Raw genomic sequence first — 269,079 nt, forward strand, 5'->3', positions numbered from 1 at the left:
CTCAGGTGGGCGGAGATGTGGCTGTTGCGGGGTATGTTGAGGATGAGGCGGGCGGAGGCGTTTTGAATTCGTTGCAGACGTTTCTGGAGTTTTGCGGTGGTTCCTGTGTATAGTGTGTTGCCGTAGTCCAGGCGGCTCGTGACGAGGGCGTGGGTCATGGTCTTTCTGGTGTCGGCAGGGATCCAACGGAAGATCTTTCGGAGGATGAGGAAGCAGGAGGATGATACGGCGTTGACTTGTTTGGTCATGGTGAGAAGTGGGTCCAAGATGAAACCGAGGTTGCATGCGTGGTCTGAGGGGGTGGGTGCGGTGCCAAGGGCCGTGGGCCACCAGGAGTCGTCCCAGGCGGTCGGGGTGTTTCCGAGGATGAGGACTTCTGTTTTGTCTGAGTTCAGTTTCAGACGGCTGAGTTTCATCCAATCTGCGACATCTTTCATTCCATCTTGCAGGTTGGTCTTGGCGCTGGTGGGGTCCTTGGTGAGGGAAAGTATCAGTTGAGTGTCGTCGGCGTAGGAGGTGATGATGATGCTGTGTTTGCGTACGATGTCGGCGAGGGGGCTCATGTAGACATTGAGTGTCAGGCTGAGCGAGGAGCCTTGTGGGACGCCGCAGATGATCTCGGTGGGGTCTGAGCGAAAAGGTGGGAGGTAGACTCTTTGGGAGCGGTTGGAGAGGAAGGAGGTGATCCAGTCCAGGGCCTGTCCTTGGATCCCGGTGGAGCGGAGGCGGGATATTAGGGTTCGGTGACAGACGGTGTCGAAGGCAGCCGAGAGGTCGAGGAGGATGAGGGCGACTGTTTCTCCGTTGTCCATCAGGGTTCTGATGTCGTCTGTGACTGAGATGAGGGCGGTTTCTGTGCTGTGATTGGCTCGGAATCCGGACTGAGAGGGGTCGAGTAGGCTGTTGTCTTCAAGGAAGTTGGTAAGTTGCTTGTTGACGTCTTCTCTATGACTGGCGGGGAATGGGAGGAGCGAGATGGGGTGGAAGTACTTCAGGTCGCTTGGGTCCGCCGTAGGGCGTTGACTTCAGCGTGTTTCCAGCTCTCGGGGAAGGTAGCAGATGAAAACGAGTTGTTGATGATGGTCTGGAGGTGCGGGGCGATGATGTCGTCGGCTTTGTTGAAGATGAAGTGTGGGCAGGGGTCCGAGGGGGCACCAGAGTGGATGGAGTTCATGGTGGCTTTGGTCTCTTCCGTGTTGATGTGAGTCCAGGCGTTGAGGGTGATGGCTGGGGTTGTAGGTTCTGTGGTGGTTGGCTGGGTCTGGTGTCCGAAGCTGTCGTGTAGGTCAGTGATCTTACGATGGAAGAAGGTGGCGAGGGAGTTGCAGAGGTCTTGTGAGGGCGTGATGGCGTTGGCGTTAGGGTTGGAGAGCTCTTTGACAATGTTGAAGAGTTCTCTGCTGTTGTGGCTGTTTTTGTCCAGTCTTTCTGTGAAGAAATTTCTTTTGGCGGCGCGGATCAGTTGGTGGTGTTCGCGGGTAGCGTTCTTGAGGGCAGTCATGTTGTCTGCGGTGTGGTCCTTGCGCCAGGCTCTCTCGAGGGTGCGGCAGGTTTTCTTTGATTCCTTAAGGGTGTCGGTGAACCAGAGAGTTTTTTTGGTGTTGGTCTGTCTTGGGAGGGTCTGAGGGGAGCGAGGTTGTCTGCGCAGTTGGTGATCCAATTCGTGAGGCTGAGGGCTGCGTCGTTGGGGTCGGAGGAGAAGATGGGTTGGTTGTCGTTGAGAGAAGCTGTTCCTCGGGGATTTTGTTCCACTGTCGACGTGGGATGGGTTGTGTGCGGAGGTGGCGAGTCTCGCGTCGGAAGGTGAAGTGGACACATCTGTAGTCGGTCCAGTGTATAGCTGAGGAGTGACTGAAGGATATGTGGTTGCTGGCGGAGAAGATGGGGTCTAGTGTGTGTCTGGCGATGTGGGTGTTCACCAGTTGCTTGAGGCAGAGGTTGTCGAGCAGGGCGGTGGTGTTGGGGTCGTTGTTCTGTTCCAGGTGGAAGTTGAGGTCACCGAGGAGGATGTAGTCCGGCGAGGCAAGGGCGTGCGGGGAGATGAAGTCAGTGATGGAGTCGCTGAAGAGGGCGCGTGGCCCAGGTGGTCGGTAGATGAGAGTTCCTCTCAGTGTGGTCCTGGGGTCGGTGTGGATCTGGAAGTGCAGGTGTTCGGCGGCGAGGGGGGTGTCTTCGGTGGAGGTGGTGATGTTGATGGAGTCCTTGAAGACGATGGCGATTCCTCCACCTACTTGGTTGGTGCGGTCTCACCTTGAAATCTTGTAGCCGTCGGGGATGGCTATGGCGATGTCGGGGGCCGAGGAGGCGTTCATCCAGGTCTGTGATGAAGGAGACGTCCAGTGCGGTGGAGTCCAGGAGGTCCCATAGTTCAACGGCGTGCTTGTGGACGGAGCGTGCGTTGATCAGGATGCATTTGAGGTGGTTGTTGGCGCGTGGGCTGGCGGGTGTGGTGTTTTCGCGGTGGAAGGTGAGTTTGCAGGTGTGACATACGAAGGGTCCATGGGTGCGTTTCAGGTTGGCTTGGAAGCAGGTGCTGGAGCGCCCCGGGTTGAGGGCGTGGAGGGTGACGGGGTCGTAGCAATGCTGCGGGGTTTGGGAGTGCTGGTGGCCAGGGGTCGTGGCGCTGGTCGCAGACGGGCTTGCCTTTGGCGCGCCTTCGGCACGGCTGCCATAAGAGGGAGGAGGGGTCAGCTGGGAGTGGGGTGACGAATGGGAGCAGGGGGGGCCGGGGCGAGCAGGTGGTGGCGGCAGGAAAGCGGAGGGTGGGGGTGGGGTCAGGTAGAGGGGAGAAAAGATAGGGGAGGGGGGGGTTTAAAGGTGGCGGGGAGTTAGGAAAAAAAGAGGAAGATAGGTGAGAGGGGGTTACAGAGGTGGAGGGGAGTGAGGAAGGTCAGAGAGAGGAGTCAGGAGCAGAAGAGAGAGGAGAGAAGAGCCAGGAAGAAGGTAAAGAAGAAGAGGAGCGAGGAGCAGAAGAGAGAAGAGCCAAGAAGAAGGTAAAGAAGAAGAGGAGCAGAAGAACAGAAGAGAGAAGAGCCCAGAAGAAGGTAAAGAAGAAGAGGAGCGAGGAGCAGAAGAGAGAAGAGCCAAGGAGAAGGTAAAGAAGAACACAGAAGAAGAATACAAATGAAGAACACAGAAGAAGGACAAAGAAGAAGAAAGCACACGCAGGTCGCGGTGCAGAAGAGAGGGAAGAAACAGATGAAATACACAGAAGGAGAGCACATAAGAAGAACAGATGAAGAATACAGATGAAGATCACAGAAGAAGGACAAAGAAGAAGAGAGAACACGCAGGACGGGGTGCAGGGAAGAAAGAAGAGCACAGAAGAAGAACACAGATGAAGACAGAAGAAAGAACACGCAGGACGGGGTGCAGGGAAGAAAGAAGAACACAGATGAAGAATACAGATGGAGAGCAAAGAGGAAGATCAAAGATGAAGAGGGAAGCAGGAGAAGAGGTGAGTAGCGCGGGGCAGGGCGAGGGGCTGGGCGGGGGGAGTACTTACTGTGGTTTCGCAGGACTTGCTTGGAGGGTTCAGGAGCCTGGGCTGGTGGAGCTGCAGCGGCAGGGGGAGCGACCTACCCTTGGGTCAAGGGTTGCTAACTCTGTCGCGCAGCGGCCGCCATAAGAGGGGGGGGGGGGTGGGGAGGAGGGGTCAAGCGGGGTTAGGCCCTATAAAGAGCACTAAAGTAATTTAAGTGATCTGGCGGGACAGTAGTGAATCCAGGCAGAGTTGGGGTAAAAGTACACTCTTCGTCCTTCCATCTGTGCCACTGACACTGTGCATCATAGAGGACACCAAAGCTACAATCACAGTTTCAGGCTCATCCCAGCTGCCTCGACCATGCTCAAAGGTGCCTAACCCCAATTTCCAAGGCCGCTCATCAGGTTTAGGAAATTAAGCTATCATTGAGAATCAGGCCTCCTCCCACTGGAGTTGTAGCCAGTGTTTCCTCCAATGAGACAATTATGTGAATATATTCTTTCTTAGCCACCTGCTACGCTGTGACAAGTATTGGCTTACTATGTAACCTAACTTCCACTTAATTGTATACCCAAAGTTATCACTTTTCTCACTGTATATCCACTTTTGTGCTATGAAAGAAGGGAAAACTAAAATAAACTTCCTCTTGTGGCCTGCTAGGAGAGCTACTGAAACAATGGTGACATCTGTAGGAGAGTGCCATCTTTCTGGCATAGTTACCCCCCTCACTTTTTTCCTGATGTTCGTATGTTTGGACTGTAGTTCACTGGGATCCTGCTAACCAGGACCTCAGTGTCTGTGCTCTTGCCCCTAAATTTAGCTGTTGGTAACTTTTCACACCCACAATTGGCATACTAGTCCATGTAAGTCCCTAGTATATGGTACCTAGGTACCAAGGGCATTGGTACACCAGAGGTCCCCCATGCAGACTGACTGCAGGTATCAAACATGTTGGAATCATGCAACTACCCAGATTCCACTGTTAGTTGCATGATACCATGTACTCTGGGGGGTCCTTAGAGGATCCCCCAGTTCTGCCTGTGCAGCCTATGGGGTCCAGCTGCCAGCCCACGCTGCTGCTGACCCCAAACACTGTTCTGCCCTCCTGCTGGGAAGCGAGGCTCAGGCCGGAGGAGCAGAACAAAGGGTTTCCTGAAAGGGAGAGGTGTGACCACCTCTCCCTGTGTAATAGGTGTCTAAGGTCTAGGGTGGGGTGGCCTCTGAGCGCCACTAGACTGCTTTGAAGGGCCCCCTCCTTGCATAATCTGGTTTGCACCAGTTCAGGAACCCCGGATTCCCGCTCTGGTGCAAACCTACTGAAAGGACAGGGGAGTGACCACACCCCTGTCCAGCTCCTCCCCTAGGGAGGTGCACAGAGCTCTGCCAGGTGCCCACTTGATTCTGTCATCTTGCAAATAAGATTTGCAGAGGCCCCTGGGAGCATCTGACTGGTGAGGTCAGGTGGATGACGTCCCTGACCTCCTCTGAGCGGTGGATCACTGCAGAGAGTGACCAACCCCCTTTTAGGCTTACTTAAGGGATCCATCACGGGTGGATCCTCAAATTCATTGAGCAAGACTCTACAAGGAACTCTTTGCAAGACCTCTTCTACTCCTGGCCTCTGGAGCCGCCGCTGGTCTTCGTTGGAGCCGAACAAGTCTGCTTCTGGTGGGAAGGCTCCCTCTGCAACACTTTCTACAGATCCTAAAAGAATTCTCCTATATCCAAGGCTGTGCATCCTCTAGGGTCACAAGGACTCTGTTTGCACCAGGAAGCACGAAGGAACTCCCCTTGGAGAGGAGTCACTCACATTCAAACACAGATACCTCAAGACAACAAACTGGCTGGTGGGGTCTGCTGTCCGTGGACATCTGAAGATCCTGCAACACAGGTGGTGAGTATGTGGCCTCCTCTGGGTCCTGCTCATGTTCCAACCAACCTGGGAGACTGTGGGCTCCTGCACTGGACTGGAACCCCTGTGCACCCCAACCGTTGCATTTGCCAAGGCTTGATGACTCTTCCTTTGGGTGATCTTCAGGCTCCAAGGAACTCAGCCTCCAGCACTAAGCAATCCTAAGATTAGCCCAGTCTTGCAACTCTGACATGGGACTTCTGTTTGGTTGAGCTGTTAAGGCCTCTGTGTCCATCGTCTGTGGGTCACTCATGGGGGCTCCATCTACTTCTGCTGGCCTTCCTGTGTGCGGAGGGCCAGCCCTAACTCCCCCTCCTGCATAGAGTCTCCTGGACCTTGCTGAGCCCCAAAGCTTAGCAAACTCTTCTGGAACTCCTGTTTGCATTTGCCAGTGCTTATTGGGGAATTGACTGGTCACTGACCCTCCTGCAATCCAGTGACCATTGAGTGACAGCTCGTAGGTGACTCATGGGATCTTCTGCAGCTCCTGGACTACTTCTTTCCCCGACTTGCACAAACTTCACCTTCAGGATGAAACCTGACCCAAATGGGCAACTGCAAGGGTGCTGGACTCTGTCCCCTTCCTTTGCAGGTCCTCCACGTCCAGAATCCTTCCCTGGGTTCCACCAGCCTGGTTCATGGGTTGCGACAGCAGCTGGACAATCCAAGGCATCTACAGTCTTCAGAAAGAATCCCTTTTCCCCTCAGCTTCCGGGTCCCTTCTGTAGATTCTCCTGTCTTATGGGTATCCAGGGTGGGGGCACTCTCCATCAACCCTCTTGCCTGCTGGTTTCCTCTAGGTCAGCTGGAAAGGGTCCTGAATTCCAGAAACTCCAACCAACACTCTCTGCTAGCCTATGGGGCACTTGGGTTGGTAACTACCTTACTCCTAGTTGATGTGGGTCACTTACAGTACTTACCTCTAGTGTTCCTAACTGCCCCCACCCCATAGCTAACTACCACACTTACCTTGGCTGGAGTCACTATTTCATATTCCACTTTTTTAATATATGGTTTGGCCCTCCCTTAGGGCCCTGTATATTTCTATTTCTGATTGTTATTTTGTGTGTATATTGTGTGCAATATCACCAAAAGGAAATATACCAATGTCAGTTTAGTAGTAGTGCTGTAATAAAGTGTCCTTTATTTTTGCATCGCTTGTGTGGTTCTTTCTTGTGAGTGAGTTACTGTCTGGCTACTGTGGTATTGCAAGTGCTTTACATTCCTCCTGGATACGCTTTGGCTGCATGCCTCAGCTACCCCTAGAGAGCTTCTACTAACTGGACACCTATTCACTATCACTAAAGGGTTGCCTGGACTCAGAAAAGGGTGCCACACCATAGGTGAACACCAAAAACTGAGCCAGCCTCCTAAAACATTGTAGTCCATAATGATGAACACAAGTTGGTGGCTTTTCATGGCATGCCACTCCAGCCTTGCCTTCAACTCATATCCTCTAGAACAGTCTGACACAGTACACATCAGACAGACCTTCACTGCATTATTGAGGACATTAAGCATGATTGAGCAAGGCAGAGAAGGAAACAGTTGTTTTCCAGCCTCTGACTTGTCCAGCCTGGTTCTTGGCAAAGGATTACTTAAAGGACTTGGTCAGTCACACTGAGGCCTGTATCCCTAGAAGAAAACTGTATTCCGAGGATAAAGGTGTAACAGTATTTGGGGCAGGTTTCTGAAGGGGAATGAGCACTTGAGGGAAAGAACACGAAAACAGGTGGGCTCTTACAGTGTTTAAAGAAAAAGAACAAGCACTGGCAAAGCCAAAAGGCCTTAGCACTGTCACCTACTGGCTTTGCCAATGATTCTTTGCCACAGAGTGCATGCTGTGCAGCATGACTAAAGGAAAAAAAAAAAGTAAAGAAAAAGACAAGTAAGACACCTGCGTGATTTTTTTTAAGTGGGGCGCTTTTTTCCCCAGTTAACAGAGTTGGATTGGTAGCTAAAAATAAAATACCAAAGCCTTTTTTTCTGCAAAAAAAAAAAATTAAAGTGGCCGGGTGGGGAATTAAAGAGAAATGAAGCAAGGGAGTGAGGAGCTAAATGGAAACAATGACGTGTCCAAAGCAACATAGGAATGAGGGGGCGAATGCAAAACTACCATAGAGGAAGGTAGCAGGGACTGGAGTGAAAACAGCATTGGTGGAGAAAGGGACAGACACGAAAGCAACACGGAGAGGGTGGGACTGGGAATCAACATGGTGGGTGCAAGTGACGGGAAGTAATGGGGACAGGCACATGGTGAAGGGACGGGTAACAGACAGCAATGGATGGGGAGAGAAGCACATGAGGGAGAGGTAGAGAAGTACATGGGGGAGACTACTCGAAAACACATGCACCCTCATGGACTCTTAAAATAAAAAATAAAAAAGCATTACTTGAAAAGCAAGCAATGGAAGCAGGATATCAGCCAATCAAAGTGATAGTAAAGAGGCAATACTCCGTGGGAGGGACAAACACAAGGTTCACAAGCTGGAGCACAGATGAGAAGTAGGCAAATGAGAAACAAGGAAAGCCAACCAATGGTAACAATGGGCAGACTTGAGGTCCCCTTTATGTTCGGGATAAGTCAGATATACCTCACAACTGACGGCGCATGCACTGTGTTGCAGGCTCGACCTAAAAATCAAGTTCCCTGAATGGGAGCAGTGGGCGGATATAATTCATCCAGTCAAAAGGATCATAACGAAGCTATGCTTTAGTGAAGAGATAAACACAAGAAGAGGATGGAAAGTCATTGAAGAAGCAAACGAATGAGTGGCAAAAAGCCAACCCATGTCAAGCATTGGCCGGGCCCTAAGCCACTGTGAGGTTCTGGTCTTGTCCAAAAGAGCTATTTAGACAAGAGACAGGTTAAAAGCTTCTGGAGTAAAGACCTAAAAAGTGAAGCAACAAAACACGAAGAAAAAAAGAAAAGTCTTTATTAGCACTGTTAAGGCAATGCATACATCTGAACTCAGTATTAAAGTGCCCGCAACCCGCGCACTCACCCAAAACCATCAAGGCAAAAGCAAGATACTTTAACCTCTATTGTACAGAGTTTGAGAAATATAATCATTGAAGTTCGAACACAAGTTGTAGTATGTAAATATATGTGCACATATTGAATATATATACATACATTTACACACATTACATATGTACATAAAAGACATCCACAGTTAAAGAACACCTTGTTTAAAGCTGGCGATGTGAAAAAAACACCCCAAACATATCAGCATTAAACAAATGAAGCAATCACTCAAAAAAATCAATTATGGACTTTCAAACTTAAGTAAAAGTTCCTATAGGATTGCAGTATTGCATTAGTTACTTACACGTGCCAGACATTCTCTGGTGCTATTAGCAGAGTTTCAAAAACAACCCACATACCGAACAGAGATAATCTGTTGTTCGGAGTTTAATGCAGTAATATCAAAGGTTACTGTAATTTAACATTAAAAAGCCCACACAATTAGTGCAATGATCTTCAAAATGTAGTCAGACCACAGACTGCTAAATTAAAGTCCCATCTTCCCAGTTATGCAAATAAATATTAAGTTCTGCAGAGGAATGACTATACTGAAAGAATAACTACACCAGCTATTAAAAGGGATTCATCCAACACCAAATTCAGCAAACTGTTTTTTTAAGTGCTATTTAACATTACCAAGTTTTCTGACTTTTCGCGATGCTCATTCAGTAAAAGAACTTATTCTAAATTGGGAATTGTGGACCTGTGCATAGCCAATTATGTTTTGAGGTGCTTTCACAAGAAGCAAAAAAAAAGACCTGAAAAACACTGCTTCTTTAAAACACCCAATTTGAACTCAACGGGAAAACGTTATTAGATTCTTGCTTTGAAGATGTTCAATCGTGATTGAGGATCAGAGGCACGGGAATAATTAAATTGTTTGATATCCGGCATGGCTTCTCTTTCTGCCAATCAAATATGCAATTAGCACAATCAACACGAGTCCTGCTAGGGCAGCGCCAACAATGATGGGTACCAACATGCTGTTTTCATCCAACTGGCATTCTTCCACTGTGAGTAAACAAAAAAAAAATGAAAACAGTTACAACACTGGACACTGCATGCTAGCTGCGTTGTGGATTAGTACATTGTTATGGCAGAAGCCTCCCCCCCCCCCCCCCCTGGAATACGCCCATATCTAAGCACAGTTAAATGCTTTTTAAAAGCCTGTTCCCACAACAAATGCCATTTTTTTCCGATTAGCCCCAACCGATCATTTCTAAAGTTCACTTTAACTCATTCCTCCCCAAATGCACACTGCCTCCTTCCCAATAATATAGGACATATGACTACAGTATGCATCCGGATAAGTGAACCAGATCTGCATACTAGCAAATCTCTTTGAGCAATGGTGAGACTTCCTTTCTCTCCACGTCCCCTGACCTGCCACTCGCTTTCATTTGGTGGGCATTGCAGCATCCTGAAGTCGCACTGAGTTGGGAGGTACAGGTTTGAATACTGAATGCAACCAGCAATAGTAATCTGCAACAGGGAGTACCAAGGTCAGACACTGCCCCCTTTACTCAGTTCAGTAGACAGAGGAGACACTAAAGTTAAATGATAACAGGTAATGGCAGACCACTGCTACCAGAACAGCTGAGCCTGCACATTTCCATACCAACTGTTCCACCAACGACTACGTACTCTCCAGCTTTACCACAGTCGTCCCAACTCTTACTGTCATTCACGATCCGATCATGAGGACTATCATTGCTTCAGATGTGCGTAGACAAAAGCATTTCTTTATCTAAACGGGATGGCCCCTTTAACATTAGAGTGGAACATCCAAAGTTAATGGGGATCTCAATTGAGTTGGCTGTGGAAAGAAGACTGGTTCAACAATAGCACAACTAAGTGAAGCAATAATTAAGTAAGGTGAAACAATTCGTACATTTTATAGATATACAATCGAATGAGGCGAATACCAAAGGGTAACTTCACAAATCACACTGAATGCTGATTTTCTTGAAGCGTTTGAGAGTTTAATATGTGGATTTGGTTCTCATGAGAGGCAGCAACAAACACGACACAATGGGGCAGCTAACTGAAGTCCTACATACTCCTGCAAACCTCAATCTGCCCAATATCTGCACATAACTTTCAAGAGCACGCTATATTTTATAGCTAAACATGCACGAGTGGCAATAAGAAATAAGAACCACCACTTTTACATACAATAAGGCAAATTGAAGTTTTAGTTTCTTTCAGCTATATTCATTCGGTCAGAAATTGTTAAAAGACAAACACGAAACAGGCCAAAAACGTATCGTACCACAGGTTCTAACTTGTGACTCAAATTGGGCAATAACATAGTATGAATAATTAGTAATGTCCGAGGTATTTGCCAGACGTCATGCTGTAGACACAGCATCATATCACTGGACATAACAACTGACAACTAATCAGAATGGGAAGAAATCGGTCGTCAGAACGATCCTGAATGTGAAGTTCTCTTTTGTGAGTACGTGGCAATGGTAGCTTATTCCAGAGCACGACTGCCTGCAAAAAAACATCTCTCTCACTTCATGTATGAAGAATCGGTATCTCTTTTATAGCAGCGGAGGAAAATTCAAACAGATGCATAGGTCCGTATGGGATGATCAACTCTGAAATGAGATGGCTAATCCAGCCTCTTAACATTACACTAAGAGAGAGTATATGGGAGAAAGGGGAATAGAGGAGGAACACAACCGTACTCGACTCCCAAAAACAATACTAAATCACAAAATAAGAGTACGGGTTCTTATCACGAAGGTAGGTCTGTAGTGTATCAATTGTGACACTAGACCACTCGTGACCCTCAACTAGAGGCGAAATGTGGGTGAGCTGTGGTGTGGTGTGGTGTGTGGTCTGGAAGGGGGATTTCCTTTACGGACTAGGTGGTCTCACACACTATATAGTGTCATGCTTCATCATATGACCACCTAGCCCCACCCAGGTAGGACAGTGCCACCTAATCCAGCCTCTTGACAGTACCTAAAAAGTTCCTTGTCATCCCACAGGCACCCAGTACAGAGACGCTAGAGTAATGTTTTTTCACAACTTAGACATGATAAAAGTCAAGCTGCTGTATTTAACTGATAAAGGCATTGCAGCAGATAATCCTGCAGGCAGATGTAAGAGCACAATGCACAGACGACGCTGCAGATCAGCAAGCAGTTAAATCATCAACTGTACGAAACCTCATTAAATGAAAAGTGAGGAGCAGACTAGGTCAGCTAGACTAACGGCATATGATGGAATCCAATGATCGTCTGGAACCCATGAGGTTTCTGGGGCTATTCTCGAGGACAGGGCAATTCAATCACACACGCAACGGCTAAAAACACGTGTACCAAGCCACAAGGTGGCAAAAGGATGCAGTCACGGTTTGAAAAGTCACCAGTCAAGGTCCATAACCGCCACATTATGGGTCATAACAAACGTATAAAGAACATTGAGGGCCTGCTTAATAACTGCTGTCAGTAGGGGGTCACTAGTGCAGTCATTCTCTATAGTCAGTTAAACTAGTGGGGCTCCTACAGAACTAATCTAATGGGTGTCTTGCTCTTTACTGAAATCGTTGTACTCCGGGGGCTCCTCTGGCATTTTTAAAGAAACCATGGCTAGTAGGCAGGGAGAATTGCACAAAAGACATACAGACCCGATTTGTAAGATGAGGGCTTGATTTAGACTGTTTGAGATATGACTATCGAGTAGCCATGTGAAATTTGATAGCAACCCATTTTAAAAAATGGCACTGTCCTGAAAAACTGGCTCCTGTAATGGTGCTTTCAAATAACTTGGTAAGGGTGCAAAGCTAACTCGGTGTATATAAAGGCAACAAAAAATAACATCCTAACAGGTTTTGTAATATACAGAATGTATTTGCAAGCAACCCCAATAACCTAGTTATCTAGACTATATAAAAGCACACATGTATAAGACTTGACACAGAGGCTTCTTAAGAGGCACCTGGGTCATCATGAAAACCCACTCCAGACTGAAGCTTATGGGTCTCCAGGAGACCATACAAGCAGAACCTGAAACCCGCACACAGGCATCAGCAACAATGACTCAAATAGACATATTGTACTGAACACGTGTCAGCCATCAGGTGTGTAGACACGGCGTATCCTTAAAATTGGCAGGGTTCTTATATTGGCAGAACCAGGTGAGCAGCTACACTTTTCCTCAATAAGGTACGTTTGCCATCTTTAGGCGATCTGCTCTGTTATTCTCATGGTCCACTCTCAAAGTTTTTAAACTTTAAAAACAAGTTGCAATCCCGACCCCAAACACTAAATGACACAAGTATTAACAGTCTATCACATGATTTATGCAATATGTGGCGCAAAGCTCGTAGTTGCGCAGTTCATAACATTCTCTTTTGTCTCAATCACTATCTCCATCCTAAAATGCAACACAAAATGTATGCTGCACAAAGTAACTTCTGTACAAACCATTAGGTCATAATAAAGTTTAAGGCATTACAGCAGTCTAATGTTCACAATTTTCTCGCTTACTTTAATACATACGATACACAGTAGAGGAGAATAGAGGGTCAAGTAAAGAGTTCATATTTTCATGGTCATGATGCAGCCCAACATGGTTATCCCTCCTGATTACTTCCTAAACATGTCCCTCGTCTTGACAGTCAAGAAATTGTTGAGTGCCAGAACCCATCTGAGCTACCTCATTGTAAAGAATGTGAGAGAGAGAGAGAGAGAGAGAGAGAGAGAGAGAGAGACACAGAGAGAGAGAGAGAGAGAGAGAAGCGTAAAAGTTATATTCAACAAACTGAATCCCCTCCTTATCTGTTTTTTTATATTCACAAATATTCTGTGTAGTCTCTCCATTTGGTGAAGGGCATGACACTTCTCTTTTAACACATATATTTGTTCCCTCATTGTATTTCCTCTGACATGACAAAGAGTATGTTGTGCTGATCTGGCTTATGGCCCGCGTGATCCCATGAAGCCCCTACTCAATCTGGGAGGGTAAGCATAATTTTTGTTTACTTAGCATGGCTGTGCTATCACCTACACTGTCACCGTGTGCCACACAGTTTGTTGTTCATTCTGCTTCGATTAACTCAAGAAATTTTTTGAGATACAACTTATGTTTTGATATTTTCCAGGGTGACGAATAGGAACTAAAAACTTGGTCACAATAGACTTGTGTAAGTGACCGACGATTACCTTTTTTTGACTATCAGCAAAATTACATAACAGCTAACTTAGCTTCAAAATTGGAGAAGTTCTTTTATACTAGGTCCTGAAGAAGCGTCATTGGATCCATTCTGGACCACCGAGACGCGAAACATGTCGACCCGATTTTGAGGTGGGTCTCGCAGTTCCCTGACCCTCCCACCATTAGACATATAGTTTGAAAGTGGTTGAGCATCATCTCTATCTCACTTTCTCTATTGATATTTTAATCTTGGCCATCACCCTACACAAACAGAATAAAGTTAGCATTTAGCAAGGGTCCTGAGCCAATTTTATTTTTATTTCATCCTTTGAACTCTCCCCGTTTCTTCCTCCCTACTCATTTGCGGGACAGTGAGGCATCATCGAGAAAAAGATCTCCGGCAAAGAGCCCCCCACTGGGTGGTGCCCGTCAGACATTGCAGCGCCGGTCTGACGAGGAGCTTGTCCGATGATGAAGCATGACACCCATCTGGGTGTGTGAGGACTCTTGCTCCTATTAATTAGGATCCCAGAGTACTTTCCATTGCTCACCTTGGTCTCTTAGGAACAGTGTATTGCTTTAATAGTCATGAAGACTAATTCAGCCCTAGATGTGATTAACAGATTAAATCCATTTTTGTTTTTTCAAGCTTTCATAGTTCAGTATGTGACGACTTAGAATTATTTCATGAAGAATCTAATGGTCAGTTCCAAATGTATTCGCTTTGAAGCAGTCACCTTCTCTACTGCTGTGAGTCCCTCTTATTACCTCTCAGACAGGTATTACCTGCTGCCCAAAAGACCGGACTTAATGATCGGGTGTCTACATTCATGGCCAGATCTCTCCCAAGTGCTGCGGCATTAAGTTTTCCTCTGCATGTATGCACTTGGAGGTTCTTGTTCAAGCTACCTAGTGGTCCTACATCAAGTCATAAGAACAAAGTTAAGTGAACGAAGAAGCTTCCTTCCATCATGGACCAGCTCAATAGAAGAGGGAGTGTGAATTTAAATCAGGAAGAAGCAGATTCTCATAATAGTTCCATGAATCGAAGAAAGTAAGGTATTATCACACTTATGAATTGGTTTGTTGTGAAGAGTATCGAAATAACCTGCGTTTGAACCCAAAGCTTGATGATTTCCCAGGAGCATTAAAAAATGGTTCAATGGTTAGATGCCAATCGATACCAATCCATCCTAATGACAATTTCAAAGTTGCTGTCCACCAGGAGACAGTTCAATGAAGCAAGGATGTTAGCTTGGCAGCAATTAGGGAAAATATGCATACTCTGTACCTGCTACAAAGGTAGAGTGCTGTGACTAATTTAGAACCACCCCGCTCCACTTTCTGAGTGTCACTAATTTTAATAATAGGATAGGGAAAAAAACTTTGCGAAAGGGGATGGCAACACTACTCTTTTGGAGACTGTAGCATAAAGGGGTGCATCGTACTGTAAGGGTGATGGGATGAAGAGAGCATGAAGATTAGACAACCTTTCCCACCCATATTTACACAGGGCTTTTAAAATTTTTGGCAGGGAGGTGGGTTTAAAGTAACCAGAATACGTTAGGAGATTTGGTATCCAGATAATTTCAGTGTTCTTTTGCTTAGCCTCTTGCGGACCACGGACATAATGGTTACGTACGTGGCTGCGCCTCTCAGGCGCCACAGATGTAACCATTACGTCCGATTACCGGCCCTCGGGGGAAGCGCTAGCGTCCCTGAGGGCCGAAAGCCAGGGCTGGAAGGGCAATCTCTTCCCCTTCCACCCGACCCCCCCAGTGACGTCGCGTGCTGACCTCAGAGGTCACCTCCCATCGCTCTTCCACTCTGGAGGAGCAGGCCAGCAGAGGCATGAAAGCAAAGGAAAGGCCTTTCCTTTCTTGTCCCTGCAAGCATTTCCGCTGCCTGATCACAATGCGATCGGGCAGCAGAAATGCCCACTGGACACCAGGGATTCATTTTTTGTTTGAAATGGACATGAGGGGATCAGCCCCTTGGGCAAGGACCACTCCCCAGGGGGCCAAATAATTTTTAGGCCATTTCTGCCCCCGGGAGCAGATCGGCCCAATATAATTAGGCTGATCTGCCTGGGGGGAGGGGTGTAATGGGGCAGGAACCACTAGACACAAGGGTTTTTTTTTAAATGTATTTATAAGTGGGGAGCGACCCCTTGGGCAAGGGTCGCTCCTCAGGGGGCCAAAATATTTTTAGGTCATTTCTGCCACCCAAATTTCTTTTCCATTACTGCGAGGCCTGCCCCTCTCAGACTAGCATTAGAAATGCCCTCATATTTCGGAGTGGTAGATTCTGATCTGTAAGGAGTGGTCCTGTCATGTTTATTATTGCCAGAAAGATGATAGAAAATCCTACTTACTGGTGATGTTGGATTTAATATTACCATTTTAGAAATGCCACTTTTAAAAAGTAGGCATTTCTCTGCACTTACTGCCATCTGTGCCTTACAGCCGGTCTCCAATCCACATCTGGTCTGGGCTGGTTGACTGCTCCCCTTGTGCCTTTCACCCAGACAGCCATAAACACAAGACACTCTGTCACATCCGCATTCATCAGCATACTGAATGGGTCTCCAAGGAAGGAAGGTCGGAGGGGCTACCTCTTACATTTCAAATGCCAGCGGCCTGCCCTTACACAAAGGACTGATAACCCCTCCAACAGGGATCCTGGCAGACAGGACTGGACTGAAAGGGAAGCTAGTGCACTTCAGAACCACTCTTTGAAGATTCCCCCCACTTCAAAGGCATTTTGGGTATATAAACCAGGTCTCTGACCCCACCAAATCAGACACTTCTGGACTTACACTTGTACCCTGTCAGAGACTGCCTGGCCGTCCAAAGGACTCATCTGGACTGCTTTGTTGAAGGACTGCTTTCCTGCTTGTTGCCCTGCTGCCTGGTACTCTTGACTGACTTCCTCCCAAAGTGCTCTCCAAGGGCTTGGATTGAGCTAGCTTTCTGTTTCTGAAGTGTCAGGGCCAACAAAGACTTTACCTTTTCAATAAATCCTTGTTTTATCGATGCAATGACTGCAGATATCACCACAGCATCTGCATTGCGGCTGGAATATCTCAGCACTGTCGATCGGAATGACGCAGTGGCAGCTTCACAGCCCGAAATCCGACGCAGAGCCTGCCTCATGGCTGAAATATCACTGCATTGACGCAGTGCCTACTTCTTCTCCCACCACGTCAAGGATTTTTAATGCATTGTCCTTGGGCGTCAAAATATCCCCACATAGCAGTATAAAGAACAAAGGCTGCGCTCCTGGAAATCGATGCATCACCTTGCAGCGTAGAAAGAAACGGTGCATCGTCTGTGCCGCACCGGAAAATGGGACGCAACCCCTTATTTTTCCACTCATCTGCTCTACGGACCCGTGCGTTGTTTTTTTTTAATGCATCCAAGGTACTGTGTTTTACAAAGATACAACCACTGTTTCTTAAGAACTGAAACTCTTTTAAACATTTAAAAAGTGATATTTCAACTTGTATTTTTGTTGTTTTGACCTTACTTTATTCAGATAAATATCTATTTTTTTAAACCTGTGCAGTGTATTTGTGTTGTGTTTTCATCCTAGTTACAAATACTTTACACATTGCCTTCTGATTTAAGCATGACCGCTCTGTGCCAAGCTACCAGAGGGTGAGCACAGGATAATCTGGGTAGTGTTGTGACTTACCCGGACTAGGACTTGGTCCCAACTTGGACAAGGGTGAATACCTCTGCCAAGTAGAGGGCAAATTTCTAACACTTGTGATCTCTGCTTCTGCCTCTGCCCTTCAGAGCAAGTACTTTCCTCTGAAGACTCCCAATACCGTGCCAGAGCCAGGGAGGACGACAACTGTTCCTCCACAGTGTTTAGTCTTAACAGGAGCATTCTTTCTCAAAGTTAGAGTGGCAAGATCTGTTTATGGCGACTCCACTTTTTTCAGGATCTCCACATAAGAGGATTAAACCATGCCTATGGGTACTTTAACACTTTTCAGTTTCAGACACAAGAGTTTCCAGTGTGACCATTGCCATACCACTTGAGTGGAAAGGCAGACGTTATGCTTCCCAATTAAAGTCTCTATAAAGAACAGTTGTCTGGAGGCTTAGTGGTTAAACATGTAAAGGCCAGCTAAGTCTATACTAACATCTGATGCAAAGCAAATGTTCACACTACATGCTGTTACTACAGTCAGTGATTTTAGAGAGCTAACCATGGCACTTATTGACCTGATAAAAGGGGTTTCTATGACTGTAGCTGGCAAACTGAGGTACTGAAGATTGGGTCATGAAGCAGAGGAGTCCTATTAGGCTCATCCTTCTAACAGGTTATTGCAACAAGAAGGGAGATATAAGTTCAGTCGTGGCGTTTGCTTGCCTCACTTATATATAATAATTAAAAAAGAAAAGTCCGTTTTTTATGTTTCACTCAGCCAAGCACAGGTCCATGTATCTTAGAAGGTGCAAAAAGACCACTGCCATTCATCCAGCCACTCCAGACATGTTTTGGTGTAACACAGCGGTTGCATACATGTTCAGTCATTAGAAGAAGAAGACCTGTCCATCAGGGTAAAAGAGGAACAAAAGCGACACTGGAAAAAGTCCAAGCTGCGCCCAATTTACCAGAGTATCATGACATATGCACAAGTTGAGACAGCATTTCTTCTGGTCACATGGGTGCAAGAGGAGGAGTGGTGCTTCTCCGCCCTTGTCAGTTTCAATTTAACAACAGTTGGCTTTTGTAGAGACTAAGATATTACCTCGGAGATACCACCACTGCTTTGGCAGCAACAGCAAGAGGTCACCAATTTCTTGTCGCGACCAATCACATGTAGTTACGACACCTTGCTGCATTAATGGATGACCACAGAGTAGAGTAGCAAGAAGGAAACATGGTTGACGTTGCACAGGTCAGCTCCCTGCATGATGGTTTCACTTTCACTAGAATTCTGTGCTGTCAATATGTCTTAGTACAGCATTCCCTCTTGCCCCTTCAATTCAGCCAGAGTAGCTGTGCTTCCCTTGGCTTTTAAGTGATTATTTTCCTGTAATTTTTTGGTTGCTCTATGCAAACCCTAGGTCTGAGCTCCCCTGCACCCCTGAGAAATTCCAACTTTTCCCTAATGGAGGCCATTTCAGACATTGGCAATAAGCTTGGGGGGGGGGGGGGGGGAGAGGTGCAGTGGGGAAAGTTATATAATTGATCTTAGGTTCAACTTGTAATGATACTTGTACTGAACTCAACAGCTCCACCAATTCCACTGTGTTTCAACCATCACAGCATGCTACTGGCTGGGTCAACACCAAAGCAACAGCATGTGGGTGCAGGGCCACACTCGATTGTGGGCATCTTGATCATGGCTGAGCATCACCAACAGAAAGGGCGTAAAAGGCAGCTCTCAGCTTCACTGCCTAATTATATTTATTTTTTAATATTAGCAGTTTTTTTTATCTTTAATATGTTGCAGTGAGATCAGACATTATCACTCACACTCAAGGTTAGATTGTAGACAACTACTACATATGGTACCAGGTGTTAAACTGAATATCACTATTCTGTCATTTCCTATCCGTAGACCAAGGAATTTCACAGGAACAACGTAAAAGTGCATTTATACTGGAGCAAACAGTGGTTTCATATTTGACCCAGTGTTGTTAATTCTAGGAACTAATGTGATGCTAGGGACAGACCCAGGTGTGTACACAACACTAATAATGAATATGACTCAACTGAATTAAACTTAGCTACTTCTAAGATATATTCTCTGACAGTATGTCTCCTTTTACAATAAAGGCTATCAAAGGATGCTGAAAGAGTTGCCAGACATCATTAGTGGGTAGGTGAATGAATAAGGTGATGCGCCCACCCATTTCGGCTCTGATTAATTTGTAGGGCCACTTGCAGACAAGAATAAGGGCAGAAAGATATTGGCGGAAGCATGAGAGCCAAGTTACAATTACACTCCATCTAGACTTAATCAGTGGTTTTGGTGTTTGGAGAGATGAATGACAGGTTAGAGTGGCACCTTAGAATGAAGTAGTTTAGTCAGTTCTTGTACAGTGGTGAAGAAACGTGCCATCATTGGTGCAGGAATAAAAAAAAAAAAGATCAAAACAAGTACAGTAAAAAAAAAAAAGCTGTTGACTTATGCCGCCAGGCAATAATTTAAATAAAGCTGAGATCTCTAAGGCGAACGGAGCATCTATGAAGACTTCACTTTCCAATGTTTCTGTTAGAAGCATGACATGTCACCCCCTTTCCCACCTCCCAACCCCAACAAGGAACCTATGATTCACAAAGCCAGTTGGCAGATTATCGGAGTACAAATTGAAAGGGTATTAAGTTTGGCAAAGATATTACTGTGTACCGAATCTTCTGCTTTGAGGTCTTCAGTGCATGCGGCCAGTGTGGGTGTGTGTTTGTTTATGCTATAACAAGTCATGTTAACAAATGTCCGAACATACCCCTATCTGTGCACACCTTAGCAAACTAGTCAAGGTCATTCAAATACTATATTCTCCAAAAAGGGTATCCTACTTAGCTCTAGTTTCTGAGAGTTCCTCTGACAGTGCACCAGTCTTGGGCTAATCTTATTTTCCAATTTCACCGTTCTTTAAGAATTTAGCTCCTCAGTCAGTACTGTCCTGTCCCATAAAACACTGCAAAGCACTCCATAGCTAAAAGTCTTAGAGGCCTCCATCTTAGTGTTTGCATCCCCCACCAAGCCAAAATTTACTGGGTAGGTCAACAAAAACGAATGAATGAATAGATGAATGGAATAGTACTTCTAAAGCAAAAACAGCTGCTTCAGAGAAGTATCCAGGTGCTGGACAGTACACTACTAACCGTTATTTATCAATTAGTTTAAAAATAAGTCTTCCGGTTCTTTTTAAACCGAGATTTGGAATCCAATTTCCTTAACTCCAAGCTGTTCTATAGCTTGGCAGCCAAATATGAAAAAGTGTGTTCCCCACTTCTGACTTGATTAACTCTTGTAATAACTAGGAGCAACTTCTTATTTGAGCACAATTCTCTCCTTGGCCTGTACCAGCGGAATCTCTACTGAAGAAAGTGGGACCTTTCTAGTGTACAGCTCTTAAAGTAATTAGCAAAGATTTGAAAATGATCCGTACTCTGTCTAATAGAAAGTCTTTTGAAAATACTTACAATGAGCAGGGTAGCAGTATTTTGAGTGATTTAGTCAGGGAGTCACCAAAGCTTGCACAGTTTCCTGGTGTGCACCAATACATATTTTAGAGAGTAATATAGTGATTTTAAAAGTCAAAAGCATACTGCAGTGATATCCTGAAAGTGGGATTCAAAGGAAAGATTTAAACAAATTGGAACCCAAGTTTCGTAAATGAACACACAGGCAGAGGGTTAGCACCCATAGCTTGTTGCCAAAGACAGCCCATGTCAAAACGAGAGGGGTTGCCAAAAACCCATCTCTCTGACTTACCAGTGTTAAGCTTCAGGCAGTTTAGCCACATCCAATCTGCAACCGCATGTAGGCAGCCTGAAAATGCTCTTCCAATGGTCTATCATCTTGATGACAGTGGAGTAATAATTGTGTGTCATCAGCCTACAATTTAATCTTTAAGTCCCAAGGTTCAACCACCTCAGCCAGGGGCCATAGAGAAGTTGAATAGAGTAGGGCTTAAAACCAAGCCCTGCGGAATTTCGAATCTTAGATCAAATTGCGCCAAACGAAAAAGGAGAGATGAACACCTTGTCCTGAGAGGAAAGATTTTAACTATCTGAAAGTTTTGTCCCAACCCCATGCGTTTTCTGACATTCTACTAAAATATTGTGAGATACTGTGTCCAAGGCAGCAAACCAATCTAGACAATCAATCAGGAATTTCTAAAGTGCACTACTCACCCGTGAGGGTCTCAAGGCGCTGAGGAGGTGGAAAAAGGGGTTGGGGGGAGGGAAGTTGCTGCTATTGCTCGAACAGCCAGGTCTTGAGAAGTTTCCTGAACGTAAGGATGTCTTTGGTCTGGCGCAGGTGGGTGGGAAGAGTGAGCCAGGTTTTGGCAGCTAGAGGAATAATTTCTCTATATACAGAGCCCTGTTGACTGCCTTCTACAGGATGTGCGTTAATGGTCTACCCCAGGCCTTGGACAGCAGCAGAGGTGAATGGTAAGACAGTGTCTTGCCCATGCATTGACTGGTCTGGGTCCTGACAATTAGTTGGCAGGAGATCAGAGGCATGACAACTCTATTGTGTAGCTGTGGCACTGGTGAAAAAAGCAGTATTAACTAAGCAGGGTGGAAGTCACTAAGAACACAGCTACTCCCCCTTTCCTTAATGGTGTCTGTTGCTTTTGAAGCCAGGGGTATCAGCAACACAATTAAAGATGCCCCCACCCCCTATAGCAAGAGTATGTGCAGATACAGAACGTTAGCCAAGTCACATTTTACAAAGCAAGAGGTTCCATGTCTAGTTTACCTAAAAGTGCAACATACTATCCTACAAATTTAGAGACTTTCTCAGACCCAAGAAAAAGACAACTGTAACCCAGATAAGCCCCCTCCAGGCATAGAAGGACTATTTTGCACCACATACCCAGCCCCTCCATTTTGTCTGAAGCCTCAGCTCTTACCAGTCTCCTCCAAAAAAACACAAAGTGGCCTCCTCTTCATCGTATATAGATTGTGGTGTACATGCTTAAGCATTTTTTGTGGGGGTTTGCTGGGCCCTCACACCTGGGACCAGTTTGTCAGGAAAAAAGGTAGTAAACGGAGGGTTAACCAAGAGTGCGTGTATTTCATTAACCATCCAGGCCCCTGGTACGGCCGCCGAGACGACTGTTAGCTGGTTAGAAGTCTAGGCGAACTGCTGTGTATGGGCTCAAAAAGTGAACACATACGAAGAGGAAGACGAGACTTAGGTCCCACTGGAGCATAATAAATAGATTTTGGGGAATCAAATGTTGATGGTCTTTGAAGAACCGTATCACAGACTTGAACAGGCAGGGCTGATCCACAAATGCTAAAAGGTATTCTTTAACTGTGCCTAAAACAACATCTTATCGGGTGAGGGGCAATGCAAACAAAAATAACTATGTGAAATGCAAGCAAAAAAGGACGTTAGATAAGGGTGCAGACAGAGGATTAATCAATATGACAATATACCAAGCCACAAATGTGTCCCATTTGCAGGCACATACAGCCTTTGCTGAGTACGACTATCTGTCAAAATGATGTGACATACTACAAGAGTTAGATTCAATACTCTCAGCTGTCGATGCTCAACCTTCAAACATGCAAGTGGTGAATGTGCATGTTCGGGTTGAAGACCCATGCCCTGTTGCTGCTAGAGATCTCCCTGAAGAGGCAGACTAGTGGGAGAACCAAAAGTCATTCTCTGGAGTTGAGGATACCATGCTCTCCGTGCCTAATCTGGAGCCAAAAAGATGACTTGGGCCTAGTTGGTCAAGATGTTTAGAACTTGAGGCAGGCGTGGTATCAGTGGGAAAGCATACAAGAGTCCTGAGCTTCACTTGAGACAAAACGAATATCTGAGCAAGAAACGTTTTGGAAATGCCAATGCACAGAAGTGCAGACATTGTGTGTTCTTGGTAGTGCAAAGAACTGTAACAAAGCTTCCATCCAATCGTGGAAGAGGCCTTTAATCACCTCCGGATGAAGACGCCATTTGTGATCTGCAAGGCATCATCCGCTGAGCTCACCCACCCTGGCACTTAGGGATCCAGCCAGGTGTTGCACAGCCAGGAAAATGTCTTGATGTTCCACCCCTATTCAGAGTAGAGCCTTCTGGCAAAGGATCAAGGACCCCACACTCTGCCCTGTTTGGTGCAGTACCTCATGGCAGTGGTGTTTTGTGTGAATACCTGAACCAGCCTCCCCCTTGATGGATGGAAGGAAGGCTTTCAATGCCAACTGTATCGCTCTCCACTCCAACATGGTGATGTGGGGCAGAGACTACGGCATGAACCAGAGTCCCCCGAGATCCACCTCTCCCAGACAGCCACCCCCACCCAGAAGTGACACATCTGTGACTACTAGGAGTTCCAGGTGGGGAAGGGAGAGGAGTCCACCATGAACCCACACGCATTTGGAGTCCTCTTGGACCCCTGCGCCCGAAGGTGCTTAACAAGGATCCGTCACCCAAAAATGAGGTCCATGGACTCAAAACTCTTCCCACACAACTTCGCTCCATACCAGCAGGCCAGTTTTCTACACAAACCAATAGCTGGATAAGTGCTTTACACTATGGAGTCCAATATGAGTTGATTCATCCTTGCATTAAAAATTTTGAATAAAGTCTAAACCAAATTATATGTAAAGTACCTCTGTATCACCTGCAGAACCTTGAAGGATAAAATGGTCCTTCCAGTTGTGCTGAAACCCACTGTTTAATACGGTCTAGCCCAGCGAAGACATTATACAGTAGCCTTTCAAATGAGGCAGGGACCTGCAGCTAAATCTCCATATTCTGTAACTGGTTAGGTTCCATCAAAGTGGCAAAAGCTATTTTTGCTTGTACTAAGCACAATGGGGTTTTTTACAACTTTGGAGGAGGTGTTAATCCGTCCCAAATATGACGGATATACCACAAGCTGTATTACGAGTTCCATAGGATATAATGGGCTCGCAATACGGCTGGTGGTATATCCGTCACTTTACCATCACTTTTGGGACGGATTAACACCTCCTCCAAAGTTGTAATAACCCCCAATGTGCCAGTAACTCCTGGTCAAAACGAAAGTATTTTAACACTTCATAACACCTAGCTTATTCTGCAGCTGGTGTGCCTGGGTTATCATTAGGTGTTGGGCAGCACCAACAATGGGCTTTCCTATGAACTTCAAGATGTAATACTTTGAAATTCAGCATCTTAGAGCCTTCTGCCTTCATGCAGTCTGGACTTGTCTGGCATTTTATAGGTGTGACTTTTCACAGTAACACTAACACCCTTATCAATGTCAATTTGTGCAGATTGCCGTCAGTCCAGAGGTCAGTGAAAAAAGGCTGTGTTGCAGTCTATTTGCTGTGTAAGTGTCAGATCCGGGTAGAGAATAATTCTCTCCACGGAACCATTCTTTGGGTCACCATAAAAAAAAGTCTCTGCGGTGCTTGCTGTCATCCATCTACTTTCTATATTTACTACAATAATCTCCATGCAGAAGGAGTATGTCTTAAGCACCTCATATGGTAAACCTGGTGGAGTTCACAGCCAGCACCAAGACAAATTATTAACTTCATTAACCTTTATATAAGGGGTCCCTTTGTCCTGTAGAACTAGAAGGCGAACAAGCTCATGATCAGGCCCGTTTGTTCTTTTAGATCAGTAGTGATTTCTGGTCATACCATTTCTTCCAAGGTCTTGATGGCCATTCTCTTCGTCTTGTGTGTCAGATTTGCCAACGTGCGCAAAAGTTCCAGAAACCTAGTCTCCCTTCCAACCGTTCTCAACGTAAGTGAGTTGCAGATGGGGTGGCCGAATATAATCATGAATGGGCTCATGCCATTGTTCACCTGTGGCACTTCCTTATGCCATGCCTATTTTTTGCATTTGGGATGTCCCACTCTCTCCTTAATGGTTGCTCTAGAACACTCCTATTTAAAAGTGGTATTAAACTTTTCTAGCATTCCGTTCATTTGTGGTTGGTGGAACCTAGCAAAACACACAAACTTGCCCTACATAGCCTTTAGATCGGTCAACATGACTAGTTCCATGGTCCACAACCACTTGTGTTCATTAAAGTTATGGCTACCAAAGAGGCAGCCATGCTCCAACAGTATAATTTTCGAGTACTTTGTGACATGGTCCCGTACCCAAACGGGTACTTATTCCCAGAGGTTGTTGAGGGAATGAAGGTACCAACTATATCCACATCGTTCTCTCTCAAAAAAGCCCTCCAACAACTCACTGGTGTCAAACCTTAAACTTGTTCAGATTCCACAGAATAATGTGAGAGATGACCTAAAAATCCCAAAGCCTAAATTCAAAAACCTGCTACCCAGGCAGAAAGTTGGCTAGCCACAAGATTAAAGTTTTGGGTGTTGCTGGAGGTGTCCTAGGCAGCACAGTAGCTGACCATTAGGGGCCAATTGAGAGAGCGCAGTCCATGTACCTAGAATCCAGAGTCCAGTTACAAACCCAGCTGGCCTATGGGGGGCAGATGTTTAACTGTGATATTGTACTTGCTGTGTAACAGTTTAAATACATTAAGAGGTAGGGGGCATATATATATGTGTACTTTCCAGTTTTAGAGATTTTAGGACTTTAGGGGCCTTACAAAGGACAAGGCACCAACAGGAGGTACAAGAGTTAAAGGCTGGGATTACCATTACTTTGATCCACAATATCAAAATATGGCAGCAGCCAGAAAAATGCTACCAATTCTGGAATCCAGGGGCAGGTGGGTGTGTCCTACTACAGCTAGTAAGAGACATGCCAAGGATGAAAGGAGAGGTGTCAAATGGTCAGAATGGTTCTCAAGGGAGGCAAGTATAGGTACTCATGTGGCATGAGATGCTCATGGGTACAAAATGCACAGGCACCTAAGCCCAGCCTGGGCTGCTCGGGAGTGGTGGAGGGTATACATTTCATGTTCAAAACATTCAGCTGCTGGGTGAGATGGCTACTGCAAGGACATTGAGGAAGAAGGCTTCTTACTGTTGCAGATAAACCTGTGTTATGACAAAAGGACGTAGTCGGGATGCTTCTGCCACCCACCAAGAAATCTAGTTTCCAGGAGAGGGGCAGGAGACTATGTGCAAGTTGAAATGTTCAAGATGGGCACTGGAAGCACAGCACAAAGGAGATTACCAGGTTGTGGTGCATAAACATGTGGAATACAGTAGTTGCTAGCAGCCCACAATATATATAAAATAGATACAACAGGTTACAGACACCCTTCAAGTATGTGCCACCAGAAAGTCAAGGACCAGTTACATGAAACTGGCTGACTATTTATAATGGTAACCAGTACACCTAGTGGGGTACAGAAAACAAAGGGCTTTGCACCTGGTTCATAACATACAAGCATGTACGTCAGTGACCGCTCTCATAAAAGAGTTGGGTGTCTCCCAATATCAGAAACAAGCCCTGATGGACAAAAAGATACAATAAGGTGAACACCACCGGTGGGCCTGTAGGATAGTCATGTTTACAGGAAGGAAGGGGGAGGTGAAGATGTCAAGCAACATGCAAGGAAAGGGTGGCACAAGTGCACAAAGCTATGCAGAGGACATTTGTCCTAAAATATTGCAACAGGATTGAGTATACAGGCCTATACTTCACAACATAACCATACAAACACTTTTCTGAAAGTTCGAAGACTGCTCTAGAGAGAACGATCACCCTGAGCGGTTTGGGTAACCTCCAAGCCAGATGTTTAATTCCCGTCATGACCTTCAACCTCTTTCTGCAAAGGGTGACAGACCGGGTATGATGGAAGTTTAATAATAGTAACTACGCAATTCAAGACTTGTGGTAGCAAAAGCTATAAATAATATGTCTGCTACATTACAAAACTCTGTCCACTTTTTGCTAGAAGCCCATATCTTGAAGGCATCTTTCTCATCCCCCTATGTTGTCAGTTTTTTTTTAAGACAGGCACAAAGTTGCTGAACATCTTTGAGGTTTTGAATCAATAAAAAGTAAGCAAAGCACTAATCAGCCACATAAAATTAGTGTGGACCACCTGGTTAACTACCAATAACGGCACACTGCAGTCAATTTGCATAAAAAAACCATCAACTGTGTTTGGAGCTTGGTCCTGCATGGAGCTTGGTCCTGCAACCAGAATCAAGAAGTAGAAATGGCAAGTAGTTCGCCGATGCTAACGCTGCAGTCAGCAGACAAACTTTTAAAGTCTCTACAGTAAAGGGCAAATGACCACAAGTCTCAAGCTAGACTTGAAAACAATTCATGCAAATTGTTAAAAAGCAGTGTTAATGATAAAGATTAGAAAAAGGGCTCAAACTAGCATGCTAGCAGGCGATAAAGGAAGAGTCCATGGGATGTGCATGACAATGTACTGGACTGTTGCTCTGCATATCGTTAGCAAGAGATAAGTCACTGGTTATAGCACTGTTGTTTTAAAAACAACTTTAGTCAGCATTTTAGTATAAAGAACAAGACACTTTACAGCATCATCAAACATATCATTCGGGACAAGAGGGCAGGGTAAGAGAAACCACCTGCAACACCTCCAATGGTAAAATAGCGTAACTTCAAAATAAATTTCAGGAGAGGTCCAAAAACACCCCTTAGGCCCTTCCTTTCCACCCTCCTTCCACATGAAAATGTGGGCCCTAGTAGTGACAACGATCATACCCACCATGGATGTCTCCTTAGGCAAACTGAGGATTTAGATGCTTGTTGACAGATTGCCCCCATGTGCCTCAGCAATTTCTGTTCCTATTTCTCTTTCCCATTGTACCATGTATGATTTTTTTTTTGGGGGGGTGGGGGTTGGAGGACAGAGATTGAGTGAGGTTGAGTACACAACAGTAAAAGCCATGAAATGCCTTTGTGTCTAATGTTTGAGTGGTATAGTGATTCAATGTGCGTTTCCTCCCTTTCCGTGGCCTAGCAGGCCTTCGAGTGCCCAGTCCAATGTAAAACCTGCCTTATACGGTACACAGTATGTCGGGCAGGGCAAATCTCTCCCTCAGACTCATTAGAGCGCAACTTGCACTCATCATAGAAGGCTCTTAATCTGGGGGCTCTACCCTGGTCCCAGCCGAAAGATTCTTGGTGAGGTGTTCCTGGTGGGAAATCGCTATTGGGTGCCAAAGGAGTGAGGGAGAAACGACAGGAGGGGAATAGTCTTCTGGCTCGTACCTCACACCAATAAGCTACCAACATGGATGTCAGTGGGAAGAGTGGGGGACCCCGGGGGTCCCTCGAGGGAGAGGAGGCCACAGGAGGCCATCCGGGGTGGCCAGGAAGAAAGCATGCTCTACCTGAATTCATAGCTGTTGTCCGGGGTATAGTTCCAATCAGGTGAGGGCTGGAGTTGTGCCGCTGAGATATACGTGAATACATCAGGACACCCAAGGCCGCCTTCTGCCATAGTATGTTACAAAGTTGCCCTGGCAACTCGTGGGAACTTGCCCCCCCCACCCCCAAACAAAATTGAGCATTGTGTCTGCATCGATTTAAGTATCAATAGTGGAGAATCTGAAGGGCATTAAGCAGGCATGGCATGAAATTAATCTTAAGGCAGTTAAGCCACCCAGCTAGGAGATTTCTAGCTTGCCCCCAGCGGTAGAAGTCTTTGAATAGAGCAGTGGGGGAATGTTGCTTTGATATTAGTCTTTGGTGCGTGCCAAGAGGTGAATAACCAACAGTACTGTTTCTAATGACAACATTTTGAGAATAAAGCAAGTTCTCAAATGAACAAACAAAAGTGAAACAAGAAAAAGGAAACGGGCACTGTAAAGATAAGCAGATTTAAAAGTAAAAGAATTGCGGATAAATGCCTTGTTTCTTCCATTAAACAACAGCAGAATCCAAAGTAGATGAAGGTGGAAAGTAAAGACAACTGTAGTGAATGGGGACAATGGCAGCAACATAGGGTGAGGACAATTTGGTGAGTTTACTAGGAGGAAAAATGCATTCCACTGTGTCCCTACCAATAGCAGGGAGAATTCTAAAGGTTGAATATGCAAAAAAAAAAAAGAAATGAGAAGCAGTTTCCTATAGTCAACATAATACAGATTTATAACCAAACTAAGTCAGGAGAGATTGATATATTTAAAAAAAATAAAAAAATATTTCAGGTTTCAGACACTGGACTCACCTGCTCCAAATTTCCCACCATCAATGTGGTATGCCTGGACTTGAAGATTGACAGTATTAATTGAACAATCGTTTGAGATCTTAAGGGTCTCTTCAGCTTTACACATATAGGAGTGTCCAAGCCCAGCTTTTAGGTAGAAAGTTGATAGATTTGTTGCAGAAAAAGTTGAAGCTGTACAACAACAGTTAAAATGTAAACGTGAGTTGTATAAAAGAATGTTTATGTAATTAGTCATCTACACACTGGCACAAAATGTGGTGTGGTCTGCAACATAAACAACGCTGTTCTGAAAATGTACAAAGGGGTGAAATAATCATCCTTCTAGAGAAATATCCTATCTTTTGCTTTTTCAACACTACTGTTTTTCCACGATTAAGTTTATTTAGACAAATAAAGTTGTTAAACAACACATCACATTAACATAAACACAAATCATAACACAAAACAATGCTTTTTTGAATTTTTTTTATAAACAGATTAAAAAACAGACCAAGACCAGCAGTCTGGTCTAGAAAGTGCACATCACTTGGTCATTACTGCTGCTCGGGACAAGACATATTTTGTAAATAATTGTTTAAACCTTTAAGATTTGCCTACGCAAGTTTAGTAAGTGGACACAATGCATCAATGTGAACACCTACATTTACAATTAGAAAAGCATAAACATTTTCCTTCATTACCCAGGACTCTTAACATACATTTGTCAGAACAAGAGATTAAAACCTATTCTAAAATGAAACATCTCTGCATTCAATTTCACCTTTATTCGATTATACAATATAATCATGAAAACAAAAAAAACATTAAAAAAAGCAAAAAGAATGCATTGATCTACGACATTTCAAAACAGCTTTATAAAAAAAAGAAAAAAGAAAGAAAAAAAAAGGTAAACAAAGCAAATTTACTCCCGTTCAACATCTTTAAAAAAAAAAAAAAAAAAAAAAAAAACACACAGGGCAGGATTACATTTAGTAAAATGGAATCTCTTTAGCCTGGGAATTAAAATAATTTTGAATTAATACAAGAAAATAAGTTACTTACCTGTAAAAGTATATCTCCAGCATTGGAATCTTTAATTAGATTCACATGCTTGAATTCTTTCCAGTCGTCAAGATGGGAGTCCCTGGTGTTCTAGAAAAGCAACGCGTTATCAACTTATACATTGCAGGCCCTTAGTTTAGTATCATGTCACAGTCATTTGTTAATACTTTAGAGTCAACTAATCAGGTGACACGACCCTCTAGAACCCTCCTGAGAGAAGCTGCTTTCCCTCAGATTTTCCAAGCACTAGTGCGGTCATGTGGTATACCACTGAAATAAATAAAGGGGAGCTTCTCTGGAAAGGTGGGTGGGTCGCATGTGAATCTATGAAAGATTCCAATACTCGAGAACTACAGTTACAGGTAGGTAACTTATTTTCTTAATCCACTATTGCAGTGGTTCCCAACCTTTTGACCTCTGGGGACCCCCACTTTATTAGTACTGGAATCCGGGGACCCCCACTGAATCATTTTTGGAATCTGGGGACCCCCCAGTGTGTCATTACTGAATGCTGGGGACCTAATCTGTTAAAATTAGGAAATTTTCTAAGCAGCCGCGGACCCCCTAAGGAGGCTTCGCGGACCCCCAGGGGTCCCCGGACCACAGGTTGGGAAACACTGCACTATTGAAACTGTCTTAGATGGGCCTGCTTGAATAAGAACAGCAAGCAGTACTAAGTACATTTTCTTTTTCTTTTTTTTTTTTTAAACCAGGTATACAGAGGTTGGGAAGGCAAACCATTACACTAGCAGAAGAATAAGATGTAGAGAAAATGTGCACAAACATAGGCGGATGGAGGGAGGATAAAACTGGCTCATCTTTATTGAAAGATGTCTCAATACAGTCTGTCCTACTGCTGCATCTTTGAGGGCTTCTGTATCCAGGCAGTAGTGCTGGGTGAAGGTTTGTGCATTTTTCCGTGTTGCTGCACGGTAGAAATCAGGCAACAATACTCCCACAAACAATGCTATAGACGCAGAGATGACTAGTAGAATGTGCATGCACTGCAGAGTTCAAAGGCCGGCCCACCTTTTGACGACAATGAACAATTGCACTTGAAATCCATCTAGATATGGTGTTTCATCACAGAACAACCTCTCCTAGGTGCACTGTAAGCTACAAAGAACTAGTTTGTTTTCCTGAAGGGTTTAGTCCTGTCCAAGCAGAACTTCAAGCACCTTCTGAGATCTAGCGAGCAGAGGGCTCTCTCAGCTGGAGTTTAAGGATTTGGGAAGAAGGATGTGAGGGTTACAGGCTCATTAATTTGAAAGTCCGAGGGGAGTTTAGGAGTGAATTTTGGGTTGGTAGGCAAAATGATCCTGTCTTCTCTGAATTGGAGAAATGGCTGCTGGGAGGTAAAAGCCTGAATCTCGCCGACCCTAGGTGCGGACATAAGTGTGAGGAGGAGAGCTACCTTCCATGTAAGGTATTTTACGTCTCATTTATGTATAGGCTCAAACGGATCTTTCATCAGCTGGCCTAATACTGTGTTGAGCTGCCATGTCGGAGGAGGGGCTCTGACTGGTGGAAATGTTCTAAACAACCCGTTTAGAAAGTGTATAATTATTCTTTCGGACCACAAAGATGGTTTTTGTTGGATGACCTATGGAACCAGGAAATGGCTCCAAGATGTACTTTAATGGAAGCATGTGCCAATCCAGTATTAACTGCAACAGATAGGGCATCATCTCTTCTGGAGATGAGTGGATAGGATGTACCTTAGCAGTTCTACATCATAGACAGATTCTTCTCCACTTTAGGCAGTAGGTCTTATTTGCACTGTATGTGCCCTGGCAAGAATATCCCTGCACACTTCAGGGATGTTTAACTGACCAAATCCTTGGAATTCAGAAGCCAGGCTGATAAGTTGAGAGATCTGGGATCCAGAAGGCACACTTGTCCCTGCTTCATAGTCCGTAACAATGAGATCGGCCTGAGTTTGATGTGGGGACATACTGATAGTAGGAGAAACTCCATGTACCAGTGCTAACATGGTCACTCCTGGGCTATCAGTATGATCTGACAGGGCTTGTTTTTCGAAGGAAAGGCGTAAGCAAATATGTCGGACCACGCAATCGAAAATACATCCCGCTCCTCCCCCACCAAGTTGGTGATGCGAAGAACTGGCATTTGATGTTCCGGGAGGTCACGAAGAGATCCAGGTTTGGTTGGGCCCACTGGAGAAATATACGGTCCAGTGTCTTCTGGTCCAATTCTCACTCATGAGAAGAAGTTGTTATCCTGCTGAAGGTGTATTCAATGACATTCTGATGTCCTCGCACATGTTCTGCCCTTGTGTGTACTGAGTGTTGAATACACTAGGCCCAAATTGACTGGACTTCCTGAGACAGTAGGCAACTTAGAGTCCCTTCCTGGTGGTGTATGTAGTGCATTGTTGTTGTGTTGTCTGTTCTGACAAGCACCGACGATCTCTGAATTCTTGGAAGGAAAGCTTGTAGTGCCAGGTATACTGTCCTTAATTCAGAAGTTTGATGGGAAGGCCTTGTACGTAAGCTCCCCATCTGTCCAGTGATGCATCTGTTGTAATGACCAGTAGGGAGGTTTGGGGTAAAAACAGGAGGCCCACTCGGAGGTTTGCAGGGTTTGTCCACCAGTTGAGAGACTTGACCATGAGTGAAGTTACTTGAATAATAATAATAATATCCACCAAGGACCCTGTCGCTTGTTTCCACTGTATATCCAGTGCTTCCTTCAGCGGGTGCATTTGCAGACAACAATATGGTATGAGATGGATACAAGAGGACATCATCCAGAGAAGAGATTTGGAACAGTGAACTGAAAGACTTTCTTTTTTGTATTTGCGTGGCTAGGGTTGTTAATTTTTCTTCTCTCTAATGAGGCAGGCCTTAGTGAGGGAGGTATCCAGTACTATTCCCAGGAAGGTTATTCATCTTGACGGAGTATTGACTTTTCCTGGTTGAGAGCGAGGCCTAACTACTTGAAGAGGCTGAGAGTAGCTGTAATGGACGCCTTTACTGACTGGTTGTTGGGAGCTTTTACTAACCAGTCGTCTAGATAGGGGAAGTCTTGGTGCCTTTGCCGTCTGAGGTAGGCGGTACCTGACGCTAGGCATTTGGCAAAGATCCGGTGAACAGATTAGAGGCCAAAGAGTAAATCCTGATTTGAAAGTGTTTGCATGCTACCGTGAATCTGAGGAATTTTCTGTTCCTCAGATGGATGGATATGTGAAGGGCGTCGTGGAGATCGATGGAGGCCATGTAATCTCCCTTGTTGAGGAGCTGTAATGTCTTGTAAAGTGATCATGCAAAATGATTGCTTCTTGAGATACGTGTTAAGAATTGGTCTCCACGGTCGTGACTTTTCGGATTAAGAAGAAACCTTTCCCTTTCTAGGTGAAGGGAACTCTTTCTATTGCTCGTTTTTGCAACATGGTCTCTACTTCCAATTTGAACAAATGCAAATATTTTTGCTCTTTCAGTATAGGTGGTGTTACGAGTGATATTTGTACAAATTCCAAGAAGGTGCCCAAATTGTATTATGCGGAGGACCAATTGGTCTGTGGTTATCTGTCTCCAACGATGGAGGTGATCAATTAATCTCCCTGGTACCTTTGATAGGGGGGAAAGAAGAAGACTGGTAGCTGGCTTGTGGATGCAGTCATTGTCTGCAGGAGTTATTTCCTCTGGGATGAGCTCTGTTGTAGACAGCCGAAGGCTGTAGTCTGTTGGTTTTGAGACCTAGTCTGCTGAGCACTAGAGGTGTATACTGGGTATGGATACTGCTGATATTCTCTGCAAAAGTAGAGTTGACCTCTTCCTCTGGAGCCACGAAAAGGCACCTTTCTGTACTGTAGTGTGCCTAGCAGTCTATCAGATTTGATTGCTTGGAGGGCATCATCAACATGTTTTCCAAGAAAAGCCTTCCCATCATATGTTAAGTCCAGTACTTTTGTCTCCATTTTGGATCTGAAATTAGTAGCCTTAAGCCACCCTTGGCAGCGCAGAACCGCCGCTCTAGCCAGTTGGCTGAAACCGGTAGAAACCATATTGAACGTGCAGTCTCTAATCTCTGCGGAAGAACGGCCCTCCAACAGTACTTTCTTGGCTTCCCTTCTGGCATTTTCAGGAAGCTCTTGCATATATCCTGAGCTATGTCAGACCATGGGTATCTTCCAAGGAATTTGCAACCCTTACAGTGAGAGCGGACACTGACGAAACACATCTACAGATGTTATTGAGGCATCTGCAGTCTTTATCAGGTGGTGCGGTTAGAGGTGTGGAGGAGTTTCTAGATTGGCGTTGCGCTGCCTGTGAGATGATTGAATCAGGCCTAGGGTGACCTATTGAGCAGACAGGAGCATCTTCAGGAGCTTTGTATTTTTTGTCTAGTTTGGGCAATACCGCATGAACTGTAGCAGGATTGCCCATAATCTTCAAGCACTGACTCCATACATGATCAATAATGGGAACAACCCGGATTGGTTTTTAATATGGCTCTTTGAAATCGTAAAGAAAACAATCCTGTTGTATTGCAGGCAGCTCAAAATGTGTGGTCGCACTTTCTAGGAGGTTGTGGAAACCTCCTATATCCTCTGGAGGTGAAATTTCCTTGAGGAGATACCGGAGATGCTGGTGTGGGCAAAACGTAATTGTCCCATTCATCTTGAGGGGTCTGATTCTCACCCTCTTCTCTCTTTCTCAGAGGATGTTGGGTCCTGTATTGGTCCTACCAAAGGGGAAGTGTATGGTAGCGGAGTTGCAGGCAAGTGCTGTGGCTGAGGAGGAAGCGTTTGGAAGGGCATGGAATCTGTAGAGGATGGGATTTGCTGTGCAGTGGTAGATACGGATGGAAAACGTGTCTTGTAATCTGCTAACATGGAATGCAGATCTGAAGACAGGGATGAAGGGAGACATACCATGTCCTTGAATTGTTGAGTTTGTTGATAATACGGCTAATCATAATATTCCTCATCTTGTGAGTATTCTTGACAATTTACGTGTAGTTCTGAGGTGCTTCTTGCCGGTCCATAAAGACCATCTTTATCCAACTTATCATCATGCAGAAGGTGGGATGGTAAAAGTATTGTACCCTTGCTTGGTGACTTGACCAATGGAGTTAAATGTGTTGTTTTTAAAGTTTTTGAGTCTTATTTGGGGTGTCAGCAACGAGAAAAGATGCCAAGTGGTGGGTCTTTGCCTCTTCGGCGGAGTGGTAATTGTCGTCAACTTGCAGGAGTCCATCAACGTCAGGTTAAATGTAGGATGGAGGGTAGGAGTCGACGGTTGCGCCATTGACAAGATTTCTGTTGATGGTAGCACGGTCAACAGGGGTCTCATTGACGGTTGAACCAGACAGAAGGACCTCCGACAGGAGGGTGATCAATGGGAAAACTGCTGACGGTAGAGCTGTTGACAAGATGTGCATTGTCAGCGACATTATAGGTATCAACAATGGCAGAGACAAAAGGGCTGTAGCCTAAAACTTAGTTGACACAGAGGCTGCTGCAGTCAGCATGGTGATAGTGGGACGGTAGAAGTCATTGAGGATAGTATGGAACATACCATTGTCGATTCCCTCATCGACGGGGATACCGTCGATGGTGCAGAAGCCGGTTTCTTAAAAACATGTTTAACTTGTGGCGGTGGCGTTGGGGGCTCTGAGGTGGGTTCCTGCCAGGATTTTGAAGGTAAATAAGACTTTTTTGGTTTCTGCGACTGCAAGACAGCACATTTGAGAGGCAATTTGGAAGGGCTTTGATGTTTTGAAGAGACATCAGAAAACTTTTTGGTAGCCTTTTTAGGAGGTTCTTGAGAAGCAGGAGAGACAGACACCTCCCTCGCTCACTTTACCAGCGTCTTGAAGGAGGAAGTAGAGGATGATTCACTCCCTTCATCAGAGACTGGGTTGTCACTAGATTTCGGTTTCTGCAACCAAAGGAGAAAGCGTCCCTCATAGTCCTTCATTGTCTTGATAGAAAACATGCGACATACCTTGCAATCTCTTGTTTTGTGCTCCAGATAAAGACGGTATCTGCAGTCTGGGTGTGGATCATCAACATGCAGCCTCTTTTTCATGCAGATACCACAAGGTCTAAAAGGCCCCTTTTTCGGTGTCTGACATAATGTACGTCAGGCTGAAGCACAAAAAAAGTTTGAGATGAAATCTTTGGAAACAGCTGTGACCGAAAGAAAAGTGAGCAGAGCACAACGTATGGTGGAAAATCGGAGGGAAAGCAGTTTCTCTAAGAAGGGTTCTAGAGAGCGGCGTACCCTGACTGGTTGACTCAAAAGTTTAGTCTTATTTAAAAAAAAAATGACATGATACTAAACTAAGGGCCTACAATGTATAAGCTGATTAAGACATTGCTTTTCATTAACACTGGGGGCTCCCATATCGCGATGGGGAAGGTTTCAAGCATTTGAATCTATGAAGGTTCCAATACTGGAGTAATAAAACGTACAAAAAAAGAAAATGTGGAAGTGTCTGATCTGAATGGCCATTGCAGGGGCATGTACAAATCGTAGCGCTGCTATATTGTTCCGGGGAAAACTAATCTGAGTGTGCATAACCCCTAATCTGAATCAAGTAGGTGGAACCTCTGCCAGTTTCATTTGAGAAGCACCATAGCCCGACTGTTTTACCATTTCCTCCTTTTCCATATGTCTTTTATCCAAAAACAATAGCTTCACTTTCAGCATGTTGGTGTTGTTGTTGTGGATATTTTGTTAAAATGTAAAAAATGTGAGACATCTCCAAACTTTACAGAGTTACCTTAACGTATGATAGACATGGAACTTTAAGTCCTTATCACACAGTCAGCAGTCACTTATGATAAGCCAATTAAAGTTGGCTTAAGGATCTCAGTAGTCAGTCTAGGATATGATAATTTATTAATATACTGAAAGAACTCCTCTTTTCAGAGGGCGTTTATCATGAAGAAAATATAGGAACTTCTACCATGGAACTGCCGGTCTATACTTATAGAAATTTGTTTGGACACGTTCAATGTCTGTTTTGAAGGAAAATGATCCTATTCCATGATCTTGCCTATATTAATATGGAGTTCTCTACTGAAGTTTGCCAGCTCTACCAATAATTCAACCCAATGTATTTCACTTACTTGGTCTTGTTCCCAAAATAAATGTTGGTCTGGTTTCAAGAGGATGACAAATACAATATTTTTAGGAGGTATATTTTTGCCATATTCACCCAAGATGACAAATCTAACACATACCCAACACCCTGAAGCATTAAACTATTTTGAGGTTCTACTGTAAGTTTCAGACTGCATCTCTTGATGTTTTCCAAGGAGACAAGCTAACAGATCAGCAAAAGAAATGACATTGATATGCCAAAATATCTGAAATTAAACTTCACTGTAGCCCCTGAAGAGATGTCTCACAATTCTGTGCACTGGTAAATGTTAGACCTGTATATCTAAACTAGTCTACTCCTTTCACGGAGTTGCTGGAGAGATACTAGAACTTCCCAGGATTTTGCCAAATATCACAATTTTAAATTGAATTACATTTATAGGAGGGTAACAGGCAATGCAATAGGTATATATTGTTTCTAATTCCATTTACAGACCAAACTTGATGTAATCCATTACCACTAGATTGGCCAGATATAATACCATGACACATGAAATCCCTATTATTTTAGAAGAGAATTAATTTGCCACATTACACTTCTAGGTGAAATCTCAAGATATAGGTCAAATAAAGGATGAGACCAAAGCACAACCTTGCCATAGGCCATTACTTGAACTATACACTATCAATCAGAGAAGTAGCCTGAAAGGTCAACCCTATCTAGACCTGATTGCATATGCTTCTACACATGCCACAGCTTGCTTGATCATTGACAGATAGGAAGTGTGCTTATCCTCGATTTGGGAAAAAGTGTCCACCTATGCAAACAAGTCACAAAAATGAGCCCAACTGAGAAAGTGAATTTCATCTAATCATCTGGACAGGCTTCACGGTACTCTAGCGATACAGGGAAAACCCAACTGTCAGAAGGAGTCACCCACACAATTAAAAGTCTGAAGTGGCCATTAATCACTACCTTCGTATGCCAATATTTTAATTTTTAGTATATTGTCAAACTGTAGAACAGTAAAACATATAACTAACTGGACAGGTAAAAACATATGAGACAAATTGTACCACGATTTGCCCTTAGAATCGGCATTGCATCTAACCATTTAGACTTATATCATGTAGAATATCTTGCAAACTGAAGGTTATGCTTTTGTAACAGTTTACTCGAAGAATACTCAGCTGATGTGGGGACTAACTTCAGAGTAAAGTAACTTGCAATAATGATTAAAGCATTAAGTACTAGAGTCACATTGCTATCTACCCCCTGCAGAGACAGTATCCAAAACATTGCCATAGGCATTCATCAGAATCAAACATGGGTGAGACCAACCTATAAGGGAGTAGACACATTAAACATGCCAAAATCCAAAGATATTCTGCCGCCAAAAAGGATGAACCATTTGTAAGACGAACATGTTTGCAAAAGATGCACATCCTTGAATATCTAGGCACTCTAAGCCAAGTATCTTCTAGAGTTAGAATATAATTTCCTGTAAATATATCTTCCAATAACCCTCTCTAAAATGTTTATACCATGAATATGGAGACCTGGGTCACAGAGCTCCTGCCATATCATAAAACATATCAGTTGGATTTATGTAGTGATAAGATGAGGCAGCACAGAAATTCACATACCTATCATTTACAGGAATAGAGAAGCATTTCAAGTCTCTAATGGAACTGTTACCCCTAGATTTAGTTTTTCTACTGAATGAAGAAGGGGTCAGAGGATGTACTTTCATTGACTGAGCTATTTAGGGTTGTATAAACAAAATGTACTTGTTAAGATAATAATCCTGAGAATGAGGTCATTGGGCGATTGTTGGTGCACAGTACCCTCACTCTGTGGAATTAGTAGTCCAAGTTCCAACAAGGAGATCAATTTTTTCCAAATCTGTGATTTAATCAAAGGAAAAGAAGACTTTAGTTACTTACCTACCACTCAAATGATTTACAAAAAGGATTAGCTTCTGGTCCGCAGAACCCATTTCTTCTAGCAGAGGCTCATGCTTCTATAACGACTAAAGCTTTTGAGCTTCTGAGAGGACCGAGCCCACTGCTCTTTTCTGCTAATGTCAATGAAGATGTTGAGTTCTTTCTCTTGTGAAAACTCAGTTAAATCTTGAGAAGCTATACCAACAGTGGCATTTGATGACAGAACTTCTTAACAGTCTTAGGTTGCCTTGAAACACTTTCTTTTTTGTTTGTCCTGGCCTTTAAAATTTCCACAGGCCTGCAATTTTTTTTTATTTTTATCTCTATTAGTTTCTTATACTGAGCATTAGAGTGTGCTGTATTTTTAATAGCACTTCGACTGATGCACTAATTTTGGTTACTCTTCCCCCTTGGCCAGAAGCCCACCAACTCTGGCATTCACAGTATTCAGACTTCTCAAATGCAGGGTACACAGACTTACAGAGTGCTTTTATGAAAGTGCTTCACCCATTAATATGCTCATCTCACAATGAATCACATCACAGAAGCAAAAATAATCAATATGACTCACCAGCTACTACAAAAGGAACAGAGGATTTAAAAAGAATTTTTTAGTTACTGAGTGAATTAAAAAGAAGAATATTATTACTTGATGATGCATGACAACAATAAAAATCATTGCGATTCTTCAATGGGCAATGAATGTACTTCAAACAAGAAAAAAAAAAAAGATAGTGGCACAATCAACCTTAGGGTGATCCAGTGGATTTTCACACTGTTCGACAAAGTTATTACACTGTGGAATGTACATTTCCAAGGGGCAATAAAGGACATTTTTTGCTCCTTGAAGAGAAGAAGGTATGTCGGACACAATAAAAGACAGACTAACATTTCCCAAACAATTTCTGGTGTGAAAAACATATCAGCTAGACAGGAATTAAGACATGCAAAGCTGGTACCAATCAGATCCCAGTAAAGAGAATATGAGAGTTCACATCGGGATCCAGGAATAACTTAACAGATATTCTTTTCACATTCAAGGCATGTATACCAAGGTAGATGTTCTACAACTGCACAGCCCATTACACATCCACTAGAGGGTGGGAGACATTTTATGCCAATCATTTTTCATTTTAACTTGATAGGTCGTAGATACAGTTATCACTAACCTATTGTCAGTTTAAATACAAGCACACACACGACAGAGGAAAAAACCTAACTCTTGGTTATAGAAGCTTAAACCCTCCTAAAGGAACCTTCCTTAACGTAAACAAACTGATCATGCTTTACACATAAACAAAAATCTTTTAAACCAATCTAAAATAAGAGTTCAGGGTGGTTAGTTAACTAGGTCACTTATCAAAGCAATCTGCAGAAGGATGCACTATAGTGACTGGCATTAAACCACTAGAAAGGTCCAACAGAAAGTAAAGAGAAGCAAACCAAGCTTTTACTCTGACACATGTGAGGTAGGCAGTCTTGAGATTTTAGTGTCTAATACGATTAGAAATAGAAGATAAGTTGTAGAAAAGTATCCAATAGATTGCTATTTGGACTTAGGCATCAGACAATTAAAGGCTGTCATTTGTGCTTGATGTGCGTTAAAAAAGTAACTGCTGATCAATAAAATATAACTGGGACTGCATCAGAGTTATGAGTGAGCCACTGATATTGTCAGAGGTTAAGGATTACATGCAGAGATTACTTTTGCCAAGCCAGTACATTCCCACCAACAGCCTGTGTAGAAATAGACCAGGAAAACAATCGGTTGACAGTGGGATGGTATAAAACGGTGCTGCTTAGCCTGTTTCAGGGACTCCTGGGGTTCCGCAACGCCTACTCGAGTTTGTAACTGCTCAGAAAATGAAATCATATTAACATAATAACGTGTAAATAATTAAATAAGCAAAACTAAACACTGAAAATATTAAGAGGTTTTGTAAACGTGAAGGAATTTGAAATCGGAGGCTAAACTCAAGTTGGTACCCTCAGATTGATCTGTGTTCAGTTTATGTGCATCAAACAGAATATAGTATGGACGATGGGTGGACTCAATTGAATTAAAAAAAGGTCCACCTTTCCCATTAAAACATTTCTTTTTTTTTTTTTAGATTGGTTTGTGAGTTAAATAAAGTACTTATTTATTGTGTATTTGATTATTGAATGTTTATTTTTTTTTCTAATGTGTATTTTTTGTGGTCAAATCATTGAGATTGCTTGGGTTGCGGTCGCTGATTTCCAGTTATGGCACAGTGGAGGCCCTCCAGATTCCAAAAATCATTCAATGGGAGTTGCCAGATTTTAGTAATGATTAAGTGGCGGTCCACAGAAGTCAAAAGGGTAAAAAGAAAATTAGTAACTTCCTGTAACTGTAGTTCTCCAGTATTGGAATATTTCATAGATTCACATGCTTGAATCATTCCCAGTCGTCGAGATGGGTGTCCCTGGTGTATTATAATAGCAATGTAATGATGACTGAAGTGTACAAAGGCCTAAGGCCTGCCACCTTAGTAGCCTATCCTTGTTAATTTGAGAAAAAAGACCCAAACCAGGTTTCAGGCAATCAGGCTGCCCTTCCCTCTAGAATACTCCTGTGAGAAGCTCCAGTCCCTCAGATTTTCCCACAGCACACATGCTGAAGTGCATGATGTATATAACCTGTAACAATGAGCTTCTCAGGGGGTGGAGGGAGGGTTGCATGTGAATCTATGAAAGATTCCAGTACTGGAGACCAACAGTTACAGGTAAGTATCTAATTTTCTTACTCCAGTATTGGAACTTTCATAGATTCACATGCTTGAATCTGAATAGCGAGCAGTAGTGAAGCACACTGTATGATGAACACATATTAATTGATAGAAGCAATACCATGATTAGAAAAGAAAGCTTTAAATGATTAATTGCTATGCAAACAAAATTATTACACAGTGCTAAACAACAAACAGTATTGTGAAGGAAAGAAATATTATACAATGTGATGAGCATTATACCGGGTGAGTGGGGGAGGGGGGCGAGTCAGGGGAAGCACAGCTCACCGTTACTGAAACAAATGATTCAGCACCGCTTGCCCCACTGCTACATCGCCTTATGACTATTCCTCCAAGCAATAGTGCTTCACAAAAGTGTGCATGCACTTCCAGGTGGCTGCTCTGCAAATGTCCTATAAGGGCACACCAGTGAAGAGCGCAGTGGATGCTGCAACAGCCCTGGTGGAATGTGCAAGCGTTGGCCTGCGTAGGGGCTTCCCTGCAGCCTTGTGACAAACAAATTGCACTAGATATCCATCTAGCAATTCCTTGTTTAGAAATCCGCTGCCCTTTCTTAGGGGCACTGTATGCCACAAATAATTGATTTGTTTTTCTAAAACTTCTCATCTTGTCGAGATAAAATTTGAGACATCCTCTGACGTCCAAGGAATGAAGAGCCTTTTCCGCTGGTGTTGAAGGATTTGGAAAATACGACTTTAGCACAACTGGCTGATTAATGTGGTAGTCAGAAGAAACTTTGGGTATGCATTTTGGATTAGTGTGAAGAATTACTACATTGTCTTTAAACTGGAGAAAGGGTTTTGAATAGTGAAGGCTTATATTTCGCGAACCCTTCAAGCTGAGGTCAGGGCAAGAAGAAGTGCGACCTTCCATGACACAAATTTTAAGTCCGCCCTGTGAATAGGCTCAAATGGATGTTTCATTAATTGGGATAAAGCTACATTAATCTGCCTGGACGGCAGTGATGGCCTGACTGACGGGAAAGAACAAAAAATTCCTTTTAGAAACTGCTTGATCAATCTTGTCGATAACAAAGATGGCGAGTTCTCTGATCGCCTATAATTGAAAATTGCAGCTAAGTGGACTATAATTGAAGCATTCGCCAAAGCCTCTCTGGCTAAATGGAGGAGATAAGGTGGCACCTGCTCTGGCAATGATAACGGGTGCACCCAAGCTTGTCTGCACCATATGCAAAATCTCTTCCATTTAAGACGGTAAGATCTATTGGTACTATCAGTTGCAGCTCTGGCAAGAATGACTGCAGTCGGAAGGAATGTTCAAATGTTTGAATTCATGATATTCAGACGCCAGGCTGTCAAATGAAGGGATGCTAGGTCCGGGTGGAGAACTTGACCGTCGCTCATTGTTAGCAGGCACAGTATTACTGGTAGAAGGATGCTGTGGCTCTCTGAAAGGAGAAGTAGCTCCGTATACCAATGTTCTCAAGACCATGCCGGAGCAATTAGAAGAATTTTGTAGTATTTGTTCTTGATCTTGGCTAGGACTCTCGGAATGAAGGAAATGGGAGGAAACGTTTAAGCATAAACTCCTGACCAAGCCACTGAAAACGCATCCCCCCGGGATGGTGATCCAGACTTGCATAAAATTGGCATTTTGCATTATGCGGAGTGGCAAAAAAATCGAGTTTTGGCTTGCTCCATTGAGAGAAAATGCAATGCAGCACTCTTTCATTTAACTCCCATTCATGGTTGGATATTGCCAGCCCGCCGAGAGAGTCTGCAATGACATTCAGAGTGCCCGGTACATGCTCTAACCAGAGATGCACTCCCTGTAGGATGGACCAGTTCCAGATACGGTGAGATTCCACATAAAAGCAGAGATCTGGTTCCCCCCTGCTTACTGATATAGTGCACCGTTGTGGTGTTGTCCGTGCATTTGTATAAACAAATTTCTCATCTTTGTTAGAAAAGCTCAAAGCGCTAGGGGAACTGCTTTCAGTTCAAGATAACTGATATGGAAAACTTTTTGATGTGATTCCCACCTGCCCCTGACTCGTAAATCCTGAAGGAAGGCTCCCCAACCTTCTAGAGATGCATCAGTTGTGATCACCTACAGGGTTGGCTGAGGAAGGAAAGAGAGGCCCACTGACAGGTGAGATTCCTGGGTCCACCAAGATAGGTGTGTTTTCATGGATTTTTTAAGTTTGATTACATCGCCAATAGATCCCTGGACTGCGTCTAGTGATGGTCTAGTTGCTCTTGAAGTGGCACATTCTGAGATGACAGAATGGCACAGTGGGATGCAGGACAACATCATTCTTAGTAGGGGACTTGAAGAGGCAAACTGAAACAGACTCTTTTTAACCATTCCGGCTAAGGAAATTCGTTTTTTCTGTCTCTCTCTTGTAGGAGCTGCCTTGCTGTTGGATGTGTCTAGAACTGAACCCAGAAAGGTCTTACTTTTCAGGGGTTGGAAAGCTGATTTGCTGTGATTGATATTTAGGCTGAGTATTCCAAACAACTCTACACAGGCCTCTATCGCTCTGAGCCTTCGATCTGGATTTGGCTTGGATGAGCCAGTCGTCTAGCTATAGAAAGACTTTGATGTTTGTGTGTCTTCTGAGCAAAGCTGCAAATGAAGCTAGGTATTTGGTGAAAATTCTGGGGCAGATTTCAGGGCAAAAGGAAGAACTTTGAACTGGAAATGCTCTACGGCTACTACGAATCAGAGGAATCTACTGTGGGATTGATGTATAGGAATATGGAAATATGCGTCCTAAAAATAGAGGGTGGATATATAATCCCCTGGATTGAGACGGGAAAGGATATCATGTAAAGTTATCATACGGAATTACTGTTTTTTGAGGTAAGGATTCAGGTCCCTCAGGTCCAAGATTGGACACCAATCTTACCATTTCTTCTAGACAAGGAAGAAATGAGAATAAAACCCCTTCTTTCTGCCCGGAACAGGAACTCTTTCTATACCTCCCTTCCTGAGCATTATCCAGACTTACTTTCTGAGAAGATTTCTATGTCTGAAAATGCGAGGAGGCGGCGGTCTTGCTGGTGGAAATTTGCAGGAACTCCAGTGTATGGCCAAATTTAATAAGGTTTAACACTCAGTCCGAGGTGATTTTTTGCCAATTGTGAAAATATATGCGGCCTGTGGCCTCTGTAGATATTGAGGACGAAAGGACTGGTAAGTGGAGAAGGAGAAGAAAGAGGGATATTTAGATTGTTGAAATCACCCTCTGTAGGATGGATATCCTCTTCCTCTGGCAACCCGAAGAGGCTGTTTTATGAATTGCAATTTTAATAGCCTGCAAAGCATCATCAATGTGTTTCCCAAATAGGGCTTCTCCATCAAAAGAAGAATCGAGAATTTCATTCTGCAGTTCAGGCCTAAAGAAGTCGCACAAAGTCAGCCCTACCTTCTTAAAACAGCTGCCCCTGCCAGCTGATGAAAGTACAAGTTACTTACCTTTGGTAATGATATATCTGGTAGAGACATATTCTAGTTGCAGATTTCTTACCTTTGAATTACCCCAGACGACAGACTGGATCTGGAGATTTTTCTTCTAGCAGTACCTCTGCGCGCCTTCAGGTGGCATCGGTCGACTCCTCAGGCATCGTGTTCGCCATGATGACGTTGCGGTCGTATATAGGCGCCACCCCGGCACTCTGACATCAGTTTCTTTTCACGATTTTCCACACCAGTAGCGCGGAGCCATGAAGAACTCAGAGTGGTGCGCCAAAACTAGGGCCCTTAAGGGGAAGTTCCTGTCCCTGGAAATAAGTTCGCAGAGCAGGGAGGACGGGCGGGTTGGTAAGGAATGCGCAACTAGAATGTTTCTACCAGATTGAAAATGTCACTTACCCAGTGTACATCTGTTCGTGGCATCAGTCGCTGTAGATTCGCATGTTTTGCATAGCTCGCCATCTGGTGTTGGGCCGGAGTGTTACAAGTTGTTTTTCTTCGAAGAAGTCTTTCGAGTCACGGGACCGAGTGACTCCTCCTTTTGTCTCCATTGCGCATGGGCGTTGACTCCATCTTCGATTGTTTTTCCCCGCAGAGGGTGAGGTAGGAGTTGAATTATAGTAATAGTGCCCATGCAATGGAGTGACTAAGTATGTACCTATTTAAGGTTGAGATGATACATATACAAATAGTTGAAGGTAACTTCCAAACTGCTACAGGCTCCCGGGGAGGCGGGTGGGCACATGCGAATCTACAGCGACTGATGCCACGAACAGATGTACACTGGGTAAGTGACATTTTCAGTTCGATGGCATCTGTCGCTGTAGATACGCATGTTTTGCATAGACTAGTAAGCAGTTATCTCCCCAAAAGCGGTGGCTCAGCCTGTAGGAGTGGAAGTAGTTTGAAATAATGTTCTTAATACGGCTTGACCTACTGTGGCTTGTTGTGCGGATAACACGTCTACACAGTAGTGCTTGGTGAATGTGTGAGGCGTAGACCATGTGGCTGCCTTACATATTTCTTGCATTGGGATGTTTCCTAGAAAGGCCATGGTAACACCTTTCTTTCTGGTTGAGTGTGCCCTTGGTGTAATGGGCAGCTGTCGTTTAGCTTTAAGGTAGCAGATTTGGATGCATTTAACTATCCATCTGGCTATACCTTGTTTTGATATTGGGTTTCCTGCATGAGGTTTTTGAAATGCAATAAATAGTTGTTTAGTCTTTCTGATGTTCTTTGTTCTGTCAATGTAATACATTAATGCTCTTTTGACATCTAATGTATGTAGTGCCCTTTCAGCTACGGTATCTGGCTGTGGAAAGAACACTGGAAGTTCCACTGTTTGATTTAGATGGAACGGTGAAATAACCTTTGGCAAAAATTTAGGATTAGTCCTTAGGACGACCTTATTCTTGTGTAGTTGTATAAAAGGTTCTTGTATTGTAAACGCCTGAATCTCGCTTACTCTTCTTAGGGAAGTAATGGCGATGAGAAATGCAACCTTCCAGGTTAGGAACTGTATTTCGCAGGAGTGCATGGGTTCAAAAGGTGGACCCATAAGTCTAGTTAGGACAACATTTAGGTTCCATGAAGGAACAGGTGGTGTTCTTGATGGTATAATTCTCCTAAGGCCCTCCATGAATGCTTTAATGACTGGTATCTTATATAGGGAAGTTGAATAGGTAGTCTGCAGGTATGCAGATATTGCTGCAAGGTGTATTTTAATGGAAGAGAAAGCCAGGTTAGATTTTTGTACATGTTCTGGAGTTGTGTGTAATGGTTGTATTTGATTAATATGGCAGTAGCAAACAAACCTCTTCCATTTACTTGCATAGCAGTGCCTGGTGGATGGCCTTCTGGCTTGCTTTATGACTTCCATACATTCTTGGGTAAGTTGTAAGTGCCCGAATTCTAGGATTTCAGGAGCCAGATTGCTAGATTCAGCGATGCTGGATCTGGGTGTCTGATCTTTTGGTTGTGTTGTGTCAACAGATCTGGCCTGTTGGGCAATTTGATGTAGGGTACTACTGATAGGTCTAGCAGCATTGTGTACCAGGGTTGCCTTGCCCAAGTTGGTGCTATTAATATGAGTTTGAGTTTGTTTCGACTGAGTTTGTTTACCAGGTAAGGAAGGAGAGGGAGAGGAGGAAAAGCGTAAGCAAATATCCCTGACCAGTTCATCCATAGGGCATTGCCTTGGGACTGTTTGTGTGGGTATCTGGATGCGAAGTTTTGGCATTTTGCGTTCTCCTTCGTCGCAAACAAGTCTATTTGAGGTGTTCCCCAGAGTTTGAAATAGGTGTTCAGAATTTGGGGGTGAATTTCCCATTCGTGGACCTGTTGGTGATCTCGAGAGAGGTTGTCTGCGAGTTGATTTTGGATCCCTGGTATAAATTGTGCTATTAGGCGAATTTGGTTGTGAATTGCCCAACGCCAAATTTTTTGTGCTAGCAGGCTTAACTGCGTGGAGTGCGTCCCCCCTTGCTTGTTTAGATAATACATTGTTGTCATGTTGTCTGTCTTGACGAGAATGTATTTGTGAACTATTATTGGTTGGAAAGCTTTTAGTGCTTGAAAAACTGCTAGAAGTTCTAGGTGATTTATATGCAGTTTTGTTTGATGTACGTTCCATTGTCCTTGTATGCTGTGTTGATCGAGGTGTGCTCCCCACCCTGTCATGGAAGCATCTGTTGTTATTACGTATTGTGGCACTGGGTCTTGGAAAGGCCGCCCTTTGTTTAAATTTATGTTGTTCCACCACAGAAGCGAGAGGTAAGTTTGGCGGTCTATTAACACCAGATCTAGAAGATGACCCTGTGCTTGAGACCACTGTGATGCTAGGCACTGTTGTAAGGGCCTCATGTGCAGTCTTGCGTTTGGGACAATGGCTATGCATGAAGACATCATGCCTAGGAGTTGTAATATCATCTTTGCTTGTATCTTTTGTGTTGGATACATGCGTTGTATGATGGTGTTGAAATTTTGAATTCTTTGGGGACTTGGAGTGGCTACTCCTTTTGTTGTGTCTATTATGGCTCCTAGGTATTGTTGTACCTTGCACGGCAGAATGTTGGATTTCGTGAAGTTGACGGTGAACCCTAGTTTGAAGAGGGTTTGTATGATCTGATTTGTGTGATTTGAGCACTCTATTAACGAATGGGCCTTGATTAGCCAGTCGTCTAGATATGGGAACACATGTATTTGCTGCCTTCTGATGTGTGCAGCGACTACCGCTAGACATTTGGTAAAGACTCTTGGTGCGGTTGTTAATCCGAAAGGCAGTACCTTGAATTGGTAATGTATTCCTTTGAATACAAACCTTAGGTATTTCCTGTGTGATGGGTGTATTGGTATATGGAAATACGCGTCCTTGAGGTCTAAAGTTGACATGTAGTCGTGTAGTTTTAGCAATGGTAATACTTCTTGTAGTGTGACCATGTGAAAGTGGTCTGATTTGATGAATGTGTTCACTATTCTGAGGTCTAGGATTGGTCTCAGCGTTTTGTCCTTCTTTGGTATCAGAAAGTACAGTGAGTAAACTCCTGTGTTTATTTGTGTGTTTGGCACTAATTCGATTGCATTCTTTTGCAATAGTGCCTGCACTTCTATCTCCAGGAGATTGGAATGATGTTTTGTCAAATTTTGTGCTTTTGGTGGTATGTTTGGAGGGAATTGTAGAAATTCTATGCAATAACCATGTTGGATAATTGCTAGAACCCAAGTGTCTGTAGTGATTTCCTCCCATGCTTTGTAATAATGACTTATTCTTCCCCCCACTGGTGTTGTGTGGAGGGGATGAGTGACATGTGAGTCACTGCTTAGTAGTAGGGGTTTTGGGGCTTTGAAATTTTCCTCTATTCCTAGGGAATTGCCCTCCTCTATATTGTCCCCGAAAACCTCCTCTGTACTGTCCCTGGTAACTGGACGGTGTTGCCTGTGAGGTGCTGGCTTGTGTGCTCTGACCCCGAAACCCCCCTCTAAAGGGTGTTTTATGGAATGTGCTGTAATTCCCTCTGCTCTGCGGGGAGTAGAGTGCGCCCATGGCTTTAGCAGTGTCCGTGTCTTTTTTGAGTTTCTCAATCGCTGTGTCCACTTCTGGACCGAACAGTTCTTTTTCGTTAAAAGGCATATTGAGAACTGCTTGCTGAATCTCTGGTTTAAATCCAGACGTTCGGAGCCATGCATGCCTTCTGATAGTTACAGATGTATTAATAGTCCGTGCAGCTGTATCTGCAGCGTCCATGGAGGAGCGGATTTGGTTGTTGGAAATGGTCTGTCCCTCCTCAACCACTTGTTTTGCCCTATTTTGTAGGTCCTTGGGCAGATGGTCGATGAGATGTTGCATCTCATCCCAATGGGCTCTGTCATAGCGCGCAAGTAGTGCCTGGGAGTTAGCGATGCGCCCCTGGTTTGCAGCTTGTGCTGCGACTCTTACCAGCTGCATCGAACTTGCGGCTTTCTTTATCTGGGGGTCCTACAACGACAGAGTCTGGTGGCAGCTGTGTAGTGATGAAAGCCGGGTCTGTAGGAGGCGCCTTATACTTTTTTTCCACTCTTGGTGTGATTGCCCTACTTTTGACCGGCTCCTTAAAGATTTCTTTTGCGTGCCGGAGCATACCAGGGAGCATAGGCAGGCTTTGGTAGGAGCTGTGGGTGGAGGAGAGTGTGTTGAATAAAAAGTCATCCTCGACCTGTTCTGAGTGGAGGCTTACATTGTGAAATTGTGCTGCTCTAGCCACCACTTGAGAATATGCAGTGCTGTCCTCTGGTGGAGATGGCTTCGTAGGGTATGCCTCCGGACTGTTATCTGACACTGGGGCGTCGTATAAGTCCCATGCGTCTTGATCTTGGTCACCCTGGCTCATGGTGGTGTGAGCTGGGGAAAGTGATGGAGTTTGTGCTGGTGAGACGTTAATCACAGGTGGAGGAGAGGGTGGTGGGGTAACTTTTTTCACCACTTTTGTTTGTGGTGTTTGTTCAGTTTGGAACTCCAATCTTCTCTTTCTTCTAATAGGGGGAAGGGTGCTTATTTTTCCTGTCCCCTGCTGTATGAAAATACGCTTTTGCGTATGGTCTACATCAGTTGAGTGTAGCTCTTCCTCAAACCTATGCTTTTGCATTTGGGAGGTTAGCGAGTGCTCTTCTGTATAAGAGCCTGAAACTGGGTCGGTTGCAGTTTGTTTTGGCACCGAAACCCTGTCTGCATCTTTTTTCGGCTCCGAGGTGACTTTTTTCTTTTTCGGGGCCGAAACCTCTCGGCGTCGATCTTCTTCGGTGCCGCTGTCTCGGCGTCGAGCCGTGTCTACACCGGTATCTCGGTGTCGATGCTTCTCTCCAGCACTTTCTCGGTCCCGAGAAGGCTGCGTGCCGGTGTCTCGACCGGAGTCGGACGATCTCGGCACTGTTTGGGCCTTTTTCGGTGCCGACGGTCGGTCACCGAATTTATGGGTCGAGCCATGGCCTGGTGGCAGTGGCGTCCCCTGGGCCTTGTAAATCTTCTTCTGAGTGGTTTTCGACGTCTTACTCACGGTTTGTGTATCGTCGAATCCTTCGGAGTCCGATTCTTGGATCGAAAAGGTTCCCTCCTCTTCTTGTTCCTCGAACTCCCGGTGGGCTGTCGGCGCGGACACCATCTGAAGTCTTCTGGCTCGACGGTCTCGGAGAGTTTTTCGGGACCGGAACGCACGACGGGCCTCGCAGGTGTCTTCACTGTGCTCAGGTGACAGGCACAGGTTGCAGACCAAGTGTTGGTCTGTATAGGGGTATTTATTGTGGCATTTGGGACAGAAACGGAACGGGGTCCGTTCCATCGGCGTTCTTCTGCACGCGGTCGGGCCGACCAGGCCCCGACGGGGGATCGAAAAAATTACCCCGAAGGGCACCGGAGCTCTTCGATCTAAGACGCAGCATTGAATCTAACTACGCCGATCCCGAACGCAACAATACCGACGAAAATCTTCCGAAATTAGCTATCTTTCCGTTCCGAAACTCGGAGCGACAGGAACACGTCCGAACCCGATGGCGGAAAAAAAACAATCGAAGATGGAGTCGACGCCCATGCGCAATGGAGACAAAAGGAGGAGTCACTCGGTCCCGTGACTCGAAAGACTTCTTCGAAGAAAAACAACTTGTAACACTCCGGCCCAACACCAGATGGCGAGCTATGCAAAACATGCGTATCTACAGCGACAGATGCCATCGAACATATTGTTACCAAAGGTAAGTAACTTTTACACCTGATAGAGTCACTTAGTTTTAGACTCCTTACCTTTGAATAGATACCCGCACAATACCACCCCCAGTGGTGCGCTGAAAACCAAGATCACAACAAGAAGTCCATCAGGACCGAATGGCCAAAGTAGCGGTCCCTTCAGGCCAGATTGTCCAGGCAGTAGTGTTTGATAAAAGTGTGCAGAGATGCCCACGTCGCTGCCTGACAGATGTCCAGGACTGGAACGCCCCGAGCTAGCACTGTGGTAGCAGCAGTAGCTCTGGTGGAGTGAGCGCGCAAACCTTCAGGAGGTTGCTTATTAGCCAGAGCGTAGCACATTTCGATGCATAAGAGTACCCATCGTGACATGGCCCTCTTCTGCACCGCCTTCCCCTTCTTTGCACCCACATATCCCACATAGAGTTGATTGTCCACTTGGAACTCTTTGGTACGATCAAAATAGAACACCAACGCTCCAGATGATGGAGTTTCTCCTCTTCATGAGAAGGGTGTGGGGATGCATAAAAGGTAGACAAGGTGATGGACTGTCCGACATGGAGGGGTGTCACTAATTTAGGTAGAAAAGAAGCCCTCGTGTGCAGAACAACCTTGTCAGGATGTTTCGTCAGAAAAGATGCCTTAGATGACAGAGCCTGGAGCTCACTTATTCTGCGGGCAGAAGTAATGGCAACTAAAAAAAAGAGTCTTGAAAGTTAAGAACCGTAAAAGGCAGTTGTGAAGCGGCTCAAACGGGGTACACATATGGTATGTTAATACCAGGTTTAGATCCCATTGGGGCATGATAAATAGGATCGGAGGAAAGAGATGTGTGAGGCCTTTAAGAAAACTCCTAACTATAGGAGATTTAAATAAGGATGGCTGATCTGCTAACCTCAAGAAAGCTGAGATAGCAATAAGATATCCCTTTAGAGTGCCCAGGATGGAACCCTGCTGAGCAAGGGGGAAGGTTAAAAAGAAGGACTGGAGAATAGAGCAGATAGAGGATCAACAGATTTGTCAATGCACCATGCCACAAATTTCTTCCAATGACAGGTGTACACAGTTGTGGTTGAGGGACGCCTGGCTGCCAAGATAACATTAAAAACTTCAGGTGGCAAGTAAAAAGACGTCAACTGTCGCCACTCAATCTCCACACAATGAGGCAGAGGGTGGACAGGTTCGGATGGAGGACCGTCCCCTGCTACTGCGACAGAAGATCCTCCCGAAGGGGCAGTCTGATTGGATGAACTATGGCCATGCTCAACAGCTCGGGATACCAGACTCTTCTTGCCCAGTCCGGAGCCACCAGCATTACTTGGGCCCGGTCTTGCCTGATCTTCAGAACTCTGGACAGAAATGGTATGGGGGGGAAAGGCATACAGGAGGCCTGAATTCCACTCGCAACGAAAAGCGTCACCAAGCATGTGCCGCCTCGGAAACTCCAATGCGCAAAACAGCTGACATTGCACGTTCTCTACGGAGGCAAACAAGTCTAACCAAGGTTCTCCCCACTGCAGTAAGAGACCTTGCGCCACCTCTGGATGCAGACGCCATTCGTGATCGACCACGCATCATCAGCTGAGTTCGTCAGCTCTGGCATTCAAGGAACCTGCCAGGTGTTGAACCACCAGGGAAATGCCCTGATGTTCCAGCCAAGTCCTGAAGTGAAGAGCCTCTTGACAAAGGGTACACGACTCCATTCCACCTTGTTTGTTGCAATACACATGGCGGTGGTGTTGTTTGAACATCTGCACTGCTTTCCCCTTGAGAGAGGGAAGGAATGCTTTCAAAGCTAGTCGGATTGGTTGGAGCTCCAGATGATTGATATGGAGCCCGGTTTCCGCCAAAGACCAGAGGCCTCCGATCTCCGCCTCTCCCATGTGGCCCCCCCATCCTAGGAGTGACGCATCTGTCATGACTCTAAGATCTGGTTGAGGAAAGGAGAGGGATCTGCCCTTGGCCAAATCCTGATTCGTTAACCACCACTGCAGGTCTCTTGCAGTTCCTTCCGAGATCTGGACCTTGTCGGAGAGAATCCCCTGATGCTGCGTCGACTGGAACTTCAGGTCCCGCTGCAGAGCCCGTCTGGCATTTTGAACCAGCAGGATGCAGGAGGCCGTGAGGCCCAGCAGCCTCAGAGTCATTCTCACCGAAATCCAGGACAGAGGCTGAAACATCGGTAGCATAGCCCAAATATCCTGGATTCGCTTTTTGGGAGGATATGCCCGAAACGGCACTGTATCCAGAACAGCTCAGAAGAAAGGGAGCGTCTGAGAAGGAGTCAGGTGTGACTTTGGCACGTTGATAATGAACCCCAGCGAATGCAAACAGTTCGCCGTAGTCTGGAGGTGGGAGACGACTGTCTGGGGCGAGTTCATATTCAATAGACAATCGTCAAGGTAGGGGAAGACTGGGACCCCTAACCTACGCAGATGAGCTGCCACCACTACCATCACTTTCGTGAACACCCGAGGGGCACTGGTAAGGCCAAAGGGGAGCACAGTAAACTGAAAGTGCTTGTGACCTACCACGAATCGTAGGTAACGTCTGTGGGCTGGCAAGTGGAAGTATGTGTCTTGCACGTCTAACGCTACCATCCAGCCTCCGGGATGCAGGGCAGATAGGACCTGAGCCAATGTCAAAATTTTGAAGTTCTCCTTTTTGAGGAAGATGTTGAGGGACCAAAGATCTAATATAGGCCGAAGACCTTTGTCCTTTTTCTGCACCAGAAAGTAGCTGGAATAGCAACCACGACCTACTTCTTGCAATGGAACCCTCTCTATAGCTCCTTTGGTCAAAAGGGCTTGGACTTCCTTGCAGAGAAGCGCCATATGATCCTCTGATATCAGACTGTATGAAGGTGGCATGGCTGGAGGAGGTGTCTCGAAGCGAAGGGAGTAGCCCCTTAGGACAATTTGGAGGACCCACCTGTCCGACGTAATGGATTGCCTTTGGGGTAGGTGATGGCAAATCCTGCTGCCAACTGGTTCCTAGTGTTCCCACGGACTAGGAAGGTTTAGAGGATGATGAGAGGGCAGGGGTGGACTGGGCAACCCGCTGGTTCCCTGATCCCCCGGGGCGTGAGATCCAGCATCCGTGGCCACGCAGGGGCTGTACATCATGCGCTGGTCGATGGCCAGAGGAGAAAGGACACGGTTTGGTGCCCCTTCGGAGCCACGAAAGGGGGACTGCTGGGGTCAAGGAGTGGGCGCGAGGCCAAGGGACCGGGCTGTGGCTCAGGAATCCCTAAAGCACTTGAGCGTAGAGTCCGCCTCGTCTCCAAAGAGACATGTGCCATCCAAGGGCATGTCCATCAAGGATTGCTGGAAATCCCCTGAAAAGCCAGAGGTTCTCAGCCAGATGTGGCGTCTCAATGCCACAGTCGATCCAACCGATATGCCCAGAATGTCAGTTGTATCCATTCCACAACGAATCATGAACTTCGCTGCATCCCTGCAATCTGTTACGGCTTGGGAAAGGACTGTCCGGGCCTCCTCCGGAACTGTAGGCAGCACTTGTGCGACCGTATCCCAGGGAGTATGGGAATAGCAGCCCAAAAGGCATGCAGTGTTCACAGACCGCAGGGCTAGACTGTTAGAAGAAAACAACTATGATTCCCTATCCGGGGGTGCGACAGGGAATGCCCCAGATGAAGAAGCCTGGACGACAAGGCTCTCCGGCATGGGGTGTTGTCGGAGTAATTTCAGGTCTGACGGTGCAGGCCAATGACGGCCAGCAATGGTCCTATTCATAGGAGCCCCTGTGCTCGGTCTGGACCAAGTACCCAAAAGGACGTCTGTCAGTGCTTCATTAAAGGGAAGATGGGGCTCGGAAGAGGAAGACCCCGGCTGAAGCACATCGGTTAGGTTATTAGGCTTAACCTCCACAGGAGGTAGCTCGAGGTCCAGGACCTCAGCTGCCCTTCTCACCACCAAGGAATAAGAAGCACCCTCCTCCATAGCCACAGTAGGAGGAGAGCATACCAGTGTCAGGGAGGTGTCTAGACCACTGGCATCACCCAAATCCTGCACCCAGTCCATTTGGGGTCCATGCTGGTATTCTAAAGGGTCCAGCGACCCCTCCATACTCTCCCCACAAGAATAAGGGTCTGTATCAACCCTGGGCCCAGGAGATCCCATAGAGATTGGAATCAGTGTTGAGCAACGTCCTTCTGGCTCGTCGGGTATGAGGATGGTATTGATGTCGATTGTGTGCCCAACTGACGCCACGAGCGTTGACGTCTGACCCGACGCCAGCATCGGGACGGATCCGCAATTTCATCTGGAGGGGCCCTCCGGAGCCGTGGTCAAAGCAGACTACTTTGAACCTGAGGGGGCTCCCCACCAACTCACCTGTGCCCGAGGGTGCCGAAGGTGGGTCGGTCTGCCCAAAAATGAGGCGCATTGCCTCATGAAATTCTTTAAGCTGGGCAGGCGTGGCTCCGGCTCCCGGGAAGTCTGGGAAACGCAGAGCCGACCTGGATGAAGGCTCCGATGACTGAGGCTTACAGCATTAATGCTCTTCCCGCGTCACATCATCTGAGCGAAGTCGAAGAACGATTATCCTTCTTCGACCTCTTCTCTTTGTGACCCGAATGGCCCAATAACTTGAAGGACGAGGGAGTGGTGGTGACTCCGCGGTCGGTCTCGAGACCTTCCTCTCAAACGATTCTGTGAGCGCCATGGAGTACAGTGTCGGGCCATGAGCTTTAGGGACCGCTCACTCAAAGCTTTCGGGTTTATGGCCAGACACTCTGAGCACAACTTCCAGTCGGGATCGCGCTCCAGGCACAAAAAACACATGAGGTGCGGATCAGTCACCAACATAGTTCAGTGACAGGAGTTGCAGGGCTTTAATCCGGTCTTGCAGGACATCCCTCAACGCATCTAAGAACTTGTCAAAAAACTTCAACAAAAGTGTTGGCGTAGTCAAAAAATGACTAAGGTAGCTCTCTCCGGATCTGCGCTTAGGTTGGCACCGAAAGAAAAGAACGGACGTCAACGCGCCGGGGTGGCTCCTATATACGACTGCGACATCATCACGGCGAACACAACGCCAACAATGCCCGCGGAGTCGACCGAAGCCACCTGACAGCACGCAGAGGTACTGCTCGAAGAAAAATCTCTGGATCCAGTCTGACGCCTGGGGAAATTCAAAAGGTAAAGAATCTAAAACTAGAAGTCTATCAGAATGCCGTGGTAGCAATATCCATTGCACAGTCGAGGACTTCAGCAAAAGTCCTTTCCCCTTCCTGTACTATCTGTACTGCTTCAGCTTTTGAATCCTCTGGAAGTTGGTCTAGGTAAGGAGCAATGTCTGTCCATAGCCGTCTGTCATTTATGCCTATTACTGCCAATGAGTTTGACACCCTTACCGTAAGAAAGGACATTAAGGAGAAGTGCTTTCCTATACTATCAAGCATTCTTCCTTCCTTATCAGGTGGAGCAGAAATTGGAGCTGAAGGTTTTCTAGATCTGCGCTACCTGAGTGATAATGGAGCCCGGCTTGGCGTGCCCAGTTAGGCTAGCTGGGGCGTCATCTGGCACCTTATATTTTTTTTAGCCAAGCTGGGCAAGACTGTAGTAACAGTAGCAGGATTTTAAATTACCTTCAGCCCCTCATCCCATATGTAGTCAACTAAGGGGGAAAGATCTCACGCTTTTTTTTTTTTTTTTTAAAAAGGTTCCTTAAAGTCCTAAAGAAAGCAGTCCATCTGTTTTGTTGGCATAGGTAGTGCAAATCTCTTTGCTGCTCGCTCCAATAAACTGAGGCATCCCCCAATGTCGCCTGGTGGAGAGTCTACTGGGACTTGGGAAGGCGATCTTGGAGAAGGTATTTGATAGTCATCCCACTCTGCAACAGCATCTGGCAACTCCCCTTCTCTGTCATCATCGGATGTTAACGGGTCTTGTGGTGGAACACAGAGGTGTATGCGAGGGTACATCCAATGGCAATGCCCGCGATCTAACAGGTGTGGAAGGAGGTGGCACTGATGAAGTTACAGATGCCTGCTGGTCAACTGGAGGAAATCTTTTCCCGCAGTCCGCCAGCATTAATTGCAAATCTGAAATAAGGGAACCTAGCATAGGAAACATTTGCTCCTGGTACGAGTAGTGATATGCGGAGAATAAAAGAATTGGGTGTCATCATCTAAGTCATGACACTTTATGTGTAGTTCAGAAGAACTGTGGGCAATACCAAATCCCCCCTCCGAGTCATCCTCTTCCAAAAGATGCGCAGGAATTAAAGGTGACACTTTACTAGGGGATGTGTGCGACTTTGTCAGGGATTTCAATTTTCTGTGTTTCGCTACATTCTTTGCAGTCAACGGTATCCTCAATGCGGACTTTGTCAACAGTGCTGGCAGTAATGACCGTGACTCTCGCTGACGAAGCGGAAGTCGGCAGTAGGGATGTCGGCGAAAATGGTTTCTACGTCGGATTCGTTGACAGAGGTGCACGTTGGCGACGGTGTCATTGTGGTGTGCACATTGGAAGTACTGCATGCTGTATCGACAGTCGTCTGTGTATTGGTCGTTGACGATGCCGGGCACACCTTCGATGCTGTAGTCGTCGACTTCATCAACGATATAGTCATCATTTTGGCAGATGGCTTCTTGAAAGAATGTTTAGTCGTTGGAGGTGGTGCAGGAGGTTCAGAAGAAGCTTTTCTCTATGGGAGGATGCAGACCTCCTGCGAAGAGAACTGGAAGGGCTGTGAGCTTTCAATGACCCATGTTTAGTCTTTTTGAAAGCTTTTTTAGGCTGGTCCTCCATATGAGGAGATTGAGGTGATCTGCATTCTTTGAGTTTTTCTGGAGTAGACAAATCCTCAAATGTCAGAACCAGAAACAGGATCTTTCCTAGTTTTTAATTTCCTGAGCCAAATGAGCAGCCTGCCCTCCCTGTCCTTTGGGGTCTTGTTAGAAAATCTGACACATACCTTACAATACGTAGCAGAATGGTTTAGATACAGGCAATATATATAATCTTTGTGGGGACCCTCAATGAGATGCCTTTTCTTTCCACAGGTCTTGCAGGCTCTGAAGAGACTTTTCTTCTCTTTGTCAGACATGGCGATTGATACAGTAATTATGTCTACAGCAGACCAGAAAAAGAGGCTTGGAAGCCTTTGACTGGTATCAGCAATATTTTGAGGAGAAAAAAGAACCAGAATTGATTTCTGAAAGGTGTGACTGAGTGGAGCTCAGTGGAGATTCCCTAGCACGACATGCAGTAGAAATAGAGAGGGACTGGAACTTCTCACCGGAGTGTTCTAGAGGGAAGGGCAGCCAGATTAGCTGAAACCTGGTTTGAGTAGATAGGCTACTGGCAGGCCTTTATACACTTTAGTTATCATTACATTGCTATTATAATATACCGGGGACTCCCATCGCAACAACGGGGAATGATTCAAGCATGTGAATCTATGAAAGTTTCAATACTGGATAACCACTGGAATAAAACAAACTACAATGGGCCTACAGCGCTCATGAGCTCCCAACAAATAAACAGCAGCGCTTACTGAAAGCATATGGATAATCCAAAGTAAGCTGTATACTTTTTTGAAAGAATAATTTAAGACCTGCAACAATAGGTAACAGTGTGAGGAATTTACAGTGTTAGTTATCCTTATCTCAAGAAGGTTGCAGATATTGCATCGTCTTTTGTAGGCAGCCATCTGTGAAGGATGTTCACTGTATGCAGGACCGTCTTGGCTGGGAAAGTCGATACACAGTCGCTCTTCGATGGTCAATCCCCTCTTCAAATTTGGTGTAGTGCACTTCAAAACATTTGTTCCTACTGTGTTGTTTCTGGGGCTTTCCTTCAGCTACACATTGATGATATCTCCAACTCAGGCTGCTACCAACTATTTTTGCTTAAAAAAATATCAAATGCTTCTTAGCCCCTTAGAATATCATAATCATTATCAAGATTCTTGTTCTTTTATGGCTGGATAATGGAAAAACTGTTTATTAGTTTAACTAATTGTGAACTCTCCCACTTGAATGTAATTTGAACACTACTTCTCATTTGAATTCTGGCACTAGAAAATGTGATCACATGACCCTGGTATTTTCAGTCTATTCTAATGTGCAAAGGTAAAAAGTGTGATTTCACACTTTGCTATACAGTCTTGATAGGCCTCAAGTCTGGGTTGGCACTCCTAAGATGAATTCTCATGGGCCTCTAATAAGAGGAGTAAAGTGGTCATCGATTTCGACGTTCCTAGGATGCGGTGTATTGGTTTCCCAAAACAGTCATCCTTTTGAGCTATGTCACATTTGGGCTTTTCTCTTGCACTAAATATTAGCCCCACCCTTAGCCTTCTGGCCATGTAGTGAGCTTTCAAGATGTACCTTCTTAAAACCATCATAATCTGCTGATTTATCTACCAATTAATTGCTGTAATTTGTTTCCTTTAAATTTCTCTTTTATAATTATGTTCTCATGTTACTTTCTTTTTGTACAGTGCCAGCCGTCTTAAGGCTGGGATGCATTTAATTAGGGTCAACTTGATCTAAATCTCTCAGATAGTGAGATTCTCTCAGTGGATTAACTTGCTTAGACAATCAGTATCAGACCCAAATAGCTGACTGCAGGAACACACACTATATTGTGTTTTTGTCCTCCTACAGATTAGCTTTTTTTTTTCTATTAAGTCTGGCTGCAATGGTCATTTCTCATTTCTAATGCAATAAGGTGTAGTCTTGAGTCACTTTATGTGGCAGGGGAAGGTGCTGGTTGTATAACTAAGCATCTGTTCATAGCATGTAGTGATGTAGATTCAGATGCTTTGCCTACTCCTGACCTCTAGTATTGGGCTCTGTGGCATTAGAATGTTTTTCTTTGAATACAGTTGGAGGCATCAGATGTGCTGGGACTCTTTCTTTATTCCAAAATGTGCATGGGTACCAACTCAACCCTGGATGGATTTCAATTCCTGCATGTGAGGGAAGAAAATGGAGTGCAGAGTAAGACTACTGTGATGTGCCATGCATATTGTAAACTAGTAGAAAAGTAGAGAGTGCGACAAGTAAGCATGTGTCGTCATTGTGACCTTCTGGGGAGCTATAGGAATAAATAGAACTACACTTTACTAAAATATACTTAAATGGTAACTTTTTTTATTTATTTTTTATTTAATTCATAGCATGTAGAGCTGTAGATACACATGCTCTGCATCAACTGTAAAGACTTTAGCACTTTAGATGCTACAGATGTTTGGAATAATGATCTTAACACTGTTTGGACATATAATGTCCACAAAGTAGTGCTTTCTAAAGGTGTATGGCGTTGACCAGGAAGCTCCCTTGAAGCTGTCTGCTAACTGGATATTATCTATAAAAATCCATGATCACCCCTTTTGTGTGTGTCGAGTGTGCTCTGAGAGGAACAGGGAGAACACATCTGGCTTTGGTGTCTGGATACATTTGACCTGGCAATTCCTTTCTTGAAAATTAGGGTGACCTTTGTGGGTTTAGCAAAAGATAACTAGAGTTGGTTAGTTTTACAGAAGGACTTAGGGGTTGAGCTATAATTTGGTGGATGGGATACTCATCTTTGTGATGGATATCCTGTATGCTCTATTACAAGTGCATTATATCATGTGGCACTTCTAATAGGGAGGACCAGATATCCATTACGTGACAGATTTTCAAATCTGCTAAATGCTAAAACAATCCCTTAGTTCAGTCAATATAGAACATGAGCACACACTTGACTTTTAATGTGCAAAATCCATACTGCTACAGAATCTGGTTGTGTTCAATAGTCTAGTTAATGTGAGAAAGGTGATACTACCTTGGGCAGGAGTGTTGTATTATTTTGAATAACCGTCCATTGCTTGAGCACTTGAATTAATGTTTCTTGAATGGTGAGAGTCTGTAACTCATGGATGTGCCTGAGCAAGGTAATAGCTAATGGAAAAGCCACTTTCCATGACAAACTGTAGGCTTCAAGAGTGGAGGGGTTCAAAAGATTGGCCTATAAGCCCCATGAGAACTATGTCAAGGTTCTACACAGGGAAAAAAAGGTATTACCCTTTTAAGTCCCTACACGAACACCTTAATCACAGATATTTTGAAGATGGATGAGTGTTGCCTGTTTTGCATGTATGCGACAACAGCATCTAGGTGACGACTTATTGTGCCATAATAAAGACCTCCCTTCTAAAGGCATAAAAGGTTGCAGATTGTGCGTTAGACCTTGGCTTAGAAGTGGTCTAGCTGCTTTAAGACGCATCAGTTGCCAAATCTTCTAGTAAGCTTACATGTCTCAAGCAGTATGGCCATGCACTTATCAGGGATGTTTAAGTACCAACTCTAAGATTAGATAGTAGATCAAAGTTGATCTGTGTGATCGGGGTATGGTATTTGGACATGTTTTGGCATGAGAAGGTGGGAACTGGTGGACATCTATAAGAGCACTATGTACCAGGGCATTCTGACCCAAGTCTGGGCCTCTATGATGAGGATCATGGACACTTGCCTCATCATCTTCACCAAATGCAGGATGAGTGGGAGTGGAGGAAAAGGGTAGACAAATATCCCTGACCACTTCAACTACAGTGCATTACCCATGCGTACCTGGAGTCAAAGCTGAAACTTGGAGTTTTCTGGGATGATGAAGTTGTCAATGGCTGGGGTTCCCCACCTTTTGAAGAACGTGTTTAGTAGTGCGGGTGGAGTTCCCTCCTGTGGACTTGCTAATGAGTCTGCCTGACAGGTCTGCAACGTTGTTGACCACTCCTGGTTGGTGCTCTGCTAACAAGTGGATCATGTTGCACAATTCCAACTGCCAGCCCTCCTGTGCTAATGCAGAGAGATGAGGGGACTGAGTACCCCTTGCTTTTTTACCTAATACATGGTCATCATGCTGTCCATCTTTATGAGGACCAACTTACCTAGGACAAGCTTGAAAACTGCTTTGAGGGCTAGGCGGATGGTAGCTGTACTAGGGAGCTGATGTGTTGACCTTGCTGCTGAGGGGTCCAAGTATTTTGCATAGCCATGTTGCCAAGATGTCTTCCCCACTCAGTAAGTAATGTGTCAGACGTGATGATCACCTGTGGAAGTGAGACTAACAAAGGCCTACCAAGCAACCGACTCTTGCTATTCCATTACTGCAGAAATCATTAAATGCTGGTCTTTAGCAACACTTGATCTTCCTAATGCCCCTCCAATTGTAAACACTGCCTCACGAGAATATTAGAGCAATGATGAACCACTGCTAAAAACCATTGGGGTGGAAATATTTTAGTTCCTCAGCTGTTCAACTACTCCTGCCCCACCTCATGAAAGGCCTGCCACTGGAGCTGGCCTGGGGCGGCAAGGGAGGAAGGGGTGTGGGGGAGAGGGTTATCCTTCTCCTGAGTTGTAGCCTGTGAAAGGTTCCCCATGTACTGGCAGATTGATGTGCACCAATGGATATAGTGGTGTTCTTCATTAATTTTTGCAACACCCTAGCCACTTAAGGACAAAAGAGATGTTCACCTTCGAAAGATGTTGGAGTTGGCTTTTGAACATTCAGCTTGCCTCAAGATACGTACTATGCATGCGGATGCATCAAGATGCTAGTGTTGGCACTATGTCTCCACAGCACTCCAGTGCACAGCGGAAATTTGCACTGGAGATTATTTTCCACTCTGCTGCCACCTCTTCTCCGCTCTTCATGTAGCTCTCAGGGAGATGCTGCACCAGTGCCTCCGTAGAAACCTGCCATATCTCAATAGCAAGCCAACCAAATTGGCATTGCACCTACAGGTGGCTGCTCCAACTGCCATATGCTTGTAGTCAGCTTCAAAGCACTTCATTTCCTTGTCTGTTAGGAGGCGCCACCAGGTGTGCATTTGTGCTGTAGGAACTACCAAGGAGTCTAGTGGGACACAATCATATGTACAGTGGGTTTATGGATCAAGATTATACCTTCTTCTCTAAATATGGTTTAACCACCTGTGCCTTAGTAGCTTCCTTGAAATTATCTTGGTCTGACTTTGCATACCATTGGCTATGGGGAGGAACTACATATTCTCTGCAACAATGCATGACTTCACAGCAAACTAAAATTGATTCTAATCTTCATATAAGGAGTGTCTGCTGCAAATAGGTCATAAAACATTGCATTCAGATGGTCTTGCTGTTGACAGTCTCCTGGGCTCTTTTGATGTGGCTTTGGAAGAGGTTGGAGCAGTTTGTTCATCTCTTCGACCAGATCAACATCATATCAATTACAATCTACCAAATGTTTTGCTGCCCATTGCGCCACCACAGAGCCTCTTGCTTTCACCTCCTTACTTTCTTTGCCTGAGTAGGTCAATCAGTTGCATCCTGACTATGAGGATGTTTGCATGGTCTGGGGACACCTAGGGAATCTGGTTGATCATATAATTTAACATAAGTGGGATACTGTGAACGAGCTTCATATTTCCACTAACACTGTGGTAATAGTTTTGAGTTTTAACAGGGGAAAATTTGCCCTTTTAATTTTAGAACCATTCAACAAAGTAGATAGGTTACTGTTTTGAGAAGGAAGACCTATTCCATGACCTGCATTGTGAGGCCATGATGAAAAAATGTTTGCTGTAAAAAGAACTTGTCTCAATTAGTGGTGAAGCACAAATGGGGTAGGCACCTTTTGGGACAGAAAAGTCCTCTGCATGCTAAGAGACGTGTGCCACTGCCCTGAGTGCCTAACTGTATTGTCTGGATCCCTAATGCTGTTTTTTTGTCATAGGCAAACATGGATCATGCGCCTAAAGTACTGACTTGATAATGGAAGAAGGCTACCCCTTCACCAGGAGTTGAGCAGCACAGGCACAGTGGTGGCAGCATAACGTGTAGTAATCAGCAGTAGAGAACAGGTCCATTTCACCCTGTGTCACTGGAGTGAGGCTTACAAACTCACTCACATTCTTAAAAGTTCTGCTGCTGTGTGCTTAACTCACAATGGTTTACATCAAGTTGACGTGGAAGTGAATGCAAGATGGAAACAGGATGAATGCATATGCTTTCGCAAGAAATACACTAAACAAAGGGTGAATTGTGGTACAGTGCACACAAGGTAACTGTGTGCTTGCAGTTTATTAAAAAAAAAAAAAAAAAAAAACACTGATAAAGTAAAGGGAGACTGCAGTACTAAACAATGCGTCGTGCAAACTGAATGCGTGCTGCATGTGGGTATGCTGATGGTAACATTACTGGGCAGTAAGTGTGCTGTGGATGTACACAGAGTGCAAAACTACCTGCACTGGTACATTAAATGTAGGACCTTGGCTTCCATTTTAGGAAGCCTACGCCTGCCTGGTGACACCCCCCCCCCCCTTTACAACCTACCACCCCCACCTCCTCCCCCAGCCAGATTTGTGTATTGCTACATTCCTGTAAGATGGATGGGACATGCACTGGAGGATGGGAGAGCCAGGCTATCTGTCCATTTCAAAGTGCTCTTTGATTCAGTGATAGATCAAAGGGAAGGGTCCGGATACATGTGAGGAAGAGATGGGGCTGACAAGGAAATCATAACCAAATAGGGCAGAGGGCCCAAGATTAAAATGTTGATGCAATTATCACTGTGATGGACATCCAGGTGTGAACTCTGGTCCCTGCCATGAATCGTGTTGTGTGTTAACCAGCTTCACAGTACTGCCTGATGTGACAGATGACCTTCAGGAAGAAGGTGAAAAGGGAAGGACGTCCATTTCAAAGAAGCAGAATCCAAACATAAAATGTTATAAAGACCAAGACACTAAATTACATTTGGTGTTTCAAATGGACTACAAGTAGGGGAGTCTGAGGCCCAAAACGTGGTCATCTGCCAAGTAGCCAGAGGGACTGGGGGGCGGGAGGACCTCTGCAAGACCTCTACCTGGGACCAGGACTGGGGGCCCAAGCCTGCTAGTCTCCCTCATGGGTGAGGGGATATCATCTAGCTAATCGAAGACCACCTGCCTGCTTGCCAAGACCAGTGTGCTTTGCGAAGGAGAGAGGAGCGTTGGAGGGAGCAATGTTCAGAGGGGGGCCCTGATGTGAGGACTCCCTGAGCCAGGTGTGAGGATACGGCTCCTACACCGATCGGGCCGCATCCCATGTGCTGGACTAATTTGGTGACCCCCATATGCCTGGTGGGGTCGCCACTGACTGAGCCAAGGAGCGAGGTGGGAAGACCCTCTCCTGCACCGACTGGGCTGTCGCCCGTGTACTACACTATTATGGTGACCCCATGTGCCAGGATGGGCCGCCTTGGGTACTAACATCAGGTCATCATGACTGGACTTGAGTGCCATGGCAGCTACCATGTATGGCAGAAGGGGTGTCTGGAAACGTTGAAAAGGGTCTGTGTCATTGCCTGAGAGCGAGAAACTGCTGCTGTGACCAAGGTGGGACTAGTCCGCATTTTGTGGCAAAGGAAGCCCCGGGATCAACAGGACACTGCTGAAGCCCTGTCAGAGCACAGGGATCAACCCAGATACCTGTGGATGAAAAAAAGTGACTTACCAGGCGATCGCCGAAGCTGGAGTAACCCTGATCGTCAGAGGGTAAAAAAAGAGCCTGAGCCCGACAGGTGCCGCAGAGTGTGACCGCACACTGCCAGACTTTGCCGATCTGGAGTTAGACTGCATGGTACCACTAAAGGGTTCCATACCACTGGAGAGGGTAACCTAAGAATTGGGCCTTTGGAGCCATTTGGGGGGGGGAGAGGGGGCAAGGGTGGGGGAGACATACTGTATTGGTGCTGCTAAACCATAGACTCTAGTGACTGAACTTACAGAGTCAATGAAAGACCTCTTGGGTATGGGCTAATAGTTTATATTCCCTGGAAGCGGTCATAAGTGAATGGGGAATAACACTGAACCTGTTGACCTAGAAGTGGGAAGACAGGGAGAAGCTTGACAACTACTAGAGTACTGACTTCAAGGGGGACTGTTCCTGGTTTTTGAATGTCGTTTACCTCTGCATGTGTGAAGTTAGAATTAAAATAATTATTTTTATATAAAAACAAGTATTTGACTGGACACTGATTTATTGTTCGCACTGCTTATACTTTGAGTTATGAGTCTTGTTCACTAATCTGTAGTTGCACTTCCACCTGAAGGAGCCTTGACTGCTCGCTATCCACTAGCCAACAGAGTCAGGGGCAGAAGGGTGTGCTTGGCTTGGTTCAGTGGGATCCATAGTAGGGTGGGGCCCAGAACATCTGGAGTAAAGGGCCTCTACCACCATGGTTGAGCCCAGTAACTCCTGCTTGCCCGTGAACCTCTGAACAGGGTTCTGACAGGATTTATACTTCCTTTCTAAAGGAAAGCCATCTGATAATAAAAAATAAATTGCCATTTTCTTTCTGGCCAACTCTCCTCTTCGTCCACTTCATTCTCTGCCTCACACTGTGTGACATGAGGCCACGGGTGAATGAAGAATTTGTCTCTGGGTCAGAAAATTATTCTGAAGGAGTGGTTTCAAGTTGGAGCACAGAAAGGGTTCAATCTGTTTCAAATGCTTCTTCAAATGTAAGGTTTTATCTTGTGCCTGACCTTGCTCTAAAGAAGCAGAATAGCCAGTGCTAGTGTATTCACCACAAGTGATTAGTATCAGGTTAAATATGAACTGGCCTGTGTGGGATAGTGTGTGACCTGTGGAGTTCACACTAACATTGCTAGGCCTGAATGAACGAATTTCAATTTGTACAGCGCAAATAGCTGCTCCAAGAGGAGCTCCTGAGCACTATCAGCACGTGAAATCACAGCAACAAAACTAGACTGTCCAATTAGGTTTAGTACCTAAAAATAAGGTTTTTAAGGCCTCTGCTGTAAAGGGTTTTAGAGCTGGATTTCTTAAGCCAGCTGGCAGGGCAGTCTTCATTTTTTCTGCCAGCTAGGTAAAGACCACCCCTCCTAGCTTTTCTGATTCTGGGGATTGCTAACAAACCTAGATTTCATGGACAAAGTGATCTTTCGGGGACGTAGTCTCCAAATCTATACCTAAGCTAGGCAGGACATTTTTGTTTACAGTCCCAAAAATAGTCGTTAGGGATTTGTGGTGGATTCTTTTTTGCAAACAAAGTTGAGATTTTTGATTCCAGCTGATCTAGTGTCATGTCTTTTCAGAAGGTTTAAAATCAGCCTGGCTTTCACATAAATATGAGTCCCCTGGACACAATACAATGGACCCATGAACTGACCACGACTGGAGTGCACAAGAGGGACTTGCTTATTTCGTCACTATATATGTATATGTGTCACTAAAATGGGGAGCATATTTTGTTTCTATAACGTTGATCGTTTCCATGTGTATTGCCTGACACTTCAACGTAGCACCCTTGTGACGAAGTTCAATTTGGTATTTGTTGTTGTGCAAAAACGATAAAATGGGTTATAAAAAAATAAAATAAAATAAAAAACACAACCTTGCAGACGCCTTCTGAACTCTGAAGCCTACAACTAAGGCTAGCCAGCATTCCCAGTTAATAAGAGTTTGCATAGTCGAGTCTGGAAGTTACTAGGGGATGAACAATTGCCTTCAGTGTGGATGGGAAGGTATTTTAGGGGCTTTTCAAATGTTTTAATAGCACAAAGCAGGCAGCCAAGATGGTTTGAAATTGTGGCTTGAAAGACATAGCTCTTGTTCCAGTTTCAAGGCCAGATTTCTGACTGGGAAGGCAGGAGTAGTGGTTTACCTACATCTCTCTGCCAACATTTCTGTATTTCCAGCGGAGTTGAATTCCTAAAGAACAGAGTGTACATATTTTTCCAGCATTCAGTTTCAAGCAGCTGTTCTACATCCACTTAGTAACTGCCCTCAAACAGCGATGGAATTTATCAGTGTTTTTTTTTCTGCTTAGTGAATGCTAGCATCAGCAGTGTGCCAACTGGGAATGATGCTGTATTGGATCCCAAAGGTTCTACCACTTGTGCCAGCGATGTCAAATAGATATTGAATAGGGGAGGGCTCAAGACTGAAACCTGAGGGACAGTGTCTCAACTCCATGCAGGAAAATGAAAAAGTTGGGAGGAGGGCAGATTGTGTCTGCCACACAAAGGATTACAGCCCTTGTCTAGCTATACCTCCCACTACGTCCAATTGTTCAAGAAGGATGAACCGAGGCACTGTCAAAGGCCACTTTACGGTCCAAAAGGTCATCTGAATTTGAGCTAAATCTTTTTAAGGTTGATCCTCACATGGAGCTTAAGCCTTTTCAACGTCACTCAAGCAGAGCTCAAGCCTGTTTTACAGTTCAGTGCTGTTACAGAGTTTGAATTTCGAACTTAGGTTGAAGAGCTTGTTTAGAGATGTGAAGCACCCAAAGCAACATGTTCTACAGCTCCAGCATCCTTTAACATATGTCCTTTTCAGCTGCAAGGTTTTTCGAAAGGTGCACAGTTGATTTGGTAACACCTGTGAAAACCTCCAAGAAGAACAAAAATATGACCTCAGGAGAAGCATCTCGAACTGCGCATTGCGGCTTTTGAGGAAAACGATCAAGAGTAATCTAATGCACACCTAAAACCAAAAGCAAAAAGCTTTCAAAAGAAAATAAGCAATATTCTGAGGGAAACACTAGATAGTGGAGTACACAGCATGTACACTTGCAAAACACATTCTGCCAACCTTTAAACCCTGCCAACCTAAACATTAAAAGGACGACAAACAGGTGGAGTACCATAGATGCAGATTTAGACATGAACCATTTTCATTAAAAATAAAATAAAAATAGCAGTAGCATAAGACAAAAAATGTGCAAAGATTTAAAAAATCTGACTACAGTATCTTCTTTTACAATGTAAAGTTTACCTTGTGCATCATCAGGTAAAGATGTGTTCACTACAACCGACCCAAGGTAAAACACATTGGAAGATGAATTCTGGGAAGAGGAAAAAGAACACAAACAAGTTAGATATCTACCATGTTTGTTTTCTGAAAAGGTAAAGCAAAGACAAAGTGTAGCAAGAGGGTGGCTCAGCAAGCCATGGTGCAGGTTGTACTACCTAATTATGCAAATTTTTGCAATGCTTTTCATCTCATCCTCACACTTAAGGGTGCACGTGAAACTCACAAATGCACCCTCTTGCGCAAGAACCAACCACTGTTATCGTCCTGAGCCACAGAAATTTTGGACGCTAAGAGTCAACCTGCCTCTACACGTGCTGCATATCAAAGGCTTTATAAAATGGAACTACAGAAGACATTCAAAAGGACCCAAGTAATTTGTGTATGACAGCAAGCTACAGATTCAGTGTATGGAAATAACAATGTATTTCAACAGTTCTTATAAACTAATGGTGACTGGCTGCTAGGGTGTGCCGAGAAGAGCCTACCAGTCTTCCACTTTCAGTAAGGCATCCCTTGACCTGCCTTATCGGCATTACATGGACATTGTGCATGTGCAGAAAGGTTTGCTGAGCTGTCAACCATCCTCCCACTTCAATGAAAGGGACGGGACTGAACTTCCTATTGTAGTGAGGGACATTAAAAGGTCCTCATTTTAAAATAGAAAGTTATTCAAGTACTCTACCAACTCCACTTCACGCTAAGCCAGGCCAACAGTCAGATGGATACAGCCAAGTAAGAATGGACATGTGGACCTAGGAAGGACACGTGGACCTAGGAAGGACACGTGGACCTAGGAAGGACACGTGGTAAGCCAAGTGCTGCCTGTCCCTGATGCGGTTATCTATTCTCTTTATTCCAATCTCTGGCCACAGCCTTGTTGTCTTCAGTGATGCTTGGCCTTCAAAATACAAATCATAATAGCTTTCTCATTGAGCATCCTGGAAGATCCATAGCTGGGCCTGTATGAAGGCTCAGCCCCCCCCCATACTCCAGACAGTAATATCCTTGTATATGTCAGACCCCCTGTGTCTTCTCATAGAGACTGGAATACTGCAATATGGAGCAGATGCTGCCATTCGGGTAAATGCAGAGTTACAAAACTAGAGCCAATCCTAGCATTGAATGGAATAAGAGGAAAATGTGTGCATAACAGTATTAATAGCCATATTGTGGCACCAACTGTATCAGATGTTGTATCTCTGATAAATTATGCCTGCTATGTGCTGGGGTAACAGGGAAGAGATTGAAAATGTCACTTACCCAGTGTACATCTGTTCGTGGCATCAGTCGCTGGAGATTCACATGTTCTGCATAGCTCGCCATCTGGTGTTGGGTCGGAGTGTTACAAGTTGTTTTTCTTCGAAGAAGTCTTTCGAGTCACGGGACCGAGTGACTCCTCCTTCTGTCTCCATTGCGCATGGGCGTCGACTTCATCTTCGATTGTTTTCCCCGCAGAGGGTGAGGTAGGAGTTGTGTTGTAGTAATAGTGCCCATGCAATGGAGTGACTAAGTATGTACCTATTTAAGGTTAAAATAATATATATACAAATGTACAAAGTTGAAGCTAACTTCCAAACTGCTACAGGCTCCCGGGGAGGTGGGTGGGCACATGTGAATCTCCAGCGACTGATGCCACGAACAGATGTACACTGGGTAAGTGACATTTTCAGTTCGATGGCATCTGTCGCTGTAGATACACATGTTCTGCATAGACTAGTAAGCAGTTATCTCCCCAAAAGCGGTGGCTCAGCCTGTAGGAATGGAAGTGGTTTGAAATAATGTTCTTAACACGGCTTGACCTACTGTGGCTTGCTGTGCGGATAACACGTCTACACAGTAGTGCTTGGTGAACGTGTGTGGCGTAGACCATGTGGCTGCCTTACATATTTCTTGCATTGGGATGTTTCCTAGAAAGGCCATGGTAGCACCTTTTTTTCTGGTTGAGTGTGCCCTTGGTGTAATGGGCAGTTGTCGTTTTGCTTTAAGGTAGCAGATTTGGATGCATTTAACTATCCATCTGGCTATACCTTGTTTTGATATTGGGTTTCCTGCATGAGGTTTTTGGAATGCAATAAATAGTTGTTTAGTCTTTCTGATGTTTTTCGTTCTGTCAATGTAGTACATTAATGCTCTTTTGACATCTAATGTATGTAGTGCCCTCTCAGCTACGGAATCTGGCTGTGGGAAGAACACTGGTAGTTCCACTGTTTGATTTAGGTGGAACGGTGAAACAACCTTTGGTAAAAATTTAGGATTAGTCCTTAGGACGACTTTATTTTTGTGTAGTTGTATAAAAGGTTCTTGTATTGTAAACGCCTGAATTTCGCTTACTCTTCTTAGAGATGTAATGGCGATGAGAAATGCAACCTTCCAGGTTAGGAACTGTATTTCGCAAGAGTACATGGGTTCAAAAGGTGGACCCATGAGTCTTGTTAAGACAACATTTAAGTTCCATGAAGGAACAGGTGGTGTTCTTGGTGGTATAATTCTTTTAAGGCCTTCCATGAATGCTTTAATGACTGGTATCCTATATAGGGAAGTTGAATAGGTAGTCTGCAGGTATGCAGATATTGCCGCAAGGTGTATTTTAATGGAAGAGAAGGCTAGGTTAGATTTTTGTAAGTGAAGCAAGTAACCCACTACGTCCTTTGGAGTTGCGTGTAAAGGTTGGATCTGATTATGATGGCAGTAGCAGACAAACCTCTTCCATTTACTTGCATAGCAGTGCCTAGTGGACGGCCTTCTGGCTTGCTTTATGACGTCCATACATTCTTGGGTAAGTTGTAAGTGTCCGAATTCTAGGATTTCAGGAGCCAGATTGCTAGATTCAGCGATGCTGGATCTGGATGTCTGATCTGTTGGTTGTGTTGTGTTAACAGATCCGGCCTGTTGGGCAATTTGATGTGGGGTACTACTGATAGGTCTAGCAGTGTTGTGTACCAGGGTTGCCTTGCCCAAGTTGGTGCTATTAAAATGAGTTTGAGTTTGTTTTGACTCAATTTGTTTACCAGATAAGGAAGGAGAGGGAGAGGAGGAAAAGCGTAGGCAAATATCCCTGACCAGTTCATCCATAGGGCATTGCCTTGGGACTGCCTGTGTGGGTATCTCGATGCGAAGTTTTGGCATTTTGCGTTCTCTTTTGTTGCAAACAAGTCTATTTGAGGTGTTCCCCAGAGTCTGAAGTAAGTGTTTAGAATTTGGGGGTGAATTTCCCATTCGTGGACCTGCTGGTGATCTCGAGAGTTTGTCTGCAAGTTGATTCTGGATCCCTGGAATAAACTGCGCTATTAGGCGAATGTGGTTGCGAATTGCCCATCGCCATATCTTCTGTGCTAGCAGGCTCAACTGCGTTGAGTGTGTCCCCTCCTGTTTGTTTAGATAATACATTGTTGTCATGTTGTCTGTTTTGACAAGAATGTATTTGTGAGTTATAATTGGTTGGAAAGCCCTTAATGCTTGAAAAACTGCTAGCATTTCTAGGTGATTTATATGCAGTTTTGTTTGATGTACGTTCCATTGTCCTTGTATGCTGTGTTGATCGAGGTGTGCTCCCCACCCTGTCATGGAAGCATCTGTTGTTATTACGCATTGTGGCACTGGGTCTTGGAATGGCCGCCCTTTGTTTAAATTTATACTGTTCCACCATAGAAGCGAGAGGTAAGTTTGGCGGTCTATTAACACCAGATCTAGAAGGTGACCCTGTGCTTGTGACCATTGTAATGCTAGGCACTGTTGTAAGGGCCTCATGTGTAGTCTTGCGTTCGGGACAATGGCTATGCAGGAAGACATCATACCTAGGAGTTGTAATATCATCTTTGCTTGTATTGTTTGTGTTGGATACATGCGTTGTATGATCTTGTTGAAATTTTGAATTCTTTGTGGACTTGGAGTGGCTACTCCTTTTTGTTGTGTCTATTATGGCTCCCAGGTATTGTTGTACTTTGCACGGCAAAATGTTGGATTTTGCAAAGTTGACGGTGAAACCTAGTTTGTAGAGGGTTTGTATGATTTGATTTGTGTGTTGGAAGCACTTTGTTAGTGAATTGGTTTTGATTAGCCAGTCGTCTAGATACGGGAATACATGTATTTGCTGCCTTCTGATGTGTGCAGCCACTACTGCTAGACATTTTGTAAAGACTCTTGGTGCGGTTGTTAAACCAAAAGGCAATACTTTGAATTGGTAGTGTATTCCTTTGAATACGAACCGTAGGTATTTCCTGTGCGACGGATGTATTGGTATATGGAAATACGCGTCTTTGGGGTCTAAGGTTGTCATGTAGTCCTGTAGTTTTAGCAATGGTAACACTTCTTGTAGCGTGACCATGTGAAAGTGGTCTGATTTGATGTAGGTGTTTAGTATTCTGAGGTCTAGGATTGGTCTCAGTGTTTTGTCCTTTTTTGGTATTAAGAAGTACAGTGAATAGACTCCTGTGTTTGTTTGTGTGTTTGGTACTAATTCGATTGCATTCTTTTGCAATAGTGCTTGAACTTCTATTTCCAGGAGTTCGAAATGTTGTTTTGATAAATTCTGTGCGTTTGGTGGTATGTTTGGAGGGAATTGTAGGAATTCTATGCAATAACCATGTTGGATAATTGCTAAGACCCAAGTGTCTGTAGTTATTTCCTCCCATGCTTTGTAATAATGACCTATTCTTCCCCCCCACTGGTGTTGTGTGGAGGGGGTGAGTGACATCTGAGTCACTGCTTGGTTGTAGGGGTTTTTGGGCTTTGAAATTTTCCTCTATTCCTAGGGAATTGCCCTCCTCTGTATTGGCCCCGAAAGCCTCGCCTGTACTGTCCCTGGTAGCTGGACGGTGTTGCCTGCGAGGTGCTGGCTTGTGTGGCCTGACCCCGAAACCCCCCTCTAAAGGGTGTCTTGGGGAAGGTGCTGTAGGTTCCTCTGCTCTGCGGGGAGTAGAGTGCGCCCATGGCTTTAGCAGTGTCAGTGTCTTTTTTAAGTTTTTCGATTGCCGTGTCCACTTCTGGTCCGAACAGTTGTTTTTCGTTGAATGGCATATTGAGCACTGCCTGCTGTATCTCTGGTTTGAACCCAGACGTTCTTAGCCATGCGTGCCTTCTAATGGTCACAGATGTATTAATTGTTCTTGCAGCTGTGTCTGCTGCTTCCATAGAAGAACGTATCTGGTTATTTGATATGTTCTGCCCTTCCTCAACCACCTGCTTTGCCCTCTTTTGTAGTTCCTTGGGAAGATGCTCGATGAGGTGTTGCATCTCATCCCAATGGGCTCTGTCATAGCGCGCAAGTAGTGCTTGAGAGTTAGCGATGCGCCACTGGTTTGCAGCTTGTACTGCGACTCTTTTCCCAGCTGCATCGAACTTGCGGCTCTCTTTATCTGGGGGTGGTGCATCCCCAGATGTGTGGGAGTTGGCTCTTTTCCGAGCTGCTCCTACTACGACGGAATCTGGTGGCAGCTGTGTGGTGATGAAAACAGGGTCTGTAGGAGGTGCCTTATGCTTCTTTTCCACCCTTGGCGTTATTGCCCTACTTTTGACCGGCTCCTTGAATATTTCCTTTGCGTGCCGAAGCATACCTGGCAGCATAGGCAGGCTTTGGTAGGAGCTGTGGGTGGAGGAGAGGGTGTTGAATAAAAAGTCATCCTCGACTTGTTCTGAGTGGAGGTTTACGTTGTGGAATTGTGCTGCTCTAGCCACCACTTGAGAGTATGCTGAGCTGTCTTCTGGTGGTGAGGGCTTTGTTGGATATGCCTCCGGACTGTTGTCCGACACTGGGGCGTCATATAAGTCCCAAGCGTCTTGATCCTGGTCACCTTGGCTCATGGTGGTGTGAGCCGGGGAATGTGACGGAGTTTGCGCTGGTGAGACGTTAATTACAGGTGGAGGAGAGGGTGGCGGAGTCACCTTTTTCACCATTTTTGTTTGTGGCGCCTGGTCTGTTTGAAACTCCAGTCTCCTTTTTCTCCTAATAGGGGGAAGGGTGCTTATTCTTCCCGTTCCCTGCTGTATGAAAATAAGTTTTTGCGTATGGTCCACTTCGGTGGATTGCAGCTCTTCCTCAAACCTATGCTTTCGCATCTGAGAGGACAGTGATTGTTCCTCTGTATAAGAGCCTGGACCTGGGTCGGTTACGGGTTGTTTCGGCACCGAAACCCTGCCTGTATCTCTTTTCGGCTCCGAGGTGGCTTTTTTCTTTTTTGGCGTCGAAACCTCTCGGCGTCGATCTTCGTCGGTGCCGCTGTCTCGGCGTCGAGCCGCTTCTACACCACTATCTCGGTGTCATTGCTTTTCTCCAGCACTTTCTCGATCCCGAGAAGGCTGCGTGCCGGTGTCTCGACCGGAGTCGGACGATCTCGGCACTGTTTTGGCCTTTTTCGGTGCCGATGGTCGGTCACCGAATTTATGGGTGGAGCCATGGCCTGGTGGCAGTGGCGTCCCCTGGGCCTTGTCACTTTTCTTCTGTGTTGTTTTCAACGTCTTACTCACGGTTCTTTGATCGTCTAATTCCTCGGAGTCCGATTCGTGGATCGAAAAGGTTTCTTCTTCCTCTTGTTCCTCGAACTCTCGGTGCGCTGTCGGCGTGGACGCCATCTGAAGTCTCTTGGCTCGACGGTCACGGAGTGTCTTTCGGGACCGGAACGCATGACAGGCCTCGCAAGTCTCTTCACTGTGCTCAGGCGACAGGCACAGGGAACAGGCCAAATGTTGGTCTGTATACGGGTATTTGTTGTGGCATTTGGGACAAAAACGGAACGGGGTCCGTTCCATCAACGTTGTTCGACACGCGGTCGGGCCAACCAGGCCCCGACGGGGGATCGAAAACTACCCTGAAGGGCACCGGAGCGCGTCGATCTTCGATGCGGTGTTGACTCTAACTACGCCGATCCCGAACGCAACAATACCGACGAAAATCTTCCGATATTAACTAACTTTCCGTTCCGAAACTCGGAGCGACAGGAACACGTCCGAACCTGATGGCGGAAAGAAAACAATCGAAGATGAAGTCGACGCCCATGCGCAATGGAGACAACGTCTACATGGCCCCCCCTCGCTCAACTGGCCCGCCAACATCATCTCAGCATCATAGCCGACGATACCCAGCTCGTCCTCTCCCTGACCAAAGACCCGCTCACCGCCAAAACAAACCTCCACGAGGGACTAAAATCCATCGCCGATTGGATGAACAACAGTCGCCTGAAACTCAACTCCGACAAGACGGAAGTCCTCATCCTCGGACGCACTCCCTCAGCCTGGAACGACTCATGGTGGCCCTCCGTCCTCGGACCCCCACCCACCCCTGCCAGCCACGCAAGAAACCTCTGCTTCATCCTGGACTCCGCCCTCACCATGTCCAAACAGGTCAGCGCCGTCTCCTCCTCCTGTTTCAACACCCTTCGAATGCTCCGCAGAATCTTCAAGTGGATTCCAACAGAAACCAGAAAGACGGTGACCCAGGCCCTCGTCAGCAGCAGACTTGACTACGGCAACGCACTCTACACAGGCATCCCAACCAAAGACATCAAACGCCTCCAACGTATCCAAAATGCCTCCGCCCGACTGATCCTCAACATACCCCGCCGAAGTCACATCTCCCCTCACCTAAAGGAACTCCACTGGCTCCCGGTAGACAAGAGGATCACCTTCAAACTCCTGACCCACGCTCACAAGGCACTTCACAACACCGGACCCTCCTACCTCAACACCAGACTCAACTTCTACACTCCAACACGTCAACTCCGATCCGCCAACCTCGCCCTCGCCATCGTACCCCGAATCCAGCGCAAGACATCCGGCGGCAGATCCTTCTCCTTCCTCGCCGCCAAGACCTGGAACTCTCTCCCCACATCTCTTCGCCAGACCCAGGACCTCCTCGCATTCAGAAGGCTCCTCAAGACCTGGCTCTTCGACCGCTAAACCAGCAGCGCTACCCCCCCCCCTCTCAGCGCCTCGAAACCCTGACGGGTACATAGCGCGCTTAATAAATATTATGATTGATTGATTGATTGAAGGAGGAGTCACTCGGTCCCATGACTCGAAAGACTTCTTCGAAGAAAAACAACTTGTAACACTCCGACCCAACACCAGATGGCGAGCTATGCAGAACATGTGTATCTACAGCGACAGATGCCATCGAACTATATATTATGTTTTGATGCATTTACTGCACTAAATGCAGCAGTGTAAACACATTTCAAAGGTGTGCATAAAATATGGAAATTATTTCACAGGTCTCTCAGAAATATGGGTTTTATCTTTATAATGACTAATTCCAAACCACTCTGTAGCACATTACCAGGATCATTAAGGTTACATGGCAATGGAGGCCCAGAACATTCGGTAGTGTTAACCAAATTATTTATCAAGAAAATTAGCCTGAATTTACTATTTTTTTGGGGGGGTGAAATCTTCATTTTATGTGGCAAATTTTGTGGCAAGAGCAGTAAATTCAAACATAAGTGGTCAAAGCCAGTCACAGAATCACATACGCCAACTAGCCCCAATTGATGTCAATTGTTTTATGAACAATCTTTTCAAGAAAAGTAAACTAAGGAAACCTAATTCAACCCCACTGCCAGATACAGTTTCAGGAATCTCTCCATTCCACAGACTTACTGTGTTTTCAATAAAGTAATGGGTGTTTTTTTTTTCCCCTCAACGTCTACATTACTAACTACATAATTAAATACTAGTCATTTATTTTTGTTTTACCAGTATTTCACTATACACCAATAACAATTCCCCACACATTTTCAAGCCATCTACCCTAAAATAGACAGTATAAAAAAAAAAACTTCAAAAAATAACTTGTGTAATAACGTCCTATTCTGACATCTTGGAGTTCTGGCGACAATCCACTCTGCCTTTGGTCCTGAACTTTACAATGTCTTGTGAAAGCCTGGAGAAGTGGGGGCAATCAGGGACCGTATTTCACGGCTATCCATTATCGTTCATTTAAATATGAATACACACATTTGGGGCCAAAATGAGTATTTAAAAAAATACAGCATTCTAATAAAACACTGCATCGCCTGTTGTAGAGGTGGGCATGAGAAGGACTAGGAACAGAGGTTAAACAGCAGGTTTTAAATTATTTTGTGCACATGCAGCAGGCCGTTTCCATCTCTGCATCCAAGAACTGAGGAACTGGAACACCTTTGTATCCATCAAGATCTCCCCAACGCTGCTTCAATTTAGAAAAAAAAAAGTTGAAAACTTAACTCTTTAAAACACATAAAACAAGCATTTTCAATGCCACAGGTCTCGCATTTGCTCGAGTTAGAGCTATTAGCGTTGTAAACTCCTAACCGGACTTTTCTTGCCACACAAATGAAAAGAGATTAAAAAACTCAGCACAATCGCACTATGTAAAATGCAGCGCGATCGTGCTAAAACTGAAAATGGAAAAACCGAGCGTGATTGCACTCTGTAAACCCCAGCGCGATAGCGCTGCGTGGAAAACAAACATATAAAGTAGTCCGGAAACCATGCTGAAAACATCGAGCCTCGTATGTTTTTAGTAGTTTACAGGTGCTGTGTAGGTAGGCTAACCACCGGAAAAGGCTTGATGTACTTATGCCTTTCACAAATGAAAGCAAGCGGATTTTAAAAGGCAAGCCCACGAACCAATGAAAGTAACTGATGTGACATGGGTGTGGTTGTAAGCCCAAAGAGAGATTACTATACTGGACGGAGCGCTATGTGCTTGCCCCTAAAAAGCATTATTCGTCCTTAGCCAAGCTACCTTTCCCAACATTCGTTCACTGAATGCTTGTCTTTAACCCCACAGCTCTTTGCTGTGGTTTGGCTACATTTGTGCCATAGAAATACCATATACATGCATATTTCTGTATGTACTTTTGGTTTATATCATTTCCAACAAGTTTCTACAGTGAACATACTTGTGCAAACTCAAAAACAAATGAATCCATTATTATAGGCACTGATCTCTCTGAAGAGGAAGGGACAAGGGTAGGGATATCTACCAAAAGACCACACCTGAGAGGTTACATGCCAACAACTATAAAGCTGGGGTCTGTCTGTTAGAACCTGAAAATTATAAGGTTTGGTAGTCTGTTGATCAATGAAATACTGCAATAAAGTTCTGCATTCGTCCAAACTAGTAGTTTTGCAGTTCGCCCTCTCCAACTGCGCAATAACCACTTTTTATTCTAATCTCCCTCAACCAACTGTCTTAAAATGCCTTCACACTGACTATAAATACACTTCAAACGACCAGAAAATTACTTATGTAAAATGGGAACAAACATATGTTCTTAAGTACTTTAATATGAAACATGGGTTTGCAACATTAGGCATTAAATTACGAAACCTACCTTAACAAATGTCAAAGATAGAACAGTTTGCTTCATAATAAGGGTAATGGCTGGTGAAGGTGTACACTTCCCTGTGTGGGTCACTTGTGAGGGGTCCAAGGAAAATACATCTAGCGCAGTCTGCAAATAAATAAATAAAAAAACAGAAGGTTGCAACAATCACATTAGTCCGTTTCATCCAACGTTTGAACAATAAAACAACAATTAAAATAAGAAAACCTTTGACAGTAATTGTAGTGGCTTTACAGCTAAGACCTATGCTTCTGTAGTTTTTGTCTCAAGACTTTTTTCCCCATTATAGGTCATGTTACATGGACAACCTAGGTTTGATGTACTCTGGGAAAGGATTAGATGTGAAGCTAAAGCAGACAATAAGCCATGTTTGACAAATAAAGGCTTAGCATTCCTTAAACAAAATGATGTGTTAAACAACTATTTCCAATCACAGGATCCAGTAAATATAAGAGGTAAGCATCAACTAGGTTATTATGGCTTTTGTAAAGTAAATAAACTCTTCATGCGGATATCTTAAGGTAGAGAAAAGGAAAAGTAGATTAGACAAGTGCAACTACAAATCCCTCCTTATCTACTTAAGGTTGCATCTTCTCATCTAGAGATAGGGTAAGCGCATAATAAGCGCAACAGGCCTGTGGCTTCGCCTGCTGAGAGGCCACTCAGATCACACTATGCCAAACATGAAAAAGTAGCTTTTACCACCGAGATGAAATACTGATTTGTAACCATTTCTTTGACAAACTGGAGGTAATCACTATTTCGTGGCAACAAATTGTACAAGAGATAAAAATACAAAGTGAAAATATCATCAATTACAGTGTCGGCCACATAGTTAAGTACCCTCTTGGGAACACTGAAGTTTCTCTTTTGAAAACCAGGCCAAAAAAAGATGGAAAAAAGCCAAGACACGTCAGCAGAATGCGATTTAATTTCAGGTGTGAAAAAAACAGGCATTTCCCTCAATTAAAAAGACAAACCGGAAAAAAACAAAAACAAAAACGAGGTCATGCCAATCCACCACGAAGGTCACTTTACCTGTTTTACAATGCTTTTTTACAGTTGTTAGGTCAGATGCCTAGACACAATAAGACAGCAGACATATTCCAGGATGTGTGTCATGGATCCACATTGCAGATATAACGTATCTAGACAGAACAGCACAGACAAAACCTTAGGTAAATGCTAGGGGGATGTAACAGACTCAGAGCCTCCAAAGCACATTGGTTGTGACGAATGTGCAGATGCCTAGACTTTGGATCTTGTAAATGTTTAGAGTCCAATTCAAAGTATGGGGAGGATTGGTGGGCAGGGGAGGAATCTGCGGTCACACAGGTCAGTGAGGAATCTGCAGTTACACAGGGTCTACCAGGAAGAGTGTTACCAAAGGTAATAAATTATTATTCCGATAGAGACTTCTAACCACAGATTCCACACCTTTTGACTACATGCCAATACATACATATTTAGAGGTGTCTGTGAATGGACTCAAACCATAAAGTCCTGTACGGACGATTATGGGCTAAATGTCCCACTTGGCGAACCAAGCTGTCCAGGCAGCAGAACTTCATCAACATATGGAGTGACGCTCAAGTAGCTGCCTAGCAGATGTCCCAGGCAGCAGCTCCACATGCCACGTCAGTCAAGCACAGAGGCTGCTTCTTGTTCAGCGTGTAGCAGTTTTTAATGCAGAGCACAATCCATCAGGAGATGATCTACTAATGCACAGCCTTAACTTTTCTCTCTCCAGTGAGTCTGACAAATAGCTGATTGTCCACCCTGTGTTCTCAGGTATGATCAATGTAAAAGCTCAGTGCTCTTTTGGGGTCCACGCAATGGAGGATGTACTTATTCTTTGACGGGTGAGGTGGAGCAAGGAACTCTAGCAAGGTGATGTTTGCATGACATAGTAAGAGGCATCACAGCTTTCAGCAAGAAGGACACTCAAGTCCTCAGAACCAGTTTCGCAGCGAAAGTGGTGACGTACAGCAGGCTGACACAGCGAGCGTGAAGCTCACTTGCATAGCAGGCAAATGCTATGGCGACAGGGAACAGTCTTGACCGTGAGAAGCTGTAAGGTACAGCTGTGAAGAGGCTGAAAAGTAATACATATCAAATATATGACGACGAAGTTATGGTCCCAGCATAGCATGACAAAGGGAGGAGAAGGAGGAAACAGATGTAGGCATTTAAAAAAAAATTTTTTTTTAAAAACACAACACCACAACCAGTTATTTAAATATTGAGGGCTGATCCGGCAACCACAAGAAGCTGAAAGAGCCAAAATATATCTATTACCTGTGCCAAGAGCAAAGCCTTGCCAGGGAAGGGAAGGGACAACCCCCCTCCACCCCCAAATAATATTAGATAACTGTGCCTTCAGTGGGTCTATCGTCCGCACGGCAAACCAAGCCACAAATCTGTCCCAACGAAAAGAGTATACAGTCTGTCAAGAGACGCCTTAGCTGACACCGCAAATCTCCACGTTTGAAGGTGGCAATTACAAAGGCCCAGTTGCAGAACACTGCCTTGCTGTTACTACAGCAGATCCTCCCAGAGGGGCAACCAGATCGGAAGACAGAAGGTCATGCTCAGGAGCTCTGGATGCCATGCTCTCCGTGTCCGATCTGGGGTCACTGTGATGGCTTGGGCCAGGTCAGTGTTGATATATTTAGAACTCTGGGCAAAAGAGGTATCAGCTGGAAGGCATACTGGAATCCCAAGTTCCACCGTAGGCAGAACTGTCTCCAAATGAAAGAAACCTTAGAAACCCCAATACACAGGACTGCTGACAGTGCGCATTCTCAGCGTTGGCAAATAGATCGAATTAAGGTGCTCCTCATTCGAAGACGAAACTTTGAGCCACCTCTGGGTGCAACTGCCATTTGTGATTCGCTTGGTGTCAAATGCTAACAGTCTGCTTTGGCAGACATGGATCTTGCCAAGAGGTTAGCCACCAGGAAAATGTTTTGATGGTCCAGTCATTTTAAGAGGCGCAATGCCTCCTGGCACAGGGACCATGACCCCCACTCTGTCCTGTTTGTTGCAATATCACATAGAGATGGTGGTGGTGTCCATAAGCATCTGTATCAAGCTCCCCTTGATGGACGGCAGGAAGGCTTTCAACACCAAGCAGATCACCCTGTGCTCCAGCGGGTTCATGTGGAACTGGGACTCTGCTGGAAAACAGAGGCATCTGGATCCCCCACCACTCAGATGGCTGCCCCAAACCAGAAGTGATGCATGGGTCACCACTGTCAGCTCTGGGTCGATCAGTGAGAGGGGGTATTCTGCAGTCTCCTTCAAAATCTGGACGTGGTCAGAGAGATCCCCCTGATGCTGGGCCCACTGAGACTTCCGATCCCACTGCAGAGCCTGGTTTGCTTGACCAGCGGGATGCTGGAGACCATTAATCCCAGAAGCCTCACAGTCTACCTCGCTGTAATCAAGAAACAAAGCTGAAAGATCAGGGGTCATAGCCTGATTGTTCTAGACTCTCCTTTCTGGGCTACAGGCATTAAACTGAACTGTGTCTAGAATGGATACAATGAAGGAGAGCATCTGAAAAAGATCAGATGTAACTTTGGCACATTGAAATTAACCCCTTAAGATGTGTGGCAGTGGCTGACCCCTGCTGGAGCAAGCTTGCCTTCAAAAACCAGTTGAGGTAGAGTAAGACTGGAAATCACAACCTCCAAAGATGTACTCCTACCCTCCACCATCACTTTCGTGAACAGTCAAGGCGGACTTCCCGATTGGGGGGGGGGGGAGGGGTTTCAGATGGGAGCACTGAACTGGAAATGCTTGTCCGTTTCCCCCCCCCCCCCCCCATGAATCGAAGATATCGCTGAGGAGCCTGCAGGACGGCGATATGGAAATAGATGTTCTACATAGCCAACATCACCCTCCAGTCTCCAGGGTAGAATGCACACCAGACCTAGGCCATAATGCGATTTGCTGAATCTGTCCTTCCAGAGAAAGGGGTTCAGAGGTCGCAAATATAAAAAAAGGAGTAGGGCCTCCATTCTTTGACTACAGAAAATAGAGGGATTAACAAACACAATTTACGTTTCTGTCACAGGCACCCATCAAACAACCCCTTTCATTAAAAGGGCTCGCACTTCCTGGAATAAGGCAGATAGATGGTTCTCCCGCATCCATCCTCAACATGTCTGTCTTTGACGCATATGTCTGTGCCTATCTTTTCAAGAACCTGTTAAAAGTATCAAGTCACTCCGACAACAACATCAATAAGACACATGATATGACATCTGACTGGGACAAGTGCCTTGTTATCTCTATTTGAAGGTCACACAAGAACAATAGCCAAAACAGTGCAGTCTGAATTGACGCGTTTCTAACTTATTTAACAGAATGAATCTAAGAACATCTTGATGCACACAGGTTATGTCTGACATTCCTTGTAGGGAATTCCAATCTTGGATAAGATATACTATAAAAGGGCTTCCACTTGACTATTTTTCAGGAGAGGTCTTTCACCCTAGATTATTGCGCAAGATACCGAAAGAGGATCGTGACTGCAAGGGATGTAGCAGCATCGCACTTTCTAATGAAAGCTGACATTGAGCCACATCCAGGAGGAGAGAAGCTGATGCAACACATTTGTCTTTTGCAAGGAACACACCCTCCTCAAATACTGATAATTACACCGCTCTGCTGTAAACAGGTATGCAGTGCAATGCATTTCCCTAAAACTCTAGATGCAAGTTATACCACTTCATGCACTCCTAGCTGAGCATATATAAGTAGGCTCTAAGGTGTTATTGTTTTTAGATTATGTTTTAGCTATAGTGTAAATGTTCATTTTGCTCTTCATGTTCGCAACATTAATTTGAGCTCTTTTAATGATATTTTGTGTGGTTATTTTAGATGTGCTAAGCAACAGAATAAGACTGTGGGAATAAAATGCTTTTTAGTTAAAGTGTCCTTTCCTTAGCGCAGTTTGCGTATATGGTATTAAGGAGAACGAAATAGGTTTGTTTCCAATCACCATAGTGTCCCTGGATCCCGGTTGTAGAGACTGTTAGTAACCCAAAAGCATCAAATCCACTTTAACTATGTATTGTGTAGCTCTGTGGGCTACTGTAACCTCTCTTTCACCATCAAGCGTTATTGCATTGAACAAAATTGACTCGTGTCAACCGTGGGTGTGAAAACAAACCTTGTAGAGCTAAGCCACAGTCTTAGTTTACACAACAGTGACGCCCAAGGCTGGCCGTGGATATTACTGGGAGTAAGACAGCACCTATTGCTGTAGGTTTGTCAAGCCTGACTTTCAAAAGGTTATTTCCCATTCTGTCCATTTCTAATTCTTTGAATCCAATCATTTATATGGTGGTCCCTATTGTGATAGGAGCCAAATATCAGGAAGCAGTTAATCAGCAGATCAAGCTTTGAGGTATTCCGAGTGTTGGCAGGAGGGGGCCAGTTACTTTTGTAATAGCTACTCACGCACCATATGCCTCTGAGACATCTTACTCATGGGTGGAGGATGAGGCTAGAGACGCTGCCTCCAGGCAGTTTTTAGGCTTATAAAGCTGTACCACCGCCTGCACACTATAGGGCTTACCAAGATCTGAAAAATCGCTTTGCCTTACCAGGAACACCAGAGCTGGTTTGCTGGTTAGTTACCACTTGCGCACAGGCCTGTCCACTTAGGACCCCTGAGCAATGAACAGGCTACATGGCCAGGACTAGCTGGCTATACACCTGTTCCACGTCCTGACATTAGCACTCACTGAGGTTACTGGGATCTTGAATTACACAGTCTCCTTATACCAGGTTTGTACAGTTTGTACTGCATACTATTAACTCTAGACTAGCTCTCGCAACTGGACCAGCAGTTCAGGGACAGGTACAATCAATTAGTCTGCAGATCATAAACGTATTGAAGCAGAAGATGCCCATAAAATCGTGACAAAAGTGTCTTCCTAATTGCTAACAAGACCACCCAGTTGGAAGCAGTTCATTTGCACACAACACCCCAAGACAAACAAAATACTGACTGTCTGCCTCTTGGTATGGTGCTGCCTTAGGAACAAGCTACTTACCTTCGGTAACACTGTATCTGGTACAGAGTGTCTAGCAGTAGGTTCCTTATCTTAATATATTCCCCAGGATGCATCCGGAAGTTTAAGTAGTACCCTTGTGCACTGTCAGGTGGTGCTGTTAAGCTCTGCATCGTTCGCACCGGAAGTGACATGTGAAGTGCCTATGTTGGCACCAGCCTGGCACGCTGACGTCACTTTCTTTTATGACTTTTCACAACAGGAGTACGGAGCCATGATGAAGAATGACAACTGGTTGGAAATCAAAGGCCCTTAAAAGGGTAGCCCTCACACAGTAATTGGTTCGGAGAGCAGGGAGGAGTTGAGGACTGGGGGAGGGGAGTGGGGGTGGAAAGCAATCTGTGGCTAGATAGTCTCTACCAGACAAAGTATTACAGAACTTAAGTAACTTGTTCATCTGACAGAGACTTCTAGCCACAGATTACTTACCCTAGAATAGATACCCAATCAATGCCTCCCCAGAGGTGGGTCTGCAAAGCAGATTTAAACCAGTACATCCTGCTGGACTGAATGGGTGAAGTGCCCGTCGTGATGGACTTGACTGTCCAGGCTGTAGCACTTGGGAAACGTGTGCAGAGATGCCCATGTTCCTGCCTGACAGATGTCCAGGACAGGGACTTTGCAGGCTAACTTAGTAATCGCAGCCTTGGTTTTGGTGGAATGAGCATGCAAACTTTGGGGAGGAAGGAGAGGTGTTAGTTGTACCAGCTTGTCCGGATAGAAGGTGGTGTAGGGAGCGTTTACAGAGAGTGCCTGCAGTTAGATGACATTTCTAATGTTCTAAATGCCACTAGAAAAGCAGTCTTGATGGTTAATAATCTGAGATGGCAGTTGTGCAGTGGCTCAAAGGGCACGTACATTAAAAAGGACAGGGCACGGTTTAAGACCCAATGCGGCATAATGAATGGCCTGGGAGGAAACATATTGCAAACCTTTGAGGAATCTAGCCAAAACAACTTTAACAAAGAAGGTTGGTCTGGCAACCATAAAAATGCTGAATTAGCGGATATGCAGTTTTAAATTGTGCCCAGATTAGAGCCCTGCAAGACCGGGATGGAGGAAACCTGAGAAAGGGCTGCAGAAAGATTCACACCATGCCACAAATGTAGCTCAAGGGCAGGCGTATTCCGACTTAGTGCAGGGTCGCCTGGCTGCCAGAATAACTTCACAGACTTCAGGAGAAAGGTTGAAAGCTGTCATTGCTCAATTTCCATGCATGAAGGTGAAGGGTGCGCAACATTGGGTGCAGGACGCTCCCCTGTTGCTGTGCCTGAAGATCCTCTCGAAGGAGCAGCCTGAGCGGTGGACAGATTCTCATTTTCAACAGCTCGGGATACCAGACTCTCGCTGTCCAGTCCGGAGGCACACGAATTACTTGGGCCCGGGCCTTCTCGATATTCTTGAGGACTCTGGGCAGGAGTGGAATTGGCGAAAATGAATACAGGGGACTCTAGCTGCACTCAAGACTAAAAGCGTTGCAGAGTGATAGCTGCCTTGGAAACTCCAGCAAGAAAAATTGCTGACATTGCAAGGTTTTGGCCGTGGCAAAGAGATCTCCCCACTCTCAGAAAAGACCTTACACCACCTCCAGACGGAGAGGTCATTCAAGAACCACTAGGCATTGTCGGCTGAGATTGTCTGCTTTGGAATTCAGACCACCCATCAAGAGCTGAACCAACAGGGATTCCAGTCATGTCTAGAGACGCAAAGCCTTTTGACAAAGTGTCCAGGACCTACCCCTGCCATGTTTGTTGCAGTACCACATGGCAGCAATATTGTACATTAACACCTGCACCAGCCTGTCCTTGATGAAAGGGAGAAAGGCTTTTAAAGCCAAGCGGATCACCCAAAGCTCCAACAGGCTGATGTGAAGCCTGCACTCCGCTGGAGACCAGAGTCTATTCTCCACCTTTCCCAGCTGGCCACTCCATCCCAGGAGTGACGCATTTGTCACTACAGTCCGCTCTGGTTGGGGAAGGGAGAGGTGTCTCACTGACTTGATCATGGTTCGTCAGCCACCACTGCAGATCTTTCGCATTTCCTTCCGAGAGCTGGACATTGTCTGAGACAATCCCTTGATGCTGTGCCCATTGGAACTTCAGATCCCATTGGGGAGCTTGCACATGCCAACAGGCATGTGATGCCAGCAGGATGCAAGAGACCATGAGACCCAAAAGGCTCGGGGTCATTCTCAGCAAAATCCAGGATAGAGGTTGAAACATCTGTATAAATAGTCTGAATATCCTGGACTCACCGCTCAGGAGTATAGGCCCAAAGCTGCACTGTGTACTGAACAGCTCCACTGAAAGGGAGCATGTAACAGGGAGTCAAGTGTGACTTCTGGAAGTTCATAGTGACCCTCAGTGAGTGTAGGAAGTTCACTGTAGCCTGGAGGTGGGAGAAGGATGCCTGTGGCCCAATCTCTGGCTATATGTCCCTCGTGGTCTACAGGACCTACATCCACAGGCTGGGAAGCTTACAGGCTGGGAGGGTATGGATGTGGTTGGAAACCCCTTGTGTGACCACAAAAAGGGGACAAAGGCATACGAGGGTTGGCGGGTGGTGGCCATGGAGCTCAATGATCTGACCATAGCTCCGCTATCCTTAAAGCGCTCCAAAATGACAAAAGCCATCAAAGAGCATGTCCATAAGCAAGGACAGAAAAGCCCCTAAAAAGCCAGTGGTTCTCAGATAGGTGTGGTGCTGAATGGCCACTGGTGCTGAAAATTGATCTACCCATCAAGTCTGTCATATCCAGTGCACTTCGTATTGTGAACTTTGATGTGTCTCTCCCATCTGCAATAGCTTAGGAAAGTATGTCCTGCGCCTCCTCAGAGACCATAGCCAGCACTTTAGCAACTGAACCCAAGATCGTATGGAAGCATCAACCTAAGAGGTACACTGTGTTCACCGGACACAGTGCAAGGCCAGCAGAAGAGAACACGCTCTTCATAAAAGTATGCAGCCTCTTGGATTCCTCATTTAGTGGAGTAGTAGTGAGTACACCAGGGTTGACCCTAGAGGTGGAGGCTAGGACCACCAAGCTTTCCTAGGTGGGCTGCTGGGCAAGGAAAAACTGGGGTCTCCAGAAACAGGGCGATGGCGGAAGGCAAGTGTTCTATGCACTGGAGTTGCTGTGCAGGGCTTTGACCAGGCCCTGAGTAGGACATTGGTAAGGGCTTCAATAAAGGGGAGTAAGGGTTCAGATGGGGAAACTTCCAGCTGAAGCAGTTCTGTTAAGACACGTGCCTGCACTGAGGGCAACTGATGGTCCAAGGCCACAGCCACCCTACGTATCTGATGGTCCAAGACCACAGCCGCCATACGCATCACCACAAGGATTGAGGCACCCTCATCCACAGCCATAGGAGAGATCCAACCAGTGCCCAGCAAAGTGTCAAATCCACTGGCATCCACTAGTTCCACATACCAGTTGCCCTCAGTATCACTATGAGATGCTGGAATCCATAAGGGTCATCAGACCATTCCCATCTCCCTCTCCAGACTGTTGAATGAAAAACGCACTGGCTCCGATACATAAGATATGTCCCAATCAGCAACATGAAGTCGTCTGGAATGACTATGGGGTTGGCACCGCCATCAGGTGTGAGCAGTACCGGGGGCGATGGCGATGGAGTGGGAACAGAGGAAGGTTTTGGTCTTGCAGGCGCTACCCACTGGATCCAACATGCCAGATTGGTCCCAAAGGCAAACCCGCTGGCGAGGGTCCAATGGGGGCTACTCCCAAGCCGGTGGGGCCTGAAGACGCTCCAGAGGAGCAGGGCTGCCCAAATGCAAAGTGTATGGTCTCATAAAATTCTGTCAGTTGGGCTGGGGTCACTCCGGCTCCCTGAAAGTCAGCAAAGCATACAGCAGTCCTGACTAAGGCTCAGCCGAACCGTATGGCCTGGAGTGCTGACATTCACATGCCTCATCCGAAAACAGACATGTGTAGCAAAGTCAAAGATCTTCAACTTCTTGGATTTCTTCTCAGTGTGACTTATTAGACGACTTTGAATGAGACAACCACCACCAGGTGCAGCTCTGTAAACAGTATCAGGACCTTCTGCGTGACCCAGCATCTTCAGTGTTACTGGGTTACCGGGCGGCAATGAGCCTGGGGGAATGTTCCCTCAGCCCTTTGGGGTGCATGATGCAGCAGTACTCGCAGGTCTAGGGGTTGTGGTCCATCTCTAAGCACCACAGACAAACCAAGTGTGGGTCTATAAAAGACATCTGCTTGAGACAGTCACCACATGGTCTGTAACCAGTAGGTTTATTTGGGGACACACCCAGAGAGATCCCTCGAAAAAAGTTGGGAAAAACATTGAGGAAAAGAAATACGGTCAAAAAGTGACAGAGTGGGTCTTTGGGGACCAGTGCTATGTGGTGCAGAAAGGATGGAAATTACATTGTGCAGAAGTGGCACCTATATTGGCACCATGCACATCATTTCCAGCATGGACAAGGCTGAGACAAATTACGTCCCAGACTGGCACACAGGGGTAATGCTTGAAAACATACAGATACAGTCTGATGCCTGGGGAATATTCTAAGGGGAGAAATCTACAGCTAGAAATCTTTATTAGATGAGGAATGTAACAACTGTGGAAGCTTATTTACATGCATTCCCACCAGCACGCATAAGCATGCAGTCATTGGCAGTTTCCCCCCCAGGAGTTACTGAAACAAGTACATATCGAGCACGGGGCTGCACCAGCTACAGACTTAGGAATGAAGTTAATGGGGGAACTTCTCAATCTTCCAAAGCAGCATTAAGGGAGAAGCTTCAGTTCTGGCTATACATTAGAGACTGGAAGTAGTTCTAGTTCCAGATCATGAACTACCAAAAATAATTGCAGAAGCTTATACCTCTGTGGGTTGTGATACCCTAGGTACACAAGCTATTAGGTCACATGTAAAACCTAAAAGTGATATTGAAGGTTATGTAAAAAGATAACTCTGGAATGAAAGGTAGGAAGAAACAGAAGGAAAGAGAGAACAAAGAGTGACTCATCTCGGGAATCTGGATGTGATACTTATAACTTAAGGGACAGGAATAAAATCAAAAACCCAGAACAGTACCAATGTTCTGATATCCCTTTAAACGTTCATTTGAGGGACTGACAGTGAATGAGCAGAGAAAGGGATTAAATCAGAATATCAAGCAGCAGGGGTTTTTAGGAAACAAGTTGATAAGTCTATGGATTCTCCTGCAAAACAAGTCTTTTGCGAGAACCCTTCTAGAAAGCGCAATAAAAGTCAGGATAATGCATCAGACGCTTCAGAGGGTTCTGGTGGCGAGGCAAACTGATGCGTTTATATGATTTTAGGATCCAGTTAAGCATTTAAATTCTACTGATAGAGTTTTGAATTTAGAAGTACAGAATGAAGGGGTATATACCACACATTATTAAAACAGCCTTCTTGCCGCATTTATCTGAGGATTATGATGTCATACTAGCTGAAGATGATTGACCGCCAGTCTTTATTAGGGAAGCCCCTGGGAGGAGGGGCAGTGGGGGAGGAAGTAATAAGGGTAGTTTTTTCTCCCATAGCAAATGAAGACATCAGGAAATTTACACCATTGAACAGGCTGTCAAGCCAGGTTCCAGCTTTATTATTTGCCATGTTATTTCCTTACATATTGAATCTCAAGCATACACTCAATACCCTTTAAAACCAGAAGCAAAGCATAGAATAAAAGCATTTAAATTAAGCTTTTTGCATAATTTATGCGTAACTCTAACCCTTGTTTTGACATATACTGGGTGCTCCCTTGTGTCTGGACAAAGCTAAACCCCTCTGAAGAGCTCTAATGAGAGAAAAACACGTGTCGGGGGTTGCTTTGCTCATTCCAGGTTGGCTTGGATGGTATTTGACCAGTCCAAAGCTGTAATACTGTGCCTGGAGTGGTAAATGGCCTTTGTCATTTTACAGCTCGGCTAGGATGACACTGTGTCAATCCTATCCTTAAAGATTTTGCTGTACAAATGGCAAAAGACTGTCACTATCTAGCTCGGCGTGGATAGCACTGTGCCGATCCTATGCTTAAAAACTTTGCTAGATAAACAGACATTTGAGGTGAGCAAATCTAGAGTGTCGCTGGTGTTGCAGGGTGCTCCTTACTAAAGCTGCTCTCCACCTAAAATTGGGAACTTCCCAGAGTTCTCCTTTGTTTTTTGCATAATTTATGCATCACTCTAACCCTGAAAGCCTTGTTTTGATATATATATATATATATATATATATATATATATATATATATATATATATATATATCTCTATACACACACACACACACACACACACACACCCCCAACCCCCCCATGTAAGATTGTTTTCCTGCAGGGGGTAAGGTAGGAGTGATAGAGTATAAAGAAAAGAGATGTCCATGCAAATGGAATTATATATATATATACACACACACATACACACATACATACATACATACACACATACATACACACGAACAAGTGAATTTTGAACTTAAACGGCTACAAGCTACCAGGGAGGTGGGAGGGTGCATGTGAATCTGCAGCGGAACATGCCACAAACAGATGTACACTGGGTAAGTGACATTTTCTGTTCGATGGCATGTGCAGCTGCGGATACACATGCTATGCATAGACTACAAAGCAGTTTTACCTCCCATAAGCGGTGGTCAGCCTGTAGGAGTTGAAGTTGTTTGAAATAGTGTTCTTAGTACAGCCTGTCCTACTGTGGCCTGTTGTGTTGCTAACACATCTACACAGTAATGCTTGGTAAATGTATGCGATGTTGACCAAGTGGCTGCTTTACAGATTTCAGCCATTGGTATGTTTCCTAAGAAAGCCATTGTAGCTCCTTTTTTGCGGGTGGTGTGTGCCTTAGGTGTAACTAATAGCTGCTTTTTAGCTTTTAGGTAACACGTTTGGATGCATTTTACTATCCATCTAGCTAGCCCTTGCTTTGAGATAGGGTTACCAGTATGTGGTTTTTGGAACGCCACAAATAATTTCTTGTTTTTCCTAAATGATTTAGTTCTATCTATGTAATACATTATTGCTCTTTTAATTTCTAATGTATGCAGGGCTCTTTCTGCTACAGAGTCTGGCTGTGGGAAGAAGAGTGGTAGTTCCACTGTTTGATTGATATGAAATGGTGATATAACCATTAGGATAAATTCTGGGCTTGTTCAAAGTACAACTTTATGTTTGTGTACTTGTATGAATGGTTCTTGAATAGTGAAAGCTTGTATTTCACTAAATCTTCTTAATGAAGTGATTGCAACTAGGAAGGCAACTTTCCATGTTAGGTATTGAATTTGACATGAATGCATAGGTTCAAATTGTGGACCCATGAGTCGTGTGAGTACTATGTTTAGATTCCACAAAGGCACTGGAGGTGTTCTAGGTGGAATAATGCAATTTAATCCTTCCATGAAGGTTTTGATAACAGGGACTCTAAATAAAGAGCTGTGTTGTAGATTTTGCAAATACACAGAGATTGCAGTGAGATGTATTTTAATGGATGAAAAAGCTAGATTTGCTTTTTGTAAATGAAGCAAATAACTTACAATGTCTTGTACTGACGCTGAAAGAGGGGCAATTTGTTTAGATTGACAGTAATATACTAACCTTTTCCATTTGTTTGCATAACACTGCCTAGTAGTGGGCTTTCTTGCCTGTTTATTTACTTCCATACATTCAGTTGGTAGTTACAGATATCCAAACTATGACTTCAGGAGACAAATTGCTAGATTGAGCATTTTGGGATCCGGATGCCTGATCAGTTGTTTGTTTTGGGTTAACAGATCTGGTCTGTTGGGGAGTTAGATATGTGGTACCACTGAGAGATCTAACAGCGTTGTGCACCACGGTTGACGTGCCCACGTTGGTGCAGTAAGTATGAATTTGAGTTTGTTTTGATGCAGTTTGTTGACTAGAAATGGAATGAGCGGGAGAGGGGGAAAATCGTAAGCAAATATTCATGACCAATCCATCCATAGAGCATTGCCCTTGGATAGAGGATGTGGGTACCTGGATGCAAAGTTTTGGCATTTTACGTTTTCGCTGGTGGCGAAAAGGTCTATGTCTGGCGTTCCCCAGTGGTGAAAGTATGTCTGAAGCACTTGAGGATGAATTTCCCACTCCTGTGTTTGTTGATGATCTCGTCTGAGAACGTCTGCCAATTGGTTGTGTATCCCTGGAATGTATTGTGCTACTAGGTGAATGATGTTGTGGATTGCCCATTGCAAAATCTTTTGGGTTAGGAGGGACAGTTGAGATGAATGGGTCCCTCCTTGTTTGTTTAGGTAATACATTGTTGTCATGTTGTTTGTTTTGATAAGGACGTTCTTGTGAGTGAGGAGAGGCTGAAAAGCTTTGAGTGCTAGGAATACGTCTAGCAATTCTAGGTGATTTATGTGAAACCGTTTGTGTTTGGTGTCTCACTGTCCTTGAATGTTGCGATTTTTGATGTGTGCCCCCCATCCAATCATTGATGCATCTGTTGTAAGTATGGTGTGAGGCACAGGGTCTTGAAAAGGCCAGCCTTTGTTTAGATTTGTGGAATTCCACCACTGAAGTGATATGCATGTTTGGCGGTCTATCAACACTAGATCTTGGAGTTGACCCTGTGCCTGGAGCCATTGCTGTGCGAGGCACTGTTTTAAAGGCCGCATGTGTAATCTTGCATTTGGGGCGATGCATGATGCCATCATGCCTAATAGTTTCATTACAAAGTTGACCGTGTACTGTTGGTCTGGCTTAATTTGTGCTAGTCCATTGTGAAATGCTTGCATTCTTTGTGGACTTGGACTTGCAAGTGCTGTTTGAGTATTTAGCGTGGCTCCTAAATACTGTTGAATTTGGGCAGGTTGTAGGTGTGATTTTTGGTACTTTATGAAGAACCCTAGGGTGTGTGGGGTTTGTATTACATAATGTGTATGATTTTGGCACTGTGTATGACTGGTGGACTTTATTAGCCAATCGTCGAGATATGGGAAGACATGAATGTGTTGTCTTCTTAGGTAGGTGGCTACCACTGCCAAACATTTTGTAAAAACTCTAGGAGCTGTTGTTATCCCGAAGGGTAACACTTTGAACTGGTAATGTTTTCCTTGAATTACAAACCTGAGATATTTTGTGTGCGCTGGATAGATAAGTATGTGAAAATACGCATCCTTGAGGTCTAATGTTGCCATGAAATCTTGATGCTGTAGCAGTGGGAACACATCTTGTAGTGTTACCATGTGAAAGTGTTCTGACAGGATGTAAAGATTGAGAGTTCAGAGATCTAAAATTGGTCTTAAGGTTCCGCCTTTTTTGGGGACGAGGAATTACAGTGAGTAAACCCCTGTTCCTATCTGATGTTGTGGTACAAGCTCTATGGCTTGTTTGAATAATAGTGATTTCACTTCTTCTTGCAACACGGAGATATGTTGGGAGGAGAGATTGTTTGGTTTTCTAGATATATTTGGGGGAATTCGTGTTAATTGTATGCAATAACCATTGCAGATAATAGATAATACCCAGTTGTCGGTTGTAATGGTGAGGTGTGAGATGGGAAGAGATGGAGTAAGTCACTGTTTTGGCTGTGAGGCTTGTTTTGTTGGCTGATATTTTCCCCTGCTTCTGGGAATTGGCCTCTGTAATGACCTTTAAACCCACCTCGTTGGTATTGAAGTTGGTACGTTGGCTTTGATTGTGAAGTGGATGCCTCAGGTGTTTGTGCTCTAAAACCACCTCTGTATTGGGGTTTCCGAAAGGATCCGCTGTATTGTGTCGTATACAAGGCACCCATGGCTTTAGCAGTGTCTGAGTCTTTCTTCATTTTCTCAATAGCTGTATCTACTTCAGGGCCAAAAAGCTGTTTTTGATTGAACCGCATGTTAAGGACTGCCTGTTGAATTTCAGGCTTAAACCCTGAAGACCGAAGCCATGCGTGTCTCCGTATAGTAACAGCAGTAGTAATTGTTCTAGCTGCTGTGTCTGATGAATCTAGGGCGGATCTAATCTGGTTATTAGTAATAGCCTGCCCTTCCTCGACTATTTGTTGTGCCCTTTTTTGTTGGTCTTTGGGGAGATGTTGTAGGATATCCTTCATCTCGTCCCAGTGGGCCCTATCATACCTAGCCAATAGTGCTTGGGAGTTGGCTATCCTCCATTGGTTGGCTGCCTGCGATGCTACCCTTTTGTCAGCAGCATCAAATTTTCTGCTCTCCTTGTCTGGTGATGGTGCATCACCAGATGACTGGGAGTTGGCTCTCTTTCTGGCCGCGCTGACAACTACAGAATCAGGCGGCAGTTGTTGTGTAATGAATGCCGGATCAGAGGGAGGTGGTTTAAACTTTCTCTCCACTCTGGGAGTAATTATCCTGGCTTTGACTGGCTCTTAAAATATCTGGTGTGCATGCTTTAACATGCCTGGAAGCATGGTAAGAGACTGGTAGGTGGTGTGCGTACAGGATAAAGTGTAGAAGAGAAAATCATCCTCTAAGGGCTTGTGTGCATGGCGACATTGTGGTAGGATGCTGCCCTAGCCAGAAACTGATTATATCCGGTGCTATCTTCTGGTGGTGATGGTTTGGAAGGATAGCAGTCTGGGCTGTTATCAGGTATGGGATCTGGATCATAGAGATCCCATGGATCCACATTGTCTTGTGAATCGAAAGAATGTGCAGGAGATTGTACAGGTGTGGGAGTAGTAGATGGAGAGACAAGCAGGTGAGGAGAATGAGGAGGTGAAAATTGTGGAGGTGGAGTTTTTTGTTTAGGCCTCGACACTTTAGCTGGTGGCTGAGCAATGTCCAATTGTTCGTGAAAGGCCAGCTTCCTCTTAAGGCTTCAGAGGAGGTGCAGTTATGATCTTGCCAGTGTCCTTGTGAATGTTAATTCTGGGATGCCTTTCATCAATGTCCTCCATTTGTGTGTGTTCCTCCGAAACATTTATGGCTTTCTTTAAGTACTTTGGAAAGTCCATGATACTCCGTATAAACTGGCCTTTTCAGCTCCGAAGATGTTTTTTTTGGGATCGAAAGGCTGGGAGTGAATGTTGGCCTCGGCTCTGAAAGCGATTTTCACAGTTTTGACTCGAGGGTTCGATGTCTGCTTGCTTCGGAGCCAGTGCTTCAGCTCGAGTCCAAAGGCTTCGGTGGCGTGGCCTTTTTCGGTGGCGAAGTTGTTGCTTGTTCACAGAGGGTCTTTTTGCGGGTCGAGCCATGGCCTTCCGGCAATGGCGTTCCCAAGACCTTATGTTTGGGTTTGGATGGGACAGGGGCAGGCGTACTGACTTGCTGTCCTGCCGTGACCGGTCTGTCCTCTTTGGACTCCTGCTCAGAGTCAGACACTCGGACGGAGACTGCGGTGTGCTCGATCTCTTCCTCGACATCGAGATGTTCTGTGCTCTTTGACGCAGTCTCCAGTCTTCGTGCTCTTCTGTCTTAGAGAGCTTTCTTCGAATGAAAGGATCTGCAGGCCTCACAATTTTCCTCTCAATGGTCTGGGGGAGACAGAGATTACAGACGAGATGTTGGTCTGTATATGTGAATTTGGCGTGGCACCGAGGACAAAAGCGGAATGGGGTCCGGTCCATGAGGCTTCCACGCGGTCGGCCCGACCACAGTTGGGCGCAAGCGCCCCGATGGAATAGAGATGTATATACAGAGTGCAAAGAAAGATGTCCATGCAATGCAATAGAGATGTATATACATATGTACAAATTTTAAATGTAACTTAATGGCTACAGGCTACCGGGGAGGAGGGAGGGCGCATGTGAATCTGCAGCGGAACATGCCACAAACAGATGTCCACTGGGTAAGTGACATTTTCCGTTCGATGGCATGTGTAGCTGCAGATACACATGCTGTGCATAGACTACAAAGCAGTAATCCTTCCCTAAGCGGTGGTCAGCCTGTAGGAGTTGAAGTTGTCTGAAATAATATTCTTAGTACAGCCTGTCCTACTGTGGCTTGTTGTGTTGCTAACACATCTACACTGTAATGCTTGGTAAATGTATGAGGTGTCGACCAAGTGGCTGCTTTACAAATTTCTGTCATTGGTAGGTTTCCTAGAAATGCCATTGTTGCTCCTTTTTTCCTAGTGGAATGTGCCTTTGGCATAATTAGCAGTTGTCTTTTAGCCTTTAGGTAACAAGTTTGGATGCTTTTTACTTTCCACCTGGCTATGCCTTGTTTTGATATAGGATTACCAGTATGGGGTTTTTGGAATGCGACAAACAATTGTTTCGTTTTACGAAAATATTTTGTTCTGTCAATGTAATACATTAAAGCTCTCTTCAAATCTAATGTATGTAGTGCCACTGAGTCTGGCTGTGGGAAGAAGACTGGGAGTTCCACTGTTTGGTTTAAATGAAACGGTGAGATGACTTTAGGTAGAAATTTAGGGTTTGTGTGAAGCACAACTTTAAGTTTGTGTACTTGTATAAAGGGTTGTTCAATAGTGAATGCTTGTATTTCAATAACGCATCGTAATGAAGTGATTGCCACTAGAAATGCTACTTTCCAAGTTAGGAATTCAATCAGGCAAGAGTGCATGGGTTCAAAGGGTGGACCCATGAGTCGTGTCAGTACAATGTTAAGATTCCATGAGGGTACTGGTGGTGTTCTTGGAGGTATGATTCGTTTTAGACCCTACATGAAAGCTTTAATGACTGGCACTCTAAATAGAGATTTGGTTTGTTTCTTTTGCAAGTAAGCAGAAATTACTGTGAGATGTATTTTGATGGATGAAAAAGCTGAATTTGCTTTTTGTAGGTGGAGTAAATAACCTACGATGTCTTGTATGGACGCATCTAAGGGTGTTATGTGTTTTGCGTGACAGTAGAAAACAAATCTTTTCCATTTGTTAGCATGACACTGCCTGGTAGTAGGTTTTCTTGCCTGTTTAATGACTTCCATACATTCTGGTGGGAGATTCAGATACCCAAACTCTAAGATTTCAGGAGCCAGATTGAGCATCGCTGCATTGGGGTGTCTGATCTGCTGTTTGTTTTGTGACAGCAGGTCTGGTCTGTTTGGGAGTTTTACGTGTGGTACTATTGACAGGTCTAGCAGTGTGGTGTACCATGGCTGGCGTGCCCACGTTGGTGCTATAAGTATGAGTTTGTTTTGACATAGTTTGTTGACCAAAAATGGAATCAGCGGGAGAGGGGGAAAAGCGTAAGCAAATATCCCTGACCAGTTGATCCATAGAGCATTCCCCTTGGATAGAGGGTGTGGGTACCTGGATGCGAAGTTTAGGCATTTTGCGTTGTGTTTGGTGGTGAACAGATCTATGTCTGGTGTCCCCTACTGACGAAAGTATTTGTGAAGTACTTGGGGGTGAATTTCCCACTCGTGAGTTTGTTGGTGATGTCTACTGAGGTCATCTGCCTGCTGATTGTGAATCCCTGGAATGTATTGAGCTACCAGGTGTATGTTGTTGTGACTTGCCCAATGCCAAATTTTTTGTGCTAGAAGGCAAAGTTGTGATGAGTGGGTTCCTCCCTGTTTGTTGTCATATTGTCTGTTCTGACAAGAATGTGTTTGTGAGCAAGAAGAGGATGAAAGGCTTTTAGTGCTAGGGACACTGCTAGCAGTTCTAAGTGATTTATGTGAAACTGTTTCTGTTTGTTGTCCCATTGTCCCTGAATATTGTGCTTGTTGAGGTGTGCTCCCCATCCAATCATTGATGCATCTGTTGTGAGAATGGCGTGAGGCACAGGGTCTTGAAATGGCCACCCTTTGTTTAAATTTGTGGGATTCCACCACTGAAGCGAAATGGGTGTTTGGCGGTCTATCAACACTAGATCTTGGAGATGACCATGTGCCTGCGACCATTGTTTTGTGAGGCACTGTTGTAAGGGCTGCATGTGTAACCTTGCGTTTGGGACAATGGCGATGCAGGATGCCATCATACCTAGCAGTTTCATGACAAAGTGGACAGTGTAGTGTTGGTTTATCTGAATTTTTGGCAATATGTTGTGGAACGATTGCACTCTTTGCGGGCTTGGACTTGCAAGTGCCTTTTGAGTGTTTATAGTAGCCCCTAGGAACTGCTGAAATTGTGATGGTTGCAGGTGTGATTGTTGGTAATTTATTGAGAACCCGTGTGTGTAGGGTGTCTATTACATAACGTGTGTGATGTTGACACTGTTTGAGTGTTGGCTTTTATTAGCCAATCGTCCAGATATGGAAATACATGAATATGTTGTCTCCTTATGTATGCTGCGACTACGGCAAGGCATTTTGTAGACTCTGGGGGCTGTTGTTATCCCGAAGGGTAATACTTTGAACTGGTAATGTTTTCCTTGTATTTTCAAGGTGCTGTGAGCTGGATGGATGGGTATGTGAAAAAACGCATCTTTTAGATCCAGTGTTGTCATAAATTCTCCCTGTTGTAGCAGTGGGACTACATCTTGTAGTCTTACCATGTGAAAGTGTTCAGATCAGATGTAGAGGTTGAGAGTCCTGAGATCTAATATTGGTCTTAATGCTTTGTCCTTCTTGGGAATAAGGAAGTACAGGGAGTAAACCCCTGTTCCTTTTTGATGATACAGCACCAGTTCTATGGCTTGTTTGAGTAATAGTGCCTGTACTTTTGTTTGCAACATTGCAAGATGTTGTGATGAAAGTTTGTGCGCTTTTGGGGGAATGTCTGGAGGAAATTGTGTGAACTCTATGCAGTAGCCATGTTGGATAATGGATAGTACCCATGTGTCTGTTGTGATGTTTAACCATTGGTTGTGGAACATTTTCAGTCTTCCTCCCACAGCGGAAGTGTGTTGAGGGAAGGTGATGATAAAGTCACTGTTTGTTATTAGTGGCTTGTTTTGAGGATGGGTATTTTCCTCTAGGTTTGGGGAATTGTCCTCTGTAGGATTCCCGAAATCCCCCTCTTTGGTATTGTGTCTGGTAAGAGGGCTTGGATTGTGAGGTAGATGGCTCGGAGGGCTGTGGCCTGAAGCCTCCCCTATATTGAGGCTTCCGAAAGGAGCCTCTGTATTGGAACGAATAAAGTGCTCCCATCGCTTTGGCAGTGTCAGCGTCTTTTTTTCCATCTAATCTATGGCTTTGTCCACCTGTGTGCCGAATAACTGTTGCTGATTAAAAGGCATGTTGAGGACGGCTTGTTGGATTTCAGGTTTAAAACCTGATGATCTGAGCCATGCATGTCGCATAATGGTGACAGTCTTATTTATAGTCCTTTCGGCTGTACCTACTGAGTCTAGCGCCGATCTTATTTGATTGTTCGTAATTGCCTGCCCCTCCCCTACTACCTGCTGGGCTCTCTTCTGTTGGTCCTTGGGGAGACGCTGAATAATGTCCTTCATCTCATCCCAATGAGCCCTATCGTATCAAGCTAGAAGGGACTGCGAATTAGCTTTGCGCCACTGATTGGCTGCCTGTGATGCCACCCTTTTCCCTGCAGCATCAAATTTTTTGCTTTCTTTATCTGGAAGGGGTGCATCTCCAGAGGACTGTGAGTTAGCCCTTTTCCTCGCTGCGCTGACCACTACTGAATCGGGGGGCAGCTGTTGTGTGATATAAACGGGGTCTGAGGGTGGTGGCTTGTACTTTTTCTCTACCCTTGGGGTTATAGCCCTTCCTTTAACCGGTTCCTGGAATATCTGCTGCGCATGTTTGAGCATACCGGGGAGCATGGGTAGGCTTTGGTATGTGGCATGAGTTGAGGACAATGTATTGAACAAGAAGTCGTCCTCTAGAGGTTCTGTGTGCATGGTCACGTTGTGAAAAGCTGCTGCCCTAGCTAGAACCTGTGTGTACGAGGTGCTATCCTCAGGTGGCGATGGCTTAGATGAGTAGCACTCTGGGCTATTGTCTGAGAGTGGGTCATCAGAGATCCCATGGATCTGTGTCCTGATGTGACTGCATAGTGTGTGATGGAGACTGTGCAGTGGGTGTAGCAGGCGGGGAGACAGACTGTTGAGGAGAGTGAGGAGGAGACTGGTGAGGAGAAAACTGGGGAGGTGGAGATTTCTCTCTTGACACTTTAGCCGTTGGCTGATCAGTGTCCAAGCGTCCGTGAAAGGCCAGTTTTCTTTTTATTTTGAGAGGAGGTGCTGTGAGGATCTTGCCAGTGTCCTTGTGGATCAGTATCCTGGCCTGTTTGTCATCGAAATCCTCCATTTGTTGTCATTCTTCCTCAAATCTATGGCTTTCTTTTAACTATTTCGAAAGTCCATGCTCCTTTGTATATGAATGTTTTTCCGGCTCCGAAGCCGGTTTTCTCGGCACCGAAGGCTTGGAGTAGTTGTTGGCCTCGGTTCCGAAAGTGACTTCCAGGGTCTCGACCCTATGGGTCGGTGTTGTATGCTTTCGGAGCCTGTGCCTCGGCTCGAGTCCGAAGGCTTTGTTACGGGCGTGGCCTTTTTCAGTACTGAAGATGTTACTTGGTCACCAGTCGCTTTTTTACAGGTGGAGCCATGGCATTCCGGCAGTAGTGTCCCCGAGGCCTTGTGTTTGGGCTTGGTTTGGTTCGGGGCAAGCATAGTCACATGCTGGCCTGCTGTTAGTGGTCTGTCAACGTCAGACTCTTGTTCTGAATCAGATCCCCGAACGGAGACAGCGGTGTGAATCATCTCCTGTTCTGCATCGAGGTGTTCGGTGCTTCTGGACGCCATCTCTAACCTTCGTGCTCTTCGGTCTCTTAAAGTCTTTTTCGAACGGAAGGATTTACAGGCTTCACAAGTATCCTCTTGATGATCCGGAGATAAACACAGGCTACAAACCAGATGCTGATCTGTGTAGGGATACTTGGCATGGCACCAAGAGCAGAATCTAAATGGGGCCTAGTCCATGAGGATTCAATTATACTTTTGGTCGCGCCGACCAGGCCCAAGTTGGGCGCGGTGCCCCGAAGGGCAATCAAAAATGTGTATCCACCGGTACTGAGGTGTCGATGCTGGATGAGACGTGATCGAAAACAATACTGACGATTTTAGATGGTTTCTAAGATTTTCCGACTAACAACCGGAGTGAAGAGGAACATGTCCGAACCCGATGGTAGAAAGAAAACAATCTAAGATGGAGTTGATGCCCATGCGCAATGGAGCCGAAAAGGAGGAGTCACTCGGTCCCGTGACTCGAAAAGACTTCTTCGAAAAAAACAACTTGTAACACTTCGAGCCCAACACTAGATGGCGATATATGCACAGCATGTGTATCTGAAGCTACACATGCCATTGAACATATATATACATATATATATATACACACACACACACACACACACATATATATATATATATATATATACACACATACACACACACACACACACACACGAATGACAATAATGACAAGTTAAAAAGACACTTAAGCATGTATTAAAAAGACAATTTAAAATGTTAAGTGTGGCATTAAAAAAGGACGAATTTCAAAAGTCAGTCATTTTAGAAGTTGCCAATTAACTTTGAGATAATTGAAGACAGGAAATCTTTCACTTTGGCAGGTGGTAAAGTAGGAAGTTCATCGCAGAGGAAAACCAAGAAGCATTTGTGTTCAAAAGCCTGAGCCCCAGCCAAGGCAGCAGCATTCCGTGGTGTGCCAACAGTGAGTTTAGAGCTGCGTAACCCACAAAGGGCATCTCATAAGCAGCTTCCCGTAGCAAATGCACCCTCAACGCGCATGTCTGGTAATGAGCCCCCAGCGAGAACATGAACAGATCCGCATCCAAAAGTAAGTGCTGCGTAGAAAGACAAACTTTCAGTGCATGTTCAAACGAGCACCAGAGACACCGAAACATGGGTTGCACACAAAGGAAAACCAGTCTGAATGACAGACCAGTCACACTCCAATTGCTCCAGGAGTTATGCTCCAAAGTACTGCATCATGCGTTCAGGACAAGCTGCACTGGTGGAAGCGCTTTCAGTCCTCCTTGTTGTGAAGAGACAGCCATTGCGCAGAAAAAGTAGCAATAGCAAAATGCCACCCATTATAGCCAAAGTTATCGGAAATCCCCTGAAAATACTGGAGAATACTGAGTGGATGGCTGAAGGTATTACGCCCTACAGAGGAGAAGGTGTGAACAAAACCAGAACCAACAACCTTAATGAAATTTGAGATTCCAGTAGTACTGGATGCATTAAATATTCGTCCCAGAAGCTCACCAAAGTGTCTCTGAAAGTTAGTACTTAAAAGGGACTGTATCTCTGCTGATGACCTTGCAACCTGAAGCGCATAGGTCTCACGTGCAGATGTAAGCACCACATGAAACAAAGCCTTGAGTCTGCTCAACTTGTAAAAATTCACATTTGAAGTAGCGATACGGGGACAAATCTCAGCTACTTCCCTCTGTCGTGTAGAAGGAAAAAGTACGTTCCCGCAACATGTAACAATCTTAGAGACCGAAACGACAAACTATTCTGGCTCACATCCCACAACAATTTTCAGTATTGAGGAGGACAAAGCTGCCATTCGAGAGCACCTGGAACAGCGGTCTAATCAAGGGGACTGGGACTCCCTTCAGATAACAAGCCAAGTTTGCTGCCGAAGTGTTACAAGGCAGCTGTTTACAAACCATTGAAAGGCTGACAGAAGTCTTGCATTCATTTACACTAAGAAAGACCTCTTTCATGCCACTGAGACATTTGCGCGAGAAGGCTAGCCCCCACACCTCATGGATGTAACTATCTCCTAGACTTTCATATCTGCCTACTGGAATGTGTTTTAAGCAGGACGTGAACTGAAGTGTTTAAATAGGCAGATTAATGACCCCGTGTATTAACCACTCAGCAGATGGTATTTCAGCTACAGTGAAAGGCAACTTTTCTAATTTTTCAATATTTAACATGACATAAGTTGCTTCTTACTTAGCCATTAGTTGTTGTTGTCGCATTAAATTAAATGTGGAAAATATGTCCCTTGCGATAATGTGTTGCCAGGGAATGAGACCTGCCTTCAGTGTTTGTAGTGTCCAACCTAACTGCATAATGGACCTTAACTGATTCTGTCCATGGTGTAAAGAGGACACATCACTTTGTATTATGTCTATTACAGAAGAAACAATGTTGTTTAAGTTTATATCTGGTCGGACAGGGTATCAATCCCATTATCTACAACAGCTAATGCTTTCTGTAAGTGTTCCTGATCTATTCGCTTTAACCAGGCAGCAGCTTCTTGTTGAGAAAATTTCCAAATTTCATGACAGACTGCATATAAGAAGCCTTTCTGTGTTGTTTTCTGGGACCTAACAGGAAATCCTGTGAGTCAGTGTTATTAGACAAGAGAATGAGGTGGACTCTAACAGCATCTCTTGAGGAACTCTTCAACCAATGCTGGCATAGTTTACCTATACTGTATGTCGTTACTATACCTGCATGTTCAGATGACACATAGTGAGGGTCTGGCCTACTTGTTCTAAAACCCCTGTGGAGTTAATAAAACGTTTATGACACCTGTTGCCATCTATTGGCCACAAAAACCATCCACCAGGACGTGTAAGTGAAGCATTAAATGTACCTTTCTGGACCCATTCATCGAGCTCATCTTTAGTTGTATTTATATATTTTTACCATTTCAAAAATTTTGCAGGGGCAGGAATACTGGGCGCATTCAATTCCTTACTCTTTGCTAAGCCTAAACAGCTTGTCTGTTGTATAGTTTCATTTAAAAATATAATTTGAGCAGGTACCAGACATGCTCTGAATAAAGCTTCCTTTCCCCTTATTTGCCAATACTTTGTTCCCCTCACACTTTTCAAGTCAATCGACGTCAACCAATATTCACAGCCTTCTATAGCCAACCCGGAAACAAAGGAATCCGAAAAGAGGAATTTCGTATCTGTCAATAATATATGCACATGTGCTATCAATGGCAATTTGCAATAATTTGACCCAGCATTTTTAACATTGTGCCCAGAAAAATATGCAATTTTTTCAGAATATGTTTTAGAACTCCCTTGTGGTGGAGTTGGACAATGTTACCATTGTGTGTAATTAAACAGTGTTTGGGGTACTTGCTCTGTGAATGAAATGGTGTCCATAATAATTATAGCAAAACATGTCACCATAATTCTCTTTGGATTGATAAATATCCTCACTTTCAAATACAGTAAAATACTGCAATTCAGTCATCATAGAATCAACTGTTTTCAAATCCCAGTCATCAGAAACAACTCTGGGTATTATTACATTGTTCATAAAAAGTTTAAACACATATGGTATTTGAATGACCTCCGTCGGGCCGAATACATCAAATGTGACTTTATCCTAAACAATCCCATCAGAAATTGGTATAGCGGAAATGTTCACAAAAGACAAGTCTCTGCGGACCCTGTGAGATTAAAAATTGGGTTTTAGGACCTCATCCACCAGTTCAACTGTTGATCTTTCAGGAAGGTAATGACCATGTATTAATAGAAAGAAAGTAATAAAAAGCCGATCCAAAGGAGGAAAGCTAATATAGTCAAGGAAAGCCACAGATAGTCCCATGGGAAATTAAAGTAATTTGTTTTAAGCCAATTTATCCGCTGTTTTTGGCAGTTCAGATGTAGAAGAGGCAAATAAGTCCGGCAAAGTATCCAGAAGCAGTTTGTGCAAAAACTGGAGCCATATTTGGAGGAAGAGAACTGGTAGGGGTCTCCTGCAGTTGTTCACTGTAAATGACGCCATCCGTCTGTGTAGAAGTTGAATCAAATCGATCAGCAATTTCTTTGTTGTAATAGATTTTAGTGGAACTAATGAAAGATAATTTTCCACCCTCCCCAAGCTTGTAGAGGTGTCAGCATTGCTGCTTAAGACTTGTACGGGGACATCTTGACCAGTAATGAGAGGGATTCCGGTACTACTTGTTGTTCCTCTTGGTCTGCTGTCCAGGATCGGCCACATGGTGTAACTTGACACTGTCAATGGAAACAAATCGGTTTTCTTTAGCACAGGCAACGGTGGTAGAATTACAGTTCTGGTACCACGTATTCCCAGGACTGGGACAGGTGCACAATAAGAAGGACCAAACTCCTTTTTCACAGCAACTTTTTCACGTACTAGATCCCCAACCTTTGGAATCCAGCCAGTAGATGGTGTTGGTACATTCTTAATTCCTACGGAGGCAGCACTGGCAGAAGAGTTGTCGTCACAGAACTGTTGTAATTCCGGCAAGACAGTGACACTGTCATTTATGTCAAAAGGTGTTTCTGCCACGGACCATTGAGATCTGGAACATGTATTTGAGTTCCAAACAAGCACTCAAATGATGTACGACACAAAGGGACCTTCTAGGCAGATTAAGTGCCCTCTAGACTCCATACAGGTGATTAAGCCAACTATGACCGGTACCTAATACTCTGGCTGTTAAGGATTACTTTCAATCTCAGTTTCGTTGCTCCATGACACTATTCCCCTCGGGATGAAATGGAGACGAGTAATGGAGTTTGATACCTAACTAAGCCATGTCGTCCCTGAATGCCCTTGAAGCGAAAGCAGGGCCCTGGTCCGAGTGGAAAGCCGCAACTGCATATGTGCTGATAAAGACTTGCAAATCTTTCATAACAGTCCAAGCGTCAGCCAAGCATTGTGGCCACACCCATAGAAATCTGGAGCAGGAGCCAACAGCAACTAGGATGTATTTGTATGCACTGTCCGGTGTTAGGGGACCACAATGGTCCAAGTAGACACATTGTAAAGGTCTGTTGGAAATTAGGAGGGGAGTCTGCGGTGGGTGTTTGATGGTGGACCCCTTTATTTGTTGGCAGATGTCACAACAAAGGACATACTGCTTTGTCTGTTTGTATAGACCTGGCCACTAATAACGTGCCTGCAATAATGATATTGTGGCCCCCACACCAGCATTGGCAGAAGCAACTCCCTCATGCACAGCTTTAATCAATTCTGGTCTTAGGTCTTTATTGGTAATTATTCTAACCCCCACACCTGGTATCTTTACTTCTGCATCTAGAAAGCCTCCCATGCGGCAGGAATATTTAGCAGGAAATGCTTTTGGCAGGGGCGTGCCTTAAGCCGTGGCTTTCACGGCAGCCCATATGTCATCGTCTTGTTTCATTCTAGAATGAGTTACTGCAGCAACAGAAGCAATAGCTACTGCTGATTTGGCAGCTTCATCAGCCACCGTATTTCAAGCAAAGTGTATTCCAACGCGCTGGTGTCCAAGTGTATGTACAACATGGATATGTGGTAGAGTTTCCTTCAGATCCGCTACTTTCCCCCACAGAACCCTGTGTTTGATGGTGTTACCTTTGGAATCTCTGAACCCATCCTGGTGCCAGTAATATGGATATTCATTGAAGGACTGGACACAATAGTACGAATCACAGACAATTAATGTTAGCTGTGCAGGATCCGTATGTTCCAGTGCCATCACCAGAGCCTTTAGCTCTACTAGTTGTGAAGTGCAATCCCCTAGGGTTTACATGAAAGTATGTTGCGGATAGAATTTATCACCCTCTATATAGCCGCTTACGACTGCACAAGCAGCGGAGTATTGATGATTTGTGCCTATTGCAGGTTGCGCTGAGCCATCAGTGTACATGACTCTTTGATACTGATATATAGGCAATATATTTGCCAGAACTGGGTATTCTAGTTCATATTGCAAAAATTCTTGAGTTTGTAACTTTGGGTCAAAAATGTAGTCGACATCAGTGGCTGTCAAAGACGTTGCCCATCGAATCCAACGTGGATGTAATGCTTTAGCATTTGGAACACTGGCTTTAGTAACAGCCTCAAGGGCTGGAATTGGAGATACAACAAGAAGGTGTTTCCCCTAGGCCAGTGGCCTTTCTTTGATGAGCCATCTGAACAGCACTGAGAATGTTCTCAGTGGGAGCAAAGCGTTGTTCTGCTGCTGAATACAAATGTGATTTGTATGCAATCGGGATCGTCTCACCCTCATTGAAAAGTTACATAGGTGAAACCAATGGCACCAGCAATTACTCTGATGATCAGGTGTTTTTTATTGTCCTTTGTGTGTAGGTGTTGCGCTGCAAGCATGTCTGTTTGCAAAGCTCTAAGAATGCATGTGTGTTCGACTGTCCAAAATTTACTGGAAAAGTCAGGACGTATTAAGTCCTATACGGGTTTTATGCATGATGCGTAATCAGGAATGTAAGTTCTGACAAAATTTAGGAAACCCAATAGGGATTGGATTTTAATTTTTTATTTTGATTTTTAAATGGTGTTTGGAGGTTGTAACTGTGCACATTTTTCCAAGAATTGTGGCGCTAGGCTCTTTCCTTCACTTGATAGCTCATATCCCAAAAACAGGACGCTAAGGAAGGCTATTTTTTTTTTTAAGTTGAATTTATAGCCGTATTCGGCAAATCCTACAACAATTTGGGCTACCCATCTTTGATGTTGCAGTAATTCATCATCCATGAAATAAATATCATCTACATAGGATAATGCTTCAGGGTCAATGTCTTGCAATATTGACATCGATGAGCCGCAAACAGTCCTGGACTGTTCTTGTACCCATGTGGTAAACAACAGAATTTTTTCTGGGAGCCTAATGCGCTGAAACTTGTTAGGTCTCTACTCTCCGGCGCTACATTTTGGCAGAAGAAACCATTGGATGTATCCACAGTTTTATATTTTTTGCACACTATGCTGTTTGTAAGTGCTGTGCGGTGAGAGTTTTGTATAGCATATGTGCGTGTATGATTGTTTAGTCGAGTCGGCAAGTAGACGAGTTGGCATTAGTCCTGCCCTCTAGCTTGACAAATGATTTCTAACTAAGTGCCACTATGAGTTTCAGCACTACTTAGACATAATAACTTCACCTTTAGCATGTGGAATTTATATGCGATTCAGAGTTGGATCATTACCATTGCGGGCTTTTATTTCCAGATGTGAACAAACAGAAAACCCAACCAATCTCTGTCCAATGGGATGCATGACCCAAGAGTACTGCACATGTTTTATTTTTTTGCTGGGCGTACAAGAAAGAGAGGGCTTACTGGATTAGACCATTATGCAAATCTTTGGGTATCAGGGATCGCCATTCAGCCCTTAGAATCTGTAAAATAAGCCTGTGTGTGATTGTGGTATGCACACTGCCACAGTTTTTAGAGGCAATTTGGGATATTAGAGTCATATTCTTAACTACTAAAGTATAAACCTTTTTTTTTTTTTTTTTTTTTTTATCATAGCTATTATTTTTGTACACACAGTTCCAGTGGATAAGAGAACACATTAGCTATATGCAAATACTTGCCATTAACAGTGAGACAATAGAGCAGGAATCTTATTCTTGCTATTGTGTGATGGATATAATGCACTCCATATGTCGCGTGAATTGATAGGGCTTTTTTGCACAAAGATTTGTATTTACAGCGGTGTATTCATATTTTTATGGTGATGTGTATTTGTGTACTTTTTACACTATCAATATTTTATATATTTGTATCACATGGCTTTGGGTGAGTTTGGATCTGAGATTTATCATGATCTATGTGAATGTTAATGATTTCTTTTAAGTGGTTTTATATGTAAGAAGTTTTGTAATATGCTTTTAGGGTATTCTTGCCAAAATAAAGCTGAAATTGAAATGGACTGTTTAAGTGTCTGTAATCTGAGACTATTCTGTACGAATGGTCTGGTTTAGCTACAGGGAATAAAGGATTATTCATTGGTGAGACACAGAGTTCAATTACGTCCTGGTACTCTAGTTGTGTGAGGATTTCCCTCACAGGTGCTTTAGCATCATGTTTTATTGGATACTGTGGGTGAGGTTGGGGTTAATTTTTTAATAGGAATTACATGACAGGGTGGGATAGAGATTGCCCCTATGTGGTTGCGATATAACGCTGGTGCCTGCACCAATGCTCAATCGATGGCGTAGGATTCTGCGAGCTCATCGGGGACAAGGGGCGAGAAAGAAGGTTTGATAACCCTAAGCGCCTTGAGACCCTCGCGGGTATGTAGCGCGCTTTACAAATGCAGTGATTGATTGATAACATCTTCCCCATATGGGCAAGTAGAGACAAATTCAGGTGACCTATAAGTTGCATCCCCAAGTCCAGGGCAGGGGCAGCCCCATATTCATCTTGAGTTAGTTTTAACACTTCCAGTAAATTGGCAACTGTTGGTGTACCGTGTGCGGTAGTATAGAGCGTGGCAAATAACGTGCCCCAAGTATTGCAGTAATCTACTGTGGGAACCATCCCAAATGGCAAGCACATAGTTACTATTCTATGCTTATCCTGCGGTCCTGTATGGGGAAATACTGTTTCCAGTGCATTTATTTTTTGAGCTAACCAAAATGGAATCTCTTCTCCTTTGGCGGGTACTTTACCCATGATTGAATGTACAGTCGTAGGATTAATGCCAGCCGTTACTGCATGTGGGTGCACCTAGGCAGCAAGTACTGGGTTTGTATTTAATGTTTGCATTACAAACTGTAATGATCGTCTGTATATTGCTGTAAGCTCAGCATATAAGCAACGGACTTCAGCTAACGTCAAGGATGCTGCAGCAGGGCGAGGTGTATATGTGGCCAATAAAGGCCAAGTAGGACCACCATTACTTAGAGGACCTAACCTAACATGTAGAATTGTATGTGGTAGGGCACCATCAAGCCAATTATTATGTTCTTGGTAAGACCGAGGTATTTCTAGATATGCATATGCTCTATAATGTGCAGGTATGTTTGTATGTTTATAGTGATGAAATGTATTTGTGTTCCCATCAGCTGCTGGAAATGTGACCCAAGAATAGAAAATTTCTGTTCTATAGGCTGGATGAGCCTCAACAACGAATGTAACAGGACCCCTCTGGGACGTTAGGTCATCTGTCAATAAATGTGCAATAAGGGGTGGTCGCATATTGACTGCAATTGCTACCTGCTGCGGGTTTGCCATGGTGAATGGTTAATTTTGTTCAGAGATAAGCACACCAAATGGGGATAATCCTTTTATGGATCAACAACCTACAGCATTAGTTAGGTACTCCCTACTTAGCTGACGAGGAGAATCCTCAATACCACGGACGTCTACATAATAAGAACGGAGGTGGCTTTGCAGAGGTACTCAGGAGTGCCTGACCAAACGTTGGCGGTGCCATGTTGCGCAGGCTCTCAATATCTTAATGAGACTACTGGATTCGGGCGTCAGAATCACTTGCACTGTGGGGGACCGAGTCAACCCACTACAGGTGACACCTGTCGGCCTAATCCGGGTTTTGTTCTGGCTAACTAGCAGTGCCTCATCTCCACCCAAGGGCAGGGATGACTGGGCAACCGAGTGCATGACACAAATGACTCCTCAGGGAAATCGTGGTTACTCAGATCTCATCCATTTCTCTCAGTTACATTAGTCTCACATATGTAAGGACAATCAGAGGCAGAGCACAGTTCAATAAGGTTTTATTGAAGTAACTGCACCTTAGATAATAAAGCATTAATTGCAATAAGTAGGATGATGAAGCATAACAGGATTAAAATTGTGACAAGGAAAGTGAGACATAAAAATAACGCTACCATATTGTCACTAAGATCATTAAGAATAGCTTCTACCTAGGCTATGTTAGAGCACAGCATGTTAAGCTCTAATTCTGCCCTTCAGGTTCCCCTGGGAAGACATCATCCCGCATACCTGTGCGAGAGGCCTGTAGTCTACATAAGCAGCTGCAACAAAGCACTCAGCAATCAGCATACACTCATGGTCATCTGGCTGGAATCTCCCTCTAACCTACATTGGTCAAGGAAGTGTTTTTATAATAAGACAGCTGATGTTCCAAGAAAGGATCCCCACGTAAGTGTGTATGTTTCTGACAACATTACAGACAAAGTGTACCACTTTTGCCAGCAACCTATCTTACTGCAGCCTTGAGAAATGCACACAGTGAAAGAAATGTTGTGTTTAAGAACGCAGTGCTGGCCTAGGCAAAGGACAGCTAGATAGAAAAAATAAAACAAAGCCGGAAATGTGGCTATTGTTAAAATAATAAAAACGAAGCTGAATTAAATATATTTAGGTTAAAGTGCACAGCAGCAGGCCCATAGGTGCGAATCCTGACTTTGAGCCTGGGCTCCACGTGGAAGGTTTGCGACGTTGGTATGAGAGGGGCTGTAAGAGGGTGGGGAGCCTTTTTGATGAGCAAGGAGTGATTCCCTTCGACCAGATGAGAGAGACATATTACTTGACAGAGGCGGATAGGCTGGTGTACTATCAGATCCGGTACTGGGCCCTGTTGCCGGCTAATAGAGCATTAATAGATAGGCCGCTCACGCCGTTTGAGAACTAGCTCCTGGCGAAGAAGGATGATAAACGAGTAATCTCAGAACTTTACAGGCTTTTGCAGGGGGAGGGGCGTCCGCCTAAGTCTAAGAGGCAGTTGAGATGGGAGAAGGAGCTGGAGAGGGAGCTTTCAGATGAAGAATGGGACAGTATCTTTTATAGAATACATTATACGGCCTATAAGGCGGCAGGTACGGAGGCAGCATATAAGTTGGCCTCCTACTGGTACTACACCCCAGCAAGGATACACGCATGGGACCCCCATCAAGTCTAGCCTCTGTTGGAGGGGGTGTGGTTGCATGGGTACACTTGTGCACTTACTCTGGCATTGCCCCAAGCTCCATAGATATTGGGAGAGCATTATAGATGATATTGATACAGCGTTTAATACTAAGATTCCTAGATTTCCATCGTACATCCTGCTGGGTCTGCCTAACCCACTCACCTTTCCCCTGCGATCGCTAAAGGGGTGGCAGATGGCCCTGGCCCTCAATGCGGTGCTGCAGCGGATTCTAGCTTTGTGGGGCAGAGAGGGTACCGACATAAGTGTCCTGGCTCCAGAAGCTGTGGTTTATTCTGGCAACGGAGAAGCTTACTCTGGCCTCTCAACAGCGGGTGGGTGACCTGAACACACTATGGAGACCGTTCCTTCAGATTTTATCCACAGAATTTACTGAGTTGACATGCCCGGCTTATTTGAGAGTATTGGGGCTGACTTGAACCTCTGTGAGTGTGACTGGGGCAATGCGGGGGAACGGACAGACGGGAGGAAGACGTGGCCTTTTGAGGGAAGCAATGTTGGTGTTTTATTAGTTATTTATATGTTTTGTATTACCATGTACAGAGCTCGCAGCTCACAGATTTTTGCGTGTGGCCCACCTGTTCATCGGGTCGCAAGGAGGAGACTGATTGCAGGTCCCTTTTGACATAGCTATTCAGGGGATGGACTCCTGTGGGCCGGTCCAGAGCTTTTGTGTTGTGGTGGTGCATTGTATTTGTCATGCTACGATGTGCTGTACTTTATATGTTTAAATCAATAAACAGATTTGATCCATAAACTGTGGAAGGAAAACAAGAATGTAGTTTTGCAGGTAAGTACTCTACTTACAAATCCAGTCTTCGGGGTTTCAGGTCAACACCAGGCAAGGTTCAACTCAGTACCAAGAGTGCACCCACAATGGCGGCCGGGTGCAGAGATCAAATTCCAAGTCGGTGCCCAATGTTAACCAATGGAGTCTGGAGGCGAACAAAGATGCGCTGCTCACAGGCTTGTAAAGCGGACTCAGAGGTCGGTGTCGTGGGATTTAGTTAAGTACAGGGGGGGCCACAAGGAGGCACCAAACACACATCCTTAGCAGCACAGGGGTGGTAGGGTGCAGTGCCAACACAGCGTTGGGCGTCCAGTGTTAACCAATGGAGACTGGAGATAAACGAGAATTCACTGCTTACAGGTGAATAAAGATGTTTCTAGGATCGAGGCAAGCCAGGGGATTGGGGGGGTGGGGGGAGGGGGGGGGGGAGAGAGAACATAAGGCAGCACCAAACTTACACCCACAGCAGCAAAGAGGCAGCCAGGTACAGAATGCCAACACAGCGTTGGGCATCCAATGCAAGTCAATGGGGAAGATCAGTTTTTGAAAAAGGCTGCAGGCTCGGGCCAGGAGACTGTACAAAGAAACCCCACACCTGCCCATCTAAGTTCTGATGTTGCAGGACTCGGGACACAATTGGTCCAGCTCTCCAAGGTCCACAGACTCCAGATGCAGGGGTGTCCTCTGACGTCAGAATACTGCTTACCAGGTGGTTGCTCTCAGAGGGAATCCTCAGACTAAGGCTGAGTACAGCAGGCGTCAACCCAAGGTGGATTCAGGCTCAGAATCGCTGGGGCACCTTCGCAGGATCAGTGGGCCACTTGGACTGGGGCGTCATGTGCAGAGGTGGGTCTGGATACGGTTCCTCAGGGCAGAGTTATTTGTCTTTGGAGCTGGTTTCTTTTGAACAAGTCCGCTGTCCTCAGGAGATCTCAGTCTTTATCGAAGGCAGGCAGTGCTCTCAAGGCTTTGGAGGTCACTGAGTTGCAGGACAGGTCATCTTTTGGCACAGGTTCATTGAGGGCTGCAGACAGGCCGGTAGGGCTGGGGCCAAGTCAGTTGGCGTCTTCAGTCTTCTCTGCTGGGGCGACACTGCAGTGTCCGGCTCTTCTTAGGTCATTAGGAATTTGAGCTCTAGGATTCAAGAATACCACCTAAATACTGAATTTAGGGGTGGTACAGGGAGTGCCAGGTGGTAGCCAATGGGCTGACCACCTTTAGGGTCACACCACCCTTCTTATGACCACTTATGTTGGGAAATCGGCATAACACTAACCGTAGTGGCCTAATTCCTTCCAAAAAAGATGGAGGAATTTGAAAAGAAGTGCCAATTTCAGCAAATCCACCTTAGTGGTGGGACTGGCATGAAGTGGGCACTCCTAATTTAACTAATTTACTGTAGATCCTGCCACCAACAGTGGGGCCAGGAACTGGGAGTCTGCCATCCTCACCAACTGGAGAGGCCTGGGTCACACTACAAAGACAGCAAGGTCTTTGAAGCTCCCCGCCCTGGAATGGCTACCCTGCTCTGGTCGAGACCTTTGCTCTGGGCCTTCATGAGCATTGCTCTCCCCTTAGGGTGACAGAACTTTGTCTAGGGTGGCTACACTGGTTTGGACCAGTCAGTGAACACTCCAAGAGCTAGGTAGGTTTTCAGGAGGCATTTCCAAGGTACCCTCTGAGTGCATGTAGTAATAAATCCATCACTGGATTCAGTGAGGGTTTACTAATACAAGAAGTTTGATACCAAACATCCCTATCTACATTGAAACCATCATGCAGCTGAGGAACTCGTTATGACCAATGTCCAGCATTTGTATTTAAAATGGGGTCCCTAGTCACTTGCTATGTCTGAGAATCGACAAAGGCATAAGAGGGGCATATATGTTCATGCAGTTATGCCCTCACTTGTAATATTATGCACCCGGCGTTAGGGTTGGGAGGCCTGCCAGAGGGGTGACCTACATATATTATATGCAGTGTTAGAGGGAATGGCACACAAGCTGTGTGCAATGTCGTAGTTTCATTTTAGTTCTCCACCAAGACTCGCAGCCTGCAAAAGCAGCACTGTGTGCACTTTGTGAAAGGGTCCCTGAGGGTTGCACAATTTTTGCTGCAGCCCCCAGGGGCCTTCCTTTAGTACCCCCTGTCTGTGATGCGTCTGTTGACTATATGGTCTGAGGAACAGGGTTGAGGAAAGGCCATCCATTTAACAGCTTGCCTTTGTTCCACCACTGCAGAGAGATAGGTGCGACTGTCTAGATCCTTCAGGTGACCCCGTGACTGAGATCACCGACATGCTAGACATTCCTGCAATGGACACATGTGTAGAAAGGCATTTAGCACTATGACAATGCATGAGGCCATCATGCCTAGTAGTCTCATGACACACCTGACTAACTTGGTGGTTAAGGTAACAACATATTTGCGGTGAAAGCTCTGTATTTGTGCTGTATTGGGATACCCTAATCCCAGCTGCATGTTTAGAACAGCTCTGGGGTAGGGCTGGATTTGAAGAGGCTGAAGTTGAGATTTTTGGAAATTAATGGTGAAGCCTAGTTGATGAAGCAAATCTATTGTAGTCTGTATGTGCTGCAGACAAAATAGGAGAGTGCTGGCTTGGATGAGCCAGTCGTCTAGATCTAGTGAAGATGAATGTTTTGTCTGCGTAAGTGTGCTGCTACTACCGCTAGACATTTTAAAAATACCAATGGTGCAGTTGTTACTCCGAATTGGAGGACTTAGAAATGGCAGTGGTTGCTTGCTATCACAAATCTGAAATACCTACAATGTGCTGGGTGTACGGGGATGTGAAAATCGGTGCCCTTTAAGTCTAATGTGGAAAGGAAATCGCACTGTTGAAGTTGGATCGCACCATGGAAGGTAACCATGAGTGTTCTGACATGATGTAATGATTTAACAGATGCAGATCTAGAATTGGTCTCAATGATCTCTCCTTCTTGGGGATTAGAAAGTAAAGGGAGTATACTCCTGTCCCTTGATGTGTGGGGACGGGTTCTTTGGCTCCCCTGAGAAGTAGAGCCTGAAGTTCCAGCTTGAGCAGACAGATGTTATATGGAGAGTTTGTGAGAATGAGGGGGAATGTTTGGAGGTGTGGAAATGAGCTCCAGACTGTAATCATGTTGGATGATATCCATCACCCATTGATCTGATGCCATATTTTGCCAGGTGGGGAGGAACTGTTGTAAACGTACCCCGACAGGTGCTGAGTAATCATGGGAAGGAGAAGGGAGTCACTGTTTTGTGACAGAGAAGGTCCACATGGTGAAGTTTTTTTTTTTACCCTTCCTTTTGTGTTATTTTCCCTATGTGTGCTTCTGTATAAACCTCTAGGGTTGGACTGATGGCCTCAGTCTATGATAAGACAAGGAGTCATCTGTGGCTGACATCTTAGAGCCCAGTTTGAATGAAGGACAGAGAAAGGACCCCGCGTATAGTAGGGGTTTGCAATGCACCTATGGACTTAACCCCATTGGTATTTTTCTACAGACTGATCGACTTGCAAACCAAAGAGGTGCTCTTTGTCAAAGGGATCTTGCACCTCAGTGTCTACCTCTACCTCAGACCGCGGAGGCCTCTTGTAGTTCTTCCACATCTTCCGGCTCGACATCTTGGTGTTGGAAGATGTCCAGAGTATCCTCAACTTCCTGTCCCTGCATTTCACTACGGTGTGCTAGTCGGTCCCGTAGAGTCGGCTTTGATCTAAATGACTGGCACGCTTCTCAGTCCTCCTCACTGTGGCCAGCAACAGGCAGAGATTGCAAAACTGGTGTTGGTCAGTCCGCTGGAACTTCACGTGGCACGTTGGAAAAAAAAAAAAAAAAGCAGGAAGTCCATTCCATTAGAAGCTCATTCTTGAAATCGATGAAGTTGAGAAAATGGCAGCCTGAAGAGCGCAGCCCGAGGACCTCTGACTGAGCTAGTCGATCCAACGGCCGAGGTTTTCTTGGTTTTGAAATGTAAGGGATGGAAGTTAACGTGTTTGATAACAATATCAAAGATAAGGGGTAGATCCTGAACTGAAAGAAACGCCGTATTTACTCTTGCTTGCCAGAAACATTTTTAAATCTCATGCATGCAGGAGAAAACACCAAGTCCGCTCCCATGGGGGAGCTTCAAAAATGTCTCGCCTGCTGGGAGGGGACTTTCCATCAGTTTCCTTGCCCGCAGTGATGCAGGCAGGGAAACCGATTTAAATACTGCTCCTGCCTGCAGGGAGCAGCATCAGAAGCCGTTCTGTGCGGCTAAGAGAGATGTGTGGAGCTGGCTGGAGCGGGGGGGGGGGGGTCACACAGCCCACCTCCCCTTTAAGTGGCCCCAGGGAATGGGGGTTCCCAAGGCTGATAACTGCCATCTCCCATTTAATAAACACGGCCTTGGAGTCCCAAGGGATTGGTCCTATGGCCTATGGGCCACCTCTGTGTCAGGGCTGTACACAAAACAACATTGTGGCCAACAAACCCCTCACCCCCACCCCCTCCCACAACAAAAGACACACACTGCAGGGATGGCTTTGCACGGCAGGGGGAGGGTTATGTGATTATGTATAGTAAAAAGGTTAAAGTAACGTTATAGTTATTATAGTTGGGTGAATACATATAACCTGTTCCCCTGCCATGCACTGCTTACGACATCTCATGGCACGTTCTATGACATCATTTATATCACTGATGACATGTCAAATGACAACTCTCCCTCCTATCAGAGACATGTCACAAACATATAATAATACTCAAGTGTGTGTTTTTTAATACATACCTTATTGTTTTTGGTTTGATAGGTGATGTTGAGCTGCAAGCCTGAAGAAATCAGTAAGCAAGTTCCATTCCCATCAGAGACATTATATGTGCCAACTACTGGTGCAGGCGGCGGTGTTGGTACTGTGGGCTTGGCTGTTGAATTTGTAATTGGCACCTGGGTGGTACTTGGAGTTTTATCTTTACTACATACAGTTTCTAGAAATATTAAGTATGGGTTGAGACATTGTATGAGACATTGTATGATAAAAGTATTCTGTAACAACTAAATTGCTGATGGTGTTACTATTCAAACAACAAACATTATTTTGGTAGATCTACTATATTTTATCCAGCACCTCGATCAAAAGGCAATACATTTCATACCACAACAGTATATAATAAGCAACATATAGCTGCTAGAAAGTAACCCAACAACAAACCTTATAAATTATGCCTCCAAAAGACAGAGACTGATGAACCACTCCTTTTTATAGGCCCAAAACTTAAAGATTCCAGCATAGAGATTACTAACCTGTTACCATAGGTCTACGTTATGGATACATTTATCATCATCATAAAATACAAAATATATGTCTGCCTACAAAGAGCCCAACAAAAAGGAGTATGCATGCCCTTTTAACACCTGTATTTTATGTTTCATTAGATCTATATAAATAAAAGTTCAATAAGCTATTGACAGAGTTAATACAGCCCCTGAAAGAATATAAATACAAAAGCTGGGTTGGAAAGGCAGCAGCTTCATTAAGGATGAATTTCACACCCACCACAGCACTATTTGACAAAGCAATATAGCAACTATCTATTCCTTTTAACCGGTTCTGTGCCGCAGACGTAATGGTTACGTCTTGCGGCACAGTGCTCCTGTGCCGAGGACGTAACCATTACGTCCTCGGCCCGGAGGGAGCGCTAGCGCTTCCTCCGTGGGGTTCCCCCCCCCACCCAAGGCAGGGATGGAAGGGGAAGCCCTTCCCCTTCCACCCCCGCCCCCTCAAAGACGTCAGCGCGCAATTGCACGCTGACATCATTACACAGTGCCAGTCGTACTGGAAGCCATTTGCTTCCAGATTGCGAACAGAGAAACAGGTGAGTTTCTCCTCCGGCGGGTGGGGGGTTTTAAATAAAGAGGCACCGGGGGAAAGAAAGGGTTTTCCTTTCCCCCAGTGTCTCTTTGAGAATGTGATCGGAGAGCAGGAATGCCCACTAGACGCCAGTGATTTTTTTATTTAGGTTTGTAATGTGTTGTGTTTGGGAGCAGCCCCTTGGGCAAGGGTCGCTCCCATGTGGGGGGCATGTTTGTTGTGGCCATTTCTGCCCCCCTTGGGGGCAGATCAGCCTATTATTTTTAGGCTGATCTGACCCCAAGGGGGACAGAAACCACTAGAACGCCAGGGATTTTTTTTAGGGGGGGCATTTAACTATTGCCCGTTTCTGCCCCCCTTTGGGGGAGGGAAAGAAAGAAAAGATTTTTTTGTGGAAGGGAGCGGCCCCTTGGGCAGAGGTCGCTCCCCCCCCCCCCTTGGGGGCACTCGTACCAAGGCCATTTCTGCCCCCCTTGAGGACAGATCAGCCTAATATTTTTAGGGGGGGGGGGACAGAAACCACTAGAACGCCAGGGATTTTTTTTATAGGTTTACTGTGGGCGCCCCCTTGGGCATTGAACTATTGGCCATTTCTGCCCCCCTTTTGGGGGGGGGGGGGGGGGGAGAAAAGAGAGAGAGAGAGAGAGAGAGAGAGAGAGAGAGAGATTTTTTGTGGAAGGGGGCAGCCCCTTGGGGGCACGTGTACCAAGGCCATTTCTGCCCCCCTTGGGGACAGATCAGCCTATTTTTAGGCTGATCTGCCCCCAAGGGGGGGGGGGGAGGGCAGAAACCACTAGAACGCCAGGGATTTTTTTATAGGTTTATTTTTTTGGGGGGGGGAAGGAGAGGGAGGGGGGGAGAGATATATATATATATATATATATATATATATATATATATATATATACACACACACACACACACACACACACACACCATTTCTGCCCCCTTGGGGACAGATCAGCCTATTATTTTTAGGCTGATCTGCCCCCGGGGGGGCAGAAACCACTAGAAAATATATTTTAATATGTTTATTTATGTGGGGGGGGGGCATTGAACTGTTGGCCATTTCTGGGCCTATTTTTTTAGGCCCATCTGCCCCCAAGGGGGCAGAAGCCACTTAGACACCAGAGATAGTGTGTGTTAGTGTATGGGGGGGTTGTACCCTTTTGGGGGCACATGTACCAAGGGGATGGGCCTATTTTTTTTTTTTTAGGCCCATTGTCCCCAAGGGGGGCAGAAGCCACTTAGGCACCAGAGATAGTGTGTGTGTGTTTTTTTTTTTTGGGGGGGGGGGGGTGTGGCCCCTTGGGCAAGGGTCGCTCCCCGTGGGGACACACTACTAAAGGTATTTTCTGCCCTCCTTGGGGCAGATGGGCCTATTTTTTTAGTAGGCCCATCTGCTCCTATGGCAGAATCCACTTAGGCACCAATTTCTAAATGCTTGATGGTGGGGTGTTTGTCAACTGACGAAGTATTTGCATTTGTGACCATTTGTTTCCCTCCTTTTTGTTCTAGTTCAAAGCTTTTGCTTTCTTTGCTGTGGCTCCTTTCGGTTTTGGCGGTGGTTGACCTGCGGTTTGCATAGTTGCATGTTTTAGGTAAGTAAAAACAATTTACTCCAAAGGAGTATTGTTGCCATGCATGAATGACATGTTTGTAGATGGTGTACTAAATGCAGGTTTGTGTGACATTGTCCTTAGATTAGTGCACACTTATATTTGTGTTGTCTTATTTCTAATTTGCTTATCTTTCTTTCTTTTTAGTGGGATATCATTGCTGATTGCTGTGTCTGTGCAGAGTAGTTGCTGGTGATTCAAGCTTTTTCAGGCAAGTGAGCGGTATAGTTTTTGAGTTTATAACTCTTACTAATAAAGCTTCACTTTATTACTTATCTTACACAGTGCTGGCTGTTGGTGGTGCATTTGTCCAGTTAATTTTTGTAGGAAAGATCATGGCTAGCCGCAGGATGACTGCTCAGAAGGTGGTTGGTATGCTTTTTGAGTCATTGTCGGATCATGATTATGAGACGGACTCTGCATCTGAGGCAGAGGAGGAAGTGAGGGATTCTGGCAGTGAAGTTTCTGTCGGAGAGGAATCTTCTGATGAGGAAGCCACTCTCAGTGCAGATGAAGGGCCTGTTTTAGAGAAGGACACTGATGTGTCATTAGAGCAGCAACCTGGGGCTGAAAGGTTTCCCCATTAGAAGACCTGAACTATGGGCTGCCCCAAACATGGAGCAGCCAGAGTTGCCTGCCTTTTCTGGTCTCCCGGGGTGTAGAGTCAATACAGAGAAGTTTTTGCCTGTCAATTTCTTTGAGTTATTTGTGGATGATGTGTTTTGGAAGAGATTGTTGAGCAGACTAATTTGGATGCGGAGCAGTATTTGAGGGACAACGCTGCTAGACTTGGGCCACACTCTAGAGCTACCCAGTGGATTCCCACAAATTTGGAGGCGATGAAAAGGTTTTTGGGTTTGACTCTTGATGGGGTTGATAAGGAAGCAGTCACTGGCTTCTTATTGGTCTACTAGTCCCTTGATGGCAACTGCTATATTTCCTGCATCCATGAGTTGTAATCGGTATTTGCTTCTTAGGCTGCTGCATTTTATTGACAATGCAATCGCCTTGCCACGAGATCACCCTGATTTCGACCGTCTTTTTAAGATTAGGCCTGTCCTTGATCATTTTGTAGATCGTTTTTCAGAGGTCTATGTTCCAGGGAAAGAAATAGCTGTGGACGAGTCTTTGGTCCTCTTCAAGGGTCGGTTGGTTTTTAGGAAGGATATTCCTAACAAGAGGGCACGATATGGAATTAAATTGTATATGCTGTCTGAAAGTAGTACAGGATATGTGTATAATTTCCGTGTCTACACTGGTAGGGATTCCAGTATTGACCCCCTTGTTGTCCTCCCACTTTTGGAGTTGCTGAGAAAATTGTGTGGGAACTTGGTAGACGACTGTTCAACAGAGGTCACCATTTGTATGTAGATAACTTCTACACTGGAGTGCAGTTGTTCAAGGAATTGCTTAGAGTGGACACTGTTGCTTGTGGCATAATTCGTTGTAACCGGAAAGCTATCCAAGGGAGCTTGTCTGTAAAAAAACAAAACCAAAAAAAAAAAAAAAAAAAAGCTTGAGAGGGGACAGTGCAGTGCCTTGCGCTATGATGAGCTGCTAGCTTTGAAATTTTCAGACAGGAGGGATGTCTACATGCTAAGTACCATCCAGGATGAGTACTTCCCCTGTGACTGTTTGGGGCCAGGTTGCTTAAGTGCGCAAACCTGTGTGCATTTTAGATTATAATAAGCACATGGGAGGCGTAGATAGAGTTGATCAAGGTTGGAACCTTATACTGCTATTCAAAAGTCTTACGTTTGGTGAAGAAGTTAGCTATTCACCTCTTCCACTTAGCAACTTATAATGCTTTTATTGTGTTTAAGGATAGGTCTCCAGAGTCAAATATGAAATTTGTGAAATTTCAGGAGTCAGTGATAGAGAGCCTTATTGTGGTGGAACAGGCCAGAGTTCCTAGAGAAGCAGTGGTGGAGGACGTGGCTAGATTGAAAGATCACCACTTTGCTGAGCACATTCCTCCCACACCCAAAAAAGTCTTTCCAGCTAAGAAATGTAGAGTGGGTTTTCGAAGAGGTATCCGGAGGGAGACTCGAATGTACTGCCCAGATTGTCCTTCAAAGCCTGGGCTGTGTGTGGGTGGTTGTTTTAAGAACTACCACACCCAGAAGAATTACTGGGAACAACCATGAGTGTAAACTGCCTGTTTTGTATTTTCATGTATTCAGTTTCATGGTTGGCATTTCTGTCATGTACTTAGTTAGAGCTTTAGTGTTTGTAGTTTTGTAATTATTTCTAATTAGTTAGTGATTTCTTTGTTAAAAAAAAAAAAAAAAAAAAAAAAGTAATGCCATTGTGTGTGACGACTTAAAGAATGGTGGCCAAGGCCCTAGTGGGTTGAGATGAAAATTTAAGAAATCCATTAGCATGAAGTTTGGGTATTATTTGCATTTGGAACTCATCTGGGGAAAAACAGTGTAGTGATCTACCAAAAACGCCTGAATCCCCACAATTCTGGAAAGCCATTTTGCATCACAGAAACAAGAGATACACCTTATGTGTTAGCTTAAAAAACGGACATAAGGCCCACCATGATTTTCACACCTTATCAGTATTCAGAGGTAAAACCTGCAGCAGACCTTTCAAGAAGCTGAAAATCATAGACTAAAAGTGTTGGTGATTGTGGCCAGGTCTACAAGTACATGACAGCCACCAGATTAGGGATAACCTCTGCCAACACAACTACCTAGATGAAGACCTTTCAGATGAACTTGCTGACAAAGCGTAAGGCTAGGATGCTGCAGTAACCCTTGTGCTTCAATAATTAAGTATCTCAAGTGGTAACCAGGTCTTTCTTTGTATAACAGTGGCAGGCCTAAGAACACCTACTTAAGGAGCACCCAAATGTCTGACATCAAGGACTTATGTTAAGTGCCTCCTTCTCCCCCTCCCAAGAGGACCAACTAGTGTTCACTGGTCCCAGGAGATTTGCTTCTGGACAGACCCAGGGTTCTGGCATCTCTTTTACCAATGTCACAGATAACCTGAAAACCTGACGTACCTTCTAGAACTACTGGTGCTCATAGCTATAGGGCACAGAAGGGGCACTGGTGAAATTATGGTGGTGAAGACCTTCTTGGTTTTTATGAACCTTCACACCTCTGGTGCTCAAAAGGGAGTAGATGCCCCAATGACACCTCTCAGTACATTTAGCATTACTGGCTTTGATTTAATGAAGGGCCTCAACCACCTCATACACTAAAGCCCCACTGTCTGGGACGTGTGTGATGAAATCCATGTAACCCTAGTCCCTGGGTCCCTTCACTCGTGCCCCGCCATGCAGTTTTTTTAATCAAAATTTTTATTACATTGATATTATCAATAATGTTATCAAAGATGTCTTGAGGGCTGTAATAAATGGGGTAATTTGAGGGCCTAAGCCTAACCATCCAACCCTCAGGTCTGGCGCGGGGTTTGAAACTTAAAGAAGGCAATATATATATATATAGATAGATAGATATAGAAAATGCCACTTATCCAGTGTATATCTGTTCATGGCATGTTCCGTTGCAGATTCACATGCTATGCATAGGTCCTGCCATCTAGTGTTGGGCTCGGAGTGTTACAAGTTGTTTTTCTTCGAAGAAGTGTTTGAGCCACGGGATCGAGTGGCTCCTCCTCTTCGGCTCCATTGCGCATGGGCATCGACTCCACGTTAGACTGTTTTCCCGCAGAGGGTAAGGTAGAAGTGATAGAGTATAAGGAAAGAGATGTCCATGCAAATGGAATTGAAATATATATATATATATATATATATATATATATATATATATATATATATATACACACATACATACATACATACATATACATACACACACACACACTCACACACACACACAAATGTTTGTTGTAACTTTAACGGCTACAGGCTCCCGGGGAGGTGGGTGGGCGCATACGAATCTGCAGTGGAACATGCCACGAACAGATGTACACTGGGTGACATTTTCCGTTCGATGGCATGTGTAGCTGCAGATACACATGCTATGCATATACTACAAAGCAGTTTTCCTCCCAATAGCGGTGGTTAGCCTGTAGGACTTGAAGTTGATTGAAATAGTGTTCTTAGTACAGCCTGTCCAACTGTGGCTTGTTGTGCTGCTAACACATCTACACAGTAATGCTTGGTAAATGTATGGGGTGTTGACCGCCACCAGATCAAGAAAGCAGGAAATTCGATGCTGCTGGTAAAAAAGAGTAGCATCACAAGCGGCTAATCAATGGAGAATGGCCAACTCCCAAGCACTACTGGCTAGGTACGATAGGGCCCACTGGGATGAATATTTTGATTGCTGAGGTGTGCCCCCCATCCAATTATTGATGCGTCTGTTGTAAGTATGGTGTGAGGCCCAGTGTCTTGAAAAGGCCGCCCTTTGTTTAGATCTGTGGAATTCCACCACTTAAGTGATATGCATGTTTGGCGGTCTATCAACACTAGATCTTGGAGTTCTCCATTGCTGTGCGAGGCACTGTTGTAAAGGCCGCATGTGTAATCTTGCATTTGGGACAATGGCGATGCATGATGCCATCATACCTAACAGTTTCATTACGAATTTGACTGTGTACTGTTGGTCTGGCTGGATTTGTGCTAGTACATTGTGAAATGCTTGCAATCCTTGTGGACTTGGACTTGCAAGTGCTGTTTGTGTATTTAGCGTGGCTCCTAAATACTGTTGAATTTGCGCCGGTCGTAGGTGGGATTTTTGGTAGTTTATGGAGAACCCTAGGGTGTGTAGGGTTTGTATTACATAATGTGCATGGTTTTGACAGTGTGTTTGACTGCTGGACTTTATTAGCCAATCGTCGAGATATGGGAAGACATAAATGTGTTGTCTTCTTAGGTAGGCAGCTACCACTGCCAAGTATTTTGTAAAAACTCTGGGAGCTGTTGTTATCCCGAAGGGTAACACTTTGAACTGGTAATGTTTTCCTTGAGTTACAAACCTGAGGTATTTTCTGTGCGCTGGATGGATGGGTATGTGAAAATACGCATCCTTGAGGTCTAATGTTGCCATGAAATCTTGATGCTGTAGCAGTGGGAACACATCTTGTAGTGTTACCATGTGAAAGTGTTCTGACAGGATGTAAAGATTGAGAGTTCAGAGATCTAAAATTGGTCTTAAGGTTCCGACTTTTTTGGGGATAAGGAAGTACAGCGAGTAAATCCCTATTCCTATCTGATGTTGTGGTACAAGCTCTACGGCTTGTCTGAGTAATAGCGATTTCACTTCTTGCAACATTGAAATATGTTGGGAGGAGAGATTGTGTGGTTTTGGAGGTATATTTGGGGGAATTTGTTTAATTCTATGCAATAACCATTGCGGATAATAGATAATACCCAGTTGTCTGTTGTAATGGGTAGCCAATTGTTGTGGAACCTTTGCAGTCTTCCCCCCACAGGTGAGGTGAGAGTTGGTAAGAGATGGAGTAAGTCACTGTTTTGGCTGTGAGGCTTGTTTTGTTGGCTGATATTTTCCCCTGCCTCTGGGGAATTGGCCTCTGTAATTACCTTTAAACCCACCTCGTTGGTATTGAGGTTGGTAGGATGGCTTTGATTGGGAAGTAGATGCCTCAGATGTTTGTGCTCAAAAACCACCTCTGTATTGAGGTTTCCGAAAGGATCCCCTGTATTGTGTTGTATACAAGTCACCCATGGCTTTAGCGGTGTCTGAGTCTTTATCTCAATAGCCGTATCTACTTCAGGGCCAAAAAGCTGTTTTTGATTGAACTGCATGTTAAGGACTGCCTGTTGAATTTCAGGCTTAAACCCTGAAGACCGAAGTCATGCGTGTCTCCGTATAGTAACAGCAGTATTAATTGTTCTAGCTGCTGTGTCTGCTGAATCTAGGGTGGATCTGATTTGGTTATTAGTAATAGCCTGCCCTTCCTCGACTATTTGTTGTGCCCTTTTTTGTTGGTCTTTGGGGAGATGTTGTAGGATATCCTTCATCTCGTCCCAGAGGGCCCTATCATACCTAGCCAATAGTGTTTGGGAGTTGGCTATCCTCCATTGGTTGGCTGCCTGCAATGCTACCCTTTTGCCAGCAGCATCACATTTTCTGCTCACCTTGTCTGGTGGTGGTGCATCACCAGATGACTAGGAGTTGGCTCTCTTTCTGGCCTCGCTGACAACTACAGAATCAGGCGGCAGTTGTTGTGTAATGAAAGCCGGATTAGAGGGAGGTGGTTTATACTTTCTCCACTCTGGGAGTAAATATCCTGGCTTTGACTGGCTCTTGAAATATTCGGTGTACATGCTTTAACATGCCTGGAAGCATGGGAAGGGACTGGTAGGTAGTGTGCTTACAGGATAAAGTGTTGAAGAGAAAATCATCCTCTAAGGGCTCGGTGTGCATGGCGACACTGTGGTAAGATGCCGCCCTAGCCAGAACCTGATTATATCCAGTGCTATCTTCTAGTGGTGATGGTTTGGAAGGATAGCAGTCTGGGCTGTTATCAGGTATGGGATCTGGATCATAGAGATCCCATGGATCCACATTGTCTTGTGAATCGAAAGAATGTGCAGGAGATTTGTGCAGGTGTGGGAGTGGTAGGCGGAGAGACAAGCAGTTGAGGAGAATGAGGAGGAGACCGAGAAGGTGAAAATTGTGGAGGTTTTCGTTTCGGCCTTTGCACTTTAGCTGGTGGCTGAGCAGTGTCCAACTGTTCGTGAAAGGCCAGCTTCCTCTTAGGCTTCAGAGGAGGTGCAGTTATGATCTTGCCAGTGTCCTTGTGAATGTGAATTCTGGCCTGCCTTTCATCAATTTCCTCCATTTGTGTGTGTTCCTCCGAAAATGTATGGCTTTCTTTAAGTACTTTGGAAAGTCCATGCTCCTCCGTATAAACTGGCCTTTTCAGGATTGAAAGGCTGGGAGTGGATGTTGGCCTCAGCTCCGAAAGCGATTTTCGCGGTTTCAACGCGAGGGTTCAATGTCTGCTTGCTTCGGCTCGAGTCTGAAGGCTTCGGTGGCGTGGCCTTTTTCGGTGCCGAAGTTGTTGCTTGGTCACAGAGGGTCTTTTTGCGGGTCGAGCCATGGCCTTCTGGCAGTGGCGTTCCCAAGGGCTTATGTTTGGGCTTGGATGGGACAGGGACCGGCGTACTCACTTGCTGTCCTGGCGTGACTGGTGTGTCCTCCTCAGACTCCTGCTCGGAGTCGGACCCTCGGACGGAGACTGCGGTATGCTCGATCTCCTCTTCGACGTCGAGACTCTTTGACGCCATCTCCAGTCTTCGTGCTCTTCTGTCTCAGAGAGTTTTCTTCGAACAGAAGGATCTGCAGGCCTCACAATTTTCCACTCGATGGTCTGGGGAGAGACAGATTACAGACGAGATGTTGGTCTGTATATTGGAATTTGGCATGGCACCGAGGATAAAAGCAGAATGGGGTCCGGTCCATGAGGCTTCCACGCGGTTGGCCCGACGATGCCAGAGTTGGGTGCGAGCGCCCCGAAGGGCGAGTAAAGATGTTTGATCCGACGGTACCAAAGTGTCGACAGGAGATGTTACGCGATCAAAACAATACCGACGAGAATTAACGAGTTATAGAACTTTTCTGACTCGAACAATCGGAGCAAAAAGAAACACATCCGAACCCTATGGCAGAAAGAAAACAATCTAACATGGAGTCGATGCCCATGCACAATGGAGTCGAAGAGGAGGCGTCACTTGATCCCGTGACTCAAATACTTCTTCGAAAAAAAAAAACATGTAACACTCCGAGCCCAACACTAGATGGCAGAATATGCATAGCATGTGCATCTGTAGCTACACATGCTATCAAACATATATATAACACATGCACACACACATATATAATGTCACTTACCCACTGTACATCTGTTTGGGGCATGTACTTCTGCAGATTCACATGCTTTGCATAAGTCCGCTATCTAGTGCTGGCTCGGAGTATTACAAGTTGTTTTTCTTTGAAGAAGCTTTTTCGAGTCACGAGATCGAGTGACTCCTCCACTCCCTGATAGTGCGCATGGGCATCAAGCCCTTTGTTAGACTGTTTTTCCCCAGGAGGGTGACATAAGGAGTGAAGAAATGTATATGTACATATATACATATATACAGTAAGAAAAGGAGAGGATGTCCATGCAATGGATATACGTATTTACATGAAGAGTACTACAACGGCTACCGGGGAGGAGGGAGAGCACATGTAAACCTGCAGCACTACATGCCACGAACAGTTATACACAGGGTAAGTGACATTTTCCGCTCAAGGGCCTGTGTAGCTGCAGATACACATGATTTGCATAGACTGAAAAGCAGTTCCCTCTTAAAATAATAGGTGGCTAGTCTGTAGGAGTTGGATTAGTTTGAAATAGTGTTTTAAGCACTGTTTGACCAACATATGCTTTTAGCGAGATCGAGTGACTCCTCCACTCCGTGATAATGCGCATGAGCATCAGGCCCTTTGCTAGACTGTTTTTCCCCAGGAGGGTGAAGTAAGGAGTGAAGAAATGTATATGCACATATATGTAGTAAGAAAAGGAGATGATGTCCATGCAATGGATATACGTATTTACATGAAGAGAGTACTACAACGGCTACCGGGTTCCGGGGAGGAGGGAGAGCACATGTAAACCTGCAGCACTACATGCCACGAACAGATATACACAGGGTAAGTGACATTTTCCGTTCAAGGGCATGTGTAGCTGCAGATACACATGATTTGCATAGACTAAAAAGCAGTTCCCTCCTAAAATAATTGGTGGCTAGTCTGTAGGAGCTGGATTAGTTTGAAATAGTGTTTTAAGCACTGTTTGACCAACAAATGCTTTTAGCTTTAAGATAGCAAGTTTGAATACACTTAACTATCCATCTGGTCAATCCTTGTTTTGAAATAGGATTACCCTTAGGAGGCTGTTAAAAGCCACAAAAAGTGGTTTCGATTTTCTGAAGTCTTTTGTTCTGTCTATATAATATGAGAGCTTTTTTTAGATCAAGTGTGTGAAGAGCTCTTTAAGCAACTGATTCTGGCTGTGGAAAGAATACTTGCAATTCCAAGGACTGATTGATGTGAAATGGTGAAACCACTTTGGGTAGGAATTTTGGATTTTTCGTAAGTACCATTTTGTGTTTGTGAATTTGGAAGAAAGGTTCTTCGAAAGTGAATGCTTGAATTTCACTTACTCTCCTTAAGGAAGTAATTGCTACCAGGAAAACAACTTTCCGTGAGAGAAACTGAAGAGCACAAGAATTCATGGGTTCAAATGGTGGACCCATAAGCCTTGTGAGCACAATGTTACGATTCCAGGCAGAAGCTAATGGAGCTCTAGGTGGAATCTCTTTTTTAGGCCTTCCATAAATGCTTTTGTGACAGAAATTCTAAACAGAGAAGTATGAGGTCTGTTTTGGAGGTAGGCTGATATTGCTGTTAAATGATTTTAATAGATGAATAGGCAAAATGTGCTTTTTGTAAGTAAAACAAATAACATACAAAATCCTGTACTGATGCTTTAAGTGAGTCAATGTTTTGGGGTTGACAGGAATATACAAAATGTTCCCGTTTAGCTGCATAGCACTGCCTGGTTATAGGTTTGCGTGCTTCCTTTAGAATGTCCGTACACGCTGGTGGAAGCTGTAGATACCCAAACTCTTGTGACCTCAGTAGGCAAATCGCCAGGTTGAGCATACTGGGATTGGGATGCCCGATTTGTCCGTTGTTTTTGAATCAATAGGTCTGGTCTGTTTGGGAGCTTGTGATGTGGTACTACAGATAGATCGAATGGTGTTGTGTACCAGTGTTGACATGCCCACATGGGAGCTATGAGTATCCTAGAGAGGGAAGTGTGATGGATCTTGCTGACCAGAAACAGAATTAGTAGGAGTGGGGGGTTGCGTAAGCAAATATCCCTGAACTATTGATCTACATAGAATTGCCCTCGGATTGAGGGTGTGGGTACCGGGATGCGAAGTTTGGGCATTTTGCGTTTTCATTTGTTGCAAAAAGGTCTATGTTTGGTGTTCCCCACATGTGAAAGTACTGATGAATTACTTGTGGGTGAATCTCCCATTCGTCGCTGCTTAAGAGGTCCGCTAGTTGGTTGTATATCACTTTGATATACTCTGCTAGGAGGTGAATCCGATTGTGATTGCCCACTTCCACATTTTTTGTGCTAGAAGGGACAATTAGGATGAGTGCCGACCACCCCACCTCTGTTTTTACAGATAATACATTATTGTCATGTTGTCTGTCCTTATTAACACTGTCGTGTGTGTGATCTGTGGCTGGAATGCTTTGAGTGCCAAGAATACTGCTATCAATTACAAGTGGTTTATATGGCAAGTCTGCTGGATTGAGTCCCATTCTCCCTGTATAGTAAGATGGTTGTGATGGGCTCCCCAACCGGTCACTGATGCATCTGTGGTGATTATTATCTGTGGCACAGGGTCCTGAAATGGCCGCCCTTTTGATAAGTTGGTGTGATTCCACCATTGCAGAGTTGCAAGTCTGGCGGTCGCCCAACACTAGATCATGAAGTTGACCCTGTGCCTGAGACCATTGTTGTGAAACACACTGTGGTAGGGGTCTCATGTTTAGACGTGCATTGGGCACTATTGATGTGCATGATGCCATCATTCCCAATAGTTTCATAATAAACCTTACTGTGCAAGTTTGATTGTATTGCAGCTGAGAAATGAGACTGTGAAACGCTTGTGGGTTTGGGTAAGCTAATGCTGAGTGTTCAGAATTGCTCCCAGATGTGGTTGTATTTGCGCTGGCTGAAGGTGAGATTTCTGGTAACTGATTGTGAACCCTAGACTGTGTAGGGTATTGATTGTGTATTGAGTGTGTTGACGGGTTTGAATGGTGCTGGCTTTTATGAGCCAGTCATCCAGATAGGGAAAGATATGTATATATTGTCTTCTGAGGTATGCTGCAACCACTGCTAGTCATTTGGTAAATACCGTTGGTGCTGTTGTTACTCCAAAGGGTACCCTTTTGAATTGGTAGGGCTTGCCTGCTATGACAAAGCTTAAGTATTTGCAGTGTGCTGGATGTATGGGAATGCAAGGGTTTTACACTGTTGTCCACACACCAAGCAACAAAAGTTGCCCTATCAGAAGGAGCACGGCGAGAATTAGAGGGGCGACACGCAGACAAAACAACTGTTACCACCTCACGTTGGCAGCTGAAAGGAGCTCAATTGTCCGTGAGCTATCTCCAAGTTAAAGGTGGAGGCTTCTGAGACTGGGATGCAGAACCAGTCCACTAAACTGGGAAAGAAGGTTTGGCCTGAATGGCAGGTGGAGTGGGATATATGTAGAGAATTACTGGGGGTCTGCTTACCACACCAGTCTGACAATTTGGGGCTATACAAATGACTTGGGCCAGATCTTGGCAAAGCATGAGCTGCAGCTTAATTGCTTGCAATTCTAGCAGGTTGATATATAGAACCTGCTCATTTGGAGACGAGAGGCCCCTGATCTCCAGATCTTCTAGGTGAGCTGCAAGATGGAAGCATCCATCACTACCATAGCCAAGGCCTTAGGAGGAGTAAAGGCCATCCCATGTCAGGCTCACCTCGTTCCCCTACCAAGCCACATCCAGCGCAGCACTGGGGAGATCATGATAGAATCCAACGGGTCTCCCCCATATTGTACTCAATGCCTGCAAGGCACCACTGCAGGGCCTTCATGTGCCAAAGTGCATGCATGACCAGGAGAATGCAAGAAGCCATCGGACCCAAGTGTCACAAGACTGAAACTCTTTTGCCTGACTGGAAGATGGAAATCATCTTCTCTGTAGAGGAGGGAAGGTGCGAGAAGCGTGGTGTCCAGTACTGGAGTCATTGGGAGGGCCGCAGGTGAGATTTGGGCTCGCTGATCAAAAAGCTTAGGTTTAACAGACACCATCAACCGCAGGTGGTGCAGCACCATCTATGGAGAGTTCTCTTTGATTAGCAAGTTGTCCAGGTACAGAAGATCGGCACACCTGACCATCTGAGATGGGCTGCAACCACTGTCATCTTAGCGAAGACTCGATATGTCGAAGTCAATCCAAAGGGTAGTGCCACAAAATGGTAGAACCCACCACACAGCACAAGTACTTCTGATGGAACCACAGGAAAGAGACGTTTAAGAATGCACCCTGCAAGTCCAGTGACACCATCCAGTCTCCAAGCTCAATCGCTAGTAGAACTTGAGCTAGAGTAAGCATCTTTAACGTCTCATTTTTTAGAAAGAAATTTAGGCTCCTGAGACCTAGATTGGGAGGCAGCCTGTCATTTTTCTTGGGCAGCAGGAAGTAACAAGCGCAGCAATCTTGGCCTATTTCCAAGTCGGGCACTAACTTCACACTCATTTTAGGAGAGCAACCGCTTCTTGCTGTAGAATGGCCAAATGGTGAAGAGGTGGGATGGAAAACGGAACACGATAGAAGCGAAGTGTGTAGTCCTTTTCTATAATCTGAAGGACCCACTGGTCCAAAGTAATGGCCTTCCAGGCTGGATCAAATTGTGACACCCACCCACAGGCTGTGTGTGGAGTTGGAGTGACAAATTAGGACTACATTCCTTGAGGTGGGTGGGACAGAGGATTGCAAGATTGATCCATTGCCTCATCCTCTGGAACTACCCCTGTATTGGCGAACAAGGGAGTTAGGTTGTTGATGGGTAGACTTATACTGGCTGGAACAGAGGACCTCTCCCAAAGCCACAAAAGCAGTGGACCAAAACGTATTTGTCACTTGTGGAGGCTGAAGGCCCAGTGAACATGTCGTGGCCAAATACATCTTATCCCTGCTGAAAAACACTCCACTGAAAGGAAGCTCCATCTAATTGGACAGGTATAACGTACATGGGCATGGACTCCACTGTTAGACTGTTTTCCCGCAGTCGGGTGAGAATGGAATGTGAGTAAATGTCTGCAAAGAGATGTCAATGAACAGGAAAGTACTGCAACGGCCAGAGGTGAGGACCAGGGAGGAGGGCAGGCGCATGTGAATGTACAGCACTACATGCCCCAAACAAATGCATACAGGAAATGTAACATAATCCGTTCAATGGCATGCGCAGCTGTAGATACACATGCTCTGCGTAGACTGCGTAGACTGTAAAACAGTGCCCCTCCAGAAAGCAGTGGCTAGCCTGTGGGTGTTGCAGTTGTTTGAAAAAGAGTAAGTAGCCCTGTCTGTCCTACATTTGCTTGTTGGTGAGCTCATACATCTACACAATGTTTAGTGAAAATGTTTTCTAAGCAGTCGCGGACCCCCTGAGGAGCCTTCACAGACCCCCAGGGGTCCCCGGACCAGAGGTTCAGAACCACTGCTCTAGGAGAGGTTAGAACATTTTTTAGTTTTGGGGTAACATGTCTGAATGCATTTAAATATCTATCTAGAAATGCCTTCTTTGAGAATGGCCATACATTAATTGGTTGGGGAGACGAAGCTAACTGATTTGTATGACCTCAGAAGCCAAATCACAAGGTTGAGTTCCTTTGGATTTGGATGCAGATTTCATCTGAGTGAGAAGATCCAGGTTGAAGGGGAAGCTACTAGTGGGGCATTACAGAAAACTTTAGTATGGTGAACCATGGCTGTCGAGCCCAAGGGGAAGTTATCAGAATGTGGGTGAGAAATGTCTGCCTGAGCTTTCAGACCAAAAAAGGAAGAAGAGGGAGCGAAGGAAAAGCATAGGCAAATATCCCTAACCAATTAATCCACAGAACATTACCCTTGGATTGTGGGTGTGGGAGACTGGAGGCGAAGTTTGAGCATTTTGTGTTCTCTGTGGTTGCAAAGAAGTCTATCTGTAGAAACCCCCACATGTGGAAATATGGGAGGAGGATTTGGTGGTGGAGTTCCCATTCATGGACTTATTGCCACATCCTGCAGCGGAGGTCGGCTAAGTAGTTGCCCGTCATTCAGAGGCGTGATAGTTGTAGGGAGTGCACCCCCCCCATTTTTGTAGATAAAACATGGCCGTCATGTTGTCCTTGCCTAAACATTCTTGCCCATCAGGTGAACTCTGAAAACTTTCAATGCTAGGTTAACAGCTTGAAGCATTGAGGTAATTGATGAGGAAACCCTTGTGTATGGTGCCCCAGAGACCCTGAAATGTGAGCTACTGTAGGTGGGCACCCCATCTTGTAAGAGAGGAGTCCACTGTGAGAATGATCTGTGGAACAGGGTCGAGAAATAGCCACCCCTTTGAGTTTTGTGTGTTGCACCACTGCAGAGAGTGATAAGTGCAGGTATCTACCAACACTAGATCTTGTAACTGACCCTGCGACTGAGACCATTGACTTGAAGACAATCCTGCGGCGGGCGCATATGTAGTCTCACATGTGGTACTACTGCAATGCAAGATGCCATTGTGCCTAAGTTGCTGAACTGTGCTGACTGTTGTATGTTGATTGGGGTAAAACTGCTGCAATGCTGGTGACGTTCTGAATCCTGGCTGCATTTGGTTAGGCTGGAGTGTTGAGAATAGCCCTAGAAATGGCTGAACCTGTGAAGGTTCAAGGTGTGACTTTTGTATGTTTATGGTAACTCCCCCCAGTTGATGGAGAAGTTGTAGAATGGACAGAGTGTTAGACACAACAGAAGTGTGCTGGCTTTGATGGGCCAGTCGTCGAGATATGGGAAAACATTGATACACTTTGCGCAGGTGTGCTCCGACTACCGCTAGGCATTTGGTGAACACACGGGGCACAGTAGTGACTCTGAACAGGGGCACTTTGAACTGGTAATGTGTTCCCACTACTATGAACCGGACGTATTTGTGGTGAGCTGGATGAATTGAGATGTGAAATTAAGCGTCCTTTAAGTCTAGTGCAGACAAAGTTGCCATGTTGGAGCAGAGGGATCAAGTCCTGAAGAGTTACCACATGAAAATGCTGTGATAAGATGTAATTATTTAAAGGCCTTATGTCTTTTGCAGGCTGAAGTGATCCACCTTTTTTGTGGATTTAAAAAGTATAGGAGTATTGCTGTTGAAAAGGGACGGGCTCTATGGCTCCTTTGTGCAAGAGAACCCGTACGTCCTGTCTGAGCAAGTTTAGATGTTCTATGGAGAGTTTACGTTAGTGAGGTGAGATGTTTGGAGGTGTTTTGATGAGCTCCAGACAATAAACATGTTGGATAATATCCAACACCCACTGATTTGTTGTTATGGTTTTCCAGGTATGGAAGAAATGTAGTCACCCCTGACAGATATTAAATGGTCAGGGGGAATGAAGAAAGTCACTGTTTGAAGGTGGTAGGAGTGGTGTGAGGGGAGGCACCCTTTCCACACCCCTTGGAATTATTTCCTCCATATGTGCCTCTGTAATATTCCTTGAAGGGAATGTCGGACGCTGTTGTAGAGGCATCTGATGGTGTAGTTTTGGTCCTCTGTTTGAATGTGGGACACCAAAAAGAACCATAAGGTGTGGGGGACCCCCATCGAATTAGCAACCTCTATGTCCTTCTTCATCTTTTCTAATGTTTGGTCCACCTGGGGACCAAACAGGTGTTGCTGGTCAAAAGGTACAGCGTCTGCTGCCAGTCTGGCTTAAAGCCAGATAAGCGTATCGATGCAGCAGTATGCTGGTACCGATGTCCCAGGCAGCTACGTCTGCTGATTCAAGGCACACCTGATCGAATTATTTGAAATTATTGTGCCCTCCTGAACTATTTGGTGACCCCTTTTTTGTACTCCTCAGGGACATGTTGGAGGAGTTCCTCCATTTCGTCCCAACAGGCCATTTCGTACCTTGCCAACAACCCTTGTGTGTTGGCAATTTGACAAAGGTTGGCTGCTTGTAATACCACCCTCTTCCCTGAGGCGTCTATGAGTTCAGACCCTTTACGAGTGGAGGGGCATCTGCTGGTAACTGCAAATTGGCTCTTAAGGTATTAGATACCACCAGAGAGTCTGGGGAAGCTGGACCTTGATGTAAGGTGGGTCTGAAGGTGCAGCTTTATACTTATCCACATTAAGTGCAATAATTTGTGCACACACAGGATCTTTAAAAACTACATGCAAGTGGTGGAAAATCCCCTTTAATATGAGGGGATACTGACATGCCTTAGTGGTGATAGGGAGGGTCTCTAAGAAAAGCCTATCTTTCAATGGGATCCTTGTGCAAAGGAACCTGAGGATATGCAGCTGACTTAGCGATGAGTTCTTAGAAGGATGTTGCATTATTTGGGGCGATGGGTAGAGGTCTGGGTCAGTATCCCCAGGTGGGTCAATGTCAGAACTGTCTCACGGATCTGTGGGTTTTCCCTCCCAGATCCCCAGTGTAAGACTGTGGGGAGCCCTGTGGAGTAATGTTGGCTATATTATTATTAAGGGAGGTTGTGGAGGAGGTGGTAGAGGAAAAGCAGGCAGAGAAGGCTGTAGATGACTGGCTGCAATGTCCTTCTTCCTCTTAGAAAGGACAGGTAAGTCAATAGCTTCCCCAACAAAAAAGCTGGGGCTTCGATGGCACGATCACCGGCTGCTCTGCTTTTGCCAAAATCCAACCAGTAAGAGGCTGTATGTGTGGCCTTTTCTGTTTCGGACTGAGCCTCTCCTTCATGGTTTCAAGGATCAGTTTCGGAGCTGATGTTGATCAAAAGGGAGGGTTTCAGTGCCTAGCTTGATCTTCGTTTCAGCGCAGAGCTGGTTGAAAATGAAGCAGAAGGTGCTAGATTGCTCGGAGCCAATGAGGACGATGGTTGGCTCAGCACCGGGGCTAGTCGGCTTGGAGCTTCAGGAGGTTTCAGCTTCGCTTTCAGTGCTGAGCTCGATGGGGCATTCTTAAAAGTTGCTCAGTGTCTACCATGGCCTGTTGGCAGTGGTGGCCCGTGAGCCGAGGCTTCAGCCGGAACAAAGTGTCTCTTGGTGGGTTGGACAGGGGCATGGGTACTCACTGCATGTTGTCCTGAAAGAAGGTTCTGTATCTGTAGGCCGAACTCACTGTCCGAGTCAGATCCAGAGTCCTGTATGGAAAGAACCTCTTTCTCAGCTGCTGAGGCCTCTGCAGTTCTTCCTCTAACTGTTTGACATCGTGCTGGCCAAAAATGTTGGGTGTCTCGTCTAAGTCTTTATGCTGCATTTATTTCCAACACCCCAGATGGTCCCAAAACGTTTTCTTTGTCCGAAAAGATTGACAAGCCTCGCAGTCGTGTTCGCTATGGTTGGGAGCCAGATACAGGTTGCAAACCTGATGGAGGTCGGTGTGCAGGTATTTCATGTGGCAGCTGGGACAACCAAAATGGAGTCCATTCCATTAGGAGTGCATCGTTGGTCTAAGCAGGTGCGACGAGAAAAGATCCAAACAAGCCAGACTCAAAGGCCGCGACTACAAAACATCAGATCGACGTTTTTCTTCGGTTTCAAAGGATGACGGTGGAACACGAATAAAAACAATACAGACAGGTATAGAGATTAACAATGGACCAAAGAGCCCAAAAATGGTCTCAAACAGTAGCGCCAAAGAACACCCAAACCCAATGGCGGAAAGAAAACAATCTAACAATGGAGTCCATTGCCATGCACATTATCACAGAGATGAAGAGTCACTTTGCCTTGTGACTTAAGAGCTTTCTTCAAAGAAAAACAACTTGCACGTATCCGGACCCAACACTAGATGTCAGCAGTACGCAGAGCATGTGCATCTCCAGCCACACATGCCAACGAACATGCAGGAGAATCATCTGGGCCATGTCCCACAACACATGGTTATATCAGTCCAGAAGACAATTAGCATTTAACAATTTCAAGGCCATACTTTCAGCCATAAAGGCTTTCTTGCCCCCAAGCCTATAGTCTTTTGGACTCATTGTCCAATGAAACCATGGGGAAAAGTTCCACCCAACTGTGTACTGAAGCAGGGTGCATTTATCACCAGGTTCTCCGGTGATGGGTGCGTTGTAAGGAATGGCAGGTTGCTTGGTGTTGACTGCTAACGTCGTGCAACAAGCCTATTGATTTGCAGTGTAGATGACAGCTTCTCCCAAGCCGCAAGGACAGGGGTGAGCAACATATCTAATTAAAGGGTAACAAGAGCTCTGATGTGGCAGAGGAGGGCAATGAGACCTTGGTGTGGACAATAATTTTAGTTTAAGCAGATGGCAACTGAATATCCAAGGCCACTACAGCCTTCAACATGATTTTATGCAAAGGCATCGCCTCAGGTGTGGGTGGCCTAGCAAGAAACTCCATGGCCAATTCAGGGAAAGAATCCAGGCCACCAGTTGATGATAAAAACTGAAAATCCTGCAGGAAATCCTGCTGTTGGTCTTCACAGAGTAGGCCTTCCACAGGGTTAAAATCTGTACCAAAGATTTACTGAAGGCGTGCTCGGTAAGCCTCTTCTTCCAGTATCCTCTGTGCCTCTCTACAGGAATTAATTTCTGGGTTCGATGTGGTCTGCAGTGCCAGTGAATCCGTATCCGGAGTCAGTGGTGGGAGTAGAGGTGCTGACCATGAAGACAGCTGCGGCACAGAGAACCAGAGTGGTGGATTTAAGCAGGGCAGAGGTGCCGTATCCGAAGGTGCGGGACAAATGGAGCAAGCTAAAATGTCAAACATTGGGAGCCACGCGGGACGGTCGATCTGCGGGGGCTCTATACCGCATCAACGTCTTTGCAAAGAGATCATACATGGCCCTGGGGAATGCTGGTAGAGATGAGCCTGGAATAAATAATTCAGGGAACTACAGCAAGGAAGGCTCCTCAGTTATGGGAGCAGGGCCGAAGGTTACCGACAGGACAGGTCTGTCAGGATTTAGCCCATAAGGAGGAACATGTGCTCCAAGGAGGATCCTCCGCAGGGATTTCAACCAACTCCGGTTCTGTGGGAGTCGGAGAACATCTGGGAGACTTACCCTTTTGAATTTCTTATGGTGTCTCCTCTGCTCCTGAGGAAGATAGAGAACAACCTCAAGAATATTTCTGGCATTGATGCTTGTCCTGAAACCGAACCATAAGGAACCTGCCCTTCTGCTCCTTAATTACCTTAGGGTTCGTACAGAGGCAGCAAGAGCAAGATTTGGTGTCATGTTCAGAGCCCAGGCATCACAAACAGATCAAATGGTGGTATGTGATGGACATCTGCTTCTCACAATCCCTACAAAGTTTAAAGCCAGAGTTCTTAGGTGGAGACACTGGTACTGCCTTTAGTAATTCTGCACGAGGAAAACTCCTCATATTTAAGCTCTCTCTGGATCCACAAAGGCACAGAAAAATAGGAACTAATATCAATATGCTGTTTAGGCACTTGATGGTCTTGGGGACGTCACTGGATGCCAATTTGGGTGCCAACTGAGTCCAACGCCCTGAACTAGCAGCATCAAGGATTTGAAGTTGTCCGGATCCAATCAACATCTGTTGATTGTTCACAACTAGGGAATCTGCAGGTGGAAGTATCCATCAGAATGAAGAAAATTCTAAACCTTTGCTACCCATGTGAATGTTGCATTACTTTTACATATGGCTGTTGGGAGAAACCATGTTGTCCAACTACTTTTACTTGTAGCTCCCTCTCCCACAACCTGATTAGGCCCACTTCTTTTGTCATCTTATTAGTTCAAAATGACGCAGCAGAGTCAGATCACCAATCAGAATCTTGAGTAGCCACCCAAGGAAGTAGTATTCAAAAAGTATAATGTTATGTGCAACAGAACAGTTGTTCGAACTCCTACACTGACAAAAGGAAATCTTGCAAGGCAGATCGGGTATATTGACAATCTCTACACGTTTCAGAATCCAGGAAGTAATGCTTGGTGAATGTGTGCAGAGATGCCCGTGTAGCTGCCATGTATATCACTACAATTGGAACGCCACTTGCAAGGACAGAAGTGGTCGCTTTTGCCCTAGAAGAATGGGCACTTATTCCCTTTGAAGGTTTCTTCTAGGCTAACATATAGCAGGTCTTAATGGAACGGATGATCCACCTTTAAGGAGTGCTTTTCTGAAGCACCTTGCCTTTCTTGGCACCGCAGTACCCTACAAAGAGCGGGTCATCCACATGTGTCCTTAGCGCAGTCATGGCAGTCGTTGACTGCCCACCTAGGGCCCAGTCAAGCAGCCCTGGTTCTCAACACCAACCTGTCAGAATAAAAAGAGGAGTAGGAACTAAGCCTGCAACTTACTCACCCATCTGACTGATGTTATTGCAACTAGAAAAACTGTTTAAGGCCAACATCCTTAAGGGACAACTGTGTAGGGGTTCTAAAGGAGTCCTCATCCTGTAAACTGACACTAAATTAAGGTCCCACTGAGTATGCCCCGATTTGAGTCCTCTGTACTCTGTCACTAGCACTAAGCTATACCTGGCTGATGAGCCCTAACTGGTTTGCTTGTGTTTCCCGTTCAGGGAGAACCTGGCCTAGCAGTTCAGGCTGGAATGTTCCCACAGAAGAATGTCAACATTGATTTGTGTACGGCTGGGTCCAGACTGAGGTGGCTTGGTATGCAAAATAATGAAAATAATGACCAACTGGGATGTACCCAGAGTAATTACCAGTGGGGGAGATAAATTCAAGCATTCCATCACCCCTTTGTTTTTTGTTTTAAATACTTTAGCTAAGAACCCCATCACAGTACTAAATCACACAACCTACCGGGGCAAGGGAAAGTGCAAATTGTAGAACCTGCTATAACTAGACCTGCAAAAGGTCTACATTGTTTACTGCTCACCATGTAGCAAAGCTACTCCAGCTGACAGTAAGCCGATTTAGTAGAAGTGCTACAAGCCAAAAGACGGACATCAACTGATGGCAGCTGAAAGGAGGTCAGATGTGCCCACTCATTCTCCAGACATGAAGGTGAATTTCACAAGGATTAGGGTACAGTACTATCCCGTCAAAATGGAAGAGGAGACATAATATGAATGGCAGCTTGAGCAGGAGACACATGCAGAAATGCAGTAGGTATGCATGCCACAGCCTCCTTGTCTAATTCGGAGCAATGACAAAGATTTTGTCCCAGTCCTGGCACGTATTACCCAATACCACAGTAATCAAGGGTATGTGAATGGGGGTTCAAAGCACAGTGCGGCAGAAAACACCATTTCAATGAAACGTGTCCCCCAAAGCATCCCTCAATGGATACGGAAGAGCACAGAACTGCCGCGGAGGTTAAGCACGGTCTGATGAGGCTACTGGTTCACCTGAAGAATGCCCTATGGGCAAGGGCGTAGCTTGGTCAGCATGGTTGGGGCGATGTGAGCTTCAGATTTCCCAACAACCACGCTGGTTAAAATTTATCATACAAGAAGCAGGGAAGGAGAGGCCTTAAGGAGCAGTAGGAAGGGAGAGGAGTGTGGGATGTGAGGAAAACTTATCACTCACTATTTAGTAAAATAACGATTTTTAAAATGGAAACAAGAGTTTGGATGTGGTTTTTTTTTCTGCATTTGTATGTAAAAATCCCAAGTGTAATCCGACAAACACCTCACAATAACTGACTTAAAGTACCTGTACCCAACTATTTACTACAGAATATTATTATTATTATTTTTTTGGGGGGGGGGGGGGTTACACCCCAAACAGCCCCCCAGAAGCAACACCTCTGCCCACTGGGTGAAGGTGCCCTGGAATACATACGGCAGAAGGTACCAGTTGTGACCAGCAAGATTAGGTTGGCTCTGACTTTCGGAAACCCTGCTAATTGAAAAGCACAACGCCAAGGGATCTAGTTGGCTCACAAAGAACATTCTCAATGTCTCCAGACAAAGGAGGTGAGGTCCTATTCCCCCTTGCCTGTTGACGTACCACATCTTGTGTTGTCTGTCAAGATCTGGAAGGATCAACAATGGGTGGAAGGCCTTTAGCGCCAGCTGAAGCGCCCATTGTTCCAACAGGTTGATGTGAAAAATCTGTTCTCCCAGAGACCGGAGGCCACTGATCACCAGATCCTCCAGGTGAGGTCCGCTCCAAGGTAGGCACCCATGACATATTCATGGTTGGAGGGCGAAGAAGGACACACCACAACTGAGACTCACCTTGCTTCACCAACAAACAGCAGAGATGACTGCAAATGCACATGACCACCTCAGGCAACCCAGCTCTGACCAACCAGTCGTACAGGTATGGGACATTTGGGATGCCTGAACTCCCAAGGCAAACCGCAACCACTGCCATCACCATGGTGAATACTAGGTGCCACTGTTAAGCACAAGGGAGTACTGAAAACTGGTAGTGGGTACAACCCACCATAAAACGCTAGTACCTCCAATAAGACCAAAGAATGGGGATATGAAAGTACACATCCTGCAGGTCAAGTGACACCATCAGGTCCACAGCCTCCAAAACCGCTTGGTCTCCGGGCCAGAATCCTGAACCTTTATTTTTTGAGGAAGAAGTCTGTCCAATCCTGGACCTCAGGGAGTTGTAGACTGCCGTCCTTCTAGGGCACAAGGAAATCATGGAAGTAGAACCCCTGTCTTTTTTCCCCCAATTCTAGCACTAACTCCACTGCTTCTTTCTACAGGGGTGCTGCCACTTCTTGTTAAAGCTTGGCAAGGTGGTCCAGGGATGGAGAGGGAAGACAGGAGTGGAACGTGAGGTGGAGTCTGAAGGAAAGTTATCCGAAGGACCCACGGGCTAAAATAGCTTTCAGGCCAGTGGAGAAGAGACCACACACCCTCCCAAAGGAAAGAAATCCAAGACTGCTATCCTGTAGGTCCAGAGGAGACCTGCTGGGTGGATCTATGGCTATGTGTGAGTTTCGGAAATATTGGGCAAAAGGTCTCAACGGGTTCTAGCAGAAGTCATTTTATATTTTAAGCTCCTATAGGATTATCAGCTGCATCTTGAACGGTGTTCTGTTGTAGGCTATGCATTTATTCCTTGGTTGAATTATTTGGTTAAGAAATGAGGTTGGGATACAGGATATGTGCCAGCTGCTGCCACCTAACAGACAGGCTTCTGCCCTCCTGGGGCTTGGCCAGCCCAATCCCAGGAAGGCAGAATAAAACATTTCCTTTGGGACAGGGGTGTTACACCCTCTCCCTTTGGAAATAGGTGTTACAGGCATGAGAGTGGTATCCTCCCAGAACCTCTGCAAATAGTTTTAAGGTTACAGATGGTGCCCTCCTTGCATAATCCAGTCCACACCGGTTCAGGGACCCCCAATCCCTGCTCTGGTGTGAAACTGGATAAAGGAAAGCAAAGTGACCATTCCCCTGTCCATCACCACCCCAGGGGTGTGCACATAGCTCCTCCAGGTTGTCCCTGGGTTCTGCCATCTTGTTTTCAGGATTGTCAGGGAACTCTGTGAGCATCTGAGTGGCCACTGCCAGCACTTGACATCAGAGACCCCCTCCTGATAGGTGCTTAGCTGGTAGGTGGCCAATCCCACTCAGGGATATTGAGGGTCTCTCCTCTGGGTGTTTCCTCAGATTCGGATTGCAAGACTCCAGCAGGAATCCTCTGCATCCTTTGCTTCACTTTCTACCGTCAGATCAACCGCAGAACTGCTCCAGGAACTCTACAACTGCTACAAAGTATCCAAGAAGGATACTGCAACTCTAACTTCAGCTCCTGTCAGCAACTGCAACAGTTTCCAGGTTGTGCACACTCCGAGGACTGCCTGTCTTCATCCTGCACCAGAAGGACCAAAGGAATCTCCCGTGGAGTGACTGAGTCACTTCCCTGCAGCGACATCCGGTACTGTGGGTCCCCTCTCCTGACAAGCGTGGATCCTGGAACACAGGTGGTGGACCGAAGTGATCCTGACTGCCCAAAGGCCCAACTGCCCAAATTTGGTAGAGGTAAGAGCTTGCCTCCCCAAGCCAGACAGTACCCCTGTGCACCGCAGGATTTGCAGCTCCTGGGCCTCTGTGCGCTTCTCCCAGAAATCCTTCATGCACAACATAGCCCAGGTCCCCAGCACTCTATCCTGCGATGCTCAGCTCCCAGAGTTGTTCTCCAGCGGCATGGGATCCCTTTGTGTAGTGCTGCGACGACCACGATTTGCAACTCATTGGTCCCCATGTCCTGGGACTCCTGTGGGTGCTGCTGGGTTTTCTGGGGGCTCTCTGAAGTGCTAAGAGCCCCCTGTGTCTCCTCAGTCAGAGTTGAGACCTCCAGGTCCCTCCTGATCCCGGGTAGCGCCTTTTCCCGCCAAACGAGTCTCTTGCGTGAGCCAAGGCTTGTTAGCGGAATCCAGTGACGAAAACCAGGCTGCATTCTTCTACTCTAGGTGGAACATTCCCTGCACTAGGCAGGAAACCGCAGCTGTCTTCTTTGGTGCATCTCTGAATTTTTCTTCCAACGGGAGGTTCCACTTTTGCACCTTCATCCAGGTTAGCAGGGGCTCCTGTTACTTCTGGACTCTTCAGCTGTTCTTGGACTTGTTCTCGTCGTTCCGCAGGTCTTCAGGTCCAGGAATCCATCGTTGGTGTCTTGCAGTCTTGCTTGGTTTTGCATAATTCTTGATCACTACTTTTAGTGTGTTCTGAGGAAACTTGCTGTACTTTACTCCTGCTTTCCTGGGCTCTGGGTTGGGGTACTTTACTTACCTTTGTTGTTTTCTTACACTGCCAGCGCCCCTCTACACACTACTCGTGCCTAGACATTCGCATTCCACTATTTTAGTATATGGTTTGTGTTCCCCCTAGGCCCATTGTAACCTATGGTGATTTTCACTATTTTAGGACTGTTTACTTACTTGATTTTGGTTACTACTGTATATTTTATGTATATTACTTACCTCCTAAGGGAGTATAGTCTCTATGCTATTTTTGGCCTTGTGTCACTAAAATAAATTACCTTTATTTTTGGTAGCACAGAGTATTGTCTTTCTTGTGTGTAAGTACTGTGTGACTACAGTAGTATTGCAAGAGCTTTGCATGTCTCCTGGTTCAGCATTGGCTGCTCTGCCTAAAGCTAACTCTCGACAGCCGGGCTTTTAGACACTGACTACTTTTCACTAATAAGGGATAAATATATGCCTACATTGATCCTTACAAGCCCTATATGTCTTCATTCTAGATTGCAGAGAAAGACTTCAAATATCTCCGTATTGAGAGTGTAGAACTCTCCCTAAAGCTAAGTTATACTAACTATATTTTATGTCTGAGAATTGGATGTGCCTAGATGAAGGTAGTTCTCTAGGAGGAGTGTCACTGAAACGCGCGTCAGCACTTCAACCTCTTTGGATATAAGAATAAGACTAAACCAACACTTCAATCTTTTTGGATTTAAGATCAAGATTTATTTGCCTTGTAAAACCTCTGCTGGATAAAGGATCAAGATCTATCTACAGGAGACTAGCATGTGAAGTAAAAATTGGCTAACATAATGCACTTTATGGTTTATGTATGATTATAATACTCAATATTTTGTGTTTCCTTGTCGGTTTCTATACATATTTGGATTTTTAAATAAACATTTGGAGGAGTATGTAGTTCTCTATTGATGGGAGTGTGAATGTGTAGTGAGTATGTGTATGATGGCATGTATATATGGCCACTGTAGTGATTGGGCTGTTAATTCATGTTGTAGTTTTTGTTATTATACAGACCATGGAATTAAGTTAATGACGTTGTAGCATGATTAAATGAAACTGTATCGTCTTGTGATAGTATAGATTATGAAGTATAACTAAGAAATCAATTTTTTTTTAATTGAATTTAAAAACAAATAATCAAAAAAATCATTGGATTCATATATGGACTAGAGAGATATTTGATTTAATTTTAACATAAAAAGCCATCAATTTAAAGCTTTTTATATGGGGGTGTCCCATTATTTCATGAATATTGGATCTACGGCCCTTACCACTGCCTCTACCCCGGTATAATTGGACTAGCGGGTTTTGAGCTGTTGCGTCCAAGTCCGTTTAAGTGGCATTTAGCAAAAGGAGCCACATCTTACAAATCTCCAAAGGTGACAAACCTTCCTGCAATCATTTTGGGGTTGCAGCTGTTGATGATCCAACGAGCAATTAGTTGTCTTGCTGGTTATAAATCTTTCTAGGATGGCATCAGCATTGTGCCAAAAAAAAAAATCACAGCCTTAGGGTGGTCTTCCGCCAGGCTTTTTGTCTTTTACCTCCTGTTTTTGCTGTATCTTTTCGTTGGCCTTAGGGCTTTTAGCACTTTACCACTGCTGAACAGTGCTAAAGTGCATGTGCTTCTCCCCTAGACGTGTTAACACTGGGGTATCCACAACGGGAATATTTAACTTAATTTTTAGCCCCTTTCAAAGTGATATACCATATACCCAGGCCCTGTAAATTAAATGCTACTAATGGGCCTGCAGCACTGATTGTGCCACCCACATAAGTAACCCTTTAAACAAGTCTCAGCCTTGCCATTGCAGAGCCTGTATGTGTAGTTTCACCGCCACTTCGACATGAATTAAAAACCCCTTGCCAAGCCTTAAACTCCCCCTTTCTTATATATATGTCACCCCTAAAGTAGGCCATAGGTGGCCATTAGGGCATGGTGCTATGTAAGTAAAAGGCAGGGCATGAACCTCTAGCTTTACATGTTCTGGAAGTGAAAAATACCCAGAGATGTTTTTCACCACTGTGATGCCTACTCCTCTCATTGGTCAGCTTTTGAGAATTCATTAATATGTTTTTAAGCTGTAATTCCTGATCAGAAAGGAGTAGCTACATCATGTTGCAGATCATTGGAATGGTAATGATAAATCCTTTTTACTGGTAAAGTCTGATTTATTATTCCTATTTTAGGAATGCTACTTTTAGAGAGAGGGCATGTCTCTGCTCTTAATGCTCTGTGTGCCTTCCAGTCTGTCTCCAATACATGTCTGGGGTAGGTGACAGCTACCCTTTGAGCATTTCCTCTAGACAGCCACAAACACAGGAAGAGTAGGTGCGACAAATGACTCATCTACGTTTACCTGCATTCTGATGGGCCTTCCTGACACTTTGATAGGGAAGTGCCTGTCCCCACACAAAGGGTGGATGCCCCCTACTGGTTGTCTGGAGCCAGAACTAAGAAGAAAGCATGTCTGTGCACTTTAAGACCCTTCTTTCATGTCACCCTCACTTCAAAGGCACTTTTGGGTATAAGAACTGGGTCTCTGGCCCTCAAAATCTGTACACTAATGGCCTGGGAAGAACTCTGCTGAAGTGAAGACTGCTGTGCTGTAAGGATTGCCACTTTGCCTGTACTGACTACTCCAAGGAACTGCTTATCTGCTTTGCTGAGCTGCCCTCCTGAGGTCAAGGACTGGACCCATCTCACTTGAAACCAGAGTGACTCCAAGGGCTTGCTGGTTTGCCTCCTGTTCTTCTGCAGTCTCAGAGACATCCAAGACTGCCTGCCACTCTCCTAGTGCTGCTGGACTCTGCCATCTGTGAGTTCTGAGGCCCAGGACTGGAGGGGGCACCTCAGGCAAGGGTAGAAGTGGGCTTTTGCAGCTTCTTTCTGCAAAAAAACCAACACATTGTCACCACTGCGCTGGTCGGAACAGACACAACCCCTTTGACACCGACACAGAGACTGTTAGAGAACAGTGAATTTACAGCATGTGTGTCCAAACAATGGTTTAAGCGGCTCAACAACGCCAAATTGCTTTAATCTCTCCAGAGTTCAACGACGACACAGAACCTAACTGCATGGAAAATATTGTTGCATTTCTTTCGCATTTGCTCCTTGCTGTCAACCCTTGCTCCATACAAGGTACTTCTTCAGTGGACCCTGCATGGTTCTACAGCTGCCCTACCCCACCAATTGCTGCCACCCTCAACGCTGGATTCACACCGGCCCCTCACGATCTCAAGTAACCTTTTGATCACTAGCAACTTCTAAGCAGTATTTTTAGTTTATTCTTTAAAAATATCAATCTCTCAACTTCTGATGATTAGATTGTTGTTGTTTTGGTCTTGTCTGACTCAATCTCTATTTTTCTAAACCTGTGTGGATTTTTTTGTAGTGGTTTTACTGTGCGTCTGTGTGTGTTGCACAAATACTTTACACATTGCCTCTTAAGTTAAGCCTGTCTGCTCTGTGCCACGCTACCAGAGGGTGAGCAAAGGTTAATTTAAAGTATCTCACTTACTCGGACTAGGATTGTGGTTGCTACTCGGGCAGGGTGCATACCTCTGCCAACTAAAGACCCAATTTCTAACACCGATGATTAGCGGTGAGGATAGGACTTGTGTTTGTGCAATACCATATAGTAACTCAGTGTTCACTATTTCTATACTTAAGACCAATCTGAACCCATTTAAAACATTTTGCTCCGTTCTTTGCTATTTGGCATTTTTAATTTTTCCAACTGTCCGAGAGCGGCTCAGCTCAAGGACTGATTCCTGCTAGGAGTATCAAGTCTCTAGAGGGCTTCACCAGAACGACGGCATGGCAAAATGTGCTGAGGGCCTACATAAAACCACCAAGGGAAGCAGGACCAGTGGTTGCAAAGGAGGAGGGAGAGATTCTGAATGATGAGGTGCCAGACCAGGAGGCATTGGGACGGCGTGCAGGTCAGGAGGCCAACAACTTGCCAAGAGGAGTGTGCCCCACCAAGGTAGAGAGCATTGCCTCATCAAGGAGTCCGATCTCAGAGGAGCTGGAGGACAGGAGGTAGGAGAGAAAGCTAAACTTAAAGCTGGCCGAAATGCAATTGGAGAAGGAGCAAAAAGTTTAGAGAAGAGGCTGACTCTAGAGGAAAGGAAACTGACCTATGAGCTCAACCTCCGAGAGCTGGACATCAGAGCCCTACAAGTGGGGTTGAGCAACAGTAATGGTGGCAGCATACCTGCAGTGTCATCACACGAGTCCAGATTTCATATCCCAAGGGATATGTTGCCCAGTTACAGTGTGGGGATAACACAGATAAATGGTTGGCAGCATATGAAGTGGCTTTAAAAGTTCACAGGGTCCCAGAAGAATTCTGCAGGTGGGGGGGGGGGGGGGGGGGGGGGCAGGTAAATTGGAGGACCAGACCAACTACACTGCCATGAAGACCATTTTAGTCAGACACCTAAGACGTACATGCCACTTTTCAGGGGTAGTCACAAACTCTCTACACAAACATGGGTGGATTTCTCTCAAAAGGATGGTCAGGTGAAAGATCTCCAAATGCCACCAAATTAACTTAAGGAGGAAAGGGTCTGGTGTTCTCATTCCAAATTTGGCCACCAGAAGCAAAACTACCCTGACAAACGTCAGCAGGCCAAAACAACCAAGGGCTCACACTGAAGTGAAGTGAGCATGAACACTACAAGGGGAACCCCAAGTGTCCGAAAAGAACACACCCTCCCACTGGAGATAAGAACCCAGGGGTTATTAGCATAGTACTGGGGGAGGAGTTTGTCCGAGTTAATGGGAGAGTTTAGTGGGGTGCCCTAATGGCCTTGGGTGACAGTGAGATGGTTCCTAAGATCCATGTGCCATCAAACACTACTAAGTACAGGCAATGGGTCACCATCAAAGGGCAAGGTGTTGAGGCTCTGCAGGACAAAGGTGCCAGTATGACTGTGGTAAGGAATCAGCTGGTGTCCATTTTAGTTCACAGGGTCCCAGAGAAGTACTGCAGTTGGGGGGGGGGGGGGGGGGGGTTGGTTTCAGGACTACTGAAGGTTGCTGTGAGCCCAGCCACGACTGTGGGCTGTTTGTTGGAGAATGACCTTGAGTCCACCACCTAGAAAGAAGTGAAACTCAAGGCTCATGTGGTGATGTTGTGGTTACATGATTGGATCTGTGCTACCACAAGGTCCATGGCTGCCCGGGGGGGGGGGGGGGGGGGGGGGGGGGAGGGGAATGGGGGTTTTGGGAGATGGAAAGACCTGGAGCCTAGAACAATGGCCCATCCAGCTGCAGAAAAGGGGAAAGGCAGAAGGTCTGAGAAACCAGCCCCGGAGTATACCCCAATGAGATGGCTGGGGCGCCCACAGTGGCTGCCCCAGAGTCCAGTGAGGAGGGCATTGCTACCCCTGGTGATCTGCCTACACTTGCTGTTACAGTTAGCCCAAGGCTCCTGTGCATGGGACAATAAGGGCCCTGGTGGCACCCCAATGCTACCGAGCCTTCCTACAGGAGCTGGCTCACGAGATTCCCCTGGCAAACACTGTGGCCAAGACCTTTGCAAGGCTGGTCCCCCTCCCCCCCTTACTTTTATTGGCCTAAGATCAAGACTTCCTCGGATGCATTCTATAGGACCTGAGTGACCTGCTAGGCCAGTGGGAAGATAGGGCATAGGCAAAAAGCCGCCCCCTTACTCTCTTACCGGTCATTAGTACCCCGTTTGAGAGGGTGAGCATCAACATTGTTGGGCCTATAGACCCCCAGACTGCTTAAGACAACAGGTTTATCCTGGTTCTGGCGGATCATACCACTCGGTACCTAGAGGCCATCAATCTGAGGACCACCACTGCACCTGCAATTAAGTAGGCCCTGATGGGGATTTCTAACCGAGTGCGTTTCCCCAAGGTATTTATATAGAGAGAGAGCTATGCAGTCCATATGGAAAGTGTGGAGTAACTTTCAAATTCTACACCACTTACTACCCTCAAGCCAACTGGGTTTATTGAAAGGCCTCATCAGAAGTCTGCCGGAGGAAAAAGTGGGATATCCTCTTGCCCTGCTTATTTGTCAACAGGGAGGTGTCGCAGAAGAGAGCAGGTTTCATCCCCTCTGAGCTGCTATACGGGCATGCTGTCAGAGGACCTCTCAGTTTGGTGAGGGAGGGATGGGAGCAAGCTCCCAGGAAAATTCCCCAGGGATGTTGTGAGCCACATGATGGTCTTCGGAAGTGAGCTACCTGCTGTTGGTGACAGATGGAACAGAGGAGGAAAGTGAACCTCTCCCTGACCTCTTGGCCGCCAAGGAGAAGGAGGAGTCTGTGGAAGGAGTAATACTTTCCCCCACTCTGACTCCTGAACAGCAGAGGGACTGTCGCCTAGGGTTGAAATAGTACTCCTCTCTTTTCTCTTTTACTCCAGTGAATTCCCATCTGTGTACCCATGAAATGGGCACAGGGTACAACCTCCCTGTCAAGAATACGTTTTACAAGTTGTTGGATAAGGAGCGGGCCGGCATCATTGTTAAGTCGTCAAGATGGTTCTGGTACCAAAAGCTGCCCCACCATGCACTACACCTGAACTGAGGTTCTGTGCAGATTACAGAGGGCTAAACTCTGTGACTAAGACTGATGCCCACCCCATCCCCCGGGTGGATGAGCTTATTGAAAAGTTAGGGGCTGCCCAGTTCTTAAGTTCCTTGATCTTACATCAGGGTACTGGCAGATCACCCTGAAAGAAGGAGCCAAGGAGAGCTTAGTCTTCTCCACTCCGTAAGACTATCAGTTTAGGGCGATGCCCTTTGGATTACAGAACGCTCCTGCCACCTTCCAGAGGTTGGTGAACCAGGTACTTACTGGGTTGGAGGCCTTCTCAGCTGCCTCCCTGGATGACATAGCTGTCTTCAGTAGCAGCTGGGAGGACCACCTTTTTCACCTCAGGGAAGTGCTTCAGGCCTTGCAACAGGCAGGACTGACAATCAAGGCCAGTAAGCGCCAGATAGGGCATGAGTCTGTGGTCTATTTGGAACACCTGGCAGGCAGGAGTATGGTGCAGCCCCTCCAGGTCAAGACAAACTATCATGGCCTGCCCCCCGCCTGCAACCCCCCCCCCCCCCCACTCCCCCCACCCACCCCAAAATAAAACCCAGAATGAGGTTAGAGCATTGGGCCTCACACTTGGTACTATAGGCGGTTTGTCAAGGGTTATGGTACCACTGATGCCCCCTTGACTGAGCTGACTTTTAGGGAGCATCCCAGAAATGTGATTTGGACAAAGGCATGCCAAAAAGCATCTGACTCCCTGAAGCAAGCCATGTGCACAGTCCCTGTGCTCAAAGCCCCAGACTTCTCCAATGAGTTTATTGTTCAGACAGATACCGCAGAGCATGGCACAGGGGCAGTTTTATCAGAGATCAATAAAGAAGGCCTGCATCAACCTGTGACCTTCATCTCTAGGAGGTTACTTCCACGTGAACAGAGGTGGAGTGCTACAGAAAGAAGATTTTGCTGTGGTCTGAGCCCTGAAGAATTTTAGGCCATATCTATTTGGCACTCACTTCCTGATTCAGACTGACCACAGGCCCCTCAGGTGGCTCATGCAAATGGGGGGACAAAAATCTAAAAAGCTGTTGGTCAATTTACCTACAGGGTATGGATTTCGGGCGGGGGGGTGCTGGAATGGGATTGGGACATGCGTTCGACCTCACACAGCTTTAAAGTGGTCTTTCCCAATACTTTTTTTGCCCTTCACCACCTGTTTTTGCTGCATCTTTTTGTTGGTCTTAAGACTGAGCACTTTACCACTGCAGAACAATGCTAAAGTGCATTTGCTTCTCCCCTAAACATGGTAACATTGGTGTAGCCACAACTGGCATATTTAATGTACTCGTAAGTCCCTTGTAAAGTGGTATACCATATACACAGGGCCTGTAAATTCAATGCTACTAGAGGGCATGCAGCACCGATTGTGCCACCCACTTAATTAGCCCTTTAAACGTGTCTCAGGCCTGCCATTGCAGAACCCGTGACCTAAGTTTCACTGTCACATCGACTTGCCATTGGAAGCTCCTTGCCAAGCCTTAAACTCCCCTTTTATTACACATGTCACCCCTCTGGTAGGCCCTAGGTAGCCCATAGGGCAGGGTGCTATGTAATTAAAAGTCAAGATGTACTTTTAAGCTTTACATGTCCTGGTAGGGAAAAACTCCTACTCCTCTCGTAAGCCAGCATTTCAGAATTCCCTAATATACTTTTACACTGTAATTCCTGATTAGAAAGGTGTATCTACATCATGTTACATGTCATTAGAATTGTAATAACAAATCCTCTTTACTGGTAAAGCAGGATTTAATGTTACTATTTTAGAAATGCCACTTTTTGAAGTCAAGAAATTCATTTTCAAAGAATAAACTCAAAATAGTACTTCGAAGTTGCTAGCAGTCAGAAGGTTACTTGAGGCCGCAATGGACCAGTGCAAATCCAAAGTTCAGGCCAACTGCAATGAAGGGTAGGCCTTCTATACAAATTACGCAGGGTCTACTGAAGAAGTACCTTGCATGGAGCAAGAGTCGACATCGAGGAGCAAATGCGAAAGAGATAGAGCAATATTTTCCACGCAGTCGGGTCCAGTGTCGAGCTCTGTGAAGAAGAATGCATCGGCATCGGGCCGCGAAGGCTTTGAATGCTCTTTCATCGAACAGACTGCGTCGGCGTCCAAGGGGCATGCATCGGTTCTGACCTGCGCAGTGGTGACAATCGTCAGCTTTTAATCAGCAGCTGGTCATGGAATTTTATGCCGGCCCATCAACCCCAGAGGTTCTGTTTTTACATTCTGTAAAGTGGCTGAGGTTTTGGACAGACAGTTGCCCTCGAAGTTTTAGAAAGTGGGCATTTTTCTGCTCTTACTGCTCTGTGTGCCTTGCAGTCTGTCTGGGGTAGGTGACTGCTACACTTTGTGCCAGTGCAAACTTCACTTTGTGCTCCAGTGGTGTCTGCTCACAGGTCAGGTCTAGCTGGGATAGAGGCATGGAGCTGCCTTGAGCGGGTTCAGATGGCTCCACCTTTACCAACTCCAGCTCTGAAGAAGATCCTGTGGGAGTTCAGGGTCAATTGGGAGCCTCCTCTTACAGAACATTTGTGCTTTCTATGCTTCTTCCTCTTAGTATCTGAGAAAATTCAGTGGAAGGAGACCTGAAACAGGGTCTTGATCATTGACAATTCCGCTTGTCCTCACAGGCCCAGCCCATAACCAGTTTGGGCTCTCTTTTCTAGATTGTATGTTTGTATGCATCCAACACCAATTTGCAGGAGTGTGACTCATGGTCCAACCGCGGGCACCACAGACATATGGAGTGTGGGCCCATGATGGACATTTGCCCCTCGCAGACCCTACAAGGCTTAAAAGCCTGAACGCTTTGGAGACAATAATGTGCTGCACCAAGTTAAATTTCAGTGAGGAAAAACTCACAGAGAGCAAGCTTCAGATCCGCCTCACAGGCATGGAAAAAAGGAACTGACATTGTTGGACCGGGGTGTGCGCTATACAGCTTTGATGGTGTGATCTGAAACTTTCAGTGTCATTACAGAGCCAGAATCCCCTACTTGTGATGCAAGAGTTGGAATAAGTTACTTACATGTAAGGGTAGTTCTCCAGTATTGAAACTTTCATGGGTTCACATTCTTGAATACTTCCCCGTCGTCGAGATGGGAGTCCCCGCTGGAATGTATAAGATTTGCCTAAATGTATACCATGTATAAGGCCTTAGTTTTTCAACCTATCAGTCATTTTGTAAAATAGATCCAAACTCAAAAAACTCAACTAATCACACTTCCCCGCCCCATAGAAAACCCCGTGAACAAGGGAGCCTTGTCTCCCGAATCGCATAAATAAATAAATATTTTCTTTAGTGACATCGAGTGACTTTAGCATTTTCCTTTTGGTAAAGGAACGAACTTTGGAGAATATATATAGACACACACACACACACACACACCCCAACGTATATTATACACAGAAACTGAATATTACACAGAAAATGTGGTATTAAACAGTAGAAGCAGATGGTGGAAATAGAGAAATAGATCATCTTAATTGGAACAAATGCCTAAGGACTGCTTGGCTCACTGCTGCATCCCGGAGCACCTCAGCATCCAAACAATAATGCTTTGTAAAAGCATGTGTCGTTCTCCACGTTGCCGCTCGGCAGATGTCAATTAGGGACAAGCCTGAGAACAGTCCGCAAGATGTGGAAACTGCTCTAGTTGAATGTGCACGCACTCTCACACCCAAAGGTCGACCAGCCTTTTGATGGCAAAAGGCAATTGCGCTCGAGATCCATTTGGAAATGGTCTGCTTAGTGACAGGATGCTCTCTCTTCTGGGTGCACTGAAGGCTACAAAAAGTTGGTTTGATTTCCTGATTGGCTTCGTTCTTTGTAAGTAGAACTTGAGACATCCTTTCAAGTCGAGAGAATGAAGCACTCTTTCTGCTCCAGTTTGAGGTTGTGGAAAGAAAGACTTCAGCACCACTGGCTCATTAATATGAAACTCTGATGGACCCTTAGTGATAAACTTAGGGTTGGTATGCAGGATAACTACATCCTCAGTAAATTGTAGAAAAGGTTGTTGGATGGTAAATGCTTGTATTCCGCTGACTCTGCGAACAGTTTAGAGCTAAGAGGAGCGCTACTTTCCATGTGAGGTATCTGATGTCTGCTTTATGGATTGGTTCAAATGGATCCTTCATCAGCTGGCCCAAGACTGTATTTAGTTGCCAAGCTTGAGGTGGGTCTTTAACTGGAGGAAAAGACCGAAAAAGACCCCTCATACATTGTTTTATAAGTCTATGAGACCAGAGGAATGACTCTTTAGATATTCCTCTGTATCTAGAAATGGCTGCCAAGTGAATCTTGATGGACACATGAGCAAGACCGGAGTGTGCTAGATGAAGTAGGTAAGGTAAGATTTGCTCCGGAGTGGAAGAAAGAGGGTGAATGTTCTTGTAGACACACCACAAGCGTTTCAACTTTAATTGGTATGTTTTACTTGTGGTATCTGCACATGCTTTAGCCAGAATGTTCTTGCAGTCGTTTGGAATATCTAAGTGGCCAAACTCATTGAATTCAGGAGCCATGCAAATAAGTTGAGACACCTGGGATCTCTGATTGATGGTTAATGGCTCCTGAATCAGTGTTATCTTGATGGGTCAACATGACGACAGCAACAGTAGCTCCATGTACCACGGTTGACATGGCAAGGCTGGAGCAATTCGGAGTATTTGACAAAGCTCCGATTTGATTTTGCTGATCACTTGTGGGAATACAGGTATCAGGGGAGAAAGCGTAGGCATTAAATCCTAGACCATACTATCGAAAAGGCATTTCCCCACGATCCTAGTTGGTTTTGCCAGCTTGCATAAAATCGGCAGTTTGTGTTCCGGGACGTCGCAAACAGGTCCAGATTTGGCTTTCCCCATCTGAGGACTATTGCATCGAGCGTCTCCTGATTCAATTCCCATTCGTGGGGAGATGTACTTAGTCTGCCCACCGAATCTGCAGTGGTGTTGTGTACTCCTGGGACGTGCTCTGCCATTATGTGCACCGAGTGCTGAATGCACCAGGTCCAAATGGTCTGCGCTTCGTTGGATAGCAGATGGGACTGAGACCCCCCTCCCCCCCCCTTGCTTGTTGATGTAGTGCATGGTGGTCGTATTGTCCGTTTGGATAAGCACTGAAGAGCCTTGGATTCTTGGAAGGAAGGCCTCCAGAGCCAAGTACACTGCTCTGAGCTTGAGGAGGTTGATGTGAAGAGTAGTGTGAGAAGGGGCCACTTGCTACTCACTTGGAGATCTTGCAGACATGCACCCCCATCCCTCCACTGAAGCGTCCGTTGTGATGGTCAGCGGAGGGACCAGGGTTAAGAAGCCTAGGCCCCTGAAAATGTTCCTGGGTGTTATCCACCAATCGAGGGAAGCGGACATCCATGGTGTTACATGAATTGTGTCCTCAAAAGAGCCTTGTGTCTGCTTCCATTGCTTGTCGAGCTCCTTGTGGAGTGGACGCATATGAAGACGACAGTGGGGAATAAGATTTATACACGACGACATCATCCCCAGTAATGATTTGTAGTGTCGAACTGAAAGACTTTCTTTGCTGTATTGTTCCTGCTAGCATGACGAGCTTGAGTTGTCTGTCCACTGCTGAATAAGCTTTTGTTTGGACCATATCCAGTATGGCGCCCAGGAAAACTATTCTCATGGTTGGCTGAAGCTGGGACTTTTCTCGGTTGAGAGTGAGGCCAAAATGTCTGAAAAGTCGTAAGGCTGCCCTGAGAGAAAGGTGTAGTGACTGGATGTCTGAGGCTTTCACTAACCAGTCATCGAGGTATGGAAATATTTGATGTCGCATGCGCTGTAGATATGCTGCAACAGGGGTAGACACTCAGTAAAAATTTGGGGGGTGGTCTTGAGCCCCAAAGGTAGCACCTTTAATTGAAAGTGCCGGCCGGCTACCATAAATCATAGGAACTTCCTGTGTTTCAGGTGAATGGGTATGTGGAAGTAGGCATCCTGCAGGTCTAAGGAAGCCATGTAGTCTGCTCTGTTGAGAAGCTGCAAGACGTGCCTCAATGTCACCATGCGGAAGGACTGTTTTTTCAGATTCTTGTTCAGCTACCTTAGATCCAGGATGGGTCTCCATAGATGAGATTTTTTTCCAATTATGAAGAAGCGAGAATAGAAACCCTTTCCCTTTTGTGAATGGGGCACCAATACAATCGCTCCTTTGGATAATATTACCTTCGTTTCTAGGATGAGAAGATGGAGACGTGTTTGGCGCACTTGGGAGGGAGGTATCCACAGGGGCATACATGCAAATTCTAGAAGATGAACTTAATTTATTATGTCTAAGACCCACTTGTCGTTGGTTTTCTGACGCCAATGCTGAAGGTGGTGCTTTAGGGAGGAAGGACAGGTAGCCGGTCTTTGGAGCTTGTCATTGCCTGCGGGAGGGATCTTTTGGCTTGCCTCTCTGACTTTCCTCTGTGAGGAGGCCTGCTATATGCCGCTGCTGGTGGTTGTCTTTGGTGATACTGGGGTCTGGAGGATAGGAAGTTAGAAGAATAAGATGTATGGCTGGTAACCTACACAAAAGTAAGACTGCCCTCTACCTCCGGCACCTCGAAAGGGTGTTCGCTTATATTGCGGGGAACCCAACGATCTAGCAGTATCTGTCTGCCTTGATTGCCTGGAGGGCGGAGCCAGCATGTTTGCCGAAAAGGGCTTCTCCATCGCAAGGAAGGTCCAGAATCTTAGTTTGGACTTCAGGCCGAAAGTTGGTGGCCTTAAGCCATCCTTTGTTCCTTTATACAGCTGATCCAGCCAGAAGCCGAAAACCCATAGCAGCAATGCATAACGCACAATCTATTACTTCTGAGGATGTGCGCTGTCCCTCCAGTAGAATTGCGCTTGCTTCAGCCTTGCTAGAGTCTTGAAGGTCAACCAACGAGTGAGTGATGCCCGACCATAGCTGCCTATCGTACCTTCCCAGGAGCGCCAAGGAGTTTGCTGCACGCACCACAATGGCAGACATGGAGAACCTTTTCCAAATGTTATTAAGGCGCCTACCATCTTTATCCGGAGGCGCGGTCAGAGGTGCAGAAGGGTTCCTCGAAAGCCTTTGTGCCGCTTGGGAAATCACAGAATCCAGCTTAGGATGCCCTGACAGGCAGGCAGGAGCATCATCCGTTGCCTTGTACTTTTTATCCAGCTTAGGCAAGAATGCTGGCACCGTAACAGGGTTATGCATTATATTCAAATCCTGATTACACACAATGTCTATAATAGGGATAGCCCTGATAACCTTCCTATGGGGCTCCTTAAAGTCATAAAAGAAACAATCTTGCTGTTTCGTTGGCATTTACAGTTCAAATCGTGCAGCCGCTTTCTCCAATAAGTTATGGAAAGTACCAATATCCTCTGGAGGGGACTCAACAGAAGCTGGCTCTGGGGAGGAGGCAGGCATTGGCAACACATAATCATCCCATCCATCCTGTGCTGAAAGTACTTCCCCATCCTCATCATCTGACGAAGCATGGGCTTGCGGATCCTGCGGAGAAACCTGCAGAGTGGTAGGAGGAACTTGCAGGAGCATCGGAGTACTTGGTGTCGTAGCCACTGGCTTGGGAACTACTGCAGGCTGTGAACGGAAGCATTCTTTATAATCTGCTAGCATGCCTTGCAGGTCAGAAACCAGACCACAGGGTAAGCATTTCATTCCCTGATGGTGTTGATGAGGGATTGGATCGCAGTAGTGCTGGTCATAATAAGAGTCATCGTCCGAATATTCCTGGCATTTTACATGCAATTGTGATGGGCTCCTAGCTACACCATATACTCCGTCCTCATCTGAATCATCACTATCCAAAAAGCGTGATGGTAAAAGTCTTGACACCTTACTTGGTGATGTTACATATGGTGTTAAATGAGATTTGGATATCCTTTTGAGTGGACTATGCTCCGACAACTACTAAAAAGGCAATAAAAATGGTCTTTGCCTTTTTGTAGGCCCCATCTTGACCGTCGACGATAGAAGATCTGCTGTCGTCGGTGGTGTCGACGAGAAAGGAGCCGCTGAAAGCGTCGACCGGAGCATCGACGACGAAAATACCACAGACGAGGGTGTCTTTGACAGAGGCGTCGTCGGAAGCATCGTCGATGAAAGTACCGTTGACGTGAGATCAACAGCAAAAGGGAGGGTCATCGACGAGTAGAGTCCTGGTGACATTTGAGTCGCCCCGTCGACGAGGACAAAAGCGCAGTCGACAAGGATCCTGAGGCCGCCACTGAAATAGTGACTGTATCATCAGTGACATCTACTATAGTCATCGACCAGAACACAGTCGACGATGGTGCCACAGACGGTGCAGATCCTGGCTTCTTTAATTTTTGTTTGATTTTCAGAGGCGGCGTAGATGGCTCAGAAATAGTCTTTTTGAAGGATCTTTTAGGGAATCTGACCTTTTTTGGATGCCAGTCTGCTTTTGCTCTACAGGGCTGCGGATTTTTGAAGAGCCCTCAGATGAATTTAAAAAAAAAACTTTTTAGGTGATTCCTGAATATCTGAGCCTTCATTTTTCCTTGACAGGTGTTTTTGAAACCGAGATAAAGGAAGAAGAACTGTCCTCGTCAGAGGCTGAATGGCCAGCCTTACCTTTCTGAAGCCACAAAAGAAGACTACCCTCTGTCCTTTAAAGTCATTGTAGAAAACATTTTACATATTTTGCAGTCCTTGGTCTTATGAATTGGGTATAAGCAGTAAATGCAATCTTCATGAGGATCATCCACATATAATCTTGTCTTCAGACAGGAGGCACGGGATCTAAGAAGGCCCTTTCTTGGTGTCTGACATGGCAACCAGTTTGAAGCACCAAAGAAGAAAAGAAACTTCAAATTCTAGGGAATAAGCTTCTGAGAGAATACATTTTGAGCAGAGCTCAAAAGAGACTCCTCAGCACGACGTGCAGTGAAAAATCTGAGGGAAGGCAGTTGCTCACAGGCCCTTCTATGGGGTGGGGCAGTGTGATTGGTTGAGTATGGGTCTATGTTTCCAAATGACTGTGAAAGGTTGCTAAACTAAGGCCTAGTACATGTGATGTAGGTATACATTTAGGGATATTTTATTCATTCCACTGGGGACTTCCATCTTGACGATGGGGAAGTATTCAAGCATGTTAATCTATGAAAGTTCCAATACTGGAGTAATTAAAGTTTCTGGATCCATTCTAACATCTGGGATTATACTACAGCTGAGGAATCTGCAGGTAGAAGGATCAATCAGAAAGAAGCCAGTTCCCAGAGACCAAGAATATTACATTGGCTGTCTCTCGTCCCTTAACTCAAGCCAAATAAGTGACTCATACCACCTAACTGTGTGCTAGCATCAGATAAAAAGAAAAAGCCCCAATAATCTTCCCCAAAGGAAAACAAATCATTCCTACCAGAAATGGAAAACCATAGAAGAAGCATGCACTGACAGAACCAATGGCAGAAAAACAATCTAAAGCATGGAGTCTGTTCACAGGGCTTGTGGCCTTCAACAAGATATGCATGCAATACTTCTTTATTGGCTTATAAAGCAAGCTATCCCCAAAAAAACATTCAGCATTAGGAACTATGTAAACAGGGGTGAGGAAGAAGTAGAAGAGAAAAGAAAAATTGATAAGTAATGCATAATTAACAAATCTAGCCTGAAATCTAAACAGAAGACTTGGGGGAAAAACAAAATAATTTGTAATAATATTCTGGACTCAATATTATTTACAACCTCTTTACTGGGTTTCAAACATGTGGCTGTTTATCAGATTGGCATACAATCTTTGTGGATGAAGAACTGTATATATTTATTTTAATAATCTTAGTTTGTTGAGATTCCATACAGTTTCACTACAGTGTAATCAGGTGCTAATTCAGAAAATGAAACCTATCATTAAAGCCTTAACAATCTACAAGATAATCTCCATACTGGAGTTTAAACTCTGTTGAAACGCATAAGATAATCATTAGTTTTAGGCGTTGAGATGAGTCCATGATTGATTTGATGATTTATTAAGCATTTCTACTACCCAAAGGCATCTAGGTGCTACCAATGATCAAGAGACAGATTACAGCTAGATGGAAAGAGGCATAAACCAGGTTATTGGGTAAATAACCAGGTTTTAAGAGATTTTCTGACAGAAGACTGCAGCTTTCCCTTGAATCGCACGGTAGGGCGTTCCACAGGAGAACCTAATCATCCAAGTTGTGTTTGTATGTTGCTCTGAATGGCTTGTTTACTGACTTCGTGTAAACTCTGACATGTTTCTATCCACCTGCAGGAGTATGCCTTCAAAAATGGATAAGAATATATTCCAAAGATAGGTGAAATCTATTCTCCTGAGGTCTCTTTTCTGCACTATTTAATGATGAACACCCACTTGTAGATCAACCTTTCACCTCCCCTGGCCAACACCCGAGTGATGGGCTCTTTCTGATAATCAAAATGTTGATACTGCTCTTTCTTCTAGTAATAATGCTAGGTCTAAGAATCTACTTTGTTTTTCTGGTTTAGCATTCAGTATGGCAGTCAATACAAATCAGCATGTTCTTGTTTTAAAAAATAAAAATAAATGACTTGGGACCTTGAGGTTAGTTTTGTTAATTATGGCTCATTCCCATGTCAAAGGAAAGAAGCTGGTGTCTGAGACCTGTCATGCCATTAATGCATCGTTAATCTGCGCATATATTTTCTAAAGCTTCTTGGAGAATAAGTACGTCCTGTCTGTTTAGCTACAATGAGTAAATAAAGAATACTTTACACAAAATGGTAGTTATGTGCACTGCATGTGAATCTATACCATGTGAACAAATAACATCACATAGGTTAGATTGCTCGGACTCAATGTATCAACGAGGTCATTAAAAAAAAACACTCCCACTCAGCAGCATAACAAAACAAATAAAAGTACTGAGATATGGGATGACAAGGGTGTTACCCTTGATTGGTGGAATGAGATTTACTGAGGTAAACAAGAATTCCATACATAGTGGATCAGCTAGCTCCATTTGGCAGTAACATTAAAACTTCAAAAAAACACATTTTAGTAGGTCATAAATTGCTTGCTTTGAGAGGGGCACTGCAAGAGTAAACTTCAGCCCAGTGACAAATGCAATACTGTCTGTCTGAGCAAGCTGCTCCATTTTGTCTACGGAAATGTTTAGAAAAAGCTACTCATGATGTCCACATGCTACAGTCTTCTCTCTGAAATATTGGCAACAGCAAAGAAAGGGAACATTTCAGTTTGATAAACTAGAGACTACTGTGAGCTAGAAAACAAACTAGTCACTTTTTTTTTTTAAATAAGATTAAGATAGTTCATGGTGGTGTTGGGTGCTATGACTTGTTCACATGTGAATACTGACCTGATGAGTTCAGTTATCATGGTCTGGGCAAAACCTCGAGACCGGTTTGTATATAATAAAGCACTTTAAATGGTGTGCAACTGTAATGGATGCATATAGAACTTTATTTTATTAGACTAACATCCCTTATTATGAAAAATCAATTATTACCTTCAGCACTGAAATTATTCTTTTCGAGGTACGCCTCAATCTTAATGTTATGCAGAGTGACATTGGCATTCCCCATGTTAAGCTGGTCATCACTGACACACCTATATGTTGTGTTGATCTGCGCAACAATATCAGTTTTCCGAGAGGACACTTCAATAATTTCTGTATATAAAGAAAATGAGACAAATTTAGTAAATGTCAATATAAAATTGTAGATGTTCACAAGTCGATAGAGCAGTATTTGGAAATTTACCTTTGTCAGTTGCATTTGGGAAAAGAGCCTTGTCAGACTGGTTGAAAACAATATTCAACTCGACAACGAAATACTCAGTCGCAGTTTTATTGAAGTGCAAGCTCAGAATGTGTTGCTCTCCAAATGTAACCGCCAAAATGGGAGACGACACACTTCCATCACCACAAGTACTGTTATGGTGCACAACAGCATTATCTGGAAGACTGAAGATACTGATTCTCTGAATAGAAGAGAAGAGGAAAATTAAAAATTAATTTCCAAACCAATTATACTTCTATTAGCTCTTAGGGTACAATGTTGACACAGAAGACTAATGGGTTCTAATCGGAATTAGGTGATTTTAGCAGTTAAAGTTTCTACATAAACACTGTGACTCTTACAATAAACAACTAGCCATTCCCCTAAAGCATAAGGGTCAGACCTAAATCAAATTCCTGGAAGAAAAATGCTCAAATTACATAATTCAATGTGAATGCGGATTACAAACAATTGGGTAAGAATCTGGAGCAAAAAAAGCACCCCTAAAATGTACAACCCCACTGTTGATGTTTTGCAGCTCCCACCCTCTTTGCACAGTCTTCCAAGGTCAACTAGCAGATTATCTTTATTTGCCATAAACACATTTTATTAACATATGGGAAACTAAAGGATAATCTCTTGATAGGGCAGGAAGGTAAATTACTGGTTTGTGGAGACTGGGAAAAAGGACCCAGCTTTATAACGGATTTTGCATATCAAACAGGCAAAAAGAGGTAAATTCTCCTTGTCAAGGACATATTACAGAATTAGGGTACCCATCAAGGCTGGTCATACAACTGTTATTGCAATACAGTTCAGAAAAAAACGGAGTAGGATAATGATCACAAAATGTCCCAGTAAACAAATTAAATCCTTAAATAAATAAAATAAATTAAAAAAAAAAAAAAAATCACAACATTAGGTCATCCTCAATTTGATTAGTAAAAAACTGAAAAACTGACTTGTCTGCCTGGCCCCAAAGACCAATTTGTTCATTCAAAGTCCCCTGTATTCTTTGGTTTTACAACATATCCAGCAGAAAGAGCATTACCAGAGGTACTTAACTTATTCTTCTAATGGATACTTACAACTGCCGATTCCTCATCTTTAGAGTAGATAGCACAAAAGTACCTTCCAAAGGTGGGTGTTCTGGGGAGTGGAGTCAGATCAAAAAGTCCTGCACAATTGGGCATTCGCATTGATCTCCCCTCAGGGCCTGGTTGTCAAGGCAGTAGTGTTATATTAACGTATGCACCAGTGTCCATGTTACAGGCCTGGCAGAAGCCTAGAATAACCCCCCCCTCTTTCACTAAGTCATATAGCAGCTCTAGTAGAATGAGCCTGCATGCCTTCAGAAAGCTGCTTCTGGTCAGTGCACTGAGGAGTTTGATGGATACCTGGACAGGATACTCCTTTGCATTGTCTGCCTCCTTTGCCAACACATGAAAAAAAAAAGAAAAAAAAAAAAAAACAATCGCACAAAAAGCGGATTATCCACCTAAAAATAATATGTGCGCTTGATTTAAAAACTAAGCTCTCTTGGGGTCAAAATGATAAAGCCTACCGTTCTCTGATGAGGCTGAGGCTAAGCAAAGACCTCCAGCAGAGTGATTAATGGCCCTTGTGAAAAGTTGTCAACGCACGGAGGAAATATTGTAGGATTCACAAGAGCAATATATTTTGGGGGAAAATGGTGTAGGGTGGCTAACAGACAGGACAGTGCCTCTATTTCATTCATGAAGCGTGCAGACGTGACAGCAATAAGGAAGATTGCTTTCAGAGTCAAGAGTGTAAAGGGAGCCTTTTGACCTATTCGAGATGGAACAGGTCTCTTAGAGTCTGTTTTAATGTAAACTCTGGCACACACAATTTGAAACACTGCGAGCTCAACTGTAGGGAGTAGGCCTAGCTTGTTGGTTTCCCAACTGACAGGTGTCCTGCACCACTTTGGGAATGAGACTTCACTTGTGGCTGCCAGGCGCTGCTGGCTCAATTCTTCAACCCTGGTATCGAGGGGCCCAGTTAGATGGTTGGCAACCATAAAGCTGTTTTGCCGGTCAAGCAACCTCCACAGTTGTACAGCCTCCAGGCACATGGTGGTTGTATTGTCCACAAGGGCGTGTATCAGATTTCTTTCGATGGACAGCAGGAAGGCTATCAGGGTCAAAAGGGTCACTTGAGGCTATAGGGTGATAAGAAGCTTAATCTGACATCTGATCTTCACTGCTCCCACATGACCAGTGCAGCGCCCACATGTGCCACCAGTCTGGTATATGAGACCAACAAAACCAAAAAGCTTCAGAGCCAGTCCTACCGAGCTCCAGGACGTTCGGATACTTTGGGATTATATACTCGATGCCTCAAGCTTTCTGCAGCAGAGAAACACCCTTGAACATGTGTGTGTGTCAAGGCTAGCCTCAATAAATGGGATACTTTTCATAGGGCTTAGGTGTGACATTGGGTCCTTGACAGTGAATTCTATTAACATTATGAGTGCTACTGTAGTCTGGAGGTCGTGCAGAATGGCCTTCGTGAACTCACCTTTGTCAGCCAGCTGCGGAGGTACAGAAATGCATGTAGGACAACCACTAAAGACGGGTAAAGGACCACCGCCATCCCTTTTGTGACCACCCGGGGAGACAAGCTAATATCCAAGAGGAACATCATAAATGAATGTGGTCTGGGCCCACCTTGAATCATACACAACAGTGGAACCGCAGTATGGGTATCTTGACATATGCGTTCTGAAAGTCCAAGGACGCCCTCCAAGATCCTGGTTCTAGATCTGAAAGAATCTGGACAAGCATAAGCATCTTGAATTTGTTCTTTAGCAGAGACCTATTCAATGGGAGAAGGTCTACACTAGGCCTGAGAAAGTAGCAGGAGGAACATCCCCCACCCCTCTCCAAATTCAGTAGCCACTCGATTGCACCATTGAAGAGTGAGCTCCTCCATCACTTCAGAGTGTTCTGCTCCCACCCTATATTCACCCACACCAAAATGCACTTTGGAAGAAGAGGTAGAGCAATGAAATATTTGTAAAAGCCATCTGTCTGACTTGATGGATCTCCAGCGGGTGATTAAATGTTACATCTTGCCTCCTACTTCTCAGCATGGGTCCTCGAGAGCCAAATTAAAATACCCAGAAGCTGTTGCAGTAAGCAAAGAGAAGCTGGAGGTCACTGCTGAGTCCCAGAATTTCCGCCAATACTATACTGAAAGTCTTGAAGTGACTGGGTCAGCTGCTGTAAGACTGGCTGTGACTGTTGATGTTGCTTGTAGGCTAGTCTCCTGAAGTAGCCTCTAATTTTCTAGGACACTGTTTGGATGTGTGGATAAGTCCAGTGACTGTGCTGCAGTCTAATCGTCTTTAAACGATTACAGTGCCAAATCAGCCCTCTACCCAAATAGCCTGGAGCCATCAAAGGGAATCCATAAAAGACTCTTGGATGGCACCAGAAATCCCAGATGAGCTCATCCAGGTGTGCTTTCTAAGGAGAAAGCTAAGGCTAACATCTCTGCCGAAACAGTCAATCATGTTTGTTCTAGCCCATAGCAAGTGCTATGAACCTGCGAACAAAGGACTTTCCTCAGTGGTGAATTCAACTCTGTTTTGGGGGATGTATCTAGTCCACTGGTGTTCTGTAAGTAAAACTGTGGCGCTTCATCACTTTAGTACAGGGGAGCAATCTGTCCCCTTCCTCATTCTCAGTATCCTGAGGCACACATGGTCTATCTTGGGTTGGTTCAGAGTCAGGGCCAAAGAGTGTGTGGATCCACTGCTGATAACGGTGTCCAGGCAGAGGTCCCAGTTGAGAATCAGGTTGCACTCCTGTGATTTCACAGGTGACACTGGTCATAACAGAGTAGACATCAGTTCTGAGTCAGATCATTGGCATCTGAACAGATTCTTCTACTGATGCCAGTAAGGAAAAGACCAGTCTGGACCGAGGAGCCGGTGTAGAGATTTGTACCATAGTAAGTGTGGGCTAGGTAATGGGTTCAGGGGGGCAAACTGAGATGGCGGTAGTGAGACTGGAGACCCAAGAGGCTCCTTAAAAGGCCCACCAGAGACAGCAGTGCACTGTATCTGCAGCAGAGCCTTGTTTAAGGTCTCTAACTTGGCAGTGCCGAAAATAGCTGTGGAACCAGTTTGCATTTTATTGACTGTCTTGACACCTTATCATCTTTTTATGCTTATGTTTACATTTGACTAACTGAATGCCTTCCAACAGGAAGTAGACTTCCTGCTGGAACTGCCTGGAGAACCAGACGAGGCCCACAACTTTGAGCAGACTACAACCTCTTGTGCTCAGTAACTCAGAGTTTCACCTGCTGATTTCAGAGGGCCTTCATGTGCATGATGGCACATTTGCCACACAATTTAGAGTTGTGTGCTAAACCCAAGCGCCAGAGGAAGGCCTTGTGCAGAACAGTGACCGGCAACTGCATCTAGTGTTGTTTTAGAGCTTTGATCCTGTCATTTTCGGTGGGGCAATCAGTCCTTGAACACAATGAAAGATTGGTGAAATAGTAAAAAGACTGACAGAGGAAGTGATGCTTGAATCCGTGTCAAAAGCCATAGAAAGCAAGGAACATACATCAGTAGGCAGGGGTGGCCTTTTTCAGGTTCAGCTGTGAAGTCTGGGTGGTGCGGAGTCACTGCAGACCCACAAGGCAGAATGTGCTGGCATGCAAGAACACTACTAAGTAATCTCAGGATCCAGCATGGGATTACTCTAAAGGTGAGGAATGTATAGTTGGAACTAGCCATCAAAATATGAAAGTATGTTTCGGTCCTCAGATCCAGTCTATCTAGTTTGACTGATTGTTCCTCAACTGGGGCATAGGGGCAGTCTAACTACAAAATTTGGACTCTTCAAAGCTCCTTCTCCACAAAACAAATAAAATAAAAAGGGCATCCAGGGAGTATGAATGGGGTAAGTAAATAATTTTCTAGAGTTTAGCAGTCTCCATCTGAAGCAGCAATTTACACCATATTGTCGTCTTGGTTCTCACCACCTCGAATTGCAGTGAATGGAACTATTCAGTATGAACTTCAAGTTGGAGCACATGTATGTAGTCTAAATACTACTAACGGTCTTTGAACAGCATTGATCTCAACCAGTTTATTTAAAGCCAAGATGCTTGCAAATTCCTGAAACATTCAGCTGCCTGGGTATCAACTGCAAGTGGGAAGTCATTTGCATACAGTAATATTCTACCCTTCACGCCCGCACTCCATCGAAATCCCACAATCCCAGCATTCTTTCTAACTAAATAAGCCAGGAGTGCAACTGCAAAAGGAAAATGAACAAGATCAGCAGGTACCAAGTCAAGCTAACAGTGAAATGCTAAATTGCTAGTGACCATCAACAAGTTATACCTCCTTGGAAATGGCTTTGCAAGATGGCGGGTAAGATGTATAAAGCAGAAGCTCCTAAGATACTCAAAGAATACTATATAATCAAAAGTTAGAGCAAGGAAAGAGGCCTTGCATTGTGACAAGACCTCCAAAACTCTGCAGACAGATACATTGAAAAGTCCCACCAGTACAGTCGAAGAGGAGCACTAGGACTAACATGTCAGAACGCTGGCCGTAGTGAGGAGGCTCGAGACCAGCGGATTGCCCCCGGCATATGAAGGGGAGAGGGCAGTGGAGCTTACAGCAGCGACGACCCAGTGCAACAGAATATTGGGCGTTGTGAACAATGCACAGTAAGTGGGGCATGGGATGTGCTACAGGCACCATCTCTCACCCTACATCTGCCCAATCAGCCCCAGGTCAGGTGGGTCTACTAGATGGAAACATGGGCCTGACTGAATAACAGCAGGTGCAGAAATGCCTTGGCCACACTGTGCACAAGCAGGATCTGGAGGAAAGGAAGCAATCACTAACTACATACAAGACCAATGAGGTCACACTGGATTACTAGAGAGCCAAGTGGAGAACTTACCAGAACAGAGAAAGTTCTCCTTCAATAAGCTCAGCAAAGTGCTCAAAGGGCATCATTAGTTCTGCCAAAAGCAGTGGGAAAAGTCACCAAAGAGCATCAATCAGAGTTAAAGAGACGGCAGTTCAGTAGCACTTTCATCCAAAACCTGGATGCTATATCTCCTTTAGCAAATTCAGCAAGCATTAACACTATGAGATATGAGGAAATGTATAACCTCTTGCACCTGCCCTAGAGATAACTCCACAGACTGTTGATATTGAGGTGCTCTGCACTACCGATGATATGGAAAAACAAGTTGCTGACTAATTAGAATATGATAAATTAGAAGCCATCCTGGAAACTGTCAAGGAAAACCAGGAGGCCTTTGAATGTAAAATAGAGAAGTGGATGCAACAGACCACGCTCGCATTAAGGCACACTACCTGAAATTGTTTGGTATGGTCAAAAAAAAATAACAATGAGTTGGCATAGGCCTCAGACTTGCAAGAACAAGCAACATACCTCAAGGAGCACAAGTAATTCTTGGGAGTAGACGGGGAAGGATGCATGTGAGCTGTATCTAGAACACTTGTTCAGCACCTTTACTGCACCAGGGAACTCAAGGGTTTTTTCTTCTTCCAAGTTGAAAATGAAAATGAAAGCACGGGGTCTTACACACCAAAGCCCTGGCCAATGAAGGAGCTGGCATACCAACATAATTACAGATTTTGGAATTGGTACAGTGTAACAGACCGTATAGTTTTAGAATATTAAAGCCTTCTTCCAGGAATTCATAGCTCCAGTACAGCAAAATGAAATAGGTTTCTGTGAGATAGAAAAGTTCTTCCAAACTTAGACTTGAAATGCACACTACTATTCCTAGTTAAATTAAAAGTACTACATGAAAAATAGCTATTCTAGTTTACAGATCCAGTAGTAGCCAGAAAAGGGGCAGATAAGTGAGCAACAGAGCATCACGTAACACTGGCACAACATACAAGGTGCAGACTCAACGTAAGATACAGTTTGCCATGGTTAACCAACCACATAGCAAGCAACAGCTCAACACAACAAAATAACTGCACAAGGGCAACCTGGCGAGTCAGAGCACAGAAAGGCACAACAGATTTATCTGACTGACAGTCCACAAAATATCCAACAGTGGAAATGTGGTTGTCAGAAGAGAAAGACAGGTCCCCTAAGTAACAGAAGATAACTGGTGGTAGACTTTGTGGTATGGACTCCACTCCTTCGCAAATGGAAGGTGGCACTCTGGCAGCCTCCTTCCGACTTTCCATGATAGTCTAACTGATAAATCTTGTTGCATTTAAGCTGCAGAAAAAGCCCAAACACCAATGCACATGGTAGGATACTCATTACTGCATGATAGAACAAAGAAGGACAGGTATAAGTGCAAAGCCACCTCTCTCAAACACAGGCAGTCCCAAAGTCTTCCAAGGGTCACCAACGAAAATCAACTGTAGGGTTGGGCAAAGAATGTTTAATACCAGGCACTGGGAAGGAGGTGTTGTTGGTTATAGGTTTTTGAGACAGCTACAAATATTTATGTATGACAAGAGAATTGTGCACCCGTGTATCACTGGCAACCAAATCACATTGAACAGTCGCACTACAGGAGAGCTACAACCAAGATTCTCAACTAACACAAAAGCAACATGACAGACTAGGAACATGATCTTAATCAGAAAATGAGTGGCTGGGGGAAGGATTAATAAACACAGGATCCCATTGTAGACAGTATAGACAGTGTGCTGGCAGAAGATACACTTGAAAGTAGATGGCACCAGGATTTACGGGTAGTGGAAAGGAGATCTGTACTACACCGCATACTCATCGTACATACACAAGACTGTTGTTGATGTGGGTCAAAGTTGGTGTGTCATCCACAGCAAAAATGATCTAGAAAAGCATTAAACTGTCGGCTGGGATCCACTCATGGGTCGCAAAAGTCCTGGTTTACATGAAAGTAACATGAAAGTAATATTTAAAATGATTAGCCCCATTTGTGCAAATGTGCTGAACAATGTCCCCAAGCCTAGTTTTAAATGAAATCCTCGCAAGTTTTACAAAGCGCGCGTATGTGTGCATGTGTACACGGATGCCACAGGCCACCACCGCACTCTGAAAAGTGTTCCAGCTCCAGACTCCAGTTTAGTGCAGTTCACCATCTGCACATTTATGGGCAGATCAATATCTTGGACACAATCCGATATTTAAGGGTATGGTCAAGGTTGTGACACAAAAAAATGCACCCATCTCATGTCCATTAAAGCTAAGTGGGTCTCAAAAGGTGCTGTTCTAAAAATTAGAAAGTGGTTCGAAAAAGTTTGGGAAGCACTGACTGAGGTTAAATCCACCAGCTCTTACATTGTACGCCGGACATTTCTCACTGAAAACAGAAACATCACCTTCCAGTCCAATTTACAAAGCTACACTTAAAGCGAACATGAATTACCCTTATTAAAATGCAATTGAGATCCTCCTGTAGCCAAGTTTCAGTGAGTAATAAAATGTTCCACAAGTGGGTTGACAGAATGTAGATAATTTCCCCACTGATGCTTGTTTAGTGATCCGAAAATTAACAGTGTTCAAAAGATAGATTCCACCCGGTTTTAAAGGCAGCTTTCAACTAGCTCCAGTAAATGATATGCAAGGGATGAGACCCTACGATTGCCATGTCAGAGGCGGCATATGTGAACAGTCAAAGTAAATTAATATAATCTACAACCTGCACATGAGCACTGTAAGTAGGCTTGTTAGTTTAAATTAGGGTATGTGCATGACTGCATGGATTTAAGGCACATATATCTAGGTCCAGATTACATGGTTTTACTGGGGAGGAAGACTGGGTGGATAAACAACAGTGTTTCTTTTTAGCAATTGATTCTCTCATGGTGATGGGGTTTAGCTTACTCTGGGTTGTATTGAGCAGTTAGAAACTCTAAATGAGCATGACAGAACAAATACGTTATGTCAATTTATAAAGCGCAAGGCTACCTGAAGGCCTTCCAGCGCTGGAGGCGAGACTCTGAGAACCGAAGGAGTGGTTATGCTTTGAACAGCCACGTTTTTAGAGCTTTCCGGAAGGATAGTTCATGGCTGGTGAGGTGAAGACTGAGTGGTAGGGAATTCCATAACTTGGTCCCCTGATAGGCCAGATAACTTCCAACCCATCTAGAATTCTTTATTCTAGGAATCATGGCTAAGGTGGCTGTAGAGGACCTAAGATGTCTAGAGGATGTAAAAAAAGGAAGCTAATGTCCTAAGCGAAGATGAACCTCTATTATGCAGGGCTCTGTGGATATAGCACAGGGTCTTAAACTCTATGCGGTGAACCACAGGAAGCCAGTGAAGAGAAGAAATTGATGATATAACTGATTCATGCCTCGGTATATTTAGAAGCAGACGGGCTGAGGCATTCTGCACCACCTGCAGCTTTCCAATCACAAATTTGGGAGATCCAATACACAAAGCATTACTATAATCCAGGCGCAAACTAATCAGGGCCTGTATAAGTCTTGGCAACAAATGGAAGGATTCTAAAAACCTTCCTCAAAAACCTAAGCAAGCCAAAAGAGGTAGAAGAGACCTTGGGCCAGATGTAGGAAAATCCTGAATTGCGAGTCGCAAACTTCGAGTCAGAGAGACTCGCAATTTGCGAGTCGCAATTCAGGACGGTGTCCCCGATACCATCTGCGACTCGCAAGGGATCGCAAAGGCCCACCTCATTAATATTCACAGAGAGACAGCAGACCACCATCTCTGTGACTGCTTTTAAATAAAGCAGTTTTTTTTTTTTTTTGTAATGCAGCCCGTTTTCCTTAAAGGAAAACGAGATGCATTACAAAATGAAAAAATGAATTTCAGAGCAGGCAAAGGTCCATAGGACCACTGCCTGCTCTGAAAAAAAATGTTTTCCATGCCATTCACAAAGGCACCAGTGTGACACTGGTGGTAACTGCGATTGCTTTGCTACCGCGGTCACAAAGCAATGCAGCATCGCGCTGCGACTCGCAATTAGGAAAGGGAACACCCCTTCCTAATTGTGACTTGCAGTCCAGTTTTGCGAATCTGTAACCAGGTTACCGACTCGCTAAACGGGGATTGGGCATCGCGATGTGGGTTTTGCACGTCGCTAACAGCGAAATTCGCTGTTTGCGACGTGCAAAACCTTTGCTACATGTGACTCCCAAGCTCTTAATGAGTTCTGTAGTGGGCAGAAGATTTCCCAAGCCTTCCAAAATAGAAGGATTAGATCTCAGCTGTGAGTGATGTCCAAGTATCATCACCTCAGTCTTATTATCATTGAGCTTAAGCTTACTTAGGGACATCCATCCCACCACGGCTTGAAGGCAGGGGGGGCAAGTAATGAACCGGTCGTTTTGGAATTTGTAGATAGTGATACTACAAACTGCGTGTCGTCAGCATACGACACTAGGGACAACCCAAGTGGCTTAACAACCTCTGCCAGAGGTAACATATAAATGTTAAATAAGGTGGGGCTAAGAGAGGACCCCTGAAGCACTCCACAACTGCTCTTAACAAGGTCAGAAAAGTAGGACCTGTCCAAGACCTGAAACGATTTACCCTTCATAAAGGATACAATCCAGTCCAGGGCAGCACCAGATATTCCGACCTCTTATTCTACCAAGTAATATGTTAGAGTAAATAGTATTGAATGCAGCACTAAGATCCAGAAGAATGATTGCCATTACAGTACCCTAAGCCAGACGCCTTCTAGCCTTTTCTGTGACTGCAATAAGAGCTGACTGTGCTGTGAAGGGGTCTAAAACCCATCTGCAAAGGATGAAGTATATTGTTATCCTCCAAAAAGTGGGATAATTGAGTAGAGTATTATCATGCCTTTCAATTATTTTGGATAGAGCAGGCAACAATGATATAGGTCTGTAGGTACTAGGCAAGGCAGCGTCCAGGTTAGGCTTCAAGAGGGGTTTGACGATGGCATGTTTCCACTGTTCCGGCACTATGCTCCAGGACAATGAGGAGTTCAGAAGATTAGCAATAAAAAGGTAAAGTGATTGGAGCACCTAATGCAAACACATAAGGAGGAGCTGGATCGAGGGGGGAACCTGACTTAAGAGTGGTAAGTGATTTCAACACCGAATCTTCAGAAACAGGAAGAAATTCTGAAAAAGTGAAAGGATACAAGGTCTGCTGGCCTATCACCTCCAAGGACTGAACGACAACTGTATGAAGAGTTGAATAGATATCTAAAACTTTTTGTTGGAAGAACCTTGCAAGGTTGTTGCTGTGGTTCTTGAGAGGCCTCCATGAGAACAGAATTCTGATGCGGCTGGATAAGTTCTATAAATATCTGAAAAATCTCCTTAGGGGAGTTTGACGCCAGCTCAATTCTAGCAGCATAGTAAGTAGATTGGCTAATTTAATTTCTAAGTGGTAAGCCCTAATGGCTCTCCTATATACATGTGAAATCATCATAGGATTTTCGCCATCTTCTTCCCAATGTCCTACATTCTCTTTTAAGGTGATAAAGGTGGAGGGAAAACCATGGAGCACCTTTCCTACGACATCCTCCAGCTTTAGTAGAAAAGGGAAGCAGCACACCTAGGCTATTAATGACCCATCCGTTGAATGTTTCTAGCAAGCACGTAATATTGTCCTTGAAAGAGGGTTTCAACCTCTCCAAGGTTTTAATCCAGACGCTGGCTTTGAGATTATGACAGCGTCGCAAGGGTTGAACTGTAATATGAGAAGGTCTTCTACTTCTCAATAACACGTAATGATTTCAATATTCAGGCAGTTCTCAGCTTTTCACACAGAAGTTACTTTATTTACAAGTTATGTAACTAGTCCACATTTTATACAATAATAGTGCTTGGGCCGCGTTCTGTAGCTTAGAAGGTGCTAGGCATGTAAAATATTTTATACAGCTTAGATCTAAGGAACTATATTAGTTAACTTGGAGTCATATATCCACTGTTATCCTTATAAGGTTATAAAACCTGTACCAAGAATTACGCTGTCACCACTTTATAGTCTACACAAGTATGGTTTACAACCTTTAGCCTAGAGACCCCCGGGGAGTCTGCAATGTCTACTCAGGGGGTACGTGACTACTTAGAAAATAAAATATTAACATATTAATAAAGTGTGTAAATAAAGAAGCAAAATGTAAAATTTAAATTGTTAAAACATTAAGTAATTGTGCTATTGGAGGTTAAAAATTAAATTGGTGTCCTGTGAGTAGCTGGTAGGCGCAGTGCAAATGCATTAAACAGAATATACTATGAACAATGGGTGGCCTCTGTGGATTTAGAAAAGAAAAAAAAACACCTTACCCTCATTAAAATTTAGATTTTTGTTTATACTAGTTTATGAATTAAATAGAATACTTCATTTGTGTATTCGTTTGATGAATGCTTGTTCCTGTATTTTTGTAAGTTTCGATCATCCAAATTGCTAAGGCCTGGGTCCCTGGATTCCAATAACGATTCAGTGGGGATCCCTGAATTAGAGAAATGATTAAGTGTGGGGGGGGGGGGGAACCACAGAAGTAAAAAGGTTAAGAACCACTGGTGTACACAGTCTTATAGAGGGCATATTAATCATACTCACAAAAACGAACGCACTTTGGGTGCCCCTTCAATATCAGCACCCAGTACTGATGGTACTTAGCTTACTAAAATGAAAGGACTCTGTGGGTTTGCATGCTTGCTGAACTCAGTACTGTAAAAAAGCATAAGGGCAGATAGATACATGACAGAGCTTTACAATGATATGCAAGGAACCTTCCAATCCAACACCATACTTTCTGAAAAAACCTCCTTGGGGCTTATTTGTGCTTGCCTAAACCGGTCCTTCTAACTTAAAATATCCTAGATCATAATCACTCTCAAAAGTCCGAAGGCCTCCCCAGGAGCACAGTTAAACTTTACAGAGAGGTCTTACCTGTTTGTCTGACACTTTATATTGCACTGAAAAATTAAGCGATAAGTCTGCCATGATGCAACTTTTGTTGTCACCATCTTTCACATCAAATAAAACAGCAGAGGATGTCTGTAGGAACCCTATGAAAAGAAAAACAAGGACTCAGTTTATCTGGTTCAAAGAAAAATGATGTTCTAGCATAATAATTGATTATGAAATAATTTTTGCGCAATAATATTTACACCAGCTGAACTTCAAAACCGAGACTGTCCCACTTGAAAGTACATCATTAGTCAGGACCCTACACACTCCAATTATGCAAAGAAAGTATTACTTAACTGTAAAAACTGCAGCTTGTTTCAATGTTAGATTCACACACCATGTGCACTTCGACCAACTAGCATTATATTCAGGAAAAAAAGCCAGTGATTGTTCTTCAAATCTTGGGGCGTAAAACATAGCTACAAAGATCCCCGCTAAGTCACCCTGAAGCCCATAATGTACTGTGACACAGCCTTCACCTTGGATTATACTTCTACTTGAAGTATCTGAGTATCTAGTAGTATATGAATGTAACAGCACAGTTAGCGTCATCCACAGAACAATGAAGCTCATATGCAAGTGTACAACATAGACAAATTGTTAAGTGATTATTACGGTTAAGTACCATTTTAAGTTTGCAGGATGGGTTTCAGATTCACAAGTACATCAACTGTAAAGCAGTAATCCAACTCTTAAAAAAAGTGTGAGAGATGTCGATAAGAATATGTAGCCTACTTTATATTTGTTCACATTGTTTCCAGTCTAATGGTGTTCTGGTTGCAAGTATACAGAGAGCTACTGGAGGTGGAGAGATTGTAAGCCAAACAGGCTGGGGGTCTGGCTGGGATATTTTTGTAGCAATTGAAGCTTGATTTTAAGATGGTGCAGGCCGACAGAGGAGGCCAGTGGAGTTCTCAGGATGAAGGAGAGGTCACATTTCTTCAGGCCTCTGATATGTCGAGCTGCTGTGTAAAGAAAGACCTTACATGCAGTCAGTGTTAGCCTGGGATACCAAGTAGCAGTTTTGCCAACATCCTGATACAAGGGGTCTTCATAAGTAGTTAGAACCATATTTTTTTTTTTTTCTTTTTTTTTTTATGAACAATGGTTTCACTTTCCTCAGTAGGAATAGCAGGTACTACTAAGCAGTCTTTGTTTTGTTAGAATGTGTTCCTTAAGGGAGAGTTTGGTGTCCAGAGTCAAACTTGGTGACATGCCAGTAGGTGAAAGTTAGGCTTCAAATACGTCTAGATTAGGGTCACTGAACGAGGTTTGACTAGTTGTTTGGTCTGAAGTTGGATGCATTTCAGGTGTTCAATGCCAGAAAACAGAAGAACCTTACAAATAGAAATGCATGGTGGTGGCGTATTGTAAGCCTTTGATGTAGTTATCAATGAATTGAGGCCCAAGACGCTCCATGTATAGGTTGAAGATGACTAGAGACAAGCTGAAACCCTGGGGAATCTGCATGTGATCGGCATTTTCTGGGCCCAGGAGACTGGTGCCCAGGTGAATGACCAGACATTGGTTGTATAGGTAAATGGAAAACCAGGAGGAAACGACCAATTAATCCAATGTGAGACGTCACATTGTGGATGACAGATTGTGTCAAACGAGGCAGAGGTGCACTAATATCAGAAGGCATGCTTCGTCTACATATGTGGTCAGGAGGCCATGTGCTAACTATATAATGTTGTTAACATGAAAAAAAGCCGAATTAGCCATGAAGGAGATGTTTGAAGTTGATGTGATGTTGGAGATGTGTGTAGGCTGCATTTCCACACACCCCCCTGCTGATGTGGCCCACGGGGTAGGAAAGTGATGGGCGTTTAATTGGCAGGGTCATTGGAATCCAGTGTAAGTTCCTTGGGATCATGGCCCGTCATGAGATTTAGAGAACTTCTGAGAAGATACATTGAGTGCTGGAGATACGGACGATGGCTAGAAGAGTTGAGAGCCTTTTCAGAGAGGACTTTGATGAAAGTAAGACATCACAGGCTGTGGATTTGAGAGAGTGAGGGGAAAGTAGCAAGGACTGGATAAGATAAGGAGTTGAAATATCACACTGCTGAAAGCAGGGTGGAGGTGTAAGTGTCAGATAAGAAGTAAGATTGGTGTTGATGTTTTGTTGTCAGCTCTCCATTTTGTTTTACTGAAGAGACAGTTGGCACTGTACCTGAACGGAGCAGGGGTTTAGAAGGTCTGGCAGGAAGTTAGTGTAGTGCTCAATAGTCTTGAAGAGCTTTTTACTTGTGTTGGCAGCTTCATTTATGGTGCTGGTAGGGTACATTACTTTGGCTGGCGTGATGTCTACTCTACATGCTGCAAATAGTGAATTCGGTCAAGTAATATATTATGTTTTTTCCCCCATTCTCTTTCTTGTCTGTGTATGGAGCATATGTCAGTTAAGTCTTGGAAATACCAAGGTGCTGAACGGTATGGCTTACAGCCAAGTGTAAGAACTGGAGCGTGGGTGCTCACATCGTTTTCCAGAAAGTCACTTGCAAAGTGTTAACATCGAATGTAGAGGTGCAAGAGCGAGAGAGTAGCTTTAGTCTGCTGATGGATATGTCTTTCAAGGATTTCAAGTTTTTTGTTCTCTTTTAGTTGATTAACCTTCATATGTTAGATGGATGCTGAGCAGGGTAAAAGGGATGACAAGGTGTTTGGGCAGCTGTAAAGGAGTTTTCCATTTTACGTTTTGGTAATGGAAAGAATTTGACCTTTGGGATGTTTTGGTTGAGTGATATGCTGTACCACACTGTGTGCAAACAAGGGTGGCATCTCATTTTTCATTAGGTAGTTATCTGAGAAGTAGAAATCACCAAGTAGAGTGATGTGAGCATGCCCCATCGATGGCTGAGGTCGACAACTTTCTATATGAAGTCCTTGTTCTATCCAGGAGGCCCATAGATGAGGTGGAAGATAGCTGATTGGGTTACGGTAAGGAAAACGTGGCATATCAGGAGCTCCATGCAGTGAAGTATTACTTACTTGCCTAGGGTGCAGGAGTAGGTGGAAATAGTGATGACAGCAAGGCTGTCTCTCTTTATAAGTGCATGGTGCAAACACTTGTCATCTAAGATGTGTACATATGTAGCTGAAGCCATAAATCTGTGAGGAGGAGTCCATGAAGTGTGAGATAAGTCATGAGATGGCTCTCTGGCCAGCCCTATTTTGGAAACCGGTTTCCTTTGAGGTGGTTGTGCAAATGTAACGAAATGCCAGTTAGTACTATGGAGTGGTTCTTTGCACTCAATAGGATTTAACCAACCCATCCAGTGAAGTGAATGTTCTGCCAAACGCTGTGGAGTTTTGATCAGAAGAGGCATTATTAGGTCTGCATGGTATTGAAATTAGAAACAGCAAGCAGAAACTGTGTGCTCACAATACCACCTTGTGCTAATGTATTTCTAATTAATATTCATATATTGCCAATTACGCCATATTATGGACTCTACTCCATAACATGATCGCAAACAGCTTGACATCAAGGTCACAGTAGTTAGAACAGTTGGCAGAAAACATTCATAAATGTGTAGTGTCTTGGCATGAGAAGTTCATTGCTTCTAATTCCAGTTCGGCCATTGAAACGATTCATAGGTGCACGTGCTTCAATATTTCTGTTGTCACACAGAGTGTCTCCAGTAACTTTGAACAGCAGTAAACAGTGTCAAGCTAGCCACAATCCCAATAGTGTTTTAGTAACACATCCTAATCATTTATAATTAAAAAAAAAGAAAATACTTACCAATGAGTTAGAGAGTTAGACTCCCCCCCCCTAGCTGCCACTATGGCTCAGACTTTATTGCAAGTGTGAAAGATAACGTCTTGCTAGTGAGCCAAACACCAGGGGAGGAGGGAGGCTCCCATGTTAATCTACAAAAGATAGCTGTAACTCCAGCTGTCCAACATCGGTAACCAATTCTTCTCCAGCACAGGATTTTTCATAAATTCACATACTTAACCTAGAATAGCAAGTAGGGCCATATGAAAACAGTGGGAAGAAGGCTCACTTAAGTAGAACTGCTTGCCACATTGACGCATCAGCTAATGCATTAACATCAAGGCAGTAGTACTTGGTGAAAATGTGCCTGCTTTTTCACGAGTCTGTGTAAAACATGTCAGAGTTGCAGCGGTAATCACTATGCTTCTTATGGAATGCACCCTTACTGTGCCTTGAAGAGGGTACTTAACCTGCTTTACATTTTTGCCACAGTAAAGGCGACAATCAACAGGCTAGCCCTTGCTTAGATATGGATGACCCCTCCCAACATCCTGGTGGCAAAAGGAAACAAATAACTGATTCAAAGTACCAAAACCATTAATCTTGCCCTGTGCAGAACCAGATGCTTCTGCAAAAATCTAGCAAATGCAAAATGCCTTGCTGTTGATGTGGCTGGACTTGGACTGAATGAAGAACTACATTGTTTTTATAATTTTTATAGAGCTTTAATTCTTTTTAAATTCGCATGACGATTAAAATGTTATTTTTTGAACGGTCAGTAAACTTGAATAAAGAACGAGAGGTGAATTTAGTTGAAAATACAATGGGACATTCGGCATGAGTGTGGGGGCTGGGGCAAACGATGACTTGTCCTCTGTGAAACAAAGATACTTCTTTTTTTTTTACTGTGATTGCTAGCAGCTCTACAAATCTGCTTGCCGGCGTGAGAACCAGGAACAGCAAAGATGCTTTTCACAGGAGCCCTATGGATTGACTCAGAAGGAGACAGTTTCAAACATCTTAGCATCGTATTTAACTCCAAGGGGACAGAATGCAAAAAGACCCCTTCATAAACTGTTTTATGATTCTTTGGAAGAAATCTATTAATCTCAAGGCTGCAGCCAAGTGACCTCTGACCAATGAGTATTTGAGACATTTCTGTGCCAGCTACAATAATTATGTTAGTACTTGAAGGATGGCAATGATACAGCATTAGTTCTATTGTCTGCACAACATACAGAAGCGCTTCCACTTATAAGTAAAAGTATTTGATGTAACAATCTTGCTCTAAGTCTTAGGGGAAGCAGAGATGACAAACCTGTTAGGCTATAATAGGTCCATCCGGGGGAAGGATATGAATTAACCTCCACAACAGTGGTTGTACCATAAAGAGCTTTCTGTACTGATGAGGTTTGTCAGTAATATATCACATTTATTAGAAACTTAAATTCAACAATTTAAAGTAATTGAGGTGCTCCTGTATAACGGCGCAGTGTGAGTAAATTATGTGTCAGTATAAATGTTGCAGATGTTGCAGTGCTATTTACATGAAAACTAAAACCAATCAGTGGTTAAAAGCATGAGGTCTCAAATAAGCACATATAACCATAGGTACTGTGAGGCTGCTGAATTTTTCAAAAGTCAATCCACAATTTCTAATACAATGTCAATGTTTCGACCACAATCAAAGAAATAATTCAGGCGGGTCATCATAAGGACAGAATATTGAAATAGGAAGCACCCCTATTTGATTGTACTCAGACACATCCTAGTCGTGTTAACAATAAAACTAAACCGATTCGCCTTCTATCTCATGTAGCCCTGGTGTGTGGTTGATGAAACCACTTTTTTTTACTTTGCCATCTAATGGCTTCAGGAAGGTCTTCGATTGTTCCATCAAAATGAGCCAAATGTTTGAAGTCCTTTTTAAAACTTGTTTGAGTGGGCCTATGTTAAAGTTAAGGAACTGCAGCCCTGATTTAATCAGGTTAAGTGCTTTGGCTGGTAGTTCAGCAACATGGTGAATCCATTAAACATTTGGCTCATTTTCATGGAACGATCTAAGACTTACCCAGGTCCCATGGTTGCCCCATTTTTTCAAGACAACCTGTAAGGCTAGGCACGCCATGAATATCCAAGAAGCAAATTTTAGTCTAATATGAAGTGCTTTGAATGGTTTGTGCTGTCCCGTCACGAAGAACCATTTCAAAAGTAACCTTGCTTACCCTACTCGTCTTTTGCGGGGGGGGTAAATAGTGTTAGCAGCCTTGACAACTGTACTGGCTGTAGCCCCTGGAGCTGACAAAGTATAAGAACAAGGCTAGCCAACATTACAGGACTACCAACAAGCGAAATGATTCTTATCTAATTTTATAATTTGCAAAAAGTCATCGATGTGATTACCAAACAGGGTTGATATACCAAACGCCATGTTGAGAACTGCAGCTTCAATGTCGGCTTGAACAACTGTGACCTGCGCCACCAAACATCCACTACTGCACCTACAATGGTAGTAAATGTGTTAACTCGTCCTTCACAATGGCTTTAGTCTGTTTTCTTAAGTCCTCAAGAATTAAGCCTATGAGAGACGCAACGTTGTAGTACATTTGGCAGTTTGCAGTAGCCTGAGATGGCCAACTAATTTGCTCCTTTGATGGATGCGGCTGCCTTGGAACAGTCCCTAAGAAAGCCAGTTAAACATGCTGCTGTAGACTAGGGTGCTGTATCCTGTCGAAGCACAGTAGCACTTCTTGCATCATGGCCATTGTTTGCTTGAGTTTTACTCCATTCATTTACAGTTGTGATCTTGGTTAGGATTAGACTTTGTGGCCTGTGCAGTGCTGCGCCACAAAAGACATTTGAAGGTTACATTCCTTTGCCGACTGTCTCAGTAGGGCAGGACACTGAGTAAGATTGTCCAGTTGAGAAGTCTTATTGCAGAGGGGCCTGTTCATTCTTTGTCTTTGAGCTTACCATCCTCATCTTCCTACATGACCTTATATTCCTCTTCAGCTAGATCGGATTATGATTTCTATCAGGAGGGTCGCCTATCCCTCAGATTTCTAGGTGTAGGTAGCACAGTAGGAGGGGCAGAGGGGCAGCGTGGTTAGGTGTGGTGGAGCTGGCATCTGTGTTGAGGCTGTGGTACCCTGCAGAGTAGAGATGATGTGGCTGAGGGAATAGTCTTTGTATTTTTGTTTCATCAGTTGCAACGAAGACATGAGCCAACTGGTGCCTGCACTGCAGGCCATTCATTGTGCTGGAACATAGATAAATACAGAAGGCTCTAAGCTTCTCGGACGACCTTCAGGTGGGAAATTTTGGGGCTCAAATGCCAGTCATGCTGAATGTATGCACGGCCTTCCTTCTTTTCATAAGCCTCCCCCTCCAACCCTGGAATGAAGAGCACATCCAGATGCATGCCACTATATGCCATATCTGAGGCTTGCTCTTGGTCGCTGACATCTAGCTCAGAATCGAAGATATGCACTACCAATCGAGTATTAAATCTTCTAACCATGAATGTGAACAGACTGGTACAGTTTAAAAAGCTGTGAAAAAATAATAAATGAAATAAAAACAAAATGGTAATTTTGTCATTGACTGGATCGTGGATTGTGGAATGGTCGCTAATGGTGCGGTCAAAGTGGTCACTGTCATAGTCAATGAGGTTGCCACAGACTGGGTGATTGCCAACAACATACTCATAGTAGACAGGGTCTGGTCAATGGTATAGTCATCGACTGGAACTTATTATACAAAGGGACGCTGCCTGAAGGCGTTGACAGGGAGATAGTGAATAAATGTTGCTTTTTTAAAATCAAATGAAGCGTCTTTACTGTTGACTATTTAGGCAGGACTGCTGACAAAGGTGGACTGGAACTGATTTTTCACGCAACTTTCAGTGCAAACTGTTCCCAAACTTCTAATGTAGGATTAATCTTGTCCTTAAAGGAGGTGGATGATAGAGGATTAGAAATAAATTTTAACCGAGAAGTTCCATAAGCTTATTTTTTGTTCCACCTTTATGAAGTGGCTTGAGGGGCAATTTTTACACACCCCACCCCACCCCACCCACCGATGATGGGGCATTCAGTTTGGAAAGGGGAATTTTCTTCTTCATAAGAGAGCGAATCTCCTTTCTACGTCCTTACGTGTTCCAGAGGGCAATGTCAAACAGCTGGCACAGTGTGATGCACTGTGAGAAGAATAAAGATAAATGCACAAATTGTGCAGAGCATCTGTATACATTTTAATTAGGCCACAGTCCAAGCAGAAAATGGAGATACTTTTTATCTTTGCTCACCATAGTTAAAGTTTGGAGCGTCCTTGTCTGAAGATGAAAATTCTTAAAAAAAGACCTAAACACTGTTTGTGGAAGCTCATGTTAGTGCTAGATGAAGCCTAGTGTATGAAAGATTAATATTCTGAGGTCTAGGGCAGTGGTTCCCAGACTTTTGACTTCTGTGGACCCCCACTTTATCAGTATTGGGGTCCGGGGACCCCCCCACTGAGCCATTACTGAAAGTTGGGGACCTAATCTATTAATATTATTATTATTTTTTAAGCAGCCACGGACCCCCAGAGGAGGCTTCGCGGACCCCCAGGGGTCCCCGGACCACAGGTTGGGAACCACTGGTCTAGGGCAAATCCCAACACAATTCTACACACTGGTTCACTGTTGTCCCCTCCCCAGTCTTATGTGCTCTAACACACAACGTAGTAAAATTACCTTGCTTTTACGCGCCACATTTAACTTCCCTGTAAGGTCATAGTACATGTGCAAAATGGCGTAGCAACTGCCTTGAAAAGTTAGGTCACTTGCAGACTGCAGCACATATTGTGCCATCCACTAGGCTGACAAAGGACCCATGGCTTCAGGCCCACCTACGTAGCTTGACTCATGCAGTTTTTAAACTTACAGGTGATCCTGTCAAAATAACCCATGTTTAACAGAAAAGTACCCTACAGTCAAATATTAAATAAGCCACCCCAAAATATGCCTTGTAGCTCATAAAGTAGGCACATGAGGAGGAATTGTTTTTCTCATTGACCAGGGAGTGCCCAGGAATCACCCCATTGACTGGCTAGTGCAACCTGCCAAGCTGGCACCCCAGCAGAAAACTCCAGATGCAGAAGAACAGAAGAGGACTGGACTTGCTGTTTGAGACCTGCGATGAGACCTGAAAGACGGGACCTGCTCATACTTGTACCAATGAATAGGTAATAAACTCCAATGGTCAACTGGGTGACCTCCTGTGTGGCTATAGGGCCACATCAAGATGCAAGAGGCCATGGCCATTTCCCGAGAAGAGCCCAGCTGACCAGTAGCAACTGAAAGTGGACTCTACCCTATTGGTGGCTCTGCTGGGTTGAGCCCAACCCCAAACCACCTCACCACGACTTCTATCCTTGAGAACTTTTGGAGTGACCAGGAGGACCTAGACCAGAAATTCTGAAACAAAATTGAGGACTTTTGAAAACCTACACAGCTAACGCCAAGGTGTCAGATTTTAAAGCTACTTCACTGATTGCTGCCCTTTCACTGCTGGCAAAAATGCTAGTAATTCTTGATATTGTATGTCTTTTTCCCAGCTGCTTTATTGGGGAAGCCTTTCAAAACCTGGTTATATAAATATATTTTATTTTGTTTTCTTTTTTATTATTTTTTTTGTTTGTTTTTAAACTTGTGGGGGGTAGTCCTTCATGTCCACTTTAATGTAACTCACCATTCCTAAACCCTAAAAATTCCATATGTATATCATATAAATAACACACACACACACACACACACACACACACACACACACTGAAACAACGGAAACGGTTACAGGGACATTCTAGTCAGGCTCAGATTTTACACACCCAACCCCACAGAAATTCAGCAGTTATAGTTATACTCATCTCAAACTATAACTCATACCCCAAAGTAACTTAACTTGCGCCCCTCCCATGCACAGTTTTCTCAATAATTGTATTGGAAATGTTGCAGAAATATTATCAATGAGTCACAAAAGAGGTCATGACTGATGTGGGGTAATAAGCAGTGCACCGTGAGGGCACAAGTTATAACTTCTTGAGATCAGTATAACTGATGAATTTCTATGGTTTTGTGTGTAAAATCAGCCCAGGGACCCAATCTTCAGGGGCCCAGCCATCCATATTGTAAATAGGGAGGGGCAACATCCCCGGACTCTCATTGGGCCAAACTTGCCCCAGAGACCATCCCCGGGGTACCTCCGCTTATATCAATGGGGAGGAGGGCATGCAGCCCCCTCCCTGGGCCAATATCGGCCCTGGGAACCACATCCCCGGGCCCGGCCAACTACTAATGGAGGAGGTGGACCGCACACTCCCTCCCAATTTCCCAAGCAGATTTCAGCCCCAGGGACCCCACCCCCGGGCCCTGCCAATAAAAGGTGGGTGCCCTGAAGCTCACCACATTGTTGTTGGGGGCCGTAGAAGAGCCCTTCCCCTCAAGTCCCCGTGACCCCAGACAGCACCCCACCTCCAGCAGGAGCCGGCATTGCTCCTGTCTGAAGGGAGTAGCTACAAATGCTCCCCCCGTGGGTGGGAACAATATTTGCATCCGTTTCCCTGTCTGCTTTAGAGTGGGCAGGAAAAAAAAAAAAGTTATGCTACCGCCCGCTAGGAACAAACTTATAGTTTGCTCTTGCTTGAAGGGAGCTTTAAAGTGTGGGGCTGGGAAACTGCTATATCCCAGGGGTGGGCACCTCAGGACATAGCAGGAGCTGGCCCTGGGGATTGCTCCCCAGGGGTATGAATGGCTCCAAGAGTGGCTGTGTGACCCCCACCCCAAGTTTCCAAAGCAGCCAAGCACCAGGGGATGGGGTCCCTAGGGCCGAAATAGATTTTTTTTTGGGGGGGGGGGGGGGGGGGCTTGCCCCCTACTCCACCTATCAATAGGGCCAGATGGCACCAAAACCTGACAGAGGGAGGATGCGTCCCTGTGGGACCCTCACCGTCAGGCCTAGGTAAGGGTCAGGTTATTCCTACCCTGCCTCCTTGTGTTTTTTTTCCCTATTTTTTTTCTTGGGAGTCGGCTGAGTCGCAGTCAATCAGATGTCATGTGTGAGATCTATTGGATCTGCGGACTTTGAGGCTCTAGATATACATAAAACCTTTTTCTTTATTAACTCAAACTACTGAATGCCCACACAATTTTGTCATTGCCTGTTTGTCATTTGTATTTTTTTGCTTGCAGGTACATGGACAGAAATCTAAAAAACATTTTCTTTGCAAATAATACCAAGAACAAAAGCTATTTCAATTGATGAAGAGGTACAGGCCACCCTAGTAAACTGGGCCTGGAACAATAGCTTACCATTCAGCTTCGGGCATTTCAGTAGTTAGCAACGCCAGATTTTGCTGCTGAATACTGGTCCATCTTCCAATCCTGATATACAATGGGGCCTACACAAAATGCACAGACATGTGGCACTGCCACAGTAGTATTGAATAGTCTTCTAAACTTGGGTTTAAGTTCCTGACCCAAGATGGTACCCGCACAGAACTTGACGCATACGCAGCACGACTGGAGTGATCAGGCCTCTACACCGCTAACGGAAGTAAGGAAGTTGCAGTATGAAGAAATATGTAGTAAATTCCTGATCATTGAGTCATGAATAGATGATGTGCTGTTGACTCGTGAACAAAATATATTTGGGGAATTTTTGATGGTTACATAATGATGTGCTTTTAAGTAATTTTTATTTTTTCATACTTTATTTAGGGTGTAGTCAAATATGTGCACACCTGATTTATGAACAGTAACACAGCTGACCCCCAGGACCTCAAGAATTACCACCCCATCTCTCTGCTTCCGTTCCCAGGCCATCAACGCTCAGCTCCGTAAGCACATCGAGGACAACAACATCCTTGACACCTCCCAATCAGGCTTCAGGAGCAATCACAGCACCGAGACAGCCTTCCTCGCCACCACAGATGACATCTGCTCGCTCCTAAAACATGGCCATAAAGCAACCCTCATCCTACTGGACCTATCGGCCACCCTTGACACGATCTCACACCTCACCCTCCACGCAGCCGACATCCGCGGAAGGCCCTACAGTGGATACACTCCTTGTCTGGCAGAACACAGAGTCAGACTCCCACCTTAACTGTCAGAACCTACAGAGATCAGTTGTGGAGTTCCACAGGGCCCCTCCCTGAGCCCCACACTCTTCAACATCTACATGGCCCGCTTTCATCTATCGTCAGGGACCACGGGCTGAACATCGTGTCCTACGCTGACGATACCCAGCTGATCGTCTCACGGATGGCAAACCTCACTATGGCCAAGAAGAATTTCCACAACGGGTTGGAACCCATCACTGACTGGATGGAGGACAGCTCCCTCAGGCTTAACTGACAAGACAGAGACCCTCATCCTGGGAACATCCACAACAGCCTAGGATGACTCATGGTGACCCTCCACCATCAGCACCCCCTATCGGCATCCTCAGTCTCCCTCATCCCCCACCCCAACCCCGGCACCCACCCTCAACAAACCACACATGCAAGCTCAGCTTCATCCTGGACTCACTCACCATGACCCACCAAATCAACTCATTTGCATACTCCAGCTTTCACACACACTCGACTTCTCCGGAAGATCTATAAAATGGATCCTAAAGGACTGCCGCAAAACAGTAACCCATGCCCTGGTTACTGGCAGACTCGACTACGACAACGCCCTCTACATCAGTACCACCCAGAAGAACCTGATGAAATTACAGCACATCCAAGATGCCTTTGCCACACTCATCCTGGACCTAAGAGACCTCCACTGGCTTCCTATTGAGAAAAGAATTAACTTCAAGCTCCTAGTCCACGACCTAGGACCCCGCCTACCTCAACCAACGCAACTACTTCCCCACCAGGCCTCTCCACTCAACAAGCACTAGCCATCGTACCCCGCATTGGAAGGCCTCGGCTGGTGGAAGATCCCTCACCTACCTCGCAGCAAAAAGCTAAATACCCTGCCCCTGCACCTCAGGCAGTCACCAAAGTACTGGCACTCCCCCTGGTTGGCAGCCACCTTACACCCCATCCCCACCAGTGATGGCAGGGGAAGGGATTCTTCTGCCACACCCGATCCCCTCTCTAAGCAATCTGATGAAGTCAGTGCTACCACCATCAGAGCAGGCCTGAGGAGATGGAAGCCATTTGATTCCAATGACGATGGGGAAGGAGGTATGTTTTTCCTCCTAGAAGGTGTTGGGGGGGGGGATTTCAAAGAAGCTCGGTGGGGAAAGTAAAGTTTCTCCCATCTCCACTCCCCCTCGTGTCTCTTTGAAATGTATTCCTGCTGCAATACATGTTAGGCCACCAGGGGGTTTGGTGTGCATGTTCTGGATGCATAGGGAGCAGCCCCTTGGGCAAGGGTCACTCCCCTTTCAGGGGCAAGCATTTTGTCCGTTTCTGCCACAGGAGGGGGGCAAAGGGTAGATTTTTTTAGGCCCATCTAACGCTAGAGGAGGGTAGAAATCAACTAGGCCACCAGGGAATTTAATTTTGGCGATTTTGGGTGGCAGATCCTTGGGCAAGGGTTGCTCGACTTTAGGGAGCAATTTATTTGGCCGCTTCTGCCCCCTGGCAAACAGCTCTGCCATTTTTTTAGGCCGATCTGCTTGTGGGGAGGGGGACGGTATTGTCGACAGAAATCCAGCAGACCACCAGGGAATTTAATTTTGACAGTTTTGGGGAGCAGCCCAGTTTTTTAGGCCCATCTGCGCGGGGGGGCAAATGTGGGGAGGGGGGAAGAAAACTACTAGACACCAAGAAAAGTTTTCAGAATGTTTGGCTGGCAGTGTGCATAGACTCATGCTTGCCTGGAGGGGTGTGTTTGTTGTGATGCATCATTAGCATCTGCGATTGTAATGTTTTAGATCTCCTTTTTTTCTCCATAGTGCAAAGTTTTTGATTCCTTTGCTGCGACTACTGCTTGCTGTTCTGGCACTGGTAGATCTGTAGTTCGCATAGTTGCATGTGCTTGATAAGAATAACTTTTTTTGTACTGTTTACTCCAAATGAGCATCCATGCCAAGCGTGAACACAAAACATTTTGAACAAAATTTACATTATTTTTTTTTTAAAGTGCCTGCACTTGGCCCACACAAGTGAGATATTATTTTTAATCGGGATAATAAGGGAAATTCTGCATGGTAGAAAATTAGTGGCTCCTCCCAGATTTCAGAACTTTCCATCACAAAAATGATAGGAAAATGTGGGTTTTTGGGGCACATTTTGAGGTTTGCAAGGGATTCTGGGTAACAGAACCTGGTGAGAGCCACAAAAGTCAACCCATCCTGAATTCCACTAGGTGTGTAGTTTATTTAAAAAAAAAAAAAAATAAGGTACAGGTTTGCTAGGTTTCCCTACGAGTTGGCTGAGCAAGGCCCCAAAATCCACAGCTAATCACAATGCCAAAAAAGTCAGTTTTCAGTGGAAGCCTCCACGTTGCATTTTGGGCCATTTCCGGTCGTGGGCACTAGGCCTAACCACACAATTGAGGTAGTATTTGTAATGGGAGACTTAGGGGAACACACAATAGCAAAAACAAGTGTTATTACTGTCTTTCTCTGCATTTACGCCTTTCCAAATATAAGGCAGTTCTTAAATGCAATTTTTGAAAAATGCCCTCCAATTCACATGCTAGTTTAGGTACCCACAAATTCAGAGATGTGCAAATAACCACTGCTTAACTCCATATTGTGTGCCCATTTAGGAAATACATACGTTTCCTTGATACATATTTTTCACGCTTTATATTTTACCAAATACCTTGCTGTATACCAGGTACCCAATGAAAAACCATTGCAAGGTGCAGCTCAGTTATTGGCTCTGGGTACCTCGGGTTCTTGGTGAAACTACAAGCTCTATACATCCTTGCAACCAGAAGGGTCCAGCAGAGGCAACTGTACATTGCTTTTGAAAATCTGCCATAGTGAGAAAACTTCACTGATGAAACAGACACAAATGGCTGTTTTTTCAACTCAAATTTCATTTATTTTAATTTTTATTTCAAACGTTCCTTTCTATACGAAAACCTTGAAGGATCTACAGAAAAGACCCCTTGGAATTTTGCCTACTTTTCTGAAATGTATAGCTTTCCAAGATTGGTTTCACATCCATTTCTACCACTAACTGGAAAAAGGTTCAAAGCGCGCGCGCACACACACACACACACACACACACACACACACAAAAAATGGAGTGTCTGTTTGTTCCTGAATACTGGGAAGGTGGAGATTTTAGCACTTCAAACTCTTCATTGATGCCATTTGCAAGGGGGGGGGGGGGGAGGAGACAGATGCATTCTTCTGCAGCACGTTTTTCCCCATTTTTCTGGAAAAAAAAAATACGTAGCTGTATTTTGGGAAAATTCTTGGTCCTCCCAAAGTGAATCCACAAACCCTGGGTACTTTTAGAATCCCCAGGATGTAAGAAAAAAAGGACGCAAATTAGAAAGGGATAGCTTATGTAGACCAAAAAGTATGGGGGCCTAAGCGCAAACTACACCAAATAGACAAAAAAAAGGCTTACCACAGGGGTAGGCTTAGCAGCAAAGGAGTTCAATGTTCTACATCATTGTATAGTCATCTAAAATCCTCCTTAAATGTCTACGCACAAACTTGTTGGGTTCTTTGGTGATATATACAGCCCCAAAGCATTGAAGCCTTCCTTAGTCCACTGTGGCAAATCTTTTAGCTCTGATTTTGGCTTCCAGATAGAAAGAGGCGCACTGATTTGCGCCAATTTATAAAGGAGTCTACTCAACTGCCTAAACACATTCAGTATTTCAAGTATCCTAGGAGACAGAATGGTCGGGGTCTGCTAGACACAAATGTCAGTCATCTGCATTTAACATTATATCATAGCCTACCATTCTGAGGTCTACCTTAATAAAGTATGCTTGACTATCCATCCTGCCAGGGGTTCCAATGTAAAAGCAAATAAAGGAGGCATGGGCACCCCTGTTATGTTCCATGACCAAAGACGAATTAGTTGGAGAGGACCCAGTTCACTCTACTCCTGCTATTGAGAAAGTTTACAGCAGACCGACCCATGCTATGAAGTTCAGGCCAAATCCCATTCTACGAAGTGCTGCCATTAAATATAGTCATTCAAAAAAAATCAAATGCCTTTTTGGGTGCCAATAATAATAAAACTTAAGGTGCTTGGATGTTTTCTAGCCAGGCTAAGACTCTAGTCTTCCGAGGTTACATCATGTAGCCCTCTGGCGTTTAAAAGGGTAATAGCTCTGAGCCTATCAACCAATCGATCACCTGTTATAACCAGCACATGCTTAAATGTGTTCTCACTCAATTGTGAGGCTAGAATGTCCTGGATGACTCCTGGACCATGTCGGCTCAAACTGGTTTACATTAAAATGCTTAGTACTGTACAAATGTCAGCACACTGTGTTCATGCCTTACCTGAACAAAATGAATTAAGCACACTGACTCCAGTTGAAGGACAACTGAAAACATGGACCAAGTGGCAGAATACAAAATATACTACAAAACTTTATCAAGCGTTACAAATCCTAAACTGCAAATACTCCAGTGTCAAAAATATAGGTTATTTAAAATATGACCCAATTCTCAAGTAGAGTGGTAAATGAAAAAGAGACAACATAAAAAATATATATTATAAACCTTTGCAGCTAAGTCAGTCAAACAAAGAAGCAACAGTACACAGTGTTCACAGGCCTCTTATTTTTAACTTGCTGATGAGTCCTACAAACTATTGCTTTACTTGGCAGAGAAAAACTGGGTTGATTCCAGATTATTCAAAAGGGGATAAGCTTTGCCAGCAATACAGAAACCAAGGATAGCACACAAACAGGATATTCCACTAGAGACCAAAGCATTAACATTAAACATAAGAGATGTTTGCCTAAGAATAGCATACTTGCACCACCAGCGCAATCCTTACAAACTAAGGGGTGGGGTGTTTGGAGGGCCTGAAAGCATTGTAAATCTGTGTGAGCTCACAAAGTTGTGTAAGAATAAAAGGGAATTGTTTCAGGGCACTTAACAGGCCTCAAAAGACAGCAGGTATTTCAGATAAATAAGGCTCAATAAGTTAATGTAAAGTTAAGGAATCCTTTACCATGAAGAACAGCACTTTCAATTAGAAAATTTGCATCAAGTGATACACACAATGCTAATATTAATGCCCATAGTAGGTTTCCACAAACATACATAAATATTTAATGTCGACTATAGTCTACATATAGCCAAGAAAGATTCAATATGAAATGTAGCCACAAACTTGCTAATTCAAGAAAAATAAGACTGGCGTCCATGCAAGGAATGCATATTTAGGATGTAGGAATGTCAGAGTAAACTCTGGTACCCTCTGCTTAAATGCCACCTAGGACTGTGGCCACTCGATTGCGTCATACAAATTAAAACAGCATACAATGCAGGAATTTCAAAAACAAGAACACAAGACTTGCATTAAGACAACCATCCAAACATTGAGTTATTTCCCTGACCTCAAATGAACAGTAGGATGCATATTGCAACTGAAGAAAGTGGCCACACCAGGTCATGATCTCTCAAGGGAATAAATAAATGTGGATTTTGTGACAGAGTTCTAACAAAGTACCAGGGATTGCAATTTAACAATCTGTCACTGATAGTCTGAAAAGAAGTTCAGTCATTCGTGCTAGACCAACAAATGTAACTAGTCAGCAACAGCACTTAAGCTTTTAAGTATGGATGCCTCTCAAAGTCTACTGTACACCATCTACCTCCTCAGCGAAAAACTAATTTACCATTGCCATCATCAGTAACTCCATCATTCAAAATACACATTAGACATGTATTTGATAAACGTCAGTCCTGGTAAAGTGCCCAATTACACTTGGATTCTCTGTATTCAGTAATTTTTATTAAGCCTACTGAAGGCAGGAATGTAAGAAACACATAAATACCATAATTTTCTAGAGTTTCAATGAGTGCACGCACACAATTTCAAAAGGAACATTTTAACTTAAATCATTTCAATTCATTAGATTTTTTTTCTTATATATATTTTTTTCTCTAACAAAAAAGAAAAGCTTTGCAGTCCAGGAACCAGTTCTTCAACTATATTTATTAAGCCATACACAAATGCCCCCACCATCGATGCGTTTTGACCACTAGTCTTGATGACGGATAAGGCAGTCCCTCCTCAGTTTCTATTATATAATCTCTCCAGTCCTAAGGCATGTTGGTATTTGTATATCATATGTAATCTATTAGCTTGCACAATAGCGATTGTCATATTATCCTGCATATTTTTAACTTTCGCTTTGCCTATTCTCACAGCAAACATGGTTTAGTGGCTTATTATCCAACAAAGGTCGTTATTTTACAAGTCCACTTTGTGACAATTCGTTACATCACCATAGCAAAACAATGTGACCAAACTGGAGACTGAGATAATATACCATACATACAAAATTAAAGACAAACTGGTGAGGAGCCATTTTATTGGTGAGAGTAATAGAACCACCTTGGACAATGAGGGGATTGGTCAGTATGGTCACCCCCTCAGAATTTAAAAATGTGTAATTAGTTGGAAGGCTTCGTATATGAAGAGAGAATAGGAAGTAGCAATGCATATAACACTCTGGTACGTACTATGCTATACAGTGGACTTTAAGTACTTTAAACTTCAAATAACTCATGTGTTGTACATGAATTCCAAAAATAAGCAAGTCACAATCGAACACATTTATTTATATAAGGGTAAATGATGCTTATACCACACGATAACAGAGCATATACATGCATTAAAAATGAGATAAGGAAAACACTGATTGCCACTGAAGAAAGACCGAGGGATATCCACACAGAAGCGGTTAGCGGTCTAGTACTAATCATATTTTAATTAGTAGATGGGGGTGTCACACATGTTAATACACTCTGGTAATGTGCAACACTATGGCTAATAGAAGGCTTGAGGCTGAAACGTGTCGCCATTTTTTGTTGAATAGCACCTAGCAATTTATGAAATTAAATAAAGCTATCTTCAAATCTCCAACTTGGTGGTGCCGTTGTTCTTGCGAGTTGGCCCAGGGAAGACTGGGGGGCAGTCGTGGTAGGATACCACAGAAATATATTATATATATATATATATATATATATATATATATATATATATATATACACACACACACATATATATATATATATATATACACACACACACACACACATATATATATATATACACACACACACAATATGTGTGTATACATATAAAATCAAGATATCCAAGAAAAAAGTGACTCAAAGAGATGGACTATGGATTCACTAAAGAGTAAAATATATTATCACTACAATGTTTTGCCTTCCACCTTCTTCAGGTAGTACAAGATGGTTTGCTCAGATGCCGCACAGCTGGATTTTGAAAAAGCATCCTGAGTGAAGATTCCATTTGGAATGTGGAATTAATGCAGTCATGCGATCTCTTAAGATATGCAGTAATCAGGTGATATCCATTCTATCTGGATGCAATGATTTTAAAAGGTACATCCAGAGGTTTCGTCTGGTGCCCGGGAGTTCTTCCTTTAAGATATGTGCACAGGGAAAATCTTCAAAGTTGATAGTAAATGGTCTACAAGGTTTAAATGATTGGCTGCAGGCTGGTCAAGTTTCTTAATAATTATTGCTGATTTGTGATTCCTGACTCACATATGGAGAACACTCACTATTTGGCCTATATATTGTTTTGGACAGCTTTGGTACTAAATCACACAAATAATGCCTGTTGAGCAACATGTACGATACAGGCTTATTCCATAGGTCCTTCTTGTAACAGAGCTAGTCACTGATGTTTGTGAAAGTTATTCACATGTGATGCACCTTTTAGAATTACAGTGGTTGCAGCTTTCTTGAGTTCAACTCTCACAATAAGTGATCGTAAATTAGGAGCTCTGCAAGCAATGACTGGCAGTTTTAGAAAAAATGTTAGCAATTCTTCACAAGTGGATAGTAAGGGAATTGTTTTTTGCATTACATGGATTATAGGGAAGAGGGAGAGGGAGGTGGACAACTATCTTAGAACATTTGTGGGTATCCTACCAGCATACATAAAGGACACCACACATTTTCTGACTTCAATTGAGAATGTCCAATGGGAAGAGAATTACATCTTGTTGACTCTTGATGTGAACAGCCTGTATACCAACATACAACATGATTTAGGTATTCAGGCAGTTAGGCACTTCTTGAGAGCCAGACCGTTTTCACTCTTGCTTCACACAGAAATGCTACCAGATAGGATTATGTACTGCCGTATTATTAATTGTTTCATCTTTGACAGACATGTGTATAAACAACTGCAAGGAACCACCATGGGCACCTGTTTGGCCCCCAATTAGGCAAATGTGTTCATGGGTTAGTGGGAGGAGCAGGTGTCCAAGCAGATTGAGGACTCTGAAGATCAAGCAGTTATGTGGTTCAGATTTATCAATGATATTTTTGTGATGGGGGGGAAGGGGAAGAGGATGAGAAATCGATTGAGAATTCGGTCACAAACCTCAAGATGAATCCTTACAACATTCAACTTACGGCACACACCAGTAGAACCAACATTGGATTTTTATATGTAGAGGTTGAAGTCATGGACAGGCAATTGCACACACTAGTCTACACCATAAACCAACGGCAGGCAATAGTCTCCTTAGTGGCTTGAGTGCACACCCAACCAGTTTGATTCACAGCATCCCTTATTGGGAGCTGCTGTGTGCAAAACAGAACTGCAGTACCAATGAGGCGTACGAGAAAGAAAAATGATCATGAGGAAAATATTAGCAAATGGGGGGGGGGTTACAGTAAGAGGGTCATCATTCAAGGCAGATCAGGTCTTGAGGACGGGTCTTTTACACCCTAGACAAGAGACTGGGAAGGAAACCGGTGAACAAGTGAGAATCATAACTACATTTTCTAACCAAGCTTACCAGGTGAGGAAAATGTTCCACCGGAATTGGCATATCCTTCAAACAGTTGGGATACTTAACAAGCATCTACATGAAATTCCCTAGATCACTTTCAGGAACTCTTCCTGAAAGAGTCACAACATGATTACTCAGGACATTGCGAGCATCAGACACAGTGATATCAAAGGGTTTTTCTGTTGCAGGAATTGCAAAGCATGAAGCAGCAGCTCTAATTGTGCTAAGATTGAAATCCCCCGCAACACTAGAACTTACACATTATGGGGAACTACAGATGCAACACTGATCATTGTATATATTGCCTCATTTGTCAGTGTAAAAAAATATATATTTAGGTAGCACCATCCACAGAGCTAGAAAGAGGATTTAGGAACATAGATGTGCCATACGGCATAATGGTAAAATAAATGAATTGCAATTTGGTAACTTTTGACATTTGTGGTAATTGATGATACAGCCCCTTACCCCCCAAAATATTAGGGGTGGGAACAGATATTGAGGAGTTTAAATATGTATTGGACTTTTAAACATTAAATTCCAGTGAGGAGATGTGGGTACATTTAGGTTGAATGTATTTAATCAGATTGATCTTCTGCTTTCCCTTTGTGCTTCTTAGTGGTATTTTGGTACAATGAACTGATTTTAAATTACAGCACTGTTTTTGTTTTTATCTTTCTTTTTTCTCACACAGGCACCTGCACTAAATGTTTCCTGGGGTAGTCATAAGGCCTTCCCACATTTTAACATATGTCATTTAGTAAGAGATAATGTAAAAAATTGGGCAGGAGAGTTTGGTGTGAGCAGTATTATGACAACTATCATTTGGAATTATGGCAGTACAAGATGATTTTAAGATACCAACATGGGCAAGATTTTGGCACGGTAATTTGTTCTCATTCACATAATGGTTGAAAACGTAGAACTGTACATTTCTCTCAATAACCCCAATGACATTAAGGGGACAAGGTGGACCTGAGGGGTTTTAGTAGGCCTTTTAACAGTATGAGCATCTAAGGACACAATAACAAATGGCCGGCAGAGCCCATTAGGGCTGAATTGTCTGCAGTATCATATGCAGGTAAGATCCATTCTCACTTGCATATTTTCTAATTATAATACTGTGAAAGTAGCCCACCTGGGCAAAATTGTTGTATGGTATACATCATGTATTTACGTATTTGAATGTTAAACATTTGCAAATTTCAATAGAAAACCACTTGAGATGGTTGCTGAAATGTTTACCATTGTAAAATATCAGAGTTATGAACACATGGAATGAGTAATCAGTTATGGGAATTGGTTAAAAATATGCGCAGAGCATAATCTAAGGAAGAAAGTGTCGCAATACAGATATAATGACATGACAACGCTGCATCAATTGCATTTTGCATATTACAAGAAGGCAGCTACCTTCAGTACAAGGGAGTCACTTTCATTGGTTTGTGGGCCGTTATTTGAATCACATACAAAACAAAGATTGGTGTGGTCAGTTGCTCAATTTACAGTGATCAAGGCTATGGCCGTAACATGTTGGTGAAGACATTTGTATTGCTATTAAATTGCACTTCACTAAATCCAGGAGGTGTCCGAGGCTTCCTTTGGTGTATCTGAGGAGCAAGAGTGTGATTACTGGGGAACCGGACTTGGATCGCCACATTATGTAGCCCCTGAACTTTAGTTGTGGTATTTGGAGATATATATATATATATATATATATATATACACACACACACACACTTTTTTAAAATCACGCCTCCTTAGTAGATTTTTCACACACTCTGTGCAAGCTAGTGCAGATATTAATTGGTTCAAGTTTCTATATATGCAGCTTTGGTGCCCTTCAAAAGCCCTTCTGGTGTGTGACAGTGCATGTTCTAAGGATCTTGTTCACTACCTTAATACGCCTGATAGTAATGACAATCAGCTATCTACATATTCTTTAAGCCTGCAGAAGCAAAACCATAACAAGACAATCAATACACTCCTAGTAAGATGTAATGAGGCTGTGGAATCCAGTTCACAATTCCTCATCAAAACAGAAGCTGTTTGCTTAATTTTGCGAGTGTGCAGTGGCAGCAATCTCTGTGGAATGCAACCTTATAGCACATGGATGATTTACTAACAGATATCCCTATCAACGGTGTATGATTATTAATACCCATGTCGTCTATGCACCGATCAGTAAATTAGGGATTTACATACATTTTTTTTCCTGCAGTCCTCTTTTCAATTATTGGTCAGGTTATTTTACCTTTTGTGTTTTTGTCCTGCTTGCCTGGATACGAAATACCCTAATTACATCTTTACCTATTAGGGTTTTAAAAGACCTAAATAGGCATCAACATGAAATGGGTGTATTTGTTTTTTTCCATATGTTAGTGGCACATTTTAAAATCGCCCCTTAAATGGAAATTAGATCTCCCATATAAATGTCTTGCTTGCACAAACAAAAAGGCTACACTCTGTGTAATGTTTCCATTTCATTTATTTTGGGTATCAGTTATGTGCTTTTGCAGAGTCTCATTTATTTTCTCCATGAGAGTATGAGCAAATTTCTTTTAGTTACTAACTCTCTGTGACAGTCGCATCCTAAAAATACTTAAAAATAAACACTCTGAGAAGGCTTTCAATAAGCTGGAATGGGTATCCTTGGCAAAGGCATTGGGGTGGGGGTGGGGGGGGAGGTTTGACTTGATTGAGGAGTTTCCACTTAAGGTTAGTAATTTCTAACAACCCCTTGGCAAGAGGCAAAGTAGATCGACAGTCCACCATGGGGTGAAGTTGTGGAGATAATAGCAGGGCATGGTTTGGTTATGGAAGACAATGACAGGGGTGTCAGTGCCCTACTTATCTCACCATCAGATGCACTGAAGGCCTGTAGTCAATTCTTCATAGATTGCCTGAATCCGACAGGAAACGACTGTGCTACAAATTACAGTGCTACAGATTATAGTCTTCTTTCAGCACAGAAAGAGGTCCAAAAATATCTGGAACTAAGAGAGGACTTTTGGAGAAGCAGTGGAAGATGCATATGCTGCATAGAAGTTGATGCAAAGCAGGTTCCCATTACCCAGATCAGTTTCCACTTGTGATGTAGGCCAGAGCTTGTGAATTCTCGATCAAGATTTCCTGTTGCAAAGACTACACATCATAATAAATGTAATCACTTTGGCTGAAAAGACATAAAACACGGGTAAGAGGTAAGCTGAAAGGATGGTCATTATCACCACTACTATCTGTAATCTTCATGAAGTATTACCACATCCAATCTGGGTTAATGGGTAGTCTGCCTGGGAGGAGAATCCACTGGATGTCTTTGGATGACATTATGGTGTCAACATCTGATCAAGTCTTCCGGTTTAGAGTCAATATGGCCAAATCTTGGGTGATGAATTGAACTATACCACCTGCCGAACTTGCCACATTGACAGTTCGAACACCATTTAGGTTGAGCTCCTCACTAAACAAAGCTCCTTGTGCTTAAATCTAATGCACTATTCACAGATTAGAAACAAGTACTGGGCGTCCGCAAAGATACTGCTCAACCCAAAGCCATCATGGGTTGAAAGAAGGCAATGAAAATCTTTATGCTGCTGCAAATTCCAGTCATAGCCTGTTTGTCTGAAAAGCAAACATTAGACCAGAATCCAATACTATGCACAACTTAACTGGCAGAGAGAAGGGGCCAGACTACCGTCCTTCCTCTTCCTTCTGGGAAAAGAAAATATACTCTAAATTATATATATAGTAGGCTTTTTATGCGTATCAGGCTACAAGCATTTGATGAGAAATTACTGGTCAGTGATAAACTGTGTTGAGAAAGGGGCACGCAAAATCCCAAGTTCTAAGGCACTGCTACCATAGTCAGCATTTTTGTGATTAAATGTTGATGGGTACAAAAAAAAAAAAAAAGTTACTGGCAAGAATGTACATAGGGCCATAGGCTATCTGCTGTAAGCCTCTGGATGTTGGCCTGGCATTTGTTGGGACTGAGAAAATGGTTGGGGAACCTACTTTTTTGTTTTTATAACAGATAAACTTGTTTTTCTGGGCGTTAGCGGTTTTGAGCACACAGCAGGCCCACAGGAATAAAAAGAATTATGGCATGGAGAAAATTACATAAAGCCTGCAAGGAACAAAATGAGGCAAGATGTGGAGACTAGCATAGGCTTCACAAAGGATCTTCACAGAGCTGACCAGTCCCAAGAAATGTAGAAATAAACATCCTACCAGACACCCGGGCAGTGGAAGGTAACAAATGAATTTCATCTATGAATCAGTGGTTCATCTGACCTGCTTAATGACTTGATTTAAGGAGCTGGTTGGATCAAATCCACACACAAATTGATTGCAAGCTCAAGATTACGAACTAAGGAAGGCAAACTGAAAAACTGTTATGTTTCCAGATATACAGTAACCAATTACAGAAGGATAGGAAGCAGGCCACTTGAAAGTAAAGCAGCAGCATCCGAAAGTAAAGCAGCAGTTTTACAAGGTTTATATTCAGTATCCATAGGGACTTTAGGTTCATTATTCTACCATACATAGAAAAGAACAAGCATTTGCAATGCAATGTGTCTCGCATGTGCTTGAGTTAGAGCTATTGGCATTGTAAATTCTTAACAAGGCCTTTCTTGCCACATAAATTGGTCAACGCTGTCTCATAATTGGGTCTTTTCCTGCCAAAGCTTTTCCATTTACCTTCTTCCTCTATCTGCAGCCATAAATGAAAATGTTGTCACTTCGAATCCTAATTTAAATCTGCCATGCTAATTCCAATAGACTACCACTTTCACCACCTCAGCTGCTGGTTGGCTAACACAATTCCTAAAACAACACAGCCACGGAGGAGTAACGAGGGAAATAAACTAGAAGAGTCACCCAAACATGACGAGTGTCCCAACAGTCATAGTGTAATAAGTTGGCCTGAATCATGGTCATAGCTGCAATAAGGGTAGATAAATAAAACATATACAATTATCATACAAACCCAATAAAAGTCTTTATCAGAAATAAGCGTTGGGCGTTAGAAAGTAATGCTCAGAATAGCCCCTAGAGGACACCACAATGAAAATAGCATTTGTAAGAAACACGGTCATTATATAGTTAGCCCTAGAGGGCATAACCGCATGAAAAGAAAATGACAAAGTATTGCAGTATGACCATATATTTAGCTGCTAGAGGACAGCACATTACACATTTTCAGGGCTAGCAGGCCTACAGCAATGATATTACAAACAAGACCCTTAAAACACAAGCTACTCTCTGCTGTAAAACAAAAGTTCCACCCATGAGAGAGGATAAAAAGACACTGAATGGAGGGAGGGGTTATTATTATGGGGTCCCCCCTAACCTATTGTGGGGACCCAGAGATGACCTAGACAGAAAGAGCAGGTTGTGGTGAACGTTTTGAAGGTGGTCTTATTGTCCACAGACCACCATAGGCCGAGTTATGAGCAAAATGTTTTGTAAAAGAATGCCTTGCAAAGCATTATGGAATGACCGAGTGCAGCAAATATCATAGTATGTGGACTGTAATGCTCAGAATAGCCTCGCGAGGACATCACAATAAAAATATATTTTGCAACAAACCTGGTCATATAACCACTAGAGGGCATAACCACATGAAAATAGAACACAATAATATAGTGCAACCATATATTTACCCTCTAGAGGGAGAAGTGCCTTGCCTTACATATTTTCAGGCCTAGCAGGCCTACTGCAATACTAAGGCCTTTAGAACGTAAACTACTCCAAGCTGTAAAACAAAAGTTCCAGCCATAAGAGAGCTTAAAAAGGGGGTGAATGGTGGGAGGGGTTATTATTTTGGGGTCCCCACTAACCTAGTGTGCTGGACTACGCTGCTCTATTCAGGTTGTGCTTTCCACTTAAGTCACCATGGCTATAGATAAAAGAATTGATATTGGACCCAAGGCACACAACTGTCAACACAAAGTAAGAGTCTGCTTTCGGTTCTGCGAAAATTAGAACAATGGTTTGCTAAGCAACCAAAAAATAAAACGTTTAGGAGACATGCCAAACCAAAACAGCATTTACAGTGGTAATTGTGTCATCCACACCAAGACTCCAAGGGAACCATTTGCCTAACTGAAGCTAAGCAGAAGCTACAATGGGTACATCCTATGTTTATGAAGTTTGCTCGGAGAACCAAGAAGCACCCTCTAAACTGTTGAATCAAACTTGTATTTTAAAACTGAGGTGGAAGGATAAACCTACTGAACATTTTTTCCTCAACCATTCAAACATCTGCTCTCGCCAACAGTGTATTAGGAAATAATTCTTGCTCTTGTAAGCTGCTCTTAAGCACGATCAATTTGTGTCTGTCAAGTTTCTTCAATACTCACAAAAATCAATTACGTTTTTTGAGGAAATCTTTCCAGCCAGACAACTGAATCAGAACTTTATTAGTATAATTATAATGTTTTGTGACTTCAGCAACATTAACAGGAACAATGAAGTAGTCAAAAGATGGTCAATGATATATATATAAAAAAATAAAAAAAATAAAAAGGCAATATTAGAAACTACTTAAAAGACTAGAGGGAGTGGGGACACAATGAACTATCTTGTTCTACAAAATTAAAAAGAACCAGTAATGCACCGGTGGCTACAGCAACATTTTTGTTATTTTTCTAGGCTTTTTATGATATAACGTAAAGGGATTTGCCACAAAACTGTACTGTCACTGCGCAGCCGAATGGAGGGGTCAATATTTGTTTATTTGCCCCTTTAAACCAGTTATTCAATTTTAGATGTTGCTGGATTTAGGATCAGGTGACAATCTGGTCTATCTACAGTGCAATTTAAGTTTAGGATTCATTTCATTGCACCTCACTGTGAAGCATATCAAGGCCCAACATTTAGCATATAAATTATTATCTATGTTCTTGAACCACAGTGGCCATAAAAATGCTGTATTAAAACAAAGAAAAGTTTTGCAACTAGAGAAAGGGTACCAGATACAAAAACTTTAAATAACCAAGTATCCCAATGCCCTCAAAGTGTCCTCTGAGATTTCACGTCAACTGTCAGTCCCTCATAATAGTTCTATGCTCCTAAAACGTTTGGTTCAGCTCAACATTTGCTGTGCAGAAAACTGATGTGGTGTCCTCTTTTAAACCCATCATTAAGCCATTGTAAGACTGTGGGTGTGTCACAAACATTTTTACTTGTTAATAATAATTAGTCGGCGCTCTTTTGTAAGCATTTAAATTTCTGTAGCACCAAAGGAATCTGTCCTTTAGCGCTAGGTAATATTCCAGTGAATTAGTTTCCAACATACACTGATTTTACACATAAATTTGTTTACTATGCTACACTTTTTCCACATTTTGTCTAATCTGTAAATTAAATTGGTAAAGAAAAGTGACCAACAAAGTGAGCTGGTAAAATTAATAGTTCCAGACACTTTGAACCTCAAAAAGGTTTCTCCTATGACAATACCTCTTGCCTCCACTATAGACAGCCTTCTAACTCAACCTGTACACTAACAAGGCAGCCCATTTCTATTTTGGACATTTATATTGTGCACTGTTTTAGCTGAAGAGATCCGAAGGGGTGCTTGTGCCATCTTACTTGCTACAGCCAGAGTTCAAAATAGAGGCTTCTTCAAAACACCAGAATCTCAACTGACAATGAATTCCCTCTTAGTAAGTTATTAATCCACAGCGATAAAAAGGCATGTAGTCTTTAAAACTGGATGAAGGAGTGAAACAGCACAATGTGTCTAAGGATAAATAAAAGATCCAAAAAAGTGTATGGACAAAATTGAAGTAGATGCAGAAGTTTATGGATAAAAATTAAGTAAGACAGTCAAGGGCACAGCCTCCCACACCAGCTACTTTAAGGAAGTGAGCCAAAATGAAGTTCAAGGCCAGGTGAAAGACTGCAGAGGGGGTTAAGTAGAATTAAGATGGCCTAAACTGAGCACATCATTTAGGCTATGGATTAGAACAAACTTGTTGCTACTGTCAGAAAGAAATTTTGAATGAGGAGGATTCAAGTGACAGATGGCTTCAGAAGGAGATATCTGTGTATTGCCATAAGAATCGAGGCTTGTGGTTCGGGCCAGGACAGGTGATATTGTCTATAGTTAGATAAAATGAAACAATCAGCCAAATCCTTTATGAGTAATAAAAGGACTACGGTCTGTTTACATAGCTTTGGAATTTGCCCTTGCAACAATGATGGATTATAAAATGAAGTTAGTTAAGGAGCAAACACATTAGCCCAATTTTCAAGGGAAAGGATTAGGATGAGAGCCTGAAAGTAATGTCTGAATTTTACTAAGCACCAAGCCCTGTTCAATGGAAAGAGAGAGTCTAATATTCTGACAGAAGGTAACCCCAGAAATAGGTGTGACCAAGGTCACGATGAGACCGAAACGCGTAATGGCTGATTTGGTATTAATGTATTTCAAATTAATCTGAAGGAATCCAAGAACTTGATGTCTTTGCCTATCCGTTTGGAGTGACAGGTTGATCGAATTGTGGCGGTTGCCACTAGGTAGTTATAGTTAGGACCTAGATGCCTATATCTTCGATGCCAGTTGACCAATCTTCACGAAAATGTTCCCCAAAAAAGATTTGCCAGCTATGTCAGCTGCTGTATGGAAAGTTTTGGGTGATCTGTGAAGCAGATAGAAAAAGCACCCCACCCCAAAAAAAAAAGCTTTTTCTCCATTCATTTTTCCATAGGGTTTTTGAACTACTGGACGGAATTACACCAAATATGCCAGAAAGATAGGTCCTGGTGCAGAAAGCAACCTTTTTGTGATTTGGTGTGAATCTGTTCAATGGTTTTCTTGTAATTACCTGGAAAACAAGGTCCCGATTGGCTGGCCACAATGTGACAGAAAGGTTGCAGATGCCATTTTGTTTCTCGCATTGCTTGGGGGGGGGGGGGGAAATTGTATAAAAACATAAGGGGTTAGGATAAAGGTATCCTGATCCCATAGGACACATGGAGGAGTCCCTCCGGGATACCCTCATGGGCAAAAAAAAAAAAAAGGAAAAAAAATCCTTTTTTTTTTCCCCAGCCAATCCGTGGATTTGCAGGTCCTCCTCAGCTCCATGGGAAAACCGAGGCCCCCACTGGCTTGCCACAACCTGACATAAGATTTAACGTGTGGGTTTAAAAAAAAAAAAAAAAAAAAAGCACAAAAGGTTACAGGGACGTTATAGTTAGGTTTTGAATTTACTCGTACAAAAAAGCATAGAAATTCTGCAGTTATAGTTGGAGTTCTTTCAAGTAACTAGAACTCAGACCCTAAGGTAACTATAACTCAAACCCTCGCCTTGCACTGCTAATTACCCTAAATTATTGAAGAAAAAAAAAAAAAACAGTGCATGGGGGGCATGAGTTATAGTTACAACTATTTCATCTATTTGGAGGTTTAGATTCTTTTCTTTGTCACAGTTTATAATAAATATCTTTTCTGAGGCCCAAAAATTGCAATTAGTGATCTCCTTCTCTTGCTCAAGTTATGAGGGCATACAATCAGGTTTAAATATTAAAAATTACATTGACCATTATTTTCATAGGCTAATACGCCATCGATAAGACAACTTTGATTAGGAAGCTCACTGCGATTGGTTATATAGCAGCATCGGCAAATGAAGGCTCTGGAAACAACTTATAAACCTGCAGAAGGATTGTTCGGTATTCAAAGCAACATTTTTTGCTATATGTTCTGCATTCTCCATTGGTCTTGAAGTACCAAATGTTTTACCAAAGCTTTAATGTTTAATATGCTTTTGATGAATGCAATCTTGGTAAAACCTGCCTTTAATCCTAGCTGAAAATGTGTATTTTTCTAGACAATTTTAGAGAAAAGCTGGTCTACACTGGGTACATGTCCAGTAATCCATACCCATCTTCACAATTGCACTTTATCAATAGTACTGCTTTCTAACCCAAAATGATAAGAAATTCAATGAAACTAGTCAGCCGCTGCAATTCCTGTGACAAACGCCATTTTTCATATCTGCACGCAGAGTCCCAAGCTTATACAGTCAGTAAATTCAAGTGGTGGGCTGGTAGAGGTTAAGAATTTAAGTTGTAATATTGCTGGGTTTGCTGGGTTCATAGTTGGATAGAATATGTTAAAACATACTGCATAGTTATTTTCCAGGAAACATGGGTGTTTAATGAGGTGTGCTATGGAGGTTATGTATGTTTTAACTACATATGCATCTCCTTTAACAGCAGGGTGGGCACACACAGGACTGACAGCTTGGTTCATGGTCAGCCTGTGCTGGCATAGTCTACTGGTAGCAACTCATCTCTGGACACGAGTAGAAGCTCTGACAAATGGGTAGATAATTTTGCCCATGTATACAGTTCAGGGAATGCAAATAAGAAGGGCACAAATCAATTCCGGCAGAAATCCCCATTAGAAAGTGAGTTCTTCTTAAAAGAAGTTATTGAGGCAATCAACACCAGCCCTTCGAACAAAACTTCTGGACCTGATGGAGTCCCAGTGGATCGGTACAAATCAAATACAGAACTATGGCCTCTTCTTGTTACAAATTTTATTAACCTGGGGTGCAAAACTGTCCTGCCCACAAACAAAGATAACGGACATAATTGTTCCACTACTTAAAAAAGGGTCTTGAAATAATCCCAATTTGTATTGGCCAATATAGCTTATAGACACCATGGTTAAGATAGTGGCAAGGACAAGCTGAGAAAGGCTGGTAGTCTGTGAGGAGGATAATGGTATTCTCTTAAACTCCAGTATGGGTTTAGAGTGGGGCTGGAGACAATGGAACAATGCCTCAATTTGTGTCTCATAATTAATAAATACACTGTAGCAAAGCAAGTGTCTATTTTTCTAGCATTAATTTTTTTTTTTGTTTTTTTTTAAAGAGCGTGGTAAGGTCCACATTGTGAGCTATGTTGGAGAACTTGGGGATCGATAAGTCTTGCAGAGTTATTGAGGGTCCTACATTATGATCTCTCCTCCTTCAGGTATGGACCTGGCGGTGAATGCACAAATTATTTTGCAACAAGCCAAGGGGTGCATCACTGGTGCATCCTTGACCCAATACCTTAACTTTTGTATCTCAGTGGCTTAGATGAGTCACTGTTGGCCATGGGAGCAGACTTTCCTATGATTAAAATATCTGTATTCCTGACCCTAAATTATGCAGATGATGAGATGTTACTTGAAAGAATGCTAACAACCCTGGAACTTAATACATTGTTTATAAGGCTTCATTGGAGCAGACTGTGAATGCCACTAAAACCTTAGTAATGGCCTGCTTGCTGACCAAGGAATGTTAAGAACCGGACCTTGATGATAAGTGGCAAACCAGTAACAAGAGTTAATGAATTTTCTTATCTTGAGGTTACTTTTGATTCGCAGGGTTCTTGGCTGGCATGTATATCCAGGGTTAGAATTTGATTTCTTAATTGTATTTGGTTCATTTCTAATCTGGTTTATTCTGTTGGCAAAAAACCCCATTGCTCCCTTTTTAGAAATCTATAGGAGAAAATATCATCCATTTTTAACATACGGCTCAATCATCTGGGGCTACAAAAAGGTCTCTACCCTCCAAGCAGAGGAAAACAAGGTATGTAGAAGGCTTTTAGGGCTCCCACCATGTAGAACCAAATTTCACATTGAACGAGGAGCTTGGCTCGGAGGATGTTGAAGATCAAATCAACACTGGCTCCGTTGCTACTGTGGTGCTCTTTATGGAGCAATCCTCGTACCCTACATAACAGGGATATCATTGAGGATTGTTTATCATGAGCATGGGTCTCCAAGTTCTGTGGCTGCACTATGTCAAGCAGATTACTTATTTACTGGGCAGGCAGCACTGCTTCCACAGGCTGGAACGGCTGCGTAAGGATAGATCCCACCTGAAGCAACTGTTTCTCGAAATGAAGCAACAAGAAAGGGAGACATGAGAATTAAGACCTAGAATAAGGATTACATTTTAATTCAGAACAAGGCTCAAACCATATTTAGATTTTGGGACTCCCACTAGGGATAGGGTGCTCTTAACAAGATTCATGCTTGAGTACCTTAGATGGCAGCTATGCTTGACACTTTGGCAATATGAATCCTCTTCCATCCCCGTTTGCCCATGCAATGAAAGTTACCCACAGTCTGTTGCATTTTGTGTTATTTTTTGTAGATTTTGCTCCTATTTTACAAGATGCTATCTAATCCCACTATTGAGGGGCTAACCAGATGCAGAACCTGCTCTACTGAATTTAGTCACTGAGCTCACCACGGATTTGTTTCAGTGTCTGCTCATTTTTTAAAAGTGCTCGCCATGTTAGGAGTCATAGGATTCTGGAATGTAACAAGGCCAGGATTTTAACACTTTTTTAGCTGTTTTATTACATGTGATTTTTATGTATCTGCTTTTATGATCATGTTTAATGTTCGAATAAAGCTATCTGACTGATAATCTCATCCTTCTCAAAATTTGTTCTGCACCAAAGGAGTTCAGACCCCTCCACAAAACAGAGAAAGAACAAAAATCACAGACTCACAACAAAAAGAAAGGGTCAACATTGTATAAGAGAAAGAGTCAGGGAACTATGGTTAATGTTGGATTTTGGATACCTAATCTAGTTCAGGAATAATCAAATGACATACGTGGTTGATGCATGAATTAGAAACATAGTGTAGCACAGGTATAATTGAAAGTGCTGAGTAGTCTCTTTTCTTAAACTGACCAGCTGTAAGTTAAAGAGTGATAATGCTACACCAGAGAAACTTTGGTATTATGCATGGAGGGGCTTGGGTAAAGTGAGCTTTTGTCTGAGACCTTTTTGTCCCTAGGAGACTGTAAGATTGCTAAGTAAAGTGGATTTTTTTTTTGTCAGTGGCTTCATAAGCTAAGCATATTTTGAATTTAGCTTAGGTGAGAAAATCACATTTGTTTTTGTACCTGCATGTAATTAACAAGAAATCAGATTTTTCTGGTCTGAACTGTCGCCCAGATTAGAAGCTTTGCCATGTGGGCATGAAGTACAAGTATGTCTTTTTAGTAATGAGGTTTTCAAAGACAGCTGCTACTCATCATCAGACTGAAGGATCAACATTTCCTCTCAAAACACAATGCTCAAAGACTAAATATATAGACTGAGTAGAGCTGGGCCAGTTCGGAGCACTATGGAATGTGGCACGGCAAAACAACATTTAAGATGTAAATTTTCCAATATCTACCAAAGTATCAGAACAGATTTCTAGCAGGGTTCATCAACATGCTAATTTGTTCTTGAAGAAATTTGCTTTTTTTAGTGAAAATCTTCTCTACCAACCAATTTAATTTTGACGATTAGTAAGAGGAATTTTGAGTCTCAAACATTTGCAGTGTTGCTTAATCGCTTTTTTAATTAAATAGTGCCCCTGACACGCCTTCCTCATTTGGATTTTTTATGGTCTTGCTTTAATTGAAGAGGAGCTACACGTCCACTAAAGAAATTATTTATGCCATCACCAACGAGCCACATGTGACCCTTCCTATGTATAGTTTGGGTCTAATACTGTTTCAGCATGTTAAAGTGTAGAAGACACACATATAATGAAAGTCTTACATCTGTTTTTGCCCTAGTCAATGCCAACATCTCCTATGAAGATATTATTTGCAGACAATTGAAGATAGCAAGATGTATATTCACATACATTCAGTGAAGTTGTCTTTGAACTTGAAGAGGATAAATGGAGAAAGTAGAAAGTGATGGGGAGGGAAAGCACAATTCAGATGTATTCAAAAGATTAGGTCAGAACTGCTTCAGCTATTATGAGATATGAGAGCAATGCCACCCCCTCGTTACATAAGCCCATCTCTGTGGGATTTTAAAACCAGGTAACGCCAGTGAGTATATAATGGAACGAAAGTGGTCACTCTAGACAAGATAAGGTTATACATGGCAAGTCAATGCTGTGTAAGTTAATGGGCTTGACAATATGAAAGTGGAGTGTGTTTTTTCTATTTTGTTTTAAGAAGAGCACACCAAAACTTGGCATCTGAGTGATATTTTCTGGTACTAAATTTGGATGACAGCTCGATTTTAAGGAGATTGTTAGTATTCACACTTTTGAGGGTCACCTCAGTTATGGAATACTGTATATGACAGCATTGTGCTCTCGCATATTATGAAGACCATTTCATTTTGTAAAATTAGACTGATTGTGAGGTTGTATTGAGGCAGATTTTAGCAGTAGTGTTTGCTGCAGTGCTGACGGAAAATAATGTTTTTTCCCGGAAATCGAGGGGACCCTCGCACTCAAAGTGAAACTGTTTAGCTGTAATAAAAATATATGGCAAGAATTCCAGCCAGTGAGTTGAGGTACATGGATTGCTGTTAGGGAAACGTTAGGTTATCGATTTTCCCTTTAAGAGTTATATTTAGAGTTTTAAAGTAAACGTTCAGCTTGACCTATGTGCTCAAAAATTAAATATTACTATTTTGCAATGGGCCTCCATTTTCACAGTGAAGGGTTTCAAATATGGCTACCTCAGTTCCGGCGTGACCAGATTCAAAAACATTTGGCCTTCTTTATTTCCCTTACAAAACAGCTGGCAAAGATTGCCAAGACAGAAAATTCCATGGCAGCATGGATTTTCACTGGTGTACTATACCTGAAAGTGTCTTACCAACAGTTTGGAAGGGCAACATTTACTTTTGCTGCACCTATGGCCTACAGTCTTAACAGCAGCAGTGCACTTCCAATGCTCTTGTTCAAATACATTAAGTAGTAGTGCGTCGCATGATTCTGCAATTAAGCAGGAGACACAATGTCTTGTGAAAGCTGGTATTAACACATGCAGAGGTACCAGGCATCAGAGTTGGCAATTGATAGGGCAATGATCAGCACATAGATAAGGGACAATACAATCCAAAAAAGCACCTACAAAGCCAATAGGCCTGATGTTACGTGAATGCGGAACTAACACAAATATAAGAATAAAGATCCACAGCCACAATGAGTATGCACAGACACAGGAATATATAGAAACTATATCAACTGACAAGCAGGCACGAGGACAAGGACACACAAATTAAGATGTACCCTTAGCAGGCAAATATCTAGAGTCAACAAAGCACACAACTCCTGGATAAATACGTGATTTGCAGTTCGTCACCAGCAGTTTTGTTTTTTAAGCACAAAAGGTTACACGCCCAACTTGAAACATATCCAAAAAACACATCTTTAAAATTGCTTTTAAACGGATTAAAGTGCTTACTGGAGGTGAAGTGGTTTTCATTTTTGGATACACTCCCTAAAGGGCTTGTGGAAATGGCAGAGAGGCAGTGCAAGCGGACAGCAAGTCACACTATGCTTGTGGGCTGCCTTGAGTGATGCCTATGACCTGAGAGGAAGTGTAGGTTTTGGGAAACTCAACATAGCCGTCAGTTATGCATATTTCCACCTCCTACACATGCATGTCTCATGGCCCTTTTGTAAAAGTCTTGGAAAGTATGAAACCAAGCACAAGCCAAAGGATCTGTGATGGTGGAAGTTCTGGACACAGGAGCAGTGGTGATCATAGGAAAAGTGGGAACACAGAGGGTGAAACATTAAATATAACAAGAATTTGCGTAGCTACAACTGTAATAGTTCAGTTTTCTTTAAAATGTAACATAGTTCCTAATTCATTCTAAAGTTAGCAGAGGTATACACCAACCAGCCAAGAGAAAGACTGAGACTAACCTACTCCAATACGATGATACAAGGTGAGAATGACATGTTTTCAAGTCAGTGGCTGAAGGACACACACTCAAAAGCCGTCTCTATGTACAGAGTGTACACAGAATATACTGGTTTTGCCATGAATGGTGAAAGTGCAACTACATCGAACCTAAAAAGGCATGGGACTGAAAGTCCAGCCGACATCCAACACTAACTTGTCCAAGATTTCTCAAAGCAATGCACAAGTCAGAGGGTAATGGCAGAGTACTAATGGCTTCTCCTTGCATCCACCACGGCTTGGAAGAGGGGTCAGACTAGCACATTTAGATGCTGTAGCCAACTGTATCATGATCTGAGACAAAGGTCACACAGGTAGTCCGGTCCAAGAGTAATGGTTTCTGATTCAGGTGAGAAGGGTGTAATAGTTTCTCTATATGTGGCAGCTGTCAACTTCGTCTCTCCAGTGTATTAGCTGTTGACATTCAAACATGCGTATGGAAAGCATTAGCTACGGATCCAGAGTTTACGTAACACTAGCGTACTACAGCATGTTCGGATACCCATAGTCCATGACCATATACATCACACCAGGACATGAAGCAGAGTAACTAATATATATCTATAGCTATCTCTCTCAAGTAAATACTTTTGACCTGATAACCCCCATTATCCAGCTGAAAGCTTTCACAAGACCAGGCACAAATATGTGCCACAGCTGCATGTAAGATATTACAACAAATATAGTGCAGATGGCAGTTGGCCCTGCCATGGTTTTACTTCTCACCGCGTGCTGCCAAGGAAAGAACACCAACAGACTGTAGTTTGCCTTGAAAGGAGCTGGCTCCGAAGGACCAATGAGTTCTTGAAGTCACAGGAGATGAGTGAATCTCCTACCAGGCTGTGCATGAACAAGAAAAATGACAAACAGTGGTCCTGACTGCCCCAAATCAACTCTATTACAGAGCAATCGATATTCAGAACACAAGGTTAAGTCAATGTCTCGTACACTAAAAAGATGGGAATATCAGTCTCCATGTAATCATAATTTCCAGTCTGTTTTAAACAACGAGATATGATGAGCAGTCTATTTTGCGGAGGTACAAGCGGGGAAGTGACAACTTCGAGATAAATAGAACATCTCTTCTTAAAAATCGCCTGGTCTTTCCTTGATTTGTGCCTTTAAATGATGGGTGACTGGAGTTCAGAATCTCCTTTTATGTTTGAGGCACACTGCAAGTCAAAAGCAGCAGAGGTAGGTTGGGCTGTATTCCTCTCATAGATGCTTTCTGAGATGACAAGATTTTGACTAGTACATTTTCTTATAGCAAAGAAGTTGTACAAGTATGACTGACTGCCCGAACATCCAAGAGGAAACACTGAGCAATTTTGAGTGCTAGCAGTGCTATGAGAATCCAGCATTCGATCGGGCACTGCACTCACACTACCACCACTGGTTAAGCAGGTCCATGCGGAGTTGTTATAGGAGCCCAACATCTGGTCTCAACGGTCGCTTTCAAGTTCCTCTGGCTGCTATGCTTTCAATATCAGACACTACACCATGACACATGAAAAGTCATGATAGTGCAACAGAAAATGAAAATGCAAATGAACACCAAAAGATGCTTAATGAAAGTGTAAGCTTAAATCCAACTCTATCAACGTGATGAAGAGGGTACCATATCATCAATGGTTTTTTAGGGCTTTGTGATAAAGTCTCCGTGGAACTTTACAGCACACGCTACTAATAAACTTAGTGACAGTAAAATGGCAGTTTTTTCTAATGCCGCTAGCAATAAGTTAAACATCTAATGGGTTTCTGGATCAAAGGTCATGCCTTTCAGGTATCTAACTCAGTCCTTTTCTCAGGTCTGATCTTTGGACCAAAGATAACAATTCTTTACTTGTTAATACTTTGTGGCAGAATCCAACTCAAAATGTATACTGTGAACCTTCTCAGGAAGCAAGCACTGGTTATGCCAACACAAATGTATGTAATGTGAAGCATCACCAGTAAATAGCCTGGGAAATAATATGTATTTGTGTGGAAGCAAAGAACTGTAGAATAATACTTGTGTAGGTTAAAAGGTCAGGTGAGATTGCACTGTGAAGCCAGACCTAAAAATCCATGTTGGATTACAATTTCCCCTCCTACCTGCTGTGCTGATGCCAGAGAAAAACAAATTAACTTGTTATCTAAAACACTTTATTAGCACTACTATGTCCAGTGTGTGCACAATAAAGTTCAAGTTCAGGTAGCTGGACGAATAAAACAAAATGATCACAGCTGTGCTGAGGGTAAATACTTTGTGGAAGCACACAACTTATGCCCAATCAAAACATGTACACTTGGCTTCCAACATGTGGGCGGAGCTAAAGCCCGATTTCCTGCGTTTCTCACATAACTGTCTTAAGACAACTGCCTGGTCAGGCTAGACCATGACAAGCACTGGCAGACCCAATAGGTCGCGCCTCAGCCAGATAGAATGGAGTTGTCAATTGTTTTTTGGTTTTTTTTGGCACGCTGAATAGTAGCGTGGGCAACATGGCTTTAGGTCAAAGAAACGAAAAGTGCTATGATGCAATGAGCATTGATTGCGCCACAGGGCTTTTGTTTCCTTTTTTTGAAAGGAACACCAGGGCGGTGAAGCAGAGGACAGAGGGAGGGAGGGAGGGAGCACCAGACCCAGTCTAGGGCAACAATATGGTGAAGGGATGGGTGAGAGAGGGAAGAAGAAATAGTACTTTGATTACAGTGCGAGTAGTGGACAGGCACTGATTTGTTGCGTAGGTTCTCATTATGCTAATGAGACTACTGGATTTGGACGGCAGAATCACTTGCACTGTGGGGGATGAGTCTGAACCCACTACAGGCGACACCTGTCGGCCTAATCTGGTATTTTTTTTCAGCTAACTAGCAGTGCCTCATCTCCACCCAAGAGCAGGGATGATTGGGCAACCGGGCGCATGACACAATTGATTCCTTAAGGAAATCGTGGTCACTCAGATCTCATCTGTTCCTCTCAGTTACATTAGTCTCAAATATGCAAGGACAATAAGAGGCAGAATATAGTTCAATACGGTTTAATTGGAGTAACTGCATCTTAGATAATAAAGCATGTAATGCGATAACTAGGACGATGAAACATGACAGGATTAAAATTGTGACAAGGAGAGTGAAACATAAAAATAACTATCATATTGTCACCACAATCGTTAATAATAGCCCTACCTAGACTATGTTAAAGCACAGCATGTTAAGCTCTAATTCTGCCCTTCAGGTTCCCCAGGGAAAACATCATCCCTCCTACCTGAACAAGAGGCCTGTAGTCTACATAAGCAGCTGCAGTGAAGCAATCAGCATACAGTCATGGCCATCTGGCTGGAATCTCCCTCTAACGTACATGGGTCAAAGAAGTGTTTGTATAATAAAAAGGAAGGATCCCCAACTAAGAGTGTGTATACTTCTGTGAACATTAGAGACAAAGCGTACCACTTTTAGTGGAAAACGATCTTACGGCAGCCTTAAGAAAAGCAAGGAGTGAAAGAAATGTCTTGTTTAAGAACTCAGTGATGGCCTAGGCAAAGAACAGCTAGATAGAGAAAAATAAAACAAGACCGCAAATGTGGCTATTGTTAAAATAATAAAACAAAACATAATAAAATATGTCAAGGTTAAGGTGCACAGCAGCAGGCCTAGTTTGCTAAAATAACATGTATGAAGCTATAACTAAAATGGCTACACAACACCCTCCCCTTGCCAGTTCAAAGGTGGTTCCAAGCCTAATTATGTATAAAAGCTACTAAAATGCAACCTCAGGCATACATAAGAATGTCAATAATGACAAGTTAAAAGACACTTGAGCATGTATAAAAAGGATGATTTGAAATGTTAAATTGTGGCATTAAAAAGGACGAATTTCAAAAGTCAGAGTCATTTTGGAAGTTGCCAATTGAATCTGGGATAATTGAAGACAGGAAATTTTCCACTTCGGCAGGTGGTAAAGTGGAAAGTTCATCGTCAACTAAAATCAAGGAGCATTCGTGTTCCAAAGCCTGAGCTCCAGCCAAGGTAGCAGCATTCAGTGGTGTGCCAACAAGGAGTTTAGAGCTGCATAACCCACAAAGGGTATCTCATAAGCAACTTCCTGTAGCAAACGCACCCTCAACGCGCATGTCTGGTAATGAGCCCTCAGCAAGAACATCAACAGATCAGTGTCCAATGAAAGTAAGCGCTGTGTAGAAAGGCAAACTTCCAGTGCATGTTCAACCGAGCACCAGAGGCACCAAAGCACGGGCTACACACAATGCAAAACCGTAATGAGTGACAGACCAGTCATTCCAATTGCTCCAGGAGTGATGCTCCAAAGCACTGTATCATGCGTTCACAACACAGCTGCACTGGTGGAAGCGCTTTCAGTCCTCCTTGTTGCAGCAGGACAGCCATGCACAGAAAAAGTAGCAATAGCACAAAAGCCACCTATTATAGCCAAAGTTATCGGAAATCCCCCCGAACATACTGGAGAATATAGCGTGGATGGCTGAAGGTATTAAACTGAATATAGAGGAGAAGGTGTGAATGAAACCAGAACCAACAGCCTTAAAGAAACTTGCGATTCCAGTATTCTTTAATGCCACTGAGACATTTGTACAGGAAGGGTAGCTCCCACACCTCATGGATGTAACTATCTCCTAGACTTTCATATCTGCCTACTGGAATGTGTTTTATACAGGACATGACCTGAAGTGTTGAAATAGGAAGAGTAATGACCCCGTGTATTAACCACTCAGCAGATGGTATTTCAGCCACAGTGTAAAGCAACTTTTCAATATTTAACATGACATAAGTTGCTTCTTTCTTAGCCATTAGTAGTTGCTGTCGCATTAAATTAAATGTGGAAAATATGTCCCTTGGGATAACGTGTTGCCAGGAAACGAGACCTGCCTTCAGTGTTTGTAGTGTGCAACCTAACTGCATAATGGATCTCAGTTGACTCTGTCCATGGTGTAAAGAAGACATGTCACTTTGTATTAGATCTATTGCAGAAGAAACAATGTTGTTTAAAGTGTATATCCGGCAGGACAGAGTATTAATCCCATTATCTACAACAGCTAACGCTTTAAGTTTTCCTGATCTATTTGCCTTAACGGGGCAGCAGCTTCTTATTGAGAAAGCTTCCAAATTTCATTATAGATTGCATATAAGAAGCACTTTCTGCAATATTTTCTGGGGCCTAGTAGGAAATCCTTTAAGTCAGTGTTATTAGACAGGAGACTGAGGTGTTCTCTAACAGCAACTAGTGAGGAATTCTTCAACCATTGCTGGCATAGCTTCCCTACACTGTATGTTGTTACTATACCCGCATGTTCAGCTGACACATAGCAAGGGCTGGCCTACTTGTTCTAATACCCCCGTGGAATTTATAAAACATGACACCCGTTATCTACTGACCATAATAACCAACCACCAGGACGTGAAAGTGAAACAATAAATGTGCCATTCTGGACCCATTCAACGAGCTGATCTTCAGTTGCTTTTATATATTTTTGCCATTTATAAAATTGTGCAGGGGCAGGAATACTGGGCGCGTTCAATTCCTTAATCTTTGCTAAGCCTAAACAGCTTGTCTGTTGAACAGTTTCATTTAAAAATATCATTTGAACAGGTACCAGGCATGCTTTGAATAAAGCTACCTTTCCCCTTATTTGCCAATTGTTTGTTTCCCACACACTTTTTAAGTCAATCGACCTCAACCAATATTCACAGCCTTCTATAGCCAACCAGGAAATAAAGGAATCCGAAAAGATGAATTTCGTATCTGTCAATAATTTATGCACATTTTCCATCAATGGCAATTTGAAATAATATGACTCAGCATTTTTCACATTGTACCCACAAAAATATGCAAATTTTTCAGAATATGTTTTAGAACTCCATTGTGGCGGAGTTGGACAATGTTCCCATTGTGTGTAGTTAAAATAGTCTTTGGGGTACTTGCTCTGTGAATTAAATGGTGTCCATAATAATTATAGCAAAACATGTCACCATAATTCTCTTCGGATTAATAAACATCCTCACTTTCAAATACAGTAAAATACTGCAATTTATTCATCATAGAATCAACAGTTTTCACATCCCTGTCATCAGAACCACTCCGGGTAGTATTACATCATTCATAGACAGTTCAAACACATGGTATTTGAATGACCTCCGTGGGGCCTTATGTATCAAATGTGACTTTATCCAAAACAATCCCATCAGGAATTGGTACAGCGGAAGTGTTCAGGAAAGACAAGTCTCTACGGACCTTGTGAGAAGAAAAATTGGGTTTAAGACCTCTTCCACCAGTTCAACTGTTGATCTTTCAGGAAGGTAATGGCCATGTATTAATATAAAGAAAGTAATAACAAAGCCAATCCAAAGGAGGAAAGCTAATATAGTCAAGGGAAGCCACAGATAGTTCCATGATAAAATAAAATAATGTGTTTTAAGGCAACTTATCAGCTTACATGTTCATGGCAGTTCAGGTGTAGACAAGGCAAATGAGTCTGAAAAGGTGTCATAGATGTCAGCAAAGTATCCAGAAGCAGTTGGTGCAAAAACTGGAGCCGCATTAGAACTGGTAGGGGTCTCCCGTGGTGGTTCACTGTAAATGACGCCATCCGTCTGTGTAGAAGTTGAATCAAATCTATTGGCAATTTGTGCTGTTTGTTGTAATAGATGTTAGTGGAACTAATGCAAGATCATTTTCCACCCTCCCCAAGCATGGAGAGGTACCAGTGTTGCTGCTCAAAACTTGTAGAGGGACATCTTGACCAGTAGTGAGAGGGATTCAGGAACTACTGGTTGCTCCTCTTGGTCTGTTGTGTAGGATCTGCCACATGATGTAACTTGACATTGCCGATAGATACAAAGCTATTTTCTTTAGCACCAGGCAACGGTGGTAGAGTGACAGTTCTGGTACTGTGTATTCCTAGACTGGGACTGGTGCACGATAAGGACCGAACTCCTTTTTCACAGCAACTTTTTCACATACTAGATCCCCAACCTTTGGAATCCAACCGGTAGATGTTATTGGTACATCCTTAATTCCTACAGAGGCAGCACTGGCAGAAGCGTTGTCACTGAACTGTTGTAATTCCCGCAAGACAGTGACAGTTCATTTATGTCTAAAGGTGTTTCCGCCGCCTCCACGCCAGGACCATTAACATCTGGAACATACATTTGAGTTCCAAATAGGCACTCGTATGAAGTACGACCCCCCAGGAACCTTCTAGGCAGATTATTAAGTGCTCTTGTGACTCCATACAGGTGATTAAGCCAACTACGACCCATACCTAATACTCTGGCTGCTAAGGATTGCTTTAAATTGCGGTTTCGTCATTCCACGCCACTATTTCCCTCGGGCTGAAATGGAGACAAGTAATGGAGTTGGACACCTTATGAAGCCATGGCATCCCTGAATGCCCTTGAGGCAAAAGCAGGGCCCTGGTCCCAATGGAAAGTCGCAACTGCATATGTGCCAATAAAGACTTGCAAATCTTTAATAACAGTCCGAGCAAGAGTCAACAGCAACTAAGATGCATTTGTATGCACTGTTCAGTATTAGGGGACCACAATGGTCCAAGTACACACATTGTAATGGTTTGTTGGAAATTAGGAGGGGTGTCTGCAGTGGGCGTTTGACGGTGGAGCCTTTAATATGTTGACAGATGTCACAACAAAGGACATACTGCTTGGTCTGTTTGTAAAGACCTGGCCACCAATAACATGCTTGCAATAGTGATACTGTAGCTGCCACACCAACATAGGCAGAAGCAACCCCCTCATGCGCAGCTTTCATCAACTCTGATCTTAAGTCTTTATTGGGAATTATTCGAACCCCTACGCCTGGTTTCTTTACTTCTGCATCTAGAAAGCCTCTCATGCAGTAGGAATATTTAGCAGGAAATGCTTTTGAAAAGGGCGTGCCTTAAGCAGTGGCTTTCACGGCAGCCCGTATGTCATCATCCGGTTTTGTTCTTTAACGAGTTACTACAGCCATTGCTACTGCTGATTTGGCTGCTTCACCAGCCAGTGTATTCCCAGCAACGTGTATTCCAACACGCTGGTGTCCAAGTGTATGTACAACATGGACATTTCGTAGCATTTCCTTCAGATCCGCTTCTTTCCCCCACTGAAGTCTGTGTTTGATGGCGTTACCTTTAGAATCTCTGAACCCATTCTGGCGCCAGTAATGCAGATATTTATTGAAGGACTGGACACAATAGTACGAATCACAAACAATCATTGTTAGCTGTGCAGGATCTGTAGGTTCCAGTGCCATCACCAGAGCCTTTAGCTCAGCTAGGTGTGCAGTGCAATCCCTTAGGGTTCGCGTGAAAGTATGTTGTGGATAAAACCTTTACCCTCCATACAGCCACTTATGACTGCACAAGCAGTGGAGTATTGATGTTTTGTGCCCATTGCAGGTTGTGCTGAGCCATCGGTGTACATGACTGATACTGATCAATAGGCAATGCATTTGCCGGAACTTGGCATTCCAGTTCACATGGCAAAAATTCTTGAATTTGTATTTTTGGGTCAAAAATGTAGTTGACATACGTGACGTTGCCTATTAAATCCAACATGGATGTAATGCTTTAGCGTTTGAAACACTGGCTTTGGTAACAGCCTCAAGGGCTGGAATTGGAGATACGACAACAATGTGTTTCCCCTGGGCCAGTGATCTTCCTTTAATAACAGCCATCTGAAAAGCAGTGAGAATTGTCTCGGTGGGAGCAAAGCGTTCTTCTGCTGCCTGCTGAATACAAATGTGATTAGCATGCAATCTGGACCGTCTCACTCATTGAGAGTTACATAGGTGAAACCAATGGCGCCAGCAATTACTCTGATGACAGGGTGTTTTTTATTGTCCTTTGTGTGTAGGTGTTGTGCTGCAAGCATGTCTGTTTGCAAATCTCTTCGACTGTCTAAAATTTACTGAAAAAGTCAGGACGTATTAAGTCATATAAAAGGTTTTATACGTGATACGTAGTCTGGAATGTAAGTTCTGCCAAAATTTAGGAAACCCAAAAAGAATTGGAGTTTTTTTCTTTTTTTTTTACATAATGGTATTTGAAGGTTGTAACTGTGCGCATTTTTCCAAGAATTGTGGCGCTAGGCTCTTTCCTTCACTTGATAGCTCTTGTCCCAAAAACAGGACGCTAAGGAAGGCTATTTTTGTTTTTTTAAGTTAAATGTATAGCTGAATCCAGCAAATTCGACAACAATGCGGGCTACCAGTCTTCGATGTTGCAGTAATTCATCATCCCTGAGACAGATATCATCTACATAGGACAATGCTTCAGGGTCCATGAGGTGCAATATTGAAATCACATGAGCCACAAACAGGCCTGGACTGTTTTTATACCCATGTGGTAAACAACAATGTTTTCTGGGAGCCTAGTGCACTGAAACTTGTAAGGTCTTTCTCAGGCTCTTTATTTTGGCAGAAGAAACCACTGGAAGTGTCCAGTGTTGTTTTGTATTTTTTGTGCACTATGTTATTCATAAGTGAGGTGCTGTGTGAGTTATTGCGCGTGTCTTGACTGTCTAAATGTCTATAGTCTAAGACTATTCTGTACGAATGGTCCGGTTAAGCTACTGGGAATAAAGGATTATTCATTGGTGAGACACAGGGTTCGATTACGCCCTGGTACTTTAGTTGTGTGAGGGTTTCCCTCACGGGTGCTTTAGCATCATGTTTTATTGAATGCTGTGGTTGAGGTTGATCTTTAAATCGGAATTACATGACAGGGGGAATCTTTATCCCACCCTACGTGGTGGGGATAACCCTCAGGAGCTTGCTTGGTAGAATCTTTATTAGAGAGTTACCCTGAAACTGTGGTTTTGTGGGTCTGGCTCCCAGACTCTCACAATCAATACTAGAGTAGGTCTCCGTGATAATCTTTGGCAGCTCACGTTCTTGATCCTGTGGAGGAATCTCCCGGAGCCGTATGCGCACTGCTAATGCAACACTTCCCCTTTAAGACTACTCAGTATAATGGAAGATACAGTGGCAAAACTGCACATACGTTGCATCCCCAAGTCTAGGGCTGTGGCAGCCCCGTGTTCATCTTGAATTTGTTTTAACGCTTCCGGTAAATTGGCAAGTGTTGTTGACCGTGTGCGGTAGTATAGAGCGTGGCAAATACTGTGCCCCAAGTATTATATGCTGTTGGAACCATCCCAAATGGCAAGCACATAGTTAATAATCTATGCTTATCCTGAGGCCCTGTATGGGGAAATACTGCTTCCAGTGCATTTATTTTTTGAGCTAACCAAAGCAGAATCTCTTGTCTTTTGGTGGGTACTTTACCCATGATCGAATGTACAGTCGCAGGATTGATGCCTGGCGTTACTGCATGTGGTTGCACCTAGGCAGCACGTAATGGGTTTGTATTCAATGTTTGCATTATAAACTTTACTAATCGTCTGTATATTACGGTATGTTCAGCATATAAGCGACCGACTTCAGCTACCGTCAAGGATGGTGCAGCAGGGCGAGGTGTATATGTGGCCAATAAAGGCCAGGTAGGACCAGATTTACCTAAAGGACCTAACCTAACATGTAGAATTATATGGGGTAGGGCGCCATCAAGCCAATTATGTTCTTGATAAGATAGAGGTATTTCTAGATATGCATATGCTCTTTACTGTACAAGTATGTTTGCAGGAGTATAACTGTATTTATGTTCCCATCCGCTGCTGGAAATGTGACCCAAGAATAGAAACATTCTGTTCTATAGGCTGGATGAGCCTCAACAACGAATGTAACAGGACCCTCCCGGGGATGTTAGGCCATGTGCAAATAAATGTGCAGTAAGGGGTGGTCGCATATTGACTGCAATTGCTACCTGTTGCGGGTTTGCCATGATGAATGGTAAATTTGTTCAGAGATAAGTACACCAAATGGGTATTATCCTTTTAGAGTTCAAGCTTGAACAACCTACAGCGTTAGTTAGGTACTCCCTACTTAGCAGAGGAGGAAAATCCTCAATACCACGAACGTCTCCATATATAGTACTGAGGTGTTTTTGCATGTAGTGAGACAGAGTTACTGAGGAGGACCAGAAAATTTGTGCCTGACCAGATGCTGGCCGCACCATGTCGCGTAGGTTCTCATTATTCTAATGAGACTACTGGATTTGGGCGGCAGAATCACTTGCACTGTGGGAGACGGAGTCTGAACCCACTACAGGTGACACCGGTCAGCCTAATCCGGGTTTTGTTCCAGCTAACTAGCAGTACCTCATCTCCACCCATGAGCAGGGATGATTGGGCAACCGAGTGCATGACGAAATGACTCCTCAGGGAAATTGCAGTTACTCAGATCTCATCTGTTTCTCTCAGTTACATTAGTCTCACGTATGCAAGGACAATCAGAAGCAGAATATAGATCAACAAGGTTTTATTGGAGTAACTGCATCTTAGATAATAAAGCATGTAATGCAATAACTAGGATGATGAAGCATGACAGGATTAAAATGGTGACAAGGAGAGAGTGAAACATAAAAATAACTATCATACTGTCACTACAATCGTTAATAATAGTCCTACCTAGACTATGTTAAAGCACAGCATGTTAAGCTCTAATTCTGCCATTCAGGTTGCCCTGGGAAGGCATCATCCCTCATACCTGAGCAAGAGGCCTGTAATCTACATAAGCAGCTGCAGTGAAGCTCTCAGCAATCAGCATACAGTCGTCGTCATCTGGCTGGAATCTCCCTCTAACATACATGGGTCAAAGTAGTGTTTTTATAATAAACAGCTGATGTTCCAAGAATGGATTCCCACGTAAGAGTGTGTATTTTTCAGTGAACATTCGAGACAAAGCATACCACTTCGGCCAGCAACCTATCTTACTGCAACCTTGAGAAAAGCAAGGAGTGAAAGAAATGTCTTGTTTAAGAACGCAGTGCTATCCTAGGCAAAGAACAACTAGAGAAAAACAAAACAAGACCGCAAATGTGGCTATTGTTAAAATAATAAAACAAAGCTGAATAAAATCGGTCTAGGTTAAGGTGCACAGCAGCAAGCCTAGTTTGCTAAAATAACGTGTATGAAGCTATAACGAAAATGGCTACACAGATTAAGTTAAAACAATCTAGTCCATGCTTCATAGAAAGGAACGGAAGTGATGCTTGGCCTGCTCTGGCCAAATAGGAGGCAGCAAAGAGTGGCACTGAAGCCAAAAAGTGGTAAGCAACGGGTGGGCTTGAAGCCCTTTATTGTAAGCAATATCTGGCAAGCAAGGAAGAGCACATGCACAGTCTCATGCTCGACCTAAAACAGAAGTCAAGCCGCAGTCATTCTTCCACAAGTCATCAAGCTAAATTGTTAGATAGTCTTCCATTATGCAAAGGAGTGGGCATTTGTGACTGGCATTAAGAAAAAGCTGTGAATCGCTGCTTACAAGTTTTAGCATAATCACAACTCTTTACGATATTAGGAGTGTGGCTAGATTCAGACCACAAACCATGACTGGATGCCCCTTAAGTTATAAGGAGCAACAGTTTAAAGAAGGGGTGTGCAATTGGGTCTATCTGCATTTTCAGGTTCTAAAGCACGCAACTTTGGACTGAAAGTTAGCCACACTTCCTTATGTGCTTGGGTGGGATCCAAAGTCATGCAATGTTTAGCTCATTTTCAAGTAGCTCAATCTTCAGAAAGCAACCCACTTTATTAAAAAAAAAAAAAAAAAAAATCACTTTGCTGCTTCTAAAACTGTGGTCCAGCTCAGTATTGGCATTTTAGATACATGTTTATAGGATGCAAGGAAAACAAGATTAAAGTATTCAAAATCTGCATGCATTGCTTTTAAATGTGTCAATTATCTTGGAACGCAGTATGATAAAACTGGGTGGCAAAATATCCTTGCAACAACAGCTTGCATAACGAAAGTGTCTACAAGTTAAGAAAAGATCCCCATTACAAAACTCAACCTGCACACCGTACTATAACTTCTTTTCATACTTTGAGATCATCAAGACAAATGTAAACTATGGCCATTCATAGACAGCAAACACACTGGACGCTTTTCTCTATGGGATTTTTTTCTTAGTCTCTACATAATGCTTCCTCTGCGTCCTGAATTCAGTGACGAGTGAGAGTGCAAAAAATAATTATCTGGAGATAGTCTACATTTTTTTTTTTTTAATTAATTTCATTTACATCTGCTGCATTTCTGTGTGGGTGGCCCTCCAACAGAAAAGGTATTCATTGCTTGTATTTGTGAGTGAGTGCACTAAAGCCTACCATAGACATTCCACAGATTTTTGGTGGGTGGGTTGGAGGGGGGGGGGGGGGGAAGTATCTCAAATGTCTTTCATTCACTAAACATAAAATAACAGTGGTAAGAGCTTTACCTTCTTAATCTTACAACCAGGAAATGTAAAAATAAGTCTTTTGTCAAGAACAGACTATGGGCCTGATTCTGACCCTGGCGGCCGGAGACCGCCAGGGTCACCGGCCACGGGAGCACCGCCGACAGACCGGCGGTGCTCCGAAGGGCATTCTGACCGCGGCGGTTCAGCCGCGGTCAGAAAGGGTAAACCGGCGGTCACCCGCCGGTTTACCGCTGCCCTTCTGAATCCTCCATGGCGGCGGAGCGCGCTCCGCCGCCATGGGGATTCAGACACCCCCTACCGCCATCCTGTTCATGGCGGGAAACCCGCCATGAACAGGATGGCGGTAGGGGGTGCCGCGGGGCCCCTGGGGGCCCCTGCAGTGCCCATGCCAATGGCATGGGCACTGCAGGGGCCCCCATAAGAGGGCCCCGCAAAGTATTTCAGTGTCTGCTATGCAGACACTGAAATACGCGACGGGTGCCACTGCACCCGTCGCACCTTCCCACTACGCCGGCTCAATTCTGAGCCGGCGTCCTCGTGGGAAGGTTGATTTGCCCTGGGCTGGCGGACGGCCTTTTGGCGGCCGCCCGCCAGCCCAGGGCAAATCTCAGAATCACCGCAGCGGTCTTTCGACCGCGGTGCGGTGTTCTGACGGGGTTACTTTGGCGGGCGGCCTCTGCCGCCCGCCAAAGTAAGAATGACCCCCTATGTGTGGAGTGTGGTCAAGCAGCCACCATACCAGACATGTTCTAGTAAATCTCTGTCCACCACACAAATCCTGCCTTGTGTCGGCAACCCTATGTGCTATCACACTGCACAAATCTGGACTGGTGGGGGTGAAACTGCGCTTGTGTCCATGACTGCTGGCACAGGTCACCCTGGAGGCCAGAAGAGATCCTGCAGATCCCTCTTAAGAGGTCCTACGATAGTGGATCCGAGCAGAGGGAGAGGTGCTGCTCACCTCCATCCCTGGTCAGGTCCTCTCCTGAGGTAGCTTATAGACTGAGATGCAGTCAGGGCTGCAGACCTGGGAAGGCCCCTTGCAGCACGAAGAGAAGGGCAACCGGAACCTCTGCCTGGAGAGGGAACTAGGCTTCCACCAGTGCTGGGCCCGCATGCTTCAAGTACAGCTTTTAGCTCTACCTGCTGACTGCTTGTGCTACCACTCCTCCCTACATTCTTGGGGGCAATGAACGGAGCAGGGGTGCGCCATGAGATTGCACCAGTAGTACAGGGTCTGACAAGGACTACACTATGCCTGCAGCCACAACCAGTATCTCCATGGAGGGGCAGACCCCTTCGGGGGCCCTCTATTGCTGGACTGCAAGCTCCGAGTCATCCAGCAGCACTGAAACTGGGGAACACACTTGCTAACTTTGTGGGGCTCCAGGGAATTTTTGGGATCAGACACCATCCCTGACTGCTTGTACGCCATCTCCTTAATCCACCCCAGGAGCGATAAGGGGGCTGGGAGGTTGGCTCACCTTGGGACTATGCATAGGTATGGTGGGCCAAAAAGCACCTGAAATATGCCTATGGTGTTGCAGTTTCCCCTAAGCACCCTCCCCCAAGGAGACATCCTGCAGCTGTAGACTATAAGGCCATCACAAAGGGCTGAGCAACTCTATGCCCCCCACCCCCTTTTTCCTTGAGCTAGCCAGGACCCACACATTCTCCATCCGCCCCATCCCCTTACTGTTTGGGTGTGAGACACCTTATGCCTGAGAAACAGGGGACACCACATATCACAGCTCCAGTTGGTGCCTTGATTCGTGATCCACCGCCCTGCATGTGCATGGACTTAATAACACGCAGCCGAGACAGATTGATTTCGACATCTGCCCAGAGAAAGATGGACAAATACATGGCCCAGACAGTGGGAGAACCACCACCAACTGCAGTGGACACGGCAGAAGAGCCATGTACCAGGTATTGTGCACAGCAGGCTCACCGGTCTTTCTCCTCTAGACCATTATTGACTCCAGGTCAGCACTCGAAACCAAGATAGGAAAGGTGGGAGCCGATGCTTCCTTTTTTCAGACAATACCTTTAGAAAGTCATACAGAGAGTCACAAAGGTGGAGGGGGAAGTGTCCAAGAAGGAGGAAGACACCCTTAGAGAGCAATGGGGCACAGACGTCTGAGGGCTGGTAGAGGTCCGTGACCTTCACCTGCAGGTGGAAGATGTGGAGCGATCGATCGATCCTGCTATAAACAACTTACCATTGGTTGGCTTCCCAAAGTGGTGGGGGATCCAATGAGGGTCGCTTCCTGTCATCAAGGCTGGACACCTTTGTGCCTCAACATGAGATCTGCTTCCTGTTGGAGGAGGCTCACTGAGCTCAGCGGCGAAGGCCACTCCCCCTCCAGTACCCCAACTAGCCCATCATAACGAGATTCCTGAATCATCATGATCATAACCTTGTCCTGCGCATGATCAGTCTGAAGGGTGCTGCTCAACATGAATCCCATACAATCATGGTTATCCCAGACCATAACAGAGACACTCAAACAATGTAAATCCTTCTACTCTTTGAAACAAAAACTGAGATGGGCCTACGTTATGTTGCTTTTTCTGGCCAAACTCAAATTGATATTCCAATCTACAACATTTTTTGACACGCCAGAAATCATCTTGAAATAGGTGGAAGAGAGCTTCCCAATATCACCGGCTGGTGGGAGAGAGAGACTAGAGATGGGACAATTCTCCCCGTGGTAGCCTACTCTGTGCAAGATACCTAGAGGCGGATGGGACCCCACCAGCAAGGTCAAAGGGAAACGAGAAGCTGGAAATCTACATATGATTGGGAGCAGATACCAGTGACTTGCAGACTGGGAGAGGGAGTTCTTCTCTGTGATACCGGGATGCTGACGTGAGGCCTACTAGCAGGAGATTGGCTCTCCTCAGACTGCTACACAAAAGGTGATTGCTTGGACCCAGGTCCCTTCCTGTGAGGGGCAGGTGAAAGACATCTCGTCTACGAGGGCCACCCATGGCCTTAAACACATCTTTACACGGGCCGCGGAGCAGCCATCCAACCCCAAGATAATCAAAATATTTGCCAGATTAGGTCATTCGTCTCCACTTAGAAAAGCAGAATATTGCAAGCACCTGGAAAGCAGATAATTTTCTATTCCAGGAAACACAATTAAAAGTTAAAAATTCTGAGCCCCTGACTAAACACAGTGGAGTATCAGAGGTCAAATGCTTAAACACTACAGTGCAGTAAGCAGCGTTGAAACTTCAATAAGAAAAAGGGAATAACTGGGTTATTTATCAGGAAAAGGTAGTTTAGGAGCAGTCTCTGGCTGATACTATTGATAAGCAGGGGCACTTTAATATTAAACAGCAGCTAAGCAGGGTTGCCTGATTAGCAAGGACCCACATCCTTTGAAACAGTTAACAGGAGAACTTGTCAGTCTCCCCACCCTACCTAAACTCAGAAGCACTGAGCATAATCCACATGAGGGAGACCTCGGAGATATTAGTTTATATGGCTAAAATATAGTAAACTGTTGGTGAGAATTACACCCAGGCTCAGATGATAAACAATATTCAAGTCAGTCTTGGCTTGATTAACGCCTAACTTTGTCAACGTTGAACTGTATTGAGTCTGAAATTTTCCCTCAGGTCTTCTTTGACCATGCTTAAATTACAACCAAAAATTTGACTAGCTAAAAGGAGGACAGAATATTTTTTTTTTAAATGTTTCTGGAAGGCAGACATGTGTCTAATGGCAAATCTGGAACAACAAATATTACTGAGGAGTAATTCAGGATTGTTTTTGAGCTGACCATTGGGTCTGCAGATGATCTAACACTAAGGGAGACATTTAACACATATCTTACAAGTATTCCAATATAAAAAAGCGTGTAATTAGACTCAGGACAATCAGGATTTATAATAGAGAGAAACAATTGCAAGCAGCAGCATTAAACTCGGTAACCACAAATGCAACATTCGAAAACTAAATAGAATAAAAAATAAATAAAAACATACAATTTGCAATGTAGTGCTGGATATCATGGTAAAAAAATTCTAAACTGACAGATTATGCATCAACAAACGTTCGAAGAATATAATAAAATAGGAAGGTTCTTGGCCTGGACGGTAAAAGCTAAATAAAATTCTTGTCAGATACAGCATACCAATAAAATAAATAGAAACAGGCAAACTAGAATCAGAATCTGAAAAAAATAACTCCTTTTTTAAAATATTATCAAGAATTCTATAAGTAAAATCTTACCCTGATACCAACTGATAGCACAGAATCCTGAATAAGGGTGTACACAGTTGATGAAAGGATCAGAAATGCCTGCTGCAAGCCATAAAAGATGAAGAAAATAAAGTGGTATGCCTTCTACACTCTGCCAAGGCACAAGGAGGAAGACTGCCTTCCAAATTAGATTTGTAAAACAATTTGCTGATACCTTGATCCCACATCTAGCATCAAACTTTAATACAATATACCTATCTCTTTCAAAATAGGGAAGCTTATTATATTTCAAAACTCAGGAAAAGATCCTTGGGAATGTGGTTCACATAGACAATTAAGCATTTAAGTTCAGACTACAAGATTTTTATGAAAGAATACCAGGGTGGCTGGGGAGCATGATAAAACAAAAACACAACACTAAAAAGGACTTTATACCTGATCTATTATCTTGTATAATATTTATAGGTAACAAATACAGCACAAACATTTAATACTTAAGGCCCCTTGGTTTCTGGATGCGGAGAAGAATTGTGACCAGGTGCACTGGACATTCCTGCAACAGGAGCTCATTTGAATGGGTTTAACCTTGGAGTTTGCCAGTCTTTTGCAATCTTTGTATGAGAACACACAGGCTGTCTTATTAATAGAAGGGAAGTGGGTAGGGCATTAACATAGAATGGAAGACCAGACAGGAGTGGTCTTTGGTACAGTTACAGAACCTTTATCCCAATATATGATTAGTGAAAAAAAGATTAAGGCAAGCCCAAATACTCCATAAGCCCTCAAAATTCTTTATTCTGATGATACTGGTATGGTTCTATCTCCCAACCCTGACAATCTTAATACAACAATGGAACAAACTGAAAGACTCTCCAGAATTTCATATTAAAAAAAAAAGCAAATTCAAAATTAAAGTGTTATTAATCATTGTTTTCCAATCTGAATTTAAAAAGGATATGCAGACAATGATTAAGGGTGACGCAATTAGGTAGCAGTAGGTAAAGTTTAAAGGACAACCTCTGATGTGTATAAAATGGATTATGCAATCTTATTGCGGAGAGAAATTGCTACAGATTTTCCGATTTGGTTGTATACAACCGGGCAACAATTTGGTCAAAAAAATAACACTACCCAAGTGCCCATTTCTTGTAACGTCACGTCTGCTACCTTGAAATATCTTTATTTAGAAAGCTTAGCCATGTGATCATTTCCTTTATTTGGGTCAGCAAACATCCTTGAATTTTCAAGGATTAAAATGTGCGCTACATTATCTGATACACACTAGACACTATCAGAATTTCAATTTGATAATCTTGTAACCCAACCCCAAATTGTGATTAAGATAGTGACACCCCATTCAGACAACACGCTTTATTTTTTTTACATCTCAGAGTATATAGTCGACAAGCATAGAGTATGTCATAAGAACTGAAGATCTGAAACTCATTAACAGAATTAAGAATCCAATCGCTTAGAGAGCTTTGCAAAGTATACACTCTACAGAGTAGGAAGTTCAAATCATTGCGGAAGCCTGGTTACAGTCCTTTGTGGGACAAATCCAGATGACCAGAAATATTTGGGTAAACATCCTGACTGGGTCAAGAAGAAAATAGAAGATACTGATTAAATAGGAGTCCCAAATGGTCTATGGGGAGTTGTTGAGAGCCAAATGAAATAGGAGACTATGTTTAGGTTTTTCTTTAATATCTCCAACTCAGATATTAATTTATGAACATTTAAATCAGAGGATAATCATTAGTTTGATGTTTTATTTCAGCGTCCACCTGGTCACAGCTGCTTAGGGTACGTGTATTGAACCTTTAGAGCTTAGGTCATCTCAACATACTAAAGTTTGTTGTAAATGGACAGGGGATATAGGCTATGAAATAGTACTTGATATATGGAGCGATACTAACATTAATATGCATTATCTTCAGCTTCACTGCATTCAGTACTTTTCTTAATAATATACAATGTTACATTACAATGCTGAGAGATCGGATCAGTCATTTGTGAAGATTAGTAATGAATGTACTAGATATTATATTGCTAGTGGATCATGGAAGCATGTGATATGGACCAATGCAAAAATGCACTCTCTCTGAACAGATATAGAATTAGTATAATTATATAATAAAGCATGGAAGGCATACTCCGAATAAATTTAAAACTTTGAACCAAGTTTGACTCTGGTCTGCTGGCAACATGGAGGTGAGAACAATAAGCTAGTTAAAAGTTTTATTTGTTGGGTCCTTGGTTGCAGGATCTATTATTTCCCAAAAATTGAGACTGGAAGTTGTCTTTGGCAATCAAATGGGAATTAAAGTGAGAAAAAAAATAAAAATAAAATGAAGATGAATATGGGAGAACTATATTTCATGTGTATTGGTCAACCATAGTGGCACAGGTGTGTCGGGGAGGATCCGAATTATGGATTAACAATCTTTGACCAATTACATTACACAGAGAGATCAAGTTCTGGAACCTTTATCCAAAACTGGTAGCTCTGCTTCAATAGGCGCAGGCTGAAGTAGTTGAACTAGGTTATTTGTGGTCTTTCTTATTTATCTCTCACAATAATAATGTAAATACCGTACTTTTTTTTTTTTTTTTTAATGACGTTATCTTTTCCGGGAGCCAAAAGGGGAAAGTTAACTAAAAAAAAAAAATGCCTAGCATTAATCAGTAATAGGAGGCAAAATACGTTGGCCCCAATCTCTAGATCATTGTACCCGGAAGACCAACCCAAAGGGTACCAGCAATGAGCCTCTAGAAAGGTGCTGACACTTCTTTGCTAGTTGGTACCTATGCTCCAAGGTACTGAAGAAGCTTGAGCAAAGGAAGAAGGTTACTTGGAGTCTAAGAGGCTTTAAGATACTTGTAGTAAAGCAGTGTTTGCATGTGATGCTATACTATGTATGGGTGCCAATATTGTGCACTAGAATCCAGGATAAGAGCTTTTGAAAAGCACAGAAAGCTCTGCATTGCCTTTATCAGTACCTAGTGAAGTCTCCACTGTGATTCAGATTAAAGCAATGTGGCTTACAGGCAGTTCAGTCTACACGGAGGAAGGACAGACATTTGCATGAATGTGTCCTTTTGGTAAAAATCCATTTTCAAATTCATTTTCTGCATACTGCCAAACACCCTACTCCCACTAAAAAGAAGTAACAGGTAAACTGCAGTAATATTTAAGACATTTAGTGACACATGCCAGGTTAAATTATCTTTGAAAGGCCACTTCTGCACTCCTTAATGATTTAAAGTGTGAGCTTGCATTTCACCACAGAAAGGCAAATTAACAGCAAACAGCTACATTCACGGTTCTTGCGACAGCTGAAACGTCTATTACCAAGGGGCAGATGCTTCCCAATACCTTCTGGGCATCTTATTCTTTTCACAAATAGTCTGTTTGACAGCTTTGCTGATGAAAAAAGAGCTTGATTCAAATGTCTGATAAGGTATAGTCTCCCAAACAAAAAGAAGCACAATATGGAATCAAGAGTGCACCACCCCTGGAAGCAAAATAACTTCGAATGGGGTATGGGAGAGGCACTACACAATACAGCAACGTTAATATCATTATATATATATATATATATATATATAGCCACACCCATACATACACACACAACTTTGTATTGAATTTATAAGTTTCAACATATATGCCACCATTAAATACCAGCAGAACAGGCCTCGAAAAATCATTAAAATGTTACTAGACCTGCAGGTCGAGTAGCTTGAATAATCTTCTCAATCTAACTGTAATGTACTTGACCCAGAAACGGGTCTCAAATTGTGTGATCCTAGGCAAATATTGTATTTTGCAGTCACCTTTTTCTTCATTCTCACATGAGTGCACCTTCAAATACGTGAGCTCAGCATTTCTGCTGAAAAAAATACTCTTGTTTGAATACACTAAACATTTGCTCCATGTATAAGAAATCTAGCCCACATATAGGGTACACATGATCCAAGTTTGACTTGCCTCTTAGATTACTAAAAGCTTTGCCATCAAGGCAGGAGTGTTTCTCGGTTTATGTTTAAACACTCACTTTTAATAAATATACAGGGAGTGCAGAATTATTAGGCAAGTTGTATTTTTGAGGATTAATTTTATTATTGAACAACAACCATGTTCTCAATGAACACAAAAAACTCATTAATATCAAAGCTGAATATTTTTGGAAGTAGTTTTTAGTTTGTTTTTAGTTTTAGCTATGTTAGGGGGATATCTGTGTGTGCAGGTGACTATTACTGTGCATAATTATTAGGCAACTTAACAACAAAAAAATATATACCCATTTCAATTATTTATTATTACCAGTGAAACCAATATAACATCTCAACATTCACAAATATACATTTCTGACATTCAAAAACAAAACAAAAACAAATCAGTGACCAATATAGCCACCTTTCTTTGCAAGGACACTCAAAAGCCTGCCATCCATGGATTCTGTCAGTGTTTTGATCTGTTCACCATCAACATTGCGTGCAGCAGCAACCACAGCCTCCCAGACACTGTTCAGAGAGGTGTACTGTTTTCCCTCCTTGTAAATCTCACATTTGATGATGGACCACAGGTTCTCAATGGGGTTCAGATCAGGTGAACAAGGAGGCCATGTCATTAGATTTCCTTCTTTTATACCCTTTCTTGCCAGCCACGCTGTGGAGTACTTGGACGCGTTTGATGGAGCATTGTCCTGCATGAAAATCATGTTTTTCTTGAAGGATGCAGACTTCTTCCTGTACCACTGCTTGAAGAAGGTGTCTTCCAGGAACTGGCAGTAGGACTGGGAGTTGAGCTTGACTCCATCCTCAACCCGAAAAGGCCCCACAAGCTCATCTTTGATGATACCAGCCCAAACCAGTACTCCACCTCCACCTTGCTGGCGTCTGAGTCGGACTGGAGCTCTCTGCCCTTTACCAATCCAGCCACGGGCCCATCCATCTGGCCCATCAAGACTCACTCTCATTTCATCAGTCCATAAAACGTTAGAAAAATCAGTCTTGAGATATTTATTGGCCCAGTCTTGACGTTTCAGCTTGTGTGTCTTGTTCAGTGGTGGTCGTCTTTCAGCCTTTCTTACCTTGGCCATGTCTCTGAGTATTGCACACCTTGTGCTTTTGGGCACTCCAGTGATGTTGCAGCTCTGAAATATGGCCAAACTGGTGGCAAGTGGCATCGTGGCAGCTGCACACTTGACTTTTCTCAGTTCATGGGCAGTTATTTTGCGCCTTGGTTTTTCCACACGCTTCTTGTGACCCTGTTGACTATTTTGAATGAAACGCTTCATTGTTCGATGATCACGCTTCAGAAGCTTTGCAATTTTAAGAGTGCTGCATCCCTCTGCAAGATATCTCACTATTTTTGACTTTTCGGAGCCTGTCAAGTCCTTCTTTTGACCCATTTTGCCAAAGGAAAGGAAGTTGCCTAATAATTATGCACACCTGATATAGGGTGTTGATGTCATTAGACCACACCCCTTCTCATTACAGAGATGCACATCACCTAATATGCTTAATTGGTAGTAGGCTTTCGAGCCTATACAGCTTGGAGTAAGACAACATGCATAAAGAGGATGATGTGGTCAAAATACTCATTTGCCTAATAATTCTGCACTCCCTGTATTATTAAAGCATTATGTGGTATAGACAGTAAACTTCCAAGAAAAGTCCAAAAACCTTCCCACTAACTTGCAGCTTTACTGATAAAGGTATATAATGTATTAACAATCTGTGAAAAATGGGTTTCAGAAAACAGTTATCATTTGCACATCACCAAGTAAAGTGTTCTGACTTTTATTTGTTTTCCATCCTACTAAAATATTTTTTCATCACAAAGAAGTATGAAAAAAAAAAGAGAAGGTCTTTGACAGCTACTGATATATATTTTGAAATGTTTGTTTGTATAAATGGTGTGTGTTTCCAAAAGTCTTTCATTTCACATAGGTCAGACAGTTCAACTTACAAAATCCTGGAACTCTGCAGTCACAAAGAAAAGTATCTGCACTGCAAAAGTGGAATCTAAAAATAGCTTGCCCTCATAAAATAAAAAACTTGCCATAACAAGTCGAGTAGATCTTTTTAGAGCCCTCATCAGCAAATTATATCAACCAACCTAAGATGTACTAATATCAGGGCTGTATTATTACATACAGCAGTACCAGTTGTAATCCATATCTCCTCAGGGGAGGGTGAAGCGTTTGGGTTTTAATATTTTAACTTTTGGTACTCCACTAAAACTATCATGACAGAGTGCTCTACTGCATATGAAAAAATGACAACCCACCCACATCCACACAAAAAATGCCAACAACTGATAACAGCATAATAATACATCAATGATAATGTCCTATTGAATCTATCAGGTATAGCTCTACAAACCCTAATGAACTCTCTATCCCATTACTGCACAACGAACGAGTTGCTTATAAACTAGAGAAAATGAACATAGTTGTTTTTGGGAATGGGGTTATCCAGAAGAACTGTGGAGGAAGGCCTGTGGCCAGAAGTGGGGGTTATAAGTACCTAGGAATATGGCTGCAAGAGCTCTGGCCCCATCGCTTGCATTTGAACACAAGGGTGGCATCTTAAATCACAGCGTTACAGTCCCTGGCAACGAAATTGTTAAGCCCCTACTGGCAGCCTCTGGTAATAGTGATAAAAACAAAGTTTCTGCCTTTGTTTACTTATGGCATGGAAACCTTGCCTGGGAAATTTTCATGTTTCTTGAATAAAGGCTAGGGTAAAGTTTACCGTCTTATTTTCTGCTTGCCGCAAAGTGCCTCACCAGCGCAGTTTAGACTAGATAGATTTTGGCCTCCAAGAACAGGAACCTGAACAATAGAGAGCCTTCCTTAAATATGCTTTCTTACTTAAGCAGGCAAAACCTAATACATTAAGAGGACTATTATGGCAATGAACCGCTTTCAACTCCTCTTTGAATACAAACAGCTGGTCAGCAAGAATAACGCCTTCAATAAAACAAAGAAGAACAGGTCTGAAATACTAATCTACTGCAACAGCTGTTTAAGCGAGCCTTCAAATAACAAGCCAGAAGGATCTCTTTCGTGGAAAGATAGAAGGAAAATTTAGACTGTGCAAACACGCTTGGATGATCATTAACACCTACAAGGATCCAATTGCGCAATCCTATCTGAATACCACCTTGAGAAACCACCTGAAAATCTCATCCAAGCTAGATCTGGAATTTTTCCATCAATCGACAATTTATCAAAACGGCACCTGCCAAGGGAGAACAAGGTGTGCAGGTTATGTCATAACCCAAGAGAAGACTTCTTGCATATATTATGCATTTGTTCAGTCTTGCTGCCGTGGCATAGAATGCTCAAAACTTTAACTCAATGGCATTAGAACCTGCTGGCAAACAGTTTTGTTGTGCATGGAAGGACCCACGCCACAGATTTTAGCATGCTCCACCAAAGTTATCTTAAAAGTGGACTAGCTATTAGCACAAAACAGCTTTGAACTTAAGTCAATCTAATTGCCAGGGGCTCAAGAATAATTTCTTCTTAAGAAGCTTCGGCTGTGGGGGAATGCTCCCGCTCTGAAACGCTCCCACTTAGTCGCATTTTTGTTTTATTCACGCTGGGTCTAAGGAGTGGATTAAGTGAATAAAACTTCCGAATGAACCGTTTGCAAATTTGCACAAAATCCGTCATCGGTAGCAAGTTTACCTAATTATAAGAGATGTGTTGATTGACAATTTTTCCCTTTCAGATTATTAGTATAGTCTTAGCCAATGCGACTTGAGAGAAATGTTTTTATAGCGAATGCCATTGCTTTATTAGCTTGGATTGCTGAAACATACATTTATTGGGTATGTTGCACAGTCACATGTAACCGGGGCAAGGTTTGGTGCTTTGAAAACTGTTGTCGAATTGCACTTGCATCCTCAGTTGCACAAAAATTGCCTTGTAGGTGATATCCATATTTTAATCTGTCTTTTTAATTTGGTTATACAGTTGTCTGAAAGTTCTGATGAATAGCCAATGCCTGTTGCTTTAACCATTTAACTGTACTTTTTTTTTTTAAATTAACTGTGCAAATAAAGATTCCAGGGACCCTACATTGGTCAACGTAAAAGTTTTTAGCTCAAGGTAGCGCAAGCAAATCATAAGATCAAATAGAAGTGGTGGTACTTAAGTATTTTAATTATAAGACTTTCCTGACATATGCCACCACAGCACGCACTAGAACACAGCCTCTCAGGGTTTCAACAACTCAATTAACCAACAACCCTGCCCTTCCTCCCCACCCGAAACAAGCTACTGAACGGTCTCGATAGAGCGTAAATTTTAGCTCTGTCCCTTGTGGCACTGAAGCCATTAGATTGGGACACGTTTAAGTTTATGAACATACATGTGAGAAATACTAACATAGAAAGCTGCCCTGACACATTTTAAGTGTGCAATTTGCTAATATTTCACAGTTCGATATAGGTGCCTTTCTAATTAAATCACATGCTAGAATGTTATATTTGATGTTAAAATGTGATGTAGACTTTATGAATTCAAATTTGTTTTGGTGTACACACTAGGTCTAATGTTTAGTGAAAGATTAATTATTTTGAAAATATGTGCAAGTGAGACACTGCAGTTCTCCATTATGTCTAATGTAATGCATTAAAAAAGTTTTTCCATTTATATAAAATGTATTACTCATACTGATGAAATATTACTGATTCATTTATAAGTTTGAACATTATGTTTTTTATTAACAAGTATTAAACCATTTTTGTCTTTGTGTAAGCATAACTGAGGCCTACAGATCTTGCATTTTGCAGTTATATAAAAAAGTGTAGAATTATTTTCCCTAATGTGATGTCTTTTTTTAGATCTCTTTCACTTGAGAAGCAATGTCCAATTTGTAAAAAGTGTATTGTTTAACTGTAGAAGAACTGTACCCATTTGGCCTTGAGAGTTTTGTAATGCAGGAACCTGGACTGAAATCGTATACATATGTTTGGAGTCACATGGAAAGGAGGAGATGTTCCCAAGACAGACTTGGGAAAATGTCAAACTGTTGCAACCTGAAGTCTAGTGATCATTTATGATTGGATGATGTCCTTTCACTGAGACATAAACTGACGCTTGTGATCAATTGAAACATTTTAAGTAGATTCAAATTATTGTTGCTTGTTCGAATTTTGCTCATACAGAAGTAGCTCTTTACCTGTCTTGGTCAGAGACAGACACTTGGAGATGCATTGCTGACCAGATGATTTGCTGCTGAAGATTCCCTGAATGCTGTATCCCATGGAGAGGCATCTTCCTCGCTGCCATTTACCAATGCCCTTTTAGATTAGAAACTTCACCATGCTGATGCTTATTTTATTTTGTTAGTGCCCTGTAGCCAGAGTTATTCTTTTCCAAATAAAATGTTTTTCCCCTGCATTTGTGTTCTTCCCCACACACGTATGTCCCTAATTTGGTTAGCGTAGGGATGACCTATGCACAGCCAACGATCATGGATTTAATTGAATTTGAAATAGCTAAATGATTGTGCAAACTAAGCATTTTGTAATTTCCGTGTCTAGGATATTTGTATTGACTTTCTATATCATTTTTTTTTCCATGCTTAGTTTTACTGATGTCAGTATACCTGAACTTATTTCATCACCTTGGACAACCTTTGGTGATGCTGTATCTCGATAAATTGGTTCTGTGAATGCTGTACATGACTTCCAGCCTATGTTTGTAATAAAGCCTTGAACTGTATTCCAGATTGGCATTTTGCTTCCGTGGCCACATTGTTCGTGGTGTGTAAATTATTGGGGTGGCGTTGAAATAATTGTAGATGATTCGCCCCTAGTCTTTCTTGGTCCAAAAGTCTGTCAACCTTGTTGTGCATTTAATTCCTGCGAAGGATGAAAAATGTGTCCACATTCTCATATTTGAACTGCAGGTCGGACTGTGCATTTCATATGCACTCATCCTAAAAAGCCTCACTGCTATGTGTGCTATTTGAGTTTGACTTGGTTGTAAGATCAGGCAGAATTTAAAAAAATTAAAAAAATGTAGATCGTTTGCAGTTACTTCCTGTGTCAGAAGTTGTAAATATGTGCACAATCCCAGGACTAACCTCTGTCAAAGTATCAACGGCTCCAAACCAAGCACGTATATGTCAAAGTATGCAGGCCAACGCAATGCGTGTACTGTATTCTCACTTTACCTATTAATATAATAATAATAATAATATGAAGCTGCTTATACAGCGTACTGTGCCACCTGAAAACTTTGCAACATTAATAAGAAATACACGAGATACTCCCCCACCCTATTTTAAGTCAATACAAGAGTAAAGAAATGGGCAGCTTATTAGGAGTGCTAATGATTTCCCATGGGGCTTACTTTGGTGGCGTAGAACAAAGTCTCTGAACTAGACAGGTAATCACTAGTTCGACGTTTGTCAAGTGCGGAAACGGCGCAGGGTACTCTTTCGGTTTATTAGAGTCCATGGGTCAGACACACGACACCCGGAAGAAGACAAATCCACGCAGTGGTGAAGCTAGTATGGCCCCATTCCCATCCTCACGAACCCACACACAATATTTTTTTGTCTTTCACCGTCCCTAGGAAAAAATAACATTTCACCTGTACTCACCAAGCAATACTATCGCAAGCAGCGTCCGCCACCAGGAACCGCCCAGAGCCATGATAGTGCAGGGCAGCGTAGAGGAAGCTGCACGGGAAAAAGAGCGCCCCGCGAGGGTGCGACGATATCTAAAGGGCAGTTGGTGAGAACTCTGTTGCCTTGTGCTGTGGGCCGCTACCCCCGTGGATCGAGCTGTCAAGATGGGGCAAGCAAAGGGGAGACCTTCGGGTTTCAGCCGCTGGTCTATAGCAGCAAAGTCGAGTCATGTGAGCCTGACGTCACGGGAGGCACGTGAGAGCTGCTGACACTTTTTCCCGTATAATGGCTGTGGCAAAGCGCGCAGCTCTTTTCGCGCATGCGTGGAGACGAAACAGCTCGGTAATGCTTTTGCCAGACTACTAAAGTCCGCCTTTCATTTCGATTTCCGTAACTCAAAACAGTTGCCTGACTCCGCCATGGATGTTTGCTCTTTCCAAACTTGCACCACGCTCAAATGGTATGAGGAGGAGACGTTTTCCCCACGCGCATTTTTGTAATGAACTGCTGGAAAAACGAGCCTAAGTGTCATCTTAACCCCTTGACTGCTCTGGCTTGCCGAGTGCTTGCTGCCCTTCAGCTGGTTGCAGATTCTGAGTATTTTTAGGTTTTACGTGAAAGTTTAGGTGAAGCTGGATATATTATAATTAAACTAAAAACGTTTTTCAGGAGTACTGCCGTGTACCTTTGGCTCCACCCAAACGTTAGTACTTTGGAGTACATGTTTTGATTAGGCAGAAGTTGTGTGGTTCCACAAAAGGAACTTCGCCCACTTCATGCAACTGTGATTATATTGTTTATCTGGCTGCTTGAGGTTGAGCTTGTAGGGTGATAGCCATAACATTTTAATGTTGGTAAACTGTTTCGGGTAACTAGATAAATTATATACATGCCAATAGATCCCTTTCAGGGGGAATACTCAGGATTGTCAAGCCATAAGTAGCACCATTTTAGGTGTCTCCCACCTAAAATTGCCTCTCTCTTAAAAAAAGCAAGAAATACATTCCCACAATGTGTTTTTCAAAATCTCCCACTTCCCAGATTGAAATTTTGGCGTGTATGAATTTAACAATGTTTGTTTTTCTCTGGCAGCAACACAGAGAGGACACGTGAGGAATGTAGTTCAGTTCTAGCACTAAGGTTGCACAGTCTGTTTTTGACTGGCATGACCAGTAGTGTAAAGTCCTAATGAAGGAAAATCACTTAAATCCAGTATTTTTCCCTTTTATCAACAGTAGACAGCAAAAATAAGAAGAATTCACTTTACGATGTGTTCTAAAGCTGCCTTAGCCCCTTGGCTGCTGTGCCTACACTCCACCCCCTCCCCAAGTGCTGAGCCCTTTTTTAGCTATTTGGGGTAGTTTGGCCTTAGGGCTCAATAACTTTTCTTCCAGATAAGGTATCCATGCCAAAATTGTGTCCATTTTTTTATCAACATCCAGGGGATTTTAAAGGTACCTGGGGCTTGTGGTTTCCCCTGGAGGGGACATAGAAAATAGGCAAAATATAACAACACTTTGCACTGTATAATGGTTCGTTATTGAATACAGAGTATAGACCAATTCATATAGCGGAATAGGCACAGTGAAAAATGGGAATCAAGGAAACCTATCTATTTCTGAAATTAGCACAAAATACAGAGTTTAGGAGCAGTGGTTATTTCTACATTTCTGAATTTGTGGGTACCAATACTAGCGTACGAGTTAAAAGGTATTTTTCTAAATGTCATCCTTTTATACACTGGCTTAAAATTGAAAGGCACAAATGCAGCCAAAGCCAATTGGTAATAACAATTGTTCTACTATTCTATCCTCCTGTAAGTCTTCCGGTAAAAATGGTACCTCACTTGTGTAGGTAGGCCTAATAGCCGCAACAGAAAATGGACAAAAATGCAATATGGTCACATTGCATTTTTCCACTAAAAACTGAACCCTTTTTGCCAATGTGGATAGCTCTAGATTTTGGATCCTAGGTCAGCCGACACCTAGGGAAACCTAGCAAACCTGTACATTTTTGAAAACGAGACAAGGAGGGGTATCTAGGGTGGGCTGACTTGCGTGGGTCTTACCACATTTTTTCATCCAGAATTCCTTCCAAACATCAAACTCTAACTAAAAAACACAGTTTCCTCACATTTCTGTGATTCTGCGGACAGCCACAAACTTCCTTCCACCTGGCATTTCCTGAAGTCTACCGATAAAAATGGTACCTCACTTGGGTGGGTAGGCCTAGTGCCCACAACAGGAAACAGCCCAAAACGCAGCATGGATGCATCATATTTGTCCATAGTGTGGGTAGTTCTAGATCAGTCGCCACCTAGGGAAACCTAGCCAGCCTGTACATTTTTGAAAACTAGACACCAAGGGGTATCCAGTGGGGGCTGACTTGCACATGTCTCACCATGTTTTATGAATCAGAATGCCTTGCAAACCTCAAACTGTAACTGAAAAAAATCAAATTTTCCTCACATTTCCTTGATGGAAAGTTCTGGGATCTGCGTGTAGTCACAAACCTCCTTCCACCTGGCATTCCCCCAAGCCTCCCAATAAAAATGGTACCTCACTTGTGTGGGTAGGGTTAGTGCCAGTGACATGAAACAGCCCTCAATGCAACATGGACCCTTGCATTTTTTCCACCAAAAACAGACCCTTTTTTCCAATGTGGGTAGCTCTAGATTTGGACCCTAGCTCAGGCAAGACCTAGGTAAACCTAGCCAACCTGTACATTTTAAAAAAAGAGACATATGGGGGTACCAAAAGTTGGCTGACTTGCATGGGTCTGACCAAGTTTTTGACCCAGAACCCCCTGCGGACCTCAAACTTTGACTAAAAAAACATATTTTTCTCATATATCTGTGATGGAAAGTTCTGGAATCTGCGGTGAGCCATAAACTTCCTTTAATCGGGCATTCCTCTGAGTCTCCTGATAAAAATGGTACCTCACTTATGTGGCTAGGCCAAGAGCCTGTGACAGGAAATGACCTAAAACGCAACATGGACACATCACATTTTTCCACCAAAAACTGACCCAATTTTCCAAAGTGGGTAGCTATAGATTTTGGACCCTAGCCCAACTGGCAACTAGGGAAACCTAGTCAGCCTATACATTTTTCAAAACTAGACACCTTGGGGTGTCCAGGGTGGGCTGGCTAGAGTAGCTCTCACTGCGTTTTTTTACCCAGAATCTCCTGCAAACCGCAGACTTTGTCCTTTTCTCTTCAGCCATCCACACAAGTCGGATCCTCAGATTGGTAAGAAACCTGCGGCTCCATGCAGATTCCATGTCTTTCTATCATAGAAATGTGATGAAAATGCATGTTCCTACCAAAGTTTGACATTTGCAAGGGCTTCAGGGTGATATAACTTGGTGAGAGCTATGCAAGTCATGCACCCCTGGACTCCCTTGGTTGTCTAGTATTCAAAATGTGCAGGTTTGCCTATATGTTTGCTCAGCTAGGGCCAAAAATACACACCTAGCCATAATGAGAAAAAAGGGAGTTCTTAGTAAGAGCCATCTGACTGCCAGAGATATAAATCTGGTACTCATGTTTTAAAGTTAATCCACCACTTACACTGGTTGGCTTTAGCACTTCCAGAAATAATGGCTTCAAAGCACAAATACTTATCAGACTCTCTGAGTATTGAAACCAAGACTTCTGAAGGTGAGCCATAAAGCCATGTCAAGGCACCAACCGTTTTATGGTCCATTCGCACACCATTCACTCACCACACACACAACTTTCATACCAACGGCCACAGGCTCAATCCCACTGATCAGTGCACTAAGATCAACATACCGTCATAACGTAAGGGCCCATCACATTAATACGCCACAGGACGGAATCAGTTTGACTACATTTCACTACCTGTCAAGTAATCATATATTTTTTTCTGAACATCGCCAAACGCATGCCTTGGAAACCTTTACTAATGGCTCCCATAACAGCCACACAAGGCTCAGGAAGACATATCTTTAATGCACCTTTCGCGGACTCACTGGACTAAATCCAACCCCTTCCTGTTTGTGGATACAAATTTGGGTTTCTGAGTGCGCCTCTGATGTGTCATTATTCAAACTTAGTGAGTATATCTACCTTTGAAACTAAGGCAAACATGCTGGGGAGCAAAGAGTCTTTGAGAACATAGCATATGCCCCATCCTTCATTATGTGCAGTGCTGTAACTGTAATGCACTTATACTGCAAACTGAACATCTACTAAGTTCTGATGGAGGATGAATATGGCAAGCAGGTCAAGCATTTACCAACATGTGACAGAGTTATTCAGTATCAGGGAAAATGCAGCACCAATGGATTGATTCTGGAGGTGAAGATGAAGTCATGGCATGTGTATGTCTACTACTTTTACTATCTACCTTCGACCTATGCAATATCCCTGGGAAAGCTCACCTATCATGTCTCTGTCCTCATCCAAGTCCTGGCTAATCCTGTATAGTTGCCAAGTGACCCTACACTATTGCCTTCCGTCCTTAGCTAATTAAAGCTCAAGAAAATGTGCCCCATCAGTGCACTTAGTGCCTGATTTAGAGTTTGGCGAATGGGGTTAACCAGTCACAAACATGATGGATATCCCGTCTGCCGTATTACGATTAAAAAAAATTCTGTGGAAACCATAATACAGCAGACGGGATATCCGTCATGTTTGTGACGGAATAACCCACCTGCCAAACTGTAAATCAGGCCCTTACTTTGCTAAATCAAACTCCTTCCAGTGTGTAGATGAAAGTAGGGGGTGTCTGAGTATGTCTTCTGAAGTCAAACCGAATGAGCATATCTACCTTTGAAACTAAGGCAAACATGCTGGGGGATATTGTCTAAGTTCCCTAAAATAATAAGCCAAACAAATGTCCTGTCCAACACTTCTACTTTCGCTTTGAAAGTGTGAAAACTCAATTACTAACTTGTATCATACCCAATGTTATTGAAAAAGGGTACAGGACACAATGGCCCTCATTATGACATTGGCAGTAAATCCCACTCACCGCCATGCTGACTGCCGCCAACATACCGCTGCCGCCACAAATATCCGGTAACCATATTTTGACACACACACACCGATCCGTCACTATACAGCCACACACACAAATCCGCCAGCCCAAAGGTCAGTGATAAACTGCGGTAACAAAACCCACACCGTTAGGCCAACAGAACTACGCCCACCACATTATGACCCACAAATCACCACGGCGGACATTCAGTGGCAGTAAACCATTGGTGGTACATACCACCGCGCTCAAAATACACACACATACAAAACAACACCACATTGGAAAATTTAAACTACACACACCTGACACCCATACACACACCACACCCACACCACTATAAAACACACACACGTTACCCTCAACCCTGTACAAATATAAATAATTGCCACCAGAGAGAGACAGCAAGAGCACCCACACAACCAGAGCCACATACCACCATCACCTATACACCACCCACGCACCTTACATCACACACCCATACACATCACCCTACACATCCTCACCCACACCACTCACACTACACCCATGGCACCACAACGACACCCCAGATTCTATGAGGAGGAGCTAAGGGTCATGGTGAGGGAAATCATCCGGTTAGAGCCACAGATATTTGGATCATAGGTGCAGCAGATATCGATAGCTAGGAAGATGGAGCTATGGCTGAGAATCATGGACAGGGTTAACGCCATGGGATAGCACCCCAGAACAAGGGATGACATAAGGAAGAGGTGGAACGACCTAAGGGGAAAGGTACGTTCCATTGCACCAGCTTGCAGTACAGAGGACTGACAGTGGACCCCCACCTCCTCCCTCACAACTAACAACATGGGAGGAGCAAGTCTTGGCAGTCATGCATCCTGAGGGCCTGGGAAGGGTAGGAGGAGGAGGACAGGACTCTGGTAAGTCAACTCTCTATTACTATCACACCCCTACCTGCATGCCAAAAGATACCCCCACCCTTACCCTCACTCCATCACTCCACCACTTCCCACACACCCCACCATCACAACCCACTCATCCCAATGCCAGGCACTGCATGGTCTACCAATGCATGGAGACCACTCACAGCCCTGCATGGACACCTATCACTACAGCATGCACACTAGAGAGAATCAGCCAGCCGACCAAATAACAACTAACACAAGGCAAAGCTACCAGGGCAATAACAACCATTGAGGGCAACCCACCCGTGCACAATATGTCACACACAGAAACAATAACACTGCATTTACATTCCCACAGGTATCCGAGCCAATGCGACAGGAGAAGAGTTGCCAGCAACATCCAGTCCCCCCACAGAAGAGGCCCACAGTGATGACAGCAGCTGTGGTCGCCTGGATCTGGATGACCAACCTGGCCCATCAGGGACCTGAGGACAGTCAGTTACCCAGGCACAGTCTCACACCACCACAGAGCCTCTCCCTCAGGAAACACCACCACAGCACCCACCCAGCAGGCCCATATCTGTCCCCAGCACACGTCAATCAGCAGTGTGTCCACCACTACAGGGACTCCATGCCACCCCACAAACTCAGGACAATCAGGGACCTGGGGTCAGTGGCAGTGGGCACACGGTTCAGGGGACAGAGGCACAGGAAAATAGGGAAGCTGGAAGGATTGCTGTGCGCCAGGGGGAGGACAAACCAAGGTAATAGACTCTCCAGGAAGCACTCACTGAGATCCTGGGAGCATACCAACATTCCCAGGATACGCTGGGCCAGATCATGGACAAGATGCAGGAGAACATGTGGCTGCAGGAGGGAAAGTACCAGGGGATCAGGGAGGGCTTGCAGGCCGTTAACACCACCCAGGTCTCCATTGCAGGGGTGCTGGCAGACATAGCCAACAGTATGAGGGAGGCAGTGGCACACCAGCGGGCCCCTTACACTAGCCAAACTACTGAACAGCCCTCCACCTCCGTTGACGCTAGTGGACAGGAGGCCCACCTTAGGACCAACAGGCCACCATCACCCCTCCCCCTGCAGAAGGAGAACCACCCAGCAAATGTTCCCTGCGATCCAGGCCGAAGCCAGAGACTATTGCCAAGACCCCCGCCAGGAACTAAGACTCTCCTGAATGTAACCCTTGTGTCCCACTCTGTCACCCTGTCCACCCTTAGCTGCCATTTCTCCCCTTCCGATGCCCCCTTGGACAATGCAACTGTGCTACAAATAGACTGGACTCTACACTGGACTTTCCTCCATCATCACCCCAGCCCACTGCACTTCCCCTTTTTCGTCAGAGCACTAAAATAAATACACTTTGAAAAATTACAAGTGTGGAGTATGTCAAATGATTTAAGTATGTAAACGTGTAACAAGGTTTAAACATTGCAATTCAACTGTACAGCAATGTTTACATAGGAAAGGCCTGCAGTTGCAGAAACGCACATGGCGTCTCAAGGCAAGGTTGTGCAACATACAGCATGCCATGATGATCTGGCAGACCTGCTTGGGCGAATAGCACAGGGATCCACCTGTTAGATGGGGGCACCGAAACCTGGCCTTCAGGAGGCCAAAGGTGCATTCAATAATCCTTCTTGTTCGACCATGTGCCTCATTGTAATGTTCCTCAGCCCTTGTCCTTGTATTCTTCACAGGTGCCAGTAGCCACGATAGGTTTGGGTAACCTGAGTCACCTGCAAATATCGAGGGACAACTGTTAGCCACACACTAACCCTTATGCCCCACACCATACACAGACCCCAACATCCACTGGGTGGGAACCAGGGCTCACCTATTAGCCACACCCTGTGCCTCTGGAGTTGGGCCATCACATTTCGGATGCTGCTGTTCCTCAGGATAAAAGCATCATGCACCAAGCCTGGACTCTTAGCATTGACATGGAAGATGTACTGGTCTGCCAAACACACAATCTGCACATTCATTGAGTGTTAACTTTTTTGATTTCTGAAGACCTGTTCATTTTGCCAGGGGGCGGGGGGACAAATCCAATATGTGTCCCATCAATCGCACCAATGATGTTGGGGATATGTCCATTACATAGAAGTCAGCCTTCACTGTGGCTAAATCATCCACCTGGGGGAAAACGATGTAGCTGCACATGTGTTTAATCAGGGCAGACAACACTATGGTCAGCACTATTGAGATCATTGGCTGTGACACTCCTGCTGCCAAGCCCACTGTCACTTGGAAAGAACCTGTTGCCAAACAATGGAGCACTGATAGCACTTGCACAAGAGGGGGGATCCCAGTGGGGTGACAGATAGCAGATTTCAGGTCAGGCTCCAATTGGGCACACAGCTCTGTGATTGTGGCCCTGTCAAGTCTGTAGGTGAGGATAATGTGCCTGTCCTCCATTGTTGACAAGTCCACAAAGGGTCTGTACATGGGGATGTCTCCATCTCCTATTCATCCGCAGCGGTTACAATTTATGAGGCAAAAGAGTGAGCAGCTGGTCATAATCTGTGCATTGTAACCACTACAATTCAATGCATATTGTGATTGTTACAATTTTTGGTGGCATATGTCCAGAATATGAAATTGTGTACTGTGACGCAGTTAGGATCCATGGCCTCCCCCCCCGAAATGGTGTCCGCCTGTCTAGTATGGACAGACAGGTGGAAATGATGTAATTCTGCTGACTTTGTGCGACGTTGCGGGAGGTAGTCGGGAACCGCTGTGCAACTCCACATTGGTTATCATTGGGCCCTATGAGGTACAGTGGCCAGTGGTGATGTGCGCCGGCAGTGATGGTATGCATTGCCGTGGACGTCACCGCCATTTTCTATCTGTTCACACACTTGCTACCTGACCTTCAACAGGAGAGGACCTACACTGCATGTGCTGCTGTGACCAGTGTCTGGAACCTACCATGGCTCGTGTGACTGGGGAAAGGGCCCCTGCCTTCACCTCAGCAGAGTTAGAGAGACTAGTGGATGAGGTCCTACCCCAGTACCGACTGCTGTATAGGCCTCCAGACCAACAGGTGAGTACACTGTGAGTACGATGCATGGGGCATGAATGCATGGAGTGCTATGTGTGAAGGCCTCTTGTAGGGGGGGGGGGTTAGTGGATGGGTCCTGGGCAGCGTACAGCATGTATGCTGGGCCATGTCTGTGCTAATGGGGATGGGAAGGGGCATGGTGGGCCATGAGTGTAACAGGCAGGACGGTCTGACTAATACCTTTCCCTGTGTGTATTTCCTCTGCAGGTCAGCGCCATCAAAAGAAGGGTATATGGTGTGCCATCACCAATGACGTGCGGACCCTGGGGGGTCTACAGTAGGCGGAGCACCCACTGTCGGAAATGGTGGGAGGACTTGAGAAGCTGGGCATGGAAGACGGCGTAGGCCCAGCTGGGGATTGTAGGAGGCTGGCCTGGCTTGTAGTGGGTACCAAGGGGTACTTACACTCTGTACCAGGTCCAGTTATCCCTTATTAGTGTAGAAAAGGTGTTTCTAGCAGCTTAGGCTGATAGAAGGTAGCTATAGCAGAGCAGCTTAGGCTGAACTAGGAGACATGCAAAGCTCCTACTATACCACTGGTGTCATATGCACAATATCATAAGAAAACACAATACACAGATATACAAAAAATAAAGGTACTTTATTTTTATGACAATATGCCAAAAGTATCTCAGTGAGTACCCTCAGTATGAGGATGCCAAATATACACAAGATATATGTACACAATACCAAAAATATGCAGTAATAGCACAAGGAAGTAATGCAAGCAGTGTAAAGTTACAATAGATTGCAATAGGAGCACATAGGTATAGGGGCAACACAAACCATATACTCCAAAAGTGGAATGCAAACCACGAATGGACCCCAAACCTATGTGAGCTTGTAGAGGGTTGCTGGGACTGTCAGAAAACAGTGAGGGTTAGAAAAATAGCCCACCCCAAGACCCTGTATGGTAGGTGTAAAGTGCACCTACAACCCCCAGAGAGCACAGAAGTTGTGATAGAGGGTTTCTGCAAGGAAGACCAACACCAGCAAAGCAACAACAGTGGATTTCTGGACCTGAGTACCTGCAAGACCAGGGGACCAAGTCCAAGAGTTGCGACAGTGTTGAGAGTGGGCAGATGCCCAGGAAATGCCAGCTGAGGGTGCAAGGAAGCTGCCACCGGATGGAAGAAGCTTTGTGTTCTGCAAGAACGAAGAGGACTAGGAACTTCCCCTTTGGAGGATGGATGTCCCACGTCGTGAAGAAGCTTGCAGAGGTGTTCCCACGCAGAAAGACCACAAACAAGCCTTGCTAGCTGCAAGGGTCGTGGTTAGGGTTTTTGGATGCTGCTGTGGCCCAGGAGGGACCAGGATGTCGGCACTTGGATGAGGAGACAGAGGGGGCGCCCAGCAAGTCAGGGAGCCATCACAGAAGGAGGCAGCACCCGCAGAAGTACCGGAACAGGCACTTAGAAGAGGAGTGAACCGGAGTCCACCCGAAGTCAGAAAAGGGAGTCCCACGACGCCGGAGGACAACTCAGAAGGTTGTGCACTGCAGGTTAGAGTGTCGGGGACCCAGGCTTGGCTGTGCATGAAGGAAATCCTGGAAGAGTGCACAGGAGCCGGAGCAGCTGCAAATCACGCAGTACCCAGCAATGCAGTTTAGCGTAGGGAGGCAAGGACTTACCTCCACCAAACTTGGACTGAAGAGTCACTGGACTGTGGGAGTCACTTGGACAGAGTTGCTGAGTTCCAGGGACCACGCTCGTTGTACTGAGAGGGGACCCAGAGGACCGGTGATGCAGTCTTTTGTTGCCTGCGGTTGCAGGGGGAAGATTCCGTCGACCCACGGGAGATTTCTTCAGAGCTCCTGGTGCAAGAAGGAGGCAGGCTAACCCCAGAGCATGCACCACCAGGAAACAGGCGAGAAAGCCGGCAGGATGAAGCGATACAAGGTTGCAGTAGTCGTCTTTGCTACTTTGTTGCGGTTTTGCAGGCGTCCTGAGCAGTCAGCGGTCGATCCTTTGGCAGAAGGTGAAGAGGGAGATGCAGAGGAACTCTGGTGAGCTCTTGCATTCAGTATCTGAAGAATTCCCCAAAGCAGAGACCCTAAATAGCCAGAAAAGGAGGTTTGGCTACCTAGGAAGGAGGATAGGCTAGTAACACAGGTAAGAGCCTATCAGAAGGAGTCTCTGACGTCACCTGCTGACCCTGGCCCCTCAGAGCAGTCCAGTGTGCCAGCACACCTCTGAATCCAAGATGGCAGAGGTCTGGGGCACGCTGGAGGAGCTCTGGGCACCTCCCCTGGGAGGTGCAGGTCAGGGGAGTGGTCACTCCCCTTTCCTTTGTCCAGTTTCGCGCCAGAGCAGGGCTGGGGGATCCCCGAACCGGTGTAGACTGGCTTATGCATAGATGGGCACCATCTGTGCCCATCAAAGCATTTCCAGAGGCTGGGGGAGGCTACTCCTCCCCAGCCCTGACACCTTTTTCCAAAGGGAGAGGGTGTAACACCCTCTCTCTGAGGAAGTCCTTTGTTCTGCCTTCCTGGGCCAGGCCTGGCTGGACCCCAGGAGGGCAGAAACCTGTCTGAGGGGTTGGCCGCAGCTGCAGTGGAACCCCGGGAAAGGCAGTTTGGCAGTACCCAGTTCTGTGCTAGAGACTCGGGGGATCATGGAATTGTCTCCCCAATGCCACAATGGCATTGGAGTGATAATTCCATGATCTTAGACATGTTACATGGCCATGTTCGGAGTTACCATTGTGACGCTATACATAGGTAGTGACCTATGTATAGAGCACACGTGAAATGGTGTCCCCGCACTCACAAAGTCTGGGGAATTTGCCCTGAACGATGTGGGGGCACCTTGGCTAGTGCCAGGGTGCCCACACACTAAGGAACTTTGCACCCAACCTTCACCAGGTGAAGGTTAGACATATCGGTGACTTATACGTTACTTAAGTGCAGTGGTAAATGGCTGTGAAATAACGTGGACGTTATTTCACTCAGGCTGCACTGGCAGGCCTGTGTAAGAATTGTCAGAGCTCCCTATGGGTGGCAAAAGAAAGGCTGCAGCCCATAGGGATCTCCTGAAACCCCAATACCCTGGGTACCTTAGTACCATATACTAGGGAATTATAAGGGTGTTCCAGTATGCCAATGTGAATTGGTGAAATTGGTCACTAGCCTGTTAGTGACAATTTGTAAAGCAGAGAGAGCATAACCACTGAGGTTCTGGTTAGCAGAGCCTCAGTGAGACAGTTAGGCATCACACAGGGAACACATACATATAGGCCACAAACTTATGAGCACTGGGGTCCTGGCTAGCAGGGTCCCAGTGACACATAACAAACATACTGAAAACATAGCTTTTTCACTATGAGCACTGGGCCCTGGCTAGCAGGATCCCAGTGAGACAGTGAAAACACCTTGACATATACGCACAAACAGGCCAACAGTGGGATTAACAAGGCTAGAAAGAGGCTACTTTCTCACAGGGATGGCCTCCCAACGAGGAAGGGATGCCCATCGAACCCTGACCCCCTGATGGCCCGCATACTGGCAGTGGCCTTTCCGGAGCAGGATGGGCTCCTGGGGGCATCACAGCAGCAACAAGGGGGTGAGTACAGTGCCGTTCATTACTACATACGCCTGGTGGGGTGGTATGTGCCTGTGGGTGCCCCTAGGCCAGGCCTGACATTGCAGAGTAGGTCCCATGTTGGGCAGGGTTCTGATGTGAAACTCCTCCAACCTAGCTAGTAGGCATCCACTACTAGGCAGGGGTGTGTGGGTCCCAGGTATGCTGCAGTTGGCGGTATGTGTCCCTTCCCATGGCCTGGTGAGGAGGGAGCTGCATCCCACAGGACCCAAGAGGCAGAGTCCACCAACGGTGAGGGCACCAGTGGGAGGAAGGGTGAGGGGAGCACCATGGCGGAGACTGGAGGGAACAGTTCAGACATGGATACCTCCTCTGATGAAAGCTCCCTGGTGGCGGCGGACACCTCTGTGCCCACCCCAGCTACAAGTACGGCTGCCACCACCCTCCCAGCAGCCTCTCAGCAAGTTTCCTGTGTCCGCTCACCCAGGAGGGTGGGCATCTCCTTTGCCCCAGGCACCTCAGGTCCTGCCCCGGTTAGCCCTGCTGCCCTGAGTGAGGAGGCTATTGACCTCCTGCGATCCATCTCTGTTGGGCAGTCAGCCATTGTGAATGCCATCCAGAGGCTGGCAGCCCAAATGCAACAGTCCAATGCATTTCTGGAGGGCATTCACACTGGCTGGACGGCCCAACAGAGACCAATCCAGGCTCTGGCCTCCTCTCTGATGGCAGCCATTGTCCCTGTTTCCACCCTCCCCCTCCAACTTCCTATTCCCAGTCCCATTCCCCTTATCCCCAACCTATCCCAAGCACACAGGCAGACGAGCATGCACACAGGACAACACACAAGAGTGGACATGACAAACACAAGCACCACACTTCATCCCACAGGCACTCACACAAACACCATCCAGATGCAGATATACCAACATCCACTGCCTCCACTGTGGCCCCCTCATCCTCGTCCTCCACCTCCCTCCCAGTTGCGTCTACACTCACACCTGCATGCATTACATACATCCTTATCCACTACCCCCATCACCAGCACACCTATCAGAACACAGACCTTACTGGCAGTCACCACCCCAACAGCCATGCACACGTCCCCTGTGTCCTCTCCCACTGTGTCTGTGCCCCCACTTCCCAAAGTACACAAACGCAAGCACTCAGACACCCAACAGCCATCCACCTCACAACATCATCCAGCCCATGCACCTGCACCCAAACGCAGCAGACTGACACCTCCTACAACCACTCCCTCCTTCTCCACTCCCAAAACATCTCCCTCTTCCCACCCCAATGTCCCTAAAAAGCTTTTCCTCTCCACCGTTGACCTCTTCCTTCCCCCTCCTCCCCCTGTCCTTCTTGTCAGGCCAGGGTGGTCAAAACCTAGGCAAGCACCTCAGCCACTCAGTCCATGGACACAGTAGTGTCCCCAGCAATTCCAGGTGGGAAAGGATCTCGGGCATCAGCCAGCAAGACGGAAAGGGTGCCTGCCCCAAGTGCTTCAAGGAAGGGCAAGGAGCCACCCCCTGCTGCTGGAAGGAAGGGCAAGGAGCCACCCCTGCTGCTGCAAGGAAGGGCAAGGATCCACCCCCAGCTGCCGCCAAAAGAAGGAGCCATCCCTACCTGCTGCCAGGAAGGGCAAGGGGCCTGCACCAGCAGGCAGTAAGCACAAGGAGCCTGGTGCTGGGACTCTGTCGGAGGTCACACCACCAACCATGGTGGTGCAGCTGTCCGAGGCTGCAGGGGATGGGCAGGAGCTTCCCCCCACCACCACCACCAGCTCTGCCAGCAGCACCGCCACCAGCAGCACCAGTGGGCAGCTGTCCGAGGCTGCAGGGGATGGGCAGGAGCTTCCCTCCCAACACCACCACCAGCTCCACCAGCAGCACCGCCATCAGCAGCAGCAGCACCAGTGGGCAGCCGTCCGAGGCTGTAGGGGATGGGCAGGAGCTTCCCCCCTCCACCACCACCAGCTCCTCCACCAGCAGCAGCAGTACCAGTGGGCAGCTGTCCGAGGCTGCAGGGGATGGGCAGGAGCTTCCCCCCCACCACCACCAGCTCCACCAGCAGCACCGCCATCAGCAGCCGCAGCACCAGTGGGCAGCCATCCGAGGCTGCAGGAGATGGGCTGAACAGCCGTCACCGCCGGCGGACATTCAGTATACCTGTGTCCATGGGCTGTTTTTCAGCCTGCCCCCTGCAAATCCTGTAGGTATGACACCCACCTGAGAGACTGAGACCTTGCACTCCCCAAGATCTGCATCACAGGGCATGATGCCCCCTCCATAACCAGTGGAGAAGCCATCCACTCACCCCACCCTCCCCAGGATGAAGATCACAGGGCACGATGCCCCCTCCAGAACCAGTGGAGAAGCCACCCACTCACCCCATCCTCCCCAGGATGAAGATCACTGGGCACAATGCCCCCTCCAGAACCAATGGAGAAGCCATCCACTTCACCTTCGAGAGGAGTAGCTTGCCCACCAAGATCTAAATCAGGCCCATAGTGTCCTGTACCCCTTTTCAATAACCTTGGTCATGATCCAAGTTACTAACTGAATTTGCACACTTTCAAAGCAAGTAGAAATGTTGGTGAATCAGTACCATGGGACATTTGTTTGACTTATTACACTTACTCTGGTTGTTGTGGGTCATCAGGTTGGTCCTTGTGTAGTATACATAAGTTCCCTAAAAAGCACTTCAAAATCTAGTCAGGTCTTTAACATTTTGCCACACAGGGTACTTTGTGACAACGTAGCATATGTTCTGTCCACCATTATGTGCAGTGTGGGGAATATAATTCACCTGTCAATTGGCGAAGAGAACACCTACCACATTCTGACGGCGGATAAAGGTGTTTGAACAGGCCATAAAGAAGTCCATAATTTCCTCAAGTAGAAGAACTAAAATTCTTCACCTGCTTGCCTAGTGAAGTAGTGGCCCATGGAAGGTAGGTGTCCACGCACAGCCATTGAGAGGTTTACCTAACAGCAGCTCCACCTCAGTCAATTTCCCGGTACTTCACTTTTGTATGATGCAACATAAAGCAATTATGAAAACACTGGGCTGTCTGAGATGGGCACTAGGACAGTAACTACAACTCTCCTGCCTCTTTCCCTGCTTAGAGCAGACTTTACTACAACAAAATTGTCGAGCCTTTTTAGGTGTTTCAGAAATGCGATTGGCAAAGTGACGCTCCTGCAGCCTTGCCACAATCTCCAGAACATATGAAGCGGAGGCTGCTGCCTCTGTAGTAGCAAGACTTTCAATGACGGACAACTGAAAGACAAGTAAAGATATGAGTCTTTCTTTTGTTGTCTGAAGATAAACAACATAGGCATTTTATGTTGCCATATGGATCAGGTGGGTAAACAGTTTCTTGTACCAAGTGCAGGTTTTATGACTAGCATTGTGTGGCTGAAGAACCTGGTCATTCTTATCCACTCACCCATGTGCTTGTTGTAATCAAGTATACAGGTGGGCTTGTGAACGTTGGCCATCAGACCCCAAACCGTGACAGGGAAATGCTTTCATCATGAATTGTAGTGAGCACATACATATCACACCTGTTAGAAATGGGTTCTCAAGTTGGCATTCAGTTTACACCCTGTCCAAGGAGGGATCCTTACTTTAGTCAGGGTAAGGGAGATACACAGCTCAGATAACTCCTCCTCACCCCCTTGGTAGCTTGGCACAAGTAGTCAGGCTTATCTCAGAGGCAAGGTTTAAAGTACTTGTATAAACACACACAGTAACACAGTGAAAACACCACAAAAGGACTCCACACCAGTTTAAAAAAATAGCCAATATTTATCTAGATCAAGCAAGACCAAAATGACAAAAATCAAACATACACAAAAAAGAGATACCAATATTTAAAGTAAAAAGAGTCTTAGGGCCAGATGTAGGAAGGCATTAGCGCCTCGCAAACAGCGAAAAACACCATTTGCGAGGAGCTAATGCCCTCACACGATGCTGAAACACAACGCAAAATGTGTTTCAGACTCGCAAATAGGAAGGGGCGTTCCCTACCTATTTGCGAGTCGCACCGCGATGTAGGGTTGATTTGTGACCGCGAAAGTGGTCGCAAATCAACCCGCAGTTACCATCCACTTGAAGTGGATGGTAACTCATTCGCAAACGGGAAGGGGTCCCCATGGGACCCCTTCCCCTTTGTGAATGCTCACAATGGACCACTGCCTACTCTGAAAAAAAACGAAACTAAAAGGTTTCAGTATTTTTTTCTATTTGCAGCTCGTTTTCCTTTAAGGAAAACGGGCTGCAAAGAGAAAAAAAAAACAGCTTTATTTAAAAGCAGTCACGGACATGGTGGTCTGCTGTCTCCAGCAGGCCACCATCCCCGTGAGTGCCTAAACTCACTATAGGGTCGCAAACTGTGACCCACCTCATAAATATTTATGAGGTGGGTCTTTGCGACCCCATAGCGAGTCGCAGAAGGTGTCTGAGACACCTTTCTGCATACCAATTTGCGAGTTGCAAATTGCGAGTCGGAAGGACTTGCAATTTGCAACTCGCAAATTGGTTTCTACCTACATCTGGCCCTTAATCCCTAGAAATCTATGTATGTGTTGCATTAGCACAAAGTACCTTGAATGCATAAAAAATAAAGCCGCAAGGGTGTGTCAGAAAAGCAAGCGATGCTTTGATTCCTTACTCGCAAGTGAGGCCATGCATCGATTCTTTTTCTGCCGGGTAAGTAAAGCGTGGATTCTTTTGTCACAGAGAGGGGATGCCTCAATTTCTGGACGAGCAGCATCAGGTCCGTGCAGTGAAGTTGAAGATTTGATGCCCAGGGATGATGCACAGAAAATCCAGATGCACAGCAACAATGAATCCACGCTGAGCTGGTGATATTTCGATTTCATCGGCGCAGCATCGACTTTTCAGCTGTGCTACAGGCGCTGCATCGATTTTTCTGTCACTCGACTCCGGTGCGTGGATTTTCTCTCAGGTTTTACCAGCTTTTCCTTCCAAGGGCCCAGGGACTGGATATGAAACCATTTGGCAAGTAGGCGGTCTCGGCAAGAGAGTGCAGGTGCTGGCACACAAAGGCCCTCATAACAACCTTGGCGGTAAATCCTGCTTACCACCATGCTGACGGCCTTCAAGATACTGTGTCCACGGCGGAAATCCGCTACAGGTATTATGACCCACATCTCGTAATCCGCCACACCAAAGGTCAGTGATAAACTGGCGATAGCAAAACCTACACCGTCATGCCAACAGGAATACGCCCACACTATCACGACCCACGAATCAACACAGCAGTCATTCAACCGCGGTAATCCATTGGCGGTACACACCGCCGTGCTCAAAATACACACACTTTTACAAAACACAACCACATTGGAAAATTCCAAATACACACACCTGATACACATACACACACCACACCCACACACTCACACCACTATAAAACACACGCCCACATTACCCACAACCCCTTACAATTAAGTTTTTTGGGAGAAGCAGAGAGAGAGAGAGAATAGCAAACACAATACCAGCATCCACAGGCACACAACACCATCACTTATACAACATCCACGCACCTCAAACAACACACACCAACACAACACATCACACAGCACAACAAACATCACCTCACACATCATCCACATCACATTATGGCACCTCAAAGACACCCCAGGTTTTCTGAGGACTAGCTCAGGGTCATGGTGGAGGAAATCATCCGGGTAGAGCCACAGCTATTCGGATCACAGGTGCAGCAGACATCCATTGCTAGGAAGATGGAGCTATGGCGGAGAATTGTCGACAGGGTCAACGTAGTGGGACAGCATCCAAGAACACGGGATGACATCAGGAAGAGGTGGAATGACCTACGGGGGAAGGTACTTTTTGTGGTATCCAAACACCAGGTAGCTGTACAGAGGACTGGCAATGGACCCCCACCTCTTCCCCCACATCTAACAACATGGGAGGAGCAAGTCTTGGCGATCATGCATCCTGAAGGCCTCGCAGGAAAGCAGGAGGACTGGACTCCAGTAAGGCAAATATTTACTACTATATCCCTCCCACCCTACCTGCATGCCATCACAAACTCCTACCCCTACCCTCACACCCATCACCCCAACACCTCACAGATACCCCACTATCACAACCCACACATCCCAATACCAAGCCCTGCATGTAACACCAATGCATGGACACCCATCACAGACCTGCATGGACACCCATCACCAAAGCATGTCCAGTAGAGAGACCCACCCAGGCCCCAAAATCACCAATCACATAAGGTCAAAGACAATAATGCAAGCACAGGAGTAGAGGATAACTCACCCATTGCACAATATGGCACACACAGATACAATAACTATGCATTTACATCCCAACAGGACCCCTACCCAACGTCACCGGACAGGAGGTTCCAGACATATACACTCTCCCCACAGAAGAGGCCCACAGTGACGACAGCAGCTCTGATCAAGATGACCAGCCCAGCCTATCATGGACCTCTGGACCTCTGGACAGTCGGTTCCCCTGCCACAGTCACAAACCACCACTGAACCTCCTCCTCAGGAAACACCACCACAGCACCCACCAAGCGGGCCCATGCCACTGTCCCAAGGACACGTCAATCAACAGTGTGTCCACCACTACAGGGACCCCAGGCAAACCCACTAACCCAAGACAATCAGGGACCTGGTGTCAATGGTAGTGGGCACCCGGTTCAGGGGAAAGAGGCACAGGATAACAGGGAAGCTGGGAGGACTGCTGTGTGACAGGGGGAGGACAGGCCCAGGGATCCCACTCTCCACTAGGCACTCTCAACATTATGGGAGCATACCACCATTCCCAGGAGACCATGGGCACGGTACTGGCCAAGTTTCAGGAGACCCAGCGGCTGCAGAAGGAACAGTACATGGGGATCAGGGAGGACTTGAAGTCCATTAACACCACCCTGGTCACCATGGCAGGGGTGCTGGCAGACCTGGCCAACACCATGAGGGACACAGTGGCACACCAACGGGCCCCTGACACTAGCCTGAACGATAAACAGCCTTCCACCTCCGCTGGCGCTAGTGGACAGGAGGTCCCGCCACAGGACCAACAGGCCACCAGCACCCCACCTCCTGCAGAAGGAGAACCACCCCACAAACGGTCCCTGCGATCCAGGCACAAGACAGAGAATATTGCCAAGACCCCCGCCAGGAAATAAGACTCTCCTGATTGTCACCCTTCTGTCCCACTATGTCACCCTGACAACCTTGAACTGCCATTACTCCACTTCCTATGCCCCCTTGGACAATGTACCTGTGATACCAATAGACTGGACTCCACCATGGACATTCCTCCACCAACACCCCAGCCCATTGCACAGCCCCCTCCACTTATTAGCATAGAAATAAACACCCTTGAATCACAAATCAATCTGGAGTTGGTCTGTACTTTCACAAATGTGTTATTGCAACCTCTCTGAAAAATAGCGATGTCAATGTTCATTTTCACATACCAATGTTCGACAGTTGTTGGCAGCAGTAAACATAGCAGAAGGCAGAAAGTGGTACCCAGATCTGTGACATGGAAAGCCAAAGTGAACTGTCAGGGTCCATACACAGAGGTAAAAAGGCAGAATCATGCAATATCCTACTGTAGTCTGATATGAGAGGAGCAGTGCCAGTCTCTTACCTGTGTCTCACTGGAAGTATTGCATGATGATGTTGTTTCGGTTGTCTATATCTTCTTCTTCTGCCTTCTCTTCCTCACTGTCCACAGGCTCCACAGCTGCCACAAGACCAACATCAGGCCCATCCTCCTGCAGAAAAGGCACCTGACGTCACAAAGCCAGGTTGTGCAACATACAGCATGCCACTATGATCTGGCACACCTTTTTCAGTGAGTAGTATAGGGAGCCACCTGTCACATGGAGGCACCTGAACCTGGCCTTCAGGAGGCCGAAAGCGCGCTCTATTATTCTCCTAGCTCGCCCATGTGCCTCATTGTAGCGTTCCTCTGCCCTTGTCCTGGGATTCCTCACTGGGGTCAGTAGCCATGACAGGTTGGGGTAACCAGAGTCACCTCAAGGGGTATCTGTTAGACACACGCCAACGCTTAGTGACTCTCCCACACCCAGACACCTATTCAAACTGTGTGGGGACCTTGGGCTCACATATTAGCCACACACAGTGCCTCTGGAGTTGGCCCTTCACATAAGGGATGCTGCTATTCCTCAAAATGTAAGCGTCATGCACAGAGCCAGGATACTTGGCATTCACATGGAAGATGTACTGGTCTACCAAACACACCATCTGCACATTCATGGAATGGTAGCTTTTGCGGTTTCTGTACACCTGTTCATTCCTGCGGGAGGGACAAATGCCACATGTGTTCCATCAATGGCACCAATGATGTTGGGGATATGTCCCAGGGCATAAAAGTCACCTTTCACTGTGGGCAAATCCTCCACCTGGGGGAAAACGATGTAGCTGTGCATGTGCAGCAGGGCAGACAACACTCTGGACAACACGTTAGAGAACATTGGCTGTGACATCCCTGATGCCATGGCCACTGTTGATTGAAAGGACCCACTGGCCAGGAAATGGAGTACTGACAGGACCTGCACTAGAGGGGGGATTCTTGTGGGATGGCGGATAGCTGACATCAGGTCTGGCTCCAACTGGGCACACAGTTCATGGATTGTGGCACAATCAAGTCTGTATGTGATAATGATGTGTCTGTCTTCCATTGTCGACAGGTCCACCAGGGGTCTGTACACCGGAGGATGATGCCATCTCATCAGCTGCCCCAGCGGACGTGCCCTATGGAGGAGAAGGGTGAGCAGAGAGTCAGACACCACATAGGTTTCACAAGGGTGTTTAGAACAATTGTGATGTAACTGGTGTGTGGCGTTGTCTGTCCGAATTCCTGCACAAAAGTGATGTGACGCAGTTAGTTGGCCTGCCATGTGGCCCCCTGAAATGGCGGCTGCCTGACCTGTATGGAGGGACAAGGGGAAATGAGGTAACTGCGCTGTCGTTCTGAAGCGTCGCGGTAGGCGGACGAAGACCGCTGCGCAATTCAGCATTGGTTATCATTGGGCCCTATGGGTTCCAGGAGCCAATGACGATGTACGCCGACGGTGACGGTACACACCACCGCAGACGTGACCGCCATTTTCTATCTGTTCACTCACTTGATACCTGACCTTCAACAGGAGAGGACCTACACTGCAAGTACTGTTGTGACCTGAGTCTGGAAGCAACAATGGCTACAGTGTCTGGGGAAAGGGCCCCTGCCTTCACCGCAGAGGAGTTGGACAACCTGGTGGCTGGGGTCCTCCCCCAGTACACGCTACTCTACGGTCCTCCAGACAAACAGGTGAGTACACTGTGAGCATGATGGATGGGACATGAATGTATGGAGTGGTGTGGATGGAAGATAGAGGGGGGTGGGTGGTCAGAGGCCAGCATGTGAGGATGGTAAGTGTATGTGTTTCTGTGCCAGGGCGGGAAGTTGTGACCAATGATTAAGAAGAACCGGACAGGGGAGTAAAATCCATCCTTACTTCACTTTTCCTCTAGGTCAGCGCCCACCAGAAGAAGGGTATTTGGCATGCCATCGCCAAGGAAGTGCAGACACTGGGGATCTACAATAGACGGAGCACCCACTGCCGCAAGAAATGGGAGAACCTGCGCCGCTGGACCAAGAAGACGGCGGAGGCCCAGCTCGGGATGGCCTCCCAACGTGAAAGGGGTTCCGGTCGCACCATGACCCCCCGATGTACCGGATCCTGGCGGTGGCATATCCTGAGTTGGATGGGCGCTTGAGGGCATCACATCAGCCACAAGGGGGTGAGTACAGTTTCATTCAGCTGACTCTGCACCCTTCATGAGGTGTCTGGGTGGGGGAAGTGGGCTGTGGGTTCCCCTAGGCCAGGGCAAACGTGCCAGGGTAGGTTCATTGTTAGGCAAGCTCGGTGGCACTCCAGCCCCAAAAGAGGTAGTGGCCATCTACACCTAGTCAGGCTCCTGTAGGTTCCAGGTGTGCATCAAATGGGTCTAGGCACAGTCCCCCATGGGCATGTGATTTTCCCCTGAACTGTTAGTGCATGACCTAGTGCATAGGGCTGCTCCCGGTGTGTTGTGTCCGCCAACGGTGGTGTTGTTGCAAGCATTGACCATGTGTCTCTTTTGTCTTTCCTCCCCTTTTTGTTTTGTCACCCTGTCCTTGTGTGCATCAGCATCATCTGGCAGAGGAGCAGAGGCACCGGAGCAGGAGGGAGCTGCAACCCACATGGCCCAGGAGGGTGATTTTATGGAGTCTGAAGGCACCAGTGGGATGGAGGACAAGGGGAGCTCCACGATGGGGACAGGAGGAGACACCAGCGACAGCGACTCCTCCTCTGATGGGAGCTCCCTTGCGGTGGCGGGCCCCTCTGTGCCCACCGTATCAACAGGTACAGCAGCCACCCCCTCTACCAGCACTGCCCTCCCAGCAGCCCCTCAGAGTGTTTCCTGTGCCTGCTTACCCAGGAGGGTGGGCATCTCCTTCGCCCCAGGCACCTCAGGCCCTGCTCCAGTCAGCCCTGCTGCCCTCAGTGAGGAGGCTATTGACCTCCTGACATCCCTCACTGTTGGGGAATCAACCATTTTGAATGCCATCCAGGGTGTCAAGAGGCATTTGCAGCAAACAAATGCATACCTGGAGGGCATTCATTCTGGCGTAGCAGCCCAACAGAGAGCATTTCAGGCTCTGGCTTCAGCACTGATGGCAGTCATTGTCCCTGTGTCCAGCCTCCCCCCTCCAAATTCCACTACCCAGACCCAATCCCCTCTACCTCATCCTATCCCAAGCACACCATCAGACCAGCATGCACACTCATCAACACACGAGTGGACATGGCAAACATAAGGACCACACATCCCACAGGCACTCACACAAGCACCATCCCCATGCAGACACAACAACATTCACTGCCTCCACTGTGTCCCGCTCCTCCATGTCCTCCTCCTCCCTCCCAGTCTCATCTCCACTCACACCTACATGCACTACATCCTCGGCCACTACCTCCATCACCAGCACGCCAATCACTACACACGGCTCACGTGCAATCACCACCCCCACTACCATGCACACATCCCCTGTGTCCTCTCCCAGTGTCTGTGAGCCCTCCTACCAAAGTACACAAACGCAGACACACACCCACTCAACAGCCATCCACCTCACAACAGCCTCCAGCCCATGCACCTTCACCCAAATTCAGCAGACGTACACCTCCTACAACCACTACCTCTTCCTCCACTCCCAAACCCCCTCCATCTTCCCGTCCCAGTGTGTCTAAAAAGCTTTTCCTGGCTAACCTTGACCTCTTCCCTACTCCTCCCTCCCACCGTCCTTCCCCTAGGGCCAGGATGTCCAGATCCCAGCCCAGCACCTCAGCCACGAAATCATCGAGCACTGTGGTCCCTGCAAGTACAGTAAAATCGCAGGCGGCACACATCAGGGCTGCCAGTGTGCCACCTAGTGAGGCCAAGGATCACCCTATTCCGCCACCTGCCAAGGGGAAGAAGGGGCCCACATGCCGTAGGGAAAAGCCTCACCAACAACCCAGCAAGGCCTCATCCAAGACAAAAAAGGACAGTGCCAAGGTCCCAGCAGCGACTTCCAAGGTGGGAAAGGGACACAAGGCTAAAGGGAAGTCAGCTCAGGGCACGGAGCCTCCGGGCGAGGGACTGGTGTCACCCCTTCTGCAAGACAGAACAGCAACCTGTACGGCGCTGGCCACTGCCGCAACCACCACCACCTGCACCGCCACCTGCACCGCCACTTGCACATCTGCTGCCTCTGCTACAGTCCCCAGCATAATCCCCAGTGGGCAGCCGTCCGAGGCTGCAGGAGACGTCCTGCTGTCTCCCTCCACAGGTGCTGATACCTGCACCACCGGCACCATCTCTGCCGCAGCCACCGCCACCTGCCCCACGACGTGCTCAGACAGTGCCACAACAGCGGAGATCAACATCATCCCCAGTGTGCAGTAGTCCGAGGCTGCAGGAGACATCCTAGACCCTGCATACACTACATGAGGCCAGCACTGGCACTACCAGCAGTTGGCAGGCAAAGTCACCGCAGGGTGGAGTGTGTTTCTGCCCCCATGGAGCATCATGTTACCTGTTCCCAGAAAATCTTGTGGCTCTGACACCCAGGTGAGGGAATGGGAATTGCCACACACCATGTGCAGAACTCTGGCCACCATGGCCCCTCTAGAACCAGTGGAGAGATGCATCCACTACCCCAGTCCTTGGCAGGATGAAGCACTCTGGGCACTAAGCCCCCTCCAGAACCAGCGGAGAATGACATCCACTATCCCAGTCCTTGGCAGGATGAAGCACTCTGGGCACAAAGCCCCCTCCAGAACCAGTGGAGAAAGACATCCACTACCCCAGCCCTTGGCAGGATGTAGCACTCTGGGCACTAAGCCCCCTCCAGAACCAGTGGAACATGTTACCCACTTGAGAGAGTGTGGCATTGCACTCCCCAGGACCAAGCAGTGGGCAAACCACCCACTTGAGAGACTGGCTTTGTACTCCCCAGGACCAAGCAGTGGGCAAACCACCCACTTGAGAGACTGTGGCTTTGTACTCCCCAGGACCAAGCAGTGGGCAAACCACCCACTTGAGAGACTTGAGAGACTGTGGCTTTGCACTCCCCAGGACCAAGCAGTGTGCAAAGCACCCACTTGAGAGACTTGTGAGACGGCGGCATTGCACTCCCCAGTACCAAGCAGTGGGCAAAACACCCACTTGAGAGAATTGAGAGACTGTGGCTTTGCACTCCCCAGGAGCAAGCAGTGGGCATGGAGCCCCCTTGTGGAGCAGTGGTGTTGTTCCATCATCCGGCTGAGGTGCCCCCCTCCCCTTCCCCCTGAGGTGCCTGTTTTTTTTTACCTGATGCCCCTCCAGTGTTCTCTCCGTTTTGAGGCAGGTATCATGTGTAGGCTTCGCCCATGTATTTTGGGACCACTGGTCCACGGACAATGAATGGAACACTATCCGGACTTGTGTAGTTGCTGTACATATTTGTTTTTATTGATCTTTTACAGACCTGTTTCCCTATCTGGATTTTCGATGATTACACTTGTTACAATCATTTAATTTGGTCCTTGCGTTCTTCCAGGGGGTGACGGGGTGTAAATGTAATGTTGCTGCATGTATTTGTGTGTATGGTGTTGTGGGTGAGGGTGGGGGTGTTGCGTGTTGCGTTTGTTTGTCACTCTCTTTTTCCTCCCCCACTCCCCTGTGTGCTAAGTGCAGTACTCACCATGGTCGTCGCCACCGTCTTTGATGTTCCTGGTAGAAGAGGAGGTAAACCAACATTGGTAACACCTGTAACTCGGGCTTCATGGCATCCTGGTTCCTCGTTGGGTGTCGAGAGGTGAGTGGTTTCCGTTCCACAGACTGTTTCCACCATGCTTTTGATGGCGTTGGTACCGCCCCGGAAAAGCTGGCGGATTAGTGCATTATAATACAGTGGGCGGTACATTGTCTTCCGTCTGTCTGTTGGTGGTTACCGCTGTGGTGGTCGGTGTTTTAAAGTGGCTGTCTGTGTTGGCAGTTTCCGCCATGGTCGTGATTCCATTTTTTTTCCGCCGGACTGTTGGGGGTATTACCGCCACTTTAACACTGACCGCCAGGGTTGTAATAAGGGCCAAAGTCTTTGATGTCCCTGAGACTTCTTAATAGGAGGCAAGCTCAGTCCAAGCCCTTGAAGAAACGTCACAAGTAGGATACACAGCAAAGTCCAGTCTTTTTCCTCTCAAATCAGAAGCAGCACCTGCAGGTCAACCCAGCAAAGCACACATAACAAAGGTGGCAGCATTCCGCCTCACAGCTCTTCAGCTCTTCTCCTTGGCAGAGGTTCCTCTTGATCCAGAAGTGTTCTAAAATTCTGGTGTCAGCAGTCCAATACCTATACTCATTTCAGCCTTTCAAGTACTTCAAAGGAAAATCTTTGTAGTGCACAAGACTCTGCCTCTTCCTTGTCCTGCTCCAGCCACACTGTAGGGGGTGGGAGACTGAATTGTGTGAGGTCTGACACAGCCCTTTCAAGTGCAGGTGTCAGCTCCTCCCTCCCACTCTGTCCCCGAAAGTCCCATCAGGATATGCAGGCCACACCTCAGTTCCTTTTGGGTCACTGTATAGAGTGACTTCACAAACAGCCCAACTGTCAGTCTGATCCAGACGTGGATTTAGCAGCCAAGCAGAGGCACCAAATGGTTAAACAAGAAAATGACCACTTTCTAAATGTGGCATTCTCAAATAGACAATCTAGAAACCAACTTTAC

At 44.6% G+C, this 269,079-nt stretch overlaps 1 protein-coding gene across 1 annotated transcript; it reads right to left on the reverse strand.

Moving 5' to 3' along the window:
• Positions 1-8,312: 8,312 nt before the first annotated feature.
• Positions 8,313-242,471, reverse strand: LAMP1 (lysosomal associated membrane protein 1). Its single transcript, XM_069204673.1, has 9 exons — positions 242,219-242,471; positions 177,571-177,689; positions 164,666-164,885; positions 164,413-164,574; positions 119,168-119,364; positions 80,003-80,122; positions 69,654-69,723; positions 29,388-29,558; positions 8,313-9,435 (listed from the first exon to the last, which is right to left on the reverse strand). The coding sequence occupies exons 1-9, from the start codon at positions 242,268-242,270 to the stop codon at positions 9,296-9,298; spliced, it is 1,251 nt and encodes a 416-aa protein (XP_069060774.1). The 5' UTR covers positions 242,271-242,471; the 3' UTR covers positions 8,313-9,295.
• Positions 242,472-269,079: the final 26,608 nt, after the last annotated feature.

This window comes from Pleurodeles waltl, chromosome 8 (assembly GCF_031143425.1).
Source record: "Pleurodeles waltl isolate 20211129_DDA chromosome 8, aPleWal1.hap1.20221129, whole genome shotgun sequence".
Classification (NCBI taxonomy): Eukaryota; Metazoa; Chordata; class Amphibia; order Caudata; family Salamandridae; genus Pleurodeles; species Pleurodeles waltl.

Bases quoted from the DNA above. Each gene is read 5' to 3' on its own strand.
- LAMP1 (XM_069204673.1), bottom strand. From the start codon at position 242,270: ATGGCTCTGGGCGGTTCCTGGTGGCGGACGCTGCTTGCGATAGTATTG. The intron at 164,575-164,665 runs GTAAATTTCCAA...CTTTATATACAG, and splicing joins CCCAAATGCAACTGACAAAG to AAATTATTGAAGTGTCCTCT. The intron at 29,559-69,653 runs GTAAACTTTACA...GTTGTTGTACAG, and splicing joins TTTACCTGATGATGCACAAG to CTTCAACTTTTTCTGCAACA.